Genomic DNA, 268,023 nt, shown 5'->3' on the forward strand with positions numbered 1-268,023 from the left:
CTTTTAACCTCTTCTTATCTTACGTTTGCATAATCATGTAAGTGATGCTTGTAGAAATGCTTCAGGGAGCCCAGAAGCAGGTTAAAACTTCACCACTCTCTTCTGTTTATTAAGAGGCAACTCAGCCGAAACCGGTTTGGCTCAGTGGTAAGAGCGTCGGTCTGCGGACTGAAAGGTCCCAGGTTCGATTCCGGTCAAGGGCATGTAGCTTGGTTGCGGGCATGTCCCCAGTAGGGGGTGTGCAAGAGGCAGCTGGTCGATGTTTCTCTCTCATCGACATTTCTAGCTCTCTATCCCTCTCTCCTCCTCCTCTGTAAAAAATCAATAAAATATATATTTAAAAAAAAAGGAAAAAAAGAGGCAGCTCATTAACAATGGCCACACCAACTTCCATTTACCAGCAAGCAGAACATGTGTTACATGCCTCTTAAAATATGTTCCCTATTTCATCTGGAATGCATACTGAATTGTAAAAACAAAACAAAACGTGATATTTAGTAAGGAAAATCTTGTTTGATATGTCCTAATTATTAGAAAAATTTCAAACTCCCAGTGACTGTTAAAATTCATACGGGCAGATCTAAAACATACTTTTGTGGTTTTGTGGCATAATCGCACACAACCACTCTATCCCTAGGTACTGTCTGTATATCCTTTCTGCTGTTTCCCAGACAATTTCATCCTTAAATTCATTCAAGGTTTAAATCATTCAAGGTTCTAAAAATCTCACTGTGACACAGTTAAGCATGTCTATTAACAGTGCGATATTCTTGGTCTGTGTTCTTCAGTTGGGCCTCATATCTAACTTTCAGTACCGCTGTCTGCAGGGAACCCTAATTTGGCGTTTTGGAGCTGATGGATGGTCTCTCGGTATGAATTCCCATGCTCCCTCGGGACCTCAGGAGGTTTCTACCCCACCGAAGGGCTCCGGTGGGTGGGAGGGTTTTGCACGGTCCGACCTGCTGCCGGTCAGGGTTTGCCATCTATGTGAACTCTGACGTGGATGCTGAGTCGGGACTTCCTGCTGAAGGCCTTCCCGCACTGGGAACACTCGTATGGCTTCTCCCCCGTGTGGATCCGCAGGTGTAGCCTGAGAGTTGACCGCTGGCTGAACGTTTTGCCGCATTCCGTACACTCGTAGGGCTTCTCCCCCGTGTGCGTCCTCATGTGTATGATGAGCTGCGAGTTCTGGATGAAGGATTTCCCACACTCGCTGCACTCGTAGCGCTTCTCCCCCGTGTGAATTTTCTGATGTATGATGAGGTTTGATTTCTTGAAGAAGGTTTTTGCACATTCATTACACTCGTAGGGTCGCTCCCCGGTGTGAATTCTCTGGTGTGTCGTGAGTTCGAACTTCTGGGCAAAGGTCTTGCCACACTCGCCGCACTCATAGGGCTTCTTCTCCATGTGTGCCCGCTGGTGTACGATGAGGTTGGACTGGTGGGTGAAGGCTTTTCCACATTCGAGACATTCGAAGGGTTTCTCCCCGGTGTGGATTCTCTGATGCTTGATGAGGTTGGCCTTGTGGGAGAAGGTCTTCTTACAGACATTGCACTCATACGGTTTTTCTCCCGTATGTATTCTCTTATGACTGATGAGGAGTGACTTAAAGGAGAAAGCCTTGTCGCAGTAATTACAAAGGAAGGGTTGTACCAAATTTCTAATTTTCTGATGTTTAAAAATGGCTTCTTTGTGGCTGAAAGCTCTCTCAATTTTGTTATATTCTGCATATTCCATTTCAGGATGAGTTTTCTCTTGCTTTAGATAGAGAAGGGCTTTTCCAAATTCGTTATACTCATCAGCCTGCTTCCTTATATAGCTGTTACCGTTCAGTAAGTCTGAACTGTATTTCAGAGTCTTTTCATATAAGTCATATTTATAGGGCACTTGTCTTAGAGAAACAAAGTCCGCGCTCAGACTGAGTGGTTTTTCAAAGAGATCACTTCTTTCCTCGACGGGGGTTTGGTGCTGGCAGATGATGTACGGCCTCGCCTGCTCCTCGGGGTCACCCAGCTCCCGCTGCGCCCGGTCGTCGGCCGTCCACACCTCTGGGAGAGAGCACAGGGAGACACGCCGTCAGGCCTCCGCTATGTCACACAACGTCCCACCACGCCCTCCTTGGCTGCCTTTTCAGTCCGGGACCCAGTTCTCCAGAATTGCGTCCCCCAGTGCAAATTTGTCCTTGCTCTTAAACTTTGAAAGAAAAAGGGGCGGGGGAAAGAGCCCGTGGCGGCAATAAAGGAAGCAGAAACTGACAGTGAACACAAGTAGCATCGCCAGATCGCACAGTGACCTACGGAGGGGTAACGTGAAATAAAACCGCGGGGCAGCAACAGGAAACACACCGTGTGGGAAGGCTGGCAATGCAGGGGCGAAGGACTGTCCTCAGGGACGCTGCACAGTTAGCACAGAGGAAGACGGTAAAGGAGAGGACACAGGCAGACCTGAGTCTCTGCCTCTGCTTCCCTGTGGCTGGGCCAGCACCTCGTCTATATGCGCCCAGGCTCTCTCCCCGCCTTCTCCCTTCCTACAGGCGGCATTTCTGTTTGACAGAAACAATCGTATTAAAGAGCAGCGAGTCCCGCCGCTGTGCTGCAGCGCACCGATGTGCCACAAGAAGTTAAAACATGCAAACCTGACTAGTCAGGGCACTGACCACTTTTTCCTTAGATTGTCAAATTTAAAAACGACAACAGCCAACACAATCGCTGTCTGGTGTGAATGAATCAAAGGTGTGCTGCAGAATTTTCTAAATTAACTGATGTGTGCCATGAGATGAAAAGGTTGAAAATAGCTGCTTTAAAGGAAGACTTTGCAAGTGAATGAAAAGGCCCAGAAACTCATTTTCTGTAGGAAACAGAAAATTGATGCAAGGACCCAAGATCTCTTAATAGATTCAATTCTACTGCTGCTTTCATTGTGTTTTTTTTTTTAATTCAATTTAATTTAATCTTCACCCGAGGATGTTTTCCATTGATTTTTAGGGAGAATGGGAAGAAGAGGGAGAGACAGAGGGAATACAGATATGAGAGAGACGTATTGATTGGTTGCGTCCCACATACCCCCAACCAGGGCCAGGAGCTTGCAACTGAGGTATGTGCCCTGGACCAGAATCGAACCTGGGACCCTTCAGTCCGCAGGCTGACGCTCTATCCCCTGAGCCAATCTGGCGAGGGCTCATTGTTTTCTTTCTATTGAAGCTGTTGGAGACAGAATGTATTTTCATTGTTTTCTTTCTATTGAAGCTGTTGGAGACAGAATGTATTTTCATTATTATATCATATCTTTCTCTTTCCTTCTAATATGCTTAACTTCTTCCCCAAACCAGTCTTGTCCCTACTTTTATTTGAAGGGACATTAAGGACCAGACTACTCCGCCTCCACCTCGGTCTTACATAACCTTCACCTGCTCTGGGCATCACTGGTCATGTGATGCCCCCGCCACCTGTGTGCAGACAGGACGTCTCTCCTGGACTGAAATCTATTTCCCTGAGGCCACCGTGCCAATGGCCTGAGCTAAATACACGGTACTCACACAGCTGGGGCACAGTACTCATCTGTTGGCAGCAGTCTCTAAATGTTTAGGGATTTTTTTGGGGGGAAAAGTGTTAATATTTGAAAGTACCAACTCATAATCCTTGGGATATTACTTCTAGTGGCTTCTGATTCTCCCTCCACAGCTTCCCTGGAGAGTTCTCAACTGCAGTTCTAACTGCCAGCACAGCTCCAGCTGCTCCACCCCAAAAACCACATCTGGTTTGGTCACAGCTCCTAACTGCGTGGGTTTTAGAACTTAATCTTCACGCTCAGCTGTGACGTGTGAAGCCTGAGGCCAAACCATTCAGTAACTGAGCAGCTCGTTCCTCGGTACCTGAGGAAGCGCATAACCGCTCCTGGGTAAAGGCGGACGCAGGGAGCTGTCCTTACCCACGGACAGCAGGTTGCTGTAGTTCTCCAGCATCACATCCATGTACAGGATCCTCTGCGCCGGGTCCAGCTGCTCCCACTCCTCCTGGGTGAAGTCCACGGTCACGTCCGTGAATGACACTGACCCCTGAAACGGCACACAGCTATTCGCTCTGCCATGACGAGTTCATGTGATGCAGGAGGACACAGGCAGTTATTCTCACCACACATTGTAGGAGTCATCCGCAGGGAAACTCACACCAACCATGCACCTTCACGACGTTGGTCAGAATTGTGTTTACAGTGGTCTGAGTGTGTATTCGTTCTTTCCTTCCCCTCTCTAGCCTCTCCATGCTGTCTCTGGCACTGGCACAGGCATCTCGGATGAATGAAACCCCAGGCCTCTAAACGGCAATACGCAGCAGAGAGTGGCACCAGTGTGGGGGTGATGCTCACGCAGGCACTGTCCTTGTATCCAACTAGACCACAGTAAATTAGACTTTCTGTGACACTATGATCTACAATATAAGAAAAACATCTGGTGTTTGTCCACAGTTCCTGGCTCACATCTCCCCAAACCCCTAGGTTAACCTACGAATTGAGACTGATAAGGTTCATTACACTAATGAGCTGACTTCTGGACATGAGGATGGGGGCAGGTCACCATCAGACCAGAGGGGAGGGAGAGGGTTGGAGGGTGCCCATCCCATTATGTGACAGCGGTGGCACAGAAATCCGGAGGACAGGGTTCCCGCAACCATCGGGACCACGGCACAGGAAAAGCCAAGAGGGGCAGCCGGGGAGAGCCCTGGAGTCCGGCAAGTACCTCACTCCTCTAAGGCCTCCTGGGCCGCTTACTCTTCCCCTCCCTCTTTTATGCCTCCAACTCTCCTCTCCACCTTGTAGGGCACAGGCTCTCTCCTCTATCCCTCTGTCCAGTCTCCTCTGTGTCCTGTACTTCCCCTCTGCCACCATCAGAGATCTCCACACCTCCCCCACTCCCCTTTCTTCGCTCCAATAGCTCCATCACCACCTGCTTTTCTCACCCTGCCTCTCTGCCCTAACTTTTCCCAATCTTCCCTGACAACCACTCAGATCACCTTCTTTACTGTCCCTGCAGTCTGTCCCTCTCTCCTCTCTCTGATGCCTCTCTGGTCTCTCCTTCCTACTTCTCCCACTCCTCCTTTCTCTATTTATTGTCCCCTTACTGTGACTCACCTCGCCTACCTCACTCTCTCCAGTCTCTCCGTCCTCTCTCTAGTCCATCCTTCTGCTCTCTCTAGTCTCTCATACGTTTCTCTGACGCACCTCTCGCTCTAGTCTCACCAAACACCCTCTCTATCTTCTCTCTAGCAGCTCCTGCCTTTCTCTCTTCCACTCCTTGCTCTACAAACTAGGATGGCTTTCTCTAGTCTCTGCTTCAGCTCTCACCCTAGTCTCTGTGACCTCTCCCTCTAGACTCGCAGTTTGCGCTCTCGCTCTAGACTCTCCTTCCACTCTCGCTCTGCTCTCTCCTGCTCGCTAGACTCTCCTTCTATTCTCTCGCTCTAGACTTTCCTTCCGCTCTCTCGCTCTACTCTTTCCTTCCGCTCTCTCGGTATAGACTCTCCTTGCACTCTCTAGACTCTCCTTCCACTCTGTCGCTCTACTTTCTCCTTCCGCACTCTCGGTATAGACTCTCCTTCCGCACTCTCGGTATAGACTCTCCTTCCGCACTCTCGCTCTAAACTCTCCATCCGCTCTCTAGACTCTCTTTCCGGTCTCTCACTCGAGTGTAGACTCTCCTTCCGCTCTCCTCTCTCCATCTGCTCTCTAGCTCTAGACTCTTCTTGTGCACACTCTCTAGACTCTCCTTCTGCTCACTCACTCTAGACTCTCCTTCCGCACTCTCGCTCTAGTCTCTCCTGCTCTCTAGACTCTCCTGATCTCTTGCTCTAGACTCCCCATCTGCTCTCTCGCTCTAGTCTCTCCTTCCGTTCTCTCGCTCTAGACTCACTTTCCGCTCTCTCGCTCTAGACTCACCTTTCACTCTCGCTCTAGTCTCACCTTCCGCTCTATAGACTCTCCTTGCGCTCTCTCGCTCTAGTCTCTCCTTCCGCTCTCTCGCTCTACTCTCATTCCGCTTTCGCTCTAGTCTCTCCTCTCTAGACTATCCTTCCACTCTCTCTCTCTGACTCTCCTTCAGCCCTCTCGCTCTACTCTCCATCGCTCTCTTGCTCTAGACTCTCCATCCGATCTCTCGCTCTATTCTCTCCTGCTCTCTAGACTCTCCTCTGCTCTCTCGTTCTAGAATCTCCATCCGCTCTCTTGCTGACATCTCTCCTTCCGTACTCTCGCTCTAAACTCTCCATCCACTCTGGCTCTAGTCTCACCTTTCGCTCTCGCTCTAGACTCTCCTTCTGCGCTCTCGCTCTAGTCTCACCTTCCGCTCTCTAGACTCTCCTTGCGCTCTCTCGATCTAGACTCTCATTCCACTCTCGCTCTAGTCTCTCCTCTCTAGACTATCCTTCCACTCTCTCTCTTGACTCTCCTTCAGCCCTCTCGCTCTACTCTCCATCGCTCTCTAGACTCTCGTTCCGGTCTCTCACTCTAGACTAGGGGTGTTGAACTCAATCAGAGAAGGGGCCAAAATCTAAAATCCAGCCTAAATCGTGGGCCGAATGGTTTACTGAACAGTCATAAACTGTCATTGTGATGGAAACGCAGCGGAGTGCAGTGATGACAGCGCGGTGCGGGCCACATTGCAAGGCCTGGCGGGATGGATTTGGCCTGCGGGCCTTGTGTTTGATACGTGCTCTAGACTCTCCTTCCGCCATCTCTCTCTAGACCACATGTGTCAAACACAAGGCCCTCGGGCCAAATCCGTCCCGCCAGGCCTTGCAATGTGGCCCGCACCGCGCTGTCATCACTGCACTCCGCTGCGTTTCCATCACAATGACAGTTTATGACTGTTCAGTAAACCATTCGGCCCACGATTTAGGCTGGATTTTAGATTTTGGCCCCTTCTCTGATTGAGTTCGACACCCCTACTCTAGACTCTCCTTTTGCTCTCTCGCTGTAGACTATCCTTCCACTCTCTCACTCTTGACTCTCCTTCAGCCTCTCGCTCTACTCTCCATCGCTCTCTCGCTCTAGTCTCTCCTTCCGCTCTCTCGCTCGAGACTCTCCTTCAACTCTCGCTCAAGTCTCTCCTGCGCACTAGTCTCTCCATCGCTCTCTCGCTCTATTCTCTCCAGCTCTCTAGACTCTCCTTCCACTCTCTCGCTCTAGTCTCTCCTTCCGTTCTCTAGACTCTCCTTCCACTCTCTCGCTCTACTTTCTCCTTCCACTCTCACTCTAGTCTCTCCTGTTCTGAAGACTCTCTTCCGCTCTCAGCTCTAGACTCTCCTTCCGCTCTCGATCAAGTCTTTCCTGTGCTCTACTCTCCATCGCTCTCTTGCTCTAGTCTCTCCTGCTCTCTAGACTCTCCTTCTGATCTCTCGTTTTAGAATCTCCATCTGCTATCTCGCTCTAATCTCTCCTTCCGCGCTCTCGCTCTAGGCTCACCTTCCGCTCTCTCGTTCTAGTCTCTCCTCTCTAGACTCTCCTTGCGCGCTCTCGCTCTAATCTCTCCTACCCACTAGACTCTCCTTCTGCTCACTCGCTCTAGACTCTCCATCCGCTCTCTAGACTCTCGTTCCCGTCTCTCGCTCTAGACTCTCCTTCGGCTCTCTCGCTCTATTCTCTCCTGCTCTCTAAACTCTCCTTGAGCTCTCTCGCTCAAGACTCTCCTTGCGCTCTCTTGATCTAGTCTCTCCTGCTTTCTAGACTCTCTTTCCGCTCTCTCGTTCTAGAATCTCCATCAGCTCTCTCGCTCTAAACTCTCCATCCGCTCTCTAGACTGTCCTTCCGCTCTCTCTAGTCTCCCCTACCTGCTAGACTCTCCTTCCGCTCTCTTGCTCTAGACTCACCTACGGCTCTCTCGCTCTAGTCTCTACTGCCACTAGACTCTCCTCTGCTCTCGTTCTAAAATCTCCATTTGCTCTCTCGCTCTAATCTCTCCTTCCACTCTCTCACTCTACTCTCCATCGCTCTCTCGCTCTATTCTCTCCTGCTCTCTAGACTCTCCTTGCACTCTCTCGCTCTAGACTCACCTTCCGCTCTCTCGTTCTTGTGCTCTCGCTCTAGACTCTCCATCCACTCTCTCGCTCTAGTCTCTCCATCCACTCTCTCACTCCAGACTCTCCTTCTGCTCTCTCTCTCTCTCTAGACTCTCCTGCTCTCTCTCTAGACTCCCCTTCCCCTCTCTCGCTCTAGTCTCTCCTGCCCACTAGACTCTCCTTCCGCTCTCTCGCTCTAGACTCTCCTTCCGCTCTCTCGCTCTAGACTCTCCATCCACTCTCGCTCTAGCCTCACCTCTCTAAACTCTCCTTCCGTTCTCTAGCTCTAGTCTCTCCTGCTCTCTAGTCTCTCCTTCCGTTCTCTCGCTCTAGTCTTTCCTACTGCTCTTTCTCGTCTCTCCGACCTCTTTGTAGTCCTTCCTTCCTCTCTTGTGCCTGTCTCTAGTCTCTACACAGTCACTTTCATCTCATCTTTCCTATATCCCTATGCTTCTCTCTCTCAATCCAATCTCCATGTTCTTAGGGGTGTCGAACTCAATCAGAGAAGGGGCCAAAATCTAAAATCCAGCCTAAATCGCGGGCCGAATGGTTTACTGAACAGTCATAAACTGTCATTGTGATGGAAACACAGCGGAGTGCAGTGATGACAGCGCGGTGCGGGCCACATTGCAAGGCCTGGCGGGACGGATTTGGCCCGCGGGCCTTGTGTTTGACACATGTGTTCTAACTATTCCCTTTCACGTTCAATCTCCCTATATTCTGTCTTTATCATTCCTCTCTCTACTCCTCTATCAATCCTGTCTAGTCGTGGGTCACATCCCTCTCTAGACTGGCTGTACTGTTCCTCTCTAACTCTCTCATCCCCCTCTCCACTCCATCTCCATTCTAACTTCCTCTCCAGTCTCTCTAAACTCCCTCAAGCCCATGTCACATTCTTACTTCCGCTCTGGACTCACTCTACTGCTCTTCTATAAACTCTCTCAAACCCCTTTCCACCCTTGCTATATTCTTAGTCCGGCCCTACACCAACCACAAGAACCTATAAGAGAAGATTAAAAAAAATTTTTTTTTCTTTGTTAATCCTTACCAGAGGATTTTCCCATTGCTTTTCAGAGAAAGTAATAGGGCGGGAGGGACAGAGAGAAACATCAATGTTGAGAAAGACACATAAACTGGATGCCTCTACACGTGCCCCAACCCAGGGAAGGGAGCAAGTGCATGACCCTTTGGTGCGAGGGCCAATACTCTAACCACTGAGGACACTGGCCAGGGCAAGACAAAAACTCACTCCCAGCACCTGAAGGGGTGAAGCCAAATACAGCTTTTGGAACCTGAGAAGCTGGAACAGAAGCCTACAACCCTGAGTGAATTTGGCCTGGGAGACTCCTCTTACAATATGAGGGTGGACCGGACAATTATTACTAACTGAATGAGATTTAAACAATGTGCATTTGACCTCTATGACTGTTTTACTATACCAGGATGTGTTTGAAGATCAGGGGCAGACTGTATTATGATTTATAAGAAATATATACTCGGTTATTCAGATGAAAAATTATATTTCTCATATATATATGATTTTTGTTCACAGCTCCCCAAACCTCTGGAATTTCCTAAGTGTGGAGAGTGACTAATATTTCTGTTCTGTTCAGGAGGTGACCTTTGGAAAACACCCAAAGATGTGGGGGCTGGTGACCAGGAGACCCAATCTTGGAATTAGAGGGTTGGAAAGTTCAGTCCCAGGACCTCTGCGGAGAAGAGATGGATGGTCAGCAGTCAATGATGTAATCAATTACGACGATGTACTGGAGGAGAAAGTACCCAAGCAGACAGATCCAAAGAGCTGGGCTGGTGAACACTTGGAGGAGCTGCGAGAGTGGCACCCCTGGAGAGAGGGCATCAAAGCTCTGTGCCCTGTCCTCAAACCCTGCCCTATGCCCCTGCCACCTGGCTGTTCCTGAGTTCTGTCCTTTACAATAAACCTGTGTTCTAAGTAAAATGTTTCTGAGTTCTGTGAGCTACTCGAGAAGAGTAACTGAACCCAAGCAGGAAGTCTGGGCACTCTGACGCACAGCCAGTCAGAAGCACAGCTAACATATCAGACTTGCAGTTAGCCTCCTGAGCTGGGGGGGGCGGTGACTGATGGAGCCTCCAAACTGTAGTCAGCTGGTTAGAAGCTTTCAATTGGCAACTGAAGTTGGGTAGGACTGAACACCTTAACCTGTGGAATCTGATTCCAAGTAGACAGTGTCAGAAATGAGCTGAATTCTCATACTGGTGTCTGAGAATTGCCTGTTGATGTGGCAAAACCTACCCACACACACACGTTGGAATATTTAAAGGCAAAAGATTAACTTCGTTATAAGACATAACATCAGGCATAAAGATCTCCCCACCATAACGAAGCCATAAAAATGGCTGAAAAGCAAAATAAAGTGTGACTACGTTAAATAAAAAAGCTTTTGAACAGCAAAGAAAACCAACAAAATTAAAAGGCAAATGATCAAATAGATAATTCTAAAACTGGAAAATACAGTAACTGAAATAAGTTGTGTAGACTGAATAGCAAGCTGGACAACAAAAGACAAGAATTGTGAACTTTAGTTTTGTGTACCAATGTCACCCCAACAAATTTGGCCAGGGTAGCTCAGGATTGAGCATCGTCCTAGGCACCAAGAGGTCAATGGTTCGATTCCCAGTGAGGGCATATGCCAGGGGTTGCAGGCTTGATCTCCAATAGGGGACGTGCAGAAGGCAGCTAATCATGTTTCTCTCTCCCTCTCCCAAACCAATAAAAACATTTTTTTAAAAATACACGTACACGTGCTTGCTTCGGCAGCACATATACTAAAAATGCACGTACACTACAGCTGGCGTAGCTCAGTGGTTGAGCGTCGACCTATGAACCAGGAGGTCACAATTCAATTTCTGGTCAGGGCACATGCCCGGAATGCGGGCTTGATCCCCAGTGTGGAGCTTGTGGGAGACAGCCGACCAATAATTCTCTCTCATTGATGTTTCTCTCTCTCTCCCCTCCTCTCTGAAATCAATAAAAATATATTAAAATTAAAACTGTGCAAACAAAATGTAAAAAAAAACAAATATAGCAAGATGACACAAATCCAACAGTGCCTATAATTTAATTATAAAGGAAATAATAAAATTGTCAAGTTTAATTTAAATAAAAGGATTCAATTATATGCTTAGAGGAAAAGCATAATAACACACATAGGTTTAAATAAGACTGGAAAACGAAAAACATAAACCATAAAAACACCAAAAAAAGTAGGTAGGCTATATTTGTATCAAACAAGGATTATAACCAGAAATAATGACATTCCAAAATGATAGAAGGATAAATCATCAGGACAATAGAACATACATAAATGTGCACATAATAAATGTGTATGTACTCAATAACATAGCTCAAATTACATAAGCTAAAACTGACAGAACTAAGCTAAACTAAAGCAAGGAATGGACAAATCCCCTTATTATCTATCAATCAAGTATCAGAACTGAACAAAGACATTTTCAGAAATACAAAGTATCAAAATGTATTTCTCACGAATCCTTTCTCAAGAAGCTAATTAACAATGGACTCCAATAAAACAATAGTAATCCAAAAAGACAATGACGTGGGAAGGAGCTGAAGGAAATTCCTAAGAGGGGTTTGAAAGCGATTGCAGGACGGTGGTGATTCTACTGATACCAAACTGCTTATACAAACTGGAATAGTGTGATTCAAAAGAAGAAATTTTGAAGGCTGTCATCAAAATGATGCCTACAACCACTGATTAACCTTTTCAACCTGAGGCAGAATGCCTGAGTGAACCTGGCCCAAATTCTTTTTGTATTTTTTATAATATTTTTATTTATTTTAGAGAGGAAGGGAGATAGAAACATCAATGATGAGAGAGAATCACTGATCGGAAGCCTACGGCACGCCCTCCACTGAGGGATTGAGCCTGCAACTTGGGCATGTGCCCCTGACTGGAATCAAACCCAGGAACCTTCAGTCCGCAGCTGACGCTCTACCCACTGAGCCAAACCAGTTAAGGCCCAAGTTATTATTTTTTTTTTTTGTAAGATTCAAGCTTTATAAACACACTAAGGGCCCAGTGCACGAATTCATGCAATTTGAAAGGAACTGTGGGCCATGAGGCTGTGGTGGGCACAGGGGCAAGTCTCTGTCCATCTTCCGTGCCCCTGCCTGGCCCCTCCCACTGCAGCTCCACTCCCGCCACCACAGCTCCCACCCACGGATGGTGCAGAGCGATTGGGGCTCGTACCAGCAGTGGGTGTGAGCAGGGCCATTGACATCAGCTGCTGCCCCAATTGCCCCTCAGGAGCAGGGGGAAATGGAGAAGCCCTGAGGGGTGATTGGGGCCAGCAGCCGCCGCTTGCACCTGCTGATGGTGCCAAGTGCTGGCAGTGGGGTCTGAGCGCCAGGTGGGATAGCAGCACACAGGAGCAAATACTTTTCAGTAATTGCCAGAGGCTCACCTGGATGACAGTGAATGGCACCCCAATTTTGTCTGGCGTGCTCCCACTCACCTGCTCCACCATCTTGCTGCGGCCGACACCCACCATGTTCCACATGCTCCCCCTTTCCTGGTGGTCAGCACACACCATATTAATCGGTTCAAACATTTGGTCTATTTGCATATTAGGGTTTTATATATATAGATATCCTCATACGTCTGAATTGATACACAAGATTCTTACTCCAAATTCTTATCTGTACATTGCTTGGCTTATCTTGAGCATGTGGTGATGGCATTTATCTCTCCCCCTCACACCAGGCTGCCTTGGATCAAATGAGGACATTCATTTCATCTCACAGAAGTGTTCCACTCTGATCTACTCCTGAGAGTTGGCAGTTAACTAGTGAGCTAAGAATCTATAATTATAAAAGCATAATATGCTAATTAGACCAGATGTCCTTCCGGATGACTTTCCAGATGAAGCTGGAGCTGTGAGAGAAGCCCGGGTTCCGGTGCCTGCCGGCAGCCAGAGGGAAGCCCAGGTCATGGGTATCAGAGGGAAGCTGGTGCCGGCAGCAAGGGGAAGAAAGGCCTAGTCTTGCACAAATTTCGTGCATTGGGCCTCTAGTCCTATATAATAAAAGCCTAATATGCTAAGTATCCAGTCATTCATTCAACCAATCAAATGCTAATGATATGCTAAGACCGCTCAACTGCTCACTATGACGTGCAATGACCACCAGGAGGCAGACAGTCAACCAGTCGCTATGACATGCACTGACCAACAGGTGGCAGATGCTTTCATCGATTAGCTTGCTGCTGGGGTCCAGCCAATTGGAACTGAGTGAAATGGGCCGGACATACCCTGGAGCCCTCCTGAGGCCCCTCTCTGGCCCCAATTGTGCACTGATGGGGTCCCTTGGCCTGGCTTGTGCCCTCTCACAATCGGGGACCCCTCGGGGGGATGTCAGAAAACCAGTTTCGACCCAATCCCGCAGGCCAGGTTAAGGGACCACACTGGTGCATGAATTCATGCACGGGGCCTCTAGTCAGAGAATAAAGAGCATCCCACTCTAATTATAATCCTGCCAGACCTGATCCACACTATGACCCTGCCAGATGGCTCAATCTTATGTTTTCCTGTTTCTCACAACCTTGCCAATGACAATGACTTCTCCAATAGAAATTTTTCTAAATCCAAAGACTATTCAGCTCTTCTCCTAGAAGCTTTTATCCAATACCAGCAAAATTTCTAGACACAACTAGATTTGTGCTTGCTTGATAAGTTTTGCTACACTGCTTGCTCCCCAGTAAGACCATCATTTTATACTACCACCAGAAATGCATGAGTGCTCTTTAGCTGACATTCGCTAAAGTAACTTGAAAAAACAACAAAAACCTCCACCAATCAGACAGAAAATTAGGTAAAACATAGCAATATAAATTCCAGCTATAGTTTTTCAAAACTGAGTTTTTGCCAGTTCAGTTGATCGGAGCATCATCCTGTACACCAAATGTACATCATCCTTTTACATTCCTGGTCAGGGGACATACCTAGGTTATGGTTTCCATCCCATATGGGGAGTTTATGGGAGGCAATCTATCGATGTTTATTTCTCAAACTGACATCTTTCTCTGTAAAAATAAAAAAAAAACATATCTACACCCTGGCTTCCCTTCCTCCCTCTTACTCTCTCTAAATATTAATGGAGCTCTAGCCGATTTGGCTCAGTGGATAGAGTGTTGGCCTGCAGAACAAAGGGTCCCGGTTTGATTCTAGTCAAGGGCACGTGTCCGGGTTGCAGACTTGAACCCCAGTAGGGGACATGCAGGAGGCAGGCAATTAATGATTCTCTCATCGATATTTCTCTCTCTCTCTCCCTTCTCCCTTCCTCTCTAAAATCAATAAAGATACATTAAAAAAAAAAAATTTCCTCTTTCACACTCCCTAAAAAAAAAAATCAAGAGAAAAATATATCCTAGAATGAGGATTAATAAATTAAAAATTAAAATTAAAATCAATGGAAAAAATATTAAGTGATGATTAACTAAAAATAAAAAACATATCCTCAGGTAAGGATAAAAAAACAAAACAAAAAAAACTGATTTATTAGGGTTTATATTGGTTAGAGATGCACATACAAATGGTAAAATCTTTAAGGGAATGATTATCAAAAATATATAAATAATAGCTACCACCCATCTAGAGGCAGTTAATTGGCAAAAACTCAGTTTTGAAGGGAGGCCAGGGTGAAGATATTCTACCAACCAGGAGGTCCTGGTTCAATTTCTGGTCAGGGCACATGCCCGGGTTGTGGGCTAAATCGCCAGTTGGGGCATGCAGGAGGCAGCTGATAGATGATTCTCTCTCATCATTGATATTTCTATCTCTTTCTCTCCCTTCTTCTCTCTGAAATCGATAAAAACATATTTACAAAAAGAAAAAGAAAAAGATAGCTACCTACTGTGAGGATTCAATTAGAGAAAATATCATAAAAATAGATATTGGACAATGGGACATCCTGTCATAATGGCAGTGTAGATACACCCTGTGATCACCTCCTCCTCCAACCACATCAAAATTACAACTACAGAAACAGCCTAGATGCCCATCAGCAGATGATTAGATAAAAAAAAAACTATGGTACATCTACACAAAAGAATACTATGCTGCCATAAAAAAAGAAGGAATTCTTGTCATTTGCAGCAACCTGGATGGAATTGGAGAACATCATGCTGAGTGAAATAAGCCAGTCAATGAAAGAGAAACACCATATGACCTCACTTATTTATGGATAATAAAGAACATTATAAACTGATGAACAAAAAGATAGATACAGAGACAGTAAAGCAACAAACAGACTGTCAAATTACAGCGGGGAGGATAGGGAGATCTGGGGGAGATAAGAGATCAACCGAAGGACTTGTATGCATGCATATAAGCAAAACCAATGGACAAAAACTCTGGGGAGGGAGGGCATGTATGGGAGTGGGGGGGGCAATGGTAAGATATGTACACATATAATACCTTAATAAATAAATGTACATATACATGTATGTATACATATACATATATATACATATATTACAACTACATTATAGAACCATCATTGAGAACCACCTGAACACTCAACGAACAGAATTCCTGTAACTAAGGACATACAGAAACAGCAATGTGGAGACTGGTAAAAGGGGCAGAGACTTGAAACAGGCCCCACACCCACGATTCCCCTGTGGAATTTAGGCTGCTGAGATTCCCCCTAGAACAGTGGTCAGCAAACTGCGGCTCGCGAGCAACATGCGGCTCTTTGCCCCTTGAGTGTGGCTCTTCCACAAAATACCACGTGCGGGCAAGCAGGTACAATTGAAACTTCGTGACCCATGCGCAGAAGTCGGTTTTTGGCTCTCAAAAGAAGTTTAAATGGCTGTCCTGTTGATATTTGGCTCTGTTGTCTAATGAGTTTGCTGATCACTGCCCTAGGACATCAGTGCTGGAAAGGAGAGTGACCATAACATCTGGTTGTGAAAACCAGTGGGGACTGTATCCCAGAAAGATAAAGGGCTGCTAGAGACTGAGGCGTTGCAGGTTTTAATACGTTAAGCGCCAAGCCTGTTTTGTCTTCCTTTCCGTTTAGCCCGAGGTATCCAATTTCACCGATAAGCTGGTGACACCAGTGACTGACTGGTCTGGACGGAAAGTGTAGTGTCAGTCGCCGGTGACTGACATGGTGCTTAACGTGTTAAAGGGCCATACAAAGACTCACTTGCCCACCAGCTCACTACAAGTTTCAGTGCAGGGGCAGCAGCACGCAAGAGCCAGGGAGGTGAGGGAAGGAACTACACTGAGGGACAGGGGTCAAGGCAAGTCTTTTGGGGCTGAAAGTGCTGGCAGGCCCCAGCCATTGTTCCTTTGTGGAATTCTCCTCCCACCCAGTGGCCAGATGCAGGCAGACATCTAATCTGTGCTTCCACTAGCCTGGTCACACTGCTCACCCTGCCCCCGTGATTCACTAAGAGCCCAGCCCTCGGCCCAAGCCTCTTCCAGTGGTTCATCTCCGTAAGTGGCTTGCCTTGGCTCATGCTGTGAATTTTCCCAAAGTCTCTCAAAAGTTCACAAAACCAAATGATTAGTAGGCAGCCTTGGTATACCTTATAGCTCTTGATAAGTGCCTCCAAGTCCAGCACAAATGGTGACCATCTCAACTTGCATTGTAACTCCCCTAAGTGGCCCAAGCCTGGCATAGTGGCAGCCAGACTTGGTCTGGAATATATTATACTTCCATTAAGTCACCACAAGTCCAGCATCTGGCCTCATCTCACATTATGGTGCTAGCCTCAGTTCGCACTGTAGCCTCTTCCACAAAAATACCATGGCATGGGCGAGTCTATTCTGAAGAAGCGGCGTTAGAAGAAGTTTAAAAAATTTGGCTCTCAAAAAAAATTTCAGCCAAAACCGGTGTGGCTCAATGGACAGAGCGTCAGTCTGCGGACTGAAGGGTCCCAGGTTCGATTCCGGTCAAGGGCATGTACACTGGTTGTGGGCACATCCCCGGTGGGGGCTGTGCAGGAGGCAGCTGGTCAATGTTTCTCTCTCATCGATGTTTGTAGCTATCACTCTCCCTCCCTCTCTGTAAAAAATCAATAAAATATATTTAAAAAAAAAAAGAAAGAAAAAAATTTCAATCAGTGTACTGTTGATATTTGGCTCTGTTGACTAATGAGTCTGCTGACCACTGCCCTAGCCAGTTTGGCTCAGTGGATAGAGTGTGAACCTGGGGACCAAAAGGTCCTGGGTTTGATTCTGGTCAAGGGCACATATCTTAGTTGCAGGCTCCTCTCTGGCCAGGGCCCGGGATGGGACTTGTGCAGGAGGCAACCAATCCATGTGTTTCTCTCACATGGATAGTTCTGTCTTTCCCTCTCTCTTCCACTCTCTAAAAAAATCAATGGAAAATAGCCTCGGGTGAGGATTAAAACAAACAACACACACACACACACACACACACACACACACACACGCAAAACAAAAAACAGCTATATCTTTAAAAAGAGGGGGGCCAAAGTCATAACAGACACCTGACTCAAAAAGATATACAGATGGAAAATAAGTACATGAAAATATGCTCCATATCATGTCATCAGGGACTTGCAAATTATAACAAGACACTGCTACACAATAACCAAAATCTACAACACTGACAACACCAAATGCTGGCAAGGATGTAGATCAATAAGAATTCTCACTCACTGATGGTGGGAATACAAAATGATACGGCCACTTTGGAAGACAGTTTAGCTATTTCTTACAAAACAAAACATACTCGACATACAATCTAGAAATTATGCTTAGTATTTTATGTCTATGCAAAACCTTGCACATAATGCTTATATGAAACTATTCACAATTACCAAAACTTGGAAGTAACCAAGATGCCCCTTCAATAGGTGAATGGATAAATAAATGGTGGTACAGTCATAAAACCAAGTATTATACAGTGCTAAAAAGAAATGATCTATTAAGCCATGAAAAGACACAGGAGAATCGTAAATGCCTGTTCTAAGCATAAGAAACCAATCTGAAAAGACTACATTCTGTATGATTCCAACTATAATATATGACATTCTGGAAAAGCTCAACAACAAAGACAGTAAAAAGAGTGGTGGGAAAGTCATGCAATGCCAGCTGCGTGTAGATGTGCAAACCCCCAGTGTGGGCCGGATATTTGTCTTGGTGGAGATGGTGAATGGTGTGTGGATTCTCCCCTGGCAATTTGAGAGGAAGCTCAATGACTCCATCGCCAAGGAGCAGAATAAGAAGTCAGCTACAAGATACGGGGCCCGTGGGGTGACGGGTAAGCCTTGCCTTGGGAAGGCCCAGGACTACCCACCGGCATGCTGTAGGCCTGGGCAAGTAGCGTATCTCAGAACCTGGTTTCCTCAGCTTTACAAGGTAATTCTCCCCCCACAAGGATGTTGGAAGGAATCAAAAGAGAAACTGGGTTTGAAAAAGGCCCCTGTAACTGCAAAGTGTTAAGATTCCACGCTTCCTACTTCTTTGCAATCTTGGGTAAACATTTACCCACTCTCTGCCTCAGTTTCCACCTGTAAAAGAGAATAACTGCTGTCCAAAAAAAAAGAGCAGAGTCTGCCAGGGGCTCAGAGAGGAGTGAGGATAAATAAATAGAGCACATGGGATTTTTAGGGCTGTGAAACTATTCTCTATATTAAAATGGAAGATACACGCCGTTATATGTTAGTCGAAACCCACAGAATATACAATACCAAGAGTGAATCTCAATGTAATCTACGTACATTAGTTGAAGTGTCAATATTGACTCATCAGTTGTAACAGGTATCCCACATTAATGTAGATATTAGGAGAAACTGTGTGTAGAAGGAATATAAGGGAACTCTCGGTACTTTTCCACTCAAATTTTCTGTAAACCCAAAACTGCTCCAAAAAATAAAGTCTACTAATTAAAAACAAAACATATAAATAGAACAGTATGATTAATAATGTACCTTATAATAATCTATTTTTGTACCTGGTACATATGCGCAAATAAACTCTGGAAAGCTACTCAAGAAAATAATAACAATGAAACTTGTGGAGGTTAGATGAGAATTTAAATACACACCCAAATATTTACTGAGTTTTCTGCATCATGCTAATTTGATTAGAAGAATAAAATACACATAATAAAATTCTACATTTGTACTGAAGAATGGTATATAAAACAACTGTAGACAAATTAATAACCCTTTTAATTTGGGTTGTTTCTGCAGATGCTGTCTAAAACACCATCTAAGGAAGGTTTATAAAATTTCTTCAGACCTTAATGCTAAACAACCAAGAAAATGGTATTCATAACCAATGTAAGGCATTTAATAAACTTGGTTTGCTTTTCAGCTGCTGGTATTATATTTACTCTGTTTTCCTTGCATTTCACTTATCTATACTTCTCTGATTCATATTCTGAATCCTAATAAACTTCCTCAAATGTACTAAAAAAAAACAAAATTGGGAATAAATAACTCACCTGGGATTTGTTCATTTTCGGTAGCTTTTAGGTAAAGGCACAGATATAAGGCAGACCTGGAATAAAGCAAAAAGGAAGGTATTGTTATTAAAGCTATGACCTGCTTCAGAACTCCAAGAAATCCCTGCACATCACCTGGGGAAACACCACCTCCTGGGATAGTCACTTTGCCTCTTCAAAAAGGGGAAGAAAGGCCTGGCTGGTGTGGCTCAGTGGTTGAATGTCTACTTATGAACCAGGAAATCTAGGTTAGATTCCTGGAGGCAGCCAATTAATGACTCTCTCTCATCATTCATGTTTCTCTCTCTCTCTCTCTTCCCCCCCTCCTCCCTCCCCGCTTACTCTCTGAAATCAATATAAATATATATAAAAGCCAAAAGGGGGCAGAAAGGATCGTACTGGCAGCATCCACCTTCAATCACACATTATGACACACCTGTAAAGGCATGAGTAAAAACATCCACTATCAAGAAAAAAAAGTAATCAGCCGGGACTGGTTTGGCTCAATGGATAGAGCGTCGGCTTGGGGACTGAGGGGTCCCGGATTCGATTCCGGTCAAGGGCATGTACCTTGGTTGCGGGCATATCCCCAGTAGGGGGTGTGCAAGAGGCAGCTGATTGATGACTCTCTCTCATCGATGTTTCTAACTCTCTATCTCTCTCCCTTCCTCTCTGTACAAAATTAATAAAATATATTTAAAAAAAAAAAAAGAAAAAAGTAATCAACAGAAACCTCAACTAATAAATATAGACATGGAATTTAAAACAAATATAAATCATACATTAAAGGCTTTAATGGGTGCCAAAACCGGTTTGGCTCAGTGGATAGAGTAGGGGTGTCGAACTCAATCAGAGAAGGGGCCAAAATCTAAAATCCAGCCTAAATCGCGGGCCGAATGGTTTACTGAACAGTCATAAACTGTCATTGTGATGGAAACGCAGCGGAGTGCAGTGATGACAGCGCGGTGCGGGCCACATTGCAAGGCCTGGCGGGACGGATTTGGCCCGCGGGCCTTGTGTTTGACACATGTGGGATAGAGCATCGGCCTGCAGAATGAAGGGTCCCAGGTTTGATTCTGGTCAAGGGCATGTACCTTGGTTGCAGGCACATTCCCAGTAGGGGGTGTACAGGAGGCAGGTGATGGCTGTTTCTCTCTCATCAATGTTTCTAACTCTCTATTCCTCTCCCTTCCTCTCTGTAAAAAAATAAATAAATAAATAAATAAATAAATAAAAAATAAAGACCGAAAAAAATAAAAGAAAAACACACAAAAAAGCAAAAACACACAAGGATACATCATAGTCAGACCACTAAAAACCAAAATCAAAGAGGAAGTCATGAAAGCAGCCAGAGGGAAAATAAGCATACTATATACAGAGAAAGAAATAATCACAGCCATTTTAATCAGAAAATATACAAGTCAGAAGACAATGCACTGACATCTTTAATGTGCTTTTTTAAAAATCTATCAACCAGAATTCTATACCTAGCAAATATACCTTTCAAAATAAAAAAGATATAAAATCCTTTTTAAATAAGCAAAAACAGAATTCATTACAATAGATCTGTACTATAAGATATATTTTATTTAAATAAGTTCTTCAGATAGAAGGAATATGATACCAGACAAAAACCTGGATCTACACAAGGAAATAAAGATCTCATCAATGGTTAAAAATAAAGATAAACAATAGCACAAAGAGTGAAGTAATGAAATTGGGAATATACTATTTTAAGGATCTTACATTACACACATAATATTATTTAAGGTCCACTGTGATTACAACAGAAACAAAATTTTAAAGCAGTATAAATGATAAGCAGATGGCGAGAAAAAAATGAAATCATAAAAAGTAGTCACAAAATCCAAAAGCAGTCAGAAAAAGAGGAAAATAAGAACAAAGATCAGATGGGACAAGATGGCTGATTTTAATCCAGCAACAACTGGATTAAACTGGTATAAACACACCAATTAAATGACAAAGGTTATCAATAAAAAAAACAATGCCAGGAGAAACCAAGATGGCGGCATAGGTAAACACCTGAATTCGCTGCCTTGCACAACCACTTCAAAACTACAATTGAAAGACAAAACGGACATCACCCAGAACCACAGGAAGGCTGGCTGAGTGGAAATTCTACAACTAGAAGGGAAGAGAAAAGCACAATGAGACTCAGAGAAGGTGCGGAAGTAAAGTGCAGAGGTACAGAGGCGCGTGGGCAGAGCGGGCTACCGTCTGAGTACGCGGCTGGCTTTTTCAATCGAGAGGGAGACACAAGCTCCTGACTGCTCTGAACTCCAGTTCTGGGAGAGACTTTGGGGACCCAGACTCATATGGGGAGAAACTGGACTGTCGGGCATCTGGCCGGAACACAAGGGCGACTTTCTCTCAGAGGTGCTTGCATTGATTACCGAGGGACACTGAGACCTGCGGGCTTCTTAGGGCAAGGCTGACGGGAAGCCATTGCTATTTGCTCCACCCTGAGACTCTGACTCATCCCAGCTGTGCACAGAGGCTTTTGCATATGGATGGCTTGATCCAGTGGTCGGCAAACTGCAGCTCGCAAGCCACATGCAGCTCTTTGGCCCCTTGAGTTTTTAGCAAAGGCCAGTTTAGGAGTACCTAATTAAGTTAATAACAATGTAGCAACCAATATAGTTTAAGTTTCAAAAATATGGCTCTCAAATTTCAATCATATTGTTGATATTTGGATCTATTAACTAATGAGTTTGCCAACTACTGGCCTGATCCTTTGAAATCTAAAATAACCTAACAAACTGCAGCTGAGTCAGTGAGACCCAGAACATCCAAAAGAAGGTCCAAGGCCCCACAGCAGCTTGCATTGCTTCACAACTGGGCCTCATCTGGGCATCTCCAAAACCCAAACAAAGAAGAGGAATCTGCAGATCTCTCCATAGCTCCTGTTGCATGCCCTCAGGCAGAGGCTAAATTAGCACCTCATTGGAGATCTGAGAGCCAGTGTACCCAGGGGTCAGAGTAGGATCATCTAGATACAACTTCTCAGATCCATAAGGGACACACTCAGGAGGTAGACTCAGTGAGCACCAAAGCCCCACTGAAGCAAGTCTTACCTCATAAGGGTGTCTCCAGCACAGAAGTTCTCCCATCATAGACACAGCTGATCCTCACAGCCAATTGGCATGGAGGTCAATTCCTCCCAGTGATACCAACAACAATCAAGGCTTAACTACAACAAGACTGTGCACACAATCCACAAAGGGGTGCACCAAGAATGTCCACCTCATGTAATTGGGGAGGCTGAGCCACTGGGCCCTATAGGACACCTAGCACACAAAGCCACTCTATCAAAATGCAGAGACAAAGAAACAGGTCACAAATGACAGAAATGGAGGAAAGCAAATGACTAGATATAGAGTTCAAAACCAAGGTTATAAGGTTTTTCAAGAATTTTCTAGAAAAGACCAATAAATTTAGTGAGACCCTCAAGGATATGAAAAAGGACCAACCAGAAATTAAGCATACACTGACTGAAATAAACAATAATATACAAAGATCCAACAGCAGACTAGAGGATCACAAGAATCAAGTCAAAGATTTAAAATACAAAGAAGCAAAAAACACCCAACCAAAAAAGCAAAAAGAAATAGAATCCAAAAATATGAAGATAGTGTAAGGAGCCTCTGGGACAACTTCAAGCGAACCAACATCAGAATTATGGGGGTGTCAGAAGAAGAAAGAGAGCAAGATACTGAAAACCTATTTGAAGAAATAATGACTGAAAACTTCCCCCACCTGGTGAAATAAATAGACTTATAAGTCCAGGAAGCGCACAGAACCCCAAACAAAAGGAATCCAAAGAGGACCACACCAAGACACATCATAATTAAAATGCCAAGAGCAAAAGACAAAGAGAGAATATTAAAAGCAGTAAGAGAAAAAGTTACCTACAAGGGAGTATCCATATAATTGTCAGCTGATTTCTCAACAGAAACTACACAGGCCAGACGGGAGTGGCAAGAAATATTCAAAGTGATGAATAGCAAGAACCTACAACTAAGATTACTCTATCCAGCAAAGTTATCATTCAGAATTGAAGGTCAGATAAAGAGCTTCACAGATAAGAAAAAAGCTAAAGGAGTTCATCAACACCAAACCAGTATTATATGAAATGCTAAAAGGTATTCTTTAAGAAGAGGAAAAAGAAGAAAAGGTAAAGATAAAAATTATGAACAATAAATACATATCTATCAACAAGTGCATCTAAAAATCAAGTGAATAAAAAATCTGATGAACAGAATAATCTGGTGAATAATCAGGGGCATAAAAAGGGAGTGGACTGACAATCCTGGGGGTTAGGGAAAAAGGGGGTAGGGGTTGTGGGAAGAGACTGGACAAAAATCATAAACCTATGCCCTAATTGGTTTGGCTCAGTGGATAGAGCGTTGGCCTGCAGACTGAAAGGTCCCAGGTTCAATTATGGTCAAGGGCATATAGTTTGGTTGCAGGCACATCTCCAGTAGGAGGTAAGCAGGATGCAACTGATGGATGTTTCTCTCTCAGCGATGTTTCTAACGCTCTATCCCTCTTCCTTCCTCTCTGCAAAAAAATCAATTAAATATATTTTTAAAAAATCATAAACCTATGGATGAGGATAGTAGGGGGAGAGAATAAGGGCTGCGGGGGGGGGGGGGGACCTTGGTGGAGGGGAGCTATGGGGGGAAAAAGGAGGAACAACTGTAATAATCTGAATAAAGATTTAATTTAAAAAAGCGATGCCAAATTATGTGCTGTATATAAGCAGACTGTTTTAAATATAAAAACATAACTAGGTCAAAAGTAAAAGGATCGTCGAAACTGGTTTGGCTCAATGGACAGAGTGTCGGTCTGTGGACTCAAGGGTCCCAGGTTCGATTCCGGCCAAGGGCATGTACTTTGGTTGCGGGCACACACCCAGTGGGAGGTGTGCAGGAGGCAGCTGATCGACGTTGCTCTCTCATCAATGTTTCTAACTTTCTATCCCTCTCCCTTCCTCTCTATAAAAAAAAAAAATCAATAAAATATATATATATTTTTAAAAAGTAAAAGGATAAAAAAAGATATACTTTGCAGACACAAAGAAAAAAAGCTGTAATGATTACACAAATACCAGACAGAATAAATTTCAGAAGGAATATTATGAGGGGCAAATAATAATAAATGTGGCAAATCACCACTAATACAGAATAATCCTAAAAGTATATGTACCTAACTAAAGAACTTCAAAACACAAGAAGAAATGATTACAAAAAGGAAAAATTGATAAATCCATAATTATAGATAGAATAGTCAATACTTATTCCTCAGTGACAGAACAGATAGAAAACCACTAAGGATACAGAACTGAACCACAGTATCAACTACCCTAACCCATTCAGTATTATTTCTAGAAGACTCCATTCACAGTACAATAGTCATTAAAGTACATATGAAACTGTCACCAAAATAAATCATATTCTTGACCATAAAATAAACCTCAAAGTTTTTAAAAATTAATTTAACAATTGATTTTTAGGGGGTGGGGGAAATAGGAGGAGAGGAGGGAGAGAGAGAGAGAGAGACAGAGACATCAATTTGTTGTTCCATTTATTTATGCATTCATTGCTTAACTTTTATATGTGCCCTGGCTGGAAATCATACCCCCAATTTTGGCATATATGAGGATGATGCTCTAACCAACTGAGCTACCCAGCTAGGGCCAACCTCAACAAGTTTTAAAGAATTGAAATTTGAGAGTATATATTTTTTAAAAACAGAATTAAAGTAGAAATCATTAATAGAAAGAGATTTGGAAAATCCCCAAATGCTTAGAAATTAAACAGACTTCTAAGTGAAAAAGACAATCATAAGGGATGTTTAAAAAAACACGCAGAGAAAGGAATATATAAAAATTTGAGATGTAGCTACAGCAGTATTCAGAGGGACAGTTATAGCATTAAACTATTTCTATAAAAAAAAAAGTTTCAGTGACCTCAGCTTCCACCTTAAGAAAAAGAAAAAGAAAAAAAAAGGCAAACTTAACCCAAAGCAAGCATAGGGAAGGAAATAATAAAGAGCAGAAATCAATGACACTGAAAACAGAAAAATGGGGAAATTCAATGAAACCAAAGTTGGTTATTTAAAAATATTACTGCCCAAACCAGCTGGGTTCATTCGATAGAGCCTTAGTCTGAGGACAAGGGTCCCGAGTTCGACTCCCTTCAAGGGCACCCATCCCCAGTGGCGGGGGGGGGGGGGGGGGGGGGGGCGCGGCCACGTGCAATAGGCCGCCAATCAGTGATTCTATCCCATCATTGATGTTCCCTCTCTCTCCCTCTCCCTTACTCTCCGAAATCAATAAAAATATATTTTAAATATATATTTTTTTTAACTAAAAGGAGTTTCTATGCCGGAGCCGGTTTGGCTCAGTAGAGCGTCGGTCTGTGGACCGAGAGGTCCAGGGTTCGATTCCTGCCAAGGGCATGTACGTTGGTTGTGGGCACATCCCTGGTAGGGAGGCAGCTGGTTGATGTTTCTCTCTCATTGACATTTCTAGCTCTCTATCCCTCTTCCTTCCTCTCTGTGGAAAATCAATAAAATATTTTTCATAAATAAATAAATAAATAAATAAATAAATGGTAGTCATGTTCTCTAGAATCTTCCCTGACAAAAGTCAATCTTTACCTTAATTAAACCTGTCTATTGTCTTTTAGCATCTACCATAACATACCTTTGGAATGTTAAGGTAACCTTCCTTTTTCTTTTAATATATTTTTATTGATTTCCGAGAGGAAGGGAGAGGGGAGAGACAGAAATATCAATGATCAGAGAGAATCATTGATCGGCTGCCTCCTGCACGCCCCCTACTGGGGATCCAGCCCGCAACCTGGGCATGTGCCCTTGACCTGAATCGAACCTGGGAACCCCTCAGTCCACAGACTGATGCTCTATCCGCTGAGCCAAACCAGCTAGGGCTTTTTTTCTTTTTTATACCTCCCTTTACCCAGACCTGTCAGGGCACAACCAATGCACCAAGGCTGAGACCAAGAATCCTTTCACTGTTATTGTTATTCTGTTCACTGTTTACTGTTAACTATCCTGTACCCTTTTTAAAAGATGTTTATCATTTTACTTTTTATCCAAACCCAGTATAAAATAAGATGCAAAACTGCCATTCTCTGGAGCATTTTCTCAATCTGTAGAGATTTTTGCTTCCTGGCAATTATCGACAGTTTGGCTTAAATAAACTCACAAAAATTATCTACAGGTTTGAATGTTTCTTACGTGGATAAAACAGAAAAATAGGGAGATAGGGCTCTGCTAATGGAGGACAAAAAGGGACAAATCTCAAATGCACAAACTTTAAAAAAAATGGGAAATAGCAAATACAAGAGAAAAAGATAAAATAATCAAAAAATTCCATCTGCAATAGCGTTGAAATAACTACGTAATAAGAAAAACGCAATTATTTATTAAAAAATTTAAAATACTCCAAGAGGGTGGGGTAAAAATAAAAGAGGACTTGAACAAATGGGGAAGGTCAACAGTAAGACCCAACATCATCAAGGTGCACATTCCCCTAATTTAATGTACCATAACCATTACCGGGATCACAATAAGTGTACCACCAATTAAAAAACAACAACAACAACCCACAGTGTTCTAAAGGACCACTGGGAATCATCAGAAAACTTATGTATAGCCCCAAAAGTAGTGAAGGCTTTGGGTGCCATAAAAGGCAAGAGCAGCAAATTCAACTGGAGAGACGTTGAGAGCGCCTGCAAGGCAAAAACCTACCAGCGAGCAGTGTCCAGAGGCAAAGGAAGGGATTTGCCACCCACAGCAGCACCAGCTGGCCGTGGGAGCAGCGCAAACCACTTCCCCCTCTGAGCGGACATTCCTTCGGTGGAGCCCCAGATGCTAGTGAAGCCCCGGGGCAGGGGTGAGGGCGGGGTGAACTCCTAGCTGCAGAGGCTCCTGCAAAGCGGCCGCGCTCTCCTCCGGCGGCTCGCCCAGTGCACCAGGCACCTCGCAGGCGCTTTCAATTCTCCCACCGCCGCGAGGCCCGGGACGCGGCACGTGGCACGTGAGCGCCGCCAGGTGTGTCCGGCCCCGCCCCCGGCCTCGCGCGCACCCGCCGGCCTGGCCACGGGCGTCCCGCCGGACTTCCGGACTCCCGCCCGCCCGCCCGCGGGACCCACGCCGCGGCCCGAGGCGCCTCTCCGGACAAAGGGGAGGAAGGAAGGCCAGCCTCGCGGCCACCCTCCCCCTCCACCGTCCCTGCCCCCACACGTCCGGCCCGGCGGCGGCGGCGGCGGCGGCGAGCCCTGCCCACCCCGCGCCGAGGAGCGCGCGCCGGGCGGCCCCCGACGCCGCCCCAGGGGTCACCGCCTCCAGCGCGTGGCCGAAGTTTGAGTTCCCAGCCCGCCCGCGGGGGTACGAGCCGACGCCTCATCTCCGTCCTCTCGGTCCCCACGACCCCACGGAGCTGCCGGTCAGACTCCCTCATACCTAGAGGGGCCGGTGTCCACTCGTGGCTCCGTGACAGGCCCGGTCACAGCGCGGGGCGGCGAAGATGCGTGGAGACCCAGGGCCCTGTCACCCACGCGCGGCTGGAGGTGGGGGAAGGGCGGCCGCCGGTGCGCTCCCAGCCTCGCGCATGCGCAGAGGCAGGGGCTGCTAGCCATCCCAGGGTCCTCCGAAGACCGGTCCAGCGATCGTCGGGACTACATTTCCCATAAGCCCGCGGGGCCATGCTCTAGCGAGGGACTCGCGGGAAAGTCTTCGCCTGGGTTAGCCCGTAGGAATGAGCTGCTGAATCCCTTAGCGTGGAGTGTTCATTTCCTCCTGGTCAGGTTGTGAGTTACAATCACTACCTCCCCCCCAATACAAAAACCTGCCTTTTAAAGGTTACACAGGTAATCTATATCTGTGAATGAAATAGAATCTATGTATAAAATAAAGGGGGGGGGGGTGGGGAAGCAAATACCCATAATCTCACTTTTCAAAGATAACTGTGTTAAATTCACACCTTTAAAATAGCATCGGTCATAAAGCTATTGTGTGCTGCAATTAGCTTTTTTACTTTGTTTAGAGTAGTTTTAGGTTCACAGTAAAATTGAGGGGGGAAAAGGTACAAAAAGTTCCCAGATACCACCTTTCTCCACACATCAATAGCCGCCTCCACTATTAACATCCCCTACTAGAGTGGAACATTTGTTACAATCCAATGTATACTGACACTTCACCCAAAGTCAATAGTCTACATTAGGGTCTACTCTTGGGGTTATATATTCTATGGGTTTTGATACATATGAAATACCACTACAGTATCAGAATAGTTTCACTGCCCTAAAAATCCCCTGTGCTCCATCTGTTCATTTCTCCCTGAGCCCTGAGCCCTTGGCTAATCTATTTTCTTCACAGTTTTTGCCTTTTCCAGAATGTTAAATAGTTGGAATCATACAGTATGTAGTCTTTTCAGATTGACTTCTTTACTTAGTATATGTATTGTATTTAAGGCTTGACAGCTCTTTTCTTCTTAGCACTGAACAATATCCCATTGTCTAGATATACTATAATTTATCCATTCATCCTTCAATTCCAGTTCAGGGCACATGCCTGGGTTGCAAGCTTGATCTACAGTGTATTGCTTGCAGGAGGCAGCTGATCAATAATTTTCTCTCATCATTGATATTTCTATGTCTCCCTCTCCCTTCCTCTCTAAAATCAATAAAAATATTAAAACATTAAGTTACATGCACTCAAAGGTTGAGACTTAGTAATACAATTAGCAATTCTTACAGTTTCATTAAGTTAAGTGAAATATTTCTTTCTGCAATTGCGTGAGAGTGCAGAGTGCAATGACTGCTAGGTCCCTTTGCTGCCACTCTCTGGAATCCTGCTGTGGGAACAGCGGGGTCCTCCACCAACTGCTCTTGCACCATTAGTGCAAATGCTGAGTCAATGAAATTGGGAAATAATGTGTAGGTATTGTTATGATTATTAAATAATATTGACCTCCTGGATCCCCTGCAAGTGTCTTGGAAAAACCCAGGGGTCTTCAGATCACACTTAAAGCACAATAACTCTACGCCATTATCACACCTAAGAAATTAACAATGTGTACTTAATAGTATTCAAATAGTTATTTGGTGTTCGTAATTCCAAATTCTTTTCAAAGACATTATACGTTTCTTCAAATTTTTAAAGTTTAAAATTATATATATTATTGATTTCAGAGAAGGAAGAGGGAGAGATAGAAACGTCAATGATGAGAGACAATCAGTGATCAGCTGCCTCCTGCATGCCCTACATTGGGGCTTGAGCCCGCAACCTGGGCATGTGCCCTGACAGGGAATGGAACTGTGACCTCCTGGTTCATATATTGATTTTCAACCACTGAACCACGCCAGCTGAGATCTTCAAATTTTTAAAACTCAAGATCCAAATGAGTCCATATCCTGTGATTGATGTTTTTTAATACATAGAATCAACCTTCCATTTTTTTTTTCCTTTGCCACTTACATGCTGAAAACACTGGGTTATTTATTCTGAAGTATTTCCAAGCAATCTGGATTTTCCTGATGACCTTAAATTTTAATGATCAATTTCTGTTCTTTCATCTGGATTCTGAACTTGAGGAGGTCAATGTTTAAGAAATTTTGGTCAAATTTTAGCAGTGATTCCTCACTCCTTGCCAGGTCTTATAATGATTCTTTTTTTTAAGTTATTGAGTGATGGGTTCAGGTTTTTCCTCCAGGTGTATGTTTGTTGTTTTTAAAAATATATTTTTATTGATTTCAGAAAGGGAGAGAGAGATAGGAACATCAATGATGTGGATCATTGATCAGATTCCTCCTGCACACCCCACACTGGGGATTGAGCCCACAACCCTGGCATATGCCTTGACCAGAATCGACCTGGGACCCTTCAGTCCACAGGCCGATGCTCTATCCATTGAGCAAAACTGCCTAAGGCTCCCCCAGTGTTTTTAGTTCCTACTCTTATTCAGCATTCCTGCAATCAAGATTGCCAAGCATCCTCTGAATAGCAGACACTAGGCTAGAGCAAAGCTGGGAGCGCCTTGTGAGCTTACATTCCAGTTGGGAGGACAGGCAGTAAGCACTAAGTGAAACACAGCATGGCAGGTGGCATTCAGGGCTAAAAAGTTTATATCAGGAGTGCTGGCAGCCAGTCGTGGTGGTGCATTTTTTAACAGAGTGAACAGAGAAGTCTTTACTGAACAGATAATGTTGAACCAAGACCCAATCATCTGGTATTAGGATCGATAATCAGATCCCTATTGGCAGATGTTCCTTTCCTTGGATTATTTCCAATATCTGAGAACATCACTCCATCGAAGCACCAATTCCTCACAGCAAGTGGACCTGCCTCCTCCTTTTATACCTGAGATGATGGGAAGGAATGATACATAATCACAGCTTTCCCCTCCTCACTTGGGCTCTCACAAGTGGCCTTCAGTCTATTGTTCTCATGGCAAAATTACAAAGCAGGAAGCCTGCAACAATTATCCTGATATGGAGCAAAGTGAATATCTCATGCGCTTTCCTTTATTTATTTATTTATTTATTTATTTATTTATTATATTTATTATATTTAATTGATTTTGTACAGAGAAGAAGGGAGAGAGATAGTTAGAAACATTGATGAGAGAGAGTCATCGATCAGCTGCCTCTTGCACACCCCCTACTGGGGATGTGCCCGCAACCAAGGCACATGCCCTTGACCGGAATCGAACCCGGGACCCTTCAGTCCCCAAGCCGACGCTCTATTCATTGAGCCAAACCGGTCTCGGCTCTTTCCTTTATTTTTAACGTAAGTTAACTTGGGAATGAAGCAACCTAAACTTGCAAAATCCAGTTATTTTACTGAGCATTTGACAAGTCCATCTTTCTTCTTGATGAATGAAGGATTCTTACACGGCCAATGACTTACAAAGGAGCCTCTGGGCATACGAGGACTGTCATCCTCATTTATCTCTGCCTTCCCAGCACCGTGCTTGGCATAGATAAACGGATGAATGACCTGATGATGCTTGAAATCCAGCTACTACCAGTATCACCCAATCCTGTGGTCCCGTCCACCTGAGGATAACAAGTGCTGCCCATGCATCCATCCTGCATCCTGCTGGAATGGGCAGTACCAGCATCACTCCATTCTTCAGTGCTGCCCAGGTGAGTGAAACAGGTGTGGCCCCTGCAGAGTGCCAGAGTAGGTAGCTGCCCCTTCAGTCCCTCTCTCCTGCTGGCCAGGTCTTAGGGATGCAAAGAACTCCAGCGAGTTCCTTGCCCTGTCCCCTCCTTGTGGAGGAACACCTAAAGATTATCCTATTTGTTCACATCGAGAAGGAAAAGAGGCGTCGCCATTCTGAATAAGTTCTAGTATTGTAAGTATTGTTTTTATAGGGGATTTATAGGTAGCTTCTCGTAGGTCAGGACAGACATAACTATTATCAGGCGAAGTACTATTAGAAAATGAAGCAGTTGAACCAGAGCTTCCCACATTTTATGTGCAGACCCAGAGACAAAAAGAATCAGGGATCTGTTAGTCCAAATACCTGTTTACAAATGGAAAGAACTAAAGCCTGGAGAAGTCAACAAGTTTTAATTCTGCCCAGCCAGGGTGGCTCAGTGGTTCAGCCTCAAACCCTGAACCGAGAGGTCACTAGTTTGGTTGCCAATCAGGACACATGCCTGGGTAATGGGCTTGATCCCCAGTAGGGGCCATGCAGGAGGCAGCTGATGGATGTTTCTCATGGATGTTCCTCTCTCTCTATCCTCATTTCCTCTCTCTCTAAAGATCAACAAAAACATGAAATAAAATAAAAACAAGTTTTAGACAAAGATAATCTATTTATGGTTTCAAAATGATAATGTGACTGTGTCCAGGTATCCCTATGGGAACCTTTTTGTCTGCCTAGGGCCATTTGGATATTTGTAACTTTATTCACGGGCCATACAAAATTATCAGGTTAAAAATTAGCCTGCTATGTTTGATCAAACATTTAATTAACTCAACCCTCATGCCTTGGCAGGGCCAGACCAAATGATGTCGCAAGCTCATGAGACGTTACTTACCCCTGCAAGTCTAGAAGGACTCGGAGAGTTCAGCAAGCAGTTAATGCTCCTGGTTACAGTTGCCTGCAGTGAAACGATACAGACTAAAATCACAGAGGAAAAAGGCACAAAAGTCAGGGTCCCGGAGGCACCAGAACAAGATTTCAGTTGTCCTCTCTCAGTGGAGTCGTGCAGGCTGCACTTAGCTCTCCCTTCGATTACATGTGACTATGCATAGGAAGTGTTGCTAACCAGATGCTCACCAGAGCCTTGGTGTCCAGGGGTTTTATTAGGGTTTGGTCACACCGGTGTGTCTGGCTGCCTCTACAGCGGATCTTCGTTTCCAGACCCAGCAGAGGTCAAGCTGATATGCCATGTGGCCCAAGGCGCCCAGGATAAATCACACTGTTAGCACAGACTGTCTGGCTGGCCAAAGGCCTCCGGGTAAAGAAAGACACTCTTATCAGGCAGGATACCGCCAGAGCTTAGAGATACCTCCCAAGAGCTTGGCAACAGCTGATCCTTTCTTCACAAGGTACAGGGTTTAGATAGTCCAGGCCTGCTTAGTCAACCCTTTTACTGCATAATGAGCTACGGTGTTTTTTTTTTGTTTGTTTTTTTGTGTTTTTTTTTTATGCCATGAGAAACTGGTTTTGTGTTTTGTTTTTCTAGAAAAGTCATCCTGATGAAGAACATGGAGGAAATAATGATCTCCTCCTCCCTTATACACAATCATTTCTTTGTGTACAACTGTTGGGCCGCCTTTGCCGAACAGCACGGAGGGAACTTATTCCTGTATCAGAAGTACTCGGTATCGGTGGGATTTGGAGTTGATTACGAAAACGAAGTGGCCCCACGGAAGGGCCCGCCTGCCTCCACGCCCTCTGCAACGTGACTTTGCAGGTTTTCTTAACAGAAGGTGCCATCTCTTTCCCCATCTCTTCGGTTGAGGCTGGCCTGGTGACTGGCTTTGGACACCATCTTAAAGAACCTCCCCCAATAAATTTATTAAATCCAAAGAGGAAAACAGTAACCGGACAGTGCAGAATCCCCACAAATATCACTTAAACTAAGTGGTCAAGGTTAAAGACACATCCACTCTTATCCTACCGATACGATGCACTGAGAAGGAGGCATCAGTTCTTTGGTATTCTTACCAAAGGCCACAATCTCTTGAGGAAAACATGGGACAACCCAAACTGAGGAACGTTCTATAAAGGAACGTTCTATAAAGGAACTGAAGATGTCAAGGTCAGGCCCTCGCTAATTTTCTCAGTGGTTAGAGCATCGGCCTGTCACAGATTCAATTCCGGTCAAGAGCACGTACCTCGGTTGTAGTCTCCATACCTGGGCCTGGTCGGGGCATGTGCAGGAGGTAACCAATCAGTGTGTCTCTCTTACATCATTGTTTCTCTCTGTGTGTGTGTGTATCCCCCCCTTTGCTTCTACTCTCTCTAAAAATCACCGGAAAAAAAATATTCTCAGGTGGAGATCAACAAAAAAGAAAATGTCAAGGTCAGAGAGACAAAGGAAAGCCTGAGGAACGGTTGCAAACTGCTGGAGAGACAACTAAACGCAGTGTGAGGTGTTGGACTAGATCCTGGACAAAGCAAATACCCCTAAAAAGGAGGATGTCAGTGGAAAAATAAGTGAAATACAATTTGTAGTTTAGTATTGTACCAATTCCCTAACTGTACCAATTATTTTTTTTTTACCAGTTCTTTTTTTTAAAACTTTTAAAAAATATATATATTTTATTGATTTTTTACAGAGAGGAAAGGAGAAGGACAGAGAGTCAGAACATCGATGAGAGAGAGACATCAATCAGCTGCCTGCTACACACCCCCCAATGGGGATGTGCCGGCAACCAAGGTGTGCTCGTGACCGGAATCGAACCTGGGACCCCTCAGTCCACAGGCCGACGCTCTATCCACTGAGCCAAAGCGGTTTTGGCTTAAAACTCTTTTTAAAAAATATTATTGATTTTGAAAGAGAGACATTTGTTGTTCTACTTTATTGCTTCATCGGTTGACTCTTGTATGTGCCCTGACCAGGGATTGAACCCACAACCTTGGTGTATTGAGACAATGTTCCTAACAACTAAGCTACCTGGTGGCCAGGGCCTTCCCAGTCCTTAGTTTTGATATTTACGCTATGGTTATCTACGACATCAACATTAGCGAGGAAACTAAGTGAAGAGTATATAGAACTCCTCTCTACTATTTTTGCAATTTTTCTGTAAGTGTAAAATCATTTCGAAATAGAAACTTACAAATAATATGGTACTCACCCTTTATCTGTTACCCATATAAAAAAGTCCTCTTCTGGCTCTGTGGTTGACTGGATGCATCTCTAAGCTGGTGCCTTTGCTGCACCTTGCAAAGGCCATTCCTTCTATTGCTCTGAGAGGCGAGTGGCTCTGAATGGTGAGGGAGACTTTAGGATCGGCGAATCCCATGGTCAGTAATGAGTCCCACTATTACACCTCCTTTGTTAAAAAGCGAGTCACCTGGCCTGAGGCGATGTTATTACTATACCCCATGATGAATCAAACACAGTGAGCCTTCAGACAGATGGGCGAGCTGAGGCCCCGTAGGCAGGAGAGGCAGAGCTTGCCCGTGTGTGTTGTGTGGGTTTCAGCCAAGAGAAGCCCGAGGGGAATGTAAGCACCTTGTTGCCAGAGGCCCTGACTGGCAGGTCTCCCTGAGGAATGGCACCATGTGGGGGATTCGGTGTGGCAGTAGGGGAGACCCACAGCATAGCGGTAGCTAGAGCAGTCTTAGTGAGTGGGTGCCCATGTGGGTGGGCCCATTATTAGCCCGTATCCCTACCACCATTATGCCAGCACTGGGGTGGTTATTGAGAGAGCTTGGCCGATGCCAACTGGCTGAATCTTGCTTCCCACTTCATTTAGTCTCCTGCATGGTAGATGTTCTCTGCTGGGCACTGGCATGTGATACATGAGATATAAAGATCTCACTTTGTACCTACACCTTTTGCTCCAACTACATGCCTCTTCCCCAACCTCCTTGACCCTAATTTTCTAATCTTTCCCCTCATAGGCTCTGGCCGACCAGCCAAGCCATTCACCGGTGTCCATGGGGCCATATACATTCTTCTGGTGAGCCAGTTTTCTTTCTACAAAAGAGGATGACCAGATACAGGGCCTGGAGGTCTGCCATTCGGGAGGATTTCAGGGTTACCCCTAAGCGGGGCTGTACAGCAGCATCAGTCCATTTTCAGCTTACATCCTCATATTGAGCCAACCCACTCATGAATCAAGAGAGAAATTTCCCTTCCTCTATCAGCTGGTCATGAACGTTCCCCCATGCGGCCATAGGTATGAGCCGAGGAAGAAGAGTTGGCCAGGCAATGATGGGTGTCTTGGGGGGACTGGGCCGCCTACTTGTGCAGCTTACTTTGCCCTCGGGCCCTGCCTGTGCCTCATTTTGTTTGTTTCTGTTGCCTCTATAATGGGTTGTTTTGGACCTGCATGATCAACTGATGTCTTGGGGTCCCATTCACCATCTTACCCAGGACGGAGGACGGAGCAGTGGGCCAGGGCTCTTTGTTGCAGATGTCATGGCCCTGCTCCAGACCCTAGGGATCCACATGGTGGTTCTTTTAGGGTTTGCCACACTCTCTAGCTGGCCTCTCTTCCCCAACCATAGACAGCACTAATACCAATAGCTACATGTGGCTAATAGCTATCATACTGGGAAGCACAGATGTAGAGTCCCATCAGCACAGAAAATTGTATTGGGCAGCACCACATCTAGATCTAACAGTTTATAAGATTAGAGAAATACATGAATCAATGCCACAAAGATGCGACCACCTAAAAACAGAATGTGGAAAATCCTACAGAACAGGGGATCCAGTTTCCTTAACAAATAAATGGCATGGAAAAAGGCGGGGAGAGTGAAACTGCTGCTGATTGTAAGAGATTTATGAGACACATTAACCAAATACAGTTAGTGGACTTCCACTGAACCGTGATTTGGACTAGCCAACTATGAAGGAGGAGTTTTTTGAGACAAGCCACACATCGAGAGTGGAAAGGTGAATTTATTCAAGGGTGGTTGGGGAGAAGGACCGAAGTAGATGTTTTGAATTCCTGATTCGATTGGGAAGGAAAACACAAGGAATAGATGTATCACCATAATGTTAGCTACATGCTCCATCAAATTTGCTGTGGGAGGAAAACTGAGCTTGAAATACTTTCAAAAGCAGAAGCCACATCACTCGCCAAGAGTGGGATCTGCCCCGTGGGAGGGAGGAGATGAAAGGGATTCAACAGTCTTCACTTACCTGGTGAACTGCTGTTTATCCTTAGCTCCCCTCTTCCAGGAAGGCTTCCTGGATTGCCTCATCACCATACTCCATGTCATCCCTTGCACTTTTCCTCCTCACACCCCTCATTTCACCTACTCTGTGACAACACAGTGGAGCCTTGAGGGTCAGAAAGACAAGGCTGTGGTCAAGGCCCTGAGCCTGGCTGGAGCTGGGAGTAGGCAGGAAGGGAACGTGAAGCTGAAGCTCAGAGGCCAAAGAGGAGATTGGAAGGAAGTGGGGTCAATGGAGAGGTGAGTGAGAACTGGCAGGACCTTGAAGACCGTGGCAAGGAGCCTGGCTTTGTTTGAAGAACCATGGGAAGCCCTGCTCTTCTGTTTCCGTTTGTGTTAAGGCGAGCCTCTCCTTTACAAGTGCAGATCCTGGAAGACACACCTGACTCAGCGAGGTCTGGCAGCGCCACCTTAAGGAGTGCCACCTTAAGTAGGCTCCACCCCGAGCACAGCCAATGGGCTGGTGCAGCTCCCAGCTTAAGTGTCCATACCCCTTTCGCCACTGCCCAGCTATGGCCAGTCTGCTGCGGGCCACAGCCACCTGGGGGCACTTCCCCTGGAGGGGCTACTGCTCCAGGATAAAGCAGGTAGGCAGGGAAGGCTCCCTGGAGGGTGGGCTCCCCCCACATGCCACGTCCCACCAGGCTTTGTGCTGCCCCAGCACCACGTGACCTTGAACGGAGGATCGATGGGCTCACCGGGTGTCAAGCATGGGTGCTGAGTGAGTTGGCCAAGGCTCCCAGGCTGTCTAAGGGAGAGAATGCCAAATGAAAGGCTTGTGGGCTGCAGGGTGTCCCATTGGGGCACCCAGATATATACACACCTTTTTTTTTTTTTTAAATTGATTTTTCACAGAGAAGAGAGAGGGATAGAGAGCTAGAAACACCGATGAGAGAGAAACATCCATCAGCTGCCTCTTGCACACCCCTTGCTGGGATGTGCCACCCACATGCCCCTGACCGGAATCGAACCTGGGACCCTTCAGTCCGCAGACTGACGCTCTATCCACTGAGCCAAACCGGTTTTGGCTAATACACACCTTTTGAAAGAGGGTCTGGGAGGCAAGGACTTGGGTTCTAGGCTAGGCTCTGCCTTTGACTCGCTGGCCTTGACTGTCCATCTGTAAAATGGGAAGAAAGGCCGGAAAGGCCCTAAGAGCCCTACAAGTCCCGAGGCAGAGCCGACGGGGCTGGGGCACTGCAGTCGGTGGGCAATGGGGCTTTTTCCTCCTTCTGTCCCTGGTGTAGAGCAGCGCCTGGCTGGCCTTAGAGAACGGAGAGAGTAACCTTTCCCAGGCCCTGAGGCAGGACTGGCTACGTTATGGAACCCTGCTGATGACCCGCTTTGTAGAGTGAATCCCATTCTTCTCGTCCGGTGGCAGTTTTTCTGAAGTGAAACACTGAGCCCCGTGGTTCTGTTTGGAAAGGGGCACTCCAGGCCTGCAGAGTGGATCTGCTTCTGGTGGGCCTCGGAGGCAGTGCCAGGGGGCCAGGCAGCCCCTCTCCCACTTCAGCCCCCCCACCCCCACCTCCCACAGGGGCAGGCCCGTGGCCCCAAGTGTCTCTTCCCCGCAGGGCAAACTCGGCGAGGACTTTGTGCAGGCTCTGAGGGCAGTGGTGGGGAGCCCCCACGTGTCTACGGCCGCTGCGGTCCTACAACAACACGGGCACGATGAGTCCATGCACAGGTGTGGGGGTCCCCTCCCCCGCCAGAGAGTGAGGGTGCTGGGCTGGCTTCTTCCCCGCGCATTTGCCTTGGGGGTACTCTGGCATTCTGTCCTCCATACCCCGGTCCCATGCGCAGCCCCAGGTCTTACACTACCTTGGGGATCCTGAGCGGGACCAGGGAGTCTCGTGCCCCCCCCTAAACTGCTGAGGGTCTGGTTCTAGGTGCCAACCTCCGGACGCCGTGGTGTGGCCCCAGAACGTGGAGCAAGTCAGCCGGCTGGCAGCCCTGTGCTACGGCCACGGCGTCCCCATCATCCCCTTCGGCACGGGCACTGGGCTGGAGGGCGGAGTCTGTGCCGTGCAGGTACGGTGGCCGCGCCCTGGACCCATCACACTTGTTACTTTCGTGCCTCACACACACACACACACACACACACACACACTCAGCTTGGTGGCTCAGGTCCAATCCTCCTTCCTTGCCATCTGAGGACCTGGCCTGGCTGCTGGGAGGGTCAGCTTCAGGCTGGGAGGGCCTGGGGCCTGGGGCTGGCAGAAAAACTAGGTCAACCAACCCCTGACAACCCCTTCTGCCAGGGTGGCGTCTGCTTCAATCTGACCCACATGGACCGCATCCTGGCGCTGAACCCAGAGGACTTCTCTGTGGTGGTGGAGCCCGGCGTCACCCGCAAAGCACTCAACACCCACCTGCGGGGCACTGGCCTCTGGTTTCCTGTAGGTAGGCTGCGGCCCTGCGGGCTCCCTGGAGGCAGGGCTCTTTGGAGGGGCTTGCAGGGTCCCTCCCCCCCTCCCCCGCCAGCCCCTGGGCGTCTGCTCCAGGCTGCCTCCTGCCTGTCCTCTCCAGACCCCGGTGCAGATGCTTCCCTCTGTGGCATGGCGGCCACAGGGGCCTCGGGCACCAACGCCGTGCGCTACGGCACCATCCGGGACAACGTGCTGAACCTGGAGGTGGTGCTGCCTGGCGGGCAGCTGCTGCACACCGCGGGCCGGGGCCGGCATTACCGGTGAGCATCGTCCTCCCCTAGGCGGCGCCCGGCTTCTGAAACTGTCACTGGGACAAAGCGGATGGCACTGGGGCTTGTTCTTGCTTAAGGCCCACCTAGCCTGGGCCAGGGAACGTAGGCTTTGATGGCAGTCTGAGCCGAGAGGGCAACCCCAACCTTGGGCTCAGTACCACCCCTGACAGGGGCCTGAGGACTAGTGCCCCCACTTCTGGCCTGGGCACTCACCTACCTGCGTGTCCCCGGGGTCCAGGAAGAGCGCAGCGGGCTACAACCTCACCGGGCTCTTTGTGGGCTCGGAGGGAACCCTGGGCCTCATCACAGCCGCCACCCTGCGCCTGCACCCCGCCCCCGAGGCCACGGTGGCCGCCACCTGCGCGTTCCCCAGCGTCCAGGCGGCCGTGGACAGCACCGTGCACATCCTCCAGGCCGCGGTGCCCGTGGCCCGCATCGGTGAGCCGGGAGCGGGGCGGTCCGGGCGGGCTCCCGGGAGAGGCCCCCTTTGAAGGCCGGCCCTCGCGTCACCTGCCCTCTCCTCGGTCCCAGAGTTCCTGGATGAGGTCATGATGGACGCCTGCATCAGGTACAGCAAACTGGACTGCTCCGTGGCACCCACGCTGTTCCTCGAGTTCCACGGCTCCCAGCAGGCCCTGGTGGAGCAGGTGCAGCGGACAGGTGCGCCGGGGTGCTGGGGGGCAGGGGCAGGGGCTGCCGGGCGGCGTAGGGCCTGGAGTCAATCCTCCCCCCCCACCCCCCGCCCGTCCCCTGCAGAGGAGATCACCCAGGCCAACGGCGCCTTCCACTTCTCCTGGGCCAAGGAGGCGGAGGAGCGCAGCCAGCTCTGGGCCGCCCGGCACAACGCCTGGTACGCCGCCCTGGCCCTGCGGCCGGGCTGCAAGGTGAGCCGGGCCGAGGGGGAGTGGGACCCACGCACCCTTTCCTCAGCCCACTGCCCTGGTGTCCGGAGCAGCAGGCTAAGCCCACAGCAGGCAGAACTGCCCCCACTCAGCCGGTAGAGGGAAAGCAGAGTCGTCTGCCCAAGCCTTAGGAGGGGCCTCTGCATTGAGCCAGGCCGTGGGCACACAGGGAAGAGGGGTGGGGAGGGACACAGCAAGGGTGGGGAGTAAGGAGAGAGCTGTGGAAGCCTTGGCTGGCAGTGTCTGGAGGACATGTCCCAGCCATCATCTTGTACAGGGGAAATTGAGTCCTCGAGAGCCCCCTAGACCTTGACTACTGTGACCCCTTCCCTCTGGGCAGGCAGGGGGTGAGGGGAGAATCTCACAGGCCTGCCCCCGCCCCAGGGCTATGCCACTGACGTCTGTGTGCCCATCTCCCGGCTGCCGGAGATCCTGGTGCAGACCAAGGAGGACCTGAAGGCCTCTGGGCTCACAGGTGCTGCCTGCCCACTGCTGGAGTGAGGGGGGAGGGCGGGAGGCTGGGCTGGGAGCAGCAGCTCGGTCCTCTGGGCCCCCAGGAACCATTGTTGGACACGTGGGCGACGGCAACTTCCACTGCATCCTGCTGGTAGACCCGGAGGACACCGAGGAGCTCGGCAGGCTTGAGGCCTTTGCATGCCAGCTGGGAAGGTAGCAAAGTCCGGGCCAGGGAGGAGGGAGAGGCCGAGGGGAGTGGGGGGAGCCCCCCACTGATGGTCTCTTCACCGCTTCGCAGGCGGGCGCTGGCACTCCACGGTACATGCACAGGGGAACACGGCATTGGGCTGGGCAAACGGCAGCTGCTGCAGGAGGAGGTGGGAGCCGTGGGCATAGAGACCATGCGGCAGCTCAAGGCCATGCTGGATCCCCGAGGCCTCATGAACCCGGGCAAGGTGCTATGAGGGGCTCCGAGCACTTGGCACACAAACCCCAGACAGTGGAACTTCCAGTCTGGGTTCTTCAAGCCACAGAACAGCTCTGCCTTTGCCTCTTATCTGGAACTCAAGGCCAGAAGAGGAGAGAGAAGCCTGAAGGCCTGGCCCCTCCCTGGCCCTCTTGCTGTCCCAGGAGCCTTTGGTTCAGTAACTGTAAGCCAGTGAAGCTGCTGCTTCTCTCTTATACAGCCAGTCCTGTCCCAAAGGCTGAGCTGACTGCCCTCCCCAAGGCCTCCCCCTTGCTGGGATCCGGGGACAAAGTCTGAGGAACTCAGCACCCTCAGTTCTAATAGACATGAACCCCGTTTGTGGCTGCCTGGAGGTGAGTGGGCAGAACCTGTGATGACTTCCTGCGCAGCCCCTCCCCCCCAGGTGATTGAGACAGTGACACCCCCGCCCCTCGTTCCAGACCTGTCCTCTGACTTACTGCAGCCTGGGGAGGGGATGGTGCACAGGCTACAGGGGAGGTCACCTTCAGGAACCCCAGAACCTGAGGACTTGCCCATGGTCAACATCACTTCCGACAGACTCCGCCCCCGAGTGCCAACTGGGCCTTAGAACATTCTGTGCGTGTCCTTTAAGCAGCAGCTACGAATCACTGGGAATGGAAGTGAGGTGACTCTCCTTGTACCACACCTCTCCAGAGTGTGACTTATTAAAATTCCCAGCTCTTTTGCCCTCCACGTCAGAATCTGTCGACCAGGTGTGCTGTGCCCGGGGATCCCCGGCCAGAGCTTCTGTCTGGGCTACCTGACCGTTGTTCCCCGTAAGCCCACTTGAGGGCGCCTGCCACCATAAACTTCCGACACCCCAGCCACTGCTGGGGCCCAGCTTACCCGTCAGGGCCTATAGCTCTCAGCCCTCAGGGAGGGGGCAGGACGCAGTCCTGGAAGCCAATCTCTAAACTCCCCCCGCTGCAGGTCCCAGGAGCATATAGCTGTGGGCCCAACTCCCTCATCCCCTGGCGCCTAAGGAAACAGGCTCTCTCCAAGCCGAGTTCCTTCCCTGCCTCCATCCTCCACCCCCTTACCTCTTGCCATCCAATGTTCAGGCCCTGGGCAGAGGCAGCCCGCTGTGATGCGTTAGTCTACTTGTTCCAGGAACCCTTCCTCCATGGTAACTAACACTGGGCTGATCCTGGAGTTTGCTCCCCTGTGACTTGTTCTCTCCCCGCCCCCCCAACCCCCACCCGCTGCCCTAGATGGGAGCAGTAGCTGTGCCAAGGGGTGGTGTGGGGCAGGTCTCGTTAGTCCCTCCCAAACCACCCATACAGGTTGGCCTCATATACTCCACGGAGACACAGCTCCTAGACCCCACCTTCCAGATTTCCCTCCTACAGGACAGGGCTCTTCTCTGATAAGCCTCCCACTGCCTGGCAACTAGTAGATGCTCAACAAATGGCTATTTCCCCATAGTTTTTTTTTTATTAGGAAAAATTCCAAACATACAGAAGAGTTGAAAGAACAAGTACACTGTTCACTGACATACCAGCCACTGAAGATTCAACAAGGGATATTTTTGTCTCATTTGTTGGGTGTATTTTGGAGAAACCCGTTTGAAATTTACATATTTCTTGACATCATTTGCCTACATAATTCACCATCTGTCTCGTAAAGAATAAGGACATTCTCCTATAAACCTCAACAACATTAAATGCTACTAGATGATTTTTGTACTAGTGAGATGCTCCTGACCAGGAAGGCCCCAAAGACAGTGGGTGGAAACCCCCCCCCCCTCCCCCCAGCTCCTGCCCTCCTCTCCCCTCTGAGAGCTGTCAGGAGGGACGATGACAGACATTAGTTCCACCTGGGAAGCCCACACACCCTGGCCCACCCCCACCCAGGAGCTGGCACCCAGGAACTAGGTCTGGATTCGGAGGACCTAGTTGTCAGCAGAGGGCTGCAGTGTGTCAGGTGGGGGTGGGGGGCACGTCGTTGGGAGGTGAGGAGGGGAGTTAGCATCAGCCCCAGGAGCCTGGAATAGCACCTGGTGTGGGCCCTGGCCCTGCCCCACCTGGCTCACAGGATGTTGCCAAAGCCGCCAGGCCTACGCAACGGAGGTGGGCACATAGCCCTCTGCCTGCAGCCCAGGGGTCAGGCAAGGAGATCTCCTTCAGGGCGAGCTTTGCTGGAGGAATTAAATATAGAACAGGGAGACACAGTTGCCAGGCAGAAGCAGGCGGTGCTGTGAATAGAACAATGCTCTGTGGTGACGTAGCTGAGAGAGCCCGCGATGCACGTGCCAGGGGCTTCTGGGCAGACTCTCGCACGACCTTGTCCTTTCACATGCGAGGAATCTGAAGTTTAGGTGAGCAAAGTCATTTTCCCCAAGATCATTCTGCCAAGTAGAGGAGCCACATGCAGACAGTTCTGAGCCCACATCCTGGCCACCATGGTGATCACTGGCCCAGGGGGTCCCCGCTTCTGGAGGGTCTGACTCCAAGGCCCAGCTCAGACACATACTCTTCTTTCGTATTTTTCTGAACACGCCGAGCGTGCCTGTCCCTTAGCTCGCGGGCCTGCAATGCCCTCGCAGAGCAGGTGCTTCAGGAAGCGTCTGGTGGAAGACGGCTGCAGAGCCAGGGCCTGGTGGGGGTAGAGGCAACAGAGCACGGAGAGGGGCAGAGGCTGGAGCGGACTCCTCCAGAGCAGTCCTTCGCAGGCTCCGCAGGGGGCCCTGGGATGCTGCTCTGGCAGCCTGTCCAGCACAGGCAGAGAGGCCAGCTGTGCAGTGCTATCCACTGCCCGGAGCATCCTGCCCAGCCCAAGTTGTGCCAACTCTTGTGGGCCCCGAGTGGCTTGGGGCTGGCTCAGCCCCATAACAGGGCCTGTCTCTGGGCCTCAATGAAGCATGCCCATGAGTCAGCACTGAGCATGGACTGGGCAACAGGCAGGCAGCACGTGTGATGGGGAACAGAGGAAGAAGGGGGGGCAGGGGGCCGGGCGCTGGAAGGACGCACATCCTTGCAGCCTCCAGTGGCTGCGAGATCATCGCCCCTGCAGATCTTGCAGAAGTGTTTTGTCACAACGGTTCCACAGGTGATGGCGGGTTGACTCCATGATGCTTGAAGGGCTAGTGAACCTCTGGGACTGGGGTCTGAATGCCACGTTCCCTCTACCCAGGCACGGGTGCTCTGAAAACCCCATCACAAGTACAGTACCAAGTATTACCCTGAAGGAAGGCGAATGAGGTGAGGGGGGAGGAAGTGGGAGACAGGTGTACAACGCCCATTTCTGGATTGTGTAACAGCACCATTAAAATAAAGTCACACAATGCATCTTTTATTAGACATGATTTTAATACCATATATCAAAACATCTTGACTAATGAAGAAAGCTTTGCCCCCAACTTCGAACATTTTTTTTAAAACATTTTATAAGGGTGGTGTTTTCTTTGTATCTGAATATATAAATACAGAAACCTATCTTGCGTGAGCTGATGCCACGTGTGAACATCGATGGCTAAAATGTTCTCAAACCGAGTGCCTGAAAACGGGTAGCTGTACATGTCCTTTAATAAGTCTTCTGTTGGTTTAAGTTTTCAGGGGGAAAAATCCACAAGGGCCTAAGGAAAATGTTCAGGCATTTTTGCAGGACACTTGTGATTGTGAAGTCCTCTGAACTGACCAGAACTGGGAGGGGAGGAGGGAGGAGAGTCAGGGATGAAGGGGGAGGTCTTCCGTGGGTTGTTTTTTTGGCAATGAAGTCAAGATCTCAGGGTCCCGAGGGGAGAAAAGTGCAAAAATCAAGCCAGGAAAACGGGCAAAGAAAACCAAGGCCGAGCGGTTGTTGATGGCGAGGGCCAAACGGACGGGGCGCTGGGCCAGGAGGAACGAGCGAGCGTCTCTCGCCCCATCAGCACTGAGCCTGGCTCTGTCCCTTTGCCATTGGGTGGGTTCTAGCCGGGCAGCAGACAGCAATCTGTAAACATCACGGGCGAAAACACCAGTCGACACTAGACTTTTTTTTTATGATTTTTTTTTTTTTTTTTTTTTGTAAACACGTTATAGAGACAGACCCACAATGCCTTTCAAAGGTGAGAAAGAAAATGCCCTTTCCCTCCTAGGATGAGGATTGAGGGGAAGGAGGGCGGTTGATTCTTTCTTCTCTCAAACTCATGACTCATCGAATTTGGTGTCCTCGGGGAGAAAGGCAGAACCATTCTCTGAAGTCAGTGCGCAGGGGCGCCCTGTTCCCACGGGTGTCCCCAGCTCAGCTCTGCCCCAGTGTCCGAAGCCTCCTCGCGGGAGCGGGGCTGGCTGTCCCTGTGGGGACCACAATACATGAGTTGTGCTCCCGCCGGGCTGAAGCCAGCCTGTGTGTCCGGCTGAGGACGGGCTGGGCGCCTGTGGTTCCAGTCCGCGGCCCGAGAAGGCAAATATCATGCCGGGAATTTGGACTCGGCACTCCAGCGCCAGGCTCCACGCCCTCTGCCTCACTCTCACCCTCACTGTTTCTTCTCCCCATGTCCTCAGTATTTCAGGTGAAGGTAAAAAGAGCAAATGTCCCTGATTTGTCTGCCATCATCAGCTGTTCTGGAAGTTTACTTGGAATAAATAAAACAAACCTAACACAAAAGAAAACAAAACAAAAAACAAAAACAAAAAAAAAACAAGAGAAGAGAGAGAGAGGCCCCAAAACTTATGTATGTGAGAGGAGGTGGAGTCAGGGTTTTGGTTTCCTGGGGGTTTTGTCTGTTTCCCAGGTAAAATAAAGTACCAGCCCAGGATTTGGAGGGGACAGGAGAGGGTGGTCAGCAGTGAAGCAGGGTGCCTGGGGGAGAACGGGGGAGGTCAGACCAGAAGGTTCTACAGGGGACGTGTGTGCACACTGTGGGAAGGTAGCTGGCGGGGCTGCTGTGGAACCAGGACGTGTGCTGTGTGTGGGCTGGGAGGTTGGGTTGAGTCTGGCCTGGAGGTCTCAGATCCGCCTGGCAGTGTATGTGAGGGAGGTGGCACCGGGAAGCACCGGCTGTGGAACGATCGCTGATGAGTACCACAGGGAACAACGCACCGTCCCACAACTGTCCGCAGGGGGACGGGGAACGAGGACTTGCCCTAGCCGCTCAGCAAGCACAGGCAGGTGCAAGCCCAGGGGCCCAAGCTCATACGGCTTTTCCCACCTGGCACATTCCAAGGGGCTCTTCCTGGACCTTCTTCAGGGAGATTCGCCCTAGACATCTGGAATAGACTGGTCTTTCCTCAAAGAATCAACTGCACTGAGCAGGTGTGTGTGTGTGTTTCCATTACCATGCAAGATAGCATCTCTTAGCCTTCCCAGAATTCTCCCCTCCTCTCCCCCCGCTCCAATGCACCATAGAACTACTAACTGATAAGATGCTCCCCTCCTGGAGGTATGTAAGGGCAACTCAGTCCCCAGCCCCAGGCCCCAGATCCCAATCCCTGGGCCCAGAGCACCCCAACCACCGGCTCACCTTTGAGAGGAGTCAGCAAGCGAGCCCAGCAGGGTCAGTCCGCAGGGTGTTCTGGACAAGATCTGTTCACTTCAAACCACGAGTCTATGCAGCTGAGGCAGGGAGCGGCAAGGGGAGACACGTTACCGCTGACCAGGCTGCGCCTTAGGGGGCTCGCTCCGAGGGTCAGATTTCTGAGTAGGGGTTTCCTAAATCTCGCCTGCGAGGACCCCAGGAGAAAACAAGCGTGTCCCCAGATACCCACTTTCTGAAGCAGGAAGAAGGCAGAACACCAAGACTGACCTTGGCTCAGCCCGGGCAGCCAACCTGGTATGGTGGGCACAGGATGGGGTATGTCTGGATGCTAGAAGGGCGGGCTGTGGCCTTGATAAGGGTCAAGGCCTTACCTGCATGGGCCCAGGCGGTGGCAACAGCTACTAGTGAGTAGGGGCGGAGTGCAGGGTAGCGAGCCAGCTATCCCTAAGGCTCGAAGGCTGGCCATTACTCTGAGCTCTGGGGGCCGGAGGGAGCCCTCTCCCGAGTCCAAGGAGCAGCCTTAAGGCTCCCTCTCTAGGGGGTGGCTTCTTAGGAGACCCCCCAGCTGCCTGGTTCAGTTGGCTGTGGTCAGCAGCCAACATCCCAGAGAAGGATGGCCCTCTGGTTCAGTGACACTGCTAAGGAGGGCCGGGCAGGAGCCTGACTGTGAAACCATGGTCTCCAGTGTTTACAGAAAGAACTGCCTGAATCAAAGAGGGAACAGAGATCGCCCCAAGACAGCCTTCTGATTTGTAAACCAACATCTGGGTATGTTTGAAGACAGGATCCAGACAGGTAATTTGCATAATTTCCCCCAGAGCCAAAGATTTCCTTGTCCGGTTCTGGTTGGGACCTGGCCAGGAAGCTGTGGCACTCCGGGCTGGCCCTGGACCGAGACCCTCTCCTCCAGGCCAACCTCAGGCTCCCCTGCGTCGGCCACATCTGCGCGCCGGCACCACCATTGCCCTGTGGCCAGTGGCCCCGTGAGTCAGGCTTTGGAAAAGCCCATGTGTCAGGAAGAAGCTCTGAGGCTCGAGGAGCCAAGAGCAGGTGGCAGCCACAGGCAGCACAGAGCGTCCTCCGTCTTGGGGAGGGAGGTGTCTTCTTTCCAGTTGGAAACAAGAATGAGGCTCCTGCTGGAGCCTGAGGACAAATCTCGGCCCTGCTAATTATAGCAACTTCGGTGCCTGGCCCCCAGCGCATGGCTATTCCTGCCTCCTGTCCCGGGGAGCAGGGGTGAGTGCGGGGGCAGCAAGCACACCCCTCCACCGTCTCTCTCCCACAGAGGAAGAAAAGCCTGGGGAGACGGGTAAAGAGCCAAATTTCCAAAGGAAGAGAGCGTTGGCTCTGTGGGATCCTAAGCACCTGAGGCCTGTGGAGCTCCACAGGTCTCCCCATCACCCTGCAGCCGGCCAGGCCGTCAGCCCAGAGCAAAGTCTCTGGTCATTCCCCTCAGCCCTATACTCAGCACATCTGCCAGCCTCTGTCTCAGCCCCACTCACATCCCGGGAGTGGGGCGTGTGGAGGGGGAAGAGCCGTCCCTCGACCGAAGAAAACAGAATGGCTAGTGAGGAGGGCTGCCTTCTCTCTCCGTTGTGGGGTCTGGGATGTGGCTGAGCTGGCCCTGCCCCCGCTCGTACCTTTTGTGGTAAATGCACAGGCAGGGCAGCCTGGCTATCGTGTCTCCCTGAAGCAGCTCCTCCAGGCAGATCACACACTCGCCTGCGTCTTTAGTCAGCACATCGTCTGCAGAGGGAAACGGGAGAGTGGGGGAGGGTCAGTCACCAGCAGACAGGTGGCACAGAGCAGGCACGGGTCTAGAACTGGTTGGAAGTGCTCAGGTTTGAAGTGCATATGCAGGGCACGGTGGGGGACACAGAAGCCCAAGTGGACCTGGATCTGAAGGCCCTCACTGCAGAGATAGGGCATGCATACCACACGTTAATTACGTGAAGGCAAAAGGGGATTACTTACCAAATAGGTGGCCTGGGGCTAGAGAGTTAGGGGGCTTGGAGAGGGATAGGTGTGTAGCAGAGGCAGCATTGGACAAAGGATTTCCCTGAATACACTTTCCCCCTAAACGTACACACAGACCAAGTGCAAGATTTCTGGCTTGAAAAAATACAGTGATGACTGGTGTGGTGTAGTAATACAAGGCAAAAATGAATGGAGGAAGCAGGTAATCTCACAAATACTTGTATATACACGTCCACAGCGGCACTATGGTGGGAACAAATGTCCCCCAGCGAAAGAATAAACAACATGTGATGCATCCATGCAATGGAATATTACTCAGTCATGAAAAAGAACAAAGAACCAAAGCATGCTAGAGTGTGGATGAACCTGATGTTTTTGAAGCCAGATACAAAAGACTATCTATTATAAAATTCATTACATGAAATGCCCAGCATAGGCAAATTCATAGCACCAAAAAGTAGATCAGGGCTCAAGAGCAGGAGGGAATGGGGAGTGACTGTTTAATGCTAAGAATTTTTCTTTTTTCTTTTTTGTGTTAAAAACACTTAACATGAGATCTGCCTTCTTAACATATTTTTAAGTATACAATACATTCTTACCTATAGGTACAGTGTTACACATCTCTACAACTTACTCATCTTGTATAACTGAAACTTTGTACCCATTCAGTAGCAACTCCCATCCCCTCTCCCCTCAGCCCCTGACAAGCATCATTCCATTCATGCCTTGGTTCTATGAAGTGGACTATCTTAAATATCTATACTAATAAAAGAGTATTATGCTAAGTAGATCGGGAGACTTCTGAACGTCCTTCTGGTGGTGGGGCTCAGGCAGAGGCGGTTAGGGGCGATCAGGCCGGCAGGGGAGGGCAGTCGGGGGTGAGCAGGACGGTGGGGGGGCAGTTGGGGGAAAGCAGGCCAGTGGGGGGAGAGTGGAATTAGGGGTGATCAGGCTGGAAGGGTGGAGGGGCAGCTGGGGGTGAGCAGGACGGTGGGGGGGGGGGAGCAGTTGGGGGTAAGTAGGCCGGTGGGGGGAGAGTGGAATTAGGGGTGGTCAGGCTGGAAGGGTGGAGGGGCAGTTGGGGGTGAGCAGGCCAGCAGGCAGAGTGGTTAGGGGTGATCAGGCAGGCAGGCATGTGAATGGTTAGGAGCCAGCGGTCCCAGATTGCGAGAGGGATGTCTGACTGCCAGTTTAGGCCTGATCCCAGACGTTGGGCCTAAAGCGGCAGTCGGACATTCCCCTAGAGGTCCCAGATTGGAGAGGGTAGAGGACAGCTGAGGGGACTCTCCCTCCCCATGCACAAATTTCGTGCACCAGGCCACTAGTCCTATATAATAAAAGGGTAATATATAATCAAAGCATAATATGCTAATGCTGTTCAACTGCTTATTATGATGTGCACTGACCACCAGGAGGCAAATGCTCCAACTGGTAGGTTAGCTTACTGCTGGGGTCTGGCTGGCTGATCCGGGACTGAGCGAGATGGGCCGGACACGCCATGGGGCCCTTCTGCAGTCCATCCCCGACCTATGCCCTCTCTCAATCCGAGACCCCTTGGGGCATGCCAGAAAGCGGGATGGATTGGATGCCAGCCTGCTGCAGGCACAGTGGGGCCAGGATGAGCAGGAATGGCACTGGACTGGACTGCGGGTCTCAGCTCAGTCCCTGCAGGGCACCCAGAAGGACCGCATCCATGCACGAATTCCTGCACTGGGTCTCTAGTTACATCTAGAATCATGCGGGAGGGTTCCTTTTGGGGTGATGAAAATGTTTGTAACTAGATAGACATGGGGTTGTCCAATGCTGTGAATGTTCTAAATTCAATTTTTTAAAAGAGAAAGAAAAAGAAAAAAAAAGATTCCCATCTCCTCCTCCCCTGTCCCCCGCCCCCACAAAAAAGAGTGAATGGAAGGAAGCCACTGCACACCATGGGCCCCAGCAAAAGCCGAGCAGGACAGGAAGAGCACCACAATGCGTCAGCAGCCCTCTACTAGATGTCTAAGACATTCTGGGCACTAGTGACTCAGTGATGCGAGAAGCTCAGAGTCTTAATAAGAAAACGGAAATGAATAGCCCAGCAATTTCTAGGAAGTCTTATGATGCATAGAGGCCCAGGTATGAGAGGTCTGAAAAATGTCTAACTGGGTTGGGAACTATTCAGAAAAGGATATTCCAGGCAAAGGGAACAATGTCTGCACCTGCCCTAGCAAACCTCCTGCCGGTCCCAGGAGGTTTGCTAGGGCAGGTGCAGACTTCTGGGCCATGGGGTGACCAGGAATTGAACCTGCCACCCCTTGGTATATGGGTTGATCATCTGGGATTTAGAAGAGAGATGTGGGTGACAGGTTATAGATGAGGCATAGAGGTCAACTGGGAAGAAAGTTTCAAATGAAACCCAAAGAAAGCCGAATACAAACCTAGGTCAACCTTAATATCGGAAAGGCTGGTGAAAGAGGGGACGTAAGCAAAGGTTACCCAGAACTTCTCAAAGCCACAGGAGAAAAACCGAGAGAGCAGGCTTATGGATGTGAAGAAAGAAGAGCTTAAAACAGGACCAGTTCTCCACTACTAAGATTGTAACTGTTCGCGGACGCTGTCCATGAGACATACTGAGGTTTCCTGTGTGTGTTCACTTCAGCCTCACAATCTTAGGAGCCAGGCAGGGCACATGTGTTCTCACTTTATGAAGACACTGAAGCCAGAAGTCAGGCATCTTGTCTAAGTCACAGGGCTCACGAAAGGTCGTGCAGATGGGGGACCCTCTAGTTGGCACCCTTCTCCACTGCCCTCTGATTACTTGGTTGTAAAGAACAGTATCTGGGGCCTCTGAAATGAAGATTCCTCAGGGCCTAGAAGGCTATGGTGACTCAAAGCCCCTCACCAGGAAGCCTGAGGGAAAAGCCCAAGATAAAGCCAACCCCATAGATCAGTTCCCGCGCACAGGAGCTGGGAGAACAGCCACTCTCAGCTGCTTGGCCCCTGGAGAGTCTGTGGTCATTTTCTCTGTCTGTAAACCCACAGGCTGCCTGGAGGTTGCTGGGATGGGGCGTGGGACCTGACTGCGTGGGGAAGCCAGCGGTGGTGCTCACACCCAGCAGAGCCCAGGGAGGCAGCCTTCTTCTCACAGTGAAAGGCAGGAACATGCCTGAGTGGGCTGAGTAAAACTTCCTGTCCCAGTCCCTGGGGCCCTGGAAATCACCGGCCCCCAGATGTCTCTGGGAGCCAAGCAGGAAAGGGGAAATGACGGAAGCGGAAGCTTGGCTATCAGCCGATTCCTCTCAGATGGGAGCCCGCTGCCCACTGCGGGAGGACCTCACAGCACAAAGCAAGGACACCGGGCCTGGCACAAGCTGAGGCTGCTCTGCAGATGAACTCAAATGCCCCTTGGCACCCCCAGGTCCCGAGGAGGAGCCGACCAACTCCGGCTGATGAGCACAGGAACAACGCTGTGCTTTCTGCCTTTCTCTCACCGCCTCCCAAGCCCCTCCCAAGCATCTTGATATCCTGGGCAAGGCCAACATCACTGCTCCGGAAGTGTTTGGCCTGACTGGGGGTGGTACAAAATGGTTCCAATGCCTACCCCTCCAACCAGACCAGGGAACCAAACCAGAGGGGCAGGCAAAGTTCTCTAGATCCAAAATGGGACCCCAGAACTCCTGGTGACAAGGAGGGCGTGGGGAAGCCAGAACAGCTACACATACATTCCTGCCAGCAGCCAGGAGGGGAGGCGGATGTGGAGCACACAGCCAGCAGCCGAGTGTGGGAATGTTCAGTACGTTTCCCCTTGTACCCGATGCCAGGCAAGGCCTTGGTAGGAAGTGAGGTGGGAGCCAGAGGGAGAACCCCAGCAAATGACAGAACAGGTTCCACCCCCTGGCCTCATTTCCAGCCTAGGTGCAGAAAACCTGGTCTTGCAGCTTCTCAGCATGCACCACGCTGCTGGCCTCGTCTTCTGAGGGACAGGAAGGGGCAGTGCCGCCAACACCAAGACTTGCCAGCTCACCCTGGCTGGTTTGGCTCAGTGGATAGAGAATTGGAGAGAAGGGTCTCAGGTTCGATTCCAGTCAAGGGCACATGCCTGGGTTTTGGGTTTGATCCTTAGTAGGGGACATGCAGGAGGAGCCAATCAATGATTCTCTCTCATCATTCATGTTTTTTTTCTTTCCCTCTCTCTGAAAAACAAACCAAAACCAAAACCAAAAACTTGCCAGCTCCATTCCTGCGGAGTCTCTGGGCAAAGGGGAGACTTTTAGCAGAGTGAGTTCCCCCACCATCATCCTTAGCCCAGGACCCCGGGACTGTGAGGTGTGATCCAGTTGTGTTGGCGAGGTGGGCTGCAATGGCAACACCCCAGAGGGATGAACCACTAAAGCTCGGCCAGAGGGTTTCGATTTACAGAAGCTCCCACAACCACCCACTCAGCTCCCTCCTTTGGCCTCCTTCCCACCCCCCACCCCCTCACTCCCCCAGCAGCCCTGCCTGCCAATCAGCAGCTGCTGGGAGCACCTTCCTCCTTTCCCTCTGCAGGAGGAACACTAGGCCAGACACCTCTGCTGCCGGGACTCAGCAGCTGCTATAGCATCTAACAACCTCTCCTGGCAGTGCCCTCTTGGGCTAGGCAAACCTTTGGCCGGGACTTGGCTTCCCCAGACCCAAGAAAAGGCATTACCATTCCAAATACAGGGCCTCAGAGGGTACACGGGCCAAAAAAGCACCACTTGCTCGGGCCTGCTGGCTCAGCTAGGGGTAAACTAGCAGCAGGTATTCCTGCTTTGAGAGGAACCCAATTCCCTCTCCTTTAAACCTTGTGTGGCATTCAGTATTTCAAGAGGCCTGAAGTAGGGGACAATGACCTCTGGCAGATAAGAGGAAGGGTAGTCAGAATCTTGAAGGATCAGGGCATGGGGTCCGCACTCCCAAAAGGAAGCTGAGGGAAACCCTAGCCAGTGTGGCTCGGTTGGTTGAATGCTGTTCCATGCACCGGTTGCCATTTGATTCTGGATCAGGGCACATGCCTGCGTTGTTGGCTCGATCCCTAGTAGGGGGCATGCAGGAGGCAGCTGATTGATGTTTTTCTCTCTCTCCCCCTCTCCTTCTCTCTCTAAAATAAAATATTTAAAAAAAATGTTAAAGCCAAGGAGAAACTTCTGAAGCTGCTCTGAGCACCACCAAGCTCTCCTAATACCAATGGCAATGGAACCTGCCACACACCAGATTTTCCCAGGGCCAAGAGCCCCTGGCTGGTCCTGGAACCAGGGCCTCCTATGCTTTCAGGATCTGACTCTCATGTGTTCATAGCAGAAACAGGTTCCCCACCTTGAGGCTCACTCTGCTAGCTGAGCAATTTGTTAGTAAAATTTTGAGTACATATTCTTGAGGGCAAATTCCCCCAGTCTCAGAACTACAAACAGATGTTGGAAAGGGAGAGAAGTGAAAAGTCCCATTCAAGCTGACCACATTTACCCACAAAAATGGGTCTCTCCAACTCCTTCCTCATCTCCTAGGAGTCCTGGGCTCCGAGCTGCCCTGGGAGAGGAGCAGGAGCGATGGAAGGGGCAGTGTTCTGGGGCCTGGCGCCCTCCCTGGCCCTCCAGCAGGGGTTGGCACCTGCCCCAGCACAGGTTACAGGACTTTGCATTTCTCCTGAGCACCCGGGCAAACCAGTTGAACTAGTCTTGTCTTTGCTGAAGTGTTTGGTGTGTGTTTTAATCTGGCAGGCGGCTACTGGAGGCCTTCCAACCAGCGGCTCAGGCCAACCCTCATAATAAGAAAAATACTACTTTCTGTCCGCCTCATTTAGGAGGTTTCTACTTTTTTTCCCTTTGGTGGTTAACTAAATTTCATCTTTTATAACCACTGCAAATTTTCTTCGAAAATCCCCAACTGGTGCCAGCAATTACAGAAAGTGTACGTGTGTGTGTGTAGAGGGGAGACCTCCAGGGCAGCGAGCAGGAGTGCTAGTGAATCTTCGTGAGAAAATAGCATTTTTCTCTCTCTAACTGGGTAAGTCTCCCCCTGCCCCCTTTCCAGAAAGATTCTGCGAGTTCTATGCTTCACAGACTTTTTTAAGTCTCCTCACTTCTTTTAATCAGAAAAGATAAAGTGAAGTTGGGAGGTTGGTATGGTAAGAAATCCTGGGTTAGATATGTTACTGGCAAAACCAAAATAAATATCTAGAGGTCCTGCCTGGGGCTTTGGCCTGTGGACCCTGAAAGGCCCATGCTTTATCTGAACAAGTACAGGACGTATGCCAGCCCTGGAGACTCCCACTGCAGGTACAAACCCCAGGGGGCCGACGCCTTCTTACCTGGAAGTCTAGGTGTCTTCAGAAAGGAAAGACAATATGAGGAGTCCAATCCAAGCCTCCTTTCACACTAACAGTGCACACAGAAGGGCCAGACCACTGTTTCTGAAGCACCTCAGCACCTTATGGCCAATTCCACTGATAGGACCCATGCAAAACGTCCTCTCGTGGTAAAGCACTGGCTTTTGCAAAGGAGATTCTTGAGCTTAAAGCCTCTAGCTTGCATGTGTGTGCATGTGCATGTACACACACACACACACACACACACACACACACACACACACACCACACACACTGAGGAGGAGAGAAAAAATGGGAACAGCCACAGTGGTGCCTCAGGCTGGCCAGCCAACCTCCTGTCCTCTAAGGGGACTCTGACTGAGTGTGGCTTCTGCGGGGGACCTGTGCTCAGACCACAGGGGCTGCCAAAGCCTCTCTCCTATGGAGGTGAAGGCGAAGGAGAGGAGACCGATGGGCAGCCTGGCAGTTCTCCAGGTCAGAGCCCCTCTTGCCCATTCTCCACATGGGACCAGTGGTACCCCGTTCTCAGGCGGCCCCAAGAGCACTCTGCCCTCCACAGCTGCCTTTGTGAGGTCGTCCCTGGTGACACCAGGAGCCCAGCCCTCTCGGGGGAGCCCACTCTGAGGCGGCTTTGTGTCCTTATGACACAGGCAGTGTCTACAGCAACTCTTCCCAGCAACCCCCCGGGACAAAAAGCGGTCTTCATGCGGCTCTGTGCAGTGTGGGAAATAAGCGAGCAGTTTCTGAGGCCGGGGCTGGGGAGAAGACTCTCTGCCGGGGTCCCAGGCAGCGATGAGGAGCAGGACAAAGAGGAGCTAGAGCAGCCTCCAAGGGACGCACACTGACAAGTCCACCGCGAAGCCCAGAGTGCGCGTGACAACTGATTCAAACACGGCAGGGACAGGGAGAGGCTGTCCGCTGGGGAGACGAAGGGGCTCCTGGGCGCCAGGAGAATGTGAAGGGGAGAGAAACTCTGGGGATAGAGATAGGGCCAGAACCTTCCCGTGGCTGGGCCTCCTACCAGACTGCATATAGCTGAGACAGCAAGTAACCATCCCGCACACATGCACCCAGAGCCTTTCGCTGAGCAAGTAAACAAGAGAGGAGAACATTAGCATATGTTTTCAGGAGAAGTGAGTGGGTTCGCTTTGTCAGGTTCATTTCACAGGAAAAATCTGGAATCCCCAGGCCTCCCTGGGCTAATGCTGGGTGGAGGAAGGAGGGCATGGGGAGGCAGGAGCCCAAGGACAGGTCTGTAAAGAGTCTACCCAGGAAACTTTCACCATGAGGACGGGGCCAAGCAATCCAGGCTCACCTCCTGCCCAGTCCTCAGATCCCCTGAGAGGTCACAGGGCTCTCTTCCTAGCACGGCTGTGACTCTAATCCTAGAAGGCGGGCCCGGTGCCAGGGTCCGGGTGCGTCCCACTCAGATCCAGTGCCTGTTCTCGTGGAGGACACATTCTCTAATGAACATGGTTGGAAGCCCGAACTGAGCACATAAGAATGGAAAGCCACTGCCCAGCTGGTGTGGCTCAGGGGTTGAGTGTAGACCCATGAGCCAGGCGGTCATTGTCTGATCCCTGGTCTGGGCACATGCCCGGGTTGTGGCTCGATTCCCAGTGGGGTCGTGCAGGAGACAGTCAATCAATGATTCTCTCACATCATTGATGTTTTTCTCTCTCTCTCTCAAATCAATAAAATAAAATAAAATAAAAGATGGAAAACCAAAGAGCCATTAGCAGCACAAAAGAGAAGTCAGTCCACTCCACAAAATGACAAAAAGAAACCCAAGATGGTCTCACCTCTTTCGGGGCTGCTGTAACTTCCTGAGCACTGACATGTGCCGGCTCTGTGCTGAAGGGTTTTATATGTAACTAGAGGCACAGTACACAAATTCATGGGTGGGGTCTGGCCTGCCCCCAATCCGGCCTATTGGGAGTGGAGAGGAAGGAGGAGGGCCTCAGGTTGTTGGCTAGCTGGCCCCACACCCTGGTCAAACTCCCGGTTAAGGGGACAATTTGCATTTTAGCCTTTTATTATAGAGGAGGATATCTTACTTTATCCTGACAAAATACTAAGAACTAGGTATCGATGTCACCATTTTACGGACCAGAAAACATAGGCTCTGCTAAACCGAGCAACTTGTCTAGGATAATAGTACAGTAAGTGGTTGCAGCGGGCTTTGAACTCAGATCAGCCAGGCTCCAAATCCTATTCCACGGCATACCGGGCAGATGCTGACACTCATTTCGTCCACAGAGGTACCACTCAGGGTTTCACGGAATCCCTGGCCCAGTTTCCTACCCGTGTATTCACTGCTCAGCTCTGAGGCAGGTTCCATGGCAGGAGTGACCAGGTGGCAGCTCAATGTTTTAATTCCCTAAGGGGGTCCACATCTTGCACCCGTTCTGCTATGCAGAGCCAGGGCTTAAGCACTCCATGCGAACCAGTGGCACAAACTCCCCGTCCCCCGAGGAGAGGTCACACCCTCTGCTGTCAGGTGTGAGGATGGGCAGAGCTCTATCACCCAACCTGAGGTCCAAGGAACCAAGGGGACAGAAAAAGGGCGGAGAGACTGAGAGACCCAAGAGACCTCCTGGTACCATGGACCTGACCCCTGGGCCTGCCTTCCTTGTCCCACTGCTCTTCGTCTCTGATCGGCGCAGCAAGACTTCCTAACGGTCAGGTGTCCCCTGGCTATTCCTGCCGGAAGGTGGTGGAAATGCTGCCCAGAGGCACGTGAGGTTGGGAAGACCTCACTCAGAAGCTCCCAGCCAAGCGCTTACCATTGTAGGAGAGGCGAGGTTTGCTCAGACACATTATAAAGTGCATTTCCATCTCATCGGAAGCCACAGACTTGGAGCAAATGGGGCACTTGAAACCTGAAAAAGAGGAAAACAGGATGAAATGTTTTCTCTAAACTAAGTATATTCATGATAAATGTAGATACTCCTAAGTGACTATGGCATTGTGATATATTTTAGACTTGATTTCTCCTTCATTAAATCACCCAAAAGTTTGTTATTTTATCACAGCCCCTGATTACCATTTATTCACCCATGCTCTCCCAGTCATATGCTAGTCATTGAAATTTATCAGAAGTCACCAACAGCCAATTTGAGTTTTATTTTTTTTTAGACCCTTGCCTAATGGGCAATAGGAATAGGCAGGCATCAAATCAGAGCAACTACAATAAATAATCTGTCTTTGAACAACAAAGCCTTGAACACCCTTCCACGTCACAGCCCTCGAACCTAAGTGTGCAAGCCAGAGTGCTCCAAAATGCTTCGCATGCCTTGGCCATATGCCACTGAGAGTTAACAGCTGTTTCACAACACCAGGCAAGCACAGGGTTCTATTCACCAGTGTGGACTGTCTATACAACCAAGGGGTTTCATTAGAATTCTATCGGTATTGGAGATTTCAGTTGAGAATCTTCTGAGCTGAACTCCATGAAGCAAACATGTCCCTTGATTTATTTTTTTATAAACTATTTTTATTGTTAATCCTCACCCAAGGAGAATAGAAGGGAGAGGTGGGGGCAAGGAGGGGGAGGGAGGGAGAGGGAAAAGGAGAGGAACAGGAAGAGAAACATCAATGTGAGAGACATAGAGATTGGTTGCCTCCCACATGCATCCAACCGGGTCTGGGGATCAAACCTGCAACCCAAGGATGTGCTCTTGACTGGGAATCAAACTCGAGACACTTCAGTACTTGGGCCAACACTCTAACCACTGAGCATTGCCAGAGCTATTTTTATAAATACCAATAAACTTCTTCCAAATTCCCCCATCTTACTTTTATTGAAACTATTTTCAATGGATTTTTCCCCATTCTACCAAAAGATTCAATACTATTAAGAAGCTATTGTTGTGAAGATTTGGCTCTTCTGTTAATTTTCAATCAGAATGTTCTATGCACAATTTTATTAGATGCCGGTAATATCTATCAGTGACATTTCTTATGAAACAGATAAAAGGCTGGGAGTTCGTGGGAACTGATAGCTGCTCCAGGACAGGAGAATTCCAAACCTTCACCAACGTCTTTCCTTTCCATGCGCCCTTACTCAGGCAACCTTGGACATGCTCTCTGCAAATAAACCTATATTTATATCAAATAGCATCCCACAGAATGACCAGCCACCAGAAGATTGCCTCATTTTCTTCAGAGGCTGGCTCACCTTCTTTTCTGACTCAAAATACCAATTTTGCAACAATTTAAGTGGCTACAGGATGTGTCTACTTTAAACTTGCTAAGTCAGCACTTTGTCTGCAGGCGGAGGGCCCAGGGCTGCGGGCAGGCCAGGGCGGCTGCAATGAGCTCTGGACCGGGTCCTGACACAGACACTGCTAGGTGTTAAAGTGATTTGTTACTAATAAAAAACCTTACACCTCAGACATTCTTCACTTTCCTGGTAACAGAACAGATTCATGGTTATCGCAATAACAGCATTAGCCAATCTCTGGATCCCGATGTGATTCATGGAGTGCAGGAAAGGAGTTACAGCTAAAGGGCTGGGAAGCAGCCACCCAACAAGAAGGTCTACAAGGGGTCATCACTGATCATTTTTATGTCCCAAAAGGACAGGGATCAGAGAGCTTTTCAGGCTGATGAGCGTGGAGAGATTCAGGAAGAGGGGTGCCCCTGAAGAAGGCATGAAAGCTCCGAGCCCTCTCCCCATACCATGTCCTGTACATCTCTTCCACCTGCTGTTCCTGAGTTATACACTTTTATAACAAACTGCTAGTCTAGCAATGAGATGTTTCTCTGAGTTCTGTAAGCTGCTCTAACAAACGGCATGAAAGTGAGGAGGGGGTTGTGGGAACCTCTGATTGATTAACAGCCAGTTGGTTGGAAGCACAGATGACAACCTGGACTTGTAATTGGTGTTTGATAGGAGAGGGGGAGGCAGTCTTATGGGACTGAGCCCTTCACCTGAGGGATCTGATGCTATCTCCAGGTAGGTAGTTTCAGAATGGAGTTAATTACTAGGTGGTGCTGGGAAGACATACCTCAGAACAGGGTTTTAAGAAAGAGTTGGATTGGGAGGACATGCCACTATAGTAGGAAGAGGCCTACATTGCAGCAAAAGCACAGTTAGGGCCACTTAGATCATTATCGGGGGGGGGGGGGGGGGGGTTAAGGCTCCAGACATAACTCAAACTCTATTATGTCATGGGAAATGCCAAGATACCCTGAGTTTTCTGGCCTGAAAACCTTGGCAATAATCTATCCTCCTTCGACCTGTTTCCTAAAAATAGTTATTTACCTTACTCTTGCTAGAAGACAATGAGATAAAAAACCTGAAAGCATGCTAAAAAGCATGTATGTGGTAGCCTCATCATCACACAGGCAGCCCTTGACGAGGAGGAAGAAACAGGAAGACTGGGGGAAGGATCTGGGGGCTGAGAGATAGGGTGATGGAGCATAGGGTGCACAGGCCGAGACCATGCAGAGTGCGAGAGGGTGGTCAGTTTGCTTGCGAATTCTATCGGATGCCTTTGAACTTCCAGAGCACCTCGTATGGCACTTTCCTACAGCCAATGTGGACCACGGTCCCTGTTAACCTCTACAGGACCCACTCTTGCACACGATAATAACAGGTCACGTTTATTGAGCCATTACTATGGGCAACCACTGGGCTTTACATGTCTTCCCGTTGGCATAGTATGAGGTGGGTACCAACATTAACTCTATTTTGCAGAAGAGGACATCAAGGAAAGTCACTTGCCCAAGACAACCAGAGCTGGCACACAACACCCAGGAAGTCTGACAGCCAGCGTGCACCTTGCCAAGCCGTGTGACTAGCAGGAGTTACACAGCAGAAACAACCGAAATGCCACAGGCATCACTATTACTAAATACTTCAAATCTCCCATGTAGTCCCAATTTCTCCTGAAGTCCCCACAGTCCCGGATAATTCCATAAACTAAAATAATTCCCTCCCCACCTTACCCCCACCCCACCCCACCCCACCCCAACCCCACCCCGCCTGGGGAATTGTGTTAATATGGAAGGACCGAATTTTGCTTTCCACTTGGCCCCGAGCCTACAGCACTGGCTATGAGATGCTGAGTTTGCAAATTACCTTTTAAATGGAAATTAAAAGGCAACAGGTAAGAAAAATAGAAAACTTTGAAGAGCTAAGGGAAGAGCTAAGGGAAAAACGAATGTCTGTCTCTCCTTCTTTCCTGAAAAGGTCATTGGTGATCAAGATGGATTCTACCCCTCTGCTGCCCCAATTTTTTCTCATAATTATCCCGGCACCATTCAACACCAACAGCCCTATGGAATGATAAATTCTGTGATCTCCATGAGCTATTTAAAGGTTAAGATGTCTAAGAAATGTTGATACCATTTTTGGAAAACAGTCCAAATCAAATTAAAATCAGTCCTGCAAAGTTGTCCAACTGACACGATTTTGTTAAATTTCTTGAGACCTCCATCGGCACTCAAGAAGCAGATAGGAGATGCCTGATTTTCCCTTACGAGAAAGAGAAAGCAACAGGTGGAGTCCCCAGGAGACCCCGAAACTGCATCTGAGACCAGACCTTACCCATTGCCCTGGAAGCCAGGTGGACAGACAGTAAGTGCATCCGCTGCCTTCCTCTCTTCCATCTGACTGACTTTCAGAGGCAGTGCCCTGCACATGTTGTGTCTACAATTTGACACCGACAAAGTGACGGGAGTGAACCAAGAGACCAGCTCAAGGTTATACAGTCAGAAGAGCAGAGGACAGTTTGATCAGCCAGAAGAACCCAGCTGCTTCCTGTCATTCAACGGTGTCCTGCCTAAGAGGGGACTCCCCAGTGGGACCAGAGACCAGGGAACAGAGGTGACAAACCTGTATTTGCCACCCAGTGCAGGGTCTTGGCCCCTTTTTACTGCCAGGACAGCAGCAACTGGCTCAAGTTATAACTCTCCCAATCTTCTTGAGCATTTATCTTGCAATGAAAATTAAAGTTCTTGTGCTCCGGGGACCATTTACTTCTCATTCTGCAAATCTGCAACCTTCTCCTTTAAGACCTGATTTCTTGGGACCTGTGCTCTGCACGTTGCCCCAGTTCCCTCCCTGACCCTCCCTCTATGCTGATGCGCTATTTTAACGCTGCCCCAGTTCTGTGTGTCTCTGGGATCACCTAAACAGAGAGGAATCAAAAGCAACCAGGGAATATGAAGCCATGCCATCCAGGCAGGACCTCTTGTCCTGGGGGGGAGGGGGGGAGCGCGAATGGGGACTCCTCTCACCTAGGGGCTCAGAGAGCCCTACCCCCCAACAATGCATCCCTACTGTCCAGTTCCTGGTTTCCAGCTTGGATCTGTCCTTCTCACATCCTGGTGGTGCTTCATGTCGGTAAAATGAGACATGACTAAATGAATTCAATCCAGTGGGACTTATTGCAAATGTCAGAGCAAGAAGTAACACCGGATGACTTTCTTTTACTGCAGAGATGTGTCCCCAAGAGCAGAGGTATCCATTCCCCTCTCCTACCCCTCTGGAAATTACCACTATGATTTGCTGAGGTATGGGCTGGTCTCTCCTGGAGAACATTCTGGACTAGGGAAAGGCCCAGGAGTTCTGGCTTCTGTCTCTTTCAACACTGCTTTCCTGGACTCAGCCTCCAGACTTCTTTCTGTTATGGGGTTTGAGGCTCACATGTTTCCATCAGTTCTCCTGGTTCTTAAAGCCTTCAGTCTCAAACTAGAACTAAAGGAATGGGTTCTCTTGGGATTTCTGGCAGATTATGAGACTTCTCAGCTTCCTTGATTATATGAGCCATTTCCTTATAATAAATAATCTCTCTCTCTCTCCACCCACACACCATGATTCTGTTACTCTGGAGAGCCCTAATATATCTGTTTATTAAAATGCCAAATAATAAAAATGTAAAAGACTTACAACATCAAATGTTGGTGAGAATGTGGAGAAACTGGAACTTTTACTTTGTTGGACAAAGTACAAAATGACACAGTCACTTTGGGAAAATATCTAGTAATTTCTAATAAGAATATACACCCAACCCCACCCCAGCAATTCCTCATCTAAATATTTACCCCAAAGAAATGAAAACATATGTCTACAAATAGATACGTATAAGAATGTCCAACACAGCTTTATTCATAACAGGCAAAAATTGGAACCACCCAACTGTCTGTCAACAGAATGGATAAACAAACTGGTATAACCATGGAATGCAATAGAACACTACTTAGCAATAAAAAGCAACAAAGCACTGATACATGTAACAACAACCAGGATTATTAGGAACATGCTGCCCAGCCGGCACAGCTCAGTGATTGAGCATCAATCCATGAACCAGAAGGTCACGGTTCAATTCCTGGTCAGGGTACATGCCCTAAGTTACGGGCTAGATCCCCAGTCGAGGGCATGCAAGAGGCAGCCAATTAATGATTCTCTCTCATCATTAATGTGTCAATCTCTCCCTCTCCTTCCCTGTCATTGAAATAAATTAAAACTTTTTTTTAAAGGACATGCTAATGAAGGACATAAAAGAGCATATATTATGATTCCAATTATATGAAGTTCTAGAATAGGGAACTAATTTATGGTGGAAAAAAATCAGAACAATGTCTGTCTCTACGAGGTAGGAACTGGGGCAAAGACAGAGTGAAAAGGGGATGAGAGAACTTTCTGGGGTGATGAAAATATTCTACATCACAAAGAGGATTTATCAATTAAGGTATTACATATATGTCCTTATCTCTCCATTGCCCCCCATCCCCCCACTCATGCCCTCACCCCCCTGTTGTCTGTGTCCATTGGTTAGGCTTATATGCGTGCATACAAGTCCTTCAGTTGATCTCTCCCCCTACCCCTCCCCTCCCCTCCCCTGCCTTCCCTCTGAGGTCTGATGGTCTGATTGATGCTTCTCTGTCTCTGGATCTGTTTTTGTTCATCAGTTTATGTTGTTCATTATATTCCATAAATGAGTGAGATCATGTGATATTTATCTTTGTCTGACTGGCTTATTTCACTTAGCATAATGCTCTATAGTTCCATCCATGCTGTTTTTATTTATTTATTTATTTATTTATGTACTTACTTTAAAAATATATTTTAATAATTTTTTTTTTTTTTACAGAGAGGAAGGAAGAAAGATAGAAACATCAACCACAGTTTTTTAATCCACTCATCTGCTGATGGGCACTTAGGCTGTTGCCAAATCTTAGCTATGTGAATTGTGCCGCTATGAATATACAGGTGCATATATCCTTTCTGAATGGTGTTTCTAGTTTCTTGTGATATATTTCTAGAAGTGAGTTCACTGGATCAAATGGGAATTCCACTTTTAGTTTTTTTGAGTTAACTCCATACTGTTCTCCACAGTGGCTGCACCAGTCTGCATTCCCACCAGCAGTGTTCAAAAGGGTTCCTTTTTCTCCTTATCCTTGTCAGCACTTGTCATTTGTTGATTTGTTGATGATAACCATTCTGACAGGTGTGAGATGGTACTGCATTGTCATTTTGATTTGCATCTCTTGGATGAGTAGTGACTTTGAGCATGTTTTCATGTCTCTTGATCTTCCTTATGTCTTCTTTCCCAAAGTATCTATTTAGGTCCATTGTCCATTTCTTGATTGGGTTGTTGTCTTTCTTCTGTTAAGTTGTATGAGTTCCCTGTAAATGTTGGGAGATTAAATCCCCATCGGTAATAACATTGGCGGATATGTTCTCCCATGCAGTGGGCTTTGTTGTTTAGTTGATCGTTTCTTTTGCTGTGCAAAAGATTTTTATTTTGATGTATTTCTGGTTTTTTATTTTTCTCTTTTAAGTTTCCATTGCCCTAGAAGTGGTATCGGTGAAGAAACTGCTTCTGCATATGTCTGAGATTTTGCTGCCTGTGGATTCCTATAGTATTTTTATGGTTTCCTGTCTTATGTTTAAGTCTTTTATCCATTTTGGTGGTCTAGTTTCATTTTTTTGCTGTATCTGTCCAATTTTCCCAACAGCATTTATTGAAGAGACTGTCTTGACTCCATTTTATGTTCTTGCCTCCTTTGTAAAATGTTAGATGAGCATAGTGGTTTGGGTTTGTTTCTGGGTTCTCTTTCTTTCTTTTTTTTAAAATATATTTTATTGATTTTTTTACAGAGAGGAAGAGAGAGGGATAGAGAGCTAGAAACATCGATGAGAGAGAATCATCGACCAGCTGCCTCCTGCACACATCCCAATGGAGATGTGCCCGCAACCAAGGTACATGCCCCTGACCGGAATCGAACCTGGGACCCCTCAGTCCGCAAGCCGACGCTCTATCCATTGAGCCAAACCGGTTTCGGCTGGGTTCTCTATTCTATTCCATTGGTCTATATGTCTGTTCTTGTGCCAGTACCAGGCTGTTCTGAGAACAGTCGCTTTGTAATACAGCTTGATATCTGGTATTGAGATCCCACCTACTTTGTTCTTCTTTCTCAGGATTGCTGTGGCTATTTGGGGTCTTTTTTTATTTTTATTTTAAATTTTTTTATTCCAGATGAATTTTGGGAGAGTTCGTTCTAGGTCTATGAAATATGCCATCGGTATTTTAATGGTGACTACACTGAATATATAGATTGCTTTGGGTAATATGGACATTTTAATGAATTTGATCCTACCAATCCATGAACACGGTACGTTCTTCCATCTGTTTATTTCATCCATTATCTCTTTTTTCAATGTCCTGTAGCTTTCCGCGTACAGGTCTTTAACCTCCTTAGTTAAATTTACTGCTAGGTATCTTAATTTTTTTGGTGTGATGGTAAATAAGATTACATTTTTAGTCTCTTTTTCTGTAAATTCACTATTGGTGTATAGAAATGCCATTGATTTCTTGGCATTAACTTTGTATCCTGATACATTGCTGAATTCATTTATTGAGTCTAATATTTTTTTATTGATTCTTTAGGGTTTTCTATGGATAGTATCATGCCATCTGCAAATAAGAACAGTTTTACTTCTTCTTTTCCAATTTGGATGCCTTTTATTTTTTCTTCTTGTCTGATCGCAATGGCTAGTACTTCCAGTATTATGTCAAACAGGAGTGGTGAGAGTGGGCATCCCTCTTTTGTTCCTATTCTTAGGGAAATGGTTTTAGTTTTTGCCCATTGAGTTTGATGTTGGTGGTGGGTTTGTCATATATGGCTTTTATTATGTTGAGGTGTGATCCTTCTATTCCCACCTTAAGAGTTTTTTTTTCATCAAGAAAGGGTGCTGGATTTTGTCAAATGCTTTTTTTTTTTTTTTTTTTGCATCAATTGATATGTGATTCTTATCTCTCAATTTGTTTATGTGATGTATCATAAATTATTGATTTGCGGATATTGTACCATCTTTGCATTCCTGGGATAAATCCTAGATGGTCATGGTGTATGAACTTTCTGATGTACTGCTGGACCTGATTTGCTAGAATTTTGTTGAGGATTTTGGCATCTATGTTCATGAGGGATATTGGCCTGTAATTCTCTTTCATTGTGTTGTCTTTATCTGGTTTTGGTATTAGGGTGTTGCTGGCTTCATAGAATGAGCTCTTGAATTTTTTTGAATATTCTGAGGAGGATAGGTTTTAGTTCTCCCTTGAATGTTTGGTAAAACTCCCCTGTGAAGTCGTCTGGCTTTTGTTTGCAGGAAACTTTTTGATGACTGCTTCAATTTCTTCCATAGTTACTGGCCTATTCAGATTTTTAGATTCTACCTGATTGAGTTTTGGAAGGTTGTATTTTTCTAGGAGCATGTCCATTTCCTCCAGTTTGTCTAGTTTGTTGAAACAAGAGTTGTTCATAATATTTTTTAAACAATCTTTTGTATTTCTGTGGCGTCAGTTGTTATTTCACCTCTTTTATTTCTGATTTTGTTTATTTGGGTCCTCTCTCTTTGCTTCTTGGTGAGCCTGGCTAGAAGTTGGAATTGTTTTCTTAACTTCTTTTTGAACACTTCATTTACTTTAATGAATTTGGTTATTGGTTCTAACAGTTTTTTTGAGGAATCGTTAGGGTTTTCTATATAATAATATCACACCATTTGATATTTTACTTTATCCTTTGTGACTTGAATGTGTTTTATTTCTTTTCCTGCATAATTAATTTCTCTGGCTAGGACTTCCAGTACTATGTGGAATAAAAGTTTGCTTGCGCATCAGATTCTATGTTGCTTTCCTTTTTCTCTTTAGTGGTCTGTAGATTAAATTATATCATATTCTAGCATCTTGGTACAACTGATACCAGTGCGATTATTTTCCTTCATAAATATGTTCCTTTGGTCTGAAACATTTTCCTCTTCACCCTTAGAATTCAGTAATTTTACAAGAATATGCTTAGATGTGTCTTAGTATTTCCTCTAGTTGTAAGCCATGAGTGCCATTCACCAAATTTTCCCAGCTTTCCTCCTTTAAGCTATACAGTACGACTGCATTTGTCTGCTCTCTTTGAAGTTAAAGGTTAATTTCTAACTTGCTTTGCACAGTGAAGTGAGAGCAGAAGTAATGCATGTTCTTCCAAGTTGAACACTAAGCACTAATTCATGATTCCCCACATTACCTGCATTGCTGCAGTGAGATGAAGCCTCTATCACCTTAGTTCCCAAGCAACAATGAACAGAGCTCCTACTCCCCCCCCTCCACCCCCCCCTCAGCTGCCACTCCTGACCTACACTGGATACTGTAGCATGGGGGGAAAATAAAGTTGTTGAGTTAAGCTACTGAGCTTATAGTATTGTTTTGTTATTATATTATAACCTAGTTCTACTAGCCGGTGGTCGGCAAACTGCGGCTCTGTTGACTAATGAGTTTGCCGACCGCTGCCTTAGGAAAAAAATTTAAAAAAACATTTTAATAGTGTACTGATGTCTTTAACCTGAAGTCAAAACCTCTGGGTAAAGGTAACAGTGGTCAGCAAACTCCTTACAACAGAGCGGCAAACGGGGCTCCCGAGCCGCAGTTTGCCGACCCCTGTACTAGCCTGTCCTGGTTGATACACCCTTCCTCTGCCTTTTTCTCCTTGTACTCTTTTTTTTAAAAAATATATTTTATTGATCTTTATACAGAGAGAAAGGGAGAGAGATAGAGAGTTAGAAACATCGATGAGAGAGTCATCGATCAGCTGCCTCTTGCACACCCCCTACTGGGGATATGCCCGCAACCAAGGTACATGCCCTTGACCGGAATCGAACCCGGGACCCTTCAGTCCCCAAGCCGACGCTCTATCCATTGAGCCAAACCGGTCCGGGCTCTCCTTGTACTCTTGCTACTTATATGTTAAATGTCCATCTTCCAGGTCTCGTATCTTCTCCATAACTTCTACCTTCCCATTTTCTCAGGAGCTCAGCCTTTCTGACTCTGAGCCCTGCCTGCCTGTCTCCCTACTTGGCATTGGAAGAGATCAAACAGCTAAGACATGTATACCAGCTACCCCCTTCCCAGAGTCCTCTCTGCCTAGATAGTAATATTCTGCTCTTTAAATATACTTATTTATTTGTATTAGCCACAATCTACATACTTATCATTTGCAGTGTCTATGCATTTAATAGTGATACACTGTGCTTAGCTATTCTGTTCTGTCGACGTTTAGATTCCCAGTTTTTACCTACTATAAAGATTCTATCAGTAGTGATCTACATTCTCTACTCAGCATGGTCTATTCCATCCCAAACTTATTTTTGCTGTTTCTGGATTCTAGACTGATTGGTTTGGAAGAAAGAAAATCATAGAGGAGTCAGAAGAAACAGTCTCTCACGAGTCAGGTGGCCTTGTACAAGCTACTTAGGAATATTTGCATAGTCTTTGCCTACTCTCTAATGTCAGCATTGTTCTAAAGCCCAACGAAAGATGATGCAGGAGTACCAGTAACTGTGTAGAGCAAAGCATGTGCCACGCGGGGTGGCCATTTCACCAGGGTAAAAGTAAACTTATTTGCATCCAGTAGAACTCCAATATACTGAGACTTGTTGGTAAAATTGCCTATTTGAGGAAATACACAAATTCTTCAGTCAAATACAAATAACTAAAAAAGGAGTTGACCCTACATATGTATTTTGCGGACTCTACAAGATCATCAGTTTTAAAAGTCACCATTATGAACCTCCAAGAGAATAAAAAGCTGCCACTTGTAATTTTAAGATGTGATGGCAAGGCACATCCTGATTTTAGACCTGTTCAATTATGAAATGTATGTGGCCTTAGAATCAATGAATATATAAAAAGTACATCTATAGATACTAAAATATAGAGACTGAATCCCTATACATTTATCCCTGTTCACTTACTACAAACAAGAACAGGCTCCATGAAGATATCTCCAGTGGGAACAAAGGGAAGAAGTGCAGCGTGTGCACATGGATGTGTGCCTGCTGACATCCACCCCATCCTGCTGCTACAGCAGGTCCAGCCTGCAGTGCTGGCAGGTGGAGCCCAACAGCAGCAGTCCAGCCAAGAGAAGAATGGGGAAAGCATTTGCCAGGAGCAGAAACTACAGCTACTAATTGGTCCTCTTTCCTTTGACCTTCTAACCCATTTCTTCCAGAGAGAGGACCTGGAAGGACCGTGAGGGAAGTCGATGATTTTGGTCGGGAGGGGGGGAGGGTGTAAGGACATCACAGTCGGATGACAGAGTCTGAGCAGGTACAAGTATGGAAAAAGATCAAAGCCTCAGCATGGGATCAAGTCCCAAACCACTGACCAGGAAAGACGAGTGTCGAATTATAACCCTTTATTACCTACCTTCCATGCTTGGGCAAGGTTAGGGCCACCCAATTATGACTCAAAAAAATGTGGATGTAGCAGAGACCGGTTTGGCTCAATGAATAGAGCATCGGCTTGGGGACTTAAGGGGCCTGGGTTCGATTCCGGTCGGGGGCATGTACCTTGGTTGCGGGCATATCCCCAGTGGGAGGTGTGCAAGAGGCAGCTGATTAATGACTCTCTCTCATCGATGTTTCTAGCTCTCTGTCTCTCTCCCTTCCTCTCTGTACAAAATCAATAAAATATACTAAAAAAAAAAAAAAAAAAAAAAAAAAAAAAAAAGTGGATGTAGTCTCCAGAGGAACATTTGGCTTTTACTTTAGAGATGTCTTAAAGGATGGACCATCTGTTCAAAAGATTGCCTAGTGTCCGAAGGGTCAAGCCAGAATTTCCTTAAGTTCTTTACCGATGACCCACAGCTAGACAATAGGTCTGGCCAGGAAATGCCTAGTTGTTTAGCTGAATACCATGCTTTCCTCCCCACGGCTGTCCCATCTCCCAATAATCCAATACGGCACACACCCAGGCCCACGGGACCAGCACTCACAGCAGCTTGTGGAGTGGGCTTTCCGATGTTTGAACAAGGCCAGAGAACACTCTAGGAGAAGGCAGGACTCCCTAACTTTTTCCTCACAAACTCAACAGCAAGGAGTGGGGCCAAGGTCCACCTCCCCTCAAAAAAGTCAAAAGGACAATAAAATCTGGTTCTTAGGCAAAAGGAAGTTCTCACCAATACCCCCCCCCTACCCCCCACGAGGATTGTGGACTTCCTCCACATTAGCAACAGGAGGAAGCCGCACTTCTTCCTTCTTCCAGCTCCCGAGGGGGATGCTATCTGAGCACGGCACCAGCCATGCAGGTCTAGTCTCTGCAGGTGCCCACAGCAGACTTTCCTAGAAAAACAGGACTGGTTGGAACCACCTTGGTACTGGACTCTTTCTCTCCTGGATACATAATCTTTTCCAAGTCCTGGGATCTTTATTTATATACTTTAAATATGGCTCAATTGGTTGGAATGTTGTCCAGTACACCAGAAGGTCATGAGTTAGATTCCCAGTCAGGGCATATGCCTAAGTTTCGGGTTCAATCCCTAGTTGGGATACGTGCAGGAGGTAACCGATCGATGCATCTCTCTCATTTCAATGTTTCTTTTTCTCTTTCTCCCCTCTTCCCTCCTCTCTAAAACCAGTTTGTTTGTTTTTTAAATCTAACCTTTAACTGACTTCTTTCATCTTGTGTACGCATGCATATAGTGAGTGGTTAGAGGTTGGCGTTGGAGGAGAAAAAGAGAGTTAGGGAAGGGAAAAGGACAAAGGGAAGTTTCACATAGTATCCATATAATAGTTTATTTCGGAATTCCTGAAGGCATTGTCCCAGTGTCCATATAGATAGGGATTTTTCACTGACAAGAAGGAAAATGCTTGAATACACAGCCAGTTCATGTTCAGCCAGTATCTGACTTGCCAGGCAAAAAAAGGCACATGACACTCAAATCTAAGTGACTGCTCATACTGAAAAACACCATTTGCCTGGCACTGTGGAACTTGCATCTATTGATGCTGACAGCCCTGGCCTTCAGGTCACTGGAGGTCTGCTGGAAGCCGCCCAATAGAAGCTCAGGGTGCAGAACACGCACTGCTGTGTTCACGTCATAAACAGTACCAGCTCTAGCTTGGGCCCCGGCATGCAGCAACACTGCAGGCTGGGCTGGGCTATTTGGCAGAATGAATGTAGGCTGGCTTCTTGCCTGTGCCAGTCCTGGCCCCTCCTCAGCAGGGCATGTTCTGCTCAGGTGTACCTCCAAAATGGAAGTATATGGAGGTGGGACTCAGAGGACAGGGTCCTGTAGGCCACAACTGTTCTTTGAAATGGCAGCTAAAGAGGAAGAAGTCAAAAGAATAGAATGGGGTTGTTGAGAGTGCAACGGCAGTGGAATGATCAGTTCTATCAAAGGGAACTGCCAGGGTGTGAGAAGGTCCCCATGCTTTCCTGTCACTCACAGCTGAGTACCACACAGAAAAGAGACGGAAAGACCCCAGAGAGCTAATAGGTACTGACTAATGAGTTCAAAAGGATTTCCCATAGAACCTCTAGACACAAAGCATGAGCAAAGAAAGTCAATAATTCTAAGCTCCCTGGAAGAGTGAATGACCCTGATCAACACACATAGAATACTGTTTTGTTTTGTTGTTGTTTTTTTGTTTTTGTTTTTTTGTCTGTCTTTCATTTCTGGCCTTTAGAATCATAAGAAAACAAATTTCTACTGTTTAAGGTCCCATTTTGAGCATACTCCAAATGTTTTAGACTTAACTTTTAGCATAGGGAAGAGGGAACTCCAAGGGAAAAACTAGGCCCTCCAAAGGCTCTACTTCATGATCAGGGTCATTTAACATCTGCTAAAGCACCCCAGAGAGTCATGCACAACAAGATCTGTTAAACACATTCTCCTCCTTTAATGAGTCAGCATATGCGTCCCACCTTATACAACACTCTCAGTCCCACTCACACCCTCAGCAACTGCTCCATTTACAACAAAAAGCACCCTGCAGAGGGCTGTCTGCACTGGCCTCCTTCACTTCCTCTTCTCCCATTCCCTCTTGAACTATTCCAACCCTCCACACTGTGGTATCCCAAAGTCAATTCTCCAACCATCAGCAGCATTGAGAAAGGTGACCCTCCTCGCCCGCCCTTCCCGCCCCCATTACTGCACTTGCTTTTTGGTTCCCACAATGCCCCCCTCTCTTACTTCCTAAACAGCCCATCTGAAACAGCCACTACTCTCAGCCCATCCCCACCACAACCCAATTTAGTTTCTTCTTAGCACGCACCACCACTGCACCTGCTGTCTGTCACGCCATTACGCTGTAAGCTCACTGAAGGCAGTTTTTTTCTTTTACTGCTGTGTCCCCAGAGCATGGCATATAATAGGCTCTTGTAAATATCTGTTGCGTAAATAAACATCACACTTTGTGCAATTGTGTGGAAAGGCCCAGCTGTACAACTGAGAAGATAACAAATTAAGACGGTTAGACTGGACTGTTGTTTGAGTCCATTCCCAGCAGAGGCTACCTTCTACCACTCAAGGCTCCAAGCAACTGCCATACCACAGTGAGGGTTCAGCAGGATGGTAGTGTGTATGAGACAGAATGTCGGTTAAAAACCCACTGTGGCCATGCTGCTTCCTGCCCACCCGTGGTTCTGATTCGGGGCACAGATAACAATCACATGTGCCCATGCATGTGCACAGACCGCAGGCCCCCCTGCCACCAGCAATGTGTGCAGCAGATATAAAGGAACCTGCTTCAGTTAACACCTGAGTCAGCCCTACCCCCATGCTAACAAGATCAGGCAGAACCTCACTAGCAACCCCTCCACAACCTGCTCCAATGAAGTGGCCAGAGGTGGTGGGAGAGCAGTCCCGGGTGACAGGGAATACCTAGGGGCCCAGCAGCTATTTCCTGGACAATAGGGATGTCTGGGTGCTTCAGCCGGCTGATGGATGTACTGTATTTGCTTTAAAAACACCAACAAAAAACCCCACCACCCTTTTATTATGGAAATTTTCAAACAAAAAAGAATTTAATGGGCACCTAATTATTCATCATCCAGCTTCAACAACGATGACAGTTCACTGGTCTAGGATCCAGCAAGTCCACTCCTGGCTGTGTTTCCCAGAGAAACTCTCACAGGTCACTCAGAAGGCAGCCCAGGACTGAGCAGGCAAACAGCGAGCTGCAGGCAGCCCAGGTGATGAGTGGGGAAAGGGTACAGACCGCGTAGTGCGTGTACACTGTGAGGCAGGATGAAGTAGGCAGCGGCAATAAACGAAATAAGCCAATCAATGAAAGAGAAACACCACATGACCTCACTCATTTATGGATAATAAAGAACATTATAAACTGATGAACCAAAAGATAGATATAGAGATAGTAAAGCAACAAGCAGACTGTCAAATTACAGCGGGGAGGGGAGGGAGATCTGGGGGAGATAAGAGATCAACTGAAGGACTTGTATACATGCATATAAGTACAACCAATGGACATAAAACTCTGGGGAGGAAGGGTATGTAGGGGGGGAGGGGGCAAAAAAAATCAATAAAATATATTTTTTTTAAAAAAAGAAGAAGAAATGTACACACAGGAAAGAGCTAGACACAGTGCCGAGTTAAAAAAAAACCAAACAAAACAAAAGGGTTTGTGGCATCAATCCATTTACTTAAGTGAAAACCATATGCATATGATTAACTAAAGTCCAAATCCCAAAACAATAATAAAAACTCCACAAATCCACACAGGCAACAATTCACAACACACCAATTAAGAAATGTACAAAATCAATGTACAAACAAGGAAAACTAAAACACATAAAACTAAAGCATATTCTAGAGGTTGGCTATGGAAAATAGGAATGAAAAAGAATAATACAAATAAATGTACAGCCTGACCAGTGTGGTTCAGTGGTTGAGCATCACCCTATGAACCAGCTCACAGTTTGATTCCTGGTCAGGGCACATGCCTGGGTTTCGGATTCTGTTCCCAGTAGGGGGTATGCAGGAGGCAGCCAATCAATTATCCTCTCTCATCATTGATGGCTCTCTCTCCCTTCCTCTTAAAAAAAAAAACCACAAAAAACAAAACAAAATAAAAAAACAATGTACAAGCTAAGAAAACTAAAACTGCCTTGCCCAGACCAATGATAATATGCCACAATCTGAGGAACAGTAGTAATTCAAACCTCTACACCAGAGCTCAGTTGGTTAGAGTGTTGTTCTGATACTCCAAGGTTACAGGTTCAATCCCCAGTCAGAGCACAGACAAGAATCAGCTAATAAATGCATAAAGTAGAACAAAAATGTATGTGTGTCTCTCTCCCTTCCTCCCTCCCCTTTTCTCTCTTTCTCAAATCAATTTAAAAAAATGATTTAAAAATTTTTAAGTTTACTTTTTATTTTTATTTAATCCTCACCTGAGGATATTTTTTCACTGATTTTTAGAGAGAGTGGAAGAGAGGGAGAGGGAGAGAGGGAGTAAAGGAATGAGGGAGGGAGGCAGGCAGGGAGGGGTAGAAGGAAAAAAAAGAGACAGAGAGAGAGACAGACAGACAGACATATGAATCATTTGCTTCCTACACACTCCTGGGCCAGGGATTGAACACTAACCATTGAGTTCACCGGCGAGGGCATAAGTTTACTTTTAATAAAAGCAAAGCAAATGTTCAGTGCTTATGGAAAGAAGCCAGGCCCAGGTTTTTTAAACGCCTTCTTTCACCCCACCAGCTAACTGGTTAACAAGTGGTCCAGAACCCGGAAGGGAGAGGACTGGGGACTCAAAGAGGATGCCTTCTTGTTGACCTATGGGAAGCGTATGATGAGAGGTGGTATTTGGGCATCATCACCAACACAGTCACTGCAACTCAGAGCTGAAGGGGCTCTCAGCCACTGGAACACCCTCTCGCTGCAGGCCTGGAGGCACCTGCCTCAGCTGGGTGACTCATGTCACAGCTCCACTTTCACTTCCTACCTGCAACAGGAGGGGGCTTGACAGGACAGTCCAACCTACAATTTGTCCCCTACTCTAATTCTTGGTGCTTGCCTGTGTGTGTGTGTGTGTACACACATGTGTGTCATACAACACTGCTAATCCTATGCATTAAACTGCGTTGATGCTCCATTCTGTGCATGTCACTGTCTCCAGGGGGTGGAGCTGAAGGCTGAACTGTTTTCCCCATTTGACTGGGGGTTACTAGGTGCCAGGCACTGCTCAGCATACAAGGCAGAAAGAGCTCTTTCATGGAGCTTAAGCTCTGACGGGGGATACCCACAAGCACGCAGGCACAGCACTACCTCATAAGCCCTATTATGATAGGGACAGAACAAGGCGCCAAAGCCAACTGGGAGAGGAGACGTCACTGAGATGTGGGGCCAGGGCTGAGGCGGCAGTGATGTCAGGAGAGGCTTCCTGTGAGAAGGGAGGACTACGCTGAGACAAAAGGATAAGCAAAAGCTGCTCGGCTGGAGGAGCAGGAGGGGAGAGAGGGCTCTAGGCAGAGGGGACCGCTTGTGCAAGGCCTCTGGAGCGAAGAGAAATTGTTCGTTTAAAGAACTAAGAGTATCACTGTGGCTGTATCAGAGAGGGGAACATCTGTCACCGATCGAATGGTACGGCAGAAGGCATTTTCCAAAAATGGCCTTAGGACTAGTGCGTCCCATAGGCTTTTCTAGAACCTTGTGGCTCTCCAAGTACTGGAGTCTGTTTTCCTTCTCCTTGAACCTGGGTGGTCTTGTGACTGTTCTGACCAATGGAGTCCAGCATCCTGTGAAAAGACCCAGCTGCTGCCTCGCTCCCTCTCAGGATCTCGCCCCTGGAACCCGGCCACCGCGCTGTGAGGAAGCCCCCGGGTCACATGGGGCAGCCGCACACGTCACCGTGCTGGCTGACAGCCACGGATGAGGTCTTGGCCGGGAGCCACACATGGGAGCGAAAGGCCATCAAAAGACACAGTGCCAGCCTTTCAGCTTCCAGCTGAGGTCCCAAATACCGTGAAGCAGAGATGAGCTGCTCCAGCTTGTCCCTCGGCAAATACCCAGCCCACAGATGATAAATCGCTGCTGTATGCCTCTTACATTTGGGATATATTGTTCCACAGCCCTAATACAAGATCAAATAAATACCTAAAATATATTTTCACATATTGGAAAACTATTAGAGCAAAATGAAAGGGAAGGTCTATAGCCGAAACCGGTTTGGCTCGGTGGATACAGCGTCGGCCTGGTGATTGAAAGATCCCAGGTTCAATTCCGGTCAAGGGCATGTACATTGGTTTTGGGCACATCCCCGGTGGGGGTTGTGCAAGAGGCAGCTGGTCGATGTTTCTAGCTCTCTATCCCTCTTCCTTCCTCTCTGTAAAAAAAAATCAATAAAATATATTTTTTAAAAAGAAAGGGAAGGTCTATAACTATACCTTACAATATGGATATCTCTCACAAACATACTGCTGAGCAAAGAAAGCAAACATAGGAGTATATATGTACTGTGTGATTCTGTCTACCTAAAGTACAAAAGTAAGACAAGCTATGATGTTACAAGCCAGGACAACTGTTGCCTGCGATAGGAGCAGTGGCTGGAAAGGGCCATGAGTGGCAGGGCGGTGACTCCTAGGATGTTGATCAGCGTTCGGTTTGTGAAAAATCATTAAGATGTACATTTATGATGTAATAAAAGCTTCTTTTCTGTATGTACATTAACTACAATAAAAAGAAGTTTCCTTCTTTAATATATATATATATATATATATATATATATATATATATATATATATATATTTCAGAGGATGGAAGAGGGACAGTGAGAAGCATCAATGATCAGAATCACGGATGGGCTGTCTTCTGCATGCCCCCTCACTGGGGATCGAGCCTACAACCTGGGCATGTGCCCTGACCAGGAATTGAACCGTGACCTCCTGATTCATAGGTCCACGTTCAACCACTGAGCCATGCCGGCTGAGCAGAAGTTTCGTGTGTTGTTTTTTTTAAATGCTGACAGAATGGCAAAAAAAAAAAAAAAAAAAAAAAAAAAAGGAGAATAGCTAAAGAGATAAGTAGGGCCCTGGCCAGATAGCTTAGTTGGTTAGGATGTTGTCCCAACACACCAAGGTTGTGTGTTCAATCTCCAATCAGAGCACATATAAGAAGCAACCAATGAATGGATAAATAAGTGGTAAAAACAAATCTATCTCACTTGATTAAAATCAATAAATAATTTTTTTTAAGAGGTAGCCCTGGCCAGTTTGGCTCAATGGGCAGAGTATCAGCCTTCAGACCAAAGAGTACTGGGTTCGATTCCAATCATGAGCAAGCACATTGGTTGCAGGCTCCTCCCCAGCCCAGGCCCTAGTCAGGGCTCATACAGGAGGCAGCCAATCAATGTGTTTCTCTCACATCGACGTTCCTCTGTCTTTACCTATCTCTTCCACTCTCCCTAAAAATCAATGGAAAAATATCTTTGAATGAGAATTGACAACAACAAAAAAGAAAGAAAAAGAGGTAAGTAGGGATCAGATTGATAAGGCTGTGTAAGGCACACTAAGGACCTGGGAGCATCATTCTAGAAACACTGCAAACCTATTCGACAATTCTGAGATGGGCTACATTTAAGAAACGCCACTCTGGGCACAGTGCATTGAATGGGTTGGGGTGTTTGAAAGCTTGCAGAGCAGTTAGGAGGATGGTGTAGCAGTCATTCAGACCACAGATGGTGTGAAGGGAGAGAAGCAGGCCTGAGCCAGGGTACCCCTGCCAACCCCTGGTAAACATTAAGGTCCCCTATGCTATTGGGGCCTATGGACTGGCTGTCAAAAGGGCCATTGATAGACTGGGAATCAGGAAGGGACTCCTAGAAGACCCAATTCAGAACAATTATTTATCTTGACTACTGAGTTTTTTGGCATTCCTTTATACTTTGTGCCCAACCGTGGCAGGAAAATATATGGATTTGTTCTCTTAAAAGTGAGAAGAATGGGTGCAAAAGAAGTTAACAATGATGTTCAAGTTTCTGGCTTTCAAAGTGGGTAAATATTATTTTCATAGACATACGGAGTCCTAAGGAGGATGGGTTAAGTCTGATCAAATAATTGAATCGATACCTAGGGACTGACCTTTAACCACTTCACAACCAACATTCCCTTTTGCTCAGATCCCATTCCACTTGCTAAGACCACATTCCGCTAGCTAAGACCCTCACACACACTTCCCCTCCAGACCTTCCCGAGATCTGGACCCACCCAGAGAATTCTCCGCTCAGAAAAAGCCCACATAGAGTCCTTTATTATTTTAAAAGAGAGCTCCTACTTTATATTTTTAATATATTTTTATTGATTTCAGAGAGGAAGGGAGAAGGAGAGATAGATAGAAACATCAATGATGACAGAGAATCACTGATCTGCTGCCTCCTGCATGCCCCATGCTGGGAATGGAACCCATATCTGGTTTTCCAGATGACCAAATCTATACAGGTAAAAGCCTAAGCTACTGAAGGACTAAAGACTGGTTGCTATGATGTGCACTGATACAAAGATGCTGCCCCCTAGTAGTCAGTGTGCTCCCACAGCGGGAATGCCGCTCAGCTGACCCATGGGCGCCAGAGCAGGGCTGGCAGCGCTCACGGTGGCAGCAGGAGCGATGGGGACTGACTGGGTGTGAGCCGGCAGCAGGTGCAGAAGCCACAGGTGGCATTGGACTGCTGGTTTGGGCCCAATCCCTGCAGACGCCGCCAAGGGATCCCATCAGTGCATGAATCTGTGCACTGGGCCTCTAGTAAATTTATAATTCTTTACCATTTTTGGCCTCGTGTGTACCTCCACTGGCAACCCTGACGGGTTACAGAAAGGGAGCAGGGATAAAGATAATCAAGTGTGAGAAATCTGAGAGACAGGCAGGTGGAGATATCTGGGGTATGTGGTATAAGGAGCTGAGGCTCAGGAGGAAGATCTACACTGGAGTTGTGAATTAGGCTAGAAACAATTTTTACTTTTTTTATTTTTGCTAATCCTCACCCGCTGATATTTTTCCATTGAATTTTAGAGAGTGCAAGAGAGGGGGAGAGACAAGGGAGAGAGAAACAGCGAGGTGAGAGAGACACATTGATTGGTTACCTCCTGCACACGCACCGACCAGTCTGCAACAGAGGGCATGCCGTTGACGGGAATCAAACCCCAGACCTTTCCGTCTGAGGGCCGACACTCTACCTACTGAGCCACACTGGCTAGAGCCTTAAGCCTTTCTTAAAAGAGATCAAGGATATTACATTATTTTGTGGAAAGAAAATGTATTTTTAAATGAAAAAAATAAAATCAAAGTAGTGTAGATATATAAAAAGAAATATTTTAGTCCAGAAGGTATAGAAGAAAAAAAAAATTAAATTCTTTTCCGCACCGGCTGAGGGGAGTGTCACGTAAAAAAAGGCCTCGGCATTTACAGCCAAGTGCCAGGGTTCCTCCAGAACGCAGCACACTCTGAGTGCCTTGAGCTGCAGGAAGACGGCAGCTAGAATTGGGGAACGCTCTGTAATGTGCTGAAGTGACTGGGAAAACCCCTCAAGCAGTATGCACTGCCCAGTAGTGGTGGAAAGAAGGTGCCAGCACCAGGCAGGGTGGGGCGAAGGGGTCTCGGTCTGTGTGCAGAGCAGCTGCACTCATGCGACAAACCCCTCTCTCAGGAGGTCTTGTTGGGTTCTAATCCATGCCCACTGTTCCTTTTTCATGGATTGTCTAGTTGATTGGTTTTGCCTGTTAAAGCCAAACTCCAACATTTATCAGGCCAAAAAGCCCCAATGATGAGTTTGGAGTGGCTGCTGGAGAAGGAGCACCCCAGATATGTTGCCCTGAGTGAGGCCCTGGCTCCTTCTGGAGCTTGTGCAAGGAGCCTGTGGATTGAAGGATCCCAGGTTCAATTCCAGTCAAGGGCACCTGCCTGGGCTGTGGGCTCAATCCCCAGAAGTGGGTGTGCAGGAGGCAGCCGATCAGAGATTCTCTCTCATCACTGATGTTTCTATCTCCCTCTCCCTTACTCTCTGAAATCAATAAAAATATATTTTTTTAAAAGAGAAACACTTATGTAATACAGAACATATGGAAATAGAATTTATTTAGCTAATGTCCTAGAGATACACATTTAAGTTGTGTCCATTTTTTTAGTATTAGTAGCTATAATACATCTTGGCAGCACTTGGACATAGTCAGATTTCATCCCTAATTTCACAAAGTAAGACTGTTTAGTTAAGGCACAGATACTTTATAACAACTACTACTATAAAAAGGTTCCAGGAGTCCGGCCGGTGTGGTTCAGTGGTTGAGCATCAACCCATGAACCAGGCGGTAAGGGTTTGATTCCGGGCACATGCCAAAGTTGCAGGCTCAATCCCCAGTAGGGGGCGTGCAAGAGGCAGCCGATCAATGATTCTCATCACTGATGTTTTTATCCCTCTCCCTCTCTCCCTTCCTCTCTGAAATGAAATTTTAAAAAATCACTCCACTTTAAAATAAATAAATGAATAAAAGGTTGCAAGGGAAAAGAAGTCATATGAAGTATATAGATACCTCCCTTGCTAGATCTACCCTTTCCTGGACTCAAGTTTGTCCTCTTTCTTGGTTTATTCCCCCCAGCATCTTTTTGGAAAAAAGGTGGGAGTTTTTTGTTTTGTTTTTTTTAAGATCTTGCATTTGAGACCTACAAATGGCTTTATTCTACCCTCAAGTCTGTGGGTGGGGCTGGCTAACTGGTGGCTTCAGTGCAACAAGTAAGAGATATCCGGCTTACACCGCCCTTTGTTTTGACCCTCTGATTGCAAGGACTGATCTACTCTCACTTTCTTTTGTGTGCTCCTTTCATCCCCGGGGTCATTCCAGTCTCCTCCCTGCAGACCTTCCCTCCAAATGCAAGAATTTAAATGCGCTAGATGTGCACCCTCGTTTCTTTGCATCATTTTGCATGAAAATGCCTCAAAATGTTGTCAATACTCGCTAATACCTCTTTTCCCTTTCAGCCTAAACCCATTCAGTCAAACCAAAGCCTTCACCACTCCTTCAAAACTGCCCAACAACGCCATCACTGGTCCTCCTGATGCTAACCTGAATAGTCAACTTTTGGTCCTCACCTAGCTGACCTCTCACAGGAGCCTGGATCAGGTCCTTCTCCCTCCTCTTTGACTTACTTTCCTCACTTGGCATTCTACCATATCCTAGTTTTCCTTTTATGCCACGATTGCTCCTCAGTTTCCTTTCCTGTTTCCTACTCTTCTTCTCAACCCACTCAACAGTAGTCTGTACCTTAAGGCTCAGACCTGACTCTCTACTATTCTCTTTCTACATCCTCTCCCTTCTGAGCCTCGGGGCTTTAAATACCACCTGTGTTTCTGCTTTATTTGCACTTTAAAAAGTCCTTCCCTGCTCCTGTGACACAAGGATATTCGGCATTTTTTCCTACTTGCTTATAACCCCTTATCTGTAAACCTTGGGGCCAGAGAAGTTTGGAATTCAGACTGTTCCAGGCTTAAGGAAGGAGATGCCTTGTAGTAGGCCTATTAACATGTAGGACAGCACCCTGTAACTATACACATTAACAGTTTGGAAGTGAGCCACTAAAGAAATAATTGATTTGGGCGAAAATCATCACTGGATATTAAACCCGTTAGATTTTATCATTAGAGCGTTACCATCATTTGGTTTTTGGAGAACGGAATATTTGTCAAGTCACCAATGAATCACCCTGTAAGTGACTTGCTGACTCCCAAAGGAGTCAGTGTGCTTTTATAAGGGACAAATCTGGCAGTCACCATCTTAACCGAATGATGAAACTTAACAGAACTGACGTGGAAAAACCTTGTCTCCTTACATGACATAATACGAAGTAGCAACAGCACCTGTATTCTGGCCAAAAATGTTTCAACTGAAACTAATCAAGCGTTTAGTCCTAGCTTTTATAGAAATACAAGGGAGAGTGTAGACAAACAGGTTAAATGGCACCACGAGCAAACAATCAGACGAATCCAGAATGAGGGACATTCTATAAGTCAGTTGGTCCTGGTCTTTACAAGAAGTCATGTCCCATGCATACACACACACACATACATACATACACACACACACACACACACACACACACACACAGATCAAGAGAAATGAAAGAAACACACCCATCAAATGTAATATATGAGCCTTGACTAGATCTTAGTTCAATAAAGCCATCTAAAAATACATGTTTTTGGTCTGAGGCCAATTATCCTTCAAATTAGAATCATCTAAGGTCTGAGCAGGAGGGAACTGGGTTAAGGCTGGGGAGGGGAGGCAGCAGTTTCCCCAGAATGCGACAGCAGGGGAGGAACCAATGACTCCCCGCTGTGTCCTTACAGAGTTTTGCTTCTACCGTTAATGAAAGGTATTGCAGTCCGTCTTGCATAATATTTCCTTTGTGTATGCTTGCAACTCCCATACTAGACTGTTCCTGAGGACACATCTAATTTTCTCTCTAAATATTGACTTTGTTACTTCAAATGCATTTAAGAATGAGAGTTCTGGTTTTAAAAATCCAATTAGAATTCTGAATGGGATTGCATTTGTGGCAGACTGCATTTTCCAAAGATAGCTGTACCAATATATGTCTCATCCCACACACTCCTTTTTTGTTGTTGTTGTTAATCCTCACCCAAGGATATTTTTTCCCCATTGATTTTTAGAGAATGGAAGGGAGGGCAGGAAGGAGAGACGGAGGGGGGGAGAGAGAGAGGAGGGAGAGAGAGAGGAGGGGAGGGAGGGAGGGAGTGAGAGAGAGAGATATTGGTTGTCTCCCACACTCACCCTAAACACAGCTGGGCATCGAACCTGCAACCCAAGTACTGTACCCTCAACACTCGGTGCTTGGGGCCAATGCTCTAACCACTGAGAAACATGGGCCAGGGCTCACATGCTCCTTTTATACTGTGATACTAACATTCCTTTATGAAGAGATGGGATCTGTGTTCCCTTTTCCTTCTTCTACCTAGAATGACCTTCACACCTGCCTCAACTGATAATGTGCAGAGTTCGTAAAAATGGGTAACTTCCAAATCTGGGTCAAAAAATGCCATCTGGCCCTCTACCTGGTTCTCTCTTGAGACAAGGGCCATGGGAGCCCTGGACCAAGATATAGGAAGTCCTGCTACTACCCTTAAGGCACCATACTGAAGAGACCATGCAAAAGCTTGCACATAAGTAGAGTGCTATCCCAGACTCCAACTGCTTGAGTCCTCCCAGACCAGGCACTGGGCGTGCAAGTGAAAGGCCTTTTAGATGGTCCCTTCCACAGCCCACTGAAATCTCATTAGAGCACAAAAGGCCAAAAATGCCTCGGGAAGCTGCTCCTAAATTACTGGCTCAGAAAAAAATTGTGTGAGAGAATAATTATTGCTTTTTTAAGGTATTGAATTTTGAGGTAACTTTTTACTCCCCTGTCACTGGAATAGCACTGATTTTATAAATCGATGTGAGAAAGAGTATCATCTTTATAATATTACAACATCTCATGCAAGAATACAGACTGTTTTTCCATTTATTTGGATTTCCCATAGAGGTTTTACATATTCTTGTTTCAGTTAAATACCAGAAACTTGATGGTTTTTCTGCTATTCTTATATTTCTAGTTGATTATTGCTGGCATAGGGAAATACAATTTGATTTAATAGATTCATTTTATATCTGATTACATGTGAAAATAAAAAGTGTTATCTCTTCCCTTATAGTTCTTACATTAATTTATTTTTCTTTCCTTAACCTTGTGACCAAAACCTTTACTACTTAGCCCTGGCTGGTGTCTCAGTGGTTAGAGCATCAAACCTTGCACCAAAGGGTCGCAGGTTCGACTCCCAGTCAAGGGCACATATCTGGGCACAGATATGTGGGAGGCAACCAATCGATGTATTTCTCACCCCCCCTGCCCCCCCCCCCCGCCCTACCTTCCTTCCACTCTCTCTAAAAATCAATGGAAAAAATATCCTCAGGTAAGGATTAACAACAAAAACATCTGCTACCTAAAGTTTTTTTGGTTGAATATAATGCTACAGATTTTTGTTATTTAACTTGTCAAATTAGAAAAAGTTCCTTTTATCATTATTTACTGAGAATTTAAAACATAAAATGGTACTAAACTAATCAAATTCTTTTTCTGTATCAAATGAGATCATGTTTAGCCTCCTTTGGTCTATTCATAGGATAGGCTTGCTAATGTTGAACCATCCTTACATATTTAGGGAAAATGGGACTTATTTATGATGTATACGTTCTCAATACACTACTGAACTGCTTAGCTAATATTTTTCTAGGAATTTTGGTAACAGAGGTGCCATGGAGCCTTTTCATTTGTGACCAAATGATATCTAGAGGTTTTTTTTTTTTTTTTTTTTTTTGGTAGTACAGTTTCTTCAAAGAAAGATTCTCTAAACTCTAGTTTCTTTTCCTAGAATTGAATAGGAAAGAGAGTTTGGAGCCTGATAGTCCAACCTAGACTGCTGTCTGGCCTTCCTGCCTCTGGGTTGGCACCTCACTCCACCTTGCCTTCCTCAGTGCTTGGCCAAGTCCATAAGCTCCTGCTCAGTTTCTACAGAGACAACACCTGAAGGATAGTCACCTGATGGAGAAGATACAAGTGGCTTCCTGTTCAGACTTTCAAACTGCCCCCTTATTTTTAAGGCTAGCAGGGGTCTGGCTAATAACTTGTGTAATGCATATGATAGGTTACTGGACACCCAAATAAAAAGGGAAAACCTTTATAAACTAACTGGTTCACAAATTGCATTTTAAACAAAAAGCAAGTTGTAGAACATCTATTATAGAACACAAACCCATCAGGTGCCAGACACACCGTGTTTCATAGTGGCTATCACGTTACCCAGACAGGGAGACTCTGCTGCTTGGTATTTTTAAATAATGAACTCAAATTACTTTCATAATTACAAGAAGTAAAAGAGGTAATTTTATTAAGTTCTCGTACTTCCTAAGCCCACCCCAATTATCCCTGGGTCTGGACAAAAACCATAGTGGTTGGGACTGCTATTTACAAAGAAGGCAAAACCGACCGTCTGGACCCAGATGAGTGACTCTGGCTGGAAAACCTGGGACGTTTGCGGTCAATGGCAGTGCTGTAGGGCCAGCCCATAGGGCAGCTGCCTAACACAACCAGCCCTACAACGGCAGCGGGGCGGCCCTGCCAGCCCAGTGCAGAGCCTCCCAGGCTGTCTGACTATTTTTCTTCCCTCCTCTCCATTTTCAGCTCTGGCTGCCTGCATTTGGCACATGCAACACTACAATCACCACCACCATGGGACTGATACAGTCTTCTAAAGCACATCCTCTTTTTCCCTTATTTGACGGCACAAGAGATACTGAGCAAGGGCCACAGAGACATGGCCTATGCCTCACATGAGATAAAGTAACACCCCCTGAGCACCCCCATCTCTCTGACTTAACTAAACACTACATTCTGCATGACCAGGTCTGAACCCAGGACACCAGCTGCTGGAGTTCCACTCCAGCCTTCACAGGGCCCTCTGGAAGGCACAGGACAGGCACAACAGACAAGGGCAGGGCTAAGCAGTCAGTCCTTCTCAAAAGCCTCTTTGGCACTCACCAGTGTAAGACACACAGGTGCTAAGTAGTGTAGGAATCGCCATGAGCAGCCGGAAAAAGTCCCAATCCTCTGGTCACAGCAGCGCCGGGTCTGCTGCTCATTGAGCTTTCCCACCCACCCAGGAGGACGGTGGGCGAGGACGGAGCAGCCTGCCATTTCCAGAGCCACTCCTATGTGCCAGGCATGAGTTCTGGGTGCCTTGTTTGTGTTACTGCTTAATCCCTCGTACCTTGTGCTAGGCACCATTATTATTTCTATTTTATTGATGAGGAAATCAAGGCTCAGGAAAGTGAAGGTCAGACAGTTATGAGTGACTTGGAGCCGTGATCCCAACCTGGGCAGACTGACCTCAGACAATATGAAGAACCCTACAGAGAAGAGGGACGGGGAGGGAGGAAGGCATAAAACAAGATTGTTCCTTCTCTTCTTTTTTTCTTTGATAAACATATTTTTATTGATTTCAGAGAGGAAGAGATGGGGAGAGAGAGATAGAAAAATCAATGCAGGGAGAGAATAATCCATCAGCTGCCTCCTGCATGCCCTACTGGGCATCAAACCCAAGTCGATGCTTGGCCGACCCTCTAACCACTGAGCCACCAGCCAGGGGTGGACGCCATATCTTAATAAAAATCACAAGCTGGATGACAACCCTCACCACTTCTCTAGTCCCACCTGGAATGAGTGAGGCAGACATGCAGGGAGGTCACAGCAAACTCAAAAGAAAGCCACTTGTCCTTTCCCTTTATTCCTTTATTCCAGAGGACAAGAGCAGAGCCTGCTTTGTTCCTGAAGTGAAGAGGTCCTTCCTTTAATCAACCGAGCTGAGTGACAGGGGACAGTGACAGCGTGCTCACAAGCATCCACCTCCCTGTCAGCGGCAGGACTTCAAACTCCCAGGGACTTCACAAATGTCATGGTTCACTCTCACAACCACCAGCGCATCACCTTCATTCGTGTACCAATTCAAATACTTTCAAGAGCAGACCAAGACCTTTGGGCTAAAATTTAGAACATACAAATGAAATGCTACCATCTATTCTTTTTCCAAAGCTGCGTAATATAATATGAACACCTTTCCAAGGCAAAAGCCGAACCAGCAGGAGGCTGGGGGTGGAGGGTGTGTGTGTCAGCGATGAAGAGGGATAAGGTAAAAGTAAAACCAGGTGGAGCCTGGCTGTCTACACCCATCCCAATCTAGACCAGAATCTAGTCCCGGACTCTAGGAATGCGAACACCCACCCTGCACCAGGCTGGGACGTCCTTCAGACCTCCCTGAAGGCACTCCTTCCATATGATCTGATTCCAAGTGCCCAGCCTGCTGCTGGTGCAGGGCTGTGGAAAAGAGACTACTCAGCCCGACCCGGTTTAGCTCAGGGATAGAGCACTGGCCTGGGGACTGAAGGTTCCTGAATTCAATTCTGGTCAAGGGAACATGACCCAGTTGCGGGCCCAATCCTCAGTGTGGGGTGTGCAGAAGGCAATCGATCAATGATTCTCTCTCATCATGGATGTTTCTATCTCTCGTTCGCTCTCCCTTCCTCTCTGAAATCAATAAAAATATATTTTTTTAAAAGAGAAGGTACTAAGCAGGGAGCTAAAAATGTGTTCTCATCAGGCATCTGTTTCTAACCATTGTGTGACTCGACAAATCTTAAGAATTTCTGAGTCTTCAAGTTTCTCTGTAAAGTGAGGAAACTGGCTTATGCCTCTAAATTTCCTTCAAATTCTAAGGCTTACAGATTTAAAATTGGGGGTCGCGTGGTATTTTTCTCCTACCGAGGGTCCCTTCCAGTTCAGGGAGGACCATGGGTCCTTCTACCCCTAAAGAAAGGCGGTACTATTCCCCGGTGAACAAAAGGAATTGGGAGGCCCCCAAGACTCACACATGGCAAATATTGTAAAATATTTTCAGAACTGATACCCTGATTGGTGGTGTTGTTTTGTTTTTAAAAGCCTCTATTTAAAAAGATAAGGATAGGCCCTGGCCAAATAGCTTAGTTGGTTAGAGTGTCATCTGATATGCCAAAGTTGCATGTTCGATTCCCAGTCAGGGCACATACAAGAATCAACCAATGAATGCATAAATAAGTAGAATAACAAATCAATGGTTTCTCTCTCTTCCTCTAAAACCAATCAATCAATAAACAAACAAAAGGCAAGGGGATACTTGCTATCCTCACACTGACTGCTAATCTTCCAAAGACGACTACTCCTCTGATGTCTCCCCTTAGACCACTTGTGTAGCGTCCTATCACCAAACCCTGCAGGTAGCCACCATCACCTACAGTGGCTCGAAGGAGAGAGAGACCCAGATACTAAAGATTGAGAAGAACAGCAGTAACCTTCACCTTGCCACAAGTACCAAAAGGAGACCAATCCTGGATAGCCCTGCTAACCATGTGCTGACAGGAACATAGATGGCAAAGTGGATGCTGCTGCATGTGGCCAAAGCTACTATGGAAAGGTAAAGACATTCCATATTGGCGTTCCTGTTTACTTAGCTCTTTTTAATCAACTCTTCCATTCTTTTTCTTTTTTTTTTTTAATCAATATATTTCTTTATTGATCTGAGAGGAAGGGAGAAGGAGAGAGAAAAACATCAATGATGAGAGAGAATCATTGATCAGCTGCCTCCTGCACGCCCCCTACTAGGAATCGAACCTGGGACCCTTCAGACTGCAGGTCGACATTATATCCGCTGATCCAAACCGGTTAGGACTAATAAACTCTTTCTAATAAATAATTCATCTCACTTCAGCAACTCTCAATGTTAGCAAAAGGTCTAAGCATTGACCGTAAGCCTCTGTGGACAGAAACTCTCCAGCTTCAGATGAGTCTTCAAATAGGCCTTCAGAGGTTCTAGGAAGAGAGCAGTGCTTCCCACGTGGCTACAAAATGCATTTCCTGAAGAGACCTGGGGGATGTGTCCCTAAGCTCCCAGGACTATACTTAGAGCTTCCAATGGGACAGCGACAAAGCATTACCTTCTTCTGAGACGCTCCTACACAAATAAGGTTCTAAGCGTGTTAGTATAAATGAGGTATAACAGAGCTGTCAAAGCAAGTTCTTTAAACTGCTTGATTCTTTTGAAGTCACTGAACAGCCATTTGCTTAGATCCTTCTGAGCAACTTAACGGGCAGCCTAAAAGTGAGAATACTGATACATTGTCAAGTCAAAGTGTAACCTAATTTTACATTTCTTTCACAGATTAATGAGGGAAATACAATATAAACCAGCGTTTTCCACTGTCTCGGCAGTCAGGCTCTCGGGAACAGAAGCCTCTCACAGCATTACTACACTTGGGCCAGTCTTCATTGAAAGGCCTCAGCCAGGTCAGAAGCTGTTACAAAGCTGAGTCCTCAAATTGACACTTCAAACCAAGCTGGTGACAAGATGATTAATTCTGCTAAGGAACCTGGTGGACTGGAAGTTATATTGGAGTACAGGGATCAATGGAGAAGTCTCATTCTTTTCATATCCTCTTCTCCTCAGTCACTTCTGACGAAGCCATCACAAACCTGCCAGCAAGAACATCAGCGTTTCACTGCAGAGTCTGGCTTCCTCGTGTCCCCTGAAGGGAAGTAGCCACTGGGCCTCACCATCTGAGATATCTCGCCTCATTTTCTTGGCCTCCTCCTGGTGCAGTGAAGAAACTTCAGTAGCCTCAAAGTATAGAGAATAAAAGACTTGATCTTTGAAATCTCCCCCCAAATCACTTGTGGCAAGGTGAAGGTTACTGCTGTTCTTCTCAATCTTTAGGCATATGCCCCAAATCAAGGCATAGCTAAGATTAAAATCCAGGTTTCTAGACTCAGTCTCTCCTTTGAGATTGAGTGGATCAATGGTCCTGGTGCTCAAAGTTGTAGATAGAACTTACTTCCCCACTCCTGCCACAGGCAAGGTTGGACCCCTAATCCAGGAAACAGGCCCATAACCCTGGTTTAGCAGTAGCCAGTCTAAGTGCTTCCGAGTTTTCTGCAATTGAGAGGACCGTCATATCCTGACTGTACCCAATAATCAAACCAGGATGCTTTGTCATATGACCCTGCCCAAACTCTATCTACTCTTCCGGATTCTGCAAGTACAAAGGAGTGAAGAGAGAAATGAGGGTCCCCACTCTCTCCACAGAGCTCACGGCTAAAATGGCAGCTACCAAGGCAGACAGAACCGACCCCACTCACTTCCTTGCAAAGCAGCTGCTGCTGGCCATCCTGAGACCAGGGTGGATGAATCCTTGGGTTGTTTATGAAGTTTTCGTTTTCTCCTGTAAAGTTGTTTTCAATCCATATCCTAAGATCTCTGACTTTGGAAGAACTGGAAGGTTCAAACGTGAGAGAGACCCAGAGAAAAAGTGCGTGGAAGAGCAGGAGGAACTGGCCATCTGGCTGCCCTGAGCCGGCCGACCTCTGGCGAGGCGAAGGCTCTGGAGACTCAGGATTGCAGAAGCTTGTCTTCCTCAAGCCCTTCTCAATCCAGGCCCAAATTAAATCTTTTTTTTTTTTTTTTTTTTTTTTTAATCACCAGGTTTTAATCAAACCTGGTGATTCTTGCTGAGCAAACAAGAAAACAAAACTGTCGCCATCACTATTTGTACTGAAGCCTGTTTAGATCAGAAATCTGCTTGGCATGAATAAGCACAAAACAAGTATTTGAGTTACACAGGAGTCAAAGGAGCGGGGAACTGGAGGAGGAGGCTGGCAGGGCGGAGGTTTTCAAAGAAGCCTTGGAGCCAACGGATTGTGAATGAGGAAAACCCCCAGAGATTGTGAACGAGTCAGAAAGAAAATAGAGCAGCATGACTCTCTAAGGAGGAATGTCATCACAACACGAATCTTACCTCTTGGATTCCAACAACCCAAGAAACTGAGCTGGAAGAAGCCAGAGCTGAAAGAATACATCAGGGGGAGTAAAGTTTTCCTGAGAAAACAGAAGTTTACACAAAAGCCAGGGCCCAGGCGGCGTGGTTCAGTGGCTGAGTGTCGACCTATAAACCAGGAGGTTGTGGTTGTATCCTGGTCAGGGCATATGCACAGGTTGGGGGTTCGATCCCCAGTGTGGGGTGTGTGCAGGAGGTAGCCGATCAGTGATTCTCTCTCATCCTTGGATATTTTTATCTCTCTCCCCCTCAGAAACCCTTCCTCTCTGAAATCAATAAAAATATTTTTTTAAAACAAATTAACAAAAGCCAGTAGTCTCACTGATGTCATCTTTATCACTCAAGAAAGCTTAGTCCTAGGGTGTCTGAGGAAATGCTCATTTGCCCTTCAAAGATTCAACACTTTACACACACGGTAGAGCGCCATGCTAAGCAGCACAGATGTGCCTGATGGGAAATTTTACTTCTGGACAAATGGAAGGACATCAATTGATCTCAAAGCAATAAACCAGGAGACACTGACTCACTTGGTGAACCATAAAAATAAAGGATGCCCATGCACTGCAGTCCTGTTTGCCTTATTTTTCTGACAATAAACCAGCCAAAGCCAGAGAACTCTTTGAGTTTTCTGGTTGATTCTCAAGAGGATTTCCACAGTGGATGGTAGAACCTAATGGTTTGAGAAGTCTCTTCCATGAGATATTTCCAACACAATTTTTTCTCCCACACACTACTTATGAACTACAGTATTTTTCAGTTTTGTATAATCATATCGTTCCCATCTCTGTTAAAGAGTGCCAATGCTACTAGATTTATTCTGTTTAAAATATATAATTGATTTCAGAGAGGGAGAGTGATGAAAAAGAATCATCGACAAGCAATCCAGCCCGCAAGGTTGCCAGTTTGATTCCATCAGGGGTGCATATGTGGGTTGCAGATTTGATCCCCAGCCCCAATCGGGATGTATGCAGGAGACAACCAATCTCTCCCCCTCCCTCACTCTCTCCCTTCCACTCTCTAAAAATCAATGGGAAAAATATCCTCGGGTGAGGATTAGCAATAAAAACGAACAAACAACAACAACAACAACGATGGAATCCTCCAGCCAATACCCAGTTTGCAGGGTCCATAGGCCAAGCTGCCTTATGGAACTCAACACAGCCACTGGGATCTATGGAAGGAGATCGATCCTTTCACAGTCAGCTTCCTTAAGCCCTGACCTCTGACAAGGAAGATTCCAGCTCATCTTTGTGGATTCTTATATTTCAAATGATCTTTATAATAATATAACTATAATAATAAAGGTATAGATAGATAGATAGATAGATAGATAGATAGATAGATAGATAAGGGAAAGGGAGCTGTAGAAATAACCATCAGCTATTAACAGCTAAGATGACTGCAGTCTTCAGAATATTCTCCAACAGCAAAGAGTCCCAATTACATACAAATTCTAAACTGATAGCTCAGCAAAGGAATGGATCTAAACTCTGAGCAGCTCAGGGAAGGCACTGGATCACCAGCTAGCAAATGTCACTGAGGCAACACTGGAGAAGAAACATTACTTTTTTTTTCTTTGAAGCTTGCAATGCAAGAAAGATTCTGTTGGTCCTTCAAGAATATGCCCAGTTAGATCCAAGACTGTCCCAGAAAAAGCTCATTTCACTTGGAAAGGCAGCAATCATCCCCACAAGATTATACGTTCAGGCTGTTTTTCTTCCGTAAAATCCAAGTCCTTGGTCTCCAAGTTCACTAGAAGATGTCATCAATGTGGCACTCCCATGCCTTTCTCCCTCCAGGCAGCAGCTGGTGTGTCCACAATGCCTCTGACTTTGGGGGCAGAGAAAAGACATCTCTCCCAGGGTGACCAGTGGTGCTCATCAACAAGCCTGGAGCCTTTCCAAGGAGACCCCATTGAGTCCTGTTCCTAGTCCAGTAGCATGGAAAGTGCTGGGGACCAAGTTCTTCCCAATAAGAGATATCCAGGACCTTAAACCAGCCTACCTGCCTCTGTAAAAGAAAGGTGAAACTCGCCCAGCAGGCATGGCTCAGTGGTTGAGCATCAACTATGAACCAGGAGGTCATGGTTCGATTCCGATCAGAGCACATCCAGGTTGCAGGTTCCGTCCCAGGGTGGGGCATGCAGGAGGCAGCCAGATCATGATTCTCTCTCATTATTGACGTTCCTCTCTTCCTCCCCCCTTCCCCTGCCCCTTCTTCTCTGAAATCAATTAAAATTATATATATTTTTTTAAAAGATGAAATTATCATAGGCAAAGAACTGGAAAAGAGGAGTGTGCATGAAGGGAGGAGTGGTTCTTAATTCTAGTTAACTAGTGCTGCCACTTTATTTAAAACAGTTCCTTTAGAAAATGCTAAAACGAAAGCAAGAGGGCAGGTCCAAATGATGTTCCCACACTTCTCACTTCTCTTCCTACATCAATGCAGCATGGGAAGGTGCCTGGTTCTGCTTGTTGGGGAGAGAGCCTCCCCCTCCCCCCCGTTCTACAAATGAACATGGACTCCCCACTCTGCTTGTTACAAAGGCTTCTTTCTGCATTTACCCTGGGAAGCTGATAAGATCGCAGTAACAGGTTCATCCAGACACCCTGCTCCTTTAATTACGGCTTGAAAACAAGAGAGCTACATAGGAAAACAGACCAGGAAGAAAGTCAGACCCTCTTGTTTGTACTGGACTAGCATGAAAGGCCAGGTATTAGACAAGGAGAGGCTGAGATTGTTCAACTGATGGGATCAGTGAAAACCATCTCCACAGAGCAGTCTCACACTCCGCATGAATAGGTAAGGCCAATCCCCCAACAGAATTAATATCAGGAGAGAAATCACTGGTGAAACAGTGATGCCATCCCAGAACTTAGATGGTGGAGGAAGCACAAAGCACTGTATTACTGATGTGTAAATTATTACATCACTTCTTAAAGTAAAAGGCAATGATTCTAGATCCTTAATCAGCCATGCTTGACTCAAGGATCCGAGTCAGAGAGAAGACCCAGCATGAAGCCTGAGAGGCTCAGTGATTTCCTCTGTGCCTGCTCTTATCCCTGCCCCCAACCCCAACACACACACACACACACACACACACAGCCACTCTTTCCTCTCGCCCAGACCCTATGGGGAAATCTGTCCAGGATCTTAGACTAGGGACCCTGAGCCAGTGACTGCCTTGTCTCTGGATTCACCAAGGTCAGCGAGACAACAGAACAGACAGGGTTATCAGGAAGGCCTAGGCCAGTGGTCGGCAAACTCATTAGTCAACAGAGCCAAATATCAACAGTACAACGATTGAAATTCCTTTTGAGAGCCTAATCTTAAAAACTTAAACTTCTTCTGCCAAAACCGGTTTGGCTCAGTGGATAGAGCGTCAAGGTGCGGACTGAAAGGTCCCAGGTTCGATTCAGGTCAGGGGCATGTACATTGGTTGTGGACACGTCCCCGGTAGGGGTTGTGCAGGAGGCAGCTGATTGATGTTTCTCTCTCATCGATGTTTCTAGCTCTCTGTCCCTCTCTCTTCCTCTCTGTAAAAAAATCAATAAAATATATATTTTTTAAAACAAAAAAAATTAAAACTTCTAACACCACTTCTTCCAAATAGACTTGCCCAGGCAGTGGTATTTTGTGGAAGAGCCACACTCAAGGGGCCAAAGAGCTGTGTGTGGCTCGTGAGCCTCGGTTTGCTGACCACTGGCCTAAGTTATCAACTTCTCCCAGCAGGGCCATCTCTCACCATGACTGGACTTCCAGATCAGACCCCTGAGAGTACCCTACCCTCACAATGCCAGTTGCTGGGTTTTATTTCCCTTCTTCAAACCAGAACCACATTTCTGGATCAAGAGTTAACAAGGCCCTTCCTTCTGGAAGATAAAAGCACATGTAAAAATGCTATGCTACTGCGCTAGCCGGTTTGGCCTGGGAATGACTAGTCTTGGGCTCAATTCTGGTCAAGGGCAAGTGCCTGGGTTGTGGGCTCGATCCCCAGCAGGGGGCGTGCAGGAGGCAAGCCGATCAATGATTCTCATCATTGATGTTTTTATCTCTCTCCCTCTCCCTTCCTCTCTGAAATCAATAAAAATGCTATGCTATTGAAAACACACACAGCAGGCTGATTAATTTCTATATGGTTCCTGCCATTTCCACAGGAACCACAAAACAAGAGGAAGCTAAGGGGCCTTACTGGGAGGAGAGAGAAGACAAAGTAAACTGTCAACAAAGAGGGAAGGAAAGAAGAGATACAGTCAATTCAACCAAAAGCAAAGTTTTGACCTGGGCTTGGGAAGACTATGGCCACCAAAGAGAATACAAGGGAAGAACCTGAGCCACCAGGATGAGCCAAACAAGCCAGGGATCACAGAACCAATGGGACATACCCTAAAGGTTCTTTTCTGAAGTCCAGATTTTCTTGAAAACATGTCATTATACCAAAGTACAAACTGAAAAGACATAATATAAGCTTATAAGGAAAACTATTTGCAAGAGCTAAGCTTGCTTATTTAACAGGAAAATCATGTTTTGTAGCCCGAGGCACACCTATGATGGGAATTACAGCTGCAAAGAGAAAACTTCCAGGCTTGCAGGGAGCAGGATGGCTGCAGGCACCGGGCATTGTGATTTTTATCTTTCCATAGAGTCTTCAAGTTGGAGAGTATTCTTTTTTGACCCTCTGTTCCCATCTTATATGTATATTTAGAGAATTGGTGTTTAATGTTAAGATACTGAACTAATGTTATATGGTAGGGTGAGGAGTGAGATAAAATCCCCTAGATTTCCTCTGGGGTCTATAAGTAGAGCTTCTGGAAGGCAGTCAGCCTACCTAGGGCAGGACTTTAAGAAAAAGTCCATTTCTTCAGGCGGTTCCTCCCTCACTTTCAGTATATCGATAGGTGCCTCACGGAGCTAAGCCAAAGGATGTCTAGCCTTAGGAATACATGTGTCATATTCCCAATGGCAGAAAACGAAAATGTTTCTCACATCTGCAGGTTCAGATTCTTCTCATTTTCATCAGGGTCACCAGCTCCGTTTTAATTCAATATGTTTGGAGCAGAATCATAGAGGAGATCATGCAGAGATTAAAACTGCATTTGACCAATGTCACCCCATTACATTTAACAAATTAAAAAAAACATTCGGAGAAATGTATCTAAACATTAAGATGGGTTGATGGAGAGACTGCATTGATCAGCAGTCACCAACAGGTGGTCCACGGACCACTGATGGTCTGTGAGGTCTGAAAGGTTGGCGATCGCTGACATGGATGACCAATTTGTGATAAAGCAAATATGGGGAAATGTTGGTTGTAGAGTCTAAGTGGTGGTTACATGGATGTTCACTGCACAATTCTCTTAATCTTACTGTCTCTGGCAGACCTTGTCCGCTTGAAGATGGAGGTGGTTTTGCAGGAGCGTGATGTCACTCACACCTCTGAGACAGAAAGCATGGCCCCACCTTCAACAAGCCTGCTGAGCTGAAGGAGGCTTTTTGAGTTGCCAAGGGTCCTTTACAACATCAGCCTGGTCAAAATTAGGCACCTTTCAGATGGGTACTAGAATTATCAAGATAATCACTTTGTGAGTTATATAAATGTCTAATCTCTATGTTGTACATCTGAAACTAATATAACATTGTCAATTATAATTAAAGAAATACATTTTAAAAATATTAGGGACCTTCTACAAACAACTCGTACTTGGGCCCCAGTCTAAGTCTAATGACTGACAATTTAGGTTGGTAGCGAGATGTAAGTTTTCTCTCTCTATTTTTTTTAATCCTCACCTGAGGATATTTTTCCATTGATTTTTAGAGAGTGGAAGAGAGAGGGACAGAGAGAAATATCAATGTGAGAGAAATATATCGATTGGTTGCCTCCTGCGTGCTACCCAACCAGGCCCAGGCTGGGGAGGAGCCTGCAACTGAAGTATGTGCTCTTGATCAGAATCAAACCCAGGACTCTTTGGTTCACAGGCCGACGCTCTATCCACTGAGCCAAACTGGCTATGGCTAATTTTTCTATCTTAATAGAGGTGTGAGTTACATTTGTATATGCACATGTCAAAAGTCAATGAATATATATTATATATAATTAAAATGTGTGCTATGCATTGTGTGTACATTTAGGGTAGAACACAGATGTCTGCAATTTACGTTAAAATGAGTCAGAAAAATAAGATTGATGAGTGGACAGAATATATACGTGATGATAAAACCAGGACAGTATTTTTAAAAAAAAAATGTATTTGGGGTGGGTAGTAGTGAAAGTGGTGGTCCCAATAGACAAGTATTTTTTAAAAACTTCCCAGTGGGTTAAACAAACTAGTCCATACCATGAAATACGAATTAGAAAAAAAAAGAGAGAAAAAGAGGAAGGGAGGGAGGGAAGGAGGGAGGGAGGGAGGAAGGGAGGGAGGGTGAGAGAATGAACTATAGATACGCATAATTTGTAAAGAGAATTATACTAAGTGGAAAAAGCCAATCCTGAAGGTCACGTACCGTATGATTCTATTTATAGAGCATTAACAAAATAACAACATTATAGAGATAGAGAATAGATCAGTGGTTGCCGTGGGCAGGGGGATAGTGTGGCTATAGAGGGAAGCACTAGGCATCTCTGTGTGATGGAGCACTGCATCTTAGTTGCAATGATGGCTACTCCAGCCTACACATGTGACATAAACTACACACACATATAGGTAGGTGCACGTCAAATTGTTAAAATCTGACTAAGGCCTGTAGACCGCACCAAAGGTACCAATCTCAATTTCCCTGTTTCAATCTTGTGCCATAGTTATGTAATATGTACCATTGGGGGAAACTGTGTGAAGATACGTGAGACCACTCTTATTTTTACAACTCTCTGGAATCTATAATTATTTCAAAGTAAAAAATTAAACACAAGTTCTTCAGATGATGGCAAAACATTTCCCTAGTTAAGAACTAGTAATCTAGTCTAACCGCTTACTATAGAGGTTAAAAACCAAAGTCCATAGAGGTTTCTCAAACACAAAAACCTTCATTTTCTTATTCCAAAACTAAAAAAAGTCAATCAAGTACCAAAAACGTTCATTAATAATTTCTGAGCTATGTGTGCCTAAAGACATCATCCCTTCCTTCTTTGGAATAACAATCTTGGCATTACATGGAATACTAGGATTGAGATTATCCAAATAGATAATTGGGGGCGCGGGGGGGGGGGTGAGAAGGGGGAGTAGATCAAGTGGGCCAAAAGGAGAAATAAAATAAAATGATTTCTACATTGGGGCAGCTGCAAATTTGCAAAGTGAAAATTATAGATAAGTTTTTTAAAAACTGAGTGTTTCACACCCATCATACCCAAGCCTGAGTTTGTCAAAATGGGGTACTCACAGGTTTGAGGGCACCCAAACCATTATTGGCATGAGTAAACATGCTCTAGACACAGCTGTTTCCATCTGTGTTGTTGAAAATAAGATCCTACCTAAAAAAAAGACAATGTTAAAAAGTCATGCCCTAGCTGGTTTGGCTCAATGGATAGAGCGTCGGCCTAAGGACTGAAGGGTCCCGGGTTCAATTTCACTCAAGGGCACATGCCAAGGTTGCGAGCTCAATCCCCAGTAGGGGATGTGGAGGAGGCAACCGATCAATGAATTTTTTGAGTTTATTTTTTTTATTAAGGTATTATATGTGTACAGATCTTACCATTGCCCCCCCCACTCCCATACATGTCCTTACCCCCCCCCGAGTTTTGCGAAAATTGGTATGCTTATATGCGTGCACACATCTTTCAGTTGATCTCTTGTCTCCCTAACCTTCCTGCTGTAATTTGACAGTCTGTTTGATACTTTACTGCCTCTGTATCTATCTTTATGTTCATCAGTTTATAATGTTCTTTATTATCCATAAATGAGTGCGATCATGTGGCATTTTTCTTTCATTGACTGGCTTATTTCACTCAGCATAATGTTCTCCAATTCCATCCAAGTTGCTGCAAAAGATAGAGGAATTCCTTCTTTTTTATGGCAGCATAATATTCCATTGTGTAGATGTACCTTTGTTTTCTGATCTAATCACCTGCTGCCGGGCATCTAGGCTGTTTCCAAATCTTAGCTATTGTAAATTGTGCTGCTATGAACATAGGGGTGCGTGTATCCTTTTTGATTGGTGTTTCTAGTTTCTTAGGATATATTCCTAGGAATGGGATTACTGGGTCAAATGGGAGTTCCATTTTCAGTTTTTTGAGGAAGCTCCATACTGTTCTCCACAGTGGTTGCACCAGTCTGCATTCCCACCAGCAGTGCACGAGGGTTCCTTTTTCTCCGCTTCCTCGCCAGCACTTGTTGTTTGTTGATTTGTTGATGATAGCCATTCTGACAGGTGTGAGATGGTCAATGATTCTCATCATTGATGTTTCTCTCTCTCTTCCCAACTCCCTTCCTCTCTCAAATCAATAAAAATATATATTTCTTAAAAAGGCATAAATCCTTCAAACTACAAGCTCAACAGGGGAGTGAACCATGATTCTTTTCATCTTTTAAACTGTAATAACTTTGCTTCAGCTTGATCATCTTGAAAAGAAAACCATTATGACACATTTCAATGTTGATATACTGATGTCCTTATACTGAAAGATTAAGAGAAACAAGAAACTTAGTGGCTTCTGTAACTTAACAACTTCACTATCCTCCCTACTACTTTCCACCACCCCATCTCCTCCTCAATCGTCAATTTTTTTTAAAGTAATTTTTAAGATCTTTGTAATCACGATGACTAATAATTCAGGAAGCTAAAATACCAGGATTTGTCAAATTGTGAGAAAGATATCAACTTTAGTCACTTGTTGACACAGAAGACCAAACCTAAGCCTTAAAAAATTATCTGACGTGCCAAGTCTCAATTCTGAAAATGAAAACCAGGGGAACTTCCAGTTCCAGTAACATGACAGCCTAGAAACCAGAAAACCCTACTGCTTACAAATATCTGATACGATTGGAGAACAAAAGAAAAACTGGAAATCCCCAAGTACCAGAAACTGAGAACTGGAAGAAGAAAAAAAAAAAGGAAAAAAAGAAGAAGAAGAAGCAAGGGTAGGGAAAGAGTCAGTGTGTCTGAGCTACATACAGAGGAAAAGTTTCTCCTGTGATCTGTAGCCAGAGATCTACCTACACCTCCTGCCTGTGCCCTGCTTGCAATGAGCTTGCAATAAAAAAATTACAGAACTTGGGAAAACAATGCACTACAGGTAGGCAGAAATCCAAAATCAGTACAGTCTAACAAGTCCTGTAAAATAAGGATATTTAAAGATTAAAGACATACAGGGATTCAAAATTCCAAAGAGTAAGGTACTATATGAAAGGAAGGGCGAGCCGAAACCGGTTTGGCTCGGTGGATAGAGCATCGGCCTGCGGACTGAAAGGTCCCGGGTTCAATTCCGGTCAAGGGCATGTACCTTGGTTGCAGGCACATCCCCAGTAGGGGGTGTGCATGAGGCAGCTGATCGATGTTTCTAACTCTCTACCTCTCTCCCTTCCTCTCTGTAAAAAAAAAAAAAAAAAAGAAAGGAAGGGCGAGATGGAAGGAAGGAGGGAGAAAAGATAAACAAGAAAAAGGACATTTTTGGAACAACTAGAAATCTGAATAAGGACATAATGATAAATGATATTAATTGGTAAATGTCATGATGTCTACAACTTACTTTGGAAAAATTTTGGCAAATTGTTTTTATTTTTTAATTAAACTGTTTATTTAATTTTAAATTAAATTTTTAAAAATATATTTTTATTGATTTCAGAGAGGAAGAGGGATAAAGATGGAAACATCAATGAGAGAAAAATCAATCAAGCTGCCTCCTGCACACCCTCTACTGAAGATTGAGCCCTCAACCAGGGCATGTGCCCTGACCAGGAATCCAACTGTGACCTCCTCCTAGTTGACATTCAACCACTGAGCCACACCAGCCAGGCTTTTAAAAACTTTATTAAAAATTTTTAATGTTGACATTATTGCTACAACTTACTTTTTTTTCTTCATTTTATTTATTTAATTTTATTTTTCCCATTACCTTTTATCCTCTCTATGCCCTCTTGTCACCTCCACCCCTGAAATCACCACAGTGTTTTTCATGTCCATGAGTTCTCTCTGTCTGCCTGTTCTCTATCTATGAGTCTAACTCTATTTTGCTTGGTATATATAGGCGTTCATTATCCTATTCCTTCAAGTATTGTGTAGAACTGAAAATTTTCAAAATAACAAGTTGAAGAAAAAGACATCTTGTACATTTATAAACATAAAAACGTGTGTGTGTATCAAGACAATTAAATATGGTCATGAGTGTGCAGGTTAAAAAAAGAAAGAATTGGAAGCGCTTAATGATTTAATGTGGCTCCAACGCAAGTAAATTTTAGCAATAAGAAAATCCTAGGACATAATTTGATGAAGAGTTAGTTCATTTATTTCAGGGGATCGTGGTGCCATACCACTTAAAGCAGATAACACTTATGAATTCATATTGGATCATCAAGAAAATGTAACTGCCAACTGCACCAAAAGATCTAAGAATAATACTTTCATTGTATATTCTATAGCCATGACTCCTGAATACTAAATTAATATGTCTTATGTTAATATCAAAGTAATTTTTAGGAGAAACTATAAAAGGGGATAAAAAAAATAATTCCTCTATGATTAAAAAGTGCTTGTGGGATACAGCAAAGCAGAACCTAGGGTGAATTTAAACTGCATACACTAGAACAGACAATTTGTATAGGCAGGAGTAGACTGCCTAGCACTGCGAGACTTGGAGGGAAATGGGAGCTGTCTCGAAGTCGTGGAGTTTCTTTTTAGGGTAAAGAGAATGTTCTAAAATTGTCAGCGATGATGGTTGTGCAACTCTGAATATACTAGTATTTTAAAAACCCCACGGAATTGTGCACTTCAAATATTTCACTTTAAAGGTGAATTGTTTGTGAATCATATATAAACAGCATCGTGAAAGATGCATGTAAGATAATGAAAAATGATTCGTTTCCAACTCAAAAACCTAGGAAAGACCCATAAAGCATACCCAAAGAGTGGAAGGGAGAAGTAGGCCAAAAAAAGGTTCCTCACAGCAACCAGCAAAAAAGGACCATGGTGATTAGGCAGAAAATTTGTTAATTAAAAGAATGGTGGCAGCCCTAACAGGTTCGGCTCAATGGATAGAGCGTCGGCGTGCGGACTGAAGGATCCCAGGTTCAATTTCAGTCACGGGCATGTACCTTGGTTGCGGGCACATCCCCAGTAGGGGGTGAGCAGGAGGCAACTGATCAACGTTTCTCTCTGATTGATTCAACCTTGGACCAGGGAGTCAATCTTGGAAAGTGGTCCATTCTCATTCAAGAACTGCCTATTATCAGCCGAAACTAGTTTGGCTTAGTGGATAGAGCGTCGGCCTGCGGACTGAAGAGTCCCAGGTTTGATTCCGGTCAAGGGCATGTACCTTGGTTGCGGGCACATCCCCAGTGGGGGGTGTGCAGGAGGCAGCTGATCGATGATTCTCTCTCATCAAGTTTAACAATTTTGTGGCCCAAACAATGGAGTCCCACCCAAGCCTTGACTACTTCCATGCCTGTAATCCCTACTTAAAAGTAATCCTTGTCCTCTCTTATATAAGAGGCTGGCTTGGCGGGAGGGGTGGGGGGCGGGGTTGCTGCAGAGCAGATTTTTGTGGTTGACCTGCTGCTCTCCCATACTGCCAGTAGTATTGGAATAAATGCTCATATATGATTTTTTTAAAAAGAGGTAATTAAGGTTAAATGAGGTCATCAAGGTGGGCCCTAATTCAATATGATTAATGTCCTTATAATGGACTGGATCTATTAGATATATTACAAAAGCGCACTAGAATTAAAAACAAAATAACGAGTTGCAAAGAGATACATTATATCTTTTCATTTTTAAAAAAATTTATTGATTTTTTTTTTTTTTTACAGAGAGGAAGGGAGAGGGTACAGAGCTACAAACATCAATGTGAGAAAAACATCAATCAGCTGTCTCTTGCACATGCCCCACTGGGAATGTGCCCGCAACCAAGGTACATGCCGTTGACCAGAATTGAACCTGGGACCCCTCAGTCTGCAGTCCAACTCTCTATCCACTGAGCCAAACCAGTCAAGGCTCTTTTAACCTTTTAATACTAGTGGCCTAGTACACAAAATTCATGCACATTAAAAGGGAATTAATTAGAGGAATTGTTTTAATATTGCTATTTGCCCTTTCTCTATAAAAGTGTTACAGCTGAAACCGGTTTGGCTCAGTGGATAGAGTGTCGGGCCTGCGGACTGAAAGGTCCCGGGTTCAATTCCGGTCAAGGGCATGTACCTTGGTTGCGGGCACATCCCTAGTGGAGGGTGTGCAAGAGGCAGCTGATCGATGATTCTCTCTCATCGATGTTTCTAACTCTCTATCCCTCTCTCTTCCTCTCTGTAAAAAAATCAATAAAATATATAATATAAAATAAAATAAAAAGAAGTGTTAGAGATGAAAGAAAATTAGTAAAATATATATGAATTTCCTGTCAGAGTCTGGGGCATGCCACCGATCCAGAGTCAAGTCCCGCCAACCCCAAGCGCCTCAAAATTGCAGGAGACTCAGAGGCGGATGACCCCACCCCATTGGGCAAGACCCAGACCTAGCTGGCCCCACCCCTGTCAAGCCCACCGGGCGGGGTACACAGCCTCAAGCCCCACCTCTTGCTGATCAGTAGTTATGTGTGAGGGTGTAATGACCATTTGCATATTAGCCTTTTATGATGATATACACAAAATCCTGAATACTCATATAAGTGATACAAGCTCAGATAAAGCCACAAAAGTGATAATATATATATATATATATATATATATATATATATATGAATATGAATATTTCATCTGGCTAATAGGCACACAGATGTTAGTCATATTATTTTCTCTACTGTTCTGTGTAATTGAAATGCTTTACTTTTTTTGTAAAAATGAAAAGCTTTGAGGAATAGATAAATGCAAACAAATTCTAAGGGGCTCAGAATATTTTACAAAGTCCCACAATCCTGTTCTTTTCTGTATATGCACACATGCTTTTTCAGGGGACCTTCAGCTCACGCCCACACTATCACCACCCTAGCAGGAACATAAAACCAGCAAAGTGAATCGATTTCCAAGATACTTATTTTAAAAATTTGTTTTCAATTACACTTTATATTCAATATTATTTTGTATTAGTTTCAGGTATATAGCATAATAGTTAGACAATCACATACTTTACAAGTGTTCCCCCTGATATTTCCAGTACCCTACTGGCACCCTACATAGGAATTACAATACGATTAACTATATTTCTCCTATGCTGTACTATCTCCATGATTATTTTGTATCTACCAAACTGTACTTCTCAATCCCTTCACCCGGATCCCCAACCCCCTACTTTCTGACAACCCCAAGACACTTATTTTTCATCCATGTTTCCATCTCTATCCCTCTCCTTTCCTCTATCTCTAAAGCATCAATAAAAAGCGTATTTGAAAACAAAACAAAAACCAACAGCTTTAGGTAGTGCCCCTTTTTCATGGCTTTTGTGAACTCCTATAATCTGAAAGGTGCCAGGGATAAATATATCACACTCTCCACCTGGGAACACTCAGCGAGATCCTGAGAGACTATCCAGCTGAGTCAATGAGCAAAGCGGGCTTACAGGCACCAGATGCAATTCGGTACAAGTTCAAAGTCCAGTTAAGATCCTAATAGGGATCGCATGGACAGAGCCAGTGATTGATAATGTCATTAAATCTTTATTGCTAGGTTAAAGTAACACAACTTTAGATCCAGTAAATTTACACTGGTCCCCCCTATGCTTACTAGCAGTTACCTCCCCCACTCATCCATCCTCTCTCTGTACTAGGATAATAACTCAAACTTCTATTTCCCATTCTTTTCTGAGGGGGGTGGGAAATAGTCAATAATACCAAACAAAAAACCATGATGGGCCCAGCCAGCATGGCTCCAGTGGCTGAGTGTGAACCAGGAGGTCACGGTTCGATTCCTGGTCTGGGCACATTCCCAGGTTGCAGGCTAGATCTCGTGTGGGGCCTGAGATTCTCTCTCAATATTGATGTTTGTTTCTCTCTCTCTCAAACCAGAAATCAATAAATATCTATAATAATAAAATGTAATATGCTAATTAGACCTGACATCCTTCCAGACCAAGCCAGGGCTGCGAGGGAAGCCCGGGTCCTGGGTGCCAGAGGAAAGCTGGCGCCGGCAGCCAGGGGAAGGAAGGCCTACTCTTGGACAAATTTCGTGCATCGGGCCTCTAGTGTGTGTGTGTGTGTGTGTGTGTGTGTGTGTGTGTGTGTGTGTATATATATATATATATATATATATATGTATATATATAAATCATAATGCAAAAAGGGCAGGCAGAGTTCATGCATTTAATTTTAGGTCAGTTACCAGGTTTTTCTTGAGCCCTGGCCAGAGTTATTCTGGTACTGGCATGGCGAACCTGGTTAGCATGGGTGTGCGTTAGATGAAAAACAAACAAAGAACAGGAACACGTCCCTAATGGGATCCAGGAGGCCACCAGAGAAGCAACGCCCATTGATCCAACCAGGACACCTACAGGAGATTTCTGCTAAAGATGGCGTTCCACAGTATAGAAGGGACAGGGAAGGCAGCTAACAGAATCACTGTTCAATCCTCTGCCATCTCCTTCTTCTGGTGGAAGTATTACACAATGTTGAAGGAAAGAATCCCACTTTCAAGAAGCCCATGGGTGACAGACAGAACCATACCAAGCTCCCCTTGGGGAGTAATATATTAAGTAACAGATGAGGTGCTTAAAATATTATGTTACTCCATTTAAGTACATCACTCTGGTTCATTTGTTATATATACAACCCCTCATTTCCCAAGGGAAAAACAGATTACCGTCAAAGAACTTAATTAAAAATATATCCTACAGCCTTGTGAAATCAGCGGCAGCAAAGTGTGTCAACAGGAAGAGATGGTTTAAAAGTCAAGCACTCTCTCTGTCCTTTACTCAGCAAGGTGGAGGATAGCTAAACCACTGCAAGAGATTTGCAAGGATTAAATTCTGAAAATCAGAATCCTGGTTCTAAAATATGAAGCAAAAGTAGCCCGGATTCATAGCAGTTTCCTTGGAAAACCAGTACCCCATCCAACCTGAGATCCTCCTGGTCTCTTATGTGCTATTTTCTATAGCTGTTTGTGTCCTTATACTACATGTCTCTTTGACTAGACTGTAAGCTCCATGAGGACAAGAACCATATTTTATCCATTTCTGCGTATCTACTAGCACCTAAAATGATACCCTGCATACAAACACTCAATAAATATTAGCTGGGTTTAAGTGAATCCAGTGCAAAAAGACCTGATGAAGGGGAAGGAAGATAAGAACTACACAGTTTGGAAGGAAGCCTGTTCAAAAAACATGAACATTTAAAACATAAAAAGATGAACAACCAACCTTTGCAAGAAAGAGATAAAATGTTCCTCTAAGTAAACTTGAGGGAGACAAGCATCGCAGTTTCCTCTAGAAAGCTTCTGAAAAGATAAAAGCATGTCTGGTTTGAGTGATAATGTGTTCCAGGCTTAGGCAAAAGCAGGTGAAAAAATCTGATAAAAACAATCAAACGCGAAGCTGCCTCGGTGATGAGGGAACCAGACTTGGCCAGGCTGCTTCAGCTCACTGGTATGAAGGTGGTTTTAAAACAAGGAAGAATCAACATGAGAGAGAGAAGATACGCGCATCACCTTCAACACATTCTTTACTGAATATGTTCTCGCTGTCCTGTTTTATGGTGCGCCAACTACCGGAGTGAAGGGACACACCCCAGTCCTCTGCTGCTCTAGAGCTGGCCTTGGCCTGTGTTAGACAGAACAAGGCTAATCTGGATAATACCAATAGCCAAGTGTCTCTCAGGAACCCTTTATTACAGCCTCTCAAAGAGCAGTGAGTCAGCTCAGTTCCTCTCTGAGAAGTCATACTCATGAGTGAAAAACATCAGGATTTCAAGTTTTGTAGAAATCAACAAGCTAACCCTAAGATTTAGAGGAAAATACAAAGGACCTAGTATAGCCAAATATTTTTTTTGGAAAAGAAGAACCAACACTACCAGATTTCTAAACTTACTCTAAAGCTATAAGTAAGATAGTGATATGCATATAAGTCAATGGAACTAAAATGAATCCAGAAAGAGTCCTTTACATTTATGGCTAATTGATTTTACCAAGAGAATTCAGTGGGAAAGGACAGTCTTCAACAAATGGAGCTAAGCCAACTGAATGTATATGTGTAAAAACATAAAAAGAAAAGGAACTTAGACCCTTACCTTACACCATCCCCAAAATTAGCTCAGAATGAAGCAGAGATATATGTTAATTTAATTTAAAAGAGTCTGCAGCTTGCGTCTATAGACACTTATGGCGAACAAATGGTTAAGAGCTAAAACCATAAAACTTCTAAATGAAAAAAATAAAAGAAAAAATAAACACACAAAAAAGAAATAAAAAAGTAGAAAATCTTTGTGACTTTGGATATGCATATAATTTTTAATATATTACACCAAAAGCATGATCAAAGAAAAACATTTTAAATTTGATTTAATCAAATTTAAAATGTTTGCTCTTCAAAAGATACCATATAAGAAAATGAAAAGAAAAACCACACACTTGGGAGAAAATATTTGCAAATCATGTGTCTGATAAAGCACTTAAATCCAGAATAAATAAGGAACTCTTACAACTCAATAAGATGGCAGACAAACAAACAAACAAAAAAAGGGCAGCCAAAACCGGTTTGGCTCAGTGGATAGAGCGTTGGTCTGCGGATTGAAGGGTCCCAGGTCAAGGGCATGTATCTTGGTTGCGGGCAATCCCCGGTAGAGGGTGTGCAGGAGTCAGCTGGTCGATGTTTCTCTCTCATCAACATTTCTAGCTCTCTATCCCTCTCCCTTCTTCTCTGTGGCAAATCAATAATGTGTGTGTGTGTGTGTGTGTGTGTGTGTGTGTGTGCATATATTTTTTTTAAGGACAAAGACTGGAATAGATATTTCACCAAAGATGAGATATGAATTGCTAATAATAGTAAGTACATGAAAAGAGACTAACCATCATTAGTTATTAGGGAAATGCAAATTAAAAATCATAAGGAGATACTACTACATACTTATTAGAATGGCTGTAATTCATGAGACTGACAAAGGTAGGTGCTGCAAGGATGACAAAATTGGAACCCTTAAACATTACTGAAATGCACAGCCATTTGGGAAATATCTGTCAGTTTTTTAATTCATTTTTATAGAGGGAGAAACATCAAATATGAGCATGGAACACTGGTCAGCTGCCTCCTGCACAAACCCCCACCCAAATAGAGCTCAAATCCCCGGCAAGTGCCCTAATCTCGAGCCAGCAACCCTTTGGTGAATCAGAAGATACCCAACCCAGAGCCACACCAGCCAGGGCTTGTCAATTTCTTAAAAGGTTAAACATGGACCTACCACATGAAAACACACGTCCACACAAAACTTGTAAGTGAATGCTCACAGCAACAACATTCATAATTGCCTGAACTAAAGACAATCCAAATGTCTATCATTTGGTAAATGAATACACAAAATATGGTAAATTTATACAATGAGATACTATTTAGCAATAAAAGGAATTACAAACTCAACATGGATTAACCACGTGAAGAAAGCCAGATGTAAAAGATTACATATTCTGTATTCATTTATAAGAAATTTCCAGAAGAAGCAAATTTAGAGACACCAAATTAGTGGTTGTCTAGGACAGAGGGTGGGACTACAAATAGACATAATGGAACTTTTTTTTGGGGGTGGTGGTGAAAGTGCTATAAAATTATTCTAGGTAAATGGCATGCAGATTGTAGTCAACATGTATGTATGTACACAGTCTATAAACTTCAAGGATAGGAGGAGCCTGAAATCTAGCTACCAGAGGGAAAAAAGTAAATGCTTGCAAGCCAGTCCCAATCCACTTCCTTATTATAGACTTTTCCAGATCTATTGGCAAAGGTTTTCTTGCTCTCCAAATTTTATATGAAAGAAGCAAGTTACATGTATATCTTATGTCCCTTCTAAAGTCCAAATGAGGCACAGGACTATCATACATACCAATCCTATCTATGTGATTCCATCCTTTAGAGTTTGCTAAAACAGGAGGAACAAAATATTCTGAAGATGTAGGTCTCAACAGTATCATCCATTCTGTTCTTCCCTCTACAGAGCAGCAGCTCCTGTCAATTTTATAATAGGAACAAGAATTTAAACTTGATCCAAATTTGATCACATCTAAAATGCCACCCATCACAAAGCCTGCAAAAAGGCGCTGCTGGAATCCGGCAGAATGAAATTCTGTCTCTGTCATTTCCCATCTGAATTGATGGGAAGCCTGGCACTGAACAAGCATTCAATAAACGTCAAATGTGCCCTAGCCAGTTTGGCCAAGTGGATAGAGCGTCGGCCTGTGGACTGAAGGGTCCCAGGTTCGATTCTGGCCAAGGGCACATGCCTGGGTTGCGGGCTCAATCCCCAGTAGGGGGCGTGCAGGAGGCAGCCAATCAATGAATCTCTCTCATCATTGATGTTTCTATCTCTCTCCCTCTCCGAAATCAATAAAGAAATATGTTTAAAAAATAAAATAAACGTCAAATTCATGTTTCCTGTCTCTTCAATGCAATTAAACCTATAGTATTGGATAGCCCAAGGATTTCCTTGAATGTACTCTAGGCAAACACAATGAAGAAAATGAAATACATACGGTTCAGTTTAGAGTTCTAAGGGGAATTAAACATATGTATGTGTACATACTAGTAAACATATCACCCAGGTACACTGGACAAATCCTACTCATCCAAGTACCATACAGGTATTACCATCCCTGTGCAGTGTTTAAAATTTCAACATCTGGGAAAGAAAATGAAGTTGCTCCTATATTTCTGGACAGGTTATCCAGAGGTCTTTGGATGAAACAGCAGGTAACTTCACTGCCAGAGAACAGGCTGTGCTTGTCGAGAGATGGACCCTTAAAAGGCGAACAGCACAGATGAGCTCTAAGCCCAAAGCAGATATTCAAGTCTTAATAATCTCAACTCACAACTGAGAACTGTCCAGTGAACACTGGAGCATTAAAAGTTACACATCCTTCAATCTACTGCTTGAAAGAGAGGAAAACTTTTATTCAAACTAGGCAAACTGTCTTTATATTCAAAAGGATACTGGAGACCCAGCAATGTGATTCTTCTTGATTCTTACATTAGGTAGTAAGTTGAATCTTTTAGTCTAACTGGCATTAAACTGATAATGGCAGCCTCCTACTAATTATAGCTCAGTCTTCACCTGTTCTGTTATACTGCCATTTCTCTCCCTCTTTTAGCCACTTTAGCAAAAATGAGATTATATGTGTTTTTCTGGTCTCAGCTTCATATGATTTGCTCAAGATCTTACAATGAATGCTATTACTTACGGCCCATTCACTCATCATCCTCTCAGGTACAATGGTTGAACTTGGCACAGCAAAAGGCAAATAAGTGAAAGAATACTGTTGCAAGGTTCTTACCCTCTACATGAAGTGATATAATACTAACTGTAGGTACACTGTTAAAGATGTATATTGCAAAACCTAGAGCAACCAGTAAAATAAATAAGTCAAAGAGGTAAAAAGCTAATGAACCCATAGTGGAGATAAAATGAAATAAAAAAATCTTCTTAGCCTTAACTGGTTTGGCTCAGTGGACAGAGTGTTGGCCTGCCAACCTAAGGGTCCCAGGTTTGATTCCAGTCAAGGGCATGTACCTTGGTGGTGGGCACATCCCCAGTAGGGGGTGTGCAAGAGGCAGCTGATGATGTTTCTCTCTCATCGATGTTTCTAACTCTATCCCTCTCCCTTCTTCTCTGTAAAAAAAAAAAAAAAATCAATAAAGTATATTTTTTAAAAATCTTTTTAGTCCAAATAAAATCAGAAAAAGAAGGGGGGCGTGGAGACAAAGAACAAAGAGATAGACAGAAAAAAATAAGCAAGATGGTCAACTTAAACTCAATTACATTACTAACTTAAATTAAATACAACTATTCCAGTTAAAAGGATATACAAAATTATATGCTTTCTCTAAGAAACCCACTTTAAATAGGAAGACACAGGTTAAAAGTAAAAGGATAGACAAAGATAACCATGCAAACACTAATCAAAAGAAAACTGGAGTTGCTATAATTATTGCTAAAGATTTTAGCACTGCCTCTGTGATAGGTAAAACAAGTAGACAGAAAATCAGTAGAGTAGTTTTAAAAGACTTAAAGAAATCAACCAAATTGACCTGACACTGATAGAAAATACACCCCAGAGCAGCAAAAACAACAACAACACTCTTTTCAAATATACATGGAACATCAACCAGACTGGAACACATGCTGAGCCACAAAACAAAATTAAAAATTAAAGACTATCAGAGTTATACAGAGTATATATTCTGATCACACATAATTAAATTAAAAAATCAATGCCAAAAAGATATCTGGGGAATCTCCAAATATTAATTAAGACATTTTTAATAACCTCTGAATTATGGTATGGAGGTTGGTAGGTAAACCATCACCAAAAGTTAGAAAAGATATTGAAATAAATAAAAATAAAACCACAATACATCAAAATATATGGAATATAAAAAACTAAATAAACCAGTATTTACAAAAAAATGAATAGCTTTAAATGCTTATATATGAAAAGGTCTAAAATCACTGATGATTTAGGAGCTAGAAAAGAGCAAATTAAACTGAAAAGGATGAAATAAAAAGCAGAAACCAACAAAATAGAAGTCAGAAAAATAATAGATTAATTCAATGCAACCAAAAGCTGTTCACTGAAATAATAAAATTGATAAATCTCTAGCCAAATGAAACAGAAAAAAGAAAATGTCACGAATGAAAAATGGGCCATCCCTAAAACTTCTTACATCCATTAAAAGGATAATAAGGAAATATCACAATTTTTTGCTGATATATTTAACAACTTAGATGAAATGGATAAATTACATGAAAAAGGTAAATTACTCAACTTATTTGATAATTAATAACCTGAATAGCCCTTTACCTGTTAAAGAAATTAAAATTTTAGCTAAATTTTTCCAAAGAAAATTCCAGACCCAGAAGGCTTTAATAGTGAATTCTATAGGAAAGGAGGAAAGGAAGGAAGTAAGGGAGGGAAGGAGGAAGGGGAGAATAAAAGAACTATATATCTTTTAGGAAATAGAAAAATATTTCCCAAATCATTGTTGGAGGCCAACATTACTGTTACCAAAATAAGACAAAAATATTTCATGGTGGATGCGGGAAGGGACTGAACATAAACTGTGCACCTATGGGTGAGGACAATGGGGGGTAGGGAAGAGGCAGAGGGTGGGGTGGGAACCTGGTGGAGGGGGGAAGAAATGAACCTTTGTAATAATATGAACAATAAAGATTGATAATAAATAAATAAATATCCAGGATATATAAAGAACTTCTACAACTCAACAACAAATAACCCAATTTAAAAATGGACAAAGGAGGTCTGACCATGATGGTTCAGTTAGTTTGAGCATCATCCCATACATCAAAAAGTTGCAGGTTCAATTCCTAGTAAGGGAAACACATAGGTTGTGGGTCAGGGTGCAGACAGAGGCAACGGATCTATGTTTCTCCCCACCACACTCTAAAAATCAATAAACATATTCTCAAGTGAGGATTAAAAAACAGATGAAGAATTTGAATAGACATTTCTCCAAAAGAGATATATAAATAGCAGCAAGCAAATGAAAATATGCTCAAAACCATTAACCATTAAAGAAGTACAAGGGGGAAGTGCCGCCATGCTGGGACAGTCTGAGGCGATGGTGGGACCCGCCGCTGACGTTTCATGTCTTCAATCTGCTGACTAGATACTTAGTTTGCTCCTTGAAAGCTGAGAGATTAAAGCATCTTTCTCATCTAATTGTCGAGAATATTTACATAAGAATAATAAGACCCAGAAGGCCAACTTTGAAGAAAAAGGGAGTCGCACAGCATCTCCCATAGGACAGGGGACACAGAGATGGCAGAGGGGCCTCTCTGCCGGCAAAGAGGAGGCCTGGTGGGGCCTCAAAGCTTATTTCGCATGACATAATACTCTTTAAGTCCATCCAGGCTGTGGAGAAAGGAAATACCAAACTATTTTCCACAGTAGCTGCACCAATCTGCATCCCCACCAACAGTGCACAAGGGTTTTCTTTCCTTTATAACCTTGCCAACACTTACCATTTGTGGATTTATTATTATTCTTTTTAACCCTCATCCAAAGATATTTTTAAATTGATTTGAGAGAGAATAAATCGATGTGAGAGAGAAGCATCGATTATCTGTTGCCTCCAACAGATGCCCCAGTCAGGAATTAAACCTGCAACCTGGGTATGTGCACTGCCTAGGAGCCTTTAGGAGCATGGGACGATGCTCCAAACTGACCCAACCAGCCAGGACCATTTGTGGATTTCTGGAGGATAGCCTTCCTAACAGGGGTGAGGTGACTTCTCCTTGTGGTTTTAACCTGCATTTCTCTGATGACTGGTAACATTGAACATCTTTTCATGTGTCTATTGGCCATAAGTATGTCCTCTTTGGAGAAGTATCTATTCAAGTTCTTTGCCCATTGGATCGTTTGGTATTTTTGTTTGTTTTGAGTTGAATTTTTTAAATAAAGTTTGGATAGTAGCCCCTTATCAGATGTACCATTGGTAAATATGTTCCTATTCAGTAGTTTGTCTTTTCATTTTGTTGATGGATTCCTTTGCTGTGCAAAAAGTTGTTAATCTGATGTAGTCCCATTTATTCACTTTTTGTTTCCCTTGCCCAGGGAGATATATCGGGGGGGGGGGGGGGAATAAATTGCTATAATAAATGTCAAGAAGAAAAAAAAAGAAGAAGAAGAAGTACAAGGATAGCATCTCACACCTGTGATGATGTCTAGTACCTAAAAGACAAGAGGTAACAGCCCTCGCCAGTGTGGCTCCGCTGGGCATTGTCTTGTGCACTGAAAGACTGCTAGCTGATTCCCAGTTGGGGCACATGCCCAGGTAGCTGGCTTGATCCCCAGTAGGAAGTGTATGTGAGGCAGCCGATCAATGATTCTCTCGCATCAATGTTTCTCTCTCTTTCTCTCCCCTCCTCTCTCTAAAATCAATTTTAAAAAATAAAAGCGATGCCGAAACCGGTTTGGCTCAGTGGTAGAGCGTCGGTCTGTGGCCTGAAAGGTCCCGGGTTCGATTCCGGTCAAGGGCATATACCTTGGTTGCGGGCACATCCCTGGTAGGGGGTGTGCAAGAGGCAGCTGGTCGATGTTTCTCATCGATGTATCTAGCTCTCTATCTCTCTCTTCCTCTCTGTAAAATATCAATAAAATATATTTTTAAAAATAAAATAAACAAAAATAAAAATAAAAGAGATAACAAATGCTAGTAAGGATGTAGAGAAAAGGGAACCCTTGTATACTGTTGGTAGAAATGTATTGGCACAGCAACTATGGAAAACAGTATGGCAGTTCCTCAAAAATGAAAAGCAGAATCACTATATAATCTAGCAATACCACTTCTAGGTATACATACAAAATAATTGAAGGCAAGGACTTGAAGAGATAGTTGTACACTCATGTTCACAACAGCATTATTCGCAATAGCCAAAAGATGGAAGCAACCCAAGTGTACGTCAACACACAGGCAGTCCTTGGGTTACGCATATTTCGTTCCATGGTTATGTCGCCATCTCCCATTTATTTATAATTTTTTTAAAAAAAGTTGTCATTTTGACATATGTACATATGTGCTTTATGTTTTTCATTATTTATTTACCATAAGTAAAGGTCAGAAATTGTTATCTTTCTTTTAAGTTTTTTGTTACTGTTTACTTCATTACTGCTGTGTATGTGCTCCATGTGAGTGATGTAGATGCTTATGTAGGTGGGTTTGCACAGTAGGAATGGATCTCCGATGTAACCTGAGGACCCACTGGGTGTGTGTGTGTGTGTGTGTGTGTGTGTGTGTGTGTGTGTGTTCAAATATTAATCATCCTTAAAGAGGAAAGAAACTCAGGCACTTGGTGCAGCATGGATAAACCTTAAGGAAGTGAAATAAGCCAGTTACAAAAAGACAAATGCCAGATGTTTTAATGAGGTAGAGAGCAAGAGTAGTCAAACTGATAGAGACAGAAAGCAGAATGGTAGCAGCCAAAGGCTGGGGGAAGGAGAAATGGGAAGTTATTTAATGGTACAGAGTTTCAGTTTTGCAAGATGAAAAAGTTCCCAAGATTGATCACACAATAGTGTGAATATGGTAAGCTTTGTCATGTGAACTTTACCACAATTAATTTAAAATAATTTTTAAAACATGCAACAATAAAGATTTTAAAAAAACAAGCATGAAATACTGTAATTACAAGTAAATATGTTTTTTTAATTTTTTAACTGATTTTTAGAGAGAGGAAGGGAGAGCAAGAGAAACATTGATCAGCTGCCTCCTACCACCCCTTATTAGGGATCAAGCCAGCAATCTGGTCACATAGACTCACACACATATGATTAAGAGGGTATCTACAGCCCAGCCAGTGTGGCTCAGTGGTTGAGCATCGAACCATGAACCATGAACCATGAACCATGATTCAGCAGTGGTTCTCAACCACTAGTGACCCACAGGTTGAGAAATATTAGCAGGGTCGCCTAAGACCATCAGAAAACACAGATATTTACATTACAATTCATAACAGTAGCAAAATTACAGTTATGAAGTAGCAACGGAAAGAGTTTTATGGTTGGGGATCACAACATGAGGAACTGTATTAAAGGGTCTCGGCATTAGAAAGGTTGAGAACCACTGCCCTAAATGGATCTAGAGGTCCAAAGCAATCCCTATCAAAATTCCAACTGTCCTTTTCACAGACATAGATAAGCTGATCCTAAAATTCAAATGAAATTGCAAGCAACTTTTTATGCACAGGTGGAGGCCTTGCCCCTCACAAGAGGCATGAACAATTCAGACCTACTAGATACAGGAAAGGGGAAAATAGGAGAGATGCAAGTAGGTGGTACACAGGGTGGTGAGGGCCAATAACTTGTATTCTCAGTGAAACAAAAAGTGAGGTCAGCAACCAGAGGCTGAGAAGGGAGTTTTGAGAAGAGTCCTCCAGCAGCGTAAGAGAAGGAATGACCTATGGAAATACAGCAGGATTCCCAGGCAGCATTAAGGCCTGCTTGAGGTTAGTGATCATGAATTAAGAGTGAGGCTAGTGAACATGCATTTCCTCCAGCCCAGGAGTACACTCGCAGAGTAGGCAGTCTTGGATTTAACCATAGCTGTGGTTTAGTTAAGTAAGGGTGACAAAGCAAAAGAGGGGAGGAGGAATGAAAGGGTATTATGAGGCAGTGATTATAATGACTTTGGAATTTAAGTTATTTAAGGAGAAAAGTAAGGGCATGAGGGTGTGGGAGACAGGGAAAGGAAATAGGATCAATGGACTGTAGGTTCTGTTGGAACAAAAAATTGTCAGAGGATTGATATTATGATAAAGGGCAGAAAAATGCAGTCACAGATGGCACCTTTTATTGTTGAGATAGTAAGAAAATGTGTTTTATTGTACCACCATTCTTTTTATTTTTAAAAATAAATTTATATTGATTTCAGAGAGGAAGGGTAAGAGAGAAAGAGATATAGAAATATCAATGATGAGAGAGAATCACTGATCAGCTGCCTCGAGCATGCCCCCTACGGGGGATGGAGTCCGCAACCTGGGCATGTGCCCTTGACCAGAATAGAACCCGGGACCCTTTCAGCCTGCAGGCAGACACTCTATCCACTGAGCCAAACCGACCAGGGCTGTACCACCATTCTTATACAACTACAAAGAATGCAATAAACTCGTAACTGTAGGAAGGACATAGGGCTGAAGGATTCCCAAAATTTAATTTTTTGAAGTCAAACTGATTAAAATGTAAAAACAACACAGATACCATTTATTAGAGCCACATCACTTTCTAGCTTTGGAATGTTGGTCAAATTCCCTAACCGCTGGAGCCCAGTTTGCTCATCTGTAAAATGAGAATGATACAGTAACCACTTCACAAGGTTAAAATCAAAAGAGTTAATATAGCCCTAGCTGGTTTGGCTCAGTGGATAGAGTGTCAGCCTGTGGACTGAAGGGTCCTGGGTTCAATTCCAGTCAAGGGCACATGCCCAGGTTGCTGGCTCAATCCCCAGTAAGAGGCATGCAGGAGGCGGCCAATCAATGATTCTCTCTCATCATGGATGTTTCTATCTCTCTCTCCCTCTTCCTTACTCCGTGAAATAAATTATGTTATTTTTTTTAAGAAAAAAAGAGTTAATATATGAGAAGCATTTACAACTGTGCCTGGAACTTAATAAGCAATAAATAAATGTCTGCCATCAGTAATAGCGTTATTATAGACTACTGTTTTTAAGATTGTGCATGTTTTCTTATTTTTAAAAGACGTAATAACCAACAAAACCAGACTTTTATAAAAACAATAGTCTCATTAGGGAAGAGTTCAAAGATTCAGAGTATTAAGCGTGGCAGAGGCTCAAGTCATTAGAAAATTTTTCCGAGTACTTTTGCCACTCTGCTCCTGTTTCTCCGCTTTCCGAGGGCAGGAAGAAATTACACTTGCCATCCAGAAGGATGTGAGCTCACAGGAACTCTATTGACACTGACCTTGCAATTGGGTAATGTGTTCAAGTTCATCCTAAACTCTTGTTTCCAGCTTCCATGCCAGCACCTTTACTTCCTGCCCACAGTTGGCCTCAGACAGTTACATAAAATAACACCTTTAAAAACACCCTGAGAGGATGCTTTTTCTTATTTAGGAATACTTCACATGTTCATTTAGGAACAGTCTAGACTTCTTTTGCATTTCAGGTATGAGCTTGGTCATTGGTGGTGATTACTCCACAGTTCACTGGAGGAGAGAGAATCAAGGCATTGCCTATCAGGTGCACCTGACAGCTACTCAGACTATGTGGCTGTGGGAACGGAGTCCATGAGAGACTCCACTGTGGGATATCATCTTAGACAAGTGTCCAGGTCCCAGTGGATTGGTGCAGGCCCCACTAGCGCACTGCCTGTGAGTTTCGATTCAAAGCACCCGGAGGAAGCAAAAGCCCGGGGCTAAGTACAGAACCATGATTAGCTGCCTCTCACAGACGAGGTTTGAAATGTCTCCACCCTGGCCTCCGTTGGTTTTTTCTTTCAGAGTGTCTCAGATTGTGGATCCAAGATAAAAATTTCTTAGGCTCTAAGTCTAGCTGTGGCAGAAGCAATCATCCCATCAGAAAACAAAAGAGGGAAGGGGGGAAAGGAGCAGCGAACTCTAAACAGGTTACCTAAACATTTGGATTGCTTCAGAAATGAAAGCAGGGAGAGACCAAGGGCCCCTATAAATCCTACTGCCTGGTATAATTATTTACCTTATGTCCTCTGCAGTTGGGGTTGAGCTCTGGGTCCTTTCTAGTTCATCATTTAATTACTCTATGAGAATACACTAAAGTTATAGAAGGGGACTTTGTGATCCTCCCCTGTGGTATTCTTACAATTTATAGAGAAGTATTAAAAAAAAAAAGTTATTATTTATTGATTTTAGAGACCGAGAGGAAGGGAGAGAGAAAGAGAGAAACATCAGCTTGTTGTTTCACTTATCCATGCACTCACTGATCAACTCCTGCATGCACCCTGCTGGGGGATCAAACCCACAACCTTGGCATATTGGACTACGATGCTCTAACCAACTGAGCTACTTGGCCAGGGCTACAGAGACCATTTTGAGCAAACGGTCTCTCTGGCAAAAGAGGTAAACGAGTAAAAGCAAACTTCATAGACAACACCTATTATTATTATATCACTAGTGGCTCGGTGCACAAAATTTGTGCACAGATGAAGGGTTTCCCTCAGCCCGGCCTGCACCCTCTCCAATCTGGGACCCCTCAAGGGATGTCCAACTGCCGGTTTAGGTCCTGTGGGATCAGGCCTAAACCAGCAGTCGGGCATCCCTCTCACAATCCCGAACTGCTGGTTCCTAACAGCTCACCTGCCTGCCTGATCGCCCCTAACCACTCTGCCTGCCAGCCTTTTTGCCCCCAATTGTTCCCCCCACTGTCGGCTTTCTCATCCCCAACTTCCACCCCTCTGCTGGCTTGATTACCCCCAACTGCCCCTCCTGCTGCTCCCAACTGCCCCCCACTGCCAGCCTGCTCGCCCCCAACTCCCCTCCCCTCCTGGCCTGATCGCCCCTAACTGCCTGTCTCAGCCCTGCCACCATGGCTTTATCTGGCAGGACGTCCAGAAGGTCTCCCAGTCTAATTAGCATATTACCCTTTTATTAGTATAGATGACTTCTTTACCTAAGCTGGCACAATGGCTGGATATAGGGGGAGGGGGATGATTTGCTGTGTATAGGTACCACTTCCAGGTACAATAGATTTCTGGAAATTACAACAGAGACAAAAAAACAAAATAACATAAAATCCACATGTGCACATGAATGACAGAAAACCAGAGGTTGTGAAATGATATAAGCATAATGTGTTTTCCACAGTTTCCGATATATCCATCAATGCACAAGGGCAAAAGTCTGAAGAAATATACACCAAAGGGATCATGGGGAACTTTTGCTTTCTATATTCCTGCTTGAAATCTTTATAATAAATAGCCTAATTATTATTTTTTTAAACATATTTTTATTTTTTTACAGAGAGGAAAGGAATGAGATAGAGTTAGAAACATCCATGAGAGAGAAACATGGATCAACTGCTTCCTGCACACCATCCTAATGGGGATGTGCTCGCAACTAAGAAAAATGCCCTTGACCGGAATCGAACCTGGGACCCTTCAGTCCACAGGTCGACGCTCTATCCACTGAGCCAAACTGGCTAGGGCTAGTCTAATTATTTTTGTGACGAGGGGGAGGAAAAAAAGGACTGTACTTCCAGACTTGCTTAAAAAACAAAACCCAGCTGCCGGGACCAGTTTGGCTCAATGGATAGAGCGTCGGCTTGGGGACTGAAGGGTCCCGGGTTCGATTCCGGGCAAGGGCATGTACCTTGGTTGCGGGCATATCCCCAGTAGGGGGTGTGCAGGAGGCAGCTGATCGATGACTCTCTCTCATCGATGTTTCTGGCTCTCTATCTCTCTCCCTTCCTCTCTGTACAAAATCAATAAAATATATTAAAAAAAAAAAAAAAAAAAAAAAACCCAGCTGATTGAAACCACAAAGGTCTCTTTCTGCAGAGCATCTATTAGTTATCCTATCAATACCTTCATCTGTAGAAGGGCTTTTTTACAACTTCCTTTTTCTTCTTTCTACACATGCCTCTGAATTCTTTCTAAACCACTCCCAATCACTTTACAAGCCATCTTTTCCTTTCAGGTTAATTTTTTCCAGAAAGTCAACTCCAAGCTACCTTTGCCAACCCTACAAAAATCACCAAAATCAACTGTTAAAACCCTTTTCCAATACAAATGACCTTTGTCTTTATGCCAAAAATGACCATTCTTTTTCGTGTGTATGTCCATTGAACAACCTTTATTGAGGGAACTACTCTGTACACTGGGCCATAAATATTCAAGAGAGGCTTTTAAATTTTTTTCTCAAACGTATTTGGGTCATAATGGGTATTCTGCAAATAACGAGAACAGTGTCCTTTGTCTAAGCAGCAAACTTCAAGCCTTAAATCCATAGCAAAGTAAACAGTGCCAACTCCAGCTAGTTAGTTTAGACTGTGGGCACCAGGACACTGTGTTAAGAAAGATTCTGAATCTATGTAGAGTTCCGTCATAAAGAGTGAAGTAAGTTTTAGCAATGTCCGCCATGGGCAAAGAACAAGGTCAAGGTCAGTGGCTCTTTCCTCTCTGCATCGCCTGTCTGGTGTGACCCACAATGTTCCTATTCTTGGTCTATCTGGGGTCCAGCCACTGTGAAATATTGCTATACTTGAAGAAGGTGTGGGAGTGTGGATGTTGTGGGGGGGAGGAAGAAGGCATCACTTTTCTTGAAGTCTTTTAACTGTTCTACAGCAACTCAAAGAATGAGATGGCAATTTAAGGGGGTGGTGAAAGACGATTTCATTACAGCCTGAGTCAAATCTCAAGTAATAAGCCCTTGGGCTGGTTTTCTCCAGTCATCTCACAACAAATCCTCTCTATTCTCAGTTTAATCATAACTGCATAAAAATATACCCATGCAGTAATTTTTCTTCATGTACCCGAAAGTTTATTCAATGTCAAAGATTTGTTCACCTTTCTACTTAACTGGCTTCCCCTCTTCCTATGGCATCAAATTCTAGGTAATACAAGTAGGCTTGGGTTCACCATTTCATTCCATAAATCATTCTTTATATATATATTTTATTATTATTATTATTATTATTATTATTATTATTGACTTAATACAGAGAGGAAGGGAAAGAGATAGAAAACTAGAAACATCGATGAGAGAGAAACATCGACCAGCTGCCCCATGCCCACTCCCTACCGGGGATGTGTCTGCAACCAATGTATATGCCCTTGACCAGAATCGAACCCGGGACCCCTCAGTCCACAGGCCGATGCTCTATCCACTGAACCAAACCGGTTTCGGCCATAAATCATTCTTAGAATGCAATCCCCTCTTTGAATGCTTCCCCTACCTACAGATGGTGCAGAGTGGCAGTAACTCTAAAGAGAGCCTTCTAGATTCTGGCTATCAGCAGGTTCATTTCATCCATTTTCTGGAAATACACGTTTATAAATTCTCTATGTACTGTTAAGATTACTGTGGGAAAATTCAGAACAGCGCTGTTCAATAAAACTTTCTGCAATGACAGAAATGTTCTGTATGTGAGCTGTCCAATTACAGTCATCACCAGCAACTTCGGGCTATTAAGCACTTGAAATGTGGCTAGTGTGACTTAACTAAATTTTCATTGTAATTTAAATATTCACATGTGTCTAGTGGCTACTGTTAGACAGTGCTGTCTACAAGAAAATAAATCCAGCCTCCTGATAAAACTTTACCCGGTAACTTCGCTCTGCATATCCTGAATCAGAGGAAGCGGTAAGCCTTCTGTTGCCATAGAAACAGATCCTTGCCACAGCTGTGAGCTCCCGAGAGGTACAGTGCTGAAAGGTTTACCTACATGACTCAGGAGCTGCTCTTCCTCTGGGAGCAGAGAACAAAATGATGATGGGCTTCCAGCTTCCTGCCTCCCTGTTCATAGTGTTTGTTTGCTCAACAGTATAATGCCAGTGATACAGCTTCATGGAATTTTTGAACAGGAGGAAAAAGAAGCAACGAGCCAACCCCATTTACTTTTCCAAAGAGGAAAACCAGAGCCATGGAAACAAAGTGATTTACTCATTTTTGTTTGTTTTTACACAATTGAAGGCAATAAGTAAGCAACCACCAAATTATTTCAAGAAATTTAAAATGCAGTTCAATGAAATTAAAAATTCAATGGATGAACTGCGAAATGCGACAACAAAATAGATCACAAACGAAAGAAATGGAGGACAAAAAGCGTCTGGATATTGAGTTCAAACCTACGCTTATAAGGTTTTTCAAGAATTTCCTAGAAAAGATGGATAAGATCTATGAGGATATGAAAAGAGATCAACTAGAATTAATAAGGAGTCAACAAGAAATGATAAGGGATCAACAAGAAATAAAGAATACATGTCTGAAATAAAAAATATTTTACAGAGTCCTAAAAACAGAAGGGAAGATCGCAAGAATCAAGTCAAAGATTTGGAACATAAAGAGCCAGAAGACACTCCTCCACAGAAGCTAGAAGGCAAGAGAATCCAGAAAATTGAAGATAATGTAAGAAACCTCTGGGACAACTTCAAGCGAACCAACATCAGAATTATGGGGGTCCCAGAAGATGAGAGAGAGCAAGATATCGAAAACATACTGAAAGAAATAGTGACAGAAAACTTCCCCCACCTGGTGAAAGAATTAGACTTACAAGTCCAGGAAGTGCACAGAACTCCAAACAAAAGGAATCCAAAGAGGACCACACCAAGACACATCATTATTAAAATTCCAAGAGCAAAAGACATAGAGAGAATATTAAAAGAAGCAAGAGCAAAGAAGGTAGTAACCTATAAAGGAGCACCTATACGATTGTCAGCTGACTTCTCAACAGAAACCATGCAGGCCAGAAGGGAATGGCAAGAAATATTCAAGGTGATGAATAGCAAGAACCTACAGCCAAAAATAATCTACCCAGCAAAGCTATCACTCAGAATCGAAGGCCAGATAAAGAGCTTCACTAATAAAAAAAAGCTAAAGGAGTTCATCACCACCAAACCAGAATTATATGAATTGCTGAAGGGGGTTCTTTCAGAAGAGAAAGTAAACAAAGATAAAAATTATGAACAACAAATACGTAACTATCAACAGGTGAATCTAAAAACCAAGGAAATTAAAAAAATCTGAGGAACAATATTAACTGTCGAACATAATAGAATCAGAGGTATGGAAGGGGAGTGAACTGACGATTCTTGGGGAAAAGGGGAGAGGGGGGCGTGGGAAGAGACTGAACATAAACTGTGCACCTATGGATGAGGACAATGGGGAGAGGGGAAAGGGCAGAGGGTGGGGTGGAAACCTGGTGGAGGAGAGCAATGGTGGGGGGGGGGAGGAACATTTGTCATAATATGAACAATAAAAAATTATTTAAAAAAAATTCAATGGATGGTTAAAAAGCAGGTGAAGAATTTGTGTACTGAAAGATAAAGATGATAAATTATTCAACATGTAGCTTACAGAGATTAAAAAAAACCCTGAAAAATACCAAAGAGTTTAAGAAACATGAAGGATAGAATAAGAAGGTATGACTTCAAGGACTTCCAAAAGGAAAGATGGGAGAGAATAAAGGCAATATTTGAAGAGATGAGTGGCTGAGAATTTCTCAGATGCTTTGAAAGACATGGAATCTCAGGCTCAAGGACAAACAGCAAGCAGGCTAAATAAAAGTAATTCAAACCCTGAACATGACAGTAAATTTGCACAACACGAATGAAGAGAAGATAAAAACACAGCTAAGAGAAAAAACAACACTTAACTCTAAGAATTGAGAAGCAGACTTCTAAAATGCAAAGTTAGAAAGCAGAAGACAATGGAGCAGAATAACATCATCCAATTGCTGAGAGAGAAAATGCCTGCCAGTCAAGATTACTATATCCAAATAAGTTATCATTCAATGGTTATGGAAACTTTTAAAAAACTTTTAGATAAGTAAAAAAATTAACTAAAAAAAAATGGCTTACTTCTGGAAGAAAGAAATTTAACTCAGAAGGATTAAACATGATGAAAGAAGAAATAATAGGCAAAGAATTTAGTAAGCAGGTGGGTAAATCCAAACAAGCAGACTGTATCAAATAAAAAAACAACAACACACACAACTAATTCTAGGATATAAAAACAAAGTGGAATTATAATACTGAACCTCAAATATGAGTAAGACAAACTGAATTCTTATATTATTTGGGAAGTGTAGCTGACTTAAATTTAGATTTTATTCAAATATATGGGCCAAAAATTTAAGAGTAGGCTCTAAAAGAACTGAAAGCTACCAGATGGTGGGGAGTGAAGGAAGATAAGGGTGAAGATGTGGGATAAAGAAAACCCAAGCTATCTAATATAGGTCAAAAAAGGTGAAAAATGCAAATAAAACACGTGGTAAAATAGCACAAAACAACATATTATATAATATATTATACATGTCTAGAGGCCTGATGCACGAAATTCATGCAGGAGTAGGCCTTCCTTCCCCTGGCTGCCGGCACCGGCTTCCCTCTGGCACCCGGGCCTCGGGCTCCCCTCGCAGCCCAGCTTCGTCTGGAAGGACAGCTGGAAAGACATCTGGTCTAATTAGCATGTAATGCTTTTATTATTATAGATGTTAAAATAAGATATAATTATAACCATATTTTAAAATCGATTAAACTTGCCAATTAAAACATAGTCTCAGTGCTGGCCAGGTAGCTCAGTTAGTTGGAACATTTTCCTGATATGCCAAGTTGTGGGTTCAATCTCCAGGTGAGAGCATATACAAAAATCAGCCAATGAATACATGAATAAGTGGGACAAATTGGTGTTTCTCTCTCAAATCAATAAAACATACAAACATAGGCTGCATCTCAAGAAGTTAGAGATATACAAAGCAAGCCCAAGGAAAGTAGAAGGAAAGATAAAATAGAGAGCAATGGAATAGCAAGGGTGGGGAGGCAATTGACCAAATCAAAAGCTGATCCTTTGAAAATTCTTTTGTATAATAAAGAGGTAGCCCTAACCAATTTGGCTCAGTGGACAGAGCATCACCCTCAGCCTGAAGGGTACTAGGTTTGATTCCAGTCAAGAGCATGTACCTTGGTTGTGGGCACATCCCAGTAGGGGATGTGTAGGAGGCAGCTAATCGATGTTACTCTTTCATCAGTGTTTGTAACTCTCTATCCCTCTCCCTTCCTCTCTGTAAAAATAAAATAAAAATTTTAAAATAAAGAGGTGATATGCAAATTAACAGTCACACCCTCACAAGATGGCTGCTAACAACCAGGCTGGCATGGGGGTTAGTGCGGGACAACCAAATGACTCAACAGCAGGCTGCGTGGGGTGGCCAGGGCAGCAGGGGAGAGGGGGCAGTTAGGGGTGACTAGGCCAGTGGGGAGGGGGGCAGTTTGGGGCGACCTGGTTGGCAGTGGGGGGCAGTTAGGAATGACCAGGCCGGTGGGGGGGGGGCAGTTAGGGGTAATTAGGCCAGCACACAGAGGCAGTGAGGGGCAATCAGGCCGGGAGAGAGGGGGGGAGTTAGGGGTGACCAGGCAGGCAGGCAGGTAAACGATTAGGTGCCAGCAGTCCAGGATTGTGAGGGGGATGTCCAACTGCTGGTTTAGGCCTGATCCTGGGGATCCCAGATTGGAGAGAGTGCAGACAGGCTGAGGGGACCCGCATCCTATGCATAAATTTCATGCACTGGGCTTCCAATCCAATCTAATAAAAGGGTAATATGCAAATTGACCACCACTCCAACACACAAGAGGGCACAGCCTAGGTTGAGGGACCACCCCCACCGGGTGTATGAATTTCATGTACTGGGCCTCTAGTCATAATAATAACAGAAGTCAACATGAAAATAAAATTATGAGTGAAATCTCATAATATATATTCAAACAAGGTTTGTTTCATCAATATAAAGACAATTTAAAAATACAAAGTCTATTAGTATAATTCACTTCATTAACAAATTAAAGTAGAAAGATCATCTGAATAATGCAAGGGACAATTTTGATAAAATAGCCATTTGTGATACTTAATTTAGCAAGTAAACAATAAAAGAGAATAAAAAATTACCTACCAAAATACACACAACACTTCCAATGCAAGAAGCATTCCCTTTAACAGGAGGGAATTATAGACTCAAATAGATTTTTTACTAAAGGAAGTAGCCATCAATCCATAAATAAGAAAGAGAAACATGCCGAAACCGGTTTGGCTCAGTGGATAGAGCGTCAGTCTGCGGACTGAAAGGTCCCAGGTTCTATTCCGGTCAAGGACATGTACATTGGTTGTGGGCACATCCCCAGTGGGTGGTATGCAAGAGGCAGCTGGTCGATGTTTCTCTCTCATCGACGTTCCCTCTCCCTTCCTCTCTGTAAAAAATCAATAAAATATATTAAAAAAAAGAAAAAGAAAAAAAGAAAGAGAAACATTAAAAGAAAGGGAGGGAGGGAGGGAGGGAGGGAGGGAGGGAGGGAGGGAGGGAGGAAGGAAGGGAGGAAGGGAGAAAGGAAGGAAGGAAGGAAGGAAGGAAGGAGAAAAAAAGGGAAACATTAAAAAAGAAAGAAAAGCCATTATATGCAGACATAATTCTCTTGGATTTTCTCTGTAGATAAATTAAATGAAAACTATTACACCTGTAAGAGTTCAACAATTCTGCTCAAGAAAACTCCAATAATTGCTACTCTTTACAGTAATAACCAAAAAAACTACATAAGGTACCAAGTGATAAATCTAACAAAAGGGTTTTAAGATCTAATTAAAAAAAAATGATGAAGCTTTCTCCAAAAGACAGTAAATAATAAAAGGGGCTACATTTACTGATGACTTACTATCTGCGAGGCACTGTTTTGAGTGATGTGAATATGCCAATAAAGTCATTTAATTCCTACAGTAATCCCATATGGTATATATAATTATCCTCACTTTAGAACTAAAGAAATTAAGGCACAAGATTAAGTCATTTGCCTAAGGTTCCAAAACTAAAAATCAGAAACATTGGGATTCAAATCTAATAGTCTGGCTCTGAGCCTGCAACCTTAACCATAACCCCACACTGCCTCTTGTAAGAGTGAGGTGCCATCCCTCCCATGAAGGCACCTCTGGCTCAGCCAAGCCAAGCCTCCATTCTCATGCCATGAACTCTTTAGAAGACCCTCAGCTGAAGGGCAAGAAGCCCTTCTTTCCACAGAAGGGATCAGAGCACAAACCTGGGGAGCTGGGGTTGGGACTAGATCTACTGAAGTCCACATAAGGATACAGGACAATGCTGATGAAAGCAGATCTCAGTATTAAGCCAATTACTTCTTCAGCCACCATGTCAATTTTAAGATCAGGTGGTTTTCCCATTCCCAGGAGCAGGTCAATGTAGATTCTTAGACTTTAGAAGTTTCCACTCTTACTTAAGACCTTAAGCTGCTTTGCAGAGTTAAGAACTTAATGGACTTTCAACTCTATATGTTTTTCTAATAATATTTAAAGATTCTGAACAAAGATGAAATATTTAATTTATTCATACAAATTTCACAACTTTTCTGTGAATCTGAAATTACTTGGAAGTTTTTTAAAACATTTTAAAAATCTATTCTTTTATCTCTATAAGTCCACTTAAATCAGGTTCATGAGTAGACTCAACTTTAGAGTTGGCAATTGATAAATTCAATGTGATTCCAATAAAATATCCTAACGAGTTTTTCTGCAGAGAAGTTGACAAAGCTGTTTCTAAAATTTAACTGGAAGCAAAATGTGCCCAAAATAGCTAACCAAGTTTTTGTTGTTTTTATTGTTGTTGTCAGTAACATACAGAATTGTTTATTCTGCTGTTTGCAATACAAAGACATAGGGAAATGTTATTGTTTGTGCAATATAATGGGGGGAAATTTTGAAACTGCCCATTAGGGCCAGTTTGCCAGATGTCCTGTCATTAAGAATACCAGCTGTAAACAGAGCAGTTCCCCTCAGTTTGTACTTCATTTTGTTAATTCTATCCAGATTCTGTATTTGTTCCCTAGAAAGCTTCATTCAGATAACAGCTCTGAAAAAGAATAAATAACAAGATGAAAGGATTTGCCCTTCCACCCAGCAAGACAAAACTACAGTACTTAAGAAAGCATTAGCCCATGGATAGACAAATTGACCAAAGGGACAGAACAAAAAGCCCAGGAACAAATCCATGCCTGGAAGGAAACTTGACATATGATAGAGATGGCTTGCAAATCAGTAGAAAGACCTTACTATTCCTCACTTGTTGCTGGGAGAGCCGGTTATTCATATGGAAAAGAAAAATATATCCTCACCTAACAACTTAATTCCATACGAATTAAGAAATTAAATATGAAAGGCAAATTTTTTTAAAATATATTTTTATTGATTTTTTACAGAGAGGAAGGGAGAGAGATAGAGAGCTAGAAACATCGATGAGAGAGAAACATCAACCAGCTGCCTCTTGCACAGCCCCCACCGGGGATGTGCCCGCAACCAATGTATATGCCCTTGACCGGAATCGAACCTGGGACCCTTCAGTCCGCAGACCGACGCTCTACCACTGAGCCAAACCAGCTTCGGCTGAAAGGCAAAATTTAAAAACGTTCAGAATGATGTATAAAATTGTATGTTTATAACCTCAAGAAAATAAAATATCCTGTAAGACACAAAATACACAATACATAAGAGAAGATACTGAAATATTCCATTATATTAAAATTGTCAACTACAAGAAGTCACAAAAAGAGTAAAGAGATAATCCACAAAGTAGGAGACACACATCTGCATTATAGATGACAAAGAATTATTATCCTGCCCTGGCCAGATAGCTCAGTTGGTTAGAGGGTCATCCCCATACACCAATTTTGCGGGTTCCATTTCTGGTCAGGCCACGTATAAGCACCCAATGAATGCATAAATAAGGAGAACAGCCCTGACCGGTTTGGCTCAGTGGGTAGAGTGTCAGCACACGGAATCAATGGTCCTGGATTCGATTCCAGTCAAGGGCATGTACCTTGGTTGCAGGCACATACCCAATGGGGAGTATGTAGAAGGCAGCTGATTGATGTTTCTCTCTCATCGATGTTTCTAACTCTCTATCCCTCTCCCTTTCTCTCTGTAAAAAATCAATAAAATATATTTTAAAAAATAAATAAATAAATAAAATAAATAAGAACAACAAATCAATGTCTCTCTCTCTCTGCAAAATCAATTTTTAAAAATTTATTATCTCAAAACAAAACACAACTATTAAGAGAAGAATGAACCATCCAATATAAACATGAGTAAAAGACATGAACAAGCATTTCATAGAAGAGGAAACATGATGGTTTTAATTTATGTAAATACATATCAACAAATATGCAAATACTATCACAATGATACACTATTTCTTTTTTTTAATGTATTTTAATTCGTATCAGAGAGAAAGGGAGAGGAAAGGGAGAGATAGAAACATCAATGATGGGAATATTGATTAGCTACTTCCTGCACACCACCTACTGGGGATCAAGCTGGCAACCTGGGCATATGCCCTTGTCCAGAAACAAACCTGGGACCCTTTAGTCTGCAGGCCAATGCTCTATCCACTGAGTCAAGCCAGCTAGGGCTGATATACCATTTCACACCCACCAGAGCTTGACAAAAATTAAACTATGACAATATCAAGTTTTATCAAGGAAATGAAACAAGTGAAAATATGCTACTTGGAGAATGTAAATTGGTACCAACACATTGGAGATCTACTGGGCAATATTTAATTAAGAGTTGAAGCTATACCCAAAACTGGTTTGGCTCAATGGATAGAGCATCAGCCTGCAGACTGAAAGGTCCCATGTTCGATTCTGGTCAAGAGCGTGTACCTTGGTTGTGGGCGCGTTCCCATTAGGGGATGTTCAAGAGGAAGCTGATCCATGCTTCTCTCTCATCGATGTTTCTAACTCTCTCTCCCTCTCCCTTCCTCTTTGTTTAAAAAAAAAAAAAAAAAAAAGCCCTAACCAGTTTGGCCCAGTGGATAGAGCGTCGGCCTGCAGACTCAAGGGTCCCAGGTTAATTCTGGTCAAGGGCATGTGCCTTGGTTGCAGGCACATCCCCAGTGGGGAGTGTGCAAGAGGCCCAGTGGAGGATGTGCAGGAGGCAGCTGGTCGATGTTTCTCTCTCATCGATGTTCTAGCTCTCTATCCCTCTCCCTTCCTTTCTGTAAAAAAAAAAAAAAAAAAAAGCAATAATATATATATATATATATATATATATATATATATTTAAAACGTTTAAGCTATATATACCCTATGTATTTCTATTTCCTGACTAAGGATGCACCCTAGAAATACTCTCATTCAAGTATATAAGGAAATAGAAAAACATTCTCAAAGCAATTGAAAATAACTTTAATATTCATTGACAGGATAATGGATCTATAAGTGGTAATATTTGTAGTATATTCATATAATAGAGTATAGCAGTGAAAATTAATGTGGCAGAACAATAAGTACTACAATGGATTTATAGATCTCAAATCCCTTTTGAGGAACCTACACATGGATATGAAAGGATAGAGACATTACAATAAAGTTTATATAAATTAAGTTAATAATGTTTGTGATAATAATATGCAGTAAAAATGTGAACATATATAGGATGATAAACAGAAAAGTCTGGGCAGTGGTTACCTTTGGGGAGGTAAGGTGAAAAAAACAGGAATTGGGAAGAGCACATATAATTACATCTGTAATGTCTTATTTATTAATCTGGTAGGTAAAGTACATTCTCTCTTTTGAATGCCTTAAATAGCTCACTTTTATAAAAGATTCCAAGAGACCAGAGCTTCTATTCAGTTATAGCACTATTTGATCTCCTGAAATGTAAAAATGAAGTCAGGTTTGAAACAGCACAAATCCCTGTGACTTTCCCGTTTTGCCACGACAGCAATGAAACGTTTGAGTTCAGCTCGTAAAAGTGAACGGACAGGAAAAGGAAGGGTCAGGCTCCAGCCTGGATCCCCTGACAGGATGTACCCTGAGGCCCCTCACGGAAAAAAAAAGGCATGGCAGACATTCCTGCTTTCTTATAAAAGTGACCATCACTTTTTCTGTAAATGTCTGAACTCCTTAGGCAAGATACTTTGTAATTAATTATACTACCAGTTAAAAATGTGGAGCCTCTACTATAATCTAAGAAAATTAATCCTCTCAGAACAGAGGTTCCAATTGTTTTTTCCTTGTTCAAAAGAGTTGGTTAAAGTCATCTTTGAAGGCTGTCAGTATAATTCTACAGACCTCCTATCTCAGGGCCCAGAACCCGCCTCCCAGTTTTGTGCTTATGTCCTTTTCTCTCATTAGTTATTGCTGGCTCTTAGGCATCAAACACCAACTTCCTGTTCCCTTTTATTGAACTCCGGAGACTCGGAACTGGTAAGAGGCTTTGAAGAAAAGAACAAAGCCAGGAAAACCCGGAATGGAGACAGCTATGACTTTCAGAAGAAAAGCAAATCTTAACCCAGTTGTAATCATCTTTCAGACTTTCCCCTGTCAGATAGCTTACATAGACCGTGGTTCAGACATGAGTTTGGAAGAATTGTAAATCACTGAAGCTGGCGTCAATCAAAATTTAGGTTTGGGCTGATAGGCATTTTGTTTGTTGATATCACACTCCTGGCTTGTTCTGAATTCTTAATATCTCTAGCCTTTCCTTTTCACCATCCTACAAAGAAATGGAGTGATGTTCACTTTGGGTGTCATTCTAAGTGTTTACTAGACCTAAAATCTTAAGAGCACAGATGACCTTGAATGAATCCTCTCCTTGTAAAGTACCAAGAGCCAGACCACTATTTCACAATGTGGAAAAAATGTCACACTCATGACTCTTAAATTCTCATCATTAGGTCCACGGCCATCCCTTAATCCAGAAACATGATGCTTTTCCTGCAAATGACCTCAGGCCTTCTGACCCAAGGCCTCAGTCTCATGATCTGATTGTATACTACAGTGGTGTTTTAATGAACCGAGTGGGAATGCTGAGACTCCACAGTCTCATTGGTCATGCTATGGTGGCGATGGACTGAGCACAGGCCTCCCCATTCTATTCGGCTGTCCTGTGCTTTGAATTCAGGGCTCACAGTCAGAAGGAAAGCACCAGAGTTCTGATCATGGCAGAACTCGGGTTATGTTCCACCAAGGGATTTATCATCCACAACCTACTCAAATCCCTCCCCCAACAGCTACCAAAAAGTCCCCTGGTGAGAAATGCTATTATGAGAAGGAGTGCCTGCTTTGTGACTCACACTGTTTCATTAAAAAGATTTTTTTTTTCTCCAGAATTTCAGTAGAAGAATCCAAAGGTTTTCCAAAGCCACACCAAACACAGAACAGCTCATAATACTATTTCTTAAAGGCCTGCTGCTTCAAAGGAAATCCCTCTACCTCAAAATACTGGAGATACTTAGATTCACTATGCTTTTATGTTGCACTTGCCTCTGAGCTGAGAGAGGAGGTAGGAAATGGATCAATTAAATACAGCTAACATGACTGGGCTCGTTCGAAATTAAGATGCAAGGCACTAGCGTGCAGCCAGCTCGCAGCACAGGTCTTAGGACTTCCCATAGATCTCAAGGGTTAACTCCTCTAATGGTCGGACTGGTTCAGCCATATCTGACCGGGACTGAAGAAATATAACAACATGCGGTATATACAGGGGTATTTGGTGATGCTCATTGCAAGAGTGGGCAGTGTTATGCCGAAACCGGTTTGTCTCAATGGATAGGGGACTGAAGGGTCCCAGGTTCGATTCCGGTCAAGGGCATGTACCTTGGTTTCGGGCATATCCCCAGTAGGGGGTGTGTAAGAAGCAGCTGATCGATGACTCTCTCTCATCGATGTTTCTAACTATCTCTCTCCCTTCCTCTCTGTACAAAATCAATAAAATATATTCAAAAAAAAAAAAAAAAGAGTGGGCAGTGTTACAAACAAGTTTCTTTGGTCCAGCTGGAGCGGCTCAGTTGGTTGAGCATTGTCCTGTGCACCAAAAGATTACGTTCAATTCCCGGCCAGGGCACATACCTGGAAGGCAGGTTCTAGTCCCTACTGAAGCTCATGCAGGAGGCAACCAATTGATATTTCTCTCTTTCTCTCTCCCCTTTCCTCTTCTCTAAGCATGTCCGTGGGTGAGGATTTTTTGTAAAAAGTGTCTTTGAAAAGCTAACTTAGAGGGCATTAAAAGCATAAATGATCTAAGTAGAACAGAACAATATTATAGAAAGCTAATTTGTACTTATGGTAGACCATGTACTTCATTGGTTTAGTGGGACTCGCTCAAATCTTCTTAGGGTTCCCAGAGTACTTAGCAGGCCTCAGGATGAAAGAATCTTAACAGCTCTGCCTACAGAAAAACATCATCTCAGCAGGGCAAAGAAAAAAAAGGGGGGGGGGGAATATGATTTGAGATGGAAAAGCAAAGAGCTGAGAAATATGGACAAAATGAGCAAGGTGGCTGGGATCTAGGGTCTTGAATTCTCCTCCTATATCTGTCCTAAATCATCTGGGTGACTCCATATCTCTCGCCTGCTAACAAATCAACTTTGACATTAAAAGATACTGTACTGTATGTAGTACAGAGGGGAGGCATGGCTTATTTAACTTGGAGCCATGTTATGACAAGTTTAATTCCTTAAGATCAAGATGACTACATATTCATAAATGTAAGGTGAGGTTTCTCCAAAAATTATCCTTCAGAAATTAAAGTGTCACCCATACCCAAAGTCTGCAAAAAGTCCCTCAGTATGGACCATTCTTTTACATTCTTTAGTTTTTAACTATTCAACCATAACAAATATTTAATCATTATTCCAGGAGAAATGACATTTCACTTATTAGTGTTGGCTATCATAAATAAGGCTTTAAAAATTACTTAAAATGACATGAAAATGGCAATGTTGTGGAGCTCAGAGACATACACTTAGATTAGATCAAGGAAAACTTCCTTGTGTTTCCTTATGGGTGTGTGTGACTTGGGATAAATTTTACAGAGACAAATTACAAAAGTGGTGGATCATGCATGCTTTTAGAAAGAAGCGTTGAGTAATCAGAAAGGAAAGTGGCTCTAGGGATAAAAAAAAAAGATCCTGAAGTCAAAGATACACATGAAGAGTTTAAAAAACAGTTTTTCTTTTGATTTTCTCATTAAGATAAGAGGACCATCTGTATTGGAACATATGAGGAATTCTTAGTAGACACTAAGTAGACACTTAGTAGACTGGAACCACAAAGAAAAGATCACATGTCCCAGCTCAGCACTAGGGTTTAGGAAAGAATGAGTAGAGTGAGTGAGGAGTAAAGAGAAAATATCCATGTAACAGCCTCAGGGACAAAACCCTACATTTGTTTGTTTATTCAACCAAGGCATTGATAAAGAAGGTAAAATCTTCCTCAAGTTGCAATATTACAACTCTTTCTTAAAGAGGAATCTGAATGTGGACCTGATAGGGATTCTAGGGAAAGTCACCTCACAGGAGGATCCTAACTGGGCAGGTCTAGATGAGTAGTCTGGCTCCAGGCGTATAACCTCTTTAGCAAAAGGCTTATCTTTGTTAAGCAAGGCCAGTCCATTGTTCCTGTGCATCTAGGTTAACATACCTTTGAAATGTCTCTCTTCAGACCCTTGCTTCTAAAGTCACCCTCCAGGGATCAGAGAATCTTAAACTATCATGTAATCTGATCCTCACCTTGCTTTCTCCCACTTTCAGGTAATCTTCCTTAAAGTTCCCTCAATTCCAAATACATAGAAGCTGCAAAATATTATTTCTTGGAAGCATTTATCTCAGCCTGTTGAGATGTTGTTTCCAGGTGTGTCTTCTGTATAGATCAAAGACATTTTCTAAAAATTCTCTACAGGTTTGGATGTTCTTACGTTAACAGAAAGAACAAAATAATGTTAATCATCCTTCTAATAAATACATATTCCCAGCACCTATCACAGGTCCTAAATACTGGAGGCACTCAATAAATGCTTGTTGAATAAATAAATGTTTATTAGTTCAACAGATCTAAACACACACACACACACACGTCTCACACTTTTGGGTCAGTTAAGAGAAAAGGAAAAGGTATTCTGTCCACTTAAAAGTCTGGATTCACCCTAAGATCTTGACTTGTCTAGCTGGCTAGGGATATATAACTCAGTAAGCTCCTCTGTAGCACATGCAGCTAAAGGCAGCAGCTGTGCCTTGAAAGAAAAATCAGGGGGAAGACAAGCACAGAAGAAAAGGGGACATTGCCACAATTAACTTCTGTTTGGATCAACTTCAATTCTCAGGACCAAGGCAGATTGGCTTAGGCCTATCGGTAGGAGAAAACTGCTTAGCTCCATGTAAAAGAAAACCACCAAATAATGAACAATGTTCTTTCTGGGTGAATCTACCCTCTGGGAGCAAATGAAAAGATTTATATGCATCCTGCTTAGAAAAGATCTGTCTGGTTTAGTAATATTAAAAGTAATGCTAATGGTTCCACCCAAAAATTTAAGAGTTCTTTTTCTGAATTGTATATCCATCGTGGAGTTGAGGCTCAGCTATAAATGGCCCTACATATTCAGGATAACTTGCAAATTCAGATTGTTGGGTCTCTCGTTAGCTCTACTGAATTCTGGGAGTGGGGTCCAGTCATCAGCATTGTTAACAAGCCCCCTAGAGAATACTGGGCAGAGTCAAGTTTGAAAACCCTCTGAACCATGTACATAAAAGAGCTCATTTGTATCTGCCTCCTTATTATAAACCTAAGAGTGCATTAGACATTCTTACCAGCTCTCCTCTAACTTGGTTTTCATAAGGATCCAGTGAATTCCTCCTTCCTCTTTAATCCCAAGAGAGGAAAGTGGTACTCTCAAATCTATCAACTCTGGGGAGATCTCGAGGTAAACAGTCTCATCAGTCTAGAAACTACCCCAGCTGCTGCTTTAATATTAAACTTGGTTCTTTATTTGCTTCATACTTGAGAGTTGATCTTCAGGTTATTCATTTACACCCACAACTCACCCTTTATCAATATCAGGAACTGAAACAATGGATTCAAGAATAAACCTGTGTGCCGAAACCAATTTGGCTCAGTGGATAGAGCATCAGCCTGCGGACTGAAGGTTCCCAGGTTCGATTCCCGTTAAGGGCACATACTCTGGTTGTGGGCACATCCCCAGTGGGGGGTGTGCAGGAGGCAGCTGATCGATGTTTCTCTCTAATCGATGTTTCTAGCAATCTCTCTCCCTTCCTCTCTGTAAAAAAATCAATAAAATATATTTTTTTAAAAATAATAACCCTATGAACATAAACTTCAACAATAAACACTGCTGGACCGCCCTGGCTGGGTGGCTCAGTGGTTGAAGCATCGTCCCTTTCACCAAAGGCTGTGGGTTCAATTTGGAGTCAGGGCACCTAGGCTGACATAGATGGTTCTCACATCAATGTTTTTTCTCTCTCTAAAATAAATAAAAACATATCCTCAGGTGAAGAATTAAAAAAAAAACCAAACTGCTGGATCTATGAAGACCCTTCTCATATTCAAGTCTATATGGCCACAGTAATCACTAGGAACCATTTGATTCAGACTAGACCATGACAAACCTTGGGAAAGAAACAGATGGAAATTTACACTCATCCATCATTCCAAAAACTGGGGTTAGGCTTTAGGCTTTGAGGTGACTTCAAGATTCAGCAACCCATTGTCATTAAAACACCCCTACTTAAGGCTTTGTAGGAATAGGACCTATTTAAGTCACCACCACTTCCCTATGAAGTGTGTTTTGTTTTGTTTTTCCATTTTGAAACTGTCACCAAAGAAGTTTAGTTTCAGAATTGGGTTTTCCAAAATGTTAATGCCCAATACCTTGGGTTGAATATCACATTAGTAAAGTACAAAGCATTTTCCTTTTCCCAGAAGGTACTAGAGTAGCATTTCTTTGGTTAAAAGTAGCCTGGTTCAGAGTCCTTTGTGATGACAAATTTGGGGTGTGTCTTTGTTTAACAGCAAAATGTACACATCCCATAAAGCAAACATTTTAAGAGTGAAAAATCTGTTTTTTGCAAGACCTTTCAAACCCCAATGAGTAAGAGTTAACTGTGACTTTCAAGAAATTATCATCTCCTCGGGAAAACTTGTTTTATTTTATAAAAAATAAGCCCTAGATCAACCGAAGGACTTGTATGCATGCATATAAGTACAAACCAATGGACACAAAACTCTGGGGAGGGAGGGCATGTATGAAGGGGGGGGGGCAATGGTAAGATATGTTCACAGATAATAGCTTAATTAAAAAAAACATGTACCAACAACAATAAACTTAAATTCCATAAAAAAATTTAAAAATAAGCCCTTATGCTCTGGCCAGTGTGGCTCAGTTGAACACATGTGGAGGCAGCCCATCAATGTTTCTCTCACATTTATCTTTCTCTCTTTTCTCTCTGTCTCCCTTCCTCTCTAAAAATAATTTTTTTTTTTTTAATGAAAAGGTCAAAGAAAAAATAAAAGAAACCCTTATGGTGAATAGAGTACTCAAAACTCTGCTTAAAAAAAGGCTTCATTAAAAAAAAAAAAAATAGTCTTCTTTAAAAATAGAACTTCACCCCTAGTTTGGCTCAGTGGATAGAGCATTGGCCTGCGGGCTGAAGGGTCCCAGGTTCAATTCGGATCAAGGGCACATGCCAGGGTTGTGGGCTTGATCCCTAGTGGGGGGGGGCGTACAGTAGGCAGCCAATCAATGGTTCTCTCCCACCATTGATGTTTCTATCTCTCCCTCTCTGATATTAATAATATATATATATACATATATATATATATATATATATATATATATATATATATATATATATAATTTTTTTTAATAGAACTTCTACAGGGCAGGGGACCCATCATGCTCTTTGGAGACCACAGAATGCTTTCCTTTCTCCAGAAACCATGTGAAGGACCATTACCTCCAGCACACCTATGGTGAGGCACAGAAAGGCTTTCTGGTCCACTCCAATAGAGTTGGCAACTCTCCCTAATTATTTAAGAATGGAGAAAAGTAAGTAACTTGAGAACCCTAGGGTGGCGGCAAAATAGAATGAGATATCCTGCTAGCATGATTAAAGACTTGCGAAAAGTCACCTTCTATGAGTCCCAGTTGATGGCGTGGTGACAATAGAGAATAGCTTAGATTTTTCTGAATGTACATATATATACACATATGTGACTAACAAGTTGGAGTGAAAGCCTCAATGACCAGCCATTTTATAGAAAGGCCCAGGAAACAGGCAACCTTCCTTCCAACATGGTGGGTCCTCTATGTGTCTCCCCCACATCTAGAAATCCACATTCTGAGATACTATTAACAGTTAAACACCTTACAGCAAAAACTACATTTTAATGTGGAAAGGAATGGACTCTCTAACTCTGATCCGATAAAGCAGTTCTCAATAGCACTCATTATGAACCATCCATCAATTCGGGTCAGATTGCAGTAGAGAGCATTTTGGGGAAAGCAGTCCACTCATGGCTAAATCTCAATACCCAACAAATTCTGAGATGAAAGAAGGCTGAGAACTACAGAGGTGCCCCTAAAGAAACACCACTTTCTCTTGTATGCTATTTGGCTTTTCTTTTTTTAAATATATTTAATTTATTTTTTTACAGAGAGGAAGGGAGAGGGATAGAGAGTTGGAAACATCGATCAGCTGCCTCCTACATACTCCCCACTGGGGATGTACCCACAACCAAGGTACATGCCCTTGACCGGAATTGAACCTGGGACCCTTCAGTCCACAGGCCACCACTCTATTCACTGAGCCAAACCGGTTAGGGCATATTTGGCTCTTCTAAACACTTATCTCATAGACCCAACAAGGTAACAGGATAGTGTCCCCAGCTTACAGGTGAAGAAATGGGGATTCTGAGGCTAAATGACTCACTTGCCCAAAGCCACAAGTAGACAGTTAATTAGTGGCTCTATCAAGAAATGAGCACAGCCGGGACCGGTTTGGCTCAGTGGATAGAGCGTGGTCCCGGGTTCGATTCCGGGCAAGGGCATGTACCTTGGTTGCGGGCACATCCCCAGTAGGGGGTGTGCAAGAGGCAGTTGATCGATGATTCTCTCTCATCGATGTTTCTAACTCTCTCTCTCTCTCTTCCTCTCTGTGAAAAATCAATAAAATATATTAAAAAAAGAAATGAGCACAGACATCTCACTCACAGGTCAGTGCAATTTCCAGGACCCTGTCAGCTTCATTATGCTTTCGGATGAGAGGCAGTAGAGTGTAATGGTTATGGGCCAGGTCTAACTCTGGCAGGACCTGCATTCCAATTCCAGCTCCACCACTTACTTCACTGACATCTGTATTCTGTGCCCAAGAAGAGTTCCAAAGCACCCTGAAAGCACAAGCAAGACGCCATGGCCCGTGTGGCTCAGTTGGATGGGCATCGTTTGGCGCACCAAAAAAGTTGCTGGTTCGATTCCCAATCAGGGCGTATGCCCAGGGTATGAGGCTCAGTCCTGGTAGGGGGTGTGCAGGAGGCAGTCAACTTTGATGTTTCTCTCTCTAAAAAATAACCAATAAACACAAGCAAGAGCATCAACTTCCAGGCTTCTAGTCAACTGTGCACCAAAATCTTTACCCTTGTGCTTTTATGACACAGAGCAAAAACTGCTCGGACCTTACTCAAAGGCTCCTAAATAGAAATGAGCTTCTCTTTTGAATGAACAAAAGAGGAAGTGGGTGTCCTGAAAGGAAGGTCCTGGGCCTGCTCCAAAAAGGGAGAGAGAACCACCACTGCGGAAGCGTGGAAATACAAAGGTTCATCTCAGATAAACTGCACAGGAAAAACTAATTACTTTATGTGAATAAAAGAAAGCATACTTAAAGCAGTGGTTCTCCATCCAGGCGGCACCCCCTATGCCCCAACAGAGATCATTTGGAAATTCTGAGGGCATTTAGGGCGCAGGGCCAGGTATGCTCAATGTCTTCCAAAAGGACAGGATGGTCCTATAAATAAAGTTATTATCCAAAATGTTAATAGCAGCCCCCAACACATGCTTTGATAATAATTCCCATGGCTCAGTGGCTCTTCCTACCCTGACCACAATTGGATGAAAAGAAAACTAAGATTTCACAGCTGAAGAATCTGAAATTTTGGAATCTAATTATAAGCTCACAACTCCAGCATGAAACCTGGTGGTGGAATAAGGAAAAAGGAGTTTCTAGAAAAAGACAGACAAGAAATTTTAGGAAACAGGGAACTCCTTCCCCAGACAAGCCTCTATAAGATTATATTTGTTTTATAATACACAAAATTCTGTGGTTTTAGAGTAGGTAACTTCTTACAGTGCTTTTCAATTTAAAATCAGATACTATGACAGTCCTTTAAAAAAACTTAACCACATCATCTCATAAACACAAACGACTCTTTCTGGACCAGATTTTATAAGACAGATTATTAATTTCAAAATTTTTAAAGCTGATCCAATGTCTAATAGTGCCAAAGGCAGTCAGTCTTGCCTGGCATCTCATTCAGGGCAGAGTTTGATGCAAGTCAGAGAAGCCTGTTCAGGTAATAAGATACCATCCTAGCAATTCAAAAGCTGCTTTCAAGTGTTACTGTCATCAATCAGTCACTATTCCTCCCCATCAAATGAAATCATTTCACAAATTAAAGTATATAGATAGAAAGAAAAAAAGAAAGAAATCCAAACTCTTTCAAAAAATAAAGGCCAATAGTAAATAGCGGTCGCACACCTCTTTTGATTAGTTTTCTAGAAGCCTAACCTGGCAAACAGACCTGTTTTCCTCCAGATGCTCCTGCTACTAACAGCCTGGGAAATCCTCCTCCAGCTTTTCACTGGCCTGTTGCCAGAAGTTCACATCGTGAATTCATCCACATTCTCTGAATCTTTCCCTGTCATGCACCCACAGCCTGGCAATAAAAATCTCACCTCTCTGTTACAATTAGATGCAGATCATCTGGAAGACCAGGCACTTAACCATGGAGGGGAAGGAAAGACGACGGGGAGGGATGGGAGAGTCACTGAGCCAAGCCTACTGCATGCAGCACAGGGACCAGAGCCCTCGTCCTGCAAAGCCTGGGAGGGAGGCTCCCTGGCTGGGCCTCCATTCAGCAGGCCACACCTGTGTCTCGCCAACAGCCTGCTAGCTGCTCCATTTTAAACGATTCAAACACACTTCCAGCGGGGTGGCAAAATTCAACATCCCTCTCCTCCCAGCTAGACCGTGAGAGCCCTAATCCACAAACCACCACTTGGCTCCAGGGTTATCTCTTCTCACACTCTTTGTCTGGGAGACACCACCACTTGGTCAAATTGGATCTGTCTGTCTGGTAAGAAAGGGTGAGGCAGGCTCCATGCGGCAGTGACAGGAAGAAAGCACCGGGGCTGACTCTCGCTGTAAGTCAGGCCAGACCTCTTCTGAGGACGGGGATGCCATGAAGAGGGATCTCACGAGGCAGGTTTCAAACCTTCCCTCTGTCCCTCCATCCACAAGTGGGTCAACGCCTCAAGTCCTTCATAAAAATGCCCGGCTCCACAGCAGAAAAACCTTTTCTATAAAGGCTTCGCATCCAACCTGTCCCTTGGCTTCGGAAACCAAGGGGACCAGCAGACAAGACTCTGGCCATGCACCACTCTTAACGTCCAAACGTTCGCGCGCATCGCCAAGGTTTGGGGCGCCCTTCTGGGCACTCCCCACCCTCCGAGGCCTCCACCGCCCCGCCCGTCCGCCCGCACTCACCGCTGTGCGAGCTGAACCACCGGGGTGCGATGTGCAGAGGTAGAGCATCCGCCAGCGAGGCTCGGGAGCCCAGGTACAGCATCCCGTCTCTATGGTGACCGCCGCCGCCGCCGGTCTCCTGGTAACCGTTGCCCTGGGCATAGGTGGATTCGGACGCGGACCCTCCGCCGCCGCCGCCGCCGCCGCCGCCGCCCGGCGCCCGGAGCTCCGAGTCCCCGCCGGTGCCGCCGCGGGAGGCGGGCGTGTAGAGGCCAAAGGGCACCCCTCCGGCCGTGCCGGGGTCCATGCCCATGCCCGCCACCGAGCTGACGGAGCGGCTGCGCAGCCCCATGGCCCCGCCGCCGCCGCCCGCCCGGTAGTGCCCGAAGTGGGGCGCCCCTCCCGGCGGCGGCACGGCGCTGTCGTCGGTGGAGACCCCCGGGAAGGGCCCCCGGGAGCGGGCCGCCGTGCTCTGCTTGCCCCCCATGGCTCGCCGGGGGGGGGGGGTGTCCCCCGATGGGGCGGGAGGAACCTGGAGGCCGAGGCCCTCCCCCACTCACTCCTCAGCAGCGGGGAGAGGGCTGGGCGAGCATAAAAGGGGAAGGGAAGTCAAAAAGGAGATCGGGAGGGGGAAAAAGAAAAAAAGGAAAAAGAAAGAAAAAAAAGAAAGCCCGTGGGGCCGAAGAGGCAGGCGGGCGGGGATCCCAAACTAAGAATTGAAGACGATCCGAGCCCAGCGCATGTTCCCCCTCAAGGTCCAAGGAGGCGCAGCCCGGCGCGGGCTCGGCGCGCCACAGGCCGCCCGGGGCCCCGAACGCCGCCGCGGGAGCCGCGGGGAGGAGGCCGCCGGCCGGGCCGGAGGGAGCGGAGGAGGGCGGGCTGGGGGCGCCGGCTGCGTGTCCCCCCGCCGCTTCAGGGCGCCGCCGCGGACCCCCCAGGCCTCGGGCCGGGCTGCGGCGCTGGCGGCCCAGCGGAGCTCGGGAAGCCGCGGTCGGTCGGTCGCGTCGCGCTGTCGTCGCTCCAGCCGCTGCCGGCCCCGCCGCCGCCGCCGCCACCCGCGCCGCCCGCCTCGCCGCCGCCGGTCCCGGGCTGCGCTCGCCGGCGCTCCTCGCCGCCGTGGAGACAATGGAGGGCGGCAGAGCGCAGGCGCGGCCCGCGCCCCCTCCCCGTCCCTCCCCCCCGCCCCCCCCCGCCGGCTTAACCCCTTCGCGGCCCCTGCGGCGCCGGGCGCGGAAGCCCCGGAGGCCCCCGCCCGGCCACCCAGCCTCGGGGGTGGGCCTGGGGCCTAAGGGGCCTGGGGGGCGTCGGAAACGGGAGCGAGGCGTCTTTTCTAAGAAAGCGCTAAGTCCCCCGAAAACCGCTAATTATTCGGGAGGGAGGGGGGACCACCTGTGGGGGAGGGGCGGCCCTGTTCCCTGGGGAGGGGGGGAGGGGGGAGGGAGCACGAGGAAGACGCCCGATTACTCAGGACGCCTACCTGGCGCTCAGGGTCACTGGTCAAGCTCCCCTCCCGGCTCAGCTCTGCCCCCACAGCACCCTCTGCTGGACGCAGCTCTGTCCGTTCTTTCAGGTTCCCCATCCAAGGACCCCTGAGATCAAGAAGCTTAACGTTTGGGGGTTGGGGGGGTTAGGGGGGCTGGGGGGGGGAGAGGGTAGCTGTTTGGAGACAAACGGTGCACTGGGGCACTGTCCGTATTTTGCTGACTGACAGGAGATCAGAACTTATTTGGGGCTTCAGCAAACGAGGAGATGCCTTAGCTAAAACGTGATCCTGAAAGTCATGGATTGTGTGATGAAAGGTGAAAAGATAACAGACAGGGAAACGGAACAAGGCAGCTGGAACTAGGGATTTTGGAAACTCCCTAGTCCAAGGAGTCTCTTGTTTTGTGTGCCTGTTAATCTTGGCATGCAACCACAGGGCCTGGGACACAATGGGTGTTCACAAGGTATTTGTTGACCAAGTCTGCGTGTTGCAATGTGTCCCTGTCACATTTTCTCATTCATTCATTCATTCATTCATTCATTCATTCATTTACTGACTATTTTTTCAAGTACTGAGTGCTTTCAATTAGCACCACCTGGTCTAATTGACTTCCAAATCCAGGAGACAGGAAAGGGATGCTGTGATTTATCTAACCAGAGTCACCTCACAGGGTGATCTGACCATAAATTCCTAACTGGCCAGGTCATAGTGAGTAGGCACATCCCAGGTATAGAACTTCTTTCCCTTAAGCAAGTCCTGTCCATTGTTTCTGCGCATCTAGGTTAACATTCCTTTTGAAATGCCTCTTTTTTAGACCCCTTGAAGGAAGGTGTAACCACCCTCAAGGGAGCATATAATCTTAACTATCCTATATATTGCTTTCTCCCACCTTCATGTAATCTTCCTTATGTTTCCCCCTTAATTCCAAATGTGTAAAAGGAACTGCAAAACTTTCACTTCAGCCGAAACTGGTTTGGCTCAGTGGATAGAGCATCGGTCTGCGGACTGAAAGTTCCCAGATTCGATTCCAGTCAAGGGCATGTACCTTGGTTGTGGGCACATCCCCGGTAGGGGGTGTGCAGGAGGCAGCTGGTCGATGTTTCTCTCTCATCGATGTTTCTAGCTCTATAGATCTCTCCCTTCCTTTCTGTAAAAAATCAATAAAATATATTTTAAAAAAACTTTCACTTCAGAGCATTGGAGATCTTGCTTCCTGGTAATTGTCATCAGTTTGGTTAAAATAACCTCTTTTACAAATTCTCTCCAGGTTTAGATGTTTATTGGGTGTAGAGAAATATTAAAAGAAAACAAATAAACAAAAAAGAAACACTGGCCTGTCATAGGTATTAATTATCTGGTGTGACCAGTTTGAAAAGAAACAAGAGGAAGACTCTTTTCAAGCATGGAATGCTTGGGAGTGAGCAAAAAGCCCTGCAGAAGGAGGTCAACTGTGCTGTAGGAGAGCCCTGCCTGGTGTTGCTCAGTTGGTTGGAGCGTCATCAGTGCACTGAAGGGTCTCAGGTTTAATTCTCAGTCAAGGCACATACCCAGGTTTGGGATTCTTTGATCCCCCCGCCTGAATGCATAATAGAGACAATCAATCAATCTCTCTCTCTCTCTCTCTCTCTCTCTCTCTCTCTCTCATTCTCTCTCTCAATTAAAAAAAAACAACATATCCTCAGATGAAAATTTAAAAAACAAAACAGAGTTTCGTAGGAGAAATGAATGTTAAAAATAAATAAATAAGACAAACACACACAAAAAAAACCCACAAAATGTTCTAATACCCAAGAAATTATCTTTAAGTGCCTAAATGATAAATTTGTACATACTTAAGATCCTAATGAGTGATCTGAAGAAAAATGAAAAAGCATAGATTTAACCCAATTTCGTCCCTGAAGAAAGATTATGGTAGCAGAAAAGGGGTGGTTCAATACTCCGCAGAAAAAAGAATACCAGATCCCCTGACAGCTCTCTATTGGGTAGTTAAAAGCTTCCTTGTTTTTCTTTAAATCATCCATTAGGATCTTAAGTGTGCACAAATTTCTTATTTAAGCACTTAAAAGATAATTTATTGGTATTGAAACATGTTGTTTTTCCGACATTCCTACAATCAATAAGGGTTACAGGTTCAATTCTGGGCCAAGGGCACTTACCTGGTTTGCAGGTTTAATCCTGGCCTCTGTTGGGATCCTTGTGGGAGGCAACCAATCAATGTGTGTCTCTCACAAATCCATCTCTCTCTCTCTCTCTCTCTCTCTCTCTCTCTCTCTCTCTCTCTCTCTCTCTCTCTCAGGTACTGTAACCATCTAGCTAGCTTCTGATTTACCTATTCATTCAACACTTTTTAGTGTATTGAACAAAATATGAATATGTAATAAGTGCTAAGCACTGCACTAAGTTCTGGGATACAGTGGTGATGCAGGCAGATGGAGGAGTCCTTGTTCTCATAGAGCTTCAGAAGAACCTCTTCACACCCACTAGGATGGTTAAATCAAAGAAGACAATCAAAATAAAGAGGAAAAAAAGAGAGAGAACAGTAACATGCCCTAACCGGTTTGGCTCAGTGGATAGAGTGTCGGCCTGTGGACTCAAGGGTCCCAGGTTTGATTCTGGTCAAGGGCATGTATCTTGGTTGCAGGCACATATCTAGTAGGGAGTGTGCGAGAGGCAACTGATGGATGTTTCTCTCTCATTGATGTTTCTAATTCTCTATCCCTCCCCTTACTCTCTGTAAAAAATGGATAATATATATATATTTTAAAAAAAGAACAATAACAAGTGTTGGTGAGATGAACAGAAATCAGAATCCTCATACATTGCAAAATGGTATGCCTGCTGTTGGAATGCAAAATGGTATGCCTGCTGTGGAAAACAGTCTGGCAGTTTAGCAAAAAAGATTAAACATAAAGTAACCATGTGACCCAGCAATACCATTCCTAGTTATATTCCAGAAGAAATGAAAACACATGTCCACAGAAAAACTGGTACATGAGTGTTCATTGAAGCATTATTCAAAATAACGAAAAAAGTGAAAACTAACCCAAATGATCATCAGCTGATGAATAAATAGATTTGGTATATCTAGAGAATGATATAGATACTATAAAAAGAAAAAAAAAAAGACATAAAAAGAAATTAAATGCTGATCCAAGCTACAACATGGATGAACCTTGAAAACATTTTACTAAGTAAAAGAAGCCAATCACAAAAAGACCTCATATTGTATGGTTTCAGTTATTGTATGATTTCATATTGTATGAAATACAAAGACCTCATATTGTATGATTTCTGGGTGGTTATACCTCAGAATAAGAAAATCTATTGAGCCGAAACCGGTTTGGCTCAGTGGATAGAGCATCGGCCTGCAGACTGAAAGGTCCTGGGTTCGATTCTGGTCAAGGGCATGTACCTTGGTTGTGGGCACATCCCCAGTGGGAGGTGTGCAAGAGGCAGCTAATGGATGATTCTCTCTCTCATCAATGTTTCTAACTCTCTATCCCTCTCTCTTCCTCTCTGTAAAAAATCAATAAAATATATTAAAAAGAAAAAAAAAGTGTTCCCAGCTGGCTACACAAGTTAAATCTTTAAAAAAAAAAAATCCATTGAGATAGAAAGATTAATTGTTGCCAAGGTCTGGGGGAAGGGGAAAATGGAGAATGACTGCTAATGGTTTTCTTTTTAGAGTAGTGAAAAGGTTCTGAAATTAAATAGTAGTGGTGGTTGCCAAACCTTGTGAATATACTAAAAACCACTGAATTATACACTCAAAAGGGTGAGTTTTATGGTATGTGTATTACATACACACAGTGCAATACACACAGGCGCATACCCGTGTACATGAAAGAACTGAAGCAGGCAGTGACAATACAGTGTAGTAGACAAGCCTACAAGAGGCCTAGCGTGGAGTTGGCACTCAATAAGTATTTGTCAAACGAATGAATGAATGGCTAAATACTAGGAGATAGAAGTACTATGAGTGTGAATGAGAATGGTGCTGATGAAAGGAGACAGGCACAAACACAGTGATTCTAAGCCAAAACCTTGTTAAAAAGCATAATTTAACCAAGTAAATTTGAACATCTGATAGGCTTTATTAAGTGATTCATGAATCCGACAGCATCCCACCTAACAACTAAAAGAGCTCTCCCATGTGTGTTGTACAAAATGGAAGTGTTTGTTTGTTTGTTTGTTTATAGGCAGAAAGAGGGTAGGGCTAAGAAGTTAAAAAATGAGGATGGGAACTAAGAAATTCAAAGGATGGATTATTTTAGGCAAGGACACCTTCCCTTAGGAAAAGGCAGGTTACCTCACCAGTATTGGTCAGGAAATTCCAGACTGATTAAGATTGTGCTCTGGGAGAAGTTGAAACTGCTGTTGGAATCAGGTATTAAATCTAGGTTTGGTATTACAGGCTTTCAGCACAAGTAATGCCACTTGGGGCCTGTGATTTTCTGTTTAACCTCCAAAAAGGTGAGTTGATTAGCCAGAGAATGAGGTGGAAGGGGAGAACTGTGTGTCCGGATGAGAAGACTGCTCCAAGTCGAGGAAAAAGCATGTTTGAAGGCTGACAGCACGTGGCATCTTCAAGGACCTGAAGGACGCAGTACAGCTGCAGTGAAAGGAGGTGGGAGCCAAAGATGAAGCTAGTCCTCAGGGCACACAACAGGGTCCTGGACCATATCCTTGGGGGATGGGGAACTCTGAAAGATTTATCACCTATAGTTAACAATAACAATGACCAGTCCTGGCCGGTGTGGCTCAGTTGGTTGGGCATTGTTCTGTGCACTGAAGGGATCCATACAGGAGGCAGCTTATCAATGTCTCTCTCTCCCTCTCCCTCTCCCTCTTATTCTCCCTCTCCCGCTCTCTCTCAAAACCAATTTAAAAAATAGCCCTTGTCAGTTTGGCTCAGTGGATGGAATGTCAACCTGCAGAATGAAGGGTCTTGGGTTGTATTCTAGTCAAGGGCACATGTCAGGGTTGCAGACTTGATCCCCAATAGGGGGCATGCAGGAGGCAGCCAATTGATGATTTTCTCTAATCAATGATGTTTCTATCTCTCTCTTCCTTTCCCTTCCTTTATGAAATCAATAAAAATATTAAAAATAATAATCTTATCTAATAAAGAGGGAATATGATAATTGACCCTTACACTGTCGCAAAAGATGGTGGCGCCCACAGCCACAAGATTGCAGTGCCCGGTCCCCTCAGCTCCACCAGGGCACCTGCCTCCAGAGTCCCCCAGTTCCCTTAGCCTAGGGGTGTCGAACTCAATCAGAGAAGGGGCCAAAATCTAAAATCCAGCCTAAATCGCGGGCCGAATGGTTTACTGAACAGTCATAAACTGTCATTGTGATGGAAACGCAGCGGAGTGCAGTGATGACAGCGCGGTGCGGGCCACATTGCAAGGCCTGGCGGGACGGATTTGGCCCGCGGGCCTTGTGTTTGACACCTGTGCCTTAGCCCCTCAGCCACCAGGGTGGGCTCAAGGTGCAAGCAAGCCTCAGATGGTGGCTGCCCATCTGCCCAGGGCCACCTGAGGCTCAGATAACCAGGGCGGGCCAAGGCTTGCACTACTGGCAGTGGCAGCAGCAGAGGTGTGATGGGGCATCACCTTCCCCTGATCCCTGAGGGCTCCCAGACTGAGAGGGGGCAGGCCTGGTTGAGGGACTCCTCCCATCCAGTGCATGAATTTTCAGGCCTCTAATAATAATAATAATAACAACAACAACAACAACAACGATGACAATGATTAATGAACACCGGAGATGTCAAGACTTGAAAAATTAAGAAACTTCCCTCCTCCCCAAATAAAGGTCTATATTTTATTAGCTTACATATTCATAAAGATTCTGGGTGGGAACATGAAACAACATAATGTCCCCTGAGAGTAGGCAGCAGGTTCTGGAGAGGTGGGTGACAGGATGGATGAAAGTTAGAGAGGTAGAGTTTTATATAAAGTACACACCACAAGCACACTAAAAAGTCACACAGCTGGTAAGAGCAGAGCTGGACTTCTAAGCTTCACAATGAGCATGCTCACCAAGGAATTTTGAGGTGACAATTTCATTTTCTCTGTATGCTTTCCAAAGGGATGAAGAAGATTAGACCTGCTTAACAGGTATAATGTTTCATAATTTAATAATTTTCCCTTCAAATTTCTATTTCCATCTCCTGGTTACCATAAGCTCGTCTCTCATCTGGCACCACTGAACAGCTGAGACCTTGAACTCAGGTGAGGCCTTCAGTCTCTGCCATGTGCCGACGACACTAAATTTAGGTGCCCTGTGGGATCCTGAATGGCCACCTTCCTCAGGCAATGCCCTTGTCATCTCCTTGTGCACTTATTCAAACAACAGTGTCCTCTCTGAAATGAAAATACTAAGATGCGAAAAGAATATGGGGGACTAGTTATGCTTTTGGGGAATGATAATCAGGCTCTGTGAACCACGACGGTTCTGGTTAAAGAAAGGACATTCTAACCTGGTCTGGGAGTGATACGCCCCCAGGATCCGAGAGTTAACCTTGGGCCTGGGAATCAACCTTGGAATGTGGTCCATTCTCATTCAAGAACTGCTTGTTATCAAGGGAAGATTAATAACCTTGTTGCCTAAATAAGGAAGTGGTACTCCAGCCCTAATTGCCTACTTCCACATTTCTATAATCCCTACTTCTTCATGTAATCTTTGTCCTACCCTATATAAGCCGCTGGCTAATGGAGGCTACAGAGCAGATTTTTGTAGATGACCTACTGCTATCCTTACTATATTGATATAAACACTCATACTGGCCGAAACCGGTTTGGCTCAGTGGGAGAGCGTCGGTCTGCTGACTGAAGGGTCCCGGGTTCGATTCCGGCCAAGGGCATGTACATTGGTTGTGGGCACATCCCCGGTAGGGCGTCGATGTTTCTCTCTCATCGGCGTTTCTAGCTCTCTATCTCTCTCCCTTCCTCCTATCTGTAAAATATCAATAAAATATATTAAAAAAATAATAAATAAACACTCATACAGGATTCAACCCTGTCTGCTTAATTGGCTCAAGTAGTGACAGGCAGCTCAGACCCATTGATTGTCCAGGTACAATTTTACCCTTTCAAAACCAAAAACCAAAACCAGTTTTACCCTTCACATCTTACAGAGAGAGAGAGAGTGCGAGACACAAAGCATAGCAACAAGCATCCACGGAGACCTGCAGCCTCCGATTACTTTCCATTTGTCATTTGTTACATCAAGAGTCCAATATGTGTTTTGCTCTACGTCTCTCCTGTGGGTTCTTGGTTTAAAGTTAATGGGTCTGGGGAGGTGTCAAATCATTTTGGATACTCTCAATGCAAAGATATCAGGCATAGAAATGGCTCTGGCTAGATTTGGGACTCTTATTTTTTTAAAGCTTCACATCTTCATGTTCTCACTGACCCTGGGCAAGTTGCTCCTCCTCAGCTGTGAAGCTGGGTTAATAAAGCACTGACCCACCTACTGGAATCATCGGGAGAAGGAGCTGACTAAAACGGGTGTTGCCAAAACCTGCAAATAGGAGCGCATAACAATGCTGCAAAGCCCTGTTTTAAACATCTCTGGAAGAATGTAAGTCTGGGATGTGAAGGGTTCAGAAAACTATGGAGAATGGCTTCTTTGGGCTCCTCCTGGGAAGCTGTGAAACCCGTGCCCTGCTCTCTGTCCCCATAAGCCAGAGGGTGTGGAGGGCTTCCCTATGACTTTGGAGAGAGCACCCTGCATCTCCTCTGGGGATAGGCAAGTATTTTCCTCCCAGACCTCTCGGAGCACTTTCTGTTTTCATTGTTTTGCTTGAAAAGAGAAACTTAAACAGAGAAACTAAGGTAATGGGCTACCAAATGCATCTAGCAAGGAGCTCCATCATGTGAGCACATCCACAAATCTTTGTTGACTGATGAAGACAGGGAAAATGCTAGTGGGGTTCAAAGGCAAGATTCCAATATTCCCAGATGCAAACGGAAGGGTCAGCTAACTCGACATTCTGCAGAAGAGGAAACAGAAGACTGGAAAGATAAAGGGTCCTGTTCAAATTTGCAAGGCTAGTTGCTGATTGGAGATGGCCAATGCCCTGGATTTCTAGTTGGCCACAGATCCTGCCTTCTTAGCAAGTGGCCTTCTGAAAAGGCATTGTTTGGAGATAAGGGCCCTGTGGCCTGGTCAGCAAGTTGAAGTCTACTTGACAAGGGATGGGACTCCCAATGTCCCCGAGTCTCTGATTCAGACATGATGTTCATATGTGGATCTCAGAGGTACTAATACACAGCAATGAAGCAGCAGCCAGAGAGCTCTGGATTTGACCACATTTCAAGGTAGATTCCAATGTCCAAGTTGTCATCAGTTTGGCTCACTTTCTTTCTTTCTTTTTTAAATATGTTTTTGTTTATTTGAGAGAGGGAGAGAGAGAGAGAGAGAGAGAGAGAGAGAGAGAGAGAGAGAGAGAGAGAGAGAGAGAGAGAGAATGCACCTCATTGGGGACAGAGCCTGCAACTTCCACCTGTGTACTGAGTGGGAATCAAACTGGTGACCTCTCAGTGCATGGGACAACACTCAACCAATTGAGCCACAGTGGCCAGGGTACCTAGGAATATTTTTAATTGATTTGAGAGAGGGTTGGATGAGAGAGAAACATCAATGTGTGAGAGAGAAACATCATCAGCAGTCTCCATTTTTGTAAAATATATTTTTTATTGATTTCTGAGAGAAAGGGAGAGGGAGAGAGAGAGAGAGAGAGAAAGAGAGAGAGAGAGAGAGAGAGAGAGAGAGAGAGAGAGAAACACATCAATGATGAGAGAAAATTCTGCCTCCTATTGGAGATTTAGCCCAAAACCTGGACATGTACTTTTAACCAGAATTGAACCCAGAACCCTTCAGTCCACAGGCTGATGCTCTATCCACTGAGCCAAGCCAGAGAGGGCTCGGTTGCCTCTTACACCCACCCTGACCAGGGATCAAACCCATAACCTTGGTATTTGGTCTGATCTGGAATCAAGCTTGCAACCTTTTGGTGTACGGGGACAACACTTAACCAACTCTGAGCCACCCAGCTGGGCCAGAGTCCCCACTCTTTCATGATGATAGTGTGGGTGGGAGATGGAAAGGAAGGGCCCTAGAAAGCAGTTTGAAAGGTGCTCATGTTTCCTCTCTCAAAAATTCTACCAGGCTCCTTTCACATTTAAGAAAGAAAAGATTGAGAGAACACAGAGCATCAAGGATTTGAAACCCAGAGTACTTTCTGTGCCTATGAACCATGACAAGCAGATTTTTGAGAACTAGACAAATATGAACTAAAGAGGTGGGAGTGGGGAAGTATATAAATGCTCAGGCCAGGGCAAGCCTACTGGTTGCCATGAGAAACAGATTACTAAACTATATACACACTAAAGGCCCAGTGCATGAAATTCGTGCATGGGTAGGCCTGGCCAGTGATCAGGGTTGAACTGGGGGAGGGTGGGGGGTGTCGCTGGCATCTGCTTTGGCTAGCCCACCCCACCCCCTCCCATCGCTGCTGGTCGGGTTCTGTGGACTGAGGGAAGCTCCTGCGTTGAGCATCTGCACCCTGGTGGTCAGTCCTCGTCATAGCGACAGGTCCATCAATTGGCATATTAGGCTTTTATTATATAGGATATGGACAGAGAACTTTGGAATATACCTATATCTACATCTATCTATATATATATATATATATATATAATACAGTAAAAATTCACCTGCCTAACCAGGGTCCTTCCTAACTAGCCCTTTTCAACTTTTCTAGCTGTATTTCTTACTGCAACCTGCCAGATACACTGACTATTTACTAATCACTCATTCAGTGGGTATTTACTGAGCACCCAGGACAACTTAGGAAATAAGTAAATAAACAACTAAGAATATGGTGTGTTAATTAATTAATACATATTGAGGACGATAAAGAGTTCTATAGAAAATAATCTCACAGCGTAATTTGATCATAAATTCCTAACTGGACAGGCTAGAATGGGTAGTCACATCTCAGGCATATAACTTTTTAAAAAATATATTTTATTGATTTTTTTACAGAGAGGAATAGAGAGTTAGAAACATTGATGAGAGAAACATCGATCAGCAGCCTCCTGCACACCCCTCACTGGGGATGTCCTCACAACCAAGGCACATGCCCTTGACCAGAATTAAACCTGGGACCCTTCAGTCTGGAGGCCAACACTCTATCCACTTAGCCAAACCAGTTTGGGCAGGTATATAAGTTTTTATTTTTAAAACAATTTTTATTGACTTCAGAGAGAATCCTCAAGAGGGAGAGAGAGAGAAAGAGAGAGAGAGAGAGAGAGAGAGAGAGAGAGAGAGAGAGAGAGAGAGAGAGAGAGAGAGAGAGATCGAGATCTGTTGGTGCCCCAACCTGGGATCAAACCTGCAGCTGATATGTGGCCTGACTGGGAATGGAACCTGCCACCTTTCAATGTATGGATGACGCTTCAACAAATTGAACCACACTGGCTTGGGAAGGCATATAACTTTTTTAGTAAAGGTTTATCTTTGCCTTGAGCAAACCCTGTCCATTGTTTTTTTGGGCATCCAGGTTAACACACCTTTGCAATAAGGTTAACCACCTCTAAGAAAGCAAATACTACTATAATCTTGTTAACTATCCTGTAATCCAATCCCTGCCTTGCTTTCTCCCACCTTTATGTAATCTTTTTTACCTTCCCTCCTTCCCTTTATCTCAAATGCATTAACACACACACACAAACACACACAAAACATCTGCCAAAATGTCATTTTCCTGAGCATCAGAGATCTTGCTTCCTGGCAGTTGTCATCAGTTTGGTTCAAAAAAAAAAAAACTTATAAAAATTCTTTACAGGTTTGGATGTCTCTTACATTGACAATATATTGCTATGTGATGGCATGAGCAACCATAGAAAGTATTCTTCCTCTTTCCTTCTCCCTGCCCTTGAACTGGTTTGCAGTTTTCCCCCTTCCTGGCTCTCTGAATTGAAGCCCTTCTCTCCAGAGCAGTCTTTGGCCTTTTGTGATGGAGAACTGGGAGGAAACTGGGAGGCAGGAAAACAGGACAATACAAGAGGATGGAGGACGGGGCCCTAGGAGTTCTTTAAGGGCTGCAGTTTGTGAGAATAACTGAGAGATGGATGGGAAAGAAATAAAGAATTTTAAGGGAATCATGGGTGGTTCTGTATTCTATTCTGGGTGTAAAGAATAGCAAATAAAGACTGTGCATAATTTTATTTAGAGAGTGAGGAAGGGACGGAGGGAGACACACACACACACATTGGTCAGTTGCCTCCCATACATACACCAACCATAATCTAAAGCACAACCTGGGTATGTGCCCTAACCAGGAATGGAAGTGGCTGCCTTTCTGTGCACGGATGATGCTCAACCAACAGAGCCACTATTGGTTGGGCAAGACTATTAATAGCTTTAAAAACTACCTTTTGGTTTCATAGAAGGCATCTTTTTGACCTATACAGCACTCTGGGGGCATGACTTTATATGCTTTTCACATTCACTTACTGGGTAAATATTCATGGAGTGCCTGGTATATGCAGTCACCATGCAGGGCTGAACAAGACAGACCTTGTCCCTGTCCTACTGAAGCTTAAAAATATGAAACAAACACATAAATATTGAATTACAAATTGTGATGTGTTTTGAAGGAAAGAAAGGAGCACAGTGCCAGGAGTATTAATTGGGGAGCTGCTTTACGCCTTTGGAATGTGTCCTGCTTTTCACACTTCAGGGTCTTTGTTCACACTTTCATGCTGAAGTACTTTTTTTTGGATAGTGTATTCTACTGAAATCCTAATATTATTCTGAAAAGCTTCAGTGTTGCCTTCTTTAGAATGCTATGCCAGGTCCCCCATTTAGTCTGTCCTCTCCTGTGACATTGCTTGCAAGTCTTTTATGAAGCCAAATTCATTCTGCCAAGCGCATTCCTATTGTACAGTGATCAATTGTCTCAGTTTGTCTGGACCAAAGATTTCCTGGGATGAGTTGGCCATCCTAACTGTTGATTGATAAGTTTGTGCTCCCCATTATATCCAACAGTCCAGGAGGGAAGGGAAGCCGTTTTATCTCTATTCACACAAGGACTTGCACGTAGAAATAGTGATGATATTAACAACAACAATAATTCACATTTGAGTATTGTCTACATTCCAGGCCCTGTGCTTAACACTGTACAACAACCAAATAAATGAAGTAAATCATTCTCCCTTTTTTTAAAAAAAATATTTTATTCATTTTTTTACAGAGAGGAAGAGAGAGGGACAGAGAGTTAGAAACATCGATGAGAGAGAATCATCAATCAGCTGCCTCTTGCACACCCCCTACTGGGGATGTGCCCGCAACCAAGGTACATGCCCTTGACCAGAATCAAACCTGGGACCTTTCAGTCTGCAGGCCGATGCTCTATCCACTGAGCCAAAGGGTTTTGGCTCATTCTCCCTTTCTATAAAAAAAATGAGCCCTAGCCAGTTTGGCTCAGTGGATAGAGTATTGGCCTGTGGACTGAAGGGTCCTAGGTTCAATTGCAGTCAAGGGTACATGCCTGGGTTGCAGGCTCAATTCCTGGTGGGGGGCATGCAAGAGGCAGCCAATCAATGATTCTTTCTCATCATTGATGTTTCTCTCTCTCTCCCTTTCTCTCTGAAATAATATATATAATTTATTCATATATGTATATAATTTATTTACATATATATGTATATAATAAACACATATATGTATATAATTTATTTACATATATATGTATATATGTATAAGTAAATACATATATATGTATTCAAAAAATTGAATCTAAGACAGTAAAGCCAGAATTTGAGAGGGTGGGATAAAAGAAGAGAACCTAATTGCCATTCATGCTTATCACTGAAGCTCTCAAACTTTTTGATCTCTAGACTCTTTTACATTCTTAAGAATTATTAAAGATCTCACCCCCATGCCCACCAAACTTTTATATGGTCATCTGTTGATAGTAACTATTAGAAATTAAAACTTAGAATTTAAAACATATTTGCTCATTATTTTACTTAAACATTAATAATACATTTTATAAGTGAAAAATAATTATATTTTCCAAAACAAAAACATTTCAGTGGGAAAAGTGGCAAATCTCTTTAATGTCTGGCTTAATTAAGAAACCACTGGAGGATGTGAGGGCGATCTGGCTGCGACATCTGTCACCCCATTGATCGCCAGGGTTGATTCGGCTGATCTGGCTGGCTAGGCGGGTATCCCCCTCCTCCCTCACCGATCCATGTGCGTCCCTCCCGAAGCTGCGCGCTGGTCGAAGAGGACCCGTCTTCGGTCAAGGGTATATGAGTAGCTGCGCTCCCCTGCTAGAACCTCCAAACAAGCTCTCAAGAAACCACTGGAGTAGCATTTGAGATCTTCTCCCTGGCATATGTCATCTGTTTGGCTCAAATAAACTGTTATAAAAGTTTAAAAACAACAACCACCCAAACCACTGGATTCTCTCCAATCTGCTTCTAACATTCAGTCTGTTACAATATATATCATATGTAATCTCTGGAAAACTCCACTGTACACTCGTGAGAGCAATAAAGTGAAATAGTCAAATAACCTCTTATGATTATCAAAATTGTTTTGGCTTCGGAAACCCCTGGGGTCCCTGAACACTTTGTCAGGTGCTATTGTACTGTATGAAACAATAACGACTTTATGGCAGACCTCAGGGGACGAGGTAACCTTTGGTCTGCGCGAACGTTGGGTTTTGAATTGTAGACATTTTAGGCCTTACCGAGGCACCACAAGAAGACAGGGAGAACAGCCTGCCCCTCACCTCGACCAAATCTTTTTCTGTGAGCTCTACCCGCGTTACCCAGAGTTTCCGGCTTTGGACTACAACTCCCAGACGACCTCGCGGCAGCGGGCGTGTGTCAGGAGTTGCGAGGTGCTGGTTTGACTCCAAGCCAAGTGACGGAAGTGGAGGGGGCGTGCCTGTTCCGGTAGACGCAGGGCCTCCATTGGAGGAACCGGGAAGATGGGGCGGAGCCAATGTTTGGGAGAGCCAATGGTTTGCAGTCAGGCGGAGAGGGGGGCGTGGTGTGGCTGGGCTCCCTTGCGGGCTGCGTGGGGCTCCCCGAGTTCGGGAACGCGGGTTTGGGGGCCGGGACGACCCTCGGGTGGGAGATGGCGGCGCGATGGAGCAGCGAGAACGTGGTGGTGGAGTTCCGCGACTCCCAGGTGAGCCGGGGGCCCAATGGAGCCTTCTGGGCATGCGCTCTCCCGGTTCCCCTCCCCCACGCTGCCGGTCCGTCGCGGGGTTGGCGGGGCGACTCCTCCGGTCGGTGCTGCGGAGATGAGCGAGGCGGTGACTGGGAGCTGTTAGATCTGAGAGCGCGAGCGGGCGGTGGGGGCGGGCACGAACACGGTTTTGGGGTTATTCGCGGGGTTCTGGGGAGAGGGGTCTGCCTTCTTGGGACGCCGAAGGCCAGGATGCGGAACCAGGTGTTCGCTCCCGGAGGCTGGGGGCCGCGCTTCGTGAGTGACTTTGGGCAAGTCGCAGAACTCTGAGCTCCAGCAATGGAACTTCACCCACCTCACAGGATGTGGGGGTAGAGTTGACTTAAAAATCAAAACACCGGAATGCAAAGTGCCTATTTCAGTGCCTAAGTTTTTCAGTGGTTGCTGATGCTGGAAGAATGGGAAATCCCACATAGTGAGTGAATAGGAAGGAGTGTGCGGTGCACGGATTGCACCCAGCTCAGTCCCTAGCCTGACCTCACCCTGTGCGCATTAGTTTTTCTCACCTGTGAGAAAGTGTGAATCCTATCTACCTAAGAGGGTTGGCATGAGAATTTGGAGGTCCTGCATTTAGAACGTGTGACAGGCACAGTGACAGGCGCAAGGGAAGCCTCAAAGAACGTGAGCCCTTCCTAGGGATTTTTCTGTTTCCTGTCTTCCATAGGCCAGGCTGTGCTGTCATTAATTCATGAAAGAACAGCACATGATAAGTAGATGTTAATCCCTTTTTCCAAACGAGGAAGCCAATCCTAGTTTGGCTGATCCTATGACTTGACTAAGTTCTCCCCTTATGTGGCCGCATTGGGATTTGAACTTGGGCATCTGGCCCTGGAACTCTTCTTGGCCTCATTACACTACCCTGCACACTGTATGAGCCTATCATACAGTTGTTCCTCAATAAATATACCCACCTTCCCCTCCCCTAGCACCAGGGGCTGGGTGCATGAATTCGTGCACCTTGAAAGGAATTGTGGGCTGCCAGGCTGCGGTGTGCACAGGGGTGGGTCTCAGCTCATCCTCCACACTCCTGTCCAGATCCTCCTGCCACGGCCCTGACCTCTATCTGCTGGCAGCCCTACTCCCACCACTGTCACTCCAACACACTGATGGCACTGGTCTCTCGCGCACCTGCTGATGGACTGTGTCAGCAGCGGGTGCAAGTGCCAGATGGGACCGGGGTGCTTGGGAGCAAAGAATTTTCAGTAACCACCAGAGGCTCACCCTGATGACAGCGACTGGTGCCCTGCCTTGGTCTGGTGTCCCCACTCACCTGCTCCACCATCCCGCTGTGGCCAACACCCGCCATGTTCTGTGCTCTGCCACCTGCTGCTGACACCTGCTGTGTGCCGGTGTTCAGCGCATGTCATAGTGACTGGTTGTTTGGTTGTTCGGTTGTTCCGCTATTCGGTCTATTTGCATAATAGGGTTTTATATATATAGATTTCTGGAATACCTTTTGTGTGCCAGACTTTCAACTCACTCGTTTATTCCACAAGGATTTATTGAGCTCTTGTGGCCACGTGCACACTATGTCTGGCACTGTGTTGATACTCAGGTGACTTATTATGCAGGAAAAATGGATTACAACAGAGGTGATGTGGTTTCCTCTTTTTAAAACCCCGTCCCATTTTGCTATAAGGACAATTTTTGAAGGAGCCACCCACCAATTTGCTCCTTGGTGCTCTCTGATGCATAGTTCCCATGGAGAATTTGAGTGGCAGCATCCTGATAAAAGGATTCTGAAGCACTTAGCACTGTCAGCCTGGAGTCTCCTCTCCCAAGGGATGGGCCGGACTCAGGGGAAAAAAACAACCACCATATTCCTGTTATCCATATTGTTAATTGCTTTCACTGGGGACTAAGAGCAAAATCATGTATGGTACTTCTGAACCTGCTAATTTGGAAGCTGCTAATCTGCAAACCCTTTAATTATCATAGAAATCCAGGCGGTCTCACCCCAGCTTCTCTCTAGAAATGTAATTGAAGAGACCTACGGAGAGAGAGTGCTGACACATATATTAGAATACAATGAAGTAGTATCAAATAATTAACCCGAAACAGCCATTGCCAAAGTAAGAAGACAAAGTAAATTGGGTAATTTAACTACCTTGTAGGAGTTTCTGTTCTTCCTGATTTTTCTATTCAGTGGGAAGGGTACATCTTGGCATGAATTAGCCGGGTTTTGTGGTTGAATCTGGTGCTAAGTAGGAGGGGTAGGGACCCATTTCACGAACTATTTCATTAATGTAGGAACAAAAAAGTTGAAACTCTTAATACTGTCTTTTGGAAAAGAAAGCCCAAATAATAAACTTTTTAAAACCCCCCCTCTTTAAAAAACATCATTAAAAAAATTAAAGCTTTTAGGTTTTCCAGTGAAAAAACCCCAGCTGTGCCCTGATTGGTTGGGCTCAGTGGATAGAGTGTTGGCCAGCAGACTGAGGGTCCCAGGTTCGATTCCAGTCAAGGGCATGTACATTGGTTGCAGGCGCATCTCCAGTAGGGGGTGTGCAGGAGGCACATGTTTATCTCTCATCGATGATTCTCTCGATGATTCTCTCTCATCGATGATTCTAACTCTCTATCTCTCTCCCTTCTCTGTAAAAAAGCAATAAAATATATTTAAAAGGAAAAGCCCCAGCCAGAAAGGTGAAGCTCTTTAACAGCTTATATAAGCATCATCCACTGTGTAAAACAGTGCCTTGAGATGTTACTGCCACCAGTGAATAGTGAAGAACCTGTCTACTTGGCAGCTACTCTGAAGTGGTCCCTGGAATCAGTGAGTGTTGTTAGCACTGTAAGAAAATTTAGATAAAATCTCCTAGGGCAACCCCAATCAGGGCCTGGGATGGAGCCTGCAACTGAGGTACATGCCCTTGACTGGAATCGAACCCAGGACCCTTCAGTTCTGGGGTCATGCTCTATCCACTGAGCCAAACTGGCGAGGGGCAGTGTGTTACCTTTTGAATATGGCTTTTTTTCACTTAACCTAGTGCTTTTGAGATTCATTCATGTTTTGAACATATTAGTCTCTTCCTTTTTATTGACCAGTAGTATTCCAGTGTATATAGATAGATCATAATTTGTATTTTTCAGTTTTTGGCAATTATGATTAAAGCTGTGATAAATATCAAGGTGATCCCCCCCCCCCCCCCTTCAACGTGATTTTTAAAAACCATATATATGTTTTTGACTACTTTTAGAGAGGGAGGGAGGGAAGGGGAGAGGGAGAGGGCTAGGGGCCCCATCTTTATTTCATGCCTTTAATCTATAAATTACACAGTTGAGTTCTGAAAATGACATCTCATTTCACTGCCTGCCTTTCCAGTAGGGCTTTTTTTCTGCTCACGACTCTCGTGGAATGAAGGATGCATAATAAACACTTTTTAGCCTCCAGAGAGAGCATTCTGACTTCTTGTCCCCAATATTACCTATGATATATTTCATGAGGGCGTTTGAGTGGGAGAAACCCATTAATGAGACCAGTGAGAGTGAGGAAGAGAATTTCTGGTGATTTGTGAGTGTAAGCAGCAGCATGTGGACTCTTTCTTGATGCTTTCTAGAAGCAATTTAGAGCATTTAATAACTAAACAGTAGCACAGACTGTTTCAGATAATGCCCTGAAAACACAGCAGGAGTTGAACTTGTCCAAATAAGAGAATTTAGGGCTGTAGCTGCCATGATTAAGAACAGCCTCATGGCCAAGATCGGTTTGGCTCAATGGATAGAGCGTCGGCTTGGGGACTGAAGGGTCCCGGGTTCGATTCCGGTCAAGGGCATGTGCCTTGGTTGCGGGCATATCCCCAGTGGGGGGTGTGCAGGAGGCAGCTGATCGATGACTCTCTCTCATCGATGTTTCTAACTCTCTATCTCTCTCCCTTCCTCTCTGTACAAAAATCAATAAAATATATTTAAAAACAAAACAAAACAAAACAAAAAAAACAGCCTCATGCTTTAGCCTGCATGCAGCCATTTTAAAAAATGTTTTCACTGATTTTTTTTTTTTTTAAGGTGAAGGGAGAGGGTGATAGAAACATCATTCAGCTGCCTCCTGCATGCCCCCTACTAGTGATGAGCTCAAGACTGGCATGTGCCCTGGCTAGGAATCAGACAGGTGACCTCTTGCCAACTGAGCCACACTGACCAGGCCTGAATGCAGCCCTTTGATTGGGTGTGGTCTCTTGGGAATTAGACATTGAATCCTGAAAACATGATGCTTCCTAGGAATTGGGAGATCTGGGAAGGAGATTTCTAGTGAAAATGGTACTAGAAATCTCAGATTAAGTGGGAACTGGGTATCCCAACAAGAATATGACTGGATTCAGTAGGGCTGGTGTTTGAATATTACCACTGCCATTCAGCTTGGAAGAGGAGTCTGTGCCCTTTGCAAAGGCATAGGTAGTGTGTGTGTGTGTGTGTGTGTGTGCGCGCGCGCGCGCGCGCGCGCGCGCGCATGCGTTGATGATGTTGATGATGATGTCGTCGTCCCAGGTCAGGTTTTGCTCTGAGTAGCTCTCTTTGCTCCAAGTTAGTCAGATTCTCCAAGGGCTCTAGGACTTCTGTTTCCTCAATTTAGAACATGCCAGTATTGGTTGGGAGTAGTCCTGGTGTTGAAGGAACAGACAGCAGCTGCCCTGTTGTGGAAGGTGAATGTGAGATTTGGATAAGAGCTAGAAAGGGATAAAACCTGGGGAATGCCTTAGCCAGGGGACGAGGAAGAACCCACGGTGACTGACTAACCTGCCTGTCTTCTCCGACCTGAGCTGGATTTGCTAGCAGAACTAAGTCTGTTTTCTCTCTCACAGGCAACGGCGATGTCTGTGGACTGTCTCGGGCAGCATGCAGTGCTTTCTGGGTGAGTGAGCTTGCTGTTTGTCTGCCATGACTTCTGGGAACAGATGGAAAATTAAGAGGTTTCTGGGAAATTAGAAAATACTCTTGTACTTAAGGGTTACAATCATAGGGTTTAGTTCTGCTATCCTATTGATCTTAGGGGTACTGGTAGGGATGATGTGCAGTTATTTTTGTCTCTGCTCTAACAAGTAAGCAATAAAATTCCTTTGAAATTTTAGTGACTGGTCTTGGAATTGCAGTTCTCTGTTTACTGCATGGACTTTTCAGAAGGATGCCAGCTGGTATAGTTTAACAGGTAGTTACTAGGATTGAGGGGATCCTGGTTTTTGTTTGGCAATGCCATTAATTATGGCATTTCAGTTGCCTCCCTGGACTCAATTGGATTTCATCATGAATAAATTGAACTACCTTATTTCTATAGTATCTTCTAGCACAAAAAATTTTTAACTTTTTTTTATTGATTCCAGAGAAGAAGGGAGAAGGAGAGAGATATATAAACATCAATGAGGAGAGAATCATTGATCAGCTGCCTCCTACACCCCCCACACTGGGGATTGAGCCCACAACCTGGGCATGTGCCCTTGAATGGAATCAAACCCAGGACCCTTCAGTTTGCAGGCCAATGTTCTATCTACTGAGCCAAACCAGCTAGCCTGATTGTGTTCCATGAGCTAAACTTGATCTTTCTCTTTCCTCCAAAGCTAGAGTTAAACTTTCCTGGGTAAGAGCTGCCCTTCTTTCTTCCTTTCTTCCTTCCTTCCTTCCTTCCTTTCTTTCTTTCTTTCTTTCTTTCTTTCTTTCTTTCAGTAAATTTTGCAAGGTTAGTACTTTGAATAGGGTGGTGGCAGGTGGGAAACTTGTCACATTTAAAAATATATATATTTTATTGATTTTCCACAGAGAGGAAGGAAGAGGGATAGAGAGCTAGAACATCGATGAGAGAGAAACATCTATCAGCTGCTTCCTGCACACCCCCTGCTGGGGATGTGCCCGCAACCAATGTACATGCCCTTGACCGGAATCGAACCTGGGACCCTTCAGTCCGCAGACCGATGCTCTATCCACTGAGCCAAACTGGTTTCGGCTAGAGCTGCCTTTCTTCTATAGAGGTCCTATGCATGAAATTCATGCAAAGCAGGCCTTCCTTCCCCCAGCTACCGGCACCGGTTTCCCTCTGGTACTTGGGACCCAGGCTTCCCACCAGCCGCCGGCAGGCACCCAGGACCCAGGCTTCCCTCTGGCTGCCAGCAGACACCATTATATTATAGATTCTTATTTTAATGGGTCTATAAAGGAGAATGAAGATAAATGTGTATGTTTATCTTCTGTTCTGTATTTGCTCTGGAATGTCTCTGAACTCTCCTGTTGACAGGCACCTCATATATGTTTAGCTCTTAGCCTTTTCCTGTTTTTTGTTCTAATGGTAAGATGCTAGCTGGCCAGAAGTTCTAGATCTTTGTTCTGCAGCAACTTTATAGAAGTTTCGGAAGTTCTGTGAATTTGTGTCCTACCTATGCATTCCTTCTTCTCCCTTAACTATCTCTCTTAGGGTTTCTGCTAGTTTTCCATGCCATTTTAACTTTCCATTTCATATCTTTTCTGATTAGGGACTGTTAATCTTTTTCTTCATTTTTGAGCCCGTCTATATCCATTAATATCCAGGGGCTTGGAGTACTCTCTAACAATGAATTGATAGCCAATGGCTGCTGAAATGTTAATTTACACAGCAAAAAAAGAAAAAAGAAAAAGAAAAAAGGAAAAATAAGTGAACACAGGACATTCCTGTTCTCATTTCATTGATAATGATTGGTACCTTGAACATTATTGACACTTAATATGTTATTTTCATTATTTTTTGTTGTTGTTATTTCCCCTCCTGTTAGATTTCATTTAGTTTCCCTTTCAGGTAGACGACTTATAAGGGAAATTGAGTTTTTTCTACAGGATATTTGGCCAAATGATAAGTTTAATTTAACACGCATTTGTTAAAGCGTGGTAAACTCTGTGCCTTAGTGATTCTGGACATATAAAGATATTCGAGACTTGGTCCATACTCCAAACCCTTATTTAGTTCAGGATGAGAGTCCTAACATTAGTAGTTCTGCTACAGAGACAAAAGCTGCAGTCAAAATGCAAACCACACACTGGGAGTAATGTAGAAGCAGTGACTGTCCGCGCTGGGAAAGGCTAGGAGAGGGGCAGGGTTGGAGCTGAGTGTGGTGGGAAGACCTTTGGTGGAGAAGACAATCTGTAGAGGAGGACTCACAGGGATGCAGCTCCTGCTTGTCTAACTAAGAGCCACCTTAGTTACTCCTGCCGCTTGCATGCCTTTCAGAGTAGATAAATGGTCAGTATATCTGGGTGGTTTTTTTTTTTTTTGAGCACTGCTCACAAATCATATGTATTTCTAAATTTTCTTTTCTATCTTAATGCTAATGCGATTATAGCGTCACCATGATATGTTGTTCTCCTAGCCGCCGGTTCCTATACATCGTTAATCTAGATGCCCCTTTCGAAGGTCACCGCAAGATCTCTCGCCAGAGCAAGTGGGACATTGGAGCTGTGCAGTGGAATCCGCACGACAGTTTTGCACACTACTTCGCAGCTTCGGTGAGCTTATTTAAGGACTATCTGAAAAGGCTTTTCAATGTTTGGTCTGAAAGGTGTATGTCCTCTGGAGAGAAGAGAATGAAACCCTCACTTCTCAGGCGGAAAAGAGGTGTGGGTGGTTCTGAAAGGAAGATAGAGGTTATATATGAAAAGGTTTTATTGGTACCATGAGTGTCAGACTTCGTATTTCTAAGGATTGAATCCTGATTTGCAAGAGAAAAGGTAGATGTCCTCTACTTCTTTGTGTGATGAGAACCTGTTTTCATTAGCAGCAATGTCACTAGCCAGTGATGCTGAAACACGTTTTTGTTTTTAAAAAATATATATTTTATTGATTTTTTACAGAGAGGAAGAGAGAGGGATAGAGAGAAACATCGATGAGAGAGAAACATCCATTAGCTGCCTCTTGCACAACCCCTACTGGGGATGTGCCTGCAACCAAGATACATGCCCATGACTGGAATCGAACCTGGGACCTTTCAGTCCGCAGGCCAACGCTCTATCCATTGAGCCAAACCGGCTTCAGCTGAAACACGTTTTGAGGGGGAACTAGTGAGCTCAGCTGTGGTTGATCTTCAGTGCTTTCAGAGGAAAGTGTTCTTTCTTTTTTAAAAATTGATTTCAGAGAGAAGAAGTAAGAGGGAGAGAGAGAGAAACATCAATGCTGAGAAAGAATCATTGATCAGCTGCCTCTTTCACAACCCCTTACTGGGGATTGAGCCTGCAACCCGGACATGTGTTCTGACCAGGAATTGAACCGTGACCTCCTGGTTCATAGGTTGATGCTCAAAGAAACAATACATAAAATCAACAAAACCAAGAGCTGGTTCTTTGAAAGGATAAACAAGATAGATGGACCTCTAGCCAGGCTAACCAAGAAAAAAAGAGAGAGGACCCAAATAAACAAAATCAGAAATGAAAGAGGTGAAATAACAACAGATCCCGCTGAAATACAAAGGATTGTTACAAAATACTACGAACAACTCTATTCCAACAAACAGAACAACCTGGAGGAAATGGACATATTCCTAGAAAAATACAAACTTCCAAAACTCAATCAGGAAGAATCTAAAAATCTCAATAGAGCAGTGACTTGGGAAGAAATTGAAACAGTCATCAAAAAGCTTCCAGCAAACAAAAGCCCAGGGCCAGATGGCTTCACAGGAGAGTTTTACCAAACATTCAAGGAAGAACTAAAACCTATCCTCCTCAGACTATTCCAAAAAATTCAAGAGGAAGGAACACTTCCAAACTCCTTCTATGAAGCCAGCATCACTCTAATACCAAAACCTGATAAAGACAACTCAATGAAAGAGAATTACAGGCCAATATCCCTCATGAACATAGATGCCAAAATCCTCAACAAAATTCTAGCAAATCGGCTCCAGCAGAGCATCACAAAGATCATACACCATGACCAAGTAGGATTTATTCCAGGAATGCAAGGTTGGTACAATATCCGCAAATCATAGGTTGATGCTCAACCACTGAGCCACACCACTTGGGCTCACTTCTTTTTAGTATATATCTAGGAGTGGAATGGCAGGGTCATGTGGTAAGTCTGTGTTTAACTTTTTGAGGGACTATGAAATTATTTTTCTGCAGTGACTGAACTGTTCTGCAGTCCCACCAGCAATACATAATGGTTCCACTTTATCCACATTGTCACCAAAAGTAGTTACATCCTGTTGTATTTAAATTAAAAAAAATTTTTTTTAGCCATTCTAGTGAGTGTAAAGTGGTACCTCACTGTGGGTTTGATTGATATTTCCCTAATGATGTTGAACATTGTTTCATGGGCCTGTTGTCCATTTTTTTTTGAGAAATATTTATCCAAGTCCTTTGCCCATTTTTGTTTTGGGTTGTTTGTATTTTTGCTTTTGAATTGTAATAGTTCTTTTTAAAAAATATTTTTCTTGGTTTTGAGAGCGAGAGGAAGGAAGAGGGAGAGAGAAAGAGAAATATTGATCGGCTGTCTCCTGCACACCCCCTACTGGAAACAAGCCTGTAACCCGGGCATGTGTGCTGACCAGGAATCGAACTGGCAATCTTTTGGTGCGTGGGATAACACTCAACTGAGCCATACTGGCCAGTTCTTTATATACTTTGACACTAGACCCTCATCAGATATATGATTTACAAATATTTTCTGTACTTCTTTTCACTTTCTTTTGAAAAAATTTTTATTTATTGATTCTAGAGAAAGATAGAGAGAGAGAGAAACATTGATTGTTGTTCCACTTATGCATTTATTGGTTGACTCCCATATGTGCCCCAACTGGGGATTGAACCTGCAGTCCCGGCACATTGGGACAACGTTCCAATCAACTGAGCTACCTGGCCAAAGCCTTTTCATTTTCTTGATAATGTCCACATAAAAGTTTTAATTTTAATGAAGTTCAATTTATTGATTTTTTTTTCTTTTTGAGCATCAGTTGATTAAGCCTCAGTTGCCTCATCTATATGAGACATAGGTGATGACACCAAGTGTGTAGTGTGGTGAGAAAGACCAGTGGACTCATCTGTTAATGTGCTAGTTCATTGAGCAGACCCTTTGGAAATGGCAGGGAATATGGTAAGATGAAGGGAATTTATTTTCACTCTTAGTCCCAGTGGAAGCTATTTTGAATCCTGATCTTTTCACAGCAATCTTACTGATTTAGAATTGGAATCAGGCATTTCAGGATAAAAATCTCAAAGTCTTACCCATCTATATGACTCTGAACTAAAATGAAAATCAGTTGTATATATATATTATTAAACAGCCTATTAGTAGCCTTTAGTCACTATCAGTGTGTTTCATAAACTCATGACAGTTAAGGAGTCTTTGCCAGTTTGTTGTATTTTTAAGTGAAATATAGTTTGGTCAAAGCTTTCTTCTTTTTTTCCTGTTGTAACTATTGTTTCTATTGGTCCATTTTTCTGTGTCGTTCTGTTTAAGTCTTTTAAGAAATTTGAGCCCTAGCCGCTTTGGCTCAGTGGATAGAGTGTTGGCCTGTAGGTCAGAAGGGTCCTGCATTTGATTCCTGTCAAGAGCATGTACCTTGGTTGCAGGCTCCTCCCCGGGCCCTGGTCAGGGCTCCTATAGGACGCAACCAATCGATGTGTTTCTCTCACATTGCTGTTTCTCTCTGTCTTTCCCTCTCCTTTACACTCTGTAAAAAAAAACACAAAAAACAAAAAACAACCAATGGAAAAAAATATCCTCGGGTGAGGATTAAAAATTATAATAATAATAAATAAATTTGATATAGGCCTGTTTTAATCTGTCTTATGTAATTTTGCCTTCTTGGACATCCTTTTGATGGTGTTTCTGTTCTTTTTCTTGTGCATCTGTGTTTTTAAAGCATCAGTTAATTAAATAGGTTGACTCAAGGCACTTGATAATGGTAAGAGTGAGCTAAAAATATCTGCTGTGCCAGCAGTTGGAGAGAGATGGGTGTGTGACCTTCAGAATAGGGAGAAGGTTCCTCTAGTGGTCTGGGGACATCTCCATTACCCTTACTCACATGCTCAGTCTGTAGGATCTTTGCCATGCAAGTTAGTTTCGACATAGCTTCCCTTTCTTGGCCTTAAGCAGATTGGGGTGAGAGCATATATTCTGATGCCTTCTTTCTCTTGTTTTTTTTCAGAGTAACCAACGGGTCGACCTCTATAAGTGGAAAGACGGCATTGGGGAAGTTGGCACAACCTTACAGGGCCATACTCGTGTAATCAGGTAGGCACCAGCCCTCTGCAGCTCCCTGGGGAGCGAGATGGAAACACCCACCTCCTCCCACAACTTGGTTCTCTGTGTTGTGTTGGCCTGGGTAGCTGTTAGGTCGCTGGTACTGAGGTGATGGGCTTTCACAGTGGAAAACACTGGTATTTAGGAACCAGCATTCATGTAGTATTAACCCTGATCCTAGAAAATACTTAGACAGGTACAGAGTAAGGATTAGAGCTGACTTTTTCCACAGGAGGGAGAAGTTATGCCATAATTCCTCAGGACCATAATCCCTCGTGACCCACAGGTCGAGAACCACTAGCAAGGTTGACCATCAGACATTTCCCTTGTTTTTGACCATTGGAAAACACAAATATTTACATTACAATTCATAACAGTAGCAAACTTACAGTTATGAAGTAGTAACGAAAATAATTTTATGTTTGGGGTTCTCCACAACATGAGGAACTGTATTAAAGGTTGCGGCATTAGAAAGGTTGAGAACCACTGCCTCAGGTCATAGTCGGCGGTGGCCAGGAATAGAGAGACACCCGGGAGCAGTCTGTGCCCTTTCTCCAGCAGCTGGGCGTGACCGCGTAGAGCTCCATCATCCAGTCACGCAGTTCCCTTCCACTCATGGCCTTCCCTGTACCCCTGTTTCTGGGTGGAGAAAGCTTGTTCTGAGAAGTAGCAGCAGGGAGTGCAGGGGTGGTGAAGTGGTGGGAAGGTCTAGATTCGGGCCTCTGTTTCCTTTTCATGTAGTAACCGCCTTTCTAGACGTGAGGGCACAAGGGACCGGAGGCCTGCTGGCAGCATGGCAGCTTGCCACTGCTAAGGGACATTGGATTTACTCACTGTACCTGTGGCTGAGTCTGATTCAGAAAATGAAAAGTCAAAATTTTTCTTTGTTTTGTCTGTACAGTTTGTGCCTGCATGTGTGCATGTGTGCATGTGTGTTTTAAGTTGAAACACTCATTTCTGTTCCGGAGCACGTGTAATATAGCTTTAGATGACTGGGAAGGACCTGAATGTTTCTTTCCTAGCTCAGTTAAGTCTTGTTCATTCCCAAAGAACGTTGGAGATTTCCAGACTAAACCGTGTTAAGAGGCCCATTAAATGACATTCTGAAACCACTGGAGACTAAATCTGCTACTGCTTTGGAACCAGACGCTGAATTTTTCCCCTCTTCATTGTTCTGTTCATTTCTCCATTCCCAGCGACTTGGACTGGGCAGTGTTTGAACCGGATCTCCTCGTTACCAGCTCTGTGGACACCTACATCTACATTTGGGATATCAAGTAAGAACGATGAAGAGGCATAACCACGTGGTTGTGCGTGATTTGGTAGCTTCATTTTAGAGGTCAGGTATCTTAGTTTGGTGCCCCCTAGATGACAGACCCTGAGACAAGGATACTTGGCAGATACATTATTTAGGAGTTGAATGAAATGCGGTAGGGGATGGAGAAGAGACAGGATGGGGAAGGCCACAAATAGAGGGCGCATTATCCACCTGTGTACCACTGTGGACCAGCGAGGCTGAGTCTTACGGGGACTGCTAGATGCTCTAGTAAAACTCCCTCCTCAGAGGCTCCCTCCCCAGGGCTAAGGAAGTGGGGGTGCTGTTCACTGTCAGTCATTGATTATCCCCAGGGGCCTTACTTCTCTGTACTCAGTCCTGTCACAGCGGTTACTGAATGGTCTTCAGCAGCTAGGGGGATTTTTGGCATTTGGAAGTCAGGTTGGAGTCTACTGAAGTGGCAAGTGAGGGCGGGGGATTTTATGGACACAGACACATAGCTGCCACTGCAGGCAGTGCTTCAAGAACATCTGCTCAGTCGAAACCGGTTTGGCTCAGTGGATAGAGCGTCGGCCTATGTACTGAAAGGTCCCGGGTTCAATTCCGGTCAAGGGCATGTACCTTGGTTGCGGGCATATCCCTAGTAGGGTGTGTGCAAGAGGCAGCTGATTGATGATTCTCTCTCATCGATGTTTCTAACTCTCTATCCTTCTCTCTTCCTCTCTGTAAAATATCAATAAAATTATTAAAAAAAAAGAACATCTGCTCAGCTCTTTACTTGCTCTTTGGGAGGCTTCAGTTCCCCATCTGTGAGTGTGGCTGAGGGCCACCTGGTAGAGATACTCTTCATGGGGTAAAGAGCACCCAGCCCAGGCCTGGCACCTTGTAAGTTATTTTTTTAAATATATTTTTTAAATTAATTTCTTCAAGGAATAGTGTATGTGTGAGGAAGGAGGAGGAGGGAGAGAATGGGGGGAGGGGAAGAGAGAGAGAGAGAGAGAGAGAGAGAGAGAAATCGATGGGTTGCCTCCCACATATGCCCTGACTGGGGATCGAACCCTCAACCTGGGTATGTGCCCTGACTGGGATCCAAACCCACCACTCCTTCATGTATGGGCTGATGCTCCAACCAACTGAGCACTTTGTAAATTCTTTTTTTTTTTTTTTAAGTTTATTGTTGAAAGTATTACAGATGTCCTCTTCTCCTTCCCCCTCTCCCGCCCCCATTAACCTCCTTCACCCTGGATCTGTGCCCATCCCTCCCAAGGCCTTCACCACATTGTTGTGTAAGTTCTTAATAAATGCCACTTCCCCTCTCGCTTTGTAAAGCAAAGTTCTCTTTATCATACAGAGGTGACTAACTAGTGGGTATAGTGGGTAAAACTAGTGGGTAGAGTCCGGAGATGGTCACTTTTTGCCCTCCCCAGGCTGCTCTGCTCCCAAATGGCAGTGGTTTTGTGACACTTTACACTGAACGGTGGACTGTAGGTAGAAGACAGGCCAGATATTGAGATCTGATGGACCAGTGAAAGGGATTCTTAGGAGCAAGGGTGTGTATGGCTGATGTCATCGGCATTCCCTCCAGGTTAGCACCTCAAGGTACTTGAAGCTCTCTTTTTTTAAAAATTGAATTTATTGGGATGACATTGTTCACAAAACCATATAGGTTTCAAGTGTACAACTCAGCAAAACACCATCTGCACACTGCATTGTACACTCATTGCCTAAAGTCAAGTCTCTTTCTGCCCCCATTTGCCTACCTTCTCCTCCCCCTACCCTACCTACTCTTACCCCCCTTTTCCACCAGCTATCATCACACTGTTATCTAATATATATTATATATATATATAATCCTTTTGTGACTGACTTATTTCACTTAGCATAATGTGCTCAAGATTCATCCATGTTGCAGCATGTGACAGAATCTCCTTCCTTTTTAAGGCCCAATAATAGCCCACTGTATGTATATAACACATTTTGTGTATCCACTCGTCAGTTGATGGACACTTGGGTTGCTTCCACCTCTCGGTTATAATGAACACCCCGAGTAGTTTTTTACTTTACCTTTGAAATGCTTTGGTAAGATTCTTGCAGAGTTACCACCCCAGGACTGTCCACTTGTTCTATTAAGAGAAATGTCACCAGGAAGATGTTCTTTGGCTTTTTCTGCTCTTACATCAGGGTCACCCAGGCCATGCTGTACTCTTGTGTGTGTGTGTGTGTGTGTGTGTGTGTGTGTGTGTGTTTGTTGTTAATCCTCACTGGAGGATATTTTTCCATTGATTTTTAAAGAGAGTGGAAGGGAGGAGGAGAGACACAGAGAGAGAAACATCGGTGTGAGAGAGACACATTGACTGGTTGCCTCCCCCACGTGCCCTGACCAGGGCCAGGGATCAAGCCTGCAACTGAGGTTAGATGCTCTTGACCGAAATCGATCCTGGGACCCTTCATTCACAGGCCTACGCTCTATCCACTGAGCCAAACCAGCTAGGGCTCTTTATGCTCTTTCAAGGCTCTCACATTCCCACTGATCTCCAAGTACCTACTGAAAGGAAAGTGAAGAAATATGTGCAGAGGGTGAAAAGCACTAGGGAGATGGTGGCATATGAATTGGGCATTTGATTTCTGACTTTTATATTTCAGAGACACAAGGAAGCCTACCATTGCACTCTCTGCTGTAGGTGAGTGTATATTCCCCCATTTGTCTTTATTCTGTTTCTTCCATTCTTTCTCTCACACTGACTGTCCACACCCCATGTTTTATTGTGGCTAGGTGGAATTTTAAGGCCCGTATTGCAAGGGACTTGCTTCAGGTTGCTCTTAGAAGTTGGTCAGGAAATAGAGATAAGGCCCAACTATTGAGTTGTAGTCGGCAACTTATTTCAGTATGCAAGGACAGGAACCAAATTGATTTGTTTTTAAACATCTTATTGCGGAAAATTTTAAATGTGTGTAAAAATAGAAGAAAGTGAAGTACCAGTTGTCGACATACTGCCAGTTTTATTTCATCTTTACCTCTACCCACTGTCCCATCCCCACTCTATCCTCTTTGGGATTATTTTGAAGCAAATCCCAGTTATTCTTTCATTTCATCAACAAATATTTCATTAAGTATTTTTTACAAGAAAAGAATCCTTTAAAAAACATAATTATATACTGTCAACAAACATAAAAATATCAACAATAGCTTTTAAAAATGTATTTTATTGATTTCTTACAGAGAGGAAGAGAGAGAGATAGAGAGTTAGAAACATCGATGAGAGAGAATCATTGGATCAGCTGTCTCTTGCACACTTCCTACTGGGGATGTGCCCGCAACCAAGGTACATGCCCTTGACCGGAATCGAACCCAGGACCTTTCAGTCCGCAGGTCGACATTCTATCCACTGAGCCAAACCGGTTTCGGCTCTTTCTCCTTTTTTTACAATTATTTGAATCAGAATCCAAGTAAAGTTCATACTTGCAAGTGGTTGATATACTTCTCATCTTTATTAATTGGTAGGGTTCTTCTCCTTTTCCTTTTTTAGTTTGTTTTTCTTTTTTCTGCAGTTTGTTTGTTGAAGAAACCAGGCTGTTTGTCCTGTGGTTTGCCCACAATCTAGATGATGCTGATGTGTCCCCATGGTTTCATTTAATATGGAGGCACTGCGTCTTTGAAATCTGATCTACCTGTTTTCATTGCTCAGTTGGAATGAACTATTGCTGGGATTCTGCACTTGTAGAGGGTTCCTCCCAGTTCCTGGGAGTCGAACTCGGGTGTAGAACTGTTAAACCTTACTCTCAGGGATGAAGCCTAATCATCAGGATTATATTTTGGCATCAAGTACCATTCACGAGGAGATGGACAGGCTCTTCTTACTCATTCTCTAGCTGATACGCTTTCTTACAAAAAAAACTAGGTAGTCAGCACTCATTCTTAGATGATTTAAGATGCCCTGTGTCTCAAGAAAAACAAACAAAAATACAGACAAACCCAAACAAATATCCTCACCAAAACCAAGCAAGAATAATTCTGGGCCTTATCTCTATTTCCTGTTAGATTCTAAGTCCTTGCTTTATCTATCACATTCTCCAGACTTCTTGGATCAGGTTGCTCTTCAAAGCCCTGGATCTACTATGGCATCCCCAATAATAAACAGCCACCCAAAGGGAGAGATGTCAGAGCAGGACTATCATATGTTATCTGAACAAGAACAAAAAGAGGTGGGAAGGAGGGCCATTGTTTGGTTCTTGTTTAACTTAACTCGATTATTTTTAAGAGTCAGCTATCATTGCTGCTGTGTCCCAGTTTTTCCCATTTCTCAACCTCTCCTGCCATGTTACAGTGTGTGCCTCTCTTAGATAGCAGCTCTTTTGCCATTGTTCTTGGTGTTTGCAGAGTGTGGAAGGCCCGAATCCACACAGTGCCTTGGTGTTCCCTTTCCCTGACTCAGTGCAGGGCCAGAGGCCGTGTCTAACCACGGATGGGGTGGTGGAGGGGAGTGCACACAACCCTCTGAGGGCAGAATTGAGCAAGACTGGAGCTTATTTTTCATCAGAGCTTTGTTTTGCCCACACTGTCCATCAAAAGAAAAAAAGAAAGAAAGGAAGGGCGGAAGAAAGAAAGAAAGAAAACAGGGAAGGAACAGGCATTGAGGTTGGGAGTGCAATCCTGGTCATTGAGGTGATGAAGAGCCAGGTTGTCTGATGAGTCAGTTACCAACCAGCAGAGCCCCAGTCAGTGTCTGCTCTCTAAGAAACTGCATTTCCAGCTGATGCTGCTCAGAGGTCACCTGTAGATCCCCCCCCCCCCCCCCAGTGAAATTACCAGGTGGCTCTGATCCTGTTCCCATGTGTTATTTAATTCATTTATTTTTTGGCTTTCTTTTCTCTTTATGATGGAGTTGGTGCATTTATAGAAACTTGAGGGATTCTGTGCTTATTTCAACCAGAGCTCATTATTCAGCTCCCCTGGGTGTGCCATCCTCTGATTCCAAAGGTGTTGAGGTCAGCAGCTTTCTACTCTGATTTTTCTTTGCAGCGGGTGCCTCACAGGTCAAATGGAATAAAAAAAATGCTAATTGCCTTGCCACCAGTCATGATGGGGACGTACGGATATGGGACAAGCGGGTGAGTAATCTCTCTGTTCCCCCCAGTTGCCCTTTAATCTCTCCCAGAGGATAATATGAGGGTGTTGTATCAGGGCTTGTCTGAGAGTCTAGCCTGCCTGTGCTGTGTGGTAAATTGCCATTTCAAATCACAGTACCAGATGATCTTTGCTTCCTGATCAAACGGGCATTGAAGGAAGGTAGGGAAAGTAGGAGGCATATGACCAGTGGGTAAGACAATGTACTTGGACTCTGAAGTTAGAGTCCTACTTTGCTGTCTCCTACTAGTAAGTATGTCATCAGATGAATCACTAAACATATCTAAGCTTCCATTTTCTTGTCTTTAAAGTAAAGTTGATAATAATAGTGAGTGTATCACTGAGGAGGTCAAGCCTGGGAGACCCAGCTAGGATGGTCAACTGCCCCAGATGGCAAAGCAAAAACCATTTGTTCTAGGACATATGCCATCCTGGAAATCTCTGGTGTAAATGACTGGGGTGCAGGGTACTTAGTTGCACAAGTCTTCCCTTAGAAGCCTAGCTATCTCATCAGCCCCAAAAGAGCCTCAGACCATATATTCTCCCTCCAGCAGCTCCTGTAACGGACAAGCAGGAAGAGGTGTGGGGCCCTAGACTGCCGTTGTAATGGAAAGTGTGTAGGACGTTTGGTATGTTGACATGAGGGACAGTAATGACGCAGGGAAAGGGCCTCTCCGGTATCTAACTGCCAGACCATTAGGTAGTAATGCTCCTGTAAGATCCGGGGTTTAAATACCACTTCCTGCTCTGTGACGCCCTAGGCTGGAGATCCTCAGCCTTTGTGGGGAGTACCTACTTTGAGTTTTCCTGAAACTTGTTCAGGGTCTGTCCCAACGCCAGTGTTGCCTGTAAAGTCTTAGTTTTGATTCTGGCTGCCCTGCTCCCTTCCCTCTTAGCAGGGAATAAGGCCTTAACAGTTGCAGAGCGGAGAGGGAATGAAGCAGAGATTGGGGGTCTGCTGGATCGGGTGCCAGGACTGCTGAGGAAGTCATGTGCTGGCTGAAGCTCTCTGCCTTAGTAGCTCTTAGGGGACAAGGAGATTTTATAAATAGAGGTTGGACAGGTGTGTCTTCCGTATGTTTTTATCTCTGTCCCTTTAGTCCAGGCTGGTAGTAGTCATTCTTCCACCCCCTTTATTTCTTTTTCTTTTTTTTTCCTCTTTTTTTTTTTTGGTAAATATATTTTATTGATTTTTTTACAGAGAGGAAGGGAGAGAGATAGAGAGCTAGAAATGTCGATGAGAGAGTAACAGCTGCCTTCTGCACACCCCCTACCGGGGATGTGCCCCACAACCAAAGTACATGCCCTTGACCGGAATCGAACCCGGGACCTTACAGTCCGCAGGTCAACACTCTATCCACTGAGCCAAACCGGTTTCGGCCACCCCCTTTATTTCTTAAATTGGTGATGGGGTTTATTCTTTGTGTCAGTAGCACAGAATTTAAATATAGTGAGTAGTTTAAATGAAATGTGTGGTTAAGTTCATTGTAGTGCATCCCTCTTTGTTATAGACTGTTTTCAGAGCCATAGGCAAAAGAAACACTTTGGTGTTTAGCTGGGAACTCTACCAAAACAGTACCTGTGTTCCTTATCCTTTTTTTTTTTTTTTTTTTTTTTTTTTTTAAGTAAAAAATTATAAATTTATTAGGTCATCTGGAAAACCAGATGGGCTGAGCCCCCAAATGGCGCCAGCCGGTGTTCTTTATCTTGAAGTGCATACGGCCAAACTCTTCCTTCCTAGTCTTTTGATTGGTCCATTAATAACCCTGACTTCCCTCAGCAATCCTTTTATCCAGTGGTTTAAAGGGTTTTAACTTTATTTTTGGCTATTAATAACTTAAGAGTTCTGCTGAGATGGACTGTAAAGCCTGTTGGCTTTTTTTCTCTGGCACTTCTAGTATCAGAGCAGCACTGATGGCAGCCAGCCTCAGAGGCTTAAAAAAGTGCAGTATCAGTGGTGATGTTGGAGTTTATTATCACTGTGACTGACAATACCTGTGTTTACTAAGCATTTATGATACACAGGCATTGTTCTAAGAACTTGATATGTATTGGTTTATTTCTCCTTATAACTAGTTTTTAAAGTAGGTACTGTTGTGATCCCTGTTCTACAGATGAGTAAACGTAGGCACAGTTTGTTACTAGGATTTTAACCCAGGGAGGCTGGTTCTGGAGACTGCACTAATACATGCTCTTTAGAGCAAGTATAAAAAGAAAATAATCATTCATAGTCCTGTTACCCAGAGACAAATGCTAACATTTTGGTATTTTATTTTCTTCTGCATTTTTCATGGTTTATCATATCATATATGTAGTTATGTATACTTTTTTCATTTAACATTTCATTTTCCTCATGTTATAAACTCTTAAGTATTAATTTTTTAGAAATAATTACTTATTAATTTTTGTTGTTGTTAATCCTCATCGAAGGGTATTTTTCTAATGATTTTTAGAGATAGTGGAAGGGAGTTGGGGAGATAGAAACATTGATGTGAGAGAGAGACTTCGATTGGTTGCCGCCCATATGTGACTGGACTGGGAATTAAACCCCCAACCTAGGTATGTGTCCTGACCAGAAATTGAACCCCCAACCTCTTGGTGTACAGGATGATGCTGCAAGAAGCTGAGTCCCCTGGCCAGTGCTCTAAATATAATTTAAAAAAAATGTTATTATTGCTTTCAGAGAGAGGGAGGGAGAGGAAGGGAGAGATAGAAACATCAGTAATGAGAGAGAATCATCAATTGGCTGCCTCCTGTATGCACCCCTTAACATAGGCATGTGCTTTGACCAGAAATCGAACCTCGACCTCCTGGTTCATAGGCCGACGCTAAACCACTGAGCAACACCGGCTAGGCTCTAAGTATAATGTATCAGAAAGCTTTTCTAGAATTGATATAAAAATTTCGATTATTCCCCACTTACTCTTTGTATTGTTTCTGGTTTTCTGGTATTCCATGTAACACCAAGGTGAACATCTTTTGTTTTTAAAGCTTTCTGTGAATTTGGAATATTCCCTTGAGAAAGGAAAATTTTAAGTCTCTTGATAAAATTTGTCAAATCCCCCCCCAAAAAAGGTTTTGGTATTTTATATATGCACGAGAGCAGTGATAAATGCAGACTGCATTGAGTATTATTTACAGGTATCTTGTAATTTGATAGCTTAAACATATTTTAATGTATTGTTTGAGGTTTCCTTTTGAGCTTGTTCATTTTTATATGCTTATTAATTGTGTATTGTTTTCTTTTGTGTTGTGTGTTCATTCTCTTCTGGGGGTCTTGGTCACATTAACATTGGAAGTTTTCAGGATTGACATTGGGTCTGTTTGGACATCACAGCCCCTCTTTTTGGGTGATTGTGAGGAAGGGGAGCAAGAATTGCAGATCATAATACTAAAGGGGAAAAGTCTCCACTATCTCGTATCCTTCATGAAAGCCATTCAGGGCTGGAGCAGAAAGAGATTAGGCTCCCAGAGCCATATACAGAGCATGGGTGAAGGAGAGCAGGATAAGCATTGTTGTTTGTTGTAAACAAAACAAAATCGTTTGTTAAACATAGAGACGGTATCTAGCGTTTTTTTGTATCCCTGCTCATCACCCTGCAGACCATGTGGTAAACTCGAGTTTTTTCAAATAGACAACACTATGTGCTGGTCTTTTGCAGAAACCTAGCACAGCAGTGGAGTATCTAGCAGCCCATCTGTCCAAAATCCACGGCCTGGACTGGCACCCAGACAGTGAGCACATTCTTGCTACCTCCAGTCAAGATAATTCCGTCAAGGTGAGTGGTACCCCAGGGGGAAGTTGGGGTGCTGTGTTTGGGAGGCATCAGTTTGTGTTTGGGAGGTAGCATTTTATTCTGAGGGAAAGTCTGTTGGTGCAGTCAGTCTGTGTGTTTCAGGGGTACATGTGCTTGTTGGAGACCTGAGCAAGTAAACCCTGTTATGTAGACTAGTAGGAGTGATATAGTAGCATATCTATAAATATACATGGTATAAAAGCCCAGAGACCAGAGCGGCAGAACCGGTGGCTATGACGCATACTGCGGCAGCCAACCAGCCTGATCCGGGCCCCAATCAGCCCCCACTACTGGCTGGCTCCACTCTGGATTGGCCCCCAACACCTGGATCGGAGGTGGGGCCAGCTGACCAACCACCTGCCACCCCTCCCCCTGACCAGCCACACCCCCAACTGGTCCCCAATACCCCAATTGGGGATGGGGCCAGCTGGCAACTGCCTGCAGCCCCTTGCAGGGCCCCCACCCCATCCCCACCAGCCCAGCCTGATGGTCCCCCATTGGGGCAGGATGGCCAGATCCCACCCGTGCACAAATTCGTATATCAGGCCTCTAGTATCTGATGTGATCCTGGACTTTATTCCTTTCTCCTTGTGAAAGGAAGTCAGAAACAAAGGCATTTAGAAAGGAAAAGAAGTTTACTTACAAAGAAGATGCCAGGAAGTCAGATTTCAGAAGGACTGACTCAGCAAAGAAAAAGCACAACAGACATATAAGGAAAGGAGAAAAACCTACAGAATTGTTAAGGTTATCAAGTTTACCTTTAGTCTACCTGGGGTGGAAAAACAGCAGTTTTCTCATTTGACTATTATAAAATATCTTCAGACATCAGCATTGCAGAAATCAGGAATAGAGTTGTTTTATTAGAGATTCTTTAACTTACAGGAAATGCTCAAGGTTCATGTGTTTTGGTGACTCTACTATTTTTTGTTTATCTCAGAGTGTAGTGTTTCTTATTGTTTGTTTTTCTTCTCTGTGATATGTGTGCCCCTTATTCAAAGGATGCAGGGCCTCGCTCTGCACTTCCTCCTTGTGGTCAGGCCTCTGCCTGGAAGATCAGAGACTTAACCACAGAAATTTGCTTAGCAATTTTGTGATTCAGCATCATTAATTTAATGCTTTGCTTTATTTTCATAGGCATGCTTGTCTTTTTGGTATGGTTAGCAAAACTAAAACCATATACACTAAGGCTTGAAAGTTAACTTCTCTCTTGAGGTTTGTAAATCCCCCAGGGTTGTAATTTATGTTTATGTGCCAGAAGTGGTTTTCTTGTAGATCAGCTTGTCTTCCAAGTTCAGGAACCAGATACCAACCAATTCACCTCTGCCTCTATCTTTGAGGTCCCCAAGTTTGTCATTGTTCATTTACATTTTTACTTCCTGTAAGGCTGAGATTCCATAACAGGCAAGGTCCACATGTGAAACACAGTCCTTGTTCCTTACCCATAGGTTTTGCTTATGAATTAAATGAAATTTTTGTCATTGTACTTATTTATTTCACTATATTCTGGTAAGAAGGAAGACAATTTTTTTGTTTGTTTTTTTAAATGTATATTTTATTGATTTTTTACAGAGAGGAAGGGAGAGAGATAGAGAGTTAGAAACATCGATGAGAGAGAAACATCGATCAGCTGTCTCCTACACACCCCCTACTGGGGATATGCCCGCAACCAAGGCACATGCCCCTGACCAGAATCGAACCCGGGACCCTTCAGTCCGCAGGCCAACACTCTATCCACTGAGCCAAACAGTTTCGGCAGGAAGACAATTTTTATTGAATGTATACACTGAGTGGCCAGTTAATTATGATCTCTGAACGCATAATAATCTGGCCACTCTGTGTGTGTGTGTGTGTGTGTGTGTGTGTGTGTGTATTAAAGGCCTGGTGCATGCATTCGTGCATGGGTGGGGTTTGGCCAGCCTGGCCAGGGGGAGGGAACATGGCAGTTGGCCTGCCTGCCTTCTGGTTGAACTCCTGGTCAAGGGGACAATTTGCATATTAGCCTTTTATTATATAGGATATACACTGAGTGGCCAGATTATTATGCATTCAGAGATCATAATAATCTGGCCACTCAGTGTATAAATAACAATGTAAAAAGTAAAATAATTTTGAGGCACATTGTTTAATATACAACCATTATTTTTACTGATTTGTAGATAAGGATGAGTATGTCATTACCCCTACACAATCATTTTTTTACATTTGCCTGACAATTTATTAGCTTATAATTTGTAGTAATAATTTTCATTGTATTTTTAGTTTCTGAATTCTCTGGGATCAGCTGGAACAAGCATTGAATGAGTGTTGCACTTCAGTTTGTAAATTGTTAACCATAAAACTCTTGAATTAAGAAGAAGGGAAATGATTTTTTAAAAAGGATTTTTCTTATATAGCCATTAAAAACAGAACATTAACCACAATGAAATTGCTTTTTTCCTGATCTCGGTTTAAGCAGTCTATTTCAGAAAATTGTCTTAGACTGAGTCCTGGAAATCCAAGCACCATTCTTTGCGTACATTCTGAGAGATGAGTGTTTGGCCTCGGATCAAGGTCAGCCTTATTGACAATCTGTACCCCTGAGGCTATTCAAGAGCCTGGTTCTTTCCTTCTTGATTGAAACCTTTCTTACAGTTCTTCAGAAAACTTCCTTTCTGATCTGTAGCTTATAGCTGGGGCCCTTTGGCAGTGGTAAGAGAAAAGCAGATGGGAGGATGGCATGGCTCTGATTAATGTATTGTAATAACCGACTCTATCAGAGAGAAACATAGAGAAGACCTCTAGTCACATGTAACATGTGACCATGTCATAAGACTCCATCACTGATTGCTTTGAGAATAAGAATTTGTTATGAACAGTGAGGACTTTGTCAGTTCTCCAGCGTCCTCCCATTTATCCCATCAATGGTATGTTATAATTGTCATCAACTGTTGACTATATTTAAACCTACCCGTGTTTCCCCAAAAATAAGACATCCTCCGAAAATAAGACCTAGCGCATGGAAAGATAAGACATCCCCTGAAAATAAGACCTAGCACAACTTTGGGAGAAAAAATTAATATAAGACACTGTCTTATTTTCGGGGAAACAGGGTAGAAGCAAAATCATTTTTTTTTTAAAGAGGATTAATTTTGTTAATTGTCATGCCAGTCTTTGTTTCTAACTTGAAAGGTATACAACTGAAATGCATTCATAGTAACAATATTTTTTATTTATTTTTTTTTATATTTTATTTTTTTTAACATATTTTATTGATTTTTTTTTGCCCCCCTCCCTCCCATATATCCCCTCCCTCCCCAGAGTTTTATGTCCATTGGTTGTACTTATATGCATGTATACAAGTCCTTCGGTTGATCTATTATCTCCCCCAGATCCTCCTCCCCTCCCCGCTGAAATTTGACAAACTGCTTGTTGCTTTAATAGTTACAATATTTTAGTTGTAGACAATTAACCCAGGGAGGTGGGACTTCTCTTTCACTTGCTAGTTTTTCCATTATGGTGGACTTGATAGCATGAAATCATTGTATTGAGCTAATTACAAATCTGGAGAATGCTCAGCCTCTCTAATATTTCTAGTTTCCCTTCTTTTATAAGTTGAGAGAGTAAGTTATAGTTACATTATGGCCATCTGGGAAACCCAAAAGCAGTTTAGATGGAAAAGACATCTTAACAATTTTTAAGTTTGAGTATAGGGCCTGGATTTGGCAAAATAGAGTTGTCAGAAGAAACAAGAATTATTGCATGTTATGCCTTTATAGTTAAACTCTCCCGAACCCCTAACTTCTGACAGCCTAACTTCCGTTCTCCATCATTATAGTTTTGTGTTTTGCAAATGTCATTAAAATGGAATCATGTAGTATGTAACTTTTTGAGGATGGCTTTTTTCATTCAGCATAACTTCTTTAAGATTTGTCCAAGTTGTTTGAAGAATCAATAGTTCTGCCCTGGCCAGTACATTTAAGGGTTGCTGGTTTGATATCCTGTCAAGGACACATATCTGGGTTCCAGGTTTGATCCCCAGCCATGTGCTGAAGGCAACTAATCAATGTGTGTCTCTCACATTGATATTTCTCTCTCTCTCTCTCCTTCCTTCCCTTTTGCTCTCTCTAAAAATCAATGGGAAAAATAAACTCAAGTAAGGATTAATTTAAAAAAAATCAATAGTTCTTATACTTTTTACTGCTGAGTAATAATCCATTATATGGATATCCTACAATTTATTATCTGTTGACCCATTGGATAACATTCGGGCTGATTCCAGTTTTTGATGGTTGCAAATAGAGCTGCTATAACCATACATTTATACATTTTTTTTGTGAATAGAAATTTTCAGTTTTCTAGGATAAATATGTAGGAGTGGAATCACTGGGTCTTATGGTAGGTGTGCATTTAACTTTTAAAGAAACTGCAAAGCTGTTTTCCAGAGTGGCTTCTGTCTATTTTTGAAAATAATTTCTTAATACTTCAATAATTCAGTTTCACTATTGGTCCTCCTGCTGTGATGCTTTGCCATTTTCTGCTCTCATGACGAGTGCTGCACTCCAAGTATGTTGGTCTCTCCATTGCAAGCACAGGTACCATCTCTAAGGGAGAGTTTGTATCTGGGTCACTTTGTGTACCTGCAGCTTCAAGTCCCACACCTTCCATGTAGGCGTGGGTGAATGAGTGGATTGGTGTGCACACAGGTAGTTGCATAGCCACCTTTTTCCTGTGTGACCTTGGGCCAGTTCCATGGGTTAGTAATTTTAGCTTCTCCGTTTGCAAACGAGATTGATAACACTCATTGTATGGTTGTTGTAAAGATTTAATGGGATAAACACTCAAAAGTTCTAAACCGAAATGCAATAAGTAGTCAGTACATTGCAGCTATTGTTGTTAGTTAAATTACCTACTTGTGAAAGTGACAAAGGGTGAAAACATGTCACTCTTACCTTTCAGCTGAGAATGTTGTTTAATAGGCAAGCTGATAGTGATCTGCCCCAGTGCGGTCCTCACGAAGCCCGAAAATTCTCCGGGAATGGTTATGAGTGTGGAGGCGAGGCTTTCTAGTGTCTCTGCAACAGTAGCATGGCGTGGGGGAGACTGGAATGCACCACTGACATGTATCTTTAGAGCAGCAGTCGCCAGCCTTTTGGACCTCACGGACCACCAGTGGTCTGTGGACCACCCGTTGGCGACCGCTGCTTTAAAAGACAGAACAATGAGTCCAAAGGCTGTTCGTATTTCAGTAGTTGAGTTCTAATGGCATTTATTTCACAAATTTTCTTTCTTTCTTTCCTCCAGTTCTGGGATTACCGCCAGCCTCGGAAATACCTCAATATTCTCCCTTGCCAGGTGCCTGTCTGGAAGGCCAGATATACTGTGAGTGTGACACCTGTCTCCTGTTGGGAAACTTCCATATTGGTGTTCCAGACTCTATGAGGCAGTTTTCTCTTTCTGCCTTGATTTAGGGGTGGGACAAAGGTGGTCATGCTGGTATAAAAGATGTTATCCACTTAAAAATTTACCCTTGGGCCCTGGACAGTGTGGCTCAGTTGGTTGGTACACCATCCCACATTCCAGAAAGTGGCAGGTTCCATTCCCAGTCAGGGCACATACCAGGTTGTGGGTTCCATCCTCAGTCAGGACACGTATAGGAGGCAACAGATCAGTGTTTCTCATTCACATTGATGTCTCTCTCTAACATGGATGTTTCTCTCTCCCTTTCTCTCTCCAATTAAAAATAATTTTTACTGTTGGAATGTTGGGTAAGAATCTGTACTAGAATTGCTAACCATAGCTAGACTGTGAAGCTAGGTAGTGGGAAGGTGGTCCTAGAAGCAGGGAAAGAGGGTCAGATGGAAGCAGAGGGTGAGAGGGTGGAGAGGCTTGTGGTTAGTGAATTGTGATGGATAGAAGTCTGGCTTTAGATTCAGAAGACCCGGTTTTTGGGCCCAGCAATTCCACTTAATAATCCCCCTCCCCCCCCCCCCCCCCCCGACACACACACATCTTTAATGAGTTATCTCTATATATAAAAACCTAAGCAACCAAACGTTTGAATGACTGGTTGCTGTGACGCACACTGACCACCAGAGGACAGATGCTCAAGGCACAGGATCGGGCTCCCTCCTGTCTGAATCGGGCCTGTGGGGATCAGGGTGAAACCAGCTATCCAACATCCCCTGAGGGGTCCTGGATTGCAAGAGGGAGCAGGCCAGGCTGAGGGACCCCACCAGTGCACAAATGTGTAAACCAGGGCTCTAGTTGATATGTAACATTGTGCAAATTCAAAGTTGTACAATGTGTTAATTTGACACACTTATATGTTGCAAAACAGTTATCACCATAGCATTAGTTAACACCCCCATCACATAATTACCATTTCTTTTTTGTGATAAGAACATGCAAGATTTACTCTCTTAGTAACTTTCAAGTATGTAATACGATGTTACTGACTTAAATCATTTTGCTGCATGTTAGATCTCCAGAACTTAATCATTTATAACTGGAAGTTTGTACCCTCTGACCAACTTTCCTCTTCTTCCCCTCTCCTCAGCCCTGTAATTGATTATATATATATATATATATATATATATATATATATATATATATATATTTATTTATATCTCCCCCCCCCCCATTGATTTTCCAAAGAGAGAAACATCGACCAGCTGCCTCCGGAATCGAACCTGGGACCTTTCAGTCCGCAGACCGATGCTCTATCCACTGAGCCAAACCGGTTTCAGCTGTAATTGATATTTTACTTGATGTTTTTATGAGTTCAGTCTTTTTTTTTTTTTTTTTTTTTTTTTTTAAATATATTTTATTGATTTTTCACAGAGAGGGAGAGGGATAGAGAGCCAGAAACATCGATGAGAGAGAATCATCGATCAGCTGCCTCTGGCACACCCCTCACTAGGGATGCGCCTGCAACTGAGGCACATGCCCTCGACCGGAATTGAACCCGGGACCTTTCAGTCCACAGGCCGATGCTCTATCCACTGAGCCAAACTGGTCCCGGCTATGAGTTCAGTCTTTTAAGATTCTACATATAAGTGTTATCATACAGTATTTGTCTTTTTCTGACTTATTTTACTTAGCATAATGCCCTCAAGGTTTATCCACATTGTGGTAAATGGCAGGATTTCCTTTCTCATAGCTGAGTCATATTCCATTATGTGTGTGTGTGTGTGTGTGTGTGTGTGTGTGTGTGTCTCATATTTTTATCATTCACCATTGATGGACACTTAGGTTGTTTCCATATTTTGGCTGTTGCGACAAGTGCCTAATGAGACATTTAATATTTGTGTGGCCTTTAGCAAGCCATTTGTTGTTTTTGAGCAACAGTTTTCTCCTTTGTAAAATATTGTACAAATAATAATTTTTACAATGCCTTCCTTTTTTATTGTGATAAAATTCGCCACTTTAAAATGTGCAATTCAGTGGCTTTTAGTATATGCACAATATGCCTTCCTTTTGAAAAATCATATATGAAAATGCTTTATAAATCATAAAGTACTATGAATATAGGTGGTAGGATATTATCAACATTCCAACTATTTTTTTCATTGCCACATTGATAGCTGCTGGTCAGAGGCAATGTATTTCTCTTACAGTCAATTTGAAAGGGAGGATAGGGATGAATAAAGCTATTTTTATACATTAGCCTGTCACTCTGGGGCATTGTGGAGCATAGAGAATAATTGGGTATTAAGTTGCTTTTGCATTTGGGAACACTTGTCAGCAGCAGATGTTGACAACAACAGATGTTCTTTAAAAAAATATTTTATTGTTTTTTGTGTTTTTTTTTAAGAGAGAAAGGAGAGGAGAGGAAAGGGGGGGGGAGAGAGAGAGAGAGAGAGGGAGAGGGAGAGGGAGAGGGAGAGGGAGAGGGAGAGGGAGAGGGAGAGAGAGAGAGAGAGAAAGAGAGAGAGAGAGAGAGAAAAGTATTGCCCTTGGCCAGGAATCAACTTGCAACCTCCTCCTGGTGCACAGGATGACACCCAATTAAGCCACACCAGTCAAGGCAGATGTTCTTATGAATAGAAATTTCTCTGGATTAATACGTTTGCTTAAAAAACAAACAGAGAAGTCTAGAAGTGCTGCCAGGAGGGGAGGTAGAGATAAATGTGCTCTAGGTGATGATGGTTTATTCTGTAAAGACCAGTGTCTAATCATCAACCAAATGGGCCCCTTAGCTGCCTGGCAGATTGGGTGGAGATAAGTAAAATCTGTCAGACCTCAAACTAAGTGGGAGGTTTTTTGAATAGCTGTAGAATCTGGGGCAGTGGGAAGGTTATGGTTCGCGTGGTGCATTTCCTGGAGACAGGACCTGTGCTTGCTGCTCCGGGCTTTTCCCCAGCGTGCTGCGCATGCTCACTCTGGGAAGGCGCTCAGTAACGCGTGAAAGAGCTCGGGGAAAGTAGCTGCGATATGAAACAGTATGTTCCCCTGTGCAACAGTCAGAGCCATATTTTAGAATATTTTCAAAGTTCTTCAAGTATTTGGCTTAGCTTTATTTTATTTTTAAAAAACATTTTTACTGATTTCAGAGAGGAAGGGAGAGTGAGAGAGAGGTAGAAACATTCATGATGAGAAAGAATCATTTATTGGCTGCTTCCTGCACGCCCCCTACTGGGGATTGAGCCCACAACCCCGGCATGTGCCCTTGACCAGAATGGAACCCAGAACCCTTCAATCTGCAGGCCGACGCTCTACCCACTGAGCAGAAACAGCTAGAGCAAGGCTTAGCTTTATTTATTTATCTCTTCACTTGCTCTCATTTCTTCCATCAAAAAAGAAATGTAGATGTGATGGTCAGCTTATGATATTTGGAAAAATTTCCCCTATATTAGTTGGGACCTTCCATCATCCAATTTATTTTAGGAAAGAATTGCTGCTTTGTTACTGAAGACTCAGCTGATTCTTCCTGGAATCATCACCTGCTTTTTTCCCCCTTTCCTGCCATAGCCGTTCAGCAACGGATTGGTGACTGTGATGGTCCCCCAGCTGCGGAGGGAGAACAGTCTCCTCTTGTGGAACGTCTTTGACTTGAACACGCCTGTCCACACCTTTGTGGGGCATGATGACGTGGTGCTGGAGTTCCAGTGGAGGAAGCAGAAGGAAGGTGAGTGGGAGAGAAGATGCCGCCTGGTTTCCTTCTGAGCCCTGTTCTGCAGCAGCTCGGTCAGGGTTGGCTGTGTGATCCGATGAGGAGGACGCAGAAGCAGGGCTGGCTTCAGGACTCAGTCAGGGTCCACAACCCTTAATCGCAGAGAGGCTAAGGGGTGTGTGGGCTGTGGTGCTTCTACGTTTCCTCCTCTTCCCGGCCATTCGGTGGAGTCTCTCTTCTGTGTGGGAAAGATCTATAAGAAATGGATAGACTTGCTGATGGGTTATTTCTCGGGCTGAAAACTCTGGGGCTGCTACCCTCAGAAGCCTCTGGCAGTTGCCCCTTGCTTCTCTGCTGACGAGGGAGACCCAAGGTCATCACTGCCCCTCATATATTCCCAGTCTCATCACAAATGCATAGTGGTATTTTACCACCCGTGCCCTTGAAGATAAGTTTGATCAAATGACATGCTTTGAACATGAAACATGATGCGGTCTCTTTTGGGTTGAAGTATTAACAGCCAGTGTGCAAGTACACGCTCTTATTGCCTCTGCCACGCAGCTGGCAAGACTCCAGATGGAGCCGCTCCGGTCAAAAAGGAGGAGGAGGTAGAGACAGAGAGTGAGCATAAAACCCTTGCTTTAAGCTACTGAGATTTGTTTATGATTGCATCTTCATTAGCCAGCCATCACTAATGCCTGGTTAGAATTGCAGTGGGAGTCAGGCAGCCCTCGGCCTGTTTCTCCACTAACTCACCATGCAAATTTAATTGCAGCCTCTCTCTCTTTCTCTCTCTTTTTTTTAAATATATATTTTTATTGCTTTCAGGGAGAAAGGCTGAGGGAGAGAGAGAAACATCATTGATGAGAGAGAATCACTATCAGCTGCCTCCTGCACACCCCTTACTGAAGGTGTGCCTGCAATTTAGGTACATGCCCTTAACTGGAATGGAACCCAGGACCCTTTAGTCTGCAGGTCGACGCTCTATCCACTGAGCCAAACTGGTTAGGGCAGCCTCTCTTTTTTTGTGTTCTTCCTGCCATGCTCTCTAAATATTGTACAGAACAGAAGTATGTTTCTTGGTCTTTCCATATACAGAAGGAAAGCCAGGCAGGGCAGTGGTGTGACTTGTCCAGAGCCCAGGAAAGGACTCTGGTAGACCGGGGTTAGAGCAGTCAACTTCTCACCCCAACTTATTTGTGACTCTCGCAGGATTGTTTTTGAAGGGATTCTCTTAATCATCTTTTTAATTTTCCCGTCTTTATTTCTGTAATCTCTCTTGCTTCTAGAAACATGAGGCTGCATGACTTTGGCTTTCAGTGTATTCTCTTGCATTTTGCCTTAGTGAACAGATGCTGTGGTTTCTCCCATGGCTGAGAGAGGTTGGCCTGTAATTTTGGATTGAAATAAAGTTGTTAGCAACCAATTTTCAGTTATCTATGTTTATATGCCAGTAGGATGAATTGTATAAATTGGGACTGTCTAACCTGTAGTGAAAAAGTTTTTTAAACATTTATTTTTATTTTATATATATATATTTTTGTTAATCCTCACTGGATGTTATTTTTCCATTGATTTTAAAAAATATATATTTTATTGATTTTTTCACAGAGAGGGAGGAAAAGGGATAGAGAGTTAGAAACATTGATGAGAGAGAAACATTGATCAGCTGCCTCCTGCACAACCCCCCCTGGGGATGTGCCTGCAACCAAGGTCCATGCCCTTCACCGGACTCGAATCTGGGACCCGTCAGTCCCGCAGGCTGAGGCTCTATCTACTGAGCCAGACCGGTTAAGGCTCCATTGATTTTTAAGGAGAGTGGAAGAGAGAGGGAAAGACAGAGATAAACATCAGTGTGAGAGAAACATCAATTGGTTGCCTCCTGCATGAGCTCCTACCAGAGCCTGGGGCAGGGAGAAGCCTACAGCCAAGGTACAAGCCCTTGACTGGAATGGAACCTGGGACCCTTTGGTTCGCAGGCCGATGCTCTATCCACTGAGCCAAACGAGCTAGGGTCAGTGGTGAAATTTTGAATGTAAGTTATAGGGTTTTGGTTTTTTATTCATTTTTATTGTGAAATATATCACCCATCCATAAAATTGTATAAAACACATACAGTTTTTTTTAAAAATTATATTTTATTGATTTTGTACAGAGAGGAAGGGAGAAACATCGATGAGAGAGAGTCATCGATCAGCTGCCTCTTGCACACCCCCTACTGGGGATGTGCCCACAACCAAGGTACATGCCCTTGACCGGAATCGAACCCGGGACCTTTCAGTCCCCAAGCCGATGCTCTATCTATTGAGCCTAACCAGTTTTGGCTAAAACACATACAGTTTAAAAAATAAAGTGAAAATCTATGTAACTACAACCAAGGTCAAGAAAAGAACATTATTATTCAATAGAACTCCAAAAGCTTTCAGATCACAATACTGTCTCTTTTCTTAGAGGTAAATACTATCCTAATGCTTATTATAGTGATTTCTGGTTTTATCTTTTTAGTTTTTCCACCCATTTTTTTTTTTTTTCATTTCTCAAAATAGTTTAGGTTTGCTTGTTGTTGAACCTTTTGTGAATATAATCATCCTTTATGTATTCTTGTATTTTACTTTTTATTTTTATGGCCATGTCTTCTTAGTTACACACACACACACACACACACACACACACATATATTATTGATTTCAAAGAGAAAGGGAGAGGGAGAAAGAGACAGAAACATCAATGATGAGAGAGAAAATCACTGATTGGCTGCCTCCCTCACATCCCCTGCTGGGAATCGAGTCCGAAACCCAGGCGTGCGCCCTTGACTGGAATTGAACCTGGGACCATTCATTCTACAGGCTGACACTTTATCCACTGAGCCAAATAAGCTAGGGCATGTTGTTTGTTTTTAAGAATGGTTTATTGATTTCTAGAGAGGGAGGAAAGGAGAGAGAGAGAAAGGAGAAACATCAATTTAAGAGCATAACATCTGTTAGCTGCCCTAACTGGGGAATTGAACCAGCAACCTTTCAGTGCAATGGATGACACCCAACCAACTGAATCACACTGGCCAGGGCTGTCTTGTTAGATTTAAACTGGTTTGTAGAAACATTTTTTGAAGACAGTGACAGAGAAGGAACTTTTGTCCCTCACTCACCCGATTAACTTGGACAGATTGTGTCATCGTTGTGTCCCGCCGCCCCCCCCCCCCCCCCCCCCCCCCCCCCCGCCCCATGATGGAATGAGGAAATTGGTGAAATTACTTCTCTTAAGTTCTTTGCTCTCTGAAGATGCCATGAAGCAAATTCTAGATACTACATAATTTCCCTGGAATGTCCTGACCTTTCATAAAGCTCTTTCATAAAGCATCCTGAGCCTTTCAGAATAGTTTTCCTTTGACCTGATCTAACATGAAAATATAATTCAGTCAACTCAAAACATTAAAGATTTATTATTCATTTTCTAAAGAGATGCGTCCACCTCTTTTCCAAAAATTATTTTAAACAGTAAGATGCCATGATGCATTTAAATCAATTCATTTTGCAAAAAATGTATTCATCCCGGCTCCTCTGGAGCATATAAAAGAAGAACGTTTGTGGAGGTGAAAGTTTAATGTGGCATTAAACCCCAGTATCATTCTTCACCTGCTAATTTGCTAGTTATAATTTCACCTCATTTAAATTTCTGCTCAAATGTGACTTCCACAGGGAGTCTTGTCTAAAAATAGCTTCCCTATCAGCCTCTATTTTTTTTTTTAAATAACACTGTCACTACCAACATTTTATTGCATATTTATTATTTTTTTTATTTCTACCATTGGTACATAAGATTTACAGTGTCAGAGATTATTGTATTCATGCTATAGTGTCTGTAACAGTTCATAAATATTTATTGGATGGATGGATGAATGAATGAATGAATGAATCTCACTCCATTGCAATCTGTAGCAAAATTGATGTTTAATTTAGAAAAATTTCCAGGACTTTTATTTGGTAATTTCTAGGGTCCAAGGACTACCAGCTGGTTACGTGGTCACGGGACCAGACCTTGAGAATGTGGCGGGTGGATTCCCAGATGCAGAGGGTATGTATTTATTGCTGTTGTGGAGAATGTAACCAGATATAATAGAAACTTAAAAAGATACAGAATTTGGTATTTGTGGAAGTTAGAGGATACATGATAGATATTTAATACACACTTGCTGGTAGGCCAAGTAGCTGTGTTTGCCACAGTGAGCCTCTGAGGTCTTCAAGAGCCAACTTCAGTATTCAGTATTACAGGCTGAAGAACCTCTGCATGTCCAAGTCAGGAATCATGTCTCACCTGTATTCCTTCCCCACAGCACTCTGTACAGAGTGGGTAGAAAATAGTACTTAGTATAAAGTCATTCTTGAGCATTTTCATCAATTATCATCACCTTATTGTCTTTCAAATCTATTTTTTCTCCAAAAAGTACCATTTGCTCCAATGCTCTGAAGGTTATTATATTTTGGGGGGTTAGCTGAATGACTCCATCAAGGCTTAGAATTAAAAATAATGTTTTCTGAGGCTTGCATAAACTATGAACAGGATGAAAAAATTTCACGGTAGAATAGTAGAGTCTATTCTCCTGTGTATTTAATCAGGGAGAGTTGGTAATGGATAAAACCTATTTTGATTTTATCAGTTTTTCTCTGATATCTCTCTTTTGTGATTCCCATTTTTTAAAAATTGATTTTGAGAGAGAAAGAGAGAGAGAAGAGAGAAGGAGAGAGAAACATCAATTTCAGAATGAAACATCGATCAATTGCCTCCTGCAGGCCCCATATGGCTGGGGGTGGAGGTGGGAGAGGTGGAGTCTGGAATTCAGGCATTGCCCTGACCGGGAATCGAATCGGCAACCTTTTGATGCATAGGACGATGGCCAACCAACTGAGCCCCCCCAGCCAGGGCTGTGATTCCCATTTTTAGGTGAGAACTCTTAACCCAACATGATGACCATTTCCACTGACTTCTCTGGAACTGAGATCTTCTATCCTTTGTTGCAGCTTTGTGCAAATGACATATTAGATGGTGTTGACGAGTTCATCGAGAGCATTTCTCTTCTGCCGGAACCAGAGAAGACCCTTCACACTCAGGACACAGATCACCAGCACAGCTCAAGCCATGGAGAGGAAGAAGGTACCTGTGTTTTACGTGAGGTGCCCTCTGCGCATTTCAGAGTTGTAGAAGATACCTTAGAACTGCTCTCTGACTCAGTGTCAGAGATGCTTGCCAACAACTGAACCTCTCTCCCTTGCTAGTCTTAAAGGAAGATCCTCCGAGCAGTCTCCTGGAAGAGAAGAAATCAGATCAGCCGGGACTGCCTCAGACCCTGCAGCAGGAGTTCTCCCTGATCAACGTGCAGATCCGGAATGTCAACGTGGAGGTGCTCCTAGTCTAAGGATTGTCTCACGCACGCGAAGGCAGTTGGTGGGAGAGGGGACTATTTCAGCTGTGATTTCAGCTAGCGCATAGCTTTGCTGCTCTAACAGATAAATCTCTCGGCTTACTTTTTATTTCCTGCGTTTTCTAAAGAAATTGATATTTTACAAATGCAGATTATTTTTCTAACCATATTAAATTAATTTGATTTTGGAGTTCTACCTTTATCTTTGGAGATTTCAGGAACTAGGAGCATTCAGTTAGCTGATTTAAAAAATATTTTTGTTGATTTCAGAGAGGAAGAGAGAGGGAGAGAGAGAAACATCAATGATGAGAGCGAATCAATCGGCTGCCTCCTGCACACCTCCTACTGGGGATCGAGCCTGAAACCTGGGCATGTGCCCTTGACCAGAATGGAACGCGGGACCCTTCAGTGCATAGGCCAACACTTGACCCACTGAGCCAAACCAGCTATGGCCAGTTAGCTGATTTAAATCCATTTGCATCTAAAGACCCTTCCTGGTTAGTCTCCAAAGCAGTTATTTATTTGTCCCTTGCAGATGGACGCTGCGGATAGGAGCTGCACAGTGTCTGTGCACTGTAGCAACCATCGTGTCAAGATGCTGGTGAAGTTCCCTGCGCAGTATCCAAACAATGCCGCCCCTTCCTTCCAGTTTATCAATCCCACGACCATCACATCCACGATGAAAGCGAAGCTGCTAAAGGTTGGGATCTATGTTCACATGTTCTCCTTGATGTTTGTATGAGAACTCTGCTCCTGAGCATACTTTATTTTGCAATTAGAGTAGTGAAGTTGAATGAAAATACCAACATTTAAGATTTGGAAGGCATCTATCCTGACACACAGCCCTGTTAATACTTGCTATTTATTTTGTGTAGAAAACAATGGAGCAGTGGCTCTTGACCTTTTTGGGTCATGGACACCCTTTGAAAGTCTAATGAAAACTATGGACCCTTTCCAGAAAAATCTGCACAGATATTGCATATAATTTCAGAGATAATTGTCTATGAAATAATATGCAGCTCTATGATTAATGGTACATTTAATCTGCTCAGAGATCTCATTAAAACTCTATATTATTCTCAGGTTAAAAACCTTGCAATATAGTTTCATTTATCTGGAAACAATAGGCAAGGTGTATTCTGAAGATAAAATATATCTTGTAATCAGAAAAAAATGAATTAGTTCATTAAAAAAAAAAAAACCCATTCCAAATCTTAGCTGTTGTGAATTGTGCTGCTGTGAACATAGGGGTGCATATATCCTTTCTGATTGGTGTTTCTGTTTCCTTGGGATATATACCTAGAAGTGGTATTACTGGGTCAAATGGCAGTTCCATCTTTAGTAAAAAAGAAGGAATTCTTACCATTTGCAAAACCATGGATAGAACTGGAGAACATTATACTAAGCGAAATAAGCCAGTCAGAGAAAGATAAATATCACATGATCTCACTCATTTATGGAATATAATGAACATCATAAACTGATGAACAGAAATAGACACAGAGACAAAGAAGCATTGAACAGACTGTCAAACTACAGCAGGAGGGCAGGGGAGGGTTGGGGGTGGGTAAGAGATCAACTGAAGGACTTGCATGCATGCATAAAAGGATAGCCAATGGACACAGATACGGGGGGATGAAGGGTGAGAGCATGTGCTGGGAGTAGGGAAGGCCTGAGGGGGAGGTAAAAAAGGAGACATATGTATTACTATTTGTAATATTTTAAACAATAGAAAAAATCCATTCCATAAAAAGAGACAGTGCCATCCTCAAATGAGGCAGCTGGCTGCACAGTGAGTGTGTGAAGGGTGTCAGTGCCTGAGTGGAGGAGGGGCCGCCTGGTGGCTGGTCTTGTCCCCTGCTTGTGCAGAAACTCCATTTGTCAGTTCACACAGCAAATCAGGCAGAATTCCCATGAGGAAGCGCCAGGAGCTGGGGATGATGCACCTTTTGCAGTGTGAGCAGCATCGCCTAATGAAGTAACTGCGATGTCCTGACAAAGCCAAGTTGACCCGAATGCTGTTCAGCTTTTGCCTCATTTATCTCATATGCACTTGATCTGTCTTCTTGGAGTATGATCTATAGTAAAACATCTTTATTTTATTTTGCAATTAGAGTTTATATTCAATATTATTTTCAATTTCAGGTATACAGTATAGTGGTTACACGATCATGCATTTGCAAAGTTATTCTCCCCGTTATTTCTTGTACCCACCTGGCATCAGACCTAGTTATGTAATTAAGAAAAATGTTCAAGTGTCATAAGGACCTCTGAAATGCTAATTACTCAGATTTTGTGGTATTTGACCTGTTGTACTTGGAATTTGAATATTTCATTGTTTCATTTGGACATGTAAAAAAGATTTTCTTTTGGTATAAAAATGATAGGATTAGGAAGTGTTCTTAATTAAAGGTTGAAGTCAGTGCTGTCCAATAGAAATATAATGCATGCCACTTGTAATTTTAAACTAAAAACAAAATTAGAAGATTAATTAATTCAACAATATTTTTATTTAATCCTGCATATCCAAAGAATTTTCAGAGCAATAATGTAGTCGGTATGAAAATGATATAGTTTATGTTTTGTTTTTTGGTACTATGTCTCCAACATTGGGTATGAATTGTATACTTACAGAACATCTCCGTTCAGACAGCCACATTCCACCTGCTCGGTACCCCATGTGGGCAACAACTTCCGTATTGGACAGTGCAAGTCCAGTTTGCATGCCTGTCTTCAATATGTGTATGTCAGCTTACATGCACAGCATGTGCCTTAAAGTGATGGGATTTATATTTTTAAAGAACCAAAGAAGAAGAAGAAAGATACATCTGTTCCCCCTGGCTTATTATATGTATCATTCAGAGCAATTTTCAGTTCCGCCCAGCGGGTGTTCCTTGTAAGGCACTGAGATTTCTCATGGAGAGGGGGTGAGGCAGGGGATAAGGAAAGGAGTAGAATGTTCACTTAAAGAACATTCATTCCATTATTGGAAATGTGCCCTCCAAAACCAGCCTGTGTGCCTGCCTGAGGAAAGGGCTTCTCAGAGTGGGTTCAGAAAGGAGTCTTCTCTCCGAGCCTCCAGAGAAGGTGGAAGTACATAGTCATTTGAGTGGGAAGCCTCCGGCACAGCTGTGCTCCTGTCTCCCTGCTCTTCACCGCTTCCGACTGCTTTGAAGAACGTTGCTATTATTGTCTGTGCTCTGTGCCTTTTCCAGATCCTGAAAGACACTTCCCTGCAAAAAGTGAAACGCAACCAGAGTTGTTTGGAGCCCTGCCTGCGCCAGCTCGTCTCCTGTCTTGAGTCTTTCGTGGTGAGATTCTTGTACCAGCCTATGCTCTGGTGTTTGTATAATTTCTTCCTCCCTGGGCACCTGATTTTGTAGTAGTATATCCTTATTTATTTTGTAATTCAGCTTTGAGACAGGCTGTGGTTTTTAGTCTGTTGACTTTTAAATTTCAGAATCAAGAGGACAGTGCTTCCAGCAACCCCTTTGCGCTCCCAAACTCCGTCACGCCACCCTTACCCACGTTTGCCCGGGTGACCACCGCCTACGGGTCCTACCAGGATGCCAACATCCCCTTCCCTCGGACCTCAGGGGCCAGGTTCTGTGGAGCAGGTTTGGTCTTTTTTTGTTTTGTTTTGTTTTGTTTTGTTGTTCTCTGTTTCTAGATTTTGGGAGAGGAATTTTTCTTTGTTTTCATTTTCTGAGAACTCAAAAAAACTTCTATCGTCATGTAAATATGCTCTGATGCCAGATTGGTGTCTGTGGACAAATCCTACGAACATTCACCAGAATTACAGTCTTGGGAATATGAACTTGGATCTCACTCAAAGTCCTGATTTTTAACAAGGGACAGGTCCCCTGACCAGGTAATATAAAATACCTGTGGTGACTTTTTCCAAAATACATACATCCCGTCTCCTGTTAAGTATGGCTGCAGTCTTTGTTAAACATGGCTGCAGCCATGAGCCTTTGTACCTCATGGAAATGTGTCCTGTCCTTCAGGTGTACTGAAATAGACAAAGATTGACCAGTGCCGCCTCAGGATTTCCCATGTCCGGCTCATTGACCTTGACGTGCACGTGTGACGTTTCCTTTGTCAGGGTACCTGGTGTATTTCACGAGGCCTATGACGATGCATCGAGCGGTGTCCCCGACAGAACCTACTCCGAGGTGAGTCTGGGAGATGCAGCTGGAAGGTACATTCATGAAGTGGGCAGACATCTGGGGATGACCTTTGAGTTTGTCTTTAGACAACTTATTTTATCTTCAGTAAATATTTGAGTGGGTTTTAGTATATTCACAGATATGTGCAGTCATCACTACAGTCATTACTACATTCTAGACCATTTTCATTATCTCAGAAAGAAACTTCATATCCCCTTAGCTCTCACCTCTCCTCCTCTATTCTTCCAAACTCTAATCTACTTTCTCCCTATAAATGTGCCTATTCTGGACATTTCATATAAATGAAATCATATAGTATGTGGTCCTTTGTTTCCTTTGTGACTGGCTTCTTTCATTTGGTGTAATGTTTTGAGGATCATATATATACCAGTATATGCTCCACATTTTATTTATTCATTCATCAGTCAGTGGGCATTTGTGTTATTTCTACTTTTTGGCTATTACGAATAATGCTGCTATGAACATTTGTATACAAGCTTTTGTGTGAACATACGTTTTCATTGTTCTTGGGTATTAGGAATGGATTTGCTGGATTATATTGTAAAGCTTTTTTCTTAATTAATAAACTTTATCATTTAGAGCAATTTTAGATTCATAGCAAAATTGAATGGAAGGTATCGAGTTTTGGTGCACTCCTCCTGCCCACACAACATCCCCCTACTACTGCTTTTTTTTTTTTTAAGTGTATTTTAGAGCCGGGGCCTTAGTTCTCAGGGCCGGAGGAGGTTCTGACAGCGGCTGCGAGGGTAGCTCCTATATGTCCAACCTCCGAGGAGAGGACACATTCTAGTTGAATTGTCTGAGGGAGGGAGGTTAGGCTATAGGGTTGGGTCAGAGGGACCGGAGAATGGAGTTGGGGGAACGGGCAGGACTGGGACAGGGTTTACGTCCAATGGGCGGGGGGGGGAGGCGGGACCTGGGCTTGGTGGGCGGGGCAAAAAAAGTATATTTTATTTTAATTAATTAATTAATTTTAAATATATTTTATTGATTTTTTTACAGAGAGGAAGAGAGAGGGATAGAGAATTAGAAACATCAATGAGAGAGAATCATCTATCAGCTGCCTCCTGCACACCCCACACTGGGGCTCTGCCCGCAACCAAGGTACATGCCCTTGACCGGAATCGAACCTGGGACCCTTCAGTCTGCAGGCTGATGCTCTATCCACTGAGCCAAACTGGTTTCAACTATTTTATTGATTTTAGAGAGGAAGGGAGAGGGAGAGAGCGATAGAAACATTAATGATGAGAGAGAATCATTGATTGGCTGTCTCCTGCATGCCCTCTACTAGGGATCGAGCCCGCAACCCAGGCATATGCCCTTGGCTGGAATTGAACCGGGGACCCCTCAGTCCGCAGTCTGATGCTCTATCCATTGAGCCAAACCAGCTAGGGCATACTACTGGTTTTAAAACTTAAATATGTTGTATACCATAGACTTCTGGTTCTACAGTGTGATGACTGTAACTTCTAAATCCTAGTGCTACAAACACCTGGATACATTGGTGTAACATATTAGCATACTTATGAATGAATAGCTGAGCTAACAAGAAAGGAAGGAGATTGAACCAGGTGCGTGAGCAGATGCCTCTGCTGTCCTAGGAGTTTGTCAGTCTCCTCAGTAATCCAGGCAGATGAGACACTGGTCCCACAAAAACTAGGAGTTAAGAGCTAGAGACCCTGTGTTATCTGGGTTCCTTATTTGAAAGGTTCGACTAGAAAACAATCACATCCTCTCTAAGAAAAGCAAGAATATCTGGATCTGAACTTTGGATCAGAGGGGAAATGTTCCTAATTAGAATGTTTTTCATACTAGCAGTATTTTATTGACCAGCATCCAAATCAAGAACCAGTGCATTGCCCTCACCCGAAAAGCTCCCTGGTCCCTGTGCCCAGGGGAAACCACTCTTCTGACTGCCATCATTGTAGTTGAGTTTTGCCTGTGTTTGAATTTCACCTAAATAGATTCATGCAACATGTACTATTTTATGACTGGCTTATTTTACTGAACTTAATGTTTTTTAAATTGATTCTCATTTTTGCATGTATCCATAGGTTCATTGTATGAAAATAAAACAGTTCATTCCTACTCCTATTGATCAACATTGGATTATTTCCAGTTTGGGGCTATTTTGTATAGACCTACAAATACAAGTCTTTTTATGGATGTCCGTATTAATTTCTCTACCCAAGGAGTCAAATCTCTGGGTCATAAACATAGGTGTATCTTTAATTTTATTAGAATTGCCAAAAAGTCTGTTCCCAGTGTTTGTACCGTTTTATACTCTTTGCCAGCAATGTTTCAAGTTCTGGTTTCTCCATATCCTTCCCAAAACTTCACCTTTTCAGTTGTTTTACTTCAGCCATTGTGGTGAGTGTGCAGTATTACGGTTTTAATTTGCACAACTCTCGTGATGACTGATGATGTTGAACTACTTTTGTGTGCTAGTTGACCATTTGGGTATCTTTTATGATCTTAAAAAGGCATTTAAAAATATTTTTATTAAGTTTAAATGCTAAGAATGGCACTAAGAAAGCAGTGCCATTCTTAGCATTTCATCAAATGCTAAGAATGGCACTGCTTATTTTGCCCAGTTTTTGGACTGTTTCTATTATTTATCTGTGGTAGTTTTCATTTTTGTTGCAAATCCTTTGCTAGATGTATTGATTTCTATTCTGTGGCTTGTTTTCTCCCTCAGTGATTATTGATAAACAGCATTTTTTAATTTTGATGAAGTCTGTGCCATCACTTTTTAAATTCTATAGTTAGTGCTTTTGTGTCCTGTCTAAAATAATCTTTGCTTATCCCAAGGTCATGAAACTATTCTTCTTTGTTTTCTTTCAAGAGAGTGTAGATTAAAATTCCTTATTAAAAGTCTGTAATCAATTTCAAATTAATTTTGTGTATGATATGAAGTAGGAGTCAGTTTTTTTTGTTTGTTTTTTTTCTAGTGGAAATATTTCATTGTCCCAGCACCATTTATGGAAAAGATTTTTCTTTTCTCAATCTGTGATAATTTTGTTGAAAATTAATTTGTCGTGTGTTTGTGGATGTATTTCTGGACTCTTTTCCCCTTAATTTATTGGTCTCTCCTTACACCAACACTAGACTCTTCATGTAGCTTTACGTAGTAAGTTTCCAGTCTGATAGTGTGAATCCTCCAAGTGTGTTATTTTTATTCAGGATTATTTTGGCTATCTTACATTTCTATAAAAGATGCAATCAGCTTATTGGTTTCTCTGATAAAGCTCAAATCTTGATTGGAATTGTGTCGACTCTGTCAATCACTTTGGAGAAAATTGTTATCTTTTTTTTTTAATGTATTTTATTGATTTTTTACAGAGAGGAAGGGAGAGAGATAGAAAGCTAGAAACATCGATGAGAGAGAAACACCGATAAGCTGCCTCCTGCACATCCCCATCAGGGATGTGCCCGCAACCAAGGTACATGCCCTTGACCAGAATCGAACCTGGGACCCTTGAGTCCGCAGGCCGAAGCTCTATCTACTGAGCCAAACTGGTTTCGGCAAGAAATTGTTGTCTTAATAATTTGTAATCTTCCAATCCACGAACTTGGTATACTTCTCTGTTGTTTTGGGTCTTTAATTTCTTTTAGCAACATTTTATATTTCCTTTATTTTTTAAAACCATTTATCCCCCCTGTATTCTTCTCCACCTCCCCCAATCCTTCTACCCCCAAAAATCATCACACTGTTGTCCATGTCCAAGAGTTGTTTCTCTTTTTTGCTTTTTGCTCAGTCTCTCCAATCCCCAACTCCCCTGATAGCTGTCAGCCTGCTCTCTAGCTGTGAGTCTGTCTCTGTAATATTTTGTGTTTTCAATGCACATTTTCCCCATTAAGTTTGTTCCTAGGTATTTGATGTGTTTTGATGCTATTGTAAATGAAATTTTAAAACTATTTATTTTCTAAATATTTGTGTCTAATATATAGAAAAACAGTAGATTTCTTTTTTGTTTTGTTTTGTTAATCCTCACCCAAGGATATTTTTTCAGGGAAGGAAGGGGAAACAGAGAGAGAAAGATGGATGTGGGAGAGAGACATCGATTGGTTGCTTCCTGCATGTGCTCCAATGGGCTGGGGCTTGAACCTGCAACCCAGGTACATGTCCTTGACCGGGAATCAAACCCAAGACCCTTCGGTGTGCATGTAAACATTCTAACCACTGAACAACACCAGCCTGCCAGTCATAGTAGATTTTTATAGATTGGCCTTGTATCTAAACTCACTTATTAGTTTTAGTAGTTTATAAAGTCCTTTGAATTTTCTATGTATGTAAGCAGAAACATTCTCTGCTTCTTCTGCAGATAAGGTATTTTTCAGTTCTGAAAGTTCTATTTAATTCATTTTTGGAGAGTTTCTATTTCCTCCCCATTTTATCCATCTTTTCCTCTTGGTTTCATCAAATGCTAAGAATGGCACTGCTTAAGAAGATGGAAAGATTGAAGCCAGTATGGATAATGCTGCATTTTCCAACCACAGATCTCTCTCGGCCTTGTCTGCTTATCACACTGGTTTGATCGCTCCAATGAAGATCCGCACAGAGGCTCCTGGGAACCTTCGTTTATACAGTGGGAGCCCCACTCGCAGTGAGAAAGAGCAGGTCTCCGTCAGCTCCTTCTACTACAAGGAGCGGGTAAGCAGCAGAGCCTCGGCCTTTGATTCCTATCCCTTCCCTGGATTCTTGTTCTTTGTCTCCCTGCTTGCCACGCACAGCAGCTAAACTGGCAATCCCCCGTAGACTTTCACTGTCATAAGTAGTTTGTTAAAGGAAGACCATTGTTTTGTGCCTTCCCATTGGCTTTACCTACTAAAAATGTATCTGGGAGGATCTCCCACTCAACCCTATTCTTGTAATCCCCATTCACTAAGTTGATCCTTCTTTCAGATAAAATAATTGAGCTTCAGATCTTCCTTGGTATTCTGATGTTCAACAAATTAAGGGGTATTCTGAGGGATGGGTGTCTTACTGTATTTGCAACTTCATATCTGTGAGAAGTTTTAAAGTTAATTTCTAAGAGGTTTTATAGTTTTCCTAAGTCTACACTGAAGTACCCATTTGAGTGGACCAGTTTATATAAAAAAAAATCACTTGAATCTGGCCTTATGTTCCTTAATTCTTAAGGAACTCATCGTCCCTAAAGTAGCTATTAAGCTGTCAGAAGCCTTCAGTGACGACAGTGTAGAGAGAGTTGGCAGAGCGTAGGAAGGACTCTGAGAACTCTTTCTTGTCAGATTGAGAGTCTGGTTTAAACCAGCTTTTAACTGACATGATGTTTTAAACAGAGTTACCACTGAACTCTCACAAACTCAGTCCAAAGGGATTCTTTGCTGTTTGTCCTCCACTAATGAGGAAATGATGGATCAACTATAATTAAAACTTTTTAAATTGGATTATTTAAAATGAACCAATTTCTAGCAAGCGTTAGAGGTGTCATCGCTCTGATTGCAGCTATACTATCTAACATTCCTGGTTCTCACTGATAGTTGGCTGTCTCTGACTTTGTCATCGGAAACGAGTGGCAGGAACTGATGCTTGAGACAAGACCAGACTCGGGCAAAACCATTCAGTGGAACAGGGACTATGATTTTTGTTGTTGCCTTTCTGGCCAATTTACTTCACATCTCTGCTGGAATGAATTGCCCTGGCTGTCACAGACCTTCTTGGGACGCCATACCTTTCCAAATTTTTTACATTAAAAAAATTATTTTAAATGCAAGCTAGCTGGTAGATGCCTTGATGATCTGATAAACTGGTTGGAACTAAGGCATTTTTAAAAATATATTTTTTTTTTATTGATTTTTTACAGAGAGGAAGAGAGAGGGATAGAGAGTTAGAAACATCGACGAGAGAAAATCATTGATCAGCTGCCTCTTGCACACCCCCTACTGGGGATGTGCCTGCAACCAAGGTACATGCCCTTGACCGGAATCTAGCCTGGGACCTTCCAGTCCGCAGGCCGATGCTCTATCCACTGAGCCTAACCGGTTTCAGCACTAAGGCACTTTTTAATTGACATCATGGTTGGATAAACATGGGAGTTTTCTTTAGCATCAGAGCCAGGTTGAAGAGATCTTTTAGTTGAATCATGTCATGTGCTGCTCATGCTTAGATTCGGATTGGGCAAAACACACAGACTAGCACTTTTGACTCTGACAGTGTGTAAAGGCCATGTTGAGTCAAAGTAACTGCAGTTCCCAGTTGGGATCTCTCCTGATGTGGAAGCATTTGTAATGCCCACACTCATGTGTTGGGTGGTCTGGCCTCTCTTACTACAAACAGCATGATCAGAGAGGGACCAAAGGAAGGACCATGGTATTTCAGTTTGGGGTCGTTCCCACTGTGCTGCTTCTCTACAGAAAATGGGCTGTGAAATCCCCGAGGGTCACATAATCTGTGTCTTTCAGTTTTATTTCAGATAGTGAGCAAGTAAAATGGGAGAGACCCTTTTATTATAATTGTATATGAAACTTTTACATTGCTATATAACCTATGTACAGGAAAGTTCACAAATCATAAACATCTAATTCAGTGAATTAATAGTCATACCAGCCAGGAAATAGAAAATTACAAAAACCCCAGAATCCCTAAGGAAGGAAGGCACATTTCAATGGATGACATAAAGTAATTATTAGGTTAAAACATATTAAATGAGTGCTATTTGGCCATTTTTGACCTTAAAGAAAAATTTTAGTTGGTTCAACATAATATGTTAAAATGAACAAGTCAGTTATTTTGTGATGAATCTGAAATAAATTCATCTCTCCTTAAAGCTTGTTCATGTCCATCCCTACATGGACAAAGGGGGAGGATTAAAGAAATGAGATACAGCCATGATATTGTCCATCGGGCTTCTTCTCTTCCTTATGGACAGCAATATGGTTCTGTGCCTTAAGGAGTATTTTCTGATTCTCGGGTGTCTAGTTTCTTGGGGCAAATAATAGCACTATCATTACTTTGGTTCTGGAAGTGATTCCATTTTACTAAATTTTTGTGTTTTTATTTTCATCCCAGATCTTTCGTCTACATATTTCTATTCTTTTTTAGATTTCTATCCCTGAGATCTTGAAAAGGCATTTAAAAATATTTTTATTAAGTTTAAAGAGGAAAAGAGAGGGAGAGGGAGAAATAGAAACATCAACGGTGAGAGAGAATCATTGATCAGCTGCTCCTGCCCTCCCTCTCCTGGGGTCCAAGCCCACAACCCAGGCATGTGCCCTGACCAGGAATGGAACTGTGACCTGGTTTATAGGTTGACCCTCAGCCACTGTGCCTCACCACTATGTTGTATTCAGCCAAATGTTCTCCAGATGGAATTCCAAGGTTGCTCCTAAAAATTAAAAAAATTGAGACATTTAAAAATATATATATTTTTAATTGATTTCAGAAAGGAAGGGAGAGGGAGATAGAAATACCAATGATGAGAGAATCATTGATTGGCTGCCTCTGGCATGCCCCTCACCAGGGATTGAGCTTGAAATCTGGGCATGTGCCCCGATTGGAAATAAGCCATGACCTTCTGGTTCATAGGTTGACGCTCAACCGCTGAGCCACACCAGCCAGGCTGTGAGATACTTTTTATAGGAAGTTAGAAAACACAGAGTGCTGCTAACATTCATTTGGTAACTGGGCTAACTATTAATAGTTGATGAAATATTACTTATTCTATGGAAAGCCCAGAGAAACATTAGGCTTTACCCTATAAACATTAAAAAATTTCTGCAACCTGTGCGGGCAATATTAAAATATGTACACAGATAATAATTTAATAAAAAAATGTAAAAAAAAATTTTTTTTAATGGAAAAATTCAAATATATGCAAATTAGAAAAAAAATTCTGCAACCTCCCACATTTGCTTGTTTATATTATGAAAATAGCTCTAAAGTAGATAACTGGGGAGGTCGTGAAGTTGCTAGAATAATTTCTGATCTCCGTAAACAGTGTGTATGCTCCCAGTTTCACACTGATGCTCATGTTGTTAGGGAGAGTGCCCTTAAGAGTGTCAGTCCTCAGCCTTAGCTCCCTCTTCCCTGCATTTCTCTGGGGCTCTCGCTTCCCATGGCATCACTCTAAAAATAGTCCCGCAGTCCCAAGGTCAAGGTTTCCAGTTTCTCCAATGCCCTTTAGCTACACACCCAAAAAAATGTGGTATTGAGTGTATGGAAGAACTCCTTCCTTCTTAGGAATGGGGATATTCTCGCACATACACATGCCCCTGAAAGGGTAAGCAGAGTCCCCCGGTGGCCCTGTGATCCTAACCCTCGTTAGTTCCTTTGGTCGTAGTTCCTTTGTCAGAGCGGTGTGGACATCAGCTTTTTATATGTTGAAATGTGTTTTGGGCTGAAGAACAATGACATTGAAGCTGGGTTTGGAGAGTGATGGGTTGGGTGGGAGGAGAGGGAATCCATCCACCGCTGTATTTCAGTTCAGATTTTGTAGCATTTCAGTCCTGATTTTGTAGAATATTATGGTATCATTTAATCCATCAGTTGTGTGGGAAGCTTTCATTTTATTCTATATTTTTCCCTTTTAATTTTCTCGGTGTTTTTCTTCCCTCCTCCTGGGTGTAACGTTTTCACACACAGATGCCTCCTCGCTCTGCCCGGCGACGTTGGTCCATACAAGCAATTAACGACTTCCCGGTACTGTGCGCTGTGCAAATGCTCTCCTTGACTAATCCTGTCTCTGCCCAAAGGCCCAAGAATAAAATGCCACCTGCCTGGCTTTGAGGAACCTGAAATGACAGGCTGGCTGGGTGTCAGGATCAGCAACCATTAGTTCTCATTCCTGGGAGTCAGGTGCCGAGGACTGCCTCCTGGTTCCCTAACAGTTTCAAATGGGCGAATAGTTAAGGACTGTGAATGGACTTCTTTGAAAAGAAAGCTCAGTACTGGGTTTCTTGGAAAGAACCCCGATTGTAAGCCTTCAGCTACCTGATTTCATTTGGAGTGTTTGTAAAATCTCACAGAGCTTTCAGAGCCTACCTTTGGCATTGGGAAGCAGAGGAAGATATAAGGGGCTCCCGCCATTGTGTCTGTTTTTATCGTCTCGGTGTAATTCAAAGAGGAAAGTGCCCATCTCATCCACTGACATGATACAAATGCTAGTTTTTATTTTTTGGAAATTTCCTGGAACAAATTCCCCCTCCCCCCCCCCCATATCCTCAGTTTTTGCGTTGACAGTCATACCCGGACATCCTCTCTTCCTTTCCTTCCTTTCTTCCTCACTCCTATTGCTCTCTGTCTTCCTCTCCCGCCCCCTTTACCAGTCAGTAGTGCCATGGGGACCTCAGGCTGTGCAAGGCTGCCTTGGGGCGTTAGCTTAAATTTCATTTGGTGTAAAAAAATACTCAAGGGGGTAGTTCTATAGCCTTTTCACATTAAAAAAACAGTTGAAATCAGGAGCCCTGACTAGCAGGACTGCAGGGCGGCAATTTGCAGGTGGAGCTGCCTGCATGGCCACCTCCTCCAAAGGCCTGTCCCAGCCAACCCACTGTTGACTTCCACTGGCTTTCCCAGCAGGCCCCTGCTGCTATTTAACCAGGACTCCCTGCCCACTCTGCTGATTATGCACTGTTGATGGGGTTGCTGCGAAGCAGTTGGTGGCTTATTCTTGGGCTGTTTTTTACATTTTACCCATTTATTGACATCCATGTTGCCTCCGGTTGTAGCAGTAACACTGGTGGTACAGTCGCAAGCTGGCTGTTGGTTGTCATTCAGTGCTATTTGCACCAATGCCTCCCTCCCGCTTCCTCCCACCCAACTCCTTCCCTCTCCGTCCTCTTTCCCATGATTCCATGAACACCTTCTCGGTATGTTCAGAGGAGCACCCTGGTGCTCGTCATGTGATAGTTTGTCTGTCTTGCTTTGCCTCTCCCCTCAATCCCTGCTCATAATCTGTGGGAAGGGGCATTTTCTCTTGATGGGACATTGAGAAGATTTGAGAGACATGCAGAGTCCTTTGCCTCCCAGAGTACTGATTTTACCGCACAGAGAAGTATCCATGTTTTAGCCGTCAGAGTGGGACTGGAGCAATGCAGGAGGTTTAGAGGGCACTTGGGCCACAGGGTCCTCCCCTCCCCTGGAAAGATCAACCACACTCAAGCTGGTGTGTCATGGTTCTTTGCCTGTCGTCACCTGACAGTAGCATAGATAAGAGAGACTCCTAAAATTGCCACTAAGATATTTAGGGGAAAGGAAGTCTTAGGAAAATGTGGATGGAATACGAACCCTTTTAATTGTCAAAGCTCTAAAAGAAACACCCTGAAAAATGGTCCATGCTTGTTAGGGAGCAGCAAGGATTTGAGATTTGGCTTGTCTTCATTTAGCAGCCTTGTTTTATCTGACTCCCCGAGGAATTGGCCACTAGACAGGATTACTGAGTGACCCCCTGTAGCAGGAAATGGGGGTATTTCGTATGTTAAAACCACCAATCAACAAATTTAAAAAGTAACTGTTGCCCTAGCCAGTTGGCTCAGTGGATAGAATGTTGGCCTGTGAACCGAAGGGTCCTGGGTTCGGTTCTGGTCAAGGGCACATACCTTGGTTGCAGGCTCTCTAAGACAGATGAACAAATATGGGCCCAGCAGCCTGACTGGCCTGTGTTCAGATGTCAGCTCCTATGAGTGTGGCCCTGAGTGTGGAGGCAGCAGCCCCTCTGTGAGCGCCGTGGTGAGGCTCACACTCGCATGGCGGGAGCCGGCGTAGCAGGAGCTGACGTCAGTCCCGACAGGCTGGCCTTTCAGTCCCAGGTTAGATGTTGTCCCACCTACGGGCTCCGGTGTAGCCGTTTGTAGACAGGCTCTGAGGAAGTAAGATAATTGTTCATGATCTTCCCTTTCTGTTACCCATGTCCCTCTACAAGTTTCTTTGACATTCTATTATAGAAATATTCAAGTCTGGTAGGAAAAACATTGTAAAGTGAGCTAGTCTATTTGCAAATGAACCACTATGAGCACATGGGTCTTCCCCCCTCCCCCCCCAAAAAATATATTTCATTGATTTTTTTACAGAGAGGAAGAAAGAGGGATAGAGAGCTAGATAGAAACATCGATGAGAGAGAAACATCGACCAGCTGCCTCTTACACACTCCCCACTGGGGATGTGCCTGCAACCAAGGTGCATGCCCTTGACTGGAATCGAACCTGGGACCCTTCAGTCTGCATGCTGACGTTCTAGCCACTGAGCCAAATCCGTTAGGTCTTAATATTATCTTTTCATTGGGTTTGCTTAGAAAGGCAGGGAGTTGTGGTGGTTTTCACTGTGGTCTGAAAGCTGTAGGCCACATCCCTCGTGAGCTTCCATTTGTTTCCCAGGTTTAGTTAAACAGAACTGGTTCATTGCTCAATGTTTCAAGTGTCTCTCCTTTCCCTTTATAATGAGGAACCAAAGTGACTGCCTGGAACTGTTTTAGAGGCCTTCTAAACAACCCGAGGACCAAATTAGATGGATCATTCTCCCTACTTTGTCTAATCTTTTTAGTATAGATATACTCTCTCCTTCCCTCCCTCCCTCCCCCTCTCTCTCCCTCCCTCCCTCTCTCCCTCCCTCCCTCCCTCTCTTTCTCCCTCCTCTCCCTCCCTCCTCCTCTCTCTCCCTCCTTCCCTCTCTCCCTCCTTCCCTCTCTCCCTCCCTCCCTCCCTTCCTTCCCAGTACCTTATATCTCACGTGAGGCTGTGGGGCCTGTGGGTTTGTCATTTCCTGGGATTTTCAGACTCCTGGAAACCTGGATGAAAATCACAGTGAAATGAGTAGGTGTACTTATACTCTCCCTTTTCTGCTTACCCACATTGTGGTGTTCCTGTCTCTGCCAAACCACCCTCCCTATGAGAACCAGTCATACCATAGTAGTAGGCAGGCATGATGACACCGTCTGTGTTGGTTCACACTGCCTGGCTCCAGTCCATTCTGACAGGTTGTTTGCTTTTTAGCACACTCTCCCCTTGCACCCACGTCAGGATATTTATGGCTAAAAATTGTAGCACTTTTTGTGAACACTCACACAATTTTAATTTTGACAATAACGAGGGCTAGCAGAGAATTGAAGGGCTACCCCGCAATGATAGATTAAGCTTCCTCTTGTGTTGCAGAGTATCGTCTTGTGTACGGGTAAACAGTAAATAGTAACTGAACTGCTTCTTCGGAGCAAATGGGTTAAGGTCCAAAATGATAATGTAGCCTCTATATTTACCAGTTATGCTAAGCAGTCCAAGTATTTCAGCTAATCTTTTTCATTTGCTGTCCATGAACTAAGTCCAGGTGTCCTGATTTAGTAGATCCATAACACTAACCCCATAGGAAGTTACATCATTGGGCAACTTTGGGGTTAGACGGGCCATTAGGGTTCAGAGATGTCCTAGTATAGACCTTGGCTAACTAATGGAAGGGTGATTGTATAAAAATCACTTGTGGAAAATTAATTTGTGAGTAATCTAAAAACGACCCAGTTACATTTCTGAAGGTTTATTCGCATTCATAAAAATTATAGATCTTAAAATTGTGCTCTTTGAATTTACAGAGTGTTTACTCACTTTTCATTGTGCCCGTATTAACCTTGGGAGAGTGGAACAACAGATCTCGTTCCGAGCCATCCGTGAATGAAAGGAGACTGGCATGAGATTAAATTCACAGCAAATAAGCAATTCGCCCAGGGTCACCTTGAATCAGTACACGTGGCAAAAAGGCCAATAAACCTTGGTTTTCTGATTCCAAATTGCAGGCTCTTTCAGAAAGACTCCTTTTGCACCCTTTGTTAATAAATATGTCTCCCTCCTTCCTCCTTAGCTGAGTCACTTTGGTGGCCCCCTTTTTAATTTCTGGCAATAACATGAAATAGAATATCACTCCCTTGGCGGGCTGTCATTTTGAAGATACCAGATGGTGCTGCTCTCTAATAATTCCCATTTTCTCAGATATCTCTCATTTCTCACATCCAGGCTCCTATGTAGTGAGGCTCTGGGGAAATAAGACGGTTGCTCATGATCTTCCATGTCCATTACTCACATCCCTCTGCCCAAGCATTTTTGACATTCTAAAAATGATCACTTTTAGAAATAGTTCACGTCTGCCAGGAAAAACAAGGTAATTCTCCTTGAGCTGCTAAGTTTTTCTGTCTGCCTGCCTGCCATAGATTAAAATTTGTAGAGCCCACACTGGATTAAATTCTCAACAGGTCCTATTAAAACTTTCTTAGGATGGAAAAAAAAATACACCAACTTAGAATCTAGGGTTGAACCCAGCCTTAAAAGTTGCTCTTTTCCCACATTTTTGTGGTCTTTACTAACTTCTTTACCTGCTGTTCTTTTTCTTCCTTATTTTAAAAATTCTGGCTTTAAGGTGTCTGTCTTTGAGCACAGCTCTGCAGTGGGTGCTTGTTCTCCTGTTAGGATTTTGGACCAAGAGCTCAATGCCCTTTGTTATCCTTTCATTTCCTATAGATGCTGATTCATATAATTGGGGGCATGATGTTGTAATGCAAAGTCTCTGCAAATTACCAATGACCCAACAATGATGTGCTCTGCAACTAGAGGTTTCCACTCAGCAAAGTCCCCATTAGTGACATCTTGTCATCCCCCCCCCCAGAAATCAAGGAGATGGAAAAGCAAGCGCGAGGGATCAGACTCTGGCAACCGACCAATCAAGGCTGCTGGGAAAGTGGTCATCCAGGATATTGCGTGCCTCCTTCCTGTTCACAAGTCACTGGGAGAGCTGTACATGTGAGTTTGAGGTTTTAAGTGTGCCAGCCTATCATTTAGTCATGATTATCAAAGGGTTTCTCCCCCCCCATTTTTATTTTTTTTATTTTTTTTTAAGTATCGGAACCCTTTCTTCAAAAGCAGTTTTAGGAGTCGCCCAGCATATTAGCTCCCTATTATTGCATAACAAGTTATGACACACTTGGTGGCTTAAAACAACATACACTCATTACCTCACAGTTTCCCTAGTCAGGAGCCTGGGCATGGCCCCGCTGGGTCCTTGCCCAGGTCTCAGCAGGCTGCAGTCATGGCATTGGCCAGACGGGTGCCTGTCTAATGCTCAGGGTCCTCTCCCGGTCATGCAGGTGGCACAGAACTCGATTTCTCACAGCCGTTAAGCGAGGTGAGTTTCACCTTGTTCGAGACCAGCAGGAGCGTCTCACTGTCACTTCACCTTCTTTCTAAGGTGTCACCTGAATGGGTCAGGCTCACTCAGGGTAATCTCCCTTTTGACCAATTCATAGTCAACTGATTGGCAATAACCTAATTGTGGGAGTGACATCCCCTCAGTATTTACTGGACTCACCCCACTTAAAGGGAGGAACTTACAAAGTTCTTATAACAGGGAGCAGAAATGTTGGGAGCAGCCTCAGAGTTCTGCCTCCCAGGCCCAATCAGGAAAACAGATGGAGCAGAGCCACTTTGGCTGAAGGGAGGTGGGAGGCCGGCCTCTGCTTCCCCTTCTTCCGAGCCTGAACACATGACAGAAATATTCATTTTGTAGTTTATGCACAGCATACCACTCTCTGTGTTAGAAACTGCAGTGTTGAATGTCTTACAATCCATTTTTAGTCAACTCTCAAGTCTGGGGAATTTTGTAGCTAAGCAGGTTAGCAACGGTGTCTGTTCTCTCCCCCCCCCCCCCCCCGCCCCCCTCCTCCCTGACTTGAGAGAGAGAGAGAGAGGGAGAGATTTGTTGTCTCACTTATCTACACATTCATTGGCTGGTTATCGTATGTGCCCTGACCAGGAACTGACGTGCAGCCTTGGCATATCGGGACAATGCTCTAACCCCCTGAGCCACCTGGCTGGGCCAGCACATTGGTTTTTGAGTCTGGCCTCCTCTTCTGGCTTCAAAGAGGTGAGCGATTTCACCTTCCCCAGGCCTGAGCCCACAGCATAACCTCAGCTGCTAGCTAAGCATTTTCTTCTTACATGCAAAGGGATCTTTAGGCCAGTACAAAGAAAACATTTTGGTGACAACCAGAGAGGCAATTTTCAGTCTGTTTATTAGACAAGGAGTAATTGACTTAGGAAGTTAGATCAGAAAGGAACTCTTTGATTCTTTTTACATTTCAGATTAAATGTAAATGATATTCAAGAAACGTGTCAGAAGAACGCCACTTCTGCCTTGCTTGTTGGAAGGAAGGATCTTGTCCAGGTATGTCCGTCCCCTTTGCTGGAATCTGGATTCCCCCCTCTCCCCCAGCGGGGTGTCTTCACTTTGTAGTTGTGGTTTAGTGATATTTCAAGGTGTCTCCTCTTTTTTAGCTTCTCTCCCATTTTCTTTGCCAACTACAGGACAAAGTAGCTTTCTAAATCCCTTGGATGCTTTTCTTAATAGAGCTTAGTTGAGAGGATCCTAAAGCTTTTGCTAACTATTTTTTATTGCATCTCTTTTCTGTTTTACTAGTAGTACTATGGTGATGGTTGCATACCAGATTTAGGTATCTGTATCTTTACCATTTATATTCTCAGTTCTGTGTTCTTTTTACTTTAAAAAACATTTCTTTAGAATAGACACGTTCAGTTTTAAAATACAATATGATCTTAAAAATTTTTGCAGGAGCACATCAGTATATTAAAGCAAGCTGCTCCTTTATTGTTTTTTAACTTTATTGAGAATATAGTCCATATACCATGTGATTCGCCATTTAAAACATACTATCTAATGACTTTTAGTATAGTCACAGGGTTTTGCAACCATCACCACAAATACTTTCAGAACATTTTCATTACCCTAGCTCTTAATCCTTCTCCCTCACCCAGCCCTAGGCAACCACTAATCCACTCTGTCTCTGTTGCACCTTTATTCCTTAGTGCGAGGATTAGATTGAGCAATGGAAACGACTAGCTGTTGTCCTGTCCACTCAGTTTTCCCCCCTTATAACCCTCCAAATGACCCGAGCTAAAGCCTTCCCTCGATTTCTATTTGTAGAAAACCCCTAGGATTTCCATTTGTCTCCTAATAAATACTGTAAAGTTTTTGCCCAAACCCTGTTAGGTGAATATGATCTATTTCTATAAGAATTTAGCTACCTAAAGTCCCGTGAAGAAGCCAACAAAGAAGTAGAAACATTGTGGAATGTATAACAGGAGGCACAGGTGTAAGTCCTCACCGTAGTGATGTAATCCCGGACGCTCTCAGCCTCTGTACCTAGGTGGGGTAAAAGTAGTTTTACAGTTGTGAAACTGTAAAACACAGCTTATTCTTGTATTATTTATTAATTATTATATAATTTTCCATACAAACAACTGTAAGTCACTTTTGCCCCCCTGTATTTGTGAAATGGGAACCATAAGAATAATTACCTCATAGGGTTGGTGGGAAGATTGGTAAATGCAGGGCTAAGGCAGGCCCAATGTTCATGCTCTGAAAAAAATTCTCTGAGGAAGTATTACTTCCTAAAGTGTATTTAAAAAAAATATTTTTATTGATTTCAGAGAGGGAGAGAGAGAAGCATCAATGAATGATGAGAGAGAATCATTGATTGATCGCCTCCTGCATGCCCCACACTAGGGATTGAGCCCACAATTTGGGCATGTGCCCTGACTGGGAACCAAACCGTGATCTCCTGGCCACAGGTTGACACAACCACTGAGCCACACCGGGCCTACAGTTCTGTGTTGCTGTAAGCTTTCAGCTTTGCAGCTCTCAGAGGAGCAAGGGCGGGACGTACGGGGAGGAGAGATGGCATGGGCTCATGCTTCCTGTTCCTGTCCTCACCAGTCTGAGTTTGGGTGTTTCTCTTGATTTGTCCAGGTTTGGTCGCTGGCTACAGTAGCTACAGATCTTTGCCTTGGTCCGAAGTCTGATCCAGATTTGGAAACACCCTGGGCTCGGCATCCCTTCGGGCGGCAGCTGCTGGAGTCACTGTAGGTTTTGAGAGCTGGAAGTGAGGAAAAGAGTGACGTAAATCTTAGGTCTGTCAACACTTTCAAACTTGTTGTCTAGGAGGAAAGTGCAGATGCCCGAGGAGTGAGGAAGCGAGAGCTCTCCTTTTGGTGCCGCAATAATTCTGTGCCAACTAACTTTTTATTTTTTATTTTTTTTATTTTATTGATTTGATTTTTTACAGAGAGGAAGGGAGAGAAATAGAGAGTTAGAAACATCGATGAGAGAGAGTCATCGGTCAGCTGCCTCTTGCACACCCCCTACTGGGGATGTACCCGCAACCAAGGTACATGTCCTTGACCGGAATTGAACCTGGGACCCTTCAGTCCACAGGCTGATGCTCTATCCACTGAGCCAAACCGGTTTCAGCCCAACTAACTTTTTATAGCAGAAGGAACTATGCAATATTTGTCATCTCTCACAAGGATGTGAGACTCATGAGTCCTTTTGAAGCGTAAGCCCATAAGTGACGTCAGTCCGAACACAGGAGTTTGAGCTCTTGAGATGGTCAGTTTTGTGGGTGCTGTGGAGCTTTGCCCCAAGAACAGATTAAAGAATTGCACAGTGGGTTTCCTGTTTTCCAGGGGCCATCATGCTTTCACCCTGTTAGACAGTTTGGGAAAACATTGAATTTGTTTTTGACTTATTGCACTGAATATGGCATACTAGAAATAAAACGTGCCAAATGGTTTACAACCCGGTAAGCCTCTTGGATCTCCATAACAGTGAGACCCAGGACCTGAGAAAGAAGCAGAAAATCTCTGCTTTTTTTCAGGGGAAGGTTTGCTTAGTTACTTGTTGAGGCCAGACCTGGGACAACATGTGCTCACACTTGAGTTGCCTCCGAGTAACGCAGGGATGATGATGCTTGCTCACACTTCATGTAAGGCTCACTTAGGATAGTGAGTGTGAAGCACCTTAAAAAATATTAGACATTGCTCGGTAGGAAAGTATCAATATTATTCCATCGCAAAGGCCAAGCCCCCCGGTCCCTACCTCACATTCTAGCCCAGTCCTAAAAGGGGCAAAGAGGATGTGAGTACCTACAAGTGAAGCTGTTCCTTGTTGTTCTTGTTTTATAGCTCACTTTCCTGACTCCCCCTCTTGGGTTGACGAGTGCCCGCTTGCCGTCCTGTGAGGGGAGTGCTCTCGGAGCACCTTCACAAAGCCCCATAGGTTACGTGAACGAAGTTTCGAGGAGCCCCCAGGAAGCAGGGTTCTGCCCTGGAGTTGGGAGGCCGCATGGATGTCCTCACTCAGATGTCACCTTAGTCTGCTTAGTTCTCGGAGAAGCTTTGTTCCAGTCGGAGCCTATGCCTGGTGCCAGCTACAAGCTTTCAGATTAGTATTCTAGGTCATCTGTAATCTTTGATATATTTTATTCCAAAGCAGATTTAGCCAAACTCCAAGTAGATCAAGCCTCTGGATCTATAGAAAGCCCTGGTACCTGACAAGGGTTTTTTAGGAGGAACTGAGCATCCTCTCTCCTCTATTCCTATGGCAGCAACCGCCATGATTGTGCTAGCATCCTTCCTCCATCTCTTCTGTTGACTTGTTTTCTCTCTCGCCTCTTCCTCTCCAGGTTGGCTCATTACTGCCAGCTCCGGGATGTGCAGACGCTGGCCATGCTCTGCAGCGTGTTTGAAGCCCAGTCCAGGCCTCAGGGGGTACCAAACCCTTTTGGGCCTTTTCCCAGTCGTTCATCTAATCTGGTGGTGTCCCACAGTCGATACGTAAGCTTGCGATTTTCTGGTTTGTGTCTGGCGTGTCCTAAAGGTAAACCTTCATGGTGGGTGGTGTCCTGACGCCGCCCCTGTTTGTTCTGCAGCCCAGCTTCACCTCCTCTGGTTCCTGCTCAAGCATGTCAGACCCAGGGCTCACCACCAGTGGCTGGAACATAGGTTGGTACGAACCTGACTTAGTCCAGGCTGGGTGTTTAGGTCTCTAAGAGCTGCCTGTGAGTGGCTAAAAGCATGTAATCCTTAGTTGAGGGATAGTCTCTGTTTTATTTTGTTCCTCACTTTTCTTTATCTTTCCTATGATGGCGATATTGTAGTCGGCAAGGCCTGGACCTTCATGTTTTTTTGTTCGTTTGTTTGTCTGTTTGTTTGTTTTAAATATATTTTATTGATTTTTTACAGAGAGGAAGGGAGAGGGATAGAAAGTCAGAAACATCGATGAGAGAGAAACATCGATCAGCTGTCTCTTGCACACCCCCTACCGGGGATGTGCCCGCAGCCAAGGTACATGCCCTTGACCAGAATCAAAACCTTGAGTCCGCAGTACGATGCTCTATCCACTGAGCCAAACTGGTTTCGGCTGGACCTTCATGTTTGAACAGGCCAGATTTTGGGAAGGCTTTGTGCCTTGCTGAGTTGCTTTACACCCAGTGACCTTGAGAAGCTGACAGGAGACTTCCCAGTATCCACCTTCAAAACCTAGCCCTGTCCTTCCTCCATCACACATGCCCGGTCATCTGCTGTGTCCTCTTCAATGCAGAGAATAACACTGAGCCCGATTCCAGATGGCCATAAAGACCTATTTGATGTGTATTTGTGGTTTCTGGATTTTTAAAATTTCTTTTAAAAGATAATCTTAATTTTCTTAATTTATAAAAAGTAATACATGCACAGTGAAGAAAAAACAGAACGTTTTGGACTAGAAAATAGTAATCATTGATTGCCCCACCTAGAAATAACATCTTATTAACATTCCAGAACATTTTCTTCTAATCTTTGTGTATGTGGGGTATAGGAGGGGTCGTTCTGTATGTGTGATTATGTGTTCTGCTTTTAATCTCATCACGAGCATTTTCTCATGTCATTTAAAAAGCCTTTATAAGTAATGACTGCCTAATATGCTACTCTATCACAATACTGTAATTTGCTTAATCATTATATGTATACTTATCAGGCTACTAAGTAACACCAAGACAAAAAGATAAGGCTGAGAGAAAGTTCTGTTTAATTATATTTCCTAGAATCTTCAACTTAGCTTATTTTTTTCTGGGGAATTAATGGGAGTTTTTAGATATTTTCCATGCCTTCTCTGACTTTCACTTTCCCTTCCCGTTTGCTTTTCCATAGCAGGGAGAGAGATAGAACACATTTCTTCACCTTGGGGAGAGTCTTCACCGGAAGAAATGCGCTTTGGGAGTCTGACCTACAGCGATCCTCGGGAGCGAGAGCGTGACCAGCATGACAAAAACAAAAGGTAACGGCCTTCCAGGGCGAGCTGGGGCTGCACAGCGCTTGGCTTCTCCCGGAGCAGGGCTCTTGCGTTAAGAAAGGTATATGAAGTGCCGTTTGGTATTAGGCTCGTTTTTTCTTCAAGGAACTGACAGGAAATCTTTTGAATTTTTTTCCAGGCTCCTGGATCCTGCTAATACCCAGCAGTTTGATGACTTTAAGAAATGCTATGGAGAAATCCTCTATCGCTGGGGGCTGAGAGAGAAGCGAGCGGAAGTGCTGAAGTTTGTTTCCTGTCCCCCTGACCCTCACAAAGGGATCGGTGAATATGCATCTTATTTCTCTTCCCGTCATTATCTGAAAGCTTCTTTAATTTAATTTATCCATAACGTAAGACCTGAAATGAAGTTTTAGTTCCTTGTTGATAAGCAGAAATTGCAGAAGCTTTCTGAGTCTATTTTAAGCTTCTGAAAGCCCTTACATTTCATGACAAGAGTCAATGTTTCTTGTAGTAGAAGTAGTTTTCTATGCAATACTCAGATATTGATTGGAAGTCGGACTAAAACTCCTCTTAGGCACAGTGCTAACACATGTCTTCTCATGGAACTCACAGACTAGTGAGAGAGAAGAATTAAGTAATTAAACATGATGATCAGTATTTAACAGCAAACAGAGGCCATTGGGCAGGAAGGGAGGGAGGAGAATCTTAGAAGCTGTGATGAAGTGCACTGTGAAGGCCTCTCTGAGGAGCTGAGGATGGAAAGAGACAGAGCCCCTGTGCAGAGGCAGCTAGCGGAGCGCCATGCTGGGAGAAATGACTTTTATTTAAACAAGTGAAGGAGCCCAGTGTGGCTAGAACACAGTGTTGAGAAGAGTGGCGTAAAGTTAATATTAGATAAGATAATTAGATTATGATAATAAATTATACTCTATTTATATATAAAGTAAGATTAGTAGGGTAATTAGGAACTTGAAAGTAAAGAATTTGAATTGTATTCTGAGCTCATTGGTAAGCTTCAAAGAGCATTAAGAAATAAATTACTTGCCGAGACCGGTTTGGCTCAATGGATAAAGCGTCGGCTTGGGGACTGAGGGGTCCTGGGTTCGATTCCGGTCAAGGGCATGTACCTTGGTTGCGGGCATATCCCCAGTAGGGGGTGTGCAAGAGGCAGCTGATCGATGACTCTCTCTCATCGATGTTTCTACAATAGCTCTCTATCTCTCTCCCTTCCTCTCTGTACAAAATCAATAAAATATATTAAAAAAAAAAAAAAAAGAAATAAATTACTTGCCCGGTTGGTGTGGCTCAGTGGTTAAGCATTGACCTATGAACCTGGAGGTCATGGTTCAATTCCCGGTCAGGGCATATGCCCCGGGTTGTGGGCTCGATCCTCAGTATGGGGAGTGCCAGAGGTCAGCCGATAAATGATTGACTCTTATCACTGAGGTCTCTCTCTCTCTTCTCCTCTTCTTCCTTTCTGGAAAAAAAAGAAAAAGAAAGTTACTTGCTAGAGTCTGATATCTCACACATCATCTCCAACTGTCCCCGAATGAGCTTTCAATTTTCTTCCCATCTTTTCTATCTTGGAATTTGGCACCGCCATCCATCTACCCAGCTGCTTAGGCTGAACACCTAGGAATCATCCAAGCTTTGTCTCTTTTCCTCATCCACATTAGCTTGTGAAGACTTAAATGGTATTCAAGAATAATAGGTGCTGATACCATTACAAACATTATTATAAGATTTCAGAAAGGGAGGGCTGTGAAAGATAGATTCACAGATAAAAACATTAAGAAATATATTTTCAGCCTTAAACTGTTTACTCTTTGGAAGAGTTAGGCTGCCCAATCACAGGAAATAGCAGGTAGTGAAAGGAAAATACAACAACGTTACCAAGGGTACTTGGTGTCCTTGGGGTGGAAAACCAGCAATTGATGCTCAAGCTTATCACATCTGTGGGGTCATCCTGTATTGGCAGCAAATTTGAGGGATAAAGTGTTAACATTTAGAGGGTACATATTTATAGAAAGGCCTCAAAGCTTCATTTATTGGGGATACTCTGGCCCGAGGTTTTTTTTAAAAATTAATTTCTTTATTGATTAAGGTATCACATATTTGTCCTCAACCCCCCATTTCAATCCCCCACCCCCACCGACTCATGCTCCCACCCCCCTATTGTCCTTGACCACTGGTTAGGCTCAAATGTGTGCATATAAGTCCTTTGGTTGAGCTCTCCCTTTTATCCCCACCCTCCCTTTGAGGTTCAACAGTCTGACCCATGGCTCTTTATCTCTGGATCTGTTTTTGTTCATCAGTCGATGTTGTTCACCATTTCCCCTAGAAGGGTGAGATCATGTCCTACTGGAAATATACTTCTAAGAATAAAAAATGAGACAAGCAATAATGGTTATGCTGAAAGCCTTATGAATCAGTCTGTAGTGAGTTCTTTCTGGGCCACCAGTTCTTTTGATTCCCAATTTCAATGTCAAACAGTTGCTTATGTTTTTTGCTTTTTTTTTTTAAGTCCCTGCAAGTACGATGATTTTTGTTTCTGGTTGTTCCCTTGTGGCATGTGGCTGTGGGTGGTAGTGGTGGCTGAGCAAGGTGATCGCTTTGCCTTGTCAGCCTTGCCCCAGTTCCTGCCCCGGAGGTGCTCATCTGCTCACCTCAATTTTGCACAGCAATTTTCTGCTTCAGCTGATTGGTTAATTTGTTGTCTTATTCATGTGGCTGGTTTTATTTACACTTGTGTAATAGGTGATGTTCATTAATACACACAGCTCTTCTGTGTGGTTCACAAACCGGAGTCTTATGACACTGCATCTTCAGAGTTTTCCGGGAGCCTCAGGAATCGTAATTTTATTATTCTCTGTGCCAGAGTATTGTTACTGCCTTTTAGCTTGTCTATGATGAACCAGGAATGCTCCATTTTGTCTCCACCAGATTTCACCTGCAAAGCCTGTACCTGTGGGTATATCCCTTCTTCCATGAAAATCCTAAGTTTGTCAGGGATCTAGTAAAAAACACCTGGACAGCTTTGTGATTTAAAAAAAAAAATTAATTGATTTTTTTTAGAGAGAGGGGAAGAGGGAAAGAGAGAAACATCGATGTGAGAGCAGAACATCGATCGAGTGCCTCCTGCCTGCCCACTACTGGGTATCAGGCCTGTGCCCCGACTGGGAATCAACCCTCCAACCCGTCAGTGCGTGGGACAACACCCAGCCAGCGGAGCCACAGCAGCCAGGGCCACAGCTCTGTGGTTTTGAACACACTTCATGTCTCTTTGCCTCCTACACGGGAGAAAGTTCACATGCACTCCAGCATGGCCCAGAGGTGGCCGCACACCCTTCTCAGCTGTTATAATGTCCATTCCGTTTTGTGTGATACTAAGAGGCAAGAGAGAAAAAAATTGCAACAGAGGAGGGTCCTCTGCTCAGCGACTTAGGTTTTTGAATTTTCTATCCTTGTGAATGTATGCCCGCTTAGAAGTTGTACACACCCCCAAAGGTTACCTAATGGAATATTAGTTTAAGGTCTTAAAGTGAATAAGGATGTTAGAAATGATGTTTAACTTGGCGTAAGCATAAGAGAGGCACATTACTAACGATACGTTGGATTTTTTATATTTTATTGATTTTTCATAGAGAGGAAGGGAGAGGGATAGACAGTTAGAAACATCGATGAGAGAGATACATCGACCAGCTGCCTCCTGCACACCCCCCCACCAGGGATGTGCCCGCAACCAATGTATATGCCCTTGATCGGAATCGAACCCGGGGCCCTTGAGTCCGCAGACCGACGCTCTATCCACTAAGCCAAACCGGTTTCGGCAATACGTTGGATTTTTTTAGAGCAATGACATTTTAATACTGTTACCCAGATGGATGTGGAGAATAATTAAGTTTACATTTACAGTGACCTCAGGTGCCAAAGCACAACCCCTTTTAAAAGACTTGTTACTGTCATTCCAGTTACTGGTACACAGTTTTTATACCCTTATCATCTTACATGTTGAATCCCCTCAAACCCATAAAACCAGAAAAGGAAAGTTAAGAAATTTAAATGAATGAGGCTTTTCATGAGAGCATAAACTGAAGTTTCACATAATATAACAAATTCTGCTTAGAGAGAGAAGGCGTGGCAATTTTTAAACCAGAATTATCAAACCAGTCTAACTTGGCTCACCATTTACCTAAGTAGGGCCACCATAACATTTCCTCCGAAGTTACCGCGTATTTAAAGATTATTTATTGGTGCTTTTTTGCCTGCAGGCTGTCAGGAAGCAGAGGGACTGGCTGTTGTAGGAAGCAGGACAAGGGGACAGCCTGGGGAGGCTGGAGGACTTGGTGACAGAGGGAGGAAGGCCCCTGTTGGAAGCTCTTGTTTTCTCAGGGAAGTGAGGGAAGAGGCCCAGATGAAGGGAGCAGAGATAGATGTGAGGGAGGCGTCTTTGGAATGTGGCCGAGGTGTGAAGTTGCCACCTGGGGAGTGGAAGAGACACTGAGCCAGAGTCCTGCACAGACACAGCATGGTGTGGCCTCGAAGGACCGCTCAGGGCAGAGGTGGAGTGGGCAGCTGATCGGGCTCAGCCAGGCCTGAGGTTGTGCCGTGGAAGGAGAGAAGGCAAAGGAGCTGAGGCTATTTGCCAAAAAGTGATTATAAACTTGGGCTGTGTGATTCAGGCTGAGCTCAGGGGAAACTGCAGCTCGAGGGGGGCAGATGGGACGACAGTGAAAGTGATGGTGGTAGGCTAGAGGGGAGGGGGCAGTGACCTGAGAGGTCAGCTGTGCAGAGGGTTGGTGGTGTGATTTTGAAGGCACCGTTTATTAATCTGTGAGTCAGGCCCTGCACCTGTTGGGGGTGGGGAGGGGAATGACACACAACAGCTGCCACCGTTGCAGGCACTAGGGGTTGGACCAGGACCTGTGAGAGCCAGGCACCAGCCACCACCCCGGCCCACACCCTGCACCTGAGTGACGGCAGCTCCTCTTTATAGCACTGCGATTGTAAAAGATGGAAGATCACTGGTCTAGCCCTGGCCGGTGTGGCTCAGTTGTTGGGCATTGTCCTGTCCACCAAGAAGTCACTGGTTTGCCTAAGCCAGTTTGGCTCAGTGGATAGAGAGTCTGCCTGCGGACTCAAGGGTCCGGTCAAGGGCATGTACCTTGGTTGCGGGTACATCCCCAGTAGAGAGTGTACAGGAGCCAGCAGATTGATGGTTCTCTCTCATCGATGTTTCTGTCTATCCCTCTCTCTTCCTCTCTGTGAAAAATCAATAAAATAAAATAAAAAGTCACTGGTTGATTCCCAATCAGGGCATGTGCTCGGGTTTTGAGTTCGGTCCCCAGGAGAGGGCCTGCAGGAGACAGCTGGTTGATGATTATCTCTTATCAATATTTCTCTCTCTCCCTCTTCCATACTTTTTTTTTTTTTTTTAATATATTTTATTGATTTTGTACAGAGAGGAAGGGAGAGAGAGAGTTAGAAACATCGATGAGAGAGAGTCATCGATCAGCTGCCTCTTGCACACCCAATACTGGGGATATGCCCGCAACCAAGGTACATGCCCTTGACCGGAATCGAACCCGGGACCTTTCAGTCCCCAAGCCGAGGCTCTATCCATTGAGCCAAACCGGTTTCGGCCATACTTTTTCTTTAAGATCAATTTAAAAACATACTAAGAGGGGGTGGGAGGAGAAAATTGCAGTCATTGGTCTGATTGGATCCTACAGAGGCCTGAGATGTATTCGTCCTCCTTAGCTCACAGTGCCCAGCTTGCTTTTGCAGGACTGAACTGACGCTGTCTCTTGTCCTGGCATCTCTGACCGTTTGCAGAGTTCGGCGTGTACTGCAGCCACTGCCGGAGCGAGGTCCGAGGCACGCAGTGCACCATCTGCAAGGGCTTCACGTTCCAGTGCGCCATCTGCCACGTGGCCGTGCGAGGGTCGTCCAACTTCTGCCTGACCTGCGGGCACGGGGGGCACACCAGCCACATGATGGAGTGGTTCCGGACCCAGGAGGTGTGTCCCACCGGGTGTGGGTGTCACTGCCTGCTCGAAAGCACTTTCTGAGCTCACAGACCACGGGAACCGTCGGGAATCCCGGAGGACCGCAGCAGTGCCGGTGACAAGCCCTCTGCCAGGAGAGGCTGAGTGCCCATCCCTCCCTAGACGGGGCGTCCCCCTCCCGGGCTGCACAGCACCACGGAGCACACTCCACCGCGGAGTCCGGCCCTCTCCGGATTGGCCGCTGGCGGTGCGGATGTTGCTCGAGGTGGGTGAGGGCAGGCGTGCAGAGCCGTGTGGCCAAGTGGAAGTTTTCTGGGAGACAAGCACCTGCCTCCAGAGCCGTGCTGACGTTTGAGGTGTAATCCTTAACCCCCGGCAGCGTCCTTTCTGATGCCGTTACAGAGCCAACGTCACACGCAAAGGACAGTCTCTTGAGCCAAAGGACAGTGGCAGGAATTTAGTTGACAATGGACCTATGAACTGGTGGATAGCGGTTTAAAATACGATACTTAAATTATAAATATATGATGTACTGAAGGAACTCTTAAGATGTATTTTTTTGTTCGTTATTTCCCAGTTGCTTCCCATGGCTAATAAAATTCTAGTAATTGTTTCAAAAAAAAGAGACAGAGGAAGTTGAACAATGACCTAGTGAATCTTTATTTTTTACCCGACTTCTAATTGAGGTTGACTCTTGGATCGGAACAAAGTCAGTGCTCAGATTTTCAAAGGAAATGCTGATGTGCTTTTGTCACCTGGCAGGAGAAAACAGAACCTGACATTTAAGGTTCTTCCCCACCGCAAGCGTCTTTGTAATCATTTCTCCCAGCAAATGGAAGCCGAGGCGGCAGCCAGCACTGAGGTGCAGTCTCCGCAGCTGCGTGCAGGGGGCTGAGCCGCGGTAAGTGCTCCAGTCTCCCTCGCACACTTTGCCCCACGTTTACCTGTTCCAGCGGTTATGACAGCTCTCCAGAACCATTTTCAACGCTCCCCATTCCGTATGTGCAGAAAAAGAAGTATTTTTTATATTGCTATTGAAATTCTACCATTTCAAATTAATTAGCTTAAGAAATATAGCTACATGTGTTGTACATCATTGTGTTTTAAACAACAGGTCAGGACTCATTAATGGATTGTGAAACCAATTAAGTGGCTAAAAACCGGCATTAAAAGAAATGAAATAGAGAGTAGAAGGAAAATGATCAGAATTACCACACAGAGTTAGGGTAAATATTGTTTTGTGTAACTTATTTACAGGTGTATAGCACACACTGCACATGTGTAGTAGTAGATCACAATGTAAATGCATTTTTTCCCTCTGACGCTTATGGTCAAAACACGTTTAAAACACTGCTTTGGATGTTTATACTTTGTCCCAGGTGTTACTGGCTTAGAAAAGTTTCAGTCCTTGCCCTGGCTGGTATGGCTCATGGACTGAAGGAATGTATAGGAGGCAGCTGATTGTTTCGCTCTGATGTCGATGTCTGTCTGTCTGTCTATCTCTCCCCTCTCTTAAACAACAAAAACAATAATAATGATAAAAAGAATGGTGGAAGGGGTGAGCCTTCTGAGTAATCTATCAGCTTGATTTTATTCCCTGTCCTCGAGCCTCATAAAACAAAAGTGGTCTAATGCTTTCCTTGGTGATGCCATGTGGATAGACTCAATGTTGCTTTAAATTTTTAAAAATTTTATCTAATATAAAAATGCAGTCTGTTTGAAGATGCCAAGTTCACCTGCTTGGGAGCTTCCCTCTGTTTTTCAGTGATTCCCTGGGTGGTTGGCAGGAGTTAAGGGCAAGCTGGTTCCTTTTCAGTGGCTTAATGCAGCGGGAACTTGAGGGAAAGACGGGAGTCATTCATTTTGTTAGAACACCAGTGCTGATAGGTCAGGAAGCTCAAAGTTACTGGGGGGGAAAGAGATCAGAGCCTTAGGGACAATATCAAAAGTACACCATTTGTACCATCAGAGTTCCAGAAGGGAATTGAAGAGAGAGAGGCTGAAAATATCAAAGAAATAAGGGCCAGAAACTTGCCAAGTTTAGTGAAAAAAGCACAAATCTACCACATCCAACCATTTGAGATTTATTTGTTTTAAAATATTAAGTTTATTTATTCAAATAAGATCAACCCAGAGAAATTCACGTCAAGACATATCATAATTAAACTTCTGAAAACTAACGACATAAAATCTTGGACGCACCAACTGAAATAACAATGAATTTCTCACCTTACTATGGAGGCTTGGCTGAAACCGGTTTGGCTCAGTGGTAGAGCGTCGGTCTGCGGTCTGAAGGGTCCTAGGTTCGATTCCAGTCAAGGGCATGTACATTGGTTGCGGGCACATCCCCAGTTGGGGATGTGCAAGAGGCAGTTGATCGATGTTTCTCTCTCTCGTCGATGTTTCTAACTCTCTATCCCTCTCCCTTCTTCTCTGTGAAAAATCAATAAAATATATTTATAAAAAACAAAACAAAACAAAAAAAACTATGGAGGCTTGAAAAAAGTGAATGCTTTTCAAAAGTTAAAAGAACTGTCAATCTCAAATTATATATCTGGCAAAATTACCTTTCAAGAATGATGAGAATTTTGTCACAACAGACTTATCTTAAAAGAATGGCTAATGGAAGTTATTAAAACGGGTGAATGATAAAAGAAGGGATGTTGGAGCATCAGAAAGGAAGAAAATAATGGAGAGAGCAGAAATATGGGTACATGTAATATCCTCATGAGCTGTATAAATCATATTTGATGATTGAAAAACAAATATTACACTATTAGTATTTGATATTAAAAAATGATACTTAAAGTAGGGAAGGTAAAGGGACCTGTATGAAAGGAAGTTTTCTACACTTCACTCAAAGTGGTAAAATGTTAAAATACCAGTAGACTGGTCACATGTATATTGTAATACCTAGAGCTACCACTAGGAGCGCTATACATTGATACATGCAAAAGCTCTATAAATGTAAAATGGTATGGCCACCATGGAAAAGAGTATGACATTCCTCAAAATAAGTAAATTAGAATTGTCATATAATTCTATGTAGAATTCTCAACAATTTCATTTCTAAATACACCCAAAAGAATTGAAAGCAAGGTCCCAAGGAAATAGTTGTATACCCATGTTTATAGCAACATTATTCATAATATCTAAAACGTGGAAGCAACCCATGTTCATAGATGAATGAATGAATAAGCCAAATGCAGTATATACATACAATGCTGCCTTAAAAAGGAAGGAAATTGCAATATGCTACAGCATGGATGGGCCTGGAGGACATGATGCTAAATGAAATGAGCAGTCATAAAAAGACAGATACTGTATGATTCCACCTACATGAAGTGCTCAGAATAGTCAAAACCACAGAGACGGAAAGTGGAATGGGTGTTGCTGAGACTGGGAGGAAGAGAGAATGGGAAGTTATTTAATGGACATAGCTTCAGTTTTGCAAGATGAAGGATTATGGGGAGAGATGGTGGTGATAGTTGCATAACATTATGAATATATTATCGATAATACCATTGAACTGTACACTTCAAAATGGTTAAGATAGTAACCTTTTTGTTATCTGTATTTTACCATAATAAGAAAAATTGGAAAGGAAAAAAACAATACAATTAATCAAGATGAGATTCTAAAAAATCTTCAAGTAACCCACAGGAAGGCAAGACAAGAGAAAACAGAGGAATGAGAAGCAGAGGAAACAAAACAAATACTAAAATGGCAGATTTGTAATAGCCCCAAACTGGAATTGCCTCAGATGTCTTTCAACAAGTGAATGATTAAGAAAATTGTACAGCCAGGGATACAGATCGCCACCTGGATGACACTTGTGGGGATTGTGCTGATTGAAAAGAGTCAGTCCTCAAAGGTTACATTCTGTGTGATTTTCATTACTTACCACTCTTGAAATGACAACATTATAGGGCTGGAGAACAGATTAGTAGCGGTTAGGGGGATGCAGAGAGGTGGGAGAGGTATGGTCCATACATGGGCAACAGAAGAGATCCTTGTGGTGATGGACACGTTTTGTATCTTGACTGGAAGTGAACACACCTCTATGCCTGTGATAACATTGCATGGAACTAAATACGCATCCACAGAGAAGTACAACTAAGACTTGAAGCATGTGAATAAGATCAGTGGATTGCATCAGTAGTGCCCATTGAACTTTACTGAGTCACAAGGATGGAAAGAAGGATGGGAGGGTCAGATATTTCAGTGAGAGACTCAGCAGGATTGAGCTCAGCCTGGGTTTGCTGATACTTAATAATAAGCATGTCAAAGTTTCTCATTCCAGTTTTAATTTTTTGACTGATCCCCTATGGAAATTGGAATTATTTTTTCAGTCATACTCATGGTTGGAAAGCAGTTAAAACTTTCAGGAATAGATGGCACAAGATATCTGTCATCTTATTGAAAATATACAACTAATCCTGGGAGACTGGTTATTATCTCCCAAACCAGATATCAGAAATCCCCAGTGCTGCTACCAGGGGGAGGCTGTGAATAAAGTCTTTCAGATTGGACATGAGAAGCCAATCTGAAAAGCACAGAGAAGAGTATTATAAAGATAGTAGAGGCCCAGTGGTGGGTCCCTCAGCCTGGCCTACGGGGACCAGGCCGAAACCAGCTCTACCATATCCCCTGAAGAGACCCAATTTGCGAGAAGGCACAGACCAGGCTGAGGGACCCCATTGGTGCACGATTGGGGCTGGGGAGGGGCCATGGGAGGGCTCCAGGATGTGTCTGGCCCATCTCACCCACCGGACTCCAGCAGCAAGTTAACCTACTGGTCAGAATGTCTGCCCCCTGGTGGTCAGTGTGTGTCACAGCACCTGGTTGAACGGACTGACTTAGCATTTTAGGCTTTTATTATATAGGATTTCTCTTACAATAGTATAAATCTCAATCAATCTGTAATTACTACTTCTATTTTGCTACGCTAAGCGAAGATATAAAGAATGAGAAAACGATGAGATAGAAATAACGTATCTTTTCTCATTGAGACTAGCTTTTTGCTGTCATAGCTCTGGGTTGTCATTCAAGAAAGCACACTCTCTCACCCTGGGTGCTTTCAGAAGTTGAAGCTTAGCTGGCATAAACTGGCCTGTGCTACTAGGTGTTTTGGTGCCTTTGTGTCCAAATGGGGGATAACTTGTTCCAGGGCCTGGGGCTTAGACATTACTTTATTCTGTCATTCTCTAATTTAGAGAGAATCGTTGATGGAGAGACCTCCAAGATGGTCTCTGTTTATTCTTTTCCTAATGCAGATCAGACGTGAAAGAAAGGAGAAAAGTTTGAAGTTGGTGTTTATAATAGGTAGATTTTTCTTTCCCATCAGGAGGATGTCCCAGAAACGAATGTGCTTGATTGGCTTTAGAAGGTATGGACCAATTTGTAACGTAAAGAAATCAACCTTTTGTCCTTCTGTGAACATTTCAGACACATTTGATACAGCAGATCTTGAACATTTGTGCAGTACAAGTAGAGGATATACTCTTCCTTGCTTTCCTCAAAAGGCTTTGACAGAGTTGGAAATCCTGAAATAGAGATGGCGGAAGGAGCTCAGCATGGAAAGGAGCTCAGCAGAGCTTCCTTCAACATTTATATCTGTAAAACTGACAAGTTATTGACACTAGGAGGCAGCAGAGATCTAGAGTTGGTGAATTCGATCAGATTTTTTCAGCCTGAAATGAGGTTGAGGGGTGAAGGTTAATCCAGACTAGTCTATACCTGTTTCTCTAGTTGTGAAATGCTTACTTGTAATCGCCTTAGATTCATCGATCCAGTGATTGAGCAAACATGTACCATCAGAGAACCAAAGCCCTTTGAAATCCCTCGTCTCACCTTTTTAAGAATGAACATTTCCCCCCCACATCATTGCTAAAAATCTGAGCTTTTAACATTTAATTTTAAATTGCATTTTAAAATGAGACAGTAATTAAAATACAGTTATCAATAAGGAAGATGAATGTGGCCACATTCAATCTACAAGCTTTGGCCAGTAAGATGATTCAGAGAATTCAACCAATATTGATTCTAGGAGTGAATGACGAAGGCAGAAGCTGAACTAAGGAGAAAATAAAATAAAAATGTTAAGCGGAGGTCAGGTAGATGTCTTTTCATATACCTTCACCATTTTCACCCTTGACCTTCTCACAGGGAAGCAGCCCATTTTACAATTGGTAAGACTGAGGCTCAGAGACATCATGCTCAAGGTGACAGAAAGAAGGACAAAGCTGGGATTAGAACCCGGACTTCCTGTCGGTTAGCCTAACATTCACTTTGTCATGTTGCTTTACCAGGAATGGGCAGCAAATCCCTGATTGATGGCTCACGGGAAAACAAGGTCACTTGATGAAACCGATCTGCGATGACTAAGTTTTAAAAAATCAATGAGCTATGGTCATGGATTTGGACTAAGAAGATAAGTTTTATGATGGATGAATGCCAAGTCTTTGTAGTTAGAAGCAGTTAACTGTAGAAGTTCAGGATGAAGGAGTTCATATGGGAAAGACTTACAGATTTTAGCTGTGTGCTCAGTAGGGGCCAACAGTTTACATTTATAGCCAAAAAGTCAATGAAAGCTTAGACTTCATTGTTGGCATGGACAGAAGGAATGGCCTTATTTATTTATTTATTTTTTAAATATATTTTATTGATTTTTCATAGAGAGGAAGGGAGAGAGATAGAGAGGTAGAAACGTGGATGACAGAGAAACACCGACCAGCTGCCTCTTGCACAACCCCTACTGGGGATGTGCCTGCAACCCAGATACATGCCCTTGACCGGAATTGAACCTGGGACCTTCCAGTCCGTAGACCGATGCTCTACCACTGAGCCAAACTGGTTTCGGCGGAATGGCCTTATTTATGTCTCTTTATCAGCCCGTGACCATTCTGTCAGTGCATTTTTATAGGAACAGTGTTCAAAGAATAAAAAAAGTGGTAAAGACTTGGGAACTATCTAAAATGAAGAATTATTATAAACATTGGAAAGTGTTGACGTGGCCAAGAGAAGAGAGAGAAGAGCAGGGCAGGATGAGAGGGTGAGGTGTAAGAGAACTTGTATGCATGCGTGTGAGCATAACCAATGGACTCAGACACTAGGGGGGTGAGGGCATGTGCTAGGGGGTGGGGGTGACCAGGGAGAGGTCTATGGGGTAAAAAGGAGACATATGTAATACTATGTGTAATACTTTAAATAATAAAGAATTAAAAATTAATTTAAAAAAATGATAGAAGACACAAAACACTGACTTATAATGGCTGAAAGTAAGGTAGAGTTATTCTGTGGTTCCAGAGTCAAAAGTAGGATCTGTAGAAACAGGTTACAAGGAAATGAATTTCAGCTCGGTATCCGTGGTAGCAAAAAAGAAAAATATATATTTTTTTTAATGATTGATCGTCATGACATTACTAATAATTACATAACTTATCTTAGAGTATTTCTATGTAGGGAAATAACCTTGATGAGTCTCTTTGGGATGAAAGTTGGCTCTGGTGTGGTGAGAGAGGAGAAGATACAGAAGATAGAGCCCAGTTTTTCTCTGTAATGAGATGAGGAATTTTATGTTCCCAGGGGAGCTATGGGAAGAAGGGAGGAAGAGGGTGGGAGAGCAACCTGCCAGAACATCTGCCTCACTCCCCCCCATCCCCTTCATGGGACGCCAGATTGAGAAATTTGCTGAACAATTGCTCAGAGCAGTGATCCTTAACATTCAGTTTGACATTGTGTTGTGACCTGGGGCTTTGGGGGGAATTAAAAAGGGGACTAAGGTTCAGGATGGAGGGAAGTAACCAGTAAGACAAGACAGTGAATGAGGACGCTGAGGTGTGAGCCAGCGAACTCTAGCCTGGACTGCCTAGATTTATGTCGGTATCTGGGAAATCCATGAGAATGTTGGGGGAGGCAGCCCAGACCTGCCTTATGTAGATATGGAAGATAAAGGTGGCTTCAGAGGACAGAGGGATTAGGGATGTCTGCATCACATAGGGGAGACTTGAAATTAAAATTGTCCAACACTCCTCGCTGGTAGCTCAGTTGGTTAAAGTGTCATCCTGAAACGCCAAGGTTGTGGGTTTGATCCTGGTCGGCACATACAAGAATCAACCAATGAGTGCATATATGGATGAACAACAAATTGATTGTTGTTCAACATTTGGATGAACTCTCTAAAATCAATCAATCAATCAATCAATCAATCAATTTTTAAAAAGAGTTGTCCAGCAGAAGGTAGAGCTCCAGCCAACAGGGGAGTTCTCTGGGTAGCATCTGTGAAAGGTGTTCTTGCATTGGTTGGGAGGCTGCACCAGATGGGCTCTAAGGACCCGGATGAATGAAACTCCCTGCCTTTCCCTCTATCCGCCTTATTATGTCCTTTCATTCAAGGATCAACTTGGGTTGGCAAGAAGTCAATGTGCCTTAATACGTTAATACTTAAATAACAGATTGCTTTTTATTGGTCTGATTCTATTTTTCCATCCATCCATTTAATAAGTGTCTGTTTTGCTTCAGGCATTGTGCTACGCTCTGTAGGAACACACTTGTTCATGAGACACGATTCCTCCCGTTTGATGAGCTTACCTTTTGGTATGCACGATGCTTTGTTCTAACGAGGGCTTTCTGGGTTAGGAATCTGGAGCAGTGCGGGGTAGTGTCTGTGAACCTGGAGACCTGTGTTCTCACCCCAGCTTTGTCACGTGACCCTAGAAGGCACAGAACCTCTGAAAATCTCTTCTTATCCATCTATAAAGGAAAGGTGCACAGTTCCTCTGGTTGTCACGACTCCAAAGCCTAAAAAATTTAAGCACATGCCATAGGACACGAAGCAAGCTGATGTCCTGACACCTTCTGTGGAATCCTCTTGAAATTCATTCTACAAATACCTGGTCCGTACTTCTCCTAATTGTTTAGGTCATCAAAAGCAAGGAGAGTCTGAAACACTGTCACAGCTGAGAGGAGTAACAGGGCATCCTGAATGGGGGCCCAGGCAGAAGAGTGGCAGTAGGAACAACGAAGGAGACCTGAAGAAAGTATGGGCTTTAGTTAATAACATCGTGTCAATATTGGTTCATTAATTGTGTGGACGGAAGGGGCCACATGCTAACCTGCCAAGCTCAGGGAAGGCCTGCATGGCGGTCTTACAAACACAGGGACCCAAAGTAACTACAAAGGATGGTCCGAAATTAAACTTTAACTAAAAGCAGCTATGGTGGGTAGTTACATCTTAGGCCGGTATCTTCACTGATAAGGTCAATCTTTACCTTAACTGAGCCTACCTGTCTTTTTGCATCTATAATCACATACCCTGGAAATGTCTGAGTAATTTGTAACTTCCCTTTTTCCGGACCCCTTAGGGCTGGGGGCCAGGACAAATCCCACAGATCCCTTCATTATCATCATGTTAATTGTTCCTGTACCCACCTCAGGGTGTGTCTATCATTTCACTTTTTATCCAGTCCCTGCCCTTTGCTTTCTCCCACCTCTCTAGTCTATCACCAATGGATTCCATGTAACCCACCTACATCCCTTTCCTTTGATTGCAATGTATAAATACAGATGTTACCCCCCATTCTCTGGAGCACTATCTCAATTCATTGAGGTTCCACTTCCTGGCATAGTCGACAGTTTGGCTCAAATAAACACTCAAAAATTCTTTACAGATTTCAATGGTTTTTTACATTAACAATTGTGACAAATATAGTATATGTTCATACAAAGGGAAACTGGGTGTGGAGCATAAGGGAACTGTCTGTACTCTCTGTAATTTTTCTGTAAGTGTAAAACTCTTGTGAAATAAAAAGGTTATTCAAGTGTATTTAACATTTAACAGGAAGGGATTTAACATTTCTCGTAGTGGGCAGTAGTAATAACTTCCAAAGCTATTCAAAGAGGTAAGAAAAGGTTGAAGATTTACTATACTCACGCCTTTATCTAACCTCTTCTTGTCATTGCCTGTTTCGCATAAACATACAATATGAATTATCCTCATTATCAAGATTTCAAATGTGCTGACATTTCTAAATAATTGAATCAAAATTATTCCTTACTAGAGGCCTGGTGCATGAAATTTGTCCATGGGGGAGGGGGGCCCCTCAGCCCAGCCTGGACCCTCTCCAATACAGGACTCCTCAGGGGATGTCTGACTGCAGGTTTCAACCTGATCCCAAGGAAGTCGGACATCCCTCTCACAATCCAGGACTGGTTTCTAACTGATCACCTGCCTGCCTGCCTGATTGCCCTTAACTGCCCTCCCTGCCAGACTGATAACCCCCAACTGCTCCCCTCCTATCAGCCTGGTCACCCCCAACTGCCTTCCCTGCCAGCCTGGTCGCCCCACATAGCCTACTGTTCATTTGTTACTGTGAGGGTGTCGTGACCAATTTGCATATTAACCTTTTATTAGTATAGATGTTATCTGGAGCAATCCCTTAATTCTTAGCTTGACATTTTAAGATCAAGGAGTAATCAGACGGTGACACCAAAGCACTGCTCAGTGTATAATTAATCTTTCCAAATTAAGCTGAAAAGCAAATTAATCATTCTTAGAAATAAGGATAAACTTTTGAAATGGTATCCACCCCTACCTGTTACTACTCTGACTTTATTTAATTGGCTCTCTGTGCTCAGAAATGGCAGCAAGCTTGCATTCCTTGGGTTCTGGCTAAGGGTGTGTGCGAGCACACGCACACAAAGGAAATTCCATTTTCCACTTAGGTTGGAAAATATAAAGAGTTGAAAAAACACATGGTTGGCACAGACTTCTTTTTTTTTTTTGAGAGAGAGAGAGAGGACTTGAGAGAAAGAAACATCAATGTGAGCTGAAACATGGATTGCTTAATTTTAATTTTTTGTATTGATAGTTTGAGCTTAAAAATTAAAAATATATATATTTTATTGATTTTTTACAGAGAGAAAGGGAGAGAGATAGAGCTAGAAACATCGATGAGAGAGTCATCGATCAGCTGCCTCTTGCACGCCCCCTACTGGGGATGTGCCCGAAACCAAGGCACATGCCCTCAACCGGAATTGAACCCAGGCCAGGACCCTCTAGTCCGCAGGCCGACGCTCTATTCACTGAGCCAAACTGGATTCAGCAGTTTAAAAAAAATTTTTTTTTATTGATTTCAGAGAAGAAGGGAGAAGGAGAGAGAGAGATAGAAACATCAATGATGTGAGAGAATCATTGGTCAGCTGCCTCCTGCGCACCCCCTACTTGGGGATCGAACTCTGACCCGGTTCATTGGTAGATGCTCAGCTACTGGGCCACACAGTCCAGGTTTTGTTTTGTTTTCAATATGTCCATTTGACTTTTCAATGTAAAACGAAACAAAACTGTTTAAATATTGTAAGATTTCCTTGCCGAAAATGAACAGGCAACTTTTTAAAAAAATATAAAAAGAGACTTTTTTTCTGGTCGCTAAGTGCTTTACTGAGAATTTTGTGTGTTGGAGGCAGCTGGATGCAAACCACTTTATTTCCTCAATTTTGTTTTAAACAGGTTTGCTGTGCTTGAGGCAGAATGTTTCCATGCGTCAAAGAAGCACACACCCAGAAAAGGTGTGTTGATACTTTTAGAGTTTTATTGAACGTGTTTATTAGGAGGTACACTTTATGGGTGTGCTTTACATTTCAGGTGTAATATCAATTTGGGCTGAAGTATCAACCTGTCATTACTTTCAGGATAATAGCTTTGCTAATAGGAAGTGACAATTAAAGTCATATTTTAAAAGTCCTTCCCTAAAGTTTTGGCATTGTGCATATATTACGTAGTCCTTGGAATAATAATGCCACCAAGAAAACTTGACTCTTCTTCCAAAATAGCCTTAAAAGACAATAATAAAAAGGACAAGAGGGAGATTTTTACCTCGAATAGACCAGCTAAAGACCATTTCAAGAAAATGGAATTTTAAGGAGTTTAGAACAATTTGGAGCAAAAAAAGATAATATATTAAGTTAAAAAGACGTGGTAAACACATATTTATGTTAATATTTCAATTTTGTAAAACAAAATCATATCTATATCTATCTATCTATCTATCTATATATATATATATATATATATATATATATATATGATTTCACAGAGAGGAAGGGAGAGATACGAACATCAATGATGAGAGAGAATCATTGATCGGCTGCCTCCTCCATGCCCCACACTGAGGATAGAGCCCCCAACCTGGGAATTAAACCATGGCCTTCTAGTTCATAGGTCAATGCTCAACCATGAGCCATGTCAGCAGGGCCATATGTACATTTTAAAAAAACTTTTATTTCTCTTATTTTTAAAATATATATTTTATTGATTTTTTTACAGAGAGGAAGGGAAAGGGATAGAGAGCTAGAAACATCGATGAGAGAGAAACATAGACCAGCTGCCTCCTGCACACTCCCCTCAGGGGATGTGCCCATAACCAATGTACATGCCCTTGACCGGAATCGAACCTGGGACCCTTCAGTCCGCAGACCGACGCTCTACCACTGAGCCAAACTGGTCTAGGCCATATGTACATTTTTAATCATGGAGTAATAATCCCCTTTCTAACTCCAGTCCATCTGCCTCTCCTACACCAACAGCTCGGAGGGCTTTGGGCCGCTGGGTGTTTGTGGACTTGGGAAAGTAGTTGGCAGCTGGAAATTCCTGGGCCCCTGTGAGAGGTCTACCCTGGCACATAGAGGACTATATCTGTGGAACCCCTGGAAGCCAAGGAGCTGAGCAGGTGGGCTGAGTGGGGGACCATCACCTGAAGAAGTGAAAAGCATTGGTTACCAAGAGAAATGGGGAATGGATGTTGGAAGGCCATGACTAAATCTTCTGTGAGAAGCAGTTGTTTATTTTTAAATCACTGATCAGGTGCCTCCTGCACGCCCCCTAATGGGAATCAAGCCCGCAACCCGGGCATGTGCCCTTGACTAGAAATGAACTTGGGAACCCTTCAGTCCACAGGCAGACACTCCATCCACTGAGTCAAGCCAGCTAGGGCTAGTGTCTTTTTCAAAGTAACAGACCAAGTTTTTCTCTCTTTGGCAGCTTATCTTTTTTTAAAAATATATTTTATTGATTTTTTACAGAGAGGAAAGGAGAGAGATAGAGGGTTAGAAACATCGATGAGAGAGAAACATCGATCAGCTGCCTCCTGCATGCCCCCTTCTGGGGATGTGCCCACAACCAATGTGCATGCCCTTGACCGGAATTGAACCTGGGAACGTTTAGATCCGCAGGCCGACGCTAACCACTGAGCCAAACTGATTTCCGCGCATTGACAGCTTTTCATCTTCAAGAGACAATTTTTGTTTTTGTTTTTGTTTTTGTTTTTGTTTTTGTTTTTGGAAAATGATGTATAAAAAGGCCACAGAGCAAAGTGCTATCAGTCAGAAACTTCAACAGTTGTCACCACCTACTAATGTCCTTTCATCTCTGTTCCTGTCACCTTTCCTGTCCCTCCTTGCCCTGGGATTGTCCTGAAGCATATCTCAGACATCATATACTATCCATAACATTTCAATATGTATCTTTTATTTTAAATACATGCTTTCTTTATTTTATTTTTATTTATTTTAAATTTCTTTATTGATTAAGGTATCACTTATTTGTCCTCAACCCCCCATTCCAATCCCTCCCCCCTCCCCACTCATGTCCCCACCCCCCTATTGTCCTTGACCACTGGTTAGGCTCATATGTGTGCACACAAGTCCTTTGGTTGATCTCTCCCTTTTATCCCCACCCTCCCTTTGAGGTTCAACAGTCTGACCCATGGCTCCTTATCTCTGGGTCTGTTCTTGTTCATCAGTCTATGTTGTTCACCATTTCCCCTAGATGGGTGAGATCATGTCCTACTGGAAATATAAGAATAAAAAATGAGACAAGCAATAATCGTTATGCTGAAAGGCATATGAATCAGTCTGTAGTGAGTTTCTTTCTGGGCCAACAGTTCTTTTGAGATCCAATTTCAATGTCAAGCAGTTCCTTATGTGTACATGTCAGCAATGATATTTCAGTTCTGGATGGTGGGCAAATGGTGGTAATGCAGGTCCAACCCTCTCTGGTTTGGTCCTGGGCAACCTGCAGTGATACACAGCTGCTAACTGCTATTATGGCAAGGCGTGGTCAGCATCTTCCATCTCTGGACTGCTTCTCTTCTGTCTTCATGGTTGGAGTAGTCCTGTCAATTCCTCTCTGTTGCCGGAATCCACATGGTCTCAGAATTGTTTTCTGAAAATATACAAACGTATTCTCAACCAAAAGTTAATAAAGGAATATTTTCTATAAATTTGACTTGGGATCCTTTTTCATTTTTTGCCCAAATGATTTTCCTCTTCAATATGTATCTTTAAGAGATAAAAATTCTTTTGTGAAGCACAACCATGAAACTTATTACTTTAAACAATAATTTAAACATATTTAATTAGTACATTCAGGTCTCCATAACTGTGGGTTCTGCATCTGCAGAATTAGCTGACCACAGTCAGAAATATTCAGAATAAAGGCATTATTTGTTGCTGATGTGTACTGTGTATTTAGGCATTGCATCTTTACTGAAACTTTATTTTGTCATTCCCTGAACAATACAGCAATAACAACTATTTACATCGCGTTTACATTGTACTAGGTATCATAAGAAATCTAGCGATGAGTTAAGGCATATCAGAGGATATGCATATATTATATGTAAATACGGAGTTATTTTCTATAAGGGACTTGGGCACTGTTGGTTTTGGTAACCTAGAAACAACCTCCCCCAGGTACCGAGGGATGGGGATTCAAACATTGAATTCATTGCTACGCCTCTAGAGTAGAGACTAGAAGGCCTTTCTTTTTCTTTTTTAAATATATTTTATTGATTTTTTTACAGAGAGGAAGAGAGAGGGATAGAGATTTAGAAACATCGATGAGAGAGTCACTGATCAGCTGCCTCTTGCACACCCCCTACTGGGGATGTGCCTGCAACCAAGGTACATGCCCTTTGACTGGAATCAAACCTGGGACCTTTCAGTTCGCAGACTGACGCTCTATCCACTGAGCCAAACCGGTCTCGGCTAGAGGGCCTTTCTTAGTGTCTGAATCTCAACCCCACCTCTTTGAACTGGAGTTCATTCGACATTTCTTGACTCAGGGCATCATACAGTTTGTCATCATTCATAGCTCATCCTTGACTAGCTTTGTTTTCTGATTCAGGAAGATGGAATTTGGTACCTCTTCTCTTACCCCAGCTTGGGTTGCAGCCAATGTGGCTGGTGCCTGTTAAGAGTTCACTGGATTCTGCACCCTCTTTAGGTTTTGTTCCCGTGTCTACCTCATAAGCCCCCATTCCAGAGTTGTTTATTGACAAATCGGATTTAGAACTCCATGTAAAATGTTAGCAGTGTTCTCATTCCTTTAAAAAAAAAATTACAGTTGGCATTCAGGATTATTGTATTAGTTTCCATGTACAGCATAGTGGTTAGACATTTATATCATTTATGAAGTAATACCCCTGATACTTCTAGTACCCACCTGGCACCAGGCATAATTATTACGATATTATTGACTGTGTTCCCCATCCTTATGACTGTTTTGTAACTATCAATTTGTACTTCTTAATCCCTTCACCTTTATAAGTGTCTCATTCTTATTGGTGTTTTTCAGGTAGCCAACGAGAACTAGCCAATGAGAAACTAAGCAAGTGTCTCTCAGGATGAGTTTGCAGTTGAAAAGCCAGGACTGTAATTCAGGACTACATTCTGCTCTCTTACTAGGTCAGAAGCCGGCAACACGTGACTTGGACGCTGGTGTTTGGAATATATCCCAATAGTCTTAGGTGGGTGTCTTGTCTACTCTTAACTTCTTACCTTCTGCTCTCCTATTTCTTCATACCTCTAGGCGAGAGATCACTGGGTGGGAAAAAGCTCATTTGCACAAATACTGTGGTGCAACAAATGGATTGTGACACCTGCATACCTTGAACACAAAAGTATCTTCACAGTCATTGTTCACTTGGTGTAAAAAAGGCTAACATCCTCTGGCTTGCTGGAGTGGGCCTTGGGGCTTTTGGGTAAAGGTATTGTTTAAAGTAACCCAGCATTATTTCCTTTACTATTGAGCAACATATTTCCAAGCTAAGATGGAAATTACTATGGCCTCTCAGCTCAGTTAGCCCATTTCAGTTGTTGATTTGTCTTTGTCTTAAAGGAATGATTGCAGTTTCTATTACATTTGAAATGACCTATTCTGCAAACTACTAAATGGAAACAACTTATAACCTTGCCTAATTCTCTATATAAGGTTGCTTTAAAAGTTCTATATACTTCTTTAAAAACAGAATGAAAGCTAGAATCTAAATTATGGCATGCTCGCCGAAACCGGTTTGGCTCAGTGGATAGAGAGTTGGCCTGCGGACTCAAGGGCCCCAGGTTCGGTTCCGGTCAAGGGCATGTACCTCTGTTGCAGGTACATCCCCAGTGGAGAGTGTGCAGGGGGCAGCTGATCGATGTTTCTCTCTCATCGATGTTTCTAGCTCTCTATCCCTCTCTCTTCCTCTCTGTAAAAGATCAATAAAAATATATATTAAAAAATAAAAATAATGCTAGCTTGAGGCATTATTTTCAGAGGGGTGACTATAAAAAAACGACTATCTTGTTTATTGTAATAGCTTCCCCCACCCCTTATAGACTCTTACGATTTTTTTTCTTTTTAAATTGATTTTAGACAGAGAGGAAGGGTGAGGGAGGGAGAGGAAGAGAGAGATCGAAACATCGATAAAAGAGAGACACGTCTACTGGCTGCCTCCTACATGCCCCCTACGAGGGATCGGGCTGCAACTCAGGCACGTGCACTAACTGGGAATTGAACTGGCAATCTTTCAGTGAATGGGATGACGCCCAACCAACTGAGCCACCCCAGCCAGGCCTCTGGTGATCTTTTAAGACTTTGTCATGAGGAACGTTCTGTGTGATCTTGGGAGTGCAATTAGAAATATCCCAAAGGTGTAAGCCAGCCATGCCTTTCTCAGCTCATGGAGCGAAGAGAGTATAGCATCCAGCCTAACCTTTCCAAGTGATATTTATGCATCTCAATCCCACAGGGGTTTTTGTCAACTCTCAGAGGTTCCATGGCTGGTTAGCTCTGGCCAAGTTGGGCAATCAGAGCTGAGCTAATGAAATCAAGCCTGGAAGTAAAGTTTCATTTCCTGTTTATTTGTAAAAGCATTATTGTAGGCAGCTGACAGTATAAAATCGCACTGTGGTAGACTGAATAGTGGCCCTCCAAAAATGTGTGCGTATTAAGTCCAGGAACCTGTGAATATATTATATTACTTTACATGGTGTCTTAGTCTGTTCTGGCTGCTGGAACAAAATTCCATTGTTTGGATGACCTATACACAACAGAAATTTGTTTTTTGTTTGTTTGTTTGTTTGTTTGTTTTTTAATATAGTTCTGAAGGCTGGGAAGTCCAAGATCAAGGTGCTGGCAGAGTCAGAGAACTTGCTTCCTGGCTCATTGACAGCTGGCTTCTTGCTGTGTCCTCACATGGTGCAAGGAGCGAGGGAACTCTTAAAAAATTGTTTTTTAAATTGATTTCGGAGAGAGGAAGAGAAAGAAACATCCATGATGAGATAGAATCATTGATCAGCTGCCTCCTGCCCTCCCCCTACTGGGGATCAAGTCTGCAACTCTGGCACGTGCCCTGACTGGGAATCGAATCCCGACCTCCTGGTTCATGAGTTGATGCTCAGCCACTGAGCCACACCATCTGGGCATGAGGGAGCTCTTTTATAAGAGCTCTCTCTCTCTCTCTCTCTCTCTCTCTCTCTCTCTCTCTCTCTCTCTCTTTTTAAATATATTTTATTGATTTTACACAGAGAGGAATTGAGAGGGACAGAGAGTTAGAAACATCAATGAGAGAAAAACACCGACCAGCTGCCTCTTGCACCCCCCCCACTGGGGATGTGCCCGCAACCAAGGTACATGCCCTTGACCGGAATCGAACCCGGGACCTTTCAGTTCGCAGGCCGACGCTCTATCTACTGAGCCAAACCGGTCCCGGCTATCTTGAATTTTGTTAATGGGAACAAACAGTCTGCGGGATCTCCTGGATCTCAGACATTCCCTTTTGTTCACTGTGGAATGGCAGTCACCTTTCCCTTTGGTGGTCAGGATCAAACACCCAACCTTGTGACTCCTTTGCCTGTGGATTCAGAGGTATGAGGAGGCCGGAGTGGCCGGTGGCGGACTTAACTTCCCATTCAGTGGATTCATTTTTCCCTCCTCTGAAACTAAGACTTCTAGGCCAACAAAGTAGAAGGTGGTGGGAACAGGAAGCAAAGTTGTTGCTAGTAGGTCACTTGGGGTAATAGCGAATGGTGTCACTCCTACCCATTTCTACCCTTTGGTTCCTGAATCCACGAATCCAGGCTACTGGAGAGACAGCACCATATATTAGACACTGACTCGGAGCATAGATGGCCTCTGGAGGATCTTGCCCCTACAAGGTACAGCCATCAAACGGGCACTCTTGAGTCTTTTAAAGGCTCAGCCACCTGCTCCGGGATGGTGGGGACCATGGTATGACCCGTGATTGTCATGAGCTTGTTCCGTTGCTGCACTTCTTTTGTTGTGACGTGAGTTCCTTGATCAGAAGCAATGCTGTGTGGAATACCATGACGGTGGATAAGATAGTCTGTTAAGTCCATGGATGGTGGGTTTGGCAGAAGCATTGCCTGTAAGGAAGGCAAATCTGTATCCAGAGTAAACTAACTATTGCAGTTAATGACAAAACGCTGCCCCTTCCAGGATGGACGTGTTCCAGTGTAATCAACCTGCCACCAGATGGCTGGCTGAGCACCCAGACAGAGAATAGTTCATAGTAAGGGCTGGGAGATTGGGCACTTGGCAGTGGCTCTGGCCACAGGTCAGCCTTGTTGAATAGTTCATGTTACTGAGCCAACACACAAGCTCCATACCTGCCACTGTGGCCACTTTGTCCATTAGCCCATTGGGTGGGGAAACAGGCTGACTGGGAACTACAGAATGGGCCGCTGTCTCCACTTCATTATCAGATCAAGGAGGTTCTGTTCAGGTCACTCTTGGTGAACATTCACATGGGACCCAAACATCTTCATATTTTTTGCTCATTCAGAGACAAATACCTTCATATTTTTTGCTCATTTACATGCCTCTTTCCCCAGATTTCTTTGCTACCAAATTTCTTTTAAAAAAAAATTTTTTTTTAATTGATTTCAGAGAGAAAGGGAGAGGGAGAAGGAGAGATAGATAGAAATATCAATGATGACAACATCGATGGGCTGCCTCTTGCACCCCCCAACACTGAGCATGGAGCCTGCAACCCAGGCATGTGCCCTGACTGGGAATCGAACTGTGGCCTCCTGATTCATAGGTTGACTGAGCCACACCAGTTGGGTGCTACCAATTTTCCAGTCATGTTCATTCTAAGTCTGTGACTATCCATCCAAAGCATGACTACAGACTGTGAATTGGTATGTAGTTTCAGGTATGTCATTTCTCCTTCCAAGGAAAATAAACAACCAGTGAACTGCCCGAAGTTCTGACCACTGGAAGGACTTCCTTCCATCATTATCCTTCTGGAATGTCCCAGAAAGGGATTGTAGTGCCACAGCTGTCCACTCTCAGGCGGTGCCCGCATTTCATACAGAACCGTCTGCAAAGGAGGCCTGAGTCTTTCTTCCTCCGTCAACTGGTTAGAGGGATCTCCCCACGGAGTCCTAGATGCTGCCCAGGAAGAGAAGGCAATGCGGTAGGCATGGGGACCACGGGCATTTGGGCACTTCCTCATGTAACATGCCTTCAGGGCCTGTGCTGGCCTGATCACACATTTAGCATTTCCATTTGATGAGGAAATGTCGCTGTGCACACCCAACTTAATTGCTTGGCGGTTCGCATGCTACCCAGTTTATGATGGGAAGCTCAGGGTGCATGGTAACTTAATGGCCCATGGTCACGTTCTACTAAAGCCCAGTAGCAGATTAAGAGCTATTTTTCAAAACAAGAGTAGTTACCTGTGGGTGATAACAGGGTCTTGCTCCAATATCCTAAAGGTGTTGTGATTCACCCTTCCTCCATCTTTTTGTTAAATTTGGGCCCTCATCAGATTAGAGTCTCCTATCTACCTACTCCAGGACTTCTGTGAGGATCGAATGAGATAAGGCACAGTGGTGAGAGTGATCTTTTCCCCTTAGTCTACTGATTCAAATGCTAATTGCTTCCAGAAACGCCCCCATAAGCATGCCCATAAATGATGTATAACCATCTATCTGAGCATTCCTTAGTCCAGATAAGTTGGTGTATAAATCCCACATGGTAACCATTGGCCACATGTGGCTGTTTAAATTAAAATTTAAAATTCTGGCCAAAACCGGTTTGGCTCAGTGGATAGAGCATCAGCCTGTGGACTGGGGGGGGGGGAGGTCCGGGTTCGATTCCAGTCAAGGGCATGTGTGTTGGTTGCGGGTGCATCCCCGCTGGGAGTTGTGCAAGAGGCAGCTGATCGATGATTCTCTCTCATCGATGTTTCTAGCTCTCTATCCCTCTCTCTTCCTCTCTATGAAAAATAAATAAAATATATATTTTTTTAAATTTAAAATTCTGTTTCTAAGTCACAACTCACTCTATTTCAGGTGCTCAATAGCTAATGGCTATCATGTTGAAAAGCACAGATATTGAACATTTCCATCATCACAGAAAGTTCTAGTGGGCAGTGTTTGCTTTGGAGAATAAAACCAAGACATGAAAACATGCTCTGACTTCACAGAGATCACAGGACAAGCCTGTGGAACCATAATCTTCATCTCAGAATATTTGACAGTGGCAAAACAACAGAGGGCCAAGGAAGGGGTGGAGTGCTTTCAGAACCTCAGCTGGCCTCTTTGGAGTCTATATTTTGGTATGTGCATGCACTTCTGGTTCCTCCCCAGCATCGTGCTTCTCAAAAGCTTCCTGCACAGCTTCCTTCTAGTGTGGAGGATCCCAATTTGTTTTTTTGTTTTTTTATGAAGTTGCTAAACAGTCTGAGAATCTGATGCAAGTATTATGACCTGTCTCTGCCCAACCCAATTCCTTTTTTTCTATTAATTACATGAAGTACTGAAGAAAAGATGTGAATATATAATTATAGTGTATGGCCCTTCATTAAGCAAGATCACTCATCTGTTTCCACAGACAAATAGAATTCAAATGAATTCATTTTCTAGAATTCAAATGAATTCATTCAGTTTCACACAAAACTAGCCCTTTAGTTCTGAGTTTTGTGCAAGTGAGAATGAACTTTATAGCCAATTCTGGTAGCACTCCCCGGGGTCTATATTATAATAATTATTGCTAACATTTACTGGGGTGTTCCTGGATATCAGACACTTTGCTAACTGCTTGTATGCTTTACTAGAATTGAATAACTAATGGCCTGGTGCATGTATTCATGCACGTTGAAAAGAAATTAATTAGAAGAAATATTTTAATATCACTTTTCAACCTTTCTCTGTAATAGAAGCGTCAATCAAACTCACGATCGACAACGACAGATCGAAACACACACATGCGATTGGCGCCATGTAGGTCATGCAGGGAGAACAAAGGGTAAAATATTTAACAACAGCAGTGTTTGACTATATCCTGCCCAGTGAGAAAACCTGAGGTCATTTTCAAGTTCCACCATTTCTTTTTTTTTTTTTTTTTTAATATATATATATATATATATATATATATATATATATATATATTATTGTTATTGGTTTTTTTACAGAGAGGAAGGGAGAGGGCTAGAGAGTTAGAAACATCGATGAGAGAGAAACATCGATCAGCCACCTCCTGCACATCCCCCACCGGGGATGTGCCTGCAACCAAGGTACATGCCCTTGACTGGAATGGAACCTGGGACCCTTCAGTCTGCAGGCCGATGCTCCATCCAGAGCCAAACCAGTTTCGGAAAGGTTCACTATTTCTTACTTCTTTTCAGTTGGGTTAAGTTTCTAAACTTTCTAAATCTTCTTTTTCTGGCTAATGAAAAGAATATAGGATTCCACCGAGTCTCCTATCTGCCTACTCCAGGACTTCTGTGAGGATCAAATGAGATAAGGCACGGGAAAACACTTCACAGACATTTGCTTAAAGGTGAAATGTTTGCACCTGGCTATAAAGCAAGTGTATTCCTGGGCTGAAGAAACTGCAAGGAGGCTAGTTCTTGCTAGAGAGAGGAAGCCAGGCATTGCTACATGACGTCATTACCCAGCGCCCACAGTGACTGTTTCCGGGCTGGGCTGGGGGTCTCGGAAGCGTCGGCTGTGATTTGGTGGGCTGTCACTCCAGGGTGGTGGTGGGGCCTGTGTCCCACTTGGGGGAAGCTGAGTGTGGCTTTGTGGACGCCGGGTCCGCAGTGCCAGTGCACATCACAGCAGCTCCTGCATTGAGCGTTTGCCCCTTGGTAGTCAGTGCACGTCATAGCATCTGGTTGGGCCATCCCCCAAAGAGATTATTGTTATTAACTCCCCTTTACAAGTGAGGAGGCAACTAGAGGTTACACCTAGCAGAACAAGATTTAACTTCAGTTCATCTGACTCCAGAGCTTATGCTCAGAACTTTGGCACTGTACTTTATCTTGATCATGTCCCTGGCACTGTGCTTATTATTCTGTTGGGTTTGATCTATTTCTTGTGTGTCTCCTTCAAGACTGGGAACTTCTAAAGTTCAGCGCCTTACTTACTGAAATGTGTCGCTGTTTTTGGATTCCAAGGTCCTTCCTATTTTTGAGCTCCCTCCTCCCCGTGCCATTGTGTAAGTTTACTTTCCTTCATAGAAGCATAAAAGTGCAAGAACAGCTCTTCCCCTGTCTTGAGCCCCAAGGGCATGGATTAGGACCTGGGTTGGCCAATTACTTTTCTCCTGTGGGGCAAGCACAGAAGATCAAGCTAGCAACAGGAAGACGATGAGATGGTTAGACCTTGTTCATGGCGATGGTGGTGTCCAGCAGTGGCCTGTGATGGGAGTGATAGGAACATCCTGGCCAAATGATTTCTGCTAAAAAGTGTCTTCCTGCTCACTGGTCGTCCACAGATGCCCTGTTAACCTATCCATTTTCTAAGCCCAGTTCTCCTGCCTCCCATCTACTTCTTCCAGAATATTCTCTTTTTGAGCAGCAGAGTTGTTTCTACTGTTTGCAACCAAGAGCCATGACTAACACAGTCATCTTTGAATCCTTAAAAGAATGGGACCGTGCTTGTTAATGAATGAATGAAATATCATAAGTGGTCAATATAGAAGCATGGAATAAAAGGGAAGAGCAAGCCCTAGCTGGTTTTGCTCAGTGGATAGAGCGTCTGCCTGTGAACTAAAGGGTCCCGGGTTCGATTTCAGCCAAGGGCACATGCTGGGGTTGCGGGCTCGATCCCCCAGTAGGGGGCGTGCAAGAGGCAGTCAATCAATGATTCTTTCTCATTATTGATGTTTCTCTCTATCCTTCTCCCTTCCTCTCTGAAATCAATAAAAAAAAATTTTTTTAAAGGGAGGAGCAGGATAAGAATAAATATAAGAATCGTGGAAAGTGAAGAGGAGAGGAATATTTTCTATTTGAGTATTCCTCCTTTTATCTTGCCAGGTTATACAGTTGAAATGTAAAAGCTCTGACAAAGACAAGGCACAGGACATGAAGTGTCATTCTTAAAAGTGCAGTTAGGAAAGAAAAACCCTCTACTTAAGGTGCAAGCCTTCAACTTTCTCTGAAGCTTCCTATAAATTCCTCAATGAGTCTCATCAACAACTGCTTTTCAAACTCTGTAACCCTGACCCCCTCCAGGTCTCCAGTTACTCAGCTCACCTGTGACATACTTGCAGGAGCTTGTCCTATGTCCTGTCTCCTGCAACTTTGAAGAAGAGCAAGGATTAGTGTGGTTTCACCTTTTGGGAGTTATGCCAAGACATTAGAAAAGGATTTGAAAGGCTTTAGTTCAGGCAGTCATCAGGAAGTATTGTATACAAGAAGCATTCTATAAAATTAAGCCTAATTAATCTGATACTCCAAGTGGACATACACTTCATGCCAAATACAAATGAATGAATGGAGCAGTGTGAGCAAGAATGCAAGAAAATTGTTGAAAACTTATATAGAAAAATGCTCATCTCTATGGCAACACATAAAAACAGTTAATTAGCATTATTCTTATGCATTAAAAGAAGGTGTTCTTTTCTTGAATAAGTATTTGATGGTCTAAACCTAGTTGGGCTTTCTTAATTTGGTTCTACATCCTGTTATACATGTATCATCAATCAGGGATCCCTAGGAGATGGGAGACACACTCAAGATTCCACCTGCTCTTTATCTGATTTAAAAGACAACTGCATAAAGCAATTATTATGAATCTGTATTGAGGTGCACATAATTTATAAAGATGTAATCTGTATGACAACAATAGCACAAAGGAAGGAGACAAACAATATAGAAGCAAAGATTTGTGTATTTATTGAGATTAAGATGTAGTAATCAGAGCTAGATTCTTTAGCATAAGATGTTAATTGTAGTTCCCAGAACAAACACTAATGTAATAATAACAACTCAAAAATACAGTAAAACTAATGACAAAGGAATTAAAATGGCACACTAGAATATGTCACAAAGGCAGTAATAGGGGTGTGTTAGAGGAAGTGTTAGCAGACCAGGAAGCTTGGAAAGAGAAGATTGTGGAAGACTAATTATTTAATCATATTTGGGGCATTTTCAGGTATTATTCTTCAAATATTCTTTTTGCTCTTTTTCTCTCCTTTTCTTCGGGGACTCCCATTATGCAGTGTGGGAAGATAAAATTAGAGATGTGGGTGGGATCTTATTGGTCATGCAAAGCACAGTAAGCTATGAAGCAATGGCAGGGAGTTTGGAGGGCAGAAATACAGTGGGTTCTCTTCTTCCCTCCTTTCTTTCTTCCCTCTTTTCCTCCCTCCATCTCTTTGCCTTTGTCTTTCAAATGTTTGATTATGATGTGTCTTGGTGTGAGTACTTTTCTGTTTACTCTTCTGGAGTTTGTTGAGCTTCTTGGATATGCAAATTAAATTTTAAATCAAATTTGGGTATTTTCAGCCATTATTCTTCCAAATATTCTTTTTGCTCCTTTTTAATTTCTTCTGGGACTCCCATTATGCATATGTTGGCACACATAATGGTGACTCAGAGGCCTCTGAGGCTCTGTTCATTTTTCTTTCTCTTCTTCAAACTGGAAATATCAGTTGACCTATCTTCGTGTTCTCTGATTTTTTTTCTTCTGCCTGTTCAAATATATTGTTGAGCCTTTCTAGTGAAATTTTCATTGCAATTATTGTGCTTTTCAACTCTACAATTTGTATTTTGTTCTTTTAAAAAAAATAAATTCTAGCCAAAACCAGTTAGGCTCAGTGGATAGAGCATCGGTCTGCGGACTGAAAGGTCCCAGGTTCGATTCTGGTCAAGGGCATGTACATTGGTTGTGGGCACATCCCTGATAGGGGCTGTGCAGGAGGTGGCTGGTTGATGTTTCTCTCTCATTGATGTTTCTAGCTCTCTATCCATCTCCCTTCCTCTCTGTAAAAAATCAACAAAATATATTTAAAAAAATAAATTCTATCTTTTGATTTTTTTTATTTGGTTAGATAGCATTCTCAAACTTTTCTTTAGTTCTTTATAAATGTTTCATTTAGTTATTTGAACATGTCAAAAATAGCTGATTTAAAGTATTTGTCTAGTAAGTCCATGGTCTAGGCTTCCTCCAGAACTGTTTCTATTGATTGCTTTTCTTATATATAGACACTTGATGTAATTTAACACAGCAAGTCTGGAAATAAGACCCCCTCCACACTCTCCCACAATGGTTTGTTGTTCTTACTGCTTGCTATTGTTGGTTTTTGTTGTTTAGTGTCCTTTCTGAAGCATTTTTGTAAAGTCTATATTCTTTGGTCATGCTGGGCCATTGAGGTCTCTGCTTGGTTTGCTTAGTGTCAACTAATTATTGGACAGAGATTTTCTTAAATTCCTAGAACCAATAGGTCTTTGTCAAAGGGCCGTGTGTGCCTAGAGGGGCTTGCTTTCAATACTCAGCTGCAGGTGATAACTCCATCTTAGTCTTCACTTTCTGCTTGTGCAGAGCTTTACGGCCAGCCAGAGGTGAGGACTTCGGACTCCATCATGTCGTTATTGAGCATGCACACAACCCAGCACATGTATGGCTTTCTAAAGACCCAAGGGTATATTGGAGCTCATCACAGCTTTATGAAAATCTCATAACCTGGCTTTTCCTTTTAACCTCTTTTAAAAATAAAGCAGTTTGCCCCAGCAGTTGTTCACCACCTCAAGCAACCATGAAATTAAACAATTTTCTATAAATGTTTTTGACAAGTGCTGCTGAGGAAAAAGTTTTTGTTTGTTTTTTGTCTTGTTTTGTTTTTTTAATGGGTGAGCTCCCAAGTCAGATGAAATAAAGACAGCCTTGCAAGTGTCTTCCAGGGAACCATCAGAGAGGTCAAATCATGAGAATTCTCTGGGAAGGTGCTTTGAAGGAGTCCAACGCAAGCACCTCTGCTGGCTGCCAGACTACTGTATTTCTCCATGATTCCAGGCGACTGGTTTTTAAGGTAACCGTGAAAGTGGAAAGGGGGTGGGGGTAGAACTAGGGCAATTCAAAATGGCATAATGCAGCCAAGATGTGGACACTTTTCTTGAATAAATACTATCTGGATTGCTGCAAGATATTGGCTAACTTACAGAATTCTGAAAAAAAGTTTGCCAGTTTCCTAATTGTGTTATGGAGGGGAGAAACTTTGGAGGTTCTGTAGATTCATGAGCCTACTTTAACGATAGTGAATCACTGTCTCAGAGGATAGGGGTAAAAGTGTACATTTTTTTAAGCATCTTAAAGTGATTCTTACCATACCCTAAATTTTGAGAAACCACTTCTTCAAAACTGTTGCTTGATCATCAGATTTTAAAATCAGCCATATTGAATGGGTAAAACAGTGGAATTCACATACCAGAAATTTTATTTAAAAATATCTTTATTGTTGAAAGTATTACATATGTCCTACTTTTCTATCCCCATTGACCCCATCAATCCCACCCCCGCCCCTTGCCCAGGCCTTCACCACACTATTGTCTGTGTCCATGGGTTATGCAATCTATCTACAATATATGTATAAAAGCCCAAGTGACCTTTACGACTAGTTGCCATGATGTGCACTGACCACCAGGGGGCAGATGTTCATTCAACACAGGAGCCGTTCCCTGGTGGTCAGTTTTCTCCCACAGCCAACCTCTCCCAGCCAGCCCCAATCAGCCCCAGTCAATGGCCAGGCTGAGGAATCCCACCTGTGCACGAATTTGTGCATCAGGCCTCTAGTATATGCATATAAATTCTTTGTGATACCAGAAATTTTAAGGACTTCAGAGCCTGCAACTAAGGATCATATTATTTTTTTCTTGCTTTTTCCTCCCCAAAGAGAATAGAAAAACCTTAGGGATCCCATATCCAAATAGTATAGAAGTTGTCACAAGAGCTTAATGCTCTTTTATATATATATATATATATATATATATATATATATATATATATATATATATATATATACAGTTATATATATATAAAATAGCTATTTGTGCAACTCCCTGCATGCTACTAGAGAAGATTGAAGGTAATGTGGTTTAAAGAATTTTAGCCTTTGTGAGAACCATTTAAATCACATTGCAAAACATGGATAGAAGTTAAAAAACATCCATTTCCTGTTCTGACCTCTGTTTGAAAATTAACCTGCGTAACTAGAAATAATAAATCAAATTAGTAAAGACATAAATTATGGTCTTTACTTCTGAACTAAAGGCGGATAGATGGATGCAATTGAGTTCACACCCTATTTCTTAATAATGCATTAAGCTGTCAGTGATGTTTAGGTGGTGAGAATACAGTTGGCCAAAATAAATGCTTACTTCCAGCTCAGTCTTAACCAACAGCCTGGCGAGTATACAGGGAAACACAGTTTTCAAAAAGACTCGTAGTAAGAACCTGTTTTACAAGATTGGTGTGGGGATTGAGATGACCAGGTGGAAGCTTTTCAGGAGTACAGCTTCTGCCCAAGGCTTCCTGGCCTAGCGCCTCTGCTCAGTAGCTGTGCAGCTGTGGTTTTAAAAAAAAAAAAAAATATATATATATATATATATATATATATTATTATATTATTATTATTATTATTATTATTATTATTATTATTAACTTCAGAGAGAAAAGGAGAGGGAGAGAGAGAAACATCAATGATGAGAGAGAATCATTGATTGGCTGCCTCCTGATGCCCCCTACTGGAGATTGAGTCTGCAACCTGGGCATGTGCCCTTCACTGAAATCAAATCCAGGACCCTGCAGTCCCCAGGCCACGCTCTATCCACTAAGCCAAACCAGCTAGGGCTTTTTATTAAAATATATTTTTTAAATTGATTTTAGAGAGGAAGGGAGAGGGAGAGAGAAACATCAATGATGAGAGAGAATGTTACCATTTTTAATCCTCAGTTCCCTCATGTGTAAAGTGAGCATCACCGTGTTGAGTAATTATAGGGCTTCTGTGAAAATTAATACAATAGTCCAAGTGAAGCTCTTAGTATAATGCCTGGCATGCCATAGGTATGAAGCATGCATTATGGGCTGATTATAGTTATTGTTATTGTGGTGATGTGGATAGAAAATACTCGGCTTAATGGCTACTGTGCAGATGCCCTAAATCTGTGTGGCACAGTATGGTAGCTGCTGGCCACATGTGACTACTGAGCACCAGAAATGTGGCTCAGAGATGTACTGAGAGCCCTGGCTGGTGTGGCTCAGTTGGTGGGAGTGTCGTCCCGTACAGCAAAAGGTCGAAGGTTCAATTCTAGGTGAGGGAACATACCTGGGTTGCAGGTTCGGTCCCCAGTTGGAGTGTATATGAGAAGCAACCAATTACTGTTTCTCTCTCACATTGATTTCTCAAAGAAGAGGAAGAAGAAGAAGGAGGAGAAGGAGGAGGAGGAGGAGGAGTGCTGAGAGTGTAAAACACACATTGTATTTCAAAGGAATAAAATATCACATTTAAAGGTTTGTATAATGATGGAATATCTTAATAATATTTTGGGTATAGTGGACTAAATTAAAACAATTATTAAAATTAATTTCACCTGTTTCTTTTTTTCTTCTTAAATTAGGCTTTTAGAAAACGTAAGTTTCCATAGGTGGCTTGTGCTAGTGGCTTCCACATAGTTTCCTATAAAACACACTTTATTCAGTTTACATTTCACCAATTTATTGAATATCTATTCTAAACCAGGCTGTTTGGGAAAGAATGTACGAACTACCCCAGGAGTACACAAGGAAGAGAGCGGTGCCCGAGGCCTCAGAGAGGAGGTGGGACCTGAGCTGGTGTTCGCTCTCTCCAGCCATCAACAGGTGAGTCGAGGGCCAGCTTTACTTCATTCAGAACCGCTGATCCCATTTTATTTTATTTTATTTTATTTTATTTTATTTTATTTTATTTTTTTATTTATTTTTAATATATTTTATTGATTTTACACAGAGAGGAATTGAGAGGGACAGAGAGTTAGAAACATCGATGAGAGAGAATCATTGATCAGCTGCCTCTTGCACACCCCCTACTGGGGATGTGCCTGCAACCAAGGTACATGCCCTTGACCGGAATCGAACCTGGGACTTTTCAGTCCGCAGGCCGACGCTCTATCCACTGAGCCAAACCGGTCCCGGCCAGAACCGCTGATCCCATTTTAAAACATGGAAGGCATCCGCATACACCTCTACCCGCTGTAAACCTGACAGCCAGACAAATCTGGGCTTTTTAGTAAAAAAAGGTTCAGCCTGGAGAGTATACAGATGAACACAGTTATCTGATATCTGAACCTTAATCTTAGCGTTTGGCTTCATGTGCTTACTATTTGTCACACAGTGAGTAACAGATAAACCGTGATGGAAAAGTTGTTTGCCGTTTCACCTCTGGGGACAGTTCAATGATTGGTTAAGCATAAGTGGGCTTGTTGAAGGAGGTTTTGTACGTGATATATGTTTTTAAATATATATTTTTATTTATTTAAGAGAGAAAGGGAGAGGGAGAGAGAGATGGAAACATCAATGAGGAGAGAGAATCGTTGATTGGCTTCCTCCTGTACGTCCCCTACTGGGGATCGAGCCTGCAACCTGGGCATGTGCCCTGACCTGCCCAGACCAGGAATCGATTGTGACTTCCTGGTTCATAGGTAGACGCTCAGCCATTGAGCCACGCCAGCTGGGCTGTGATATGATCTTAACTGGAATTGTACAATCAGATATTCAGACATTTAAAGTTCTCCTTTTCAGTGTGCTTTGGTTTTTTAAATATATATTTATTTATTGATTTCAGAGAGGAAGGAAGAGGAAGAGAGAGATATAAACATCAATGATGACAGATAATCATTGATCAGCTGCCTCCTATACGCTGCCCCTCCCACCCCCTTACTGGGAATTGAGTCTGCAACCAGGGCATGTGCCCTGACCGGTAAGCGAACCATAACCTCCTGGTTCATAGATCAGTATTCAACCTTTGAGCCACACCGGTTGGGCTGGCTTTTTATTTGCGGTTTGGAGGCTCAGAGTTTTCAGGCAGCATTGGAGACTGGGCATGGAACCAGCTGCCTCCAAGCCTCTGATATCCCAGCACTGCCCTGCTCATGCTAATGTCATGTTTCCCTATCACCATGGACCTGCCAACCCATCTATAATAATAAAAGCGTAATATGTTAATTAGACTGGACAGCCAAATGACCTTCTGAATGTCCTTTAAACGAAGCCACAGCAGTGGGGGCCAAGGCAGAGGCAGTTAGGGGCAATCAGGCAGGCAGGCAAGCAGTTAGGGGTGATCAGGCAGGCAGGCAGGCAGGTGAGCAGTTAGTAGCCAGCGGTCTCAGATTGCAAGAGGGATGTCCGACTGCCAGTTTAGGCCTGATCCCACAGGAATTCTTGTGGGATCAGGCCAAAACTGATAGTTGGACATCCCCTGAGGGGTCCCGGATTGCAAGAGGGTGCAGGCCAGGCTGAGGGCTCATCCAACCCCCATATGAATTTGGGCATCAGCACTCTAGTTTTGCGGAGGGTTTTTTTTTGTTTGTTTGTTTGTTTGTTTGTTTTTTAAAATATATTTTATTGATTTTAGAGAGGAAGGGAGAGGGGGAGAGAGAAATAGAAACATCAATAATGAGAAAGAATCACTGATTAGCTGCCTCCTGCACGCCCGCCTACTGGGGATCGAGCCCGCAACCTGGGCATGGGCCCTTAGCCAGAATCGAAACTGAACCCCTCAGTCTGCAGGCTGATGCTCTATCCATTGAGCCAAACCAGCTAGGGCTCTAGTTTTGTTAATAGAGAACAATACAGCTGAAACCGGTTTGGCTCAGTGGTAGAGCGTCGGTCTGCAGACTGAAAGGTCCCAGGTTCGATTCTGGTCAAAGGCATGTACATTGGTTGCGGGCACATCCCCAGTAGGGAGTGTAGGCAGCTGGTCAATGTTTCTCTCTCATCGACGTTTCTTGCTCTCTATCCCTCTCTCCTCCTCTCTGTAAAAAATCAATAACATACATTTAAAAAAAATAGAGAACAATACACACACATGCACACATACTCACACTCTTGGAGAGGAGAAGATGGATTATGATGAATTGATTTCCCAGAGTGAGCCTGGCTTTGGAATTTCTTCAGTTCTGGAAAAAGCCAGAGATTTTCTATATTAAAACATATTCTTCCCACTCTCTAGTGGAAGAAGGAGACGTGGGCATCCTGTGTGGTCCTTGAGGACAGCAAGGCACAAGGAGTCGTGACTGTGGCCGACAGCGGAGCTGGCCATGCCATCAAGGTGGCTGGAGTCTTTCATTTGTGCTCAGGGTGGGACTCAGGGTGGGAAGCCACCAGGGTTACAAGACAGTCACAGAACAAATCCTCTCCCATCCCCAACCAAACTGAATCCAAACCCTAAGCCAGTTTCAAAATAGACTCTGTCTCAGAATATTCTAGATCATTGATTCTTCCCAATATTCCTTTCCTGCCCTCATCTTACTCCTGCTGAACTGACTGGCTCCTTGGGGCACATTGTCTAGATAAGTTTTACTAACATGTGTGATGTTAATAAGGACTAACAGGACTGAGCACAGTTAACTACAATAGGTTTCTTTAGTGCTGTATTTCTCAGAACTCTAAATAAGCATTTTGACTCTCTAGGAGGGAAACAAACATTGCAGTTGCTCAGGCTATTTGAGCAAGACATATATCTTATCGATCATCTTACAGGACTGGTGTTGGGCAGGACACTCTGGTAGGAATGGTTTTTCCAGAAGCAGGGCCTGAACTGGTTGATTCTTGTTAAGAAGTTGTTGTTTTTTCAATTTCTTTATTAAGATATCACATATTTGTCCTCAACCCCCCATTCCAATCCCCCATCCCTCCCCACTCATGCTCCCACTCCCCCCTCTTGTCCTTGACCACTGGTTAGGCTCATATGTGTGCACACAAGTCCTTTGGTTGATCTCTCCCTTTTATCCCCACCCTCCCTTTAAGGTCCAACTGTCTCACCCATGGCTCCTTCTCTTTGGGTCTGTTCTTGTTCATCAGTCTATGTTGTTCACCATTTCCCCTAGATGAGTGAGATCATGTCCTACTGGAAATTTGCTTATAAGAATCGAAAATGAGACAAGCAATCATGGTTATGCTGAAAGGCATATGAATCAGTCTGTAGTGAGTTTCTTTCTGGACCAACAGTTCTTTTGAGACCCAATTTCAATGTCAAACAGTTCCTTATGTGTACATGTCAGCAATCATATTTCAGTTCTGGATGGTGGGCAAATGGTGGTAATGCAGGTCCGACCCTCTCTGGTTTGGTCCTGGGCAACCTGCAGTGACACACAGCTGCTGACTGCTATTATGGCAAGGCGACGTCAGCCTCTTCCATCTCTGGACTGCTTCTCTTCTGTCTTCATGGTTGGAGTGGTCCTGAAAATTCCTCTTTGTTGCCGGAATCCATGTGGTCTTGGAGTTGTCTGATTTTTTGTTAAGAAGTTTTAAGCGGTGAGGAAAGGGGATGAGCCACGCCAAGATGTGGGTTCGGATTAAAGCTAGTCTCCGCCTGATCTCAGGGAGCTCTGAAATGTGAAATGTATCACAGAGGTTGTCCCCCACACATCCCCAGAGGCAAGGGGAAGAGACTGTCACCCTCTCACACTCAGCCGTCACTGGGTTAAGACCGTACCGCCTTCTGACGACACAGCATCACTTTTCAGGCATCTCTGGGCGAGCCGGCCATGGTCAGCCAGGGGCCGGAGAAGGGTGTAGGTTTGAGCAGGTAGGACACCCAGGAGCTAGAGGACAGATGCCCTGGCCTGGTTAGGAGATCTGCTACAGTCACGCTGGGGAAAACCCATGCCAAGCCCCAGTCCTGCCCCGTGGCTTCTCCCCAAGGCTGCACGAGAATCAGACCAGTTTGGGGAGCACCAGCCATTGGTTATCCAGCTGGCCATTCCCACTGCACATCCCCATGATCTCTAAGACAGAGGCAAGTTGTTTTAGAGATAACTCATCACCACGAAGGGGAAATCCCGTCTTGAAGATGTAAGACGATGAAGTCAGAATGAAAGGTTCTCATCTGTGTGAATGCATATGTAGAAGAGAGAAGATTTCTTAGGGAAATGGGTTTTGAGACCCCCCCAGGAGGAAACGGGCTTTCTTGGTTTAGAAGAGACAGGAGGGGAGGATAGAAAAGTTCCCAGGCCCCCAGTCCCTTTTATTTTATTTTAAGATAATTCTATAGGTACAGGAATGTTTGCCAGAATAGCACAAAACCCTTTTTCCTGAGCCATTTGAGAGTAAATCGTCAACATAATGCCCCCATCTCTCTCCAATAATTTAGTGTTTCCTAACAAGACAATCTATTGTACATGTATAGTGCAACAACCAGAAAATAAACGTTGATTCATTACTACCGTCTAATACACAGATCCCATTTGAGTTTTGCAAACTATCCCAATGTATATATACAGTATGCATATGTTAGAGGCCCGATGCACGAAATTCGTGCGAGAGCAGGCCTTCCTTCCCCCGGCTGCTGGCACTGTCTTCCCTCTGGCACCTGGGACCCAGGCTTCCCTCGCAGCCTCTGCTTCGTCTGAAAGGTCATCTGGAAGGATGGCTTATTAGCATATTAGGTCATCTAATTAGCATATTATGCCATATATATATATATATATGTGTGTGTGTGTGTGTGTGTGTGTGTGTGCGTGTGTGTATATATATGTGTGTGTATATATATATATATATATATATATATATATATATATATATATACATATGAAGACCCGCTGTACCTCCACCTCATGATTGGGGCTCAGGCCCAAGGTCTCAGGAATCCTGGGGCCTGAGCCACTTCAGAGCATGGATGATGCGTGCACCTTCCTCCCGTAGCCTCTACAAGCTTTTGCTGTTGTCACTTAGAGACAACATATTGCAGAATCCTAGGCAGTTGCTGTTGGGCTTCAGCATATTTGCCCTGGCAGAAATTTGGGGAGTAAAAATGGGGGATTTTCTGCCCAACCCTGGCCAAGGGAATCGGCCAAGGCCGCATGAGCCTGGCGGTGCCTTCTCCTCAGAGGCCTGGGCCGCAGCTCCCCGGAGCCCTTCCCATAAGGTTTGAGGCCCTAACAAACCCGGCCTCTCCCGCTGTTCTCCCAGCCTTGGGAATGGGCGTCGCTTCTCGAGGTTATGCTGTCTGGGTTGTGTCCGATTTCCCTTTTCGCCTTTTTATTCCTCCAGCACCTGTTGAATTCTCTGTTACAATAACTACTGAGGTTGCTGTTTTCCTGAATGGACCCTGACTGCCATGGTTGCTAAAGATTGCAATGCTTCTTGCAGCTCAGATGGAGTGAGATAGATTGGAGTCAAGATCATATGAAAAAAAAAAAAAAAAAATTTTTTTCTTTTTTAATTTTATTGATTTTTTTACAGAGAGGAAGGGAGAGGGATAGAGAGCTAGAAACATCGACCAGCTGCCTCCTGCACACCCCCCACTGGGAATGTGCCCGCAACCAATGTACATGCCCTTGACCAGAATCGAACCTGGGACCTTTCAGTCCACAGACCCATGCTCTTTCCACTGAGCCAAACTGGTTTCGGGGGGGTTGGGGGGAATTTTAAATGGAGTAAATCAAACCAGGCTTGATTGTCATGGGAAAGAAAATCTACAGCTGGACTGTGGGGGAACATCTGGAAGACTTGCTGTCTCTGCCTAGTTACCATCATGATTTTCTCAGCCTTGCCCCGGGGTGCTCACCGCCAGGTTCTTAGCGTGAAGGCTGAGGAAGCACTGAACACTGAAGCCGGGGCAGACTAGGAAATTGGCCAGAAGATCCTCAAATTCACCTTGTCTCCTCAGCCCCTTCCTGGCCACATCCCTACAGTCCGTGACCTCTGGCAGGACCTGTCTTGTCCTCATTTCTGCATACCTGTGTCTCTGCGCATCGCCTTCCTTAGGCCTCACCAGGCTTAGACTGGGTTAGTGCGTGCGTGCGTGTGTGTGGTGTATGTGTGGTGTGTGTGTGTGTGTGTGTGTGGTGTGTGGTGTGGTGTGTGGTGTGTGTGGTGTGTGTGTGTGTGGTGTGTGTGGTACATGTGGTGTGTGTGTGTGTGTGTGGTGTGTGTGTGGTATGTGTGGTGTGTGTGGTGTGTGTGGTGGTGTGGTGTGTGTGGTGTGTGGTGTGTGGGGTGTGGGGTGTGTGGCGTGTGTGGTGTGTGTGGTGTGTGTGGCATGTGTGGTGTGTGGGGTGTGTGGTGTGTGTGGCATGTGTGGTGTGTGTGGCGTGTGTGGTGTGTGTGGTATGTGTGGTGTGTGTGGTGTGTGTGTGTGTGTGTGGTATGTGTGGTGTGTGGTGTGTGTGGCGTGTGTGGTGTGTGTGGCGTGTGTGGTGTGTGTGGTGGTTGTCGTGTGTGGTGGTGTGGTGGTGTGTGTGGTGTGTGTGGTGTGTGTGGTGTGTGGCGGTGTGGTGGTGTGGGTGTGTGGTGTGTGTTGGTGTGGTGGTGTGTGGTGGTGTGTGTGGTGTGTGTGGTGTGTGGTGTGTGTGGTGTGTGTGGTGTGTGTGGTGTGTGTGGTGTGTGGTGTGTGTGGTGTGTGTGGTGTGTGGTGTGTGTGTGTGTGTGGTGTGTGGGGTGTGGGGTGTGGGGGGTGTGGTGTGTGGTGTGTGGGGGGTGTGGTGTGTGTGGCATGTGTGGCATGTGTGGTGTGTGTGGCGTGTGTGGTGTGTGTGGTGTGTGTGGTGTGTGTGGTGTGTGTGGTGTGTAGGGGAGGATGGCTTCAGCATCACTAAGGGGCCCTTCATCCCCGGGCTCCCACAGAGAGCTGTTTCCTTTCAGGGAGTTCTTCCCGTGTCCATCCCCTAGGGTTTCCGTGGGCGTCTTATCAGAGAAGATCACTTGACCCAACTTTCTAGGCCACCAACAGCCTAAAAGAGACACCCACTGTCCTGGCACGCTCACTTTCAGCAGGAAGTCCGTCAGAAAAATAAACATCTGCAGCTGCGTCCCTGGTGGAGGAGGAAACTGAAATCCAGGGCTGTTAATACTCTTCCTTTCTCACACGACCTTCATTCCAGAGTGCTCATGGCACACCTTGTGGTGGGAGGTCTGGCCTTCGGGTCATGGATGTGCGGCCCGTGTCAGTGCACAGGGCCTCGTACTTGGTTTAATGCTCAGCTGACACCATCTTGGAATTCCTAATAATTTTTTTTCTCAACAGGGGCCCCTGCATTTTGCATTGGGGCCCAGTGGGAGGGAGATGGTCTCTGGTGACCTCATTTCCTACTGTTCTCCCCTCTGCTCACCCTGTGCTCTGTCTGCTTCAGCTGCAATGGCTTCCTTCTGGAAACACACCAGATGCATTGCCACCTCTGTGCTTTCCGAAACACTCTTCTCTCTGCTGTCCTCCTGGCTCAGTTCCTCCCTTTGTCAGGTGGTTGACTCCTATGTCATTTTCTGAGGGAGATCTACTGTGAGCACCTCAAAATTCAACCCTAGTCCCACAGAAACTAGACTTCCCATCATTGTGGTGACTTAGTGAGGCTCTGGAGAGTCCCCGGCCTGCTTTGGGGGGGTGTCTTTCTTACTGCACCCCGCTCAGTTTGTCCTCCAGGAGTGTGGATATGGAAGACGGGCCTCTGGCTCTGCCCCTAACGAGTGGTGAGACACTGGGCATTGACTTCCTCCTGTGCCTTAATGTCTGGAAGCCAAATGGGTATTCCCTGTGGTACTGTAGGCTCCTGCCAATCTCCACTTGTTCTAGGAATGACTCGTATATCCCTAGAGGCCTGAGCTATACCTTTGCCCAGGGTGCTCCCAGCCAGGTTCTCAGGGTGAAGGCGGAGGAAGCATGGAACACTGTGTGTGTGTGTGTGTGTGTGTGTGTGTGTGTGTGTGTGTGTGTGTATGGAGCTGCAGGCCTCTCGGCACATAAGGACTCTGTCCAGACTCTAACCTGGCTTCCAGCAGCATGAGGCCTGTCCCTGGGGTGACCCCAATGTGCCTTCCCTACCCCTTTTACTCCCTCACCTCGAAAATGTCTGCCTGAGGAAGCTCGAGGCTGCCAGGAGGTTTTACTGCTTGTTCCAGTCCCTTCCCAGCCACTCTTTCTTAGAGGATTTACTAAAAAGGATTTACAATTGTGACTCCTTCCTCTGTCCCTTTGAGATGAATACGTATCTCTTAGGAGTGTCCATCAAAAGAACCTGAAAACCATTCCTATTAGGAAGGGTGGGGTCTCTCTCTCTCTGGTCTCTGAGAGAGGGTAGAATCCGAACTTTCATAATCGCCAGCTAACAGACACCGCTGGCCCAGTCAGCACTTACTAGTTCACTGACCAACCCTTTGCCATTTTTTTTTTTACTTGAGTCCTCACTGCCTTCCCCTCCCTTTAAAACACCAAATCTGAGAGGAGCTCAGTTCTTTCCCCTACTGTCGGTAGTTACTGAGTAAAATCTGTTTTTATTAAATTAACTAAAATCCAGCTTTATTTATTTTTAATGCTGTGTATACCCATGTAGCAAGATATTTATGTCCGTGTCCCTATTGTGTGCTGTGGACTTTCAGTAGAATGTGTGGGCAGATCTCCAGAAAGCTATCCTGAACTCTAGAAATACATCACGAAGTCTATGTTTCCTGATAGTCCATCAGGAGATTCTCTTCGTAGCAAGGAAATGTATATTCTTTTTTAAAAAACAACAACAACAACATATTTTATTAATCTTTTACAGAGGGAGAGGGATAGAGAATTAGAAACATCAACGAGAGAGAAACATCAATCAGCCACCTCCTATACACCCCCACTGGGGATGTGCTCGCAACCAAGGTATATGCCCTTGACTGGAATCGAACATGGGACCCTGCAGTCTGCAGGGTGACACTCTATCCACTGAGCCAAACTGGTTTTGGCAATAGTTAGTTACATATCGATATATATATATATATATATATATATATATATATATATATATATATATTTATTTTACAGAGAGGAAGAGAGAGGGATAGAGAGTTAGATACATCGATGAGAGAGAATCATCGATCAGCTGCCTCTTGCACACCCCCTACTGGGAATGTGCCCGCAACCAAGGTACATAGTCTTGACCAGAATCGAATCTGGGCCCTTTCAGTCCGCAGGCCGACCCTCTATCCACTGAGCCAACCGGTTTTGGCAGGAAATGTATATTCTGTATTCAAGTCAATTTAATAACATTCCTGGAGGCCCTGTTGCGTGTCAGGCACTGGAAAGGTCTACTTTATGCATGGATGAGGGCTTGTCTCTGGCCAAAGTAACTATTGTATGTTTGATTGTCAGTGTAGCACCTAGACTTGGGACTTTACCCAACAAACATCATTCCTAGCTGGCAGCTGTAGAGATGATGGCCCAGGTGGTTGGCCTCTTGACTACAGCACCAATACTATTAACATGCCCCTCCCCTTTGACCCCAAGATCCATCATTACTTGTGGCCTTGCCTCATACTTTATTGAGAAAGAAGAGGAGCCAGACAATGACAATATGTCCAAGCTGTGGAAACATCTGCTTACATCTGTGCCAGACTCTCTCTGCCATGGATGGGTAAGTCTTCCTACTCCTAATACAGGCCATCCCCCTCCATGAGTATAAAAATAGGAATATCATTGTTTCGTTGGGCCAACAACTCATAGAAATATAATAAATATGACAATAACAGTATGAAGGAGGTAGAACCAAAGTTGCATTGGAGGAAGGAAATGATACCAGATGGTAACTTGAAATAATACATGGGAACAAATAAATAGAAATGATAAATAATAAAGTTAATATAACTCTGTAAATATATACTTTTCTTTCTTTGCTTAGCTTCTTTAATAGACAAAGTTATACAAAGTATTAATTATAACAATATATATTGTTGGGCTCGAAAGGCCTATAGATGTAGTAAGTATCACAATGACAGCACAAAAAGTAGGAAGAGTAAATAGAATAAGATTAAAATGAATAGAATAAGATTAAAACAAAAAAGCCATGTAATATATGGACAACATAAAGTAAAAACAGATAAATTAGACATTATGAAAATGGAAAACTCTTATACCTCACAGGACCCTACCAAGAAAGTGAAAAGACAACTCACAGAATAAGATAAAAAGTATCCAGAATATATAAAGAACTCTTGCAACTCAATAATAAGAAGACAAATAGCCAAATCTAAAAACGAGCAATCTGAGCAGTAGACATTTCTCCAGGAAAATGTACGAATGGCCGATAAGCACATGGTAAGGATACATTTTCCATATGAATAACCGGCTTTCCCAGCAACAAGTGAGGAATAGAAAGCAAAGTCTTCCTACTGATTTGCAAGCCATCTCAATCATATACCAGTTTCCTTCCAGGCATGGATATGTTCCTGGGCTTTTTGTTCTGTGGCATTGGTCAATTCGTCTCTCTTTGTGCTAATATTATTTTAATTAGCCATCAGGGGAACATAGAACAAAACCATGATGAAATACCACTTCACACCACTAGGATGGCTACAATTAAACAAACAAACAAACAAACAAACATCAGCTAATAACAGGTGTTGGTGGGATGTAGAGAAACTAGAACCCTTAATACACTTCTGGTCGGAATGTAGAACAGTACAACCACTTTGGAAAATTGCCTGATAGTTCCTCAAAAGGTTAAATATAGAATTAACATAATTCCACTTCTAGGTATCGAGATTAAAATATATGTCCACACAAAAACTTGTACATGAATGGTCATAGTAGTAGTATTCATAATAGCCAAAAAGTTGAAACTTAAAAATTAGCCTGCTATCTTTGGTTTAACTCACCCTAATGCTGTGGTAGGACCAGATCAAATTATTTCCAGGGCCGAAACCGGTTTGGCTCAGTGGATAGAGCAGTAGACATTTCTGCTGCTGTGGACTGAAAGGTCCCAGGTTTGATTCCGGTCAAGGGCATATACCTTGGTTGTGGGCACATCCCCAGTAGTGGGTGTGCAAAAAGCAGCTGATCAATGATTCTCTCTCACCGATGTTTCTAACTCTCTATCCCTCTCTCTTCCTCTCTGTAAAAAATCAATAAAATATATTTTTAAAAAATTATTTCCAGGGCCTAATATGGCCTGCGAACCAGACATTCCCCACCCTGATAAACGGAAAAAGACTCACAGCTGAAAGGCTTTTAAAGGATTAGGCTGATTCATAATAACAAGACAAATGCAAATGAAGACTACATATAACCAAAACATTAAAAAAATACTGCATAATTTCTCTCCTAACCAATGGGCAAGCATTCTAAAGTTTGACTGCACACTCTGTTGACTCTCATATACTGCTGGTGGGCATGCAGAAGGGCACTATCTCTGTGGAATGGCGTTTGGTCCTACCTAACACAATTATAGATGCATTTACCTCTTAACCCAACAATTTCATTTTTAGGAATTTATCCAGCACACTCTCATCATCATAGAAAATGATATGCCTCTGACGACTCATTCTGGGATATTTTGTAAATGCAAAATACCGGTGACAATCTGCACGCACACAGGTGGGGTAAAGACGAGAGACATCTCAGAGATAGAATGGACAGCTGATTGGTTTGGGGAGTGTGGGAGAGGAGAAATACAAGAGGGCTTTGAGGTTCCTCTCTGAATATTTAAAGTTTCATGATGTCACTGCAGATACAGGAGCCACTGGTTTTATGGACAACGTACTGGATTTGACATTTCTGGCAGGTTGGAGGCTCACACGTGGCCAGAAATACTTCTTTGGACTGCAGAGAGTGTTAGAGATGGAGCTATGGATTCAGAATCCAACCAAGGGAAAGCATATGGGAAAGAATGGGATAGGTCCACCTTGTGAAATATCTCCACCTCAGAGGTAGTGGGGAAAGAAAATATGCTAATGAAGGGGGCGGGGGAAGAAGATGCTGTCAAAGGATTAGGAGTGTGAATGTCAGGGAAGGGGCCAGAATCCCAGAATCCACCGGAGGTTATGTTCAACAGCCAAGAGTGAGAATGGAACGAGAGCTGCCATCATTAAGATGCCGCTGGATATGCCTAGCCAGTTTGGCTCAATGGATAGAGCACTAGCCCATGGACTGAAAGGTCCTGGGCATGTACCTTGGATGCAGGTTGCAGGAGGCAACCAATCAATGTATCACTCTCACATCAATGTTTCTCTCTGTCTCCCCCCCCACCCCTTCCACTCTCTCTAAAAATCAATGGAAAAAATATCCTCGGGTGAAAATGAACAACAACAAAAAAAGTAAACAACCAAACAAAAAAAGATGCTGGTGGATATACTCACACCTAGTGTGCACTGGGGCCAACTCAGGTGTGCCCAGGTGAGCTGAGAGGCCCCAAGTCGCCATGGCTCCAGCTTCCCTTGCTCCCTTCCCATCTTCGATCTGGGGAGTGAGCGTGGGAACACGGAGGTGGGTGGTGTGGAGGAACCTGGTGGACAGGGAGGAAAAACTCCAGCCTCAAACACTTACTGTGTCCTAGAAATTGTGCAGATGTTTCGAAAGATTGGATGGGATCCTGACCCCCAAGCAAATGCCCTGGGATTGTTAGAGCTGTTTATACCAATTCCAAATGTATATATTCCCTCTGTTCTCGGCATTTGGCATCAAAGCAGTTTAGAAAGTTTTGTTTTTAGTTTTGTTTTGTTTTTTAATGAATACAAGTACTTTCCAGCTTCACATGCTGGTTTTTTTTTTTTCTTTCCCTTTGCGGGGGATGGGGCATATGATGGTCTCTTCTCTTTCCTTGGTGTCCTTGCTCAGGAGAGTATGGGCACTTGGCCAAGATGAAGGCGATGAAGGTCACCCTCTGCACTGCAGTTTGGTCTCTAGCATCAAGCACTGAGGAGTTTCTCAACGATCCCCAACCATGGACGCACCTTACCCAGCAGAGTTGTTCCAATGTTATTCCACTCACCTGTGAATGGCTCAGGCCCAGTGGTAGCAAGGCCAACTTATGATTCAGAACATCAAAGCAAGTTATTGTCCTTGTATAGAATTGTCCCCTTTGCCCTGATTGCTTTATCTGAAATGAACTTGTAGATTCAGTTGTGAGCAGCTGGTCTCCGCCAGACCCAGCAATTGGGCATTGGGTGGTCAACTTAGGGAGGGCTGGGGCCAGGGACGCCTGTCTTTCCATCCATGGGGCTGGAACAGGTGCATCTGCCTATAACCATATCCATCATCCTGGCCATAGCCATAATATTTCAGCACCAGCAACTCCCACTACAGTCATGACGGGGCCAGTCAGCTCACAGGGTGCTTTTTTATGAGTTCTCATTTGGGTTATACAACAGCCCCTGAGGCAGCCAGGCCAGGGTTTTTGTTTTTTTTTTAAATTCCTATTTTACACAGAAAAAAGCCAAATGTTCATTGCAGCACTATTCAAAATAGTCAAAAGATGGAAACAACCCAAATATCTATCAACTTTTGAAGGAATAAAAAAAAAAGTGCTATATCTGTACAGTGGAATGTTATTAAGCCTTCAAAAGGAATAAAATACTGATACATGCTCCAACATGGAGGAACCTCCAAAATCATGCTAAGTAAAAAGAAAGCAGACACCTGCTGTGTGATTCCATTTACATGAAATATTGGGAATAGGCCAATCCGTGGAGACAGAGAGCAGATTACTGGATACTGGGGCTGGAGTTGGGATGGGGGTCAGAAGGGAATGGGGGAAGTGCTAATGGTATAGAGCTCCCTTTTGGGTGATGAAAGTGTTTTGGGTGATGAAAGAGGTGATGGTTGCACATTGGGAGTGTTCAAAATGCCATTGAGTTGTACATTTCAAAATGATTGTAAACAAAAAGAAGCTCATAGATCCCTCACTGGTGTGGCTCAGTAGATAGAGTGTCGGCCTGTGGACCGAAGGATCCCAGGTTCGATTCTGGTTAAAGGCATGTATCTTGGTTGCGGGCATATTCCCAGTAGGGAGTGTGCAGGAGGCAGCTGATCAATATTTCTCTCTCATTGATGTTTCTAACTCTCCCTCTCCATTCCTCTCTGTAAAAAATCAATAAAACACTTTTTTTTTTTTTAAAGAAGCTCATAGTCTTTGATTCTTCTCTATGTGCCTTTCATTTTTTTTGTTTTGCCTTGCAACACTGGTAGGACCTCTGATGCAATGTTAAATGTAAGTGATGAGAATGGGTATCTTTGCCTTATTTTCATACGTAGGGTTAGGAAACATGCATCTTTCATGGGGTGTAAAATAGTACAGCCACTTAGAAGTTGATTTACATTTTTTTGCAAATGGGATGCTTGCATATCTTATGACCCAACAAGTGCCTTCCTAGGTATATAAGCTATAGAAACTTTTCTTCAGATGGGTTAAAGAATTAAAAATAGCAGATTAATTGTTGCACACTGTACACACCATTCTTGTTGTTTTCCATGTACAATGCTCTGGA

At 44.0% G+C, this 268,023-nt stretch overlaps 4 protein-coding genes across 12 annotated transcripts; 2 read left to right on the plus strand and 2 right to left on the minus strand.

Moving 5' to 3' along the window:
• Positions 1 to 363: 363 nt before the first annotated feature.
• Positions 364 to 28,193, minus strand: ZFP1 (ZFP1 zinc finger protein). 3 transcript variants are annotated; one of them, XM_036440468.2, is made up of 4 exons: positions 28,045 to 28,193; positions 19,534 to 19,589; positions 3,928 to 4,054; positions 364 to 2,048 (listed from the first exon to the last, which is right to left on the minus strand). In XM_036440468.2, exons 2-4 carry the CDS (start codon positions 19,546 to 19,548, stop codon positions 970 to 972), a joined length of 1,221 nt encoding a protein of 406 aa, XP_036296361.1. In that variant the 5' UTR covers positions 19,549 to 19,589; positions 28,045 to 28,193; the 3' UTR covers positions 364 to 969. The 3 variants fall into 3 exon arrangements, with proteins under 3 accessions (XP_036296361.1, XP_045438634.1, XP_036296362.1); XM_045582678.1 differs by lacking the exon at positions 28,045 to 28,193 and adding an exon at positions 27,331 to 27,414; XM_036440469.2 differs by lacking the exon at positions 28,045 to 28,193 and having other exon boundaries at positions 3,928 to 4,079.
• Positions 28,194 to 37,416: 9,223 nt separating this feature from the next.
• Positions 37,417 to 41,680, plus strand: LDHD (lactate dehydrogenase D). The gene is made up of 11 exons (XM_036440465.2): positions 37,417 to 37,545; positions 38,533 to 38,645; positions 38,848 to 38,989; positions 39,220 to 39,361; positions 39,488 to 39,647; positions 39,898 to 40,097; positions 40,191 to 40,319; positions 40,416 to 40,543; positions 40,946 to 41,036; positions 41,119 to 41,230; positions 41,316 to 41,680. The coding sequence occupies exons 1-11, from the start codon at positions 37,471 to 37,473 to the stop codon at positions 41,479 to 41,481; spliced, it is 1,458 nt and encodes a 485-aa protein (XP_036296358.2). The 5' UTR covers positions 37,417 to 37,470; the 3' UTR covers positions 41,482 to 41,680.
• A 1,234-nt stretch (positions 41,681 to 42,914) lies between these two features.
• Positions 42,915 to 142,581, minus strand: ZNRF1 (zinc and ring finger 1). Of its 4 annotated transcripts, none has more exons than XM_036440474.2 (5): positions 142,114 to 142,581; positions 58,051 to 58,146; positions 48,603 to 48,708; positions 46,948 to 47,039; positions 42,915 to 45,434 (listed from the first exon to the last, which is right to left on the minus strand). In XM_036440474.2, exons 1-4 carry the CDS (start codon positions 142,577 to 142,579, stop codon positions 46,982 to 46,984), a joined length of 726 nt encoding a protein of 241 aa, XP_036296367.1. In that variant the 5' UTR covers positions 142,580 to 142,581; the 3' UTR covers positions 42,915 to 45,434; positions 46,948 to 46,981. The 4 variants fall into 4 exon arrangements, with proteins under 4 accessions (XP_036296367.1, XP_036296368.1, XP_036296366.1 ...); XM_036440475.2 differs by having other exon boundaries at positions 42,915 to 45,778; XM_036440473.2 differs by having other exon boundaries at positions 42,915 to 46,048.
• Positions 142,582 to 157,652: 15,071 nt separating this feature from the next.
• Positions 157,653 to 224,669, plus strand: WDR59 (WD repeat domain 59). Of its 4 annotated transcripts, none has more exons than XM_045582679.1 (27): positions 157,653 to 157,800; positions 162,663 to 162,712; positions 165,159 to 165,321; positions 168,954 to 169,039; positions 170,245 to 170,325; positions 172,968 to 173,005; positions 175,345 to 175,433; positions 179,112 to 179,228; positions 184,527 to 184,604; positions 188,196 to 188,352; positions 192,329 to 192,408; positions 193,353 to 193,485; positions 193,608 to 193,732; positions 194,289 to 194,453; positions 196,969 to 197,064; positions 197,214 to 197,370; positions 197,859 to 197,928; positions 202,444 to 202,597; positions 206,549 to 206,605; positions 211,544 to 211,677; positions 213,016 to 213,097; positions 214,700 to 214,812; positions 216,414 to 216,564; positions 216,660 to 216,732; positions 217,918 to 218,044; positions 218,199 to 218,341; positions 223,856 to 224,669. In XM_045582679.1, the coding sequence occupies exons 1-27, from the start codon at positions 157,747 to 157,749 to the stop codon at positions 224,089 to 224,091; spliced, it is 3,009 nt and encodes a 1,002-aa protein (XP_045438635.1). In that variant the 5' UTR covers positions 157,653 to 157,746; the 3' UTR covers positions 224,092 to 224,669. The 4 variants fall into 4 exon arrangements, with proteins under 4 accessions (XP_045438635.1, XP_036296559.1, XP_045438636.1 ...); XM_036440666.2 differs by having other exon boundaries at positions 165,186 to 165,321; XM_045582680.1 differs by lacking the exon at positions 206,549 to 206,605.
• Positions 224,670 to 268,023: the final 43,354 nt, after the last annotated feature.

The sequence above is a fragment of the Pipistrellus kuhlii genome, unplaced genomic scaffold (assembly GCF_014108245.1).
Source record: "Pipistrellus kuhlii isolate mPipKuh1 unplaced genomic scaffold, mPipKuh1.p scaffold_m20_p_17, whole genome shotgun sequence".
Taxonomy (NCBI): domain Eukaryota; kingdom Metazoa; phylum Chordata; class Mammalia; order Chiroptera; family Vespertilionidae; genus Pipistrellus; species Pipistrellus kuhlii.

What these genes read in the sequence shown, in the direction of transcription:
- ZFP1 (XM_036440468.2), bottom strand. An exon ending in CAGCAACCTGCTGTCCGTGG is followed by an intron (nt 2,049 to 3,927) that starts GTAAGGACAGCT and finishes GCTCTCTCCCAG; the next exon opens with AGGTGTGGACGGCCGACGAC.
- LDHD (XM_036440465.2), top strand. Translation starts at nt 37,471, where the DNA reads ATGGCCAGTCTGCTGCGGGCCACAGCCACCTGGGGGCACTTCCCCTGG. An exon ending in GGCCGGGGCCGGCATTACCG is followed by an intron (nt 39,648 to 39,897) that starts GTGAGCATCGTC and finishes CCCGGGGTCCAG; the next exon opens with GAAGAGCGCAGCGGGCTACA. An exon ending in GGTGCCCGTGGCCCGCATCG is followed by an intron (nt 40,098 to 40,190) that starts GTGAGCCGGGAG and finishes CCTCGGTCCCAG; the next exon opens with AGTTCCTGGATGAGGTCATG.
- ZNRF1 (XM_036440474.2), bottom strand. Translation starts at nt 142,579, where the DNA reads ATGGGGGGCAAGCAGAGCACGGCGGCCCGCTCCCGGGGGCCCTTCCCG. An exon ending in ACCTCGCCTCTCCTACAATG is followed by an intron (nt 48,709 to 58,050) that starts GTAAGCGCTTGG and finishes TTCCCTCTGCAG; the next exon opens with ACGATGTGCTGACTAAAGAC. An exon ending in CTGTGCATTTACCACAAAAG is followed by an intron (nt 47,040 to 48,602) that starts GTACGAGCGGGG and finishes TCCCTGCCTCAG; the next exon opens with CTGCATAGACTCGTGGTTTG.
- WDR59 (XM_045582679.1), top strand. Translation starts at nt 157,747, where the DNA reads ATGGCGGCGCGATGGAGCAGCGAGAACGTGGTGGTGGAGTTCCGCGAC. An exon ending in GGCCATACTCGTGTAATCAG is followed by an intron (nt 169,040 to 170,244) that starts GTAGGCACCAGC and finishes CTCCATTCCCAG; the next exon opens with CGACTTGGACTGGGCAGTGT. An exon ending in CGGCAGCTGCTGGAGTCACT is followed by an intron (nt 214,813 to 216,413) that starts GTAGGTTTTGAG and finishes CTTCCTCTCCAG; the next exon opens with GTTGGCTCATTACTGCCAGC.